The sequence below is a fragment of the Phacochoerus africanus genome, chromosome 15 (assembly GCF_016906955.1).
Source record: "Phacochoerus africanus isolate WHEZ1 chromosome 15, ROS_Pafr_v1, whole genome shotgun sequence".
Classification (NCBI taxonomy): Eukaryota; Metazoa; Chordata; class Mammalia; order Artiodactyla; family Suidae; genus Phacochoerus; species Phacochoerus africanus.
This window is the reverse complement of record NC_062558.1, coordinates 23,063,590-23,312,690: the sequence shown is the minus strand read 5'-3', so window position 1 is coordinate 23,312,690 and position 249,101 is coordinate 23,063,590. Positions and strand designations below refer to the sequence as shown.

The following is a 249,101-nucleotide window of genomic DNA, read 5'->3' as shown; positions in this document are numbered from 1 at the left end:
TTAAAATGAGGCTGGCCTTCGAGTTCAGCTAGGTCCTTAGGACCAAGGACAGGAATTTAAGGGGAGAATGACATTCCGAAGGAGAAGACCCTCATTATATGGAAACCTGAGAGGAGTCAACCTATTTTAGCATGTGAATAAGCGCCCTGACCATCCTGGTTTGACCTCATAGGGTCAAATACCTTCTTGCCTGATACGAAGGAGGAGCTAGTGATGTAAGACATTGTGCATTTGCCGGGGCACAGGGTCCCCTGCATGGAGGTGGCTGCTGGCACGGGAAGAAGGGGATGGGCAGTGGGGATGGATGCATGCAGGGGTGAGGCAGAGACCCTCAGGGCAGCTGTGGTGAGCTTACTGGATGCAGCTGGGCCACCTGCAGGAGAGGCTGCAAACCCATGAGAGCCTCAGCCTGCCCAGCTCCTCCTGGAAGTTTCTAAGACTCTATGTCCCAATCTTGAGAAATAGCAGCAGTGAGTGAGAGTTGCCCTGGGTCACTCTTTGTAGCAGCAGCCAAGACCCCCTTCAGATCCCCAGGAAGACCTCATTTGTCTCCTGGTGGCTGCGGCACAACTGTCCAGCCCTGCTGAGGGTAGAGGTCAGGACAAGAGCCTTCCACTGCCCGGAGTGTCTGGGGCCACCTCCTCTGCTTATGTTGGGGGGGGGGCTGTGGGCCTCTCCTGCACTCTCTATTCCTGGAATGTAGCCTGGCTCCCCTGGTGGTTGGGCGGGGGAGCACTTACCACAATCCAGAAACCGCCATGGCAGCAGGATCTACTTTCTGGCCCCTTGGAACCACTGGTATGGGACCTTGCTGTAGATCGGCTTACCCAGCACTCTTTTCTCAACTATTGAACCAACAAACTTGTCAGACTCTCTTGCAGCTAGGGGTGGGCATGTGAAACAGATCTGTCCATGAGACAAAAATAGAAGTTTTCCCCACAACTTCTGGAAAAGTCTTTCTGATAGAGACCACTGCTTCCTCCCTCCTTCCTTTCCTATCTGTTGCCTAGAATGTGTACGTGATGGCTGGAGTGGCAGCAGCCCTCCTGAGACCACCAGGAAAGGATAAGGGAATTGGACACACTTGCTTCTGATCTCCTTGAGTCTTGGAAATGCTTCCCCAGGGGGTAGGTATATGAGAAAAATAAAACCCCTAATCTGTGTAAGGCACTGTTTTTTCATCTTCCCTATTTCTCACAGCTGAATGTGATTCTTAACTATCCGCTCTCCCAAAGTGGGTCTCTTTTCTCCATGGCAAGGACACTTCCATTGTCCCACAAATAGAATGAGATTTCCAAGTCACAAACAAATGACTGGAGGATAATTAGAGTTTTGTACAAAAGGGATTTGCTAGAAAAAAGGAAGTCTGAACTTAGGAAAGCAGAAACTAAAGGAACTTGCTTTGCTATCTTCTGTTGCCTTTTCCTCTGAGTTTAATTAGGACACCAGCTCAGTTGGTAGATGTGTGCTTCCTTTCTAGTTTCTTCAAACAGGATGGTGGATTAAATGCCCAGTGAAATGAGTGCATTAAAAAAAGAAAAAAGCACAAGAGGAGGAGGCCCTGCTGTTGTTTGATATGAATGTTAGGAAAAGAGACGTGTTCAGAATTCACCCTGGGAAGAACATTTTGCTTCTTTATTTAATTTTTTTTTTTTAATGGCTGCACCCATGGCATATGGAAGTTCCCCAGCTGGGGACTGAATGTATCTCAATCCCCACCTGAGCCACTGCTGTTGGATTCTGGGTTTTTTTTTGTTTTGTTTTGTTTTGTTTTTTTGTTTTGTTTTTGTTTTTTGCTTTTTAGGGCTACACTTGCAGCATATGGAGTGTCCCAGGCTAAGGGTCGAATCGGAGCTATAACTGCTGGCCTACACCACAGCCAGAGCAACGTGGGATCTGAGCCATGTCTGCAACCTACACCACAGCTCAGGGCAATGATGGACCCCTGACCCACTGAGCGGGCCAGGAATCAAAACTGCATCCTCATGGATACTAGTCGGATTCATTTTCACTGCAACACAATGGGAATTCCTGCAGTTGGATTCTTAACCCACTGAGCCACAGCAGGAATTCCTATCTAATTACTTATTATTATTATTTGGCTGCGTCCTTGGCATGCAGAAGTTCCTGGTCCAGGGATTGAACCTGAGCCACGGCAGTGACACCAGATCCCCAACCCACTGAGTCTCTAGGGAACTCCTATTGCACCCTGTCTGGCTCATAGCCCAGTGCTTACAAATATAGGATGGTGGTAAAGTTGCTCTGTGGGAGGGAAGGGGACCTCGAGGCGGGGGAGGAGTCAGTGCCCAGAGCAGAGCACCTGCAGGGCAAACCCTGGCACCCCCCAACCCCTGCCACAAACAGAAGGAGTGCGTGCATTGAGTCCAGGGACTGCCATAACAAGTGACCGCAAACCTGACATCTTAAAACTGCAGACTTTGTCCTCTCACAGCCCAGGAGGCTGGAAGTCTGAACCAAAAGTGTGTTAGAGCCCCTGAGTCTCTACGGGAGTGTCCTTCCTGCCTCTCCAGGCTCCAGTGCTGCAGCCCCCGTGGTGTCCCAGGTTGGTGGCAGGACATCCTCGCTTCATCCTCAGTCAGCACAAGGGGCAGATGTGCTGTTCCCAGGATGTGGAGGTGTGGTTGGATGTCGGCCACGGGGACACCAGGTCAGACATCTGCGCTTTGCAGCATCTGGGAAATTTTCACACCTTCAGGAAGTGGTGATGTTATGTGTTGGTTGTTCCAAGGACTGGGAGCTGAGGGGCAACATAAGGACGGGATGGGTGAGTGAAATGTGGCAGGCGCACACCAGGCAGGGGTGGGGATGGGGACCGACTGCAAGCGACCAGATAGGCACACAGCGACGTGGACAGATGGCGAAATGCAGGGTTTGATAAAAAATAAATAAATAAATTGAGATGTGAAAACACAATACCACTGGTGTGGCTGGAAAACACAATTCTACACATTTTGTAAGGGTATGTGGCTATTTAAAGAGAAATATTAGACACATGAGCCGGGGTGGTGCAGAAAGGCAGTGGGGTCAGGGCTGCCAATCACAATGATGTCTCTCAGAAAGGCCTCTGCTGAACTCGCTTCTGTGCTCATCCCAATGAGGTCCCAGGAATGAGAGACGTGACTTCCGGGGCTCCAGGCCCACACCTGAGCTCCTTGGGGGTTGGGGGCTACTTCCAGTGGTTCTCCAGGTGGGGTCCCTGGAGCAGCATTGGCAGCACCTCAGAGGTTATTACAAATGCCAATTATTAGTATTTAGTTTGATTTTATAGCTTTTTTTTTTTTTTTTTTTTGCCATGCCTGTGGCATGTGGAAGTTCCTGGGCCAGGGACTGAATCCGAGCCTTAGCCATGACCTGAGCTGCTGCAGTGGTGATGCAGATACCTTTTTTTTTCTTTCTTTTGGCCACCCCGAGGCATATGGAGCTCCCAGGCCTGGGATCAGATCTGAGCCACAGTTGCGACCTAATCTACCGCTGTGGGAATGCCGGATCCTTGACCCGCTGTTCCAGGCTGGGCATCGAACCTGCATCCCGTTGAGCCACAGCAGAAACTCCCAACGTGAGATCCTTAGTTAACATGCTTCGCCATCAAGGAATTCCTTCACAGCACTTTTTACAAAAATTTAGGAGTTTCTGTCTTGGATCATTGGTAACAAAACTGACTAGCATCCATGAGGACTAGGGTTTGATCCCTGACTCCATTCAGTGGGTTGCCATGAGCTGTGGTGTAGGTCACAGATGTGGCTTGGATCCTGAGTTGCTGTTGCTGTGGCTGTGGCATAGGCTGGAGGCTGCAGCTCTGATTCAAACCCAGCATCTGCCAGGAACTCGTCAGAAGCACAGATTTTCAGGGCCAGATCTGCTGAATCAGAAGCTCTGGGGGTGGCGCAGGGTCTCCCCTCCAGGAGGTCTGGGGCTCACTCAGGCGGGAGACCTTGGGGCTTCAGTGTGGTGCTCCTGCGGCCACAGCTCAGCCCACCTCCTGCCCTGGGACTGAGCACCAGAGCAGAGGTTCCACGGGGTGTGTTCGGAGCTCCATGGGACCGGGACTGGCCCTGGGTCACCAGGACATCTTGGATCAGCCGAATTTGGAGGCTCCTCCGGGTGAGGCCTCAGTAGATCACAAGAACGTGGTATTTTCCCAGAAGACCAGTTGCTCTGATGAATGGGGCCAGGCCAGTCCAAGGACAGATTAAGCACACAGGAACCTGGCGGGATCCCTGGAAATGAGCCTGTTTTCTTTCTCTCGCCTTGGGGCACTTTCATTTAATTATTGTGTTTTCTTATAAATTTGATAAAGAAGCTCCATTTATCTAAAAAATGGTAGATGAGGAGGTCGCGTTGTGGCTCAGTGGTTAACAAATCCGACCAGGAACCATGAGGTTTCGGGTTTGATTCCTGGCCTTGCTCAGGGGTTAAGGATCTGGCGTTGCCGTGAGCTGTGGTGTAGGTTGCAGACGCGGCTCAGATCCTGAGTTGCTGTGGCTCTGGCTTAGGCCGGTGGCTACAGCTCTGATTAAACCCCTCCATATGCCACAGGAGTGGCCCCAGAAAAGGCAAAAAAGACAAAAAAACCCCCAAAAAACAAAAAACCCAAAAAACCACAGCGGCACATCGGAAACAAACCTGACTAGTATCCATGAGGATGCAGGTTCAATCCCTGGCCTCGACAGTGGTGGCTCTGATCCTGTGTTGCTGTGGCTGTGGAGTAGGCTGGCAGCTGTAGCTCCCTAGCCTGGAAACTTCCATATGCCTCGGATGTGACCCTAAAAAGCAAAAAAAAAAAAAAAAAGTGAGACAGAGCGGGACATGGCAGGCGGGGGCTGCATGCCTCCTATACACCCCATGCAGCGCCTGGCTCTTCTAGTGCCTGAGGGCTGGCTGAGGCATCTCGGTGGCATTCCTGGTTCTGGAGATGTGCCCTCTGTCTTTTCTCTCTGTGGTTCTCGCTAGAGATTTGTCCACTCAATTGATCTTTTCACAGAACCAGCACTTTGATGGTCTGTGCTGTCTTTCTATTTTCAGGGTCACCGAATTCGGCCCTCTATTGTCGCCTCCACCCGCTGGCTCCGGGCTCATCTGGCTCTTCTCTCCCTGTGTCTTGGGGCAGAAGCTCAGATGAGGCCCCTGACATGTTTGCTTTCTTTGAGCGGTGGCTGCTGAGGCCCCCCCCGCCCCACATTTGATGTATTATTTCCATCTTGCTCCAGGGTCCTCACCCCCACTGGGCCTCAGGCAGAAGCCCTGGCAGGGGGTGGGGGCTTGGTTTTGCGGGTGGGGGCAGGGGCATCCGGTTCCCTGTGTGGTCTCCGTGGATCCCAGGGTAGGGCCTCTGTGCTGCCTGGCGGGGGTGGCCTTGTGCCCACCTCCCTCAACACCCCCGCCCCACAACCACACCCCAGGCCTTGGCAGGGTAGAGGAAAGCAGTTAGTGGCCGGGAGTTTCTGTCCTGCTTGCTGCCCCTTTCCAGGTCCTTCAGCAGACAGCAGGCTTTGTTCTCTGGGCCTGTGGTGGTTTCTGAGTTGCCGGCTCCCAGTCCATGGGGAATGACGAAGCAGAAACCCACTCCCCACCTGTCGCTCCTCAGTCATGAGGCCCTAAGCCAGCCTCCTGCCAGAGTGTCGGTCCTTACGTTTGCTCTCTGTGGAGCATCCTGAGCTGTTGGAGGAAGAGCGGACAGCATGTTGTTCTCTGACCCCAAGCGCTAGTGGATGCTGGTGGGCCAGCCCTTGCCTGGCTTTCTCCTTCTGGGTTATACATGTCAGGAAAAAGTCTGTATCTCATTTCCCTGAGGCACCATGGACTCATTCAACATGCTCATTAATCCACTCATCTCAGGTAACTTTTCTTTTTTTTTTCTTTTTGGCCACGCCTGCAGCATAGGGAAGTTCCAGGCCAGGGATTGAACCAGAGCCACAGAAGCAACCCAAGGTACTGCAGTGACAATGCCAAGTCCTTAACCCACTGAGCCTCCAGGGAGCTCCTCGGGTGACTTTTCTTTCATTCCATCTTTGACTCATTTTCCAGGTTTCTCTCTCAGGTCACCAGTTGTCCTCATGTTGATACATCTTTGTGTGGATCCCAGAGAAGTTTATCATCTTCTCTAGCGCTTAAAAAAAAAAAATCTCTAATCGGGAGTTCCCATCCTGGCACAGTGGGTTAAGAACCTGACGGTGGCTCGGCTCAGAGGCACAGTTTCCATCTCCAGCCCAGCATAGTGGGTTAAAGGATCCCTAGTTGCTGCAGCTGTGATATACATTGCAGCTGCAGCTCGGATACAATCCTTGGCCCAGGAACTTCCAGATGCTGCAGGTGCAGCTGAAAAAGAAAAAAATATATTCTCTAACTGGCGTGACTGCCTTAAGCTCTTCTTCTCCATTAGTGATATCATACTTGGTTGTGCTGGTTCTGTTTTTTTGCTCCACAGGATTTACTCTTTAGTTTAGTTCTGAGTCTCCTTTTTTTCTTTAACTCTGAGATCAGTGGTTTTCATTTCACTCTTCAGTTTCATTGCCTATCTTTATTGTAAGCTCTTCTACTAAAATATTAGCTTCTTAGCTTTTTTCTATTTGGGGGGATGTTTTCTTCTGGAATTATTTATTTATTTATTTATTTTTTCTCTTTAGGGCTGCACCTCCGCATAAGGAATTTTCCAGACTAGGGGTATGACTGGAGCTGCAGAGGCTGGCCTATGTCACAGCCACAGCAACACTGAATCTGAGCAGGATTTGCAGCCTTGGCTGAACCAGTGCAGTGCCACCGAACAGTATTGGAAACATCCAAAACCTTGTGGCAAAACTGGATCCTTAACCCATTGAGCGAGGCTAGGAATTGAACCCTCAGCCTCATGGATACTAGTCGGATTCATAATCCACTGAGCCACAGTGGGAACTCCCAGATTTTTTTTTTAATGTGAACTTTAACCCACTTTGCTGGGCCAGGGGTTGAACTTGTGCCCCTGCAGCAAACTGAGCTGCTGCAGTCGGATTCTTAACCCACCGAACCACAGCCAGAATTCCTTTTTTTTTTTTTTTTGTCTTTTTGCCATTTCTTGGGCCACTCCCGTGGCATATGGAGGTTCCCAAGCTAGGGGTCGAATCGGAGCTGTAGCCACCGGCCTACACCAGAGCCACAGCAACTCGGGATCTGAGCCGCGTCTGCGACCTACACCACAGCTCACGGCAACGCCGGATCGTTAACCCGCTGAGCAAGGGCAGGGATTGAACCTGCAACCTCATGGTTCCTCGTCGGATTTGTTAACCACTGCGCCACGATGGGAATTCTAGAATTCCTTATTTTGGAATGGTTTTTGTCAGTCTTTTGTCTGTTCCTTCTTCCCTAACTTTAGCCTCTACCACTCTGTTTCTTTTTCTTTCTTTTTTGTCTTTTTAGTGCTGTGCCCACGGAATATGGAAGTTCCCAGGCTAGGGGTCAAATTGGAATTGCAGCTGCTGGCCTACACCACGGCCACAGCAACACAGGATCCGAGCCATGTCTGCAACCTTCACCACAGCTCACGGCAATGCTGGATCCTTAACCCACTGAGCAAGGCCAGGGATTGAATGCACATCCTCATGGATACTAGTCGGGTTCATTACCACTGAGCCGTGACAGGAACTCCTCCCTTTTCTTTTTCAGAAGCAGGTTGAGGGGTTGCTGTGCGAAGCTGTGCGTGGGAGGAGGGAAGGAGGAGGGACAGCTGGGACCCAGGGTGGTGTTGATGGTGAGCACGGGGTCTCTTTTGCTGAGAAACAGGGACAAGCCCCCCAGGAGGACACATCCTATTTCTGTGGGGACACTGGGAGCAGACCCTCCTTCTGGCTTCTGGACCCCGCACTGCCATGGGAAGGCAGATTCTGAGGTTAGAAAGGACAAAACTTAGAGGCCACTCAACTATGAACTTCATGGGGAGAACACAATGGTTTTTTGTTTGTTTGTTTGTTTTTAATCTTAGGGCCGCAACTGCAGCATTTGAATTTCCCAGGCTAGGGGTTGAATCGGAGCTGTAGCTGCCAGCCTGCACCACAGCCACAACAACACGGGATCTGAGCTGCATATGGGACCTACGCCGCAGCTCACAGCAATGTCGGATCCTTAACTCACTGAGCAAGGCCAGGGATCAAATGCAAGTCCTCGTGGATACTAGTTGGGTTTGTTACTGCTGAGCCACAACAGGAACTCCACAACTGGTTTTGAAGTGCATACCTTCAAACCTGTGATGGGGCCGGGCTAAACTGCCCTGAGTTGAGTAATGATGGCAGGGTGGGAACTCATTCAGCAGTCACTCCCACCGCTGAAGAAATATCGTCCCTGTCAATCTGCATTAGCACAGAGAAACCATTTAATTTAATTTTAAAATGTCTATTGAGTGCTTAAAAGAGCAAGAAATAACAAACAAAGCTTCCCATCTTATTTCTCTTGGGGCAGTTTCCCATGTGACTTATCAAGGCTGTCAGTTTTATTAACTTTGGCCTGGGAAGCAGTTTTTTGGGGGAGTGGGGGGAGGAGGCAGTTCTTAGCAAGAAGACAGAACAGGAGTTCCTGCTGTGGCACAGTGGGTTAAGGATCTGGCATTGATGCAACCGTGGTATAAATTGCACGTGTGGCTCAGATTCAGTCCCTGGTCCAGGAACTTCCATAGGCTATGTGGGCGGCAGAAAAAAAAAGAAGAGGGAGTGGCTTGGCCTTGCCACTCCACTCTAAGTCCCTGGGGTCTGGGGGGCTCATGCCCCATGGGCACTGCCTCTAGCACACAGCCCCCAGCCATTCCCTCTCCTTCCTGCCTCAGATCCTGAGCTCTGGGGCTGGTCCTTCCTCCTGCTCCTTGAATTCAATACAAATTAGGGCATCTGAGCCTGACCAAGTCTCCGTGGCCCAAGCCTTAGAGGTGGAACCTGGTTGCTCTAAACTCCTCTGAGCTCTGGGGACCCCTCCCTCGGAGTGAGGACTGCATTTCAGCCAGTTCAAGGGGCTCCTGGGCCCAGGTGCCCAGGGCTGCACAAAGTGTGGCAGAAACCAGGTGTGAGCCAGCATGTCACAGGGAGGGGACAGTGTGGGCAGGTCAAGGAGATGGGACAATGTGGGCAGGTCACAGGGAGGGGACAGTGTGGGCAGATCACGGGGAGGGGACAGTGCCAATATGTGGGCATTCCCCCAGGCTGAGAAATCACATCTTCATCTCACTAACTCTGAAAGAGAAGGCAGCATTGCAGCGCTTCTTCCATTTTTTTCTTTTGGCAACTCCGCATCTCCTTCAATTTAGACACACTTGGTTCTCATCACCTGGTGAGAAGCATGTACTGTAAAGCCACACGAATGTGGAATTAGCAGTTACAGAACCTGCTCCAGGGAAAACAAGAGATTAGGTTCCTGTGAGTCTCTGGGGATGATATTTTTGTCAACGGATCAATAGACAAATTTATTTGATGTGCTTCTGGTTAAAGACACTTAGTCTGTGTTGCTGACTCGGTAACATAGACCTCACGCCCTCAGCGTAATAACTGTACCTGAACGAAGCCTGTGGAACATGCATTTTCTTGGTGGCACATGACAGCTCTCTTGTCCTTAGGGCACCGGGTGGCACTTCAGCTCTTTGCTGGGCACCATTTTAAACAGCGAGACTACCAGTGAAACACAAAAAGGCGAAAACCATGGCCCTAAACAGACACAAAGGACACTTGCTTCTGTAAGATGTTTCTGAGTGATGGCGAAAGAACCCTGCTAAGGTGTCGGGGGAAGATTTACAAGCACGTACAGTCACAAATACAGAATCAGTGAATAACACGGGTGGCTGTACAGCAGCAAACCTGTCTTATTAGCAGCACGTGATGGTGATTCTGTCGTCAGTGGAAATCACAGAGTTTCAATTTGTGTTACTGTCTCTAAAGAAATCTGAGTGCGGCCCACCTCGTCCCCGCCCTGATGTTGAGGAGTTATTACACCTGTGGCTCGATCTTGATCCCTGATGCATGAATAAAGCAGCATATCCTATTCTGTCATATCTGTTGGTTTTTTGGTTTTTTTTTTTTCCTTTTTAGGGCCACACCCGCAGCATAGGGAAGTTTCCAGGCCAGGGATTGAATCGGAGCTGCAGCTGCTACCCTAAGCTACAGCTGCTGGCCTACGCCACAGCCACAGCTTCATGGGATCAGAACTGAGTCTGTGACCTACACCACAGATCATGGCAATGCTGGATCCTTAACCTAATGAGCGAGGCCAAGGATCGAATCTGAGTCCTCATGGATACTAGTTGGATTCATTACTTACTGCTGAGCCATGACGGGAACGCCTCTTATCCATTTCTATCGGTTAAGGAAGGCCAAGAACCCAGGTTGATCACACATCCAGCTGACTTGGCGTCTCATCGCTCTGCTGGGATGTGGTCCTCGCCCGCTCCACTGCTTCTTGGTCTCCTGGGGTCTCACCTCCATGAGGCCAGATGGTGCCATGAATCTCAAAGGCCAACAATCAACCCTTCCTCCCATCTTGCCTGCACAGCCTGTCTGCACAAGGCCCAGGCAGGGCAGCATTGGGACTGAAGGTGACACCCACAGGCCCTTGGGGATGATGGCTGAGGGTGGGACTGGTGAGTGAGCCTGGGGGGTGGGGTGGGGTGGGGGACTTGTCCGAGGTCCAATTTCTGTGGGATTATCTCCAAGTGAGCGATCGTGGGCCTCTCTGCTCCCCTGGCCCAGGGCCTGGCTGCCAGGCTGCTCTTTCACAAAAGAAAATGAAAGCATCAGAGTGTGAACTCTGTCCCCTGAAAAGATGTGTTCAGGTCCCTGGTACCTGCATGGAAACATCCTTGTGGCTTCAGTGGATATAGGGCCTTGGCCAAGGCCATCCAGGTAAGATGGGGGTGGGAGTGGAGAGGGCTCTGATCCATGGCTAGTGCCCTCAGGAGGAGAGGGGAGGGGTTCAGACACACAGGGGGAGTCATCCTGGGGGTCCTCTGCACCTGGGGGTGATGGTCGTTGGCTGGCAGCACTGTTCTCCTGTAGTTTATTTGTTTGTTTTTGGCTTTTCAGGGCTGCACCTGCGACATGTAAGTTCCTAGGCCAGGGGTTGAATCCTAGCTGCAGCTGCTGGTCTACACCACAGCCACAGCAACATGGGATCTGAGCCACGTCTGTGACCTACACCACAGCTCACGGCAATGCTGGATCCTTAACCCACTGAGTGAGGCCAGGGATTGAACCCGCATCCTCATGGAGACTAGTCAGGTTCTTAACCTGCTGAGCCACAATGGCAACTCCTCTCCTTCCTTCTTAGCTACATTTTGCTCAGGGATGAAGGCAAGATACCTCTCCTGGATTCCCAGAAGTTTCTCTATCTGTCCCTTGGGTCTGTTGGGCTCCTGGCCAGCCCCTGCCAGGCCTGCATCCCAGCCTGGGCTGCTGGGGGCTGCCTCTCCCACCTGCTCCCAGGTGTTGGGGGCCGCCCCCGCTTCCCTGCCCCTCTCCTGGGGACCCCACTCCCTGGGCCCAGTCACTCTGCATTCTGCTTCCCCCAGGGTCACTCACTCTGATAGTCTGAGCTATAAATGAAGATTCACTGGAGTGATGAACATTTTTATTAGACAAAATTAAATTCTGGTACACATCATCTCTATCAAGTGCAGAGGAAAGGAAAAAAAAACCCAACTCTGTATGTTCACTGTTTCTCATCAGAAGCATCTGCTTATGAGCTGCCTTTCCCAGAGAACTATTTATTAGCTTTGGTTACAAATGAGCCATTTTAAACAAATGACATGGATTTTTCTGAATTTGCTGCAGAGCCAATTTATAATTGAATTAATGAAAGCAGTGGGCTTGCTATTAAGTTTTATTAAGTTCTGTTTGCTTGTATCTTTGCCATTTAAAACATGACTGTTGTTTAAAAAGAAAACAACAAACAACAACAACAAAAAAACGACAAACACTAGACAGCCGGGGAGAGTGGGAGGAACAGATGTTTGCAGTCGAGCCAGTCTGAGTAAGACCCCAGGACTGCCTGGTGCAAAGCATGTGCCTTGTGCCAGGTCACTTCCCTCCTTGAGTCTCCGGTTCCCCATCTGCAGGAGGGGTATAGAAGTTCTCAGTGCTCCTTGGGGTTATTCCAAGAATTAAGCAGAATTGGAGTTTCCTGGTGACCTAGCAGGTTAGGAATCCAGCCCCTGGATACGGGTTCTTTCTTTTTGGGGCTGGACCTGCGGCATATGGAAGTTCCCAGGCTAGGGGTCAAACGGGAGCTGCAGCTGCTGGCCTGCACCACAGGCACCGCAACACTGAGACTCGCCTGCAACCTACACCACAGCTCATGGTAACACTGGATCCTTAACCCACTGAGCAAGGCCAGGGCTTGAACACTCATCGTCATGGATACTAGTTGGGTTTGTTATTGCTGAGCCACGGCAGGAACTCCTACTACTTTCTATTTTTTTTTAAAGAGAATTAGTTGGGATTAAAACCCCTGTCATGTTGGGAGTTTCCTGGTGGCTCAGCGGGTTAAGGATCCAGCATTATTACTGCTGTGGCTCAGGTTGCTGTGGCACGGGTTTGATCCCTGCTGGCCCAGGAATTTTCGCATGCTGCAGGTGCAGCCAAAAAAAAAAAAAAGGAAAATTTGTACTTGGAGTTGGGTCAGGTTGTTGGGTTCCGACCAGCTCACCACTGCCTGTGACCAGGTCTAGGGCAGACACACTCGTTGCCGGTCTTGGGGGCATTCCAGGAAGTGCAGTGTCTTTTCCATCCCTCCTTCTGGAGTCCTGCCCATGCTCCCCCACCCCCCACAGCAGGGGCCCCAAGTCCTGGCTCCAGTAACACTACCCTCTCCCGAGTCCCTTCAGCGGATGGAAAATGAGTCCCTGGGGTATCTCAGCCCTTCTGCACTGTGTGTCATCCATCCTTGTATTAAATTCCTTCTGTTTGTCAAATAGGATGCAGCTGGGTACCACAGAGATGGTTTCAACCATGGACCAATGGTTAGGAAAAAACAAGACAAGAAAGAAAAATTCTTGTGCCTTAAGGTAAAGGAAGTATGAACTCAAGGGTCAGGGGTTTGGGGTGCTGGCTTGGCTCCAGCACTGTCCATGGATGGTTTTAGGGGTTATCATGAACCCAGGCTTAGGGAGGGGGATCAGTGCAGGTGTATATCACCATGACTTAGAAAGATCTGTGAACTTGGCCCCCAGACAGGGGCCCACCTGGGTGTGGAGACCAGCAGGGACGTCCCGCTAGCCGTGGCCAAGTGTCCACCACAAAACCCCAGGGACTGTTCCCAGTGGCCCTACCACATGGCAGCCACACAAGGCAGTATGGAGACCACGGCCCATCTTCAATGCTCTTTCCAGCTGGTGTCTGGAAAGTGGTGGGGGCTCCTCGCCTGGAGTCACCCCCAGGATTCTCAGGTAGTTCTTCTGGAAAAGGGCAAACCTCACAAGAGTTACACCTCCTCGTGAGGCAGATAAGGATGAGAACAGATAAAAATAAGAAGGGGTCCAGGCAGCAGTGACAATGCCGGATCTTTAACCGGCTGCGAGACTCCACCACCGCCTCTTTGCTTTTGCAAATTTCTCCTCCAGTTCCTCCTCCTACCCAGGGTATTCCAACTCTGGTTTTCAGGGGCCTCAGGTCCAACCTGGTCCAGCAAGAGTGGGCGCGGCTCCCGGCAAGATCCTGCGAGAAGAGCCCGCGGCTGTCCGGGCGTGAGCAGACCTAGAACGCTGCCCTCTCCTCCTGACCTGATCCTTCCTGAGGGCCCTGCCCTCAGCTGCGGGAGCTTAGCGCTGTCCCCTGATCCCCTGCAGAAAAGGATTGAGTCTCAAGTTTTCAGCCCTTCATTGAGTCTCTTTGGGTCTCATCCCCAGCACTTCAAGTCTCCAGGTGTCTGTCTCTTTTAACAGTCTCAGGGGTGGATTCTGTTTGCTTATTTCTTCCTTGCAGGGCCCCAAAGGCTAATTAAACTCGTGTTTATGGGGGGAAAAAAAAAAAAAGAACCCTCCAGGATTCCTGTCATGACTTGGCGGTAATGAACCTGACTAGCATCCATGAGGATGCGGCTTTGATCCCTGGCCTCGCCCAGTGGGTTAAGGATCCAGTGTTGCCATGAGCTATGGTGTAGGTCACGGATGCAGCTCACATCAACAGAAGCCCACTTCCTGGTTCCATCTTGGCTTTGATAGACAACAGCCTCACATCCGGGGAGTGTGGACAGCGCTGGGCAGGCCTGAGCTTACCTGACTTAGTCCCACTGCAAGTGGACCAGTTCAGTATCCCCCACCTGGTCAATGCCTCTGTCCTCACAAGACCCTGTGGGGGCAGGACCCTGACAGAGAAGCAGCCTTTCAGGTCACGGGAACACACCGCCTCCCAAGGGGATGGAGGTTCATTGAGATGCTGGGAAGCAATTTTCTAGGTGTGAGATCCTGTGTGGGCTACAAACCATCGACTTTGACTCATCTGTCAATTTGCCTAATGAATTGTAACACGAGCGGGTTTTATAAGTTTGAGCCTGTGATATTTTCTATTTTAAACCGCAGGCAGTATGCTTTGCATGCTAATAGCTGCAGTGTGTCATAATTTCATTTGGAAAACTTCTGGATTCTTGTGGATCAGTCCTTGGATAGCAATTGGATTTTTTTCTGTTTTCTTTCTGTCTTTTCGGGGCTGCACCTGCGGCATAGGGAAGTTCCCAGACTAGGGGTCGAATTGGAGCTGCAGATGCCGGCCTACAACACAGCCACAGCAACACAGGATCTGAGCCACATCTGTGAACTACACCACAGCTCATGGCAACTCCAGATCCTCAACCCACTGAGGGAGGCCAAGGATTGAACCCACATCCTCATGTCAGGTTCTTAACCTGCTGAGCCACAAAGGGAACTCCCTAGCTACTGGCTTTTGAGGTTTTGCTCATGCCAGTTTTTTGCCTCCATCATTGTCTTAAATTTGGGGGAAGGTCTGGAGTAGAGAGAGGGCCTTTGGGGGACTTGGGTTGGAGCCAGTAGAATTCTCTGGGGAGAATGCAGAGATCTGGACACTTCAGAGCTATCCCTGCAGCAGGAAACTGGACAGATGGGAGACCGCTGAAGTGTCCGGATCTCTGCCTCCCAGGGAAGAAGTGGAGGAGGGGGCTTATGGCGAGTGGTGCCCAGTGCATAAGGAAGGGGCATGCACCACTGGGCTTGGGATAGACGAGAGACAAGTGCAGACTGATTCCTTCCCTCCAGGGCAAGGGGACCACAGAGGCATCACCAGCATTCAAGGGAGTGAGTCAGAGCCCTCACTCCCTCCAGAGACTCAGAGCCGGCTTCTGTAGCTGAGCAGGACCCTGTGGGACCTCCCTTCCTTCTCTACCCATGTCCTTCACCTGCCTCTTGTCTGTAGAAAAACTTTAGCCTCCTAGGCACTTCCCCAAATTCCAGAGTAAGTTTAATCAGAGTGAGAAAAGGCAGAAAGAAGGGAAAACAGTCAAATAGGGCCATAATGGTTTAGCCACTAGATAAAGACAAGGACCTTTGGTTCCTCCTCAAGAGCTACAGACAACATCCTGAGCCATATCCTTGAGCTGTTTTGCAGATGCTGAAACCCCCACCGAGTGGAGGAAGTTAACTGTGTGCAGCCCAGCAGCACGTAGACCCCAGACCGGTTGGAACCAGAAGGTGGATGATGTTGACTCTGGGTAACCTCCCCACCAACCAATCCGGAGAAAGTGCACAAGCTGATCACACCCCGAAACTCCCCGCCACCCAGCCTGTCTTTAAAAACCTTTCCCATGGAGCTTCTGTTGTGGCTCAGTGGTTAACGAACACGACTAAGATCCATGAGGACTCGGGTTTGATCCCTGGCCTCGCTCAGTGGATTAAGGATCTGGCGTTGCTGTGGCTGTGGTGTAGGATCTGGCTGATTCAACCCCTAGCCTGGGAACCTCCATATGCCGAGTGCAGCCATAAAAAGCAAAACAAGAACAAAAAGAACGGGGATAAACCTGGATGTCACTGATGGTGCCCACAGTTTCTGCCCCTGGGAGACCACCAGTGGAGATGGGAGACCCTCCTCGAGGGAGGAGCTGGCTGGGTTGGCTTTCAGAAGCACGGCACCCCATCTGCTGTTCGTTCCCATGGTTGGGTGAGTCAAGCCTGCCCTGGGACCCTCACAGTTACACAGCTGAGGCCTTCCACCACCAGTCAGGAGGTAAGAGGAAGTGGCCAGTTTTGGGGTGCTGCTTGGTGCTGGGCCTGATGGGGGAGAGGGGGAGAGGCAGAACTTTCTGTCCAGTTTCTCTCCCAGTGTCCTGCAATTTTAAGTGCCACTATGAGATACCCTTTTGTCCAGAGAGGGTATCCGGGAGGCCCTAGGGCAGCCCTGGTAGGGGGTGTGCTGCTTTTTAGCTCTGGCCCTGGAGCGTGAAAACCACTGTGGACAACACATAAATAGAGGGGTGTGGCCGTGTGCCAATAAAACTTTATTTATAAAAATAGGCGAGGGGCTGTGGTCATCATTGGTAGACCCCTGCCTTAGAGTAACATGAGAAGGCACCCCGCCTGGGTAGGACAGGGGTCCCTCCTCGGACAGCTGACCAGCTCTGGCTCCTGGGGACGAGATATCAGGCCAGGGTGGTTTAATCCTCTCTTCTCGGGGCTGAAGCAGCCCCATCAGCCTCCTCACCAGGCGCTGCCCTTGGGTGCTCTTTGAGGCCATCTCAGCCGCTGTCGCGTCATCCTGTTTTCCCTCGCTTGCTCTGCTCAGTTTAAGGGAGGTGGTCACAGGGGCGGGCCTGCCATGGGGAGCAGAGGATGGGAGGTCGCAGTTGACAGGGGGCTATTTCTGCCTGGAGCGTGGATGGGGCTTCAGCACATGCAGAAGAGGCAGCTGGCGGGCGGCCAGACAGGAATACCATAGAAAAGGCACGTGATCTGGAGCTGGAATTGGCTGTCAGCTGATGCTCTCCGAGGAGAGAGAGAACCCAGGGGGGTCTGTGCTCCAGGATAGATGGCTGGTCCCGGCACCTCCTCCAGAATACGGGGAGGCCCCAATGTCCTGGGTGATGGGGCCCACAGGGCGCTGAGGTGGCACGGGCACGGCCAGGGCCCTCTGGTTCTAGTGGTGGGGTCAGCGCTGGGGCAGGGGCACAGGGCACAGTGGGAGTCAGTGCCGCCCTGGCTTGATCCAGTTTCTGATAGTCCACTTCTGCCCCGAGCACCTCTGCACCACCAGCCGGAGCCCGAAGTTGGCGTCCTTGGACATCTCCACCTCCAGGCACCGGCCCGTGTCTCTGCTCACGATGGGACCGCCCTGCATCGGGGGTGGGGGAGACCGAGTTAGCCAGGGGCCTCCTGAGAGCTTCCAGGGGTGGGAGTGATGCCACAGCCATGCGAGTCCCCACACAGCCACCTGAGATTCGGGGTCCTGCTTCCTTGTCCCTCTGTCCCTCCTGACCCTTTGACCCTTGTTACTCTGTTCCCACTGATCCTCTGTCCTCCCATATCCCCTTCTCATCAGCTGTCTCCCTTCCCCTGGGGTCCCACAAGTGCCCAGGACAGGACAACAAGGTTCAGGGCCCCTTAGATGGGTGTTTCCTCTAATATGTCGCCCTGACCCCAGTATGTCTGATTTGCCCATTGATCCCCTCTGCAGGGCTCTGGTCCCCCAAACCTGGAGGACCCTGGCCCAAGCCTGAGGGCCCAAGGGTCTTATCCTTTATGCTCTCTGTCCTCCACCAGGCAGGGCCTTCCCATGTACCCCTGGCCCAAAACCCAGCCTCCTGGGGACCTCTGATCCTGCTGGCTGCCCTTGAAATTGTCAGCTCACTCCTGCGGCCTCCTTGTGCCTGGGAGCCCCCAGACAGTACTGTGCACTCATCTGTCCCGGGGTCTCCTGCATGGGAGCCATGCCAGAGGACTGGGGGGAAGGTGGGGTGGGGGCAGAGGTCAGGGGCAGTGGCTTCCTGTGATGGGGGAGGAGCAGGGAATGCAGGAGGTGGCTGGGAGCTCAGGGCGAAGGTAGGGTGCTCGGGCAAAGCCAGGAGCAGATTGCTGGAGCTCAGAGGGCATGGCAGGGGTGGAATTTGATCTTGCACGTGATGGCAGACAGCCAAGAGCTTTAACACAGGGAGCGCTTCGGGCAGTGTCCTAGGATAGTCAGTCAGGTCCTAATGCAAGGGAACTGGCAATGTGACCTGATTGGGAAAGAGAGTCTTTGTGGATGTAATTAATTAAGAAGAGGTCCTGCTGGAGAGGGACAGGCCCAATGTTGGTGTCCTCGGGAGGAGAGGGAGATTGGAGAAGGAAGGATGGAGCAGAGGTTTCAGGGGTGTGGCCACAAGCCAAGGATGCGCGCAGCCCCAGAAGCTGGGAAAGGCAGGAAGGAACCCCCCCTCCTGTCCCATGAGTCTCAAAGGGAACACAGCCTGGCTCACATCTTGATTTTGGGCTTTCTGGCCTCCAGACAGTGAGGGAACAAATGTCTATAGCTTTGAGCCCCCAGCTTATGGTCATCTGTTAGGGAACCCGCTCCCTGGAAGTGAATGGAGGGATTTAGGACGTGAATGGCTTTCAGGGAGAACAACAGTCTGGCTGCTGCAGGCATGAGGAATGGACTGGGGCAGGACTGGAGGCAGGTGGTGAGCTCGTGGGACCCAAGAAGGCAGAGCTGTGTAAGGGGACGGGAGGGTGCATCCTTGGTGGGGTGGAAGCTGGGAGGCCAAGTCCAGGGGCAGGTGCTGCAACCCCAGAGAAGCCTGAGGGGTGTTTGGCTGGATGGGTATAAAGGCTGGATGTGGGACAGAGGGTGTCGGGACAAGGCAAGTCAGGGTGCCCACCCCACGGGGACACAGGGGGAGCTGAGAGAGGACAGTGGGGGCCATGGTCAGAGGGTGGAGTCCGAGGAGAGCTGTGCCTGAAAACAGGGTGGGGAGGAGGGAGGATGAATGCAGAGGGAGCAGGAAGGATGGAGGGAGGGAGGGGGCTGAAGCTGGGACTGGGGGCTCTGCCCTGGGCAGTTCTACCTGCCTATATTCTGCACTCAGGACCCAGCAACTTCATGAGAGGAGGGAAGCCTGTATGTGTGGGAAGGGGGTTGGGGGAGCACAGGGAGGCCAGGAGACCAGATTGAAACTCATCAGCCCAGGAGTTCCTGTCATGGTGCAGCAGAAACAAATCTGACTAGGAACCATGAGGTTGCAGGTTCAATCCCTGGCCTCGATCAGTGGGTTAAGGATCCGGCTTTGCCATGAGCTGTGGTGTAGGTCGCAGACGCGGCTCGGATCTGGCATTGCTGTGGCTGTGGCATAGGTTGGAAGCTACAGCTCCGATTAGACCCCTAGCCTTGGAACCTCTATATGCCATGGGTGTGGCCCTAAAAGAGACAAGACAAAAAGAAACTCATCAGCCCAAATATTTGCTCCTGGGGCTTGTGATTCACACCAGCATCCCAGCGGTCCCTCCAAGGTCACAGGACAGGCCACTTCAGCAGACCACTGGGGAGTCCAGTGTGGCCCTGCTTGGCCAGAAGCTGGGCTAGGGGCTTCCAGGGGCAAGCCTATCCCACCCTATCCCTTCTGCCTAAACCCCCCCACCAGGAGGCTGGGGGAGACCGCCACAGTGCTGTCATCAGCCCAGCCCTTCTCTGGCTCTGACTGCATGCAGGTCCGTGAGAGGGGGTTCACATGGGAGCAGCTGAACTAGCCCCCCAAGCCCTAAAGCTTGGGCTCTCACCACCCTCCAATCCTCCCACGGGCTGGCTCAGAGGCCGGGGGTCCCAGCAGCCCTGCTGACCTGGGTGAAGTCCCACAGCCGCTGCGCTGGCCGGGCCACATCCTCACACTTCTTCAGGGCGGGCGTGCGGCCCCTGCCGTCATCCACCAGGCACTTGGAGTCAGGCAGGAAGGCGGTGGAGCCCAGGGGACCCAGCTGCAGCAGGCCCTCGGCACTGTACCGCACCAGCTGGGGAGAGGCCGCATGAGTGGGGCTGCATGGGTGTGCGGCGGCCCGGGGCCCGCCACCAGCACAGGGCTGGGCCACAAGGCCCTGAAGGGAGGAGGCGGGGCATCGAAGGCTGGGGGCCATCCTGGGAACCGAGGCTGGCCATCCTGGGGAGGAGCCAGGCCCTGGGAGCCCCACTCAGCCCTGGGGCACAGGGGAGCCCTGTGTGGAGAGCCCATGGGGGCAGGGATGCCTCCCAGTGGCCCCAAACCCCAGACCCATTCCTTCTGCAAAGTCCCCCGGCAAGAGTGCCTCAGACTCCTTCCCCAGAGCTCTGCTCAGACCCCACCTCCATAGGGCGCAGCCCCCAGCCTCAGAGGAGGAGAATTTCACCAGGCTGAATTTCACCAGAATGTCCCAGGCCGCCCTTCTGTCCTTGAACCCAAGGCAGCCCCAAGTTCACGGTCCCAAATCATGTTGTCTGCCAGACATGAGGCAAGTAATAACCAAGCACGCACAAGGACACCAGGGCTATAGATTCCTCTGCTCCCCAGCTGTGTGGCCTTGGGAAAGTCACATCACCTCTCTGTGTCTCAGTTTCTCATCTGTAAGTGGGAGATGATGACAGCACCTGACTGGCAGGGCTGCTGGAAGGATTCCCACGGGCATTGCATGCAAAGTGCTGATGCGCACAGCAGGTGCTACTGTAGGTCAAGTGCACCTCCGCTCTCCTTTCTACTCTCTCTCAAAAGTGTGCACACACACACACTCTCTCTCTGCCTCAACACTCATCACGGACTGCTGTATTTTCCAGTACAATCTGACAGAATGGCACCTCCCCAGGCACGTTCACACAGCCCTGTGACCTGACCCCTCCCCCATCCATTAAGCGTGGGACCCACATTCTCTTCTGACTCTTCCTGGGAGGGTGTGAACATCACAGAAGAGGTGCCATCTGACCAGGTCTAAATGGTCATGACACCTCCCCTGTCTCTTGGGACACCTGCTGTCATCGCTGCTCTGCTGTGAGGAGGCCCAAGCAGTCCAGGGAGAGACCACGTGGGGAGCGGCTGAGGCCCTGAAGTGGCCAGCTGACAGCAGGAAGCGAGCTGGCCGCCGGCTTGGAGCTGAGCCCTCCAGCCTGTGGGTGGCCTGGGCGCAGAGCGGAGACTGTTGGCCTTGCTGCAGATTTGTGAGCAAAATAATGGCCTTTCAGGCCATTCAGTTTGGGGGCAGATGGTCACTGACATGCTCACGTCCCCTCTCTGTTAAGTTTTTGAAGCCATGGAAGTTTGAACCTGGGGCCATGACGTGTTCATGAAATGTCCAGCACAAACTCCAAGTCAGAGCCCCTGGCGGCTGGGAGCTTCCGCCTCAGGCAGGGCTTGGCAGAGCAGGGACCATGACCCTTAAGCATTGGAGAGTCAGCCACAGCCTGGCTCAGGGCTGGGGGTTGCACAGTCGGGGAGTCTGATGTGTGGTCCCTCTGCCCATGGAGGACCGGCCACCTGGTGGGTCTCAGTCAGGAGGCTGCTCTGAGCTGCATTCTGGCCACCGGCTCCACCCAGCCCAGCCTCAGAAACCTCGAGCCAGGAGGGGTCCGGGCAGAGAAGGGCACCGGGTCACGGCGGGGCATTACCTTTGGCTTGTGGAGAAGCCTCATAAGTGTAGAGATGCATTCTGGAGAATCAGAGCGGGGAAGGATTTGGTGTCTGCCACTTGCTTTAAAATGACTCAGATGTGCAGTGGGTTAAGAATCGACTGCAATGGCTCGTGTCACTGTAGAGGTGCAGGTTCAATCCCAAGCCCGGAGAAGTGGATTAAAGGATCCGGCTATGCTGCAGCTGTGGCTCAGACTCAATCCCTGGCCTGGGAACTTCTATATGACATGGGCACAGCCAAGAAAAAAAGACTCAGAAAAAAAAAAAATACATGATTTAGACACAGCCCAATCTGAGCACCATGGCATCTGGACCAGGAGTTAGAAAACCATTTCTGTGAAGGGCAGGTAATAAGCACTGGAGCTTTGTGGATACCATTGGTCATTCATTCTTTTTCTTCTCCTCCTACCCCCATTAACCTTTAAAGGAGTAAAAACGTTTATTTGGCCGGCTCTGGTCATCTGAAGACTTTTTTACTTTTCTGGATGTTCGAAAATTGTCATAGCGAAACCTGTCAAGTTAAAGGCAGTGCATCATAGGGGCCCCCAGGCTGCCCTGAGTCCAGCACAGGAGGGTCCTGTGCCAACCTGAATGTGGCATGTGGAAATTCTGGGGCCAGGGATCAAACTCGCACCACAGCTTTAACTAGAGCCACAGACAGCATTGACAACGCCAGATCCTTAACCCACTGTGACACCAGGAAATTCCTAAGAATGCCTTTCTTTTTTTCTTTCTTTCTTCCTTTCTTTCTTCCTTCCTTCCTTCCTTTCCTTCCTTCCTTTCCTTCCTTCCTTCCTTTCTTCCTTCCTTCCTTCCTTCTTTCCTTCCTTCCTTCCTTCCTTTCTTTTCTTTCTTTCTCTCTCTCTCTCCTTCCTTCCTTCTTTCTTTTTCTGCCTTTTTAGGGCTACACGCACAGCATATATAAGTTCACAGGCCAGGGGTCGAATCAGAGCTGCAGCTGTCAGACTACACCACAGCCACAGCAATGCCAGATCTGAGCCGTGTTTGTGACCTACACCGCACAGCTCGAGGCAATGCCAGATCCTTTAACTCACTGAGTGAGGCCAGGTATCATCACAGTGGCCCCAGGACACTAACAGAGCCAGCAGGGGTGTTTTTAAAGCCCCCAGCTCAGGTAATTCTCAGCTGGAGCCTGGCCGAAGATCCCTTATAGATGCTCAGCTGGTGGTTAACTGTGACACTTCCTGGGTTATGTGTACACCATGGCTATGATTTACTCTCATTTTCCATTTCAGTTAACACAACAGCCCTGAGAAGATCGTCTCATGTGATGGAGGGGGAAACTGAGGCATGGATGTTAGATGATTCGCTCAAGACCCATTTGGTGCCAAGTCCTTGTTTTTTTTTTTTTTTTTTTTTTCCCGCTGTGCCCACAGCATGTGGAAGTTTTATGGCCCGGGATTGAACCCATGCCACAACAGTGACCCAAGCCACTGCCGTGACAATGCCAGATCCTTAACTCTCTGACCCACCAGGGAACTCTTTCAAATGCCTTGCTTTTAATTTACCTAGGGCGGGAGCCTCCAGGAGGGGCCTGAAGGCACAGACTCAGTGGCATCAGGTTACCCCAGCAGGCCTGCCGTGCCCCTCCTCCAAGTACCCCTTCCACCTGTGGTTGGGGCTCTGGTCCCCCAGAAACATCCGCCACCCCTACCTGGGAGGACATCCCATGGCAGGGATATAGGATGGCACGGTCGTCGTCCTCTGCCCCCTGGTCCAAGCAGTAGCCGCTGGCTTTGCTGTTCCTCACCTGCGACAGGAAACCAGAGGAGAGGCCCCATCACAAGGGGCCTGAAGGCCGAGGCAGGCTAGAGGGAGCTTTACCCACCAGTCCCCTGCTCAGGGCCAGCGGTCTCAGAAAAGCATGGGCCAGACACCCAAGGGTGGCCCTCTCAGAATGAGACCCTCCAGGGCTGGGGGGAGAGAGGAGGGGACAGTGCTCTGGCCAGTGCGCTGGCTGGGGAGGGACTAGCTGGGCTCTTTGGAAAGGATGACCAGGCCTGGCCCTGGGGGGAGACATGGACAGACAAGCCTCCTGTGTGTGTGTGTGTGTGTGTGTGTGTAGATCTGGCCACTACATTCCCAGGTGAAACTCCATGGAAGTGCTAGCCTTGGAAAACACAGAGGAAGGCCTGGCTGGCTCCCGGGAACGGCCTCCCGATGCATGACTCTGGAGCTCCTCCTGACCACAGATGGGGGCTATTCCCATGGCCCCCAAGTCTGAGCCAGCCTGGAGCCTTGCTTGGCCTATAGATGCAGCAGAAATGTCCTTATGCAACTCTGAGCCTCAGGACCCCCACAGCTCTCACTCTGTCTTGAATCCTGACTCAACTCTGAGAACAAGCCAGGCTGGCCTGCTGGGGGGAGGTGACAGACATGTGTCCCCACCCCCACCCCCTGGACACAGCACCCTGTTGACAGCTAGCCACCCACCCTCCAGGTGTGTGCATGAGCCTGACCCCAGAGACCCACCAGCACACTGGCCGAGCTCAGATCAGCCTGCCCCAGGTCAGAGCTGCCTGCATGAGCCCTAGATTCCTGAGCAGGCACAGAGGCTTAATGCCCAAATCCTCTGTGTTTTGGGATTGTTTGTTCTGTGATATTAGCTAACTGATACAACACTGCCATCCCAAGAGCTAGCACACGTTGGAACCTGGAGAGCCAGCAAAGTTGCTAATGTTACAGCTCCTGTGGGTGGGAAATTCATAGATTTTTTTTTTCTTTTAGGGTCGCATCCCAGGCATGTGGACATTCCCAGGCTAGGGGTCAAATTGGAGCTGTAGCTGCAGGCCTACACCACAGTCACAGGAACACCAGATCTGAGTTGTGTCTACAGACTACACCACAACTCACAGTGACGCCAGATCTTAACCCACTGAGTGAAGCCAGGGGTCAAACTGACCTTCTCATGGATACTAGTCAGGTTTATTACTGCTGAGTCACAATGAGAACTCCACGATGCATGAATTTGACTGTGGTCTGGAATAGGCAGAGTAGCCCAGGAGGGGCTGGGAGGACAGTGGTCTCCTGGTCACCTCAGTGACACATTCATGGTGCTCCCTGTCAACTGGGAAACCTCTGTGACCAGAGGTTTTGGAGTCTGCTTAGGAGTCTGCTTAGGACTATTCCTGACCAGGAGCTCCAGGAATAGTCAGGCCAGCTGGGACTATTCCCTGGGACCCCTTCTGCTTGGTCCACCTAAGCTCACGTATTCCTTCATCATGGGCAGCCTGGGGGGAGGTGGGAGGCTGTCCTGTCCAGAAGCACAGACCAGGGTGCTTGGGTGTGAACCTGGTGCCCTCGCCAACTGCCCGCACCCCCTCTTAAGGAGAGGCCTGTGTGGCCGTGCATGTGACAACTGGTGCAGATGGCTGGGTGTTCCCACACTGGTGCCCATACTGGTGTCTGTGTGTCATTCCGTTGTGAATTCACATGCAGGAGCTGTGGCATACAAACAGGGCTGTGTGTGTGAATGTATCCATGTGTAGATCTCTGTACATATGTACTCACATTTTCCCCTGTCATTTTGTCCTGACAGCAAAGTATTTGCACCGTGGATGGCTGGGGCCTCAGCTGGGGTCTGTGTGCACAATGATAGATGTATGGGCAACTGTTTGCGTGCATGTGAGCAAAACGGTGCAAACGGACACGTTTGTGTCTGTGCACACTTAACACATATGTGCGTGTCTGCATGTATCAACGCACACGCATGTGGGCTGCAGGAACATGGATGTGTATACCTAAACACACGCAAGCGCATCTCTGAATCTACTTGGTGTACTTTGGTTTGCAGGCATGCGTGTGTGGCCATGTGGCTCTTCCCTTGGCGTGTGCCACATAAATGTGAGCCTGACTGTGCCCTCTGCAGGCCAGGAATGTAGGCACGCACAGTGAAGGTGAGGAGGGTGCTGGGAGAGGGGGCCTGAGGCTGGGAGTCGGGGCCTGGTGCTAGGAGGCGGGGCGGGGGAGGGGCCACCCCGGGAGGCGGTACCTCTCCGTACGTAAGCGTATCGTTGTAGGTCCGCATCTCTGGGTACACGTTGTCCAGGTACCACTTGAAGCTGCGGCATTTCAGCCTCTGACGCAGGGCCAGCCGCTCGGACACGTCCCCGAAGTCCACGCCTGGGTTCTGTGAGGCCGAAAGTGAGGCGGGAAGGGCGCCAGAGTGTGCAGGACTCCTGCGCCCCGGGCCTCTGTCCAGGGCGGTTGGGAGCCCGGGACTCGCAGGCTCCCCCAGAGGAGCAGCCCCGACCTCAGGGCTTCCGGGCCGTGAGCCTCGTCTGTGCCGGCCTCCCACCCTCCCAGGACCGTAGAAAGTCCAGGGCAGTGAGGCCTGTGGGAAAGGCCTGATGTGCCTGACCTGTTTGCGCAGGTCCTGCTGGAGACCAGCCCTGCCTGGACAGATGGTCCCTGGTGTGTGTGTGAGCCTGGCTTATCCTGCTCAGCACATTCCAAAGGAAAGACTTGCCCTTGGCCAGCTCCTGGGAGCTGACTTAGAACACCCTGCCTAAGAGTACTGTTGTTTACCTGGGGTCTGGGCCAGGCCAGACTGTCTGAACTACAGTGTGATTTGTGTTGGGGGGGGGGGGTCCTTGTCGGGTATCACCTTGACTTCTTCAGGGTCTGGAGACTAAAGCTGGACACAAAGGGATGAGCCCCAGTCAACTCTGCACGCTGAGGTTCCGGTGACCTTCCCTACTTGGTGATACACCATGCGTATTGTCACAAGTTACTGTTAGGAGAATTAAGTGCCATCTGTGTGACTCCCTGGAGGGGCTACTGTCTCCCTGGGGAGCTCTCACCACAGCAACCATGACCCTTGGGGCCCCGTCTGCAGCTGCTGAGAGGTTCCTAACATCGTAGTAACATCTTGTAGTAACATCCTAATATCAAGGGAAGGCACATTCAGGGGACGGGGGCAGGGGAGACATATGCTAACTAGCAAACAGAACAGCCCTTGGACTTGGGCTCCCCTAGCGAATGTCTGGTTCAGAGCCTCTCCCGGCTAAGCTGTCCAGCGGGCCCCACATCATGGGGATGGGCTGTGGCCCTTGGACAACATCGGAGCCTGTCCCCCAGATGCTGCCCCCGCCAGCCCTGGCTTCCACACCTCCGGCGCCTTCCCGCCCGCCCCGGCCGGCTTACAGTCATAGGGATGTTCCAGGCCATGTATACGTGGGACTTGAAGCCGTCCATCCACACCTCAGCCGCCCGCAGGGCGTTGCGCTTGGCGTAGTAGTCTATATCGTTATTGTAGGGCTTCTTGGTGCGCTCGATGTGGGCCACACGGGAGCAGGGCAGCACCTCCATGCTGCCACCACACTGCCACACCTGCGGGGGACCCAATACCCCTGGGTGGCTGGCTCTGCCTTTCCCGACAGCCACCGAGAGGGAGCGGGACCTGGGGGCTAAGGGCACCATCCCTCCATCCCCACATCCCCTGCTCACAGTCCCCAGGACACACTTTCCCAAGGGCAAGGGGGGCCTGGCCACTGGGCTGTTCCAGGGCAAGAGGCCAAAGAGAAGCCTCGGCCTTGGGTTAGGTCCATCAAAGTTTGGGTACAAGGCTGCCTCCCCTTCTGGGTTTCCTGTCAAATTCCATTTCTCTTATATGTTTCTTTTCTTTTTTTTTTTTCTTTTTAGGGCCACACCTTTGGCATATGGAAGTTTCCAGGCTAGGGGTTGAATTGGAGCTGCAGTTGCCGGCCTACATCATAGCCATAGCAAGGCAGGAACCAAGCCACATCTGACACCTACACTGCAGCACATGGCAGGGCCAGATCCTTAACCCACTGAGTGAGGGCAGGGATTGAACCTGCATCCTCATGGAGACTAGTCAGGTTCTTAACCCACTGAGCCACAATGGGAACTCCTCCCTAGTATGTTTCATGTTCTACAATGGAGGGATTTTTTTTTCTGACCCCCCTGACACTTTATTACTAGCCCCTCCCCCTGGCCCCCACCTCACCCCTGCTCAGTGTTTGTTCTGGGCCTGGAGCCAGCAGCTGCTCCCCTGGCTGGAAGAACAAACCTGCAATGTATTTTTTTTTTTTTTTTTAGCTAAGCTTGAAGCATGTAGAATTTCCCAGGGCCAGGAATCAAACCTCTGTGGCATGGCAGCGACCTGAGCCACTGCAGTGACTACACCAGATCCTGCTAAGCCATCAGGAACTCCAAACCTACAATCCAATTTTAAAAGAGCGGCTTACTATGCAAACACCACCCAAACCACTCGTAATAACTTCAATCCAAGGATGCACTTGCTATGCAAACACTGCTTCAAGTACCCCAGACACAATCTTGGTCAAAAGAACAAGTCTAAACAAACAGCCGCTTCCTCTGCAAATAAGGCTGCCCAAAGTCCCTAACCGTAATAGAAATGTATTTTGCATCCTGATCTCCTTTTATGTCTGCTTCACCTAAACAAGACTTAACCTTACTAGGTGTGGGTTGCATTAGTCTCGTCTATGCTTTTCTATCCCATCCTATTCTGTCCTATTCCATGCTATTCTACCTGTGGTATTTAATTTTATGGCCTAGGGGTGTCGGGGTATTTAGTGAAATATTATTCTGAATGTGTCCAGGAGTGTGTTTCCAGGTGAGATGAACACTTAAGTTAGTGGGCTGAGTAAAGCAGAGTGCCCTCCTCAGTGTGGGTGGGCCATATCCAATCAGTTGAAGGCCTGAGTAGAACAAAAAGCCTAGGAAGGGAGAATTCACTCTCTCTGCTTTATGGTCATCGAGCTGGGATGTTGGTCTTCTTCTGGCTTCAGACTTGGACAGGAACCACACCCTCGGCTCCCCTGGGCCCCCAGCTTGCCAACTGCAGGTATTGGGTTTCCCAGCCACTATAACTGTGTGGGCCAATTCCTTGTCATCTCTAGAGAATCCAGACTGATTTACCACCCTATCCTATCCATTCTATCCCACCCCATCCCATCACAAAATGCTGCTGCGACCCACCAGGTTGAATCCACCATGACCAAATTAGTCTGATCAACTTGGCCCAAGCTCTCTTCAATCTGATTTTTACTCCCCAAATTCCTCTAATTTAGACATTTTGGAGGTTCCAGGCATGTGCTAAGCACCTGACTTGCCTCATCTCACTCACCCCCACCACAACCCAGAAAGAACATGTAGCACAGGCAGTGTTCTCCCCATGGTATAGAAGAAGATACTGAGGGTCAAAGAGGTTAAGCCAGTCACACAAGATCATGGAATCTGATCATGCCTGACTGATCCCAGAGCCTTTTAATATCAATGCAGTGCTGCCCAGGCCTCCCACACACAGACCATGTCTTCTGCAAACAGTCTTTTATAGCTGAGGTCTAACAGCAGTTCACATTTATCCACGCAGCCAAATGCTTGAAAGTTGTCATTTCTGATTGTGGAGAGAATGGGTCTTAATTTGCTTCACAATAGCCCAGTTATTAGACATAGACTTCCCCCCTACAGTTTCTCCACTATTAAAACCAATGTTGCAAACCACAGTAAAAATGCTTTCCTGGGGAGTTCTCACTGTACCACAGTTCAGGACCCAGCATTGTCCCTGTAGCAGTGCAGGTTTGATCCCTGGCCCAGTGCAGTGGCTTAAAGATCCAGTGTTGCCGCAGCTGTGGCATAGGTCACAGCTATGGCTTAGATTCGATCCCTGGCCCAGGAACTCCCACATGCCGAGGATATCTCCAAAAAAGAACAACAACACAAAAGCTTTCTTGGGGTAAGACTACATCATAACTTGGCAGGCATGGGTATTTTAGGCCAAAGTCTTGCTGACAGTGTAGCATGGTGTTTCTTGTTTTTGTAAATCGATTTCACTCCCTGGGTCCCTCTGGCCTCTTGTCTGGTCTTCTTCAGGCTAAGAGTTCTTCCTTTGCTCATTTAAGTGTTGTCGGCTTCGTCAAAGCCTGTTGCTCCCTGATAGTGACTACGGACAGTGGCCTTGATGCCTTGGGGCTCAGCCCAAATTTTCAGAACCCACTTTTGGGGCAAGCTGGCCTCATCAGAGGCACCGAAAGTGGAGCCCACTACAGCTCACACTAACTAGAGGCTAATTAGTGTCCTGGGAGCTGTCCTAACAATGACCACAGATCAGGTTTAAATGACACTGAGGGAGTTTCCTGGCGGCCTAGTGGTTATGACTAGATGCTTTCACCACTGCCGCCCAGGTTCAGTCCCTGATCTGGGAACTAAGATCCCACATCAATCCCACTGCATGCCACAGCCAAAAATTAAAATAAAAATGAATGAATGAATGAATATGTAAGTAAAAGACACCGATTGCTCCCTTTTGAGGCTCCAGGGTAGGATCCTTCCTGCCTCTCTCAGCTCTGGAGGCCCCAGGTGCCCTTGGCTTGTGGCCACATCCTTCCATTACGGCCTCCCCCCCTGGGGATCAGTGTCCCCTGTTCCCCTCTCCTTTCTTTGATGAGGCAGGCAGCGATCAGATTCGGACCCCACCTTAAATCCAGGATGACCTCATCTCCAGATCCCCCAGAGCTTCCAGGGTGGATGTATCTCTGAGGCTGCCATTCACATGCCATCGACACCAAGCCCTCGTGTTGGGGAAGAGGATGGCCTAGCCCTGCTTCCTCCCAAGGCCCCACTCTCTGCCTCCAGAAAGCAGGATAACTGACAGCCCCTCCTGACACCACCCACAGCTGGGCTAAGAAATCATGTCTGAGCAAGTCCAATGTCCTGGGGGAGGGGAGGCTGCCTGCTCCTCACAGCTCACCAAGCAGGATCCCACAGCACACATGGGGCACCAGCTCCCAGCCCAGTTCCCCCCCCCTGGGGACCACCTTCTCTGCGCCCTGTAGGCTCAGTGGGCAGCATCTTCCTCCTCCTCCACGATGCTAAGAACCGTGCTCTCTCTGTATCAGAGATGCTGGCTGCTGTTTACTCCCACATCCAGAGTGACAGGCACATCTCGGGAGGAAGTGCCTGGCCCCTCAGGATGCGTGGTCAGGGCTGGGGGGCATTGGGGATGCTTTCAGAGGGCAGACTGCATGTGACTCCCACCACTTCCGCTCACACGCCTCCATAAACCCCAGCTTGTGACCCAGCTCCCTGGGGGGCTGGGGAAGGAGGGGAGCCAGGAACCTGGAATCTTTCAGGAGGCCAAACACTGAACCAGAGGAAGCTCTGTGGGCCTTCAGGGGAAAGCGGCTGGGTCTCTGGCCCACCCTCTGTGGGCCCCGTCACTGCAAGTTCCGGAGGGGCCTCCCTGCTCCAGCTGCTGTCCCTCCCTGTCTGGTCTCAAACCAGGGGCCAGAGGTTCTGTCAAAACCCAAGTCCAGGAGTTTCTGTCGTGACTCAGTGGTAATGAACCTGACTAGTATCCATGAGGATGTGAGTTTGATCCCTGGCCCCACTCAGTGGGTTAAGGATCTGGCGCTGCTGTGAACTGTATGTAGTGTAGGTCGCAGAGGTGGCTTGGATCCCACATTGCTATGGCTGTGGTGTAGGCTGGCAGCTGCAGCTCTGATTCGACCCCTAGCCTGGGAACCTCCATATGCCATGAGTGCGGCCCTAAAAAGCACGGAAACGAAACAAAACAAAACAAAAAACCCAAGTCCAACCTCCAGTCCTCTGATCCTCTCAGGACTCACAGCCCTGCTCTCTCCGACCCCCCCCCCCCAACCCCCAGCTCAGGGCCTTTGCACTGGCTGTCACCTCCATAGGGAACACCCTTCCCAGGCCTCTGCCTGCCTGACTGCCTCCCTGCCTTCAATTCTGCTCAGATGTCACCTCCTCCATAATTCCCTCCCGACCAGAGCCACTCAGGTCTCATGCACACATACCGCCCCCATCAGCTTTCTTTCCCTCTACAGCATCTGTCTCCTTCTAACATGTGACACATGACACTGTTTGCTTCCTGATTCCATTTTGTCTGTCTGCCCCTCTAAAACGTGGGCCTCAGGCAGTGGGGTTTTCTGTCGCTGCATTCCTAACAGACAAAGCTGGACCAGGAAGTAGTAGTGGGGTGAAGGTAAACCCCCATGAAGCCATGCGTGTATGTGGAGGGGATTTAACCTTATCCTCATTACAGATTAAAATAAGAGCTGAGGCTCAGAGAGGTTAAGGAACACATCTGGGGTCACACAGCTGGTCCAAGATGGAACAGGGATTCAGAACTGTTGCATGAGGCCCCTTGACACTCCTTCCTCACCCAGAGCTGCAGAGGTGTCAAGGGGCCGATGCACACCATCTAAATGCTACTGTCACACCCACCCCATGTCTCAACCACTAATTATCTCAATCAACTTGGTTAATTGCCACCCAAACAGAAACGCAAACTCTAGGTAGAGAACCAGGTGTCAGGCCTGCAGGCAAATGCTCAGGGGGAGGGTGCAAGGCATAGGGGGGCCTGCCCTGCCCTCAGGGCCCCCTGCCCCACCCTTCAGCCCTGGCAGGTCTTCTGGAGCCTTAGTGCTGGCATCCGAGGGCTGGGGTTCCATGGCTACAGGGTCCCCTGCCCGTACACGCAATCCCTGTTCCTCAAAAAGTCCAGAAATAGGGAGTTCCCATTGTGGCTCAGTGGTAAAACCTGACTAGTATCCATGAGGACACAGGTTCGATCCCTGGCCTTGCTCACTGGGTTAAAGATCTGGCATTGCCATGAACTGTGGTGTAGTTTTGAAGACTCGGCTTGGATCTGGTTTTGCTGTGGCTGTGGTGTAGGCCAGCAGCTGCAGCTCCGATTGGTCCCCTAGCCTGAAAACTTCCATACATTGTGGATGTGGCCCTAAAAAGGCAAAAAAAAGAGAAGTCCAGGAATAATGGTCAGTCAGCACGGATGCCAGGGAACCCCTCATTTACCCTCCAGCTGCCCCTGCCATTTGAGCTGGACATGCACCCAATGGGAGCCAAGGGGCCTGGACGGGGACCCATCCAGGGCTTGGCTGTGGTGGGCAGGGTGTGTGGCCTGGGGGCTGTACAGCTGACCCCATGGCCCTAGTGCCTGCCCTTGAATCAACTCTCTCAGGATGTTCACGGTGAATCAAGTTGCCCCTTTCCTTCCTGACCAAAATGGCATTGCTGGAGAAGCCTGCTCTTAAAAAGCCAGAGCTTCCTGCGGCCTGAGCAGAGGAGGAAAACAACCTGGCTTGCTCGGCTTTGCCTCTCATCCGCATGTCGATGGGAAAAAAATGTCTCTGTACATCATTTTTATGGAGAAGCTTGTCTGGACTCGGAGTTCATTTCATTGGCCGCACGACCTCCTCACAGCCCCTTGCCAGACCCCCACTTCTCCCTGAGCCTCTGTTCTTCGTGGCACTGAGCTGCCCCGTGAGGCAGAGCCTGGAGCTCTGCTGTCCGTGTGCCAGGGTGGAGGCTCCCAAACTCTGCTCTGCGGTAGAGTCTCCCTGAGGAGCTTATTATTTCACTTTATTTTATTTTATTTTATTTTTTCTTTTTTGGCCACGCTGATGGAGTTCCCGGGCCAGGGATCCGATCCAAGCTGCAGTTGTAACCTAAGCCACAGCTGCAGCAATGCTGGATCCTTAGCCCACTGTGCCAGGCTGGGATCGATCCCAGTGCTCCCAAAACACCGCCGATTGATCCCTTTGCGTCACAGCATAAACTCCTCCCAGAGGAGCTTAAAATCCTGGGGTTCACACCTCAGACTTGTTGATTACTTCAGAAAGTGCTGGTTGGCCTCGCTGGGGACCTGAATCTACATTCGAGGGGAGGGGGTGAAGGGGGGCATGGTATCCCAGGGGCCTCTGCTGCCATAAACTAGGGTTTCCAACTGGGTCTCCCCAGGGAGGTGACGAGAGCCACAGGGTGGCCAGTGAGTGGGAAAGGACATGTAAAGATGCACACATGTACATACATGCACATGCACACTCACATTCCCACACTCACACCCACCACTGGGGACAGCCTGACCTGTGGACGTGCAGCTATTCTGTGGACGTGCAGCTGTTCTATGGAGCAGCCCCCCTGCCTTGGGAAGGGGACTTCAGGAGGGATATTCAGGAGCTCACTAGGGGTTCTGCATTCTCTGGGCAGCACCAGAACCTGAGGCCCAGCTCCCTGACTGCTGGGACAGAAGGCAGCTCTGTGTTGACACATCCTAGACCTGAAATAAAGAGCTTCGGACCCAGAGGAGAGACCCAACAATCTCAGGGCCTTTGGAGCTGGTTCCCAGGGGAGAGGGAGGAGGAATGGGGGTCCAGACGCCTGCTCCCCACTGACTCAGGGTTAACCCTGAAGGCCTCAGTGGTCCCAGGGTACAGCAGTTCCCCAGTACTCAGAGCGATCAAGGGGCCAGAGGGTCAGCCACATGAATGGTCAGGCTGACCTGACCTCCTTGATCAGGATTGAGAAGTGCCTTTGGGAGACCTGGCGGGAGGTGCCAATGTAACCATCAAGCTCCTGTTTATTTTTCCAACCCCATCGCAGCATGGGCACTGACTATTCAAACAGATGCTGGCCATAAACCACGAGGCTAGTCCACCTAGCCTCAGGTGCAGTGAGCCTTGACCCCTCTCCAAACATCTGTCCATCCTTTGCATGTTCAGAGAAACTGGGGAGCGCCATGGGCATGACCAACCCAGAGTCACAGGGCCACCAGTAGGCTGGGTCAGGCCTGGGGACACTACCTCCTTCAGGATAATTCAGAAGAGAGGATTATCCCCGAGGGTGTTTGGACAAGAGGAACCATTGTGGGTCAAGGATGTTTGCATTCCTGTGCCCAAATGCAAACATCCTTGACCCACAATGGTGGCTCACTCGGAGGTGGCTGGCCTGGGGTTGCCTGGATTCAAAAGAGGTCAGGAAGGAGCTAAGCAGAAGGTCAGGGCTAAAGAGGGGAAAGGAGGGCTAGCCTATGTACTCACTGTCTTTTTCTTTTTTGGTCTTTTTAGGCCACACCTGCGACATATGGAAGTTCTCAGGCTAGTGGTGAAATTGGAGCTTCAGCTGCCAGCAACACAGGATCTGAGCTGCGTCTGTGACCTACCACAGTTCACAGCAGTGCTGGATCCTTTACCCACTGAGAGAGGCCAGGGACTGAACCCTCAACGTCATGGATACTAGTTGGATTCTTAACCTGCTGAGCCACAACTCCAATTTTTTTTAATTTTTTTCTTTTTCCTTGCTTTGATGCGTGGGGCCTCACTGACCTGGTGGGTCCGCCTCTTCCAGGTTCCAGAATCCAGGAGACAGTAAACCAGCCACCAGAGCACCCCTCTTACTTGCAAACCAACCAGCCCCGGGCCCACCAGGAGCCCTCTTCTGTGGGCTCTCACACCAGAGCAGGGGCTGGGCAACCAGGGCCACCCCGACCCCCAGAGCCCCCTGCCACTGCTGGCCCCCCTCCTAACTCTTTCTGCCCTGGGAACCCCAGTAAAGGCTCTGATCATGGTTCAGCCCACCCTCTGCCTCCTGACCTCCTGACCGCCCTGTGGTCCCTGCCTCTTGGGAACTGTAACACCCTCGTCTCGGTGACAGTCACATCCTGATCTGCTGGTCTCTCCGTACGTGAATAATAATAAAGCCTACATTCTAAAACAGCTGGTCAGGGCTGACGGCCAGCTGGGGACTTGGGACAGCAGGTGACAGCAGGGCCTTAGAGCTCAGTTCCCTCTTAGCTTTCACCTCACAGAGCAGGGCGCATCTGGACCCTCTGCAGAGGCGCGCCCCTATTGCTATTCTATGACTGCACTGGAGGAAGATTCTGGCTGCTGGGCAAACTTGAAGTGTGCTGCTTTGAGAGTTAAGAAGTTCCGGCTTCCCGGGTGAGGGCCTCTGAGAGCCTTCTGCTGGTGTTAACGGGCTTTGTGGAGCCCTCCTTACCGCTCCCAGTCCAGCCCATTTCAAGCGCGGTGAGAAGCGGGTGATGCACGCAGGCTCGCTCTGGTTGGTGCTGATCCAGTCAGAGCGGCCGGCGCCTCCCCAGCCACTGTGGCAGAACAGAAGTCGTCAGGTTCATCAGTGACCTACCCAAGGCCCTCAACTCTTTCTCAGATGACTTGCAGGTGACACCGGCTGTCTCACCTGGCACACACCCAAGAGGTAGCTTCCTTTTGGCGGTACAGAATTTCTTCCTTTAACAAAAACACGGCTTTAGAGTCACTCCGGAGAATGCTGTGTGCATCACTGTTAGAGATTTCACATCTGAACCTAATTTTTAAAAGAGATTTACAATCTGCTCAATTGTCCCTGCTCCAGCCCAGGCTCAATTTCAGGAAATAATTCCTACCGAGCAGGCAAGGCTGCTGCCTCCCCCTTGTCACAAGTACGCCTCACTCTGCAGGAGTGATTGCTTTCTGGGGGCAGAATTTGACTGAATTTAGCTTTGGAAAGGCAAGTCTCATCTCCCAGGGCTCAGTTGGGCTCAATTCATACATTTTTGACAGGAAAACATCTCTTCCTGGACTGTCTGAGGCTATATATATATATATATATACACACACACATATGCTATAAAAACAGCTGTTTCAGTGCTCTGTTCCCAGTGCCAGACGCACAGAAACTATCAAGCTGGGTTTCATTCCTGATAACACCCACTTGTTCCACTGAACACTTCGAACATCTCAAACAAAAGAAAAGAAAAAAACAATTGCAGCAGAAACTGAAGGAACACTGAAAAACAACTGTACTTTAATAAAAAATTTTTTTAAAAAGAGTTAATCGAGAGAGTTCCCTGATGGTGAAGTGGGTTAAGGGTCAGGCATTGTCACTGCAGTGGCTAGGGTTGCTGATGTGGCACAGAGAAGTTCCCTGGCCTGGAACTTCCACATGCAAAAAAAAAAAAAAAAAAGAAGAAGAAGAAGAAAGAAAAAGAAAAAACTAGGAATTCCTGTTGTGGCGCAGTGGAAATGAATCTGACTATCCAACTAATATCCATGAGGATGCGGGTTTGATCCCAGGCTTCACTCAGTGTGTTGGGGATCTGGCGTTGCAGTGAGCTGTGGTGTAGGTCACAGATGAGGCTTGGATCCTGTGTTGGTTGCTATAGCTGTAGCATACTGCAGAGCTATAGCTCAGATTCAACCCCTAGCCTGGGAATTTCCAGATGCTGTGGGTGTGGCCCCCAAAAGCAAAAAGCAAGAAAAAAGCCAACCAACCAACCAAACAAAACTAGTTTCCCTTCTTCTAAACAAGTGGTTCCTGAAGTGTGGTCTTTGGACCACAAGCATCAGCCAGAACTCCTTAGAAATGCAGATTCTCAATGCAGATTCTCAATGCAGATTCTCTGGACCTGCTGAATCAGAAACTCTGGGGGTGTTATAACAAGCCCTGGGGGTGGGGTAGGGATCTGATGTTTGCAGGAATTTAAGGCCGCTGAGTTAAGTGTTTGAGGCTTCTCACCCCTCCCCCACCCTCTCAGGAGTACATGGAACACTCGGCATAATCAGCTCTCTCAGAAGTTCTGTTCCTTGAACACCCCTTGAGGGTAGGACCACATCTTCTTGAGTTTTCTGTCCTCAAACAGAAGTGAGGCTATCCTTCTTAGGTCATGATTCCCTTGGAACCAAGCCCACTATAGCAGGATGAAATGACAAAGGAGACATCTAATTCATATCATGGATGTGGAACTCTTCCCTATCTGCCCCAAACATATAGAAATGACAGGCAAAATGATTTTAAAACCTAAAAGCAGCAGTTTCCATAGGTTAAGAACATGATGTTGTCTTTGTGAAGATGCAGGGTCAAGCCCTGGCCTCGCTCAGTGGGTTAAGGATCCGGCATTGCTGCAATCTATGGCATAGGTCACAGATGTGGCTCAGATCCCATGTTGCCATAGTTGTGGTGTAGGCTGCAGTTGTAGCTCCGATTCCACCTCTAGCTCAGGAATTTCCAGATGCCACAGGTGTGTCCATCAAAAAAAAAAAAAGTTAAAAGTATATACTAGAAAACAAGATGAAAGTCCCCTTAGCTCAGAATGAACAGAAACACACTAGTGTGAGTGGGGCTGAAGGTCTAAGGCTCAGACCTTCTAACCCTCACTGGGCACAGGGGCTGAAGGTGTAGCTAGGATCCTAGCATTAAGCCTAGGGCTGGGACTAGTCTCCCTGATAATGAGGAGATGCTGAAACCAGCCCTGATTGATACCTGAAGCTCAACCAGAAATAATCCACTGAGAGAGGATGCAGTGGCATACGTAGCACCTGGAGTCGGCCTGACTCTCTGCATGAGAAATGAAACTGGGAGAGCTCAGGGTGAAAACTAAGTCAACTAATCCAACATAGTTCAATAAAAAGAAAAAAAAGAAAGAAAACCTAAGTCTCTACATTCTGAGCTATGCATCTGGGGGTGCTAGGACAAGATAATCTGAAACTTTCTTTCAGGAATGAGTGAATAGGATGTGCAGATACAATTCCTATGAAATATGAGCTCTCAAAAAAAAAATTTTACAAAGCACATGATGAAATCCAGTTCCAGAAGAGTCACCAACAAATCCAAGATGGGTGAATTTAAACCCAAGGAAAGAAAGAGAAAACAGAGTGACAGAAAATGACAAGCAGACTGTCAAGATTTTCAAAGACGGGAAGGAATGAGGGAAAAGCATTCATCAATAAAGGACAGGAGTACTTTATTACAAATCAAAACAGGCAGTTATAAGAAAGAACAACTAGATGTGAAAAATACCAATGGAAAATCTTGTAAATATGAAATCTATTCATTAAAATTAAAAACCAAAGCTAAAACAGGTGGCTTCAATAGTCATCTGGACATGGCTGAAGGTAGAATTTGATCATTGGAATATCGAGTGGAGGAGATTACCCAGAACATACAGCAGAATGAGGAAGAGATGGTAAAGTGGGTAGGATCTGGGGAGGCCTGGAGGGTTGATGGGGTGGTCCCACCAGGTATCCAATAGAATTTCCAGATCAGGGGAGGCCACATGCCAAGAACCTGAGCCCATTCCAGAGCTGAAAACAGAAGCCTCGGGTTGATGACGTACACTGGGACTCAAGAAGAATACAAGGCAAAGAATCAGAGAACTCAAGGGACCCAGGGCCCAGGACTGTTCCCATCCATTCCTGTGTGATACTCTGCATATACTCAACAGGTGGACAGAATTTTATAAAATGTTTCTGAAGTTCATACAAAAAAAGAAAAGCAAGAGAGCAACCAGGAAGACTCTAAAATAATAATGAAGGAGTTCCCGTCGTGGCACAGTGGTTAACGAATCCGACTAGGAACCATGAGGTTGCGGGTTCGGTCCCTGCCCTTGCTCAGTGGGTTAACGATCCGGCGTTGCCGTGAGCTGTGGTGTAGGTTGCAGACGCGGCTCGGATCCGAGTTGCTGTGTCTGTGGTGTAGGCTGGCGGCTACAGCTCCGATTGGACCCCTAGCCTGGGAACCTCCATATGCCGCGGGAGCGGCCCAAGAAATAGTAAAAAGACAATAAATAAATAAATAAATAAAAGGCCCAAGAAATAGTAAAAAGACAAAAAATAAATAAATAAATAAATAATAAAATAATAATGCTAGACATTACCATATTTTACAAAGCAGGAGGTAATGGCTAAAAGTAGAAAGTTCAACATAGACACAAGCATATCAAGAAGCCCATAGAATATGATAGAGGGCACCTTTCCCATCAATGGTAAAGGGTGGACTGTTTAGTGGATGGTATGAAAAGAGTCCACCATTTTAAAACAGTATAAAGATCATAACCTTACTTATATAAAAAACATAGTCCAAAGGGGTTAAAGCTTTTAATTTAAAAAAAGAGAACTAGTAGAGTGTCAGAAGGAAACATGATCAAATAGTCTTTCAAACAGGACTTTCCTAAAAAGGACAGCAAATGCACAAGCCATTTTTTTTTCTTTTATTTTAGTGCCGCAACCACAGTATATGTAGGTTCCCAGGCTGGGGGTCGAATTGGAGCTGTAGCTGCCGGCCTATACCACAGTCACAGCAATGCAGGATCTGAGCCCCGTCTGCAACCTATACCACAGCTCACAGCAACACTGGATCGGTGGCTACATCTCCGATTCAACCCCTAGCCTGGGAACCTCCATATGCCGCAGGTGTAGCCCTAGAAAAGGCAAAAAGACAAAAAAAAATTCTGTATATAAAAAGTCAACATCGTAAAATTAAGAATGGGGAAGGTACCTGTGTCATACAATAAAGTTAATACCCCTAATATAGAAAGGGCTCTTAAAGTCTACCTGAAAATGAGGAAGGCCATGAGAAAAAAAATTGGTAAAGAGAGAAAAACAAATGCACAAAATAGTCAAGCTCATCAGTAACTGAAGAAGTGCAAGCTAACCAACAAAACTTTCCCTGTGTGTCTGTCATACATGAAAAAGGAAGATTATATTTGATCAGACCACACATGTTACATGCCTGGGAAACTGCTTCCTTGTGTACCATTTGAGAACACACACACACACACAAACATACCACACACTCACACACTACAGACACATACCACACACACATCACACCACATACAACCACACACACCTACCACACACACACCACACACTCTGAAATACACCACGCACACACAAACCACACACATCACACCACACACACACACCATACACACATACCACACACATCACACACTCTGAAACATACCACACCCACCACATACCACACACTAACACACCATACACACACACACCACACATCACACACACACACACATACTATGTGCTCAGACACACACCACATACATCACATACCACATACACTTCACATACCACACACACAGACACACCACATACACCCCACACACCACACACACACACACCCCACATACACACTACACACCACACACACACACCACATACCACACAGAAACACATATACACTACACAGACATGTAGACACACATACAAACTTTTGTAGTGGGTAGGGAGGAGGAAAAATTGTATCAAAAATCATAAAAATAAATATTTCAGCTGATCCGGCAATTCCATTGCTAGAAATATATCCTGAAGAGATACCGAGACACGAAGGAGGATTCAGACCCGAGAACAGGATTTCAGCACCCCGCGGTGTGGCGGGAGGGACATCATTAGAGACAGAGCTCCCCTGTCCAGTAAATCCTGCGGCAGGTGACAGAGGACACACATGGGGTCAGCTTTCAAAAAGTGAGCACGGGAGTTCCCGTCGTGGTGCAGTGGTTAACGAATCCGACTAGGAACCATGAGGTTGCGGGTTCGGTCCCTGCCCTTGCTCAGTGGGTTAAGGATCCGGCGTTGCTGTGAGCTGTGGTGTAGGTTGCAGACGCGGCTCGGATCCCGCGTTGCTGTGTCTGTGGTGTAGGCTGGCGGCTACAGCTCCGATTGGACCCCTAGCCTGGGAACCTCCATATGCCACACGGGAGTGGCCCTAGAAATAGCAAAAAGACAAAAAAAAATAAGTGAGCATGCACATAAAACATACGCAAACATGCAGTGCCCCTGACGTGCACATGTGCACATGCGTATGGGGAGAATGTTCAGACACATGAGGGACACCTCAGCAAGGATGTCCACCCAGGCAATGGTGGGGGGGGTGCTGTGGGGGGCTTCCCTGGGTCCCAGCTAGCTGACCTCACGGTTTTCTTTTTCTTTTCTTTTTTTCTTTGTAAGGCCGCACCCGTGGCATATGGAAGTTCCCAGGCTAGGGGTCTGATTGGAGCAGCAGCTGCCAGCTGACGCCACAGCCACAGCAACGCCAGATCTGAGCCACATCCACAACATATGCCACAGCTCAGAGCAATGCTGGATCCTCAACCCATTGAGCGGGGCTGGGAATTGGACCCACATCCTTATGGATACTAGTCAGGTTCCAACCTGCTGAGCCACATGGGCACTCCCATGACCTTGTAGTTTTCTAATCAAAGTTGCTTTTATAAATAGAAGGAAAGTGGTATTCTAGAAATCTCTGCACAGACAATGAGCACTATCCTGTGCTGGTTACCTTTCAATGAATCCCCAAACAGCCCTAGGAGTTAGGTCCCGTCTCTACCTTCAGGGAAAGAGGTGGGAAGTGAGGCTCAGAGAAGAGGTGGCCCAGCTGGCTAACAGGCAGGGGCGCCTCCGAATGCAAGTTTCAAGGGGTCTTCTGCAGACCCCATGTAGCCATGGGGCTTTTCTATAGGACATTCGAGAGAACAGAGACTGTCCCTCCCCCATGTGACATCTGTTCAGGTGGGGCGGAACCTGGGGCACCAGCCTGGCCCCATAGGCTACTGGGAAGGGACAGGCATCCTCACCTTATCAGGCCGACCTGCCCACCTGTGACTAGAACAAGCCCTTCCTGAAGCTGACATAGAATGGGACTTCACAGTCCATTCCCCACCCTCAACAAGAAGGGGCCAAGACAAGCCTGGGGGACACACACACACCCTCTAGCATGGACCATGGAGCAGCTTGGTTCCTTCTTGAGTTAACAATGCCACTTCCCTGCTCTGGCAGGACAGGAGCCTGTGTGAATCCGCTCTTAGAGAATGAAGGAAAACCTGCCATCTGGCCCCCAGATGGTCTAATGCTAAAGCAGCCCCTCAAAGGGCCAGGTGTTGAAGGCACAGTCATGGCCATCCCTGCTGAGAGGTTTGCTTGGAACACCCTGGGGAGGCAGTGAGTCGGAATGTTTCAGAGAAGCAAAGGATTTCCGATCTCTGTGCTACAGATGGCTTTCCTAACCGGCCTCACGCTGCTGGATTCTGTCTCGACCTTTATTAAACCTGATGGACGTGATGGACTCATTTCCCCCTAATTGGCTTCAGGACTTTCCTCATTAGGGGACGAGCAGTTGGCATTTCTATAATCACAAAAACGCAAATTGGCCTCAAGACCACAGAATTACTCCTCTAATTGGATGGAATCGATCAGAAGGGCTGCATGGGCTGCCTGTGTTAACGATGGATCAGAAGAAGCGGTGGCTGCCAGGCCCGTCTGCCTGAGAACAGGGGTTCCGGGGAGGTGGGGGCAAGAGCACGTGGCCATGGTGCTGCTGTCAGTCTCCACAGGGAGGGCCGCGCTCCCGCCTCAGGGCCTTTGCACTTGCTGTCCCCTGGCTGGGAATACTTCCCCATGGCCTCCTTCACATCTGCTTACATGTCACCATCAGTATTCCCTTCCCTGATTATCCCATGTGTAATGGCAGCCTTCCCCACCCCAGATATCCTCTACGCCCCTTCCTGCCCGTGTTTCTCCACAAGCACCACAGAGGACATGCTATATTCTGTATGGACTATCTGAGGTCCCTGCTCTAAATGGGAACATGCCCACGCACACTGGTCCCCTGTGGCCTGGGCCTGATGCTTTGCTCCTAGGCACCCTGCTGTGGCCCACAGCTGGTGGGTTTGTACGACACCCTACCCTAAACTAGGGGACTGAGCCAGAGCCCCCAGGCTGCTGACAGACAGTGGAGCTGCTGCCCTGGGGCCCTGGGGATTCCTGTGGGCTGTGAAGAGTAGGGGGCAGCCTGCAAACCTCAGGTCAGGCAGGGCTCAGGCCTCCTGCCCACCCTCCCTGTCCCAGGCCCTGTCTGGAAGCAGGGCAGCCTGTGGCTCCTGGACACTGAGCCTACCTTTGCCCAATGTCAGGGATAAGGTTATTGTCCCAGTGTCCTTGATCCTGGCCACCAGGCTCACCTGAGGATGTATCCGCTCCCTTTCGTGTCTTTGTCTGATTTTTTCCTTTCTTCTTCCTTGCTATTTATAACCTACTTTATCTGGCTGAAAATTTTCTGTTTCCTGGCAAGCTACCTTAAATTTGATCAATAATAACAGTAAATATATATATACACACACACATACATACCCACCCACCCACCCCCACAATACATCCATATGCTTAATATAAATAAGTATGTATGATATATAGATAGTAATACTGTGTATGCACATCTATCTCTCTCATCTTTTTTTTTTTTTTTAATTTTGCTTTTTAGGGCCGCTCCCTGTAGCATATGGAAGTTCCCAGGTTAGAGGTCGAATCAGAGCTGTAGCTGCCGGCCTACACCACAGCCACAGCAACACCAGATCTGAGCCATGTCTGTGACCTACACCACAGCTCACAGCAATGCTGGATCCTTAACCCACTGAGCGAGGCCAGGGATCGAACATGCCTCCTCATGGATACTAGTCGGGTTTGTTACCACTGCCACAATAGGAACTCTTTTTTTTTTTTTTTTAAATCTCTATCATCTAAATTGATGTCTGCATGCCTGTCTATTCATATCCTTATCAGATCTACAGCAGTATCTATAGATACATCCATATTTATATCCTAATCCATAGCCATCCCTACACCTACACCTGCAACACCCCGATCAGCAAACTGGCCCCTGATGTCCCATCAGCAGTGCCAACCCCAGGACCCTCCCCTACGGTGGGGAGGACCCTGCCCAGCACAGAGCCCGGATGCCCCCCTATAAAGGGGACACTCAGGCCAGAAGCTTGAACCAGAATGCAGCCTGACACCTGGCCTCCTTTTGCTGGCTGCCCCTTCTTCAAACACCTCAGAGGGGGTCCTGTCTTCCTGCTAACATAACCCCTGGCCTCCCAGCCCCTCATCAGGGCAATTACCAGTCAGAATCCACCCAGGTGAGAATCATCCTGGTCTCCTCCCGCACCGTCTAGTGGCCCAAAGTAGCAGTGCTCACCGTGTGTTTATGGAGCACAGGGCTGGGTGCAGAGGGGTGTCCACACCTGGACCCCCGCCTGCCCACCAGTCAGGACCCAGGGACTCCCCAGCTCTGCCCTCCCACTGCGACTGTCAGCACCTGTGTACCCCACACAGCCTTAGCTGTCCCTCGTGGGTACTGGACACCTACCCCACTTCTGGACGTGCCCTCACCTCAGGATGCCCATTGCACATGGTGGGCATGTTGCGATGGGGGTGTCCCCCTGCATGTTCTTTGTCTCCTGGCCTTGTGTGCAGGTGCCCTTTTCTCCCCACCCATTAGTTACCATGGCAATGGCTTCTGCCCCTTCTCCAAGAAATGATCCCTCGGGGAGGCTCACTTCCGTTCCCCTGCTCCATGCCGCAAAATCCTCCAGGAGGATAACCCCACATCTCCCCGAATGCTCCCAGGTGACACCAACATGGAGACCTGCCTGTCTCACCATTGCCCTCTCCTGGCTGCCTACTCGGTGACACCCAGGCCTGCACCTCCCCAACTCTCATGCCAAGTCAGGGGTCTCGGATGGACCCCAGCCCTAACCTCAACCCTTACACAGGCAGCTTCCTGGTGTCAGGGATTCAGAGAACAAAGTTGGATGCTTGTGGCTGGATGCCAGACTCATTTCTCTGCTCTCAGGAAGCGGTTGTGCGCCCTCCTCTGCCTCCCCCAAACCTGGCCTCTTCTCTCTTGGGGTCACGTCCACCCTCTTCTTCCCTCCCTTGTCGGCTCCTCTAAGCTGGCTTCTGCCTAATGCTGCACAACCCTTGACTTGAGCCACAGCAGGAGGCCCGGCCCTCAAATCCCTCCTCCTGGCCCCTGTGGCCTGAAGTTGCCGTCTGGCTGTGTTGGCAAGCCACCTGGTTTGCCCCTCCAGTGGGGGGGGGGGGTCCCCTCCAGCCCTCGGGCTCCCAGCTGGGTTTGGTTTGGAAAGAGAAAGGGAGGGAGAGGGCCATGGGGGTGCTTCTCCCCTGCCCCTCCCTGGGTGGACACCCTGCGTCATCCTTTCCAGGGCGGGACCTCCCCCCAGGTGCTCATCCATTGGGCCCTCTGGGCCCCCTACCCAGCCCCAGGGTCAGAGGGCAGCAGCCAGGCGCCCCAACCCCTTTCTCAGGGCCACTGCCGCTTTCTTAGTACTCTGACTCTTGTTTCAGAGCCAACATCTTTTTTTTGGTCTTGTTTTTCTAGGGGTCTAATCAGAGCTGTAGCCGCTGGCCTATGCCACAGCACAGCAGCGCAGGATCCAAGCCCCGTCTACGACCCACACCACAGCTCATGGCAACGCTGGATCCTTAACCCACTGAGTGAGGCCAGGGATCGAACCTGCAACCTCATGGTTCCTAGTCAGATTCGTTAACCACTGAGCCACAATGGGAACTCCCAGAGCCAACATCTTTTAACCTCAGAAAGGATTAGGATCCAACGTAGAGATTTCGGAATAAATCAAACAGGGAGAATGGGTACTTTATGCTACGTTCAGGAATCATTTATAGAGGTTTGTTCTTTTTTTTTTTTTTTTGGCTGCGCCCATAGCATACTGAAGTTCCCAGGCCAGAGATCGAACCCATACCACAGCAGTGACCTGAGCCATAGCAATGACAACGCCGGATCCTTAACCTACTGAGCCACCAGGGAACTCCACAAAGGCTTGGTCTTTACAGAAGAAAACCTTGAGAAAAGTCAGTGTAATGAAGACTCTGCCAGATTAATCCCCTGATTCCATTTTAACACATATAATCAAGGGTTGATTCTAAATTTGTGATTTAAAATTGGACCCTGTCAGAGAATGTAAAACATTTGCAAACAATACTGAAATGCTTCAGAGAATTTAAGATTTGGTGTAATAAGACACACTAGAATTTTTTAAGCACTTTGGAGGATTTCTGCTATATGATGTCAGGCATTCAAATTGCTTTAAAGGAAAAGGAAAATACACCACATTTATAAGTGTCATTTTCAAAGGTTCAAGGGAATTTAATTAACTCAAAGCAGAAATGGAACTGGTTGTTGTTTAACGGCATTTAATCTGTTCAATCTGAGATAATCAAACATTAATCAAAGAGAAGGGGAAGCTGAATGTTCTTATTTTATATGTGTGTGTATGTGTGTGTGTGTATATATATAGAGTCTTTTAGGGCCACACCCACAGCAACGGAGTCCAATCGGAACTATAGCCACCGGCCTACGCCACAGTCCCAGCAACACCGGATCCTTAACCCACTGAGCAAGGCCAGAGATCAAACCCGCGTCCTCATGAATACTAGATGGGTTTGCTAACCGCTAAGCCACAACGGGAACTCCTGTTCTTATTATATTTTTAACCTTAATAATATGATCTTTAGTTTTAACCTAAAAGCTTAAAACAGACAGGTTTTAAAGGTGTAACTTCAATAAACTGTATTTACATTTTAAACAACTAGCCTTAAATAATATTTTCTGTGAATAAAGCCTCCAGAGACAAACAGAAAAGCCCTAACGAAAGCTCAGAAACATCACACAAAAAACTAAGGACCCTAAACCAACCAAGGCTCAGTCCCACATCAGCACAGCTCCACCACAGGAGACCTTGAGGCCCGGCCCTTGGCCATTGCCCCTTCGGCTGTGGGTATTTACAGAGTCAGTGATGCTTTGTGCTAAGCAAGAAGCACAGGAGCCAGGCCAGCTCATGGTCCCCAGAGGGGCGGCTGGCCATAGGCTGGTTCTCAAAGTGGGTTCCCCAGGGGCACCAAAAGCCCCTGGGATTTGTTGGAAATAAAGATTCCTGGTCTCAACCTCACCATATGGAATCCACATCTCTGGGGTGGGAGCAGTGATTTGTGTTGAGGAGGCTGTAGGGGATTCTGGTGCAGCTGGAGTCTGAGAACCAGGACCCAGGAGTTCCCGTTGTGGCTCATCAACTAATGAACCTGACTAGTATCCATGAGGATATAGGTTCAATCCGTGGCCTCGCTCAGTGGGTTTAGGATCCAGTGTTGCTGTGAGCTGTGGTGTAGGTCGCAAATGTGGCTCGGATCTGGTGTTGCTGTGGCTGTGGTGTATGCCAGAGGCTACAGCTCTGATTCAATCCCTATGCTATGAGTGTGGCCCTAAAAAGACAAAAAAAAAAAAAAAAAAACCAGGACCCGGAAACCTGCCCTGCCCTTGAGGTGGGTATTCTGGTCCCTCCTGCTCTGTCTGGGCTCTGAGCGGTGAAGGGGCTGTCCCAGCATCTCGGGGCCTCCGGATGCACATCACAGCTAACTGTGAGTCCTGGCTCAAATGATGTCCTAAAAATTGGGAGGTCAATGCCCACACTGGTGGCCTCTTGCTTTAAATCCAGTAACAGCTCTGAACCTCAGGCTTGGTTGCTGGTGGGTGTGCAGGCGGCTTATGGCCCACCCACTCCTGCAGGGCTCCCAGAGGACGTGGTCAATTCACTGGCTGGTCACAGGCCCTGAGTCTCAGCCTCTCTGAAGGGGGTGGGGGGATGCGAGGCAGGCTGAGTATCCTCTCTGTGTCAGGAGTGAGGTCAGAGGTGACGGGGTGGGGTTCACATCTCTGACATCAGGCTGTGGCTTCCCAGCCACCAGCAGCCTGGATCCCATACAATGAGAGCCCCGAGGGCCACCCACTAGAAAGACACACTCTCTCATCTCCAGGCTGCTTGAGCTGCCCGGCTTCACAGTTTGGACCCATGACCAAGCTCAGTCACATTTCCCTGGAGAGAAGGTGTCACCAACGAGGACAAGGCTATGTTACTGTGCTCCTGGATGGGGTGCTCTTGGCACTGGCAATGCAGATAACTAAGAATAAATGGAGGATGGAGTTCCTGTTTCTGCTCAGTGGTAACAAACCTGACTAGTATCCATGAGGATGTAGGTTTGATCCCAGGTCTTGATAGGTGGGTTCAAGGATCCGGCGTTGCCATGAGCTATGGTGTAGGTAGGTGGCAGACACATCTCAGATCTGGAGTTGCTGTGGCTGTGGGGTAGGCCGGTGGCTACAGCTCTGATTTGACCCCTAGCCTGGGAACCTTCATATGCCGCAGGTATGGCCATAAAAAGAAAAAAGAAAAAAAGAATAAAGGAGGATTCCTGGACAAGCCTGCTGGGAGGAGATTCCCATTTATGCCTTGTTAGGACTCGGTTTTCTCTTCTGTAAAATGGCACTAATAATGTCCCTGCCACACAGTCATGTTAAACTAGCCCACATCAGTAAAGTACTTGGAAGAGCCCAGTTATTTCCTGCACAGATGCCGTGTGATGAGATTCCGTGCTGGGTGTGCTGGGGATTTAGAAGCTCATTCTCCCTCCCCTGAGGGATGTAGGAGCCCAAGACTCCATTTACACCTGAGTTCACTCAGAGAGTAAATGTGGAAGGGGGCTTTGAAGGCAGGTCTGTTGGGCTGCCAATGGAATAGGACTAAGAGCCCAGAAATAAACCCACACATGGACTGTCAATTAATTTACAATAAATGAGCCAAGAATATATAATGGGAAAAAGACAGTCTCCTTGATCAATGGTGCTGGGGAAAACTGGACAGCTACATGTAAAAGAATAAAACTGGACCACTATCTTATACCATACACAAAATTAACTCGAAATAGACTAAAGATTTGAGCCTAGGACCTGGAACTGTATAATAAGAAATAATAATAGGTGGTAAGCGCCCTGACATTGGTCTTTTTGAATCTAAGACCCAAAGCCAAAGTAACAAAAGCACAAATAAATAAGTATGACTACATCAAACTGAAAAATTTCTGTGGGAGTTGCCATCGTGGCTCAGCGACAATGAACTTTACTCTTATCTATGAGAATACGGGTTCAATCTCTGGCCTCGATCAGTGGGTTAAGTATCCGGCGATACTATAAGCTGTGGTATAGGTCACAGACGCCACTTGGATCCTGTGTTGCTGTGGCTGTGGCGTAGGCCAGCAGGTGAAGCTCTGATTCGACCCCTAGCCTGGGGACTTCCAAATGCTGCAGATGTGGCCCTAAAAAGACAAAAACAAAACAAAAAACCCTTCTGTTTAGCAAAGAAACCCATCAACAAAATGAAAAGGCAACCAGTGGAATGAGAGAAATAATTGTAGATTATAAGTCTGATAAGGAGCTAATATCCAAAATATATAAAAAGAACTCATTTAATTCTATAGCAAAAAAATTATAACACTCCAGTTAAAAAATGCACAGCAGAATCTGAATGGCCATTTTCCCCGAAGACATACAGATGGCCAGCAGGTACATGAAAAAATGCTCAACATTACTAATCATCAGGGAAATGCAAATCAAAACCACAGAGAGATATCATCTCTCACTTGGCAGAATGGCCATCATCAAAAAAGAACACAAATAACAAATGCTGGGAATTCCCACTCAGTGGGTTAAGGATCTAGCATTGCCGTGAGCTGCGGTGTAGGTTGCAGATGTGGCTCTGATCTTGCGTTGCTGTGGCTGTGGCGTAGGCCGGCAGCTGCAGCTCCGATCAGATCCCTAGCCTGGGAACTTTTATATGCTGTGGGTGCGGCCCTAAAAATCAAAAAAAGAAAGAAAGAAAGAAAGAATAGAGAGGATGTAGAGAAAAGGGAGCCCTTTTACCCTTTTGGTGGGAATGAAAATTGGTGCAGCCACTAAGAAGAACAGTATGGAGGGGCTAAAAACTAAAAATAGAATTGCCATAGGATCCAGCAATTTCATTTCTGGGTATAGATCCAAAGAAAACAAAAACACCAATTGGAAGAGATATATACATCCCAACGTGCACTGCAGCCAAGATACAGAAGCAACCTAAGTGTCCATCAACAGATGAATGGATAAAGAAGATGTACACACACACACACACACACACACACACACATTACTCAGCCATGAAAAATGAATTATTGTCATTTTCAACAACATGGGTAGACTTCAAAAACATTATGTGAAATACGTCAGACAGAGAAAGATCAACACTGTATAGTTTCACTTATATGTAGAATCTAAACACTAACCTCCCCCCCCAAAAAAAAACCCCAAAGAAATATAAGCTCATAGGTATAGAGAACAGAGTGATGGTTGCAAGAGGTGGGGGGCGGAGTGAAGGCTGGGAGTAGGAGAAACGGCTGAACTGCTTTTTTGTAAGAAAACAAACACAAACAAACTTTTATTTTTCTTTAAAATAAAGAGGTATCGAACCATTTTTTTTTTTTCTCTCTCTCCACCAAACTCTCACTGACAGAACAGCTGAGCACTTAAGCAGAGGGGAGGCTCCTGTGGGACCGTGACCTCTGGGAGCCCTGGGCTAGAATGATGGGTTCTTCCCAGGCCACCACCCCAGCCTGCCCGCCAACCATCTCCCGGTCTCAGTGGCTACCTCTCCCCACCCTGCCTGCTATTCAAGCCAAGTAGCATCAAGGCATCTTTGACTCCCGTGTGCTCCCATCTGATCCAGCAAACCCGTGGGTGCTTCCTTTAGGATGCATCAGGAGTGTGTAGGATTCGAACCTCTCCCTGGGCCAATCCATCTCACCTACCTAGAGTATTCCAGATACCCTGGTCTCCCTTGCTTCTGCCCTGGCCCACTCCTCCCTAGAATCCCTGAGCCCCCAAAATCCCCCCAAAAGGCAAGCCAGCTTGAGCCTCCATCAAAGCCCCAATGGCTCCTGCCTCACTCTGAGCAGAGCTGGACTCTCCCCACCACTGGCCTCCTTGCTTCTGGAGCTCAATGGGCACCATCCTGCCTCAGGACCTTTGCATCTGAAATTCCCTCTGTCTGGAACACCCTTCCCTACCCCCATCATCCATGGCTCCCCCAGAGCACCTGAAGGTTTTTCCATGGACGCCCCTTCTGGCGAGGCCTTCCCTGACCACTCTGTGTAGGTAGGGAGGGGGGGCGGAAGGCAGTTTTAGCCTTCCCCTCCCGCCCCCTCCGGAGGCTGAGCTGGTCTCCTCCCTGCCTTCCTCCTCCCTTTTGAATTTCTCACTAAGCAGCGCCCTCTCTCCAGGCAGGATTTTCATCTGTTCTCTTCCCTCTGTAGCTGCGGGTCTGGCAAACACACAATGCTCAGAGTGCATGTTAAACGAGGTCCAGCTCCCTGTGGGAAACACAGATCTGGGGAAGGGGCTGCAGAGGGTCTTGGCTGGGATCTGACCCAGAGGCTGCTCTCTGAGCATTCAAGATCTCAAAGCCCATATGCATCGTGTTCGGGTTCTGAAGATGCTCCCCACACCATGTCCAGGGATGGCTGGTCCCGTCCCGGTTGCAACATTCCTTGAAGCACCGAGTGAGGAAGTGTCCTGCCTGGTGGGGCTGTAGCCGAACCTCAGTGTTGGGCGCCCAGGAGAACGAGGTTGGCCAACCTAGAGGCCCTGACTTACAACCAAGAGTCTTCCAGAACTTTCCATCATGTCTCCATGCATTTGAAACCAGGAGGAGCCTCTGGGGTGGAGGGAATGGCATGGGAAGGAGGGGCTACAGCTCAGTCAGCCCTGGACCAGCTCAGGGCCTCCCTCAAGGTGCCTGGTGACTATGGCGGGAAGTATGATGCAGCCCCATATTGGGGGCCTAGGGCCTCTGGCCCCTCAGAGCTGAGCCCTGCTTCTGCCCAGTGAGGCTCTGGGCCCCCATCCTGCCTCTCAGGAGCAGCCACGGGGGCTTCAGATGCCCACAACCCCCACCTGCACCCTACATTCCACATCCACCAAGACAAGGCCTCCTATGTGGGAGGCCCAGCTTTTATAGCTTCCAACCCCACCCCATCCCAGCCCATAGCTTAGTGTAACAGCAACAAAGCAAGTGACTTGAGAAGTAAAATAGCACGTGAGATACAATCTTTTGTTACCATATTCATATTGTTTCCTGGTCCCATTGCCATAGGGTTTCTTATATTGACCCAAGTTTGGGGTCTCCAGTGCCCTTGACTACTAATAAGCAGCTCACCGACCAGCCAACCCCAGCTCTCAACAGGCCTCCCTGACAAACTGTCCCCAAGAGAGGCCCTGGTGTCCTGCACGGTGACACTTACCCTCATGCCCAGCTCAATGTTCTCCCCTCCGTACACCTCCATGCCCGGGTCCAGCAGCCCGATGTCCCCAAAGTACTCCCGGTCCACCACGAAGGAGCAACCGATCATGGCTGGGGTCCTGGCGGGAAGCAGACGGCGCGTGAGCTGGCCTCCGACTCTGGATTTCAGAGTGCTGAGCACAGCCCGGGTGGGCCTGCCACCCTCTTCCCACACCTCCTCCCTGTGCTTCTCTTCTCTGCTTGGTCGCTGCCTGGGGCTTTGGACATAGGCAGGGCTGCCACGGGCTTGTCTGTGCATCCCTCAGAGCCTGGCAGGGCACCACAGCCACAGCAATGTAGGATCTGAGCCACATCTGTGACCTATGCTACAGCTCAGGGCAATGCCGGATTTTGAACCTGCTGACCGAGGCCAGGGATTCAATCTGAATCTTCACATGGAGTCTATGTTGGGTTCTTAACCCGCTGAGCCACAACAGGAGCTCTGACATATTTTTTAAACGTCATGAAATCTTGCCTTGTCCCCAGCAATTGTATGTGTAAGATCATGAGTGGAAGTGCTAATTATATTTTCTTCTAATATGTTTTAACCATCAGTCAGTGTTTGCGTGCCCTCTGGGAAGTGGTCCATGGAGCCATGGTGGTCAAAGCAGAATGTGACGAGCCGAGGGGCGGAGAAAAGTGGACTGTATCACTTAGAATGGAGTTGCACATTCTCTCATTTGTTCACTCACGATAAACTCACATCATGAATTTAGGAGGTTCTGAGTGCCTATTAGTTGGGGGGGATAAAAAAAGAGAGAAAGGAAAAATAAAAGAAAAATCTCTGTCTAGCAAAAAGTAAGTACAGTCTCTGTTTTTTAAGAAAGCAGGACCTTCGGGGAGTTCCCGTCGTGGCACAGGGGAAATGAATCTGACTAGGAACCGTGAGGTTGCGGGTTCCATCCCTGGCCTCAATTGGTGGGTTAAGGATCCGGCGTTGTCATGAGCTGTGGTGTAGGTCACAGACACGCTCAGATTCCGAGTTGCTGTGGCTATGGTGTAGGCTGGCAGCTACAGCGCCAATTTGACCCCTAGCCTGGGAACCTCCATATGTCGTGGGTGCGGCCCTAAAAAGACAAAAAGACCAAAAAAAAAAAAGAAAAGAAAAGAAAAAGAAAAGAAAGAAAGACAAGAAAGCAGGACCTTCCAAGCTTTTGATGGAAGAATTTGCCTCAAAACAGAGCCCTTGTGGGCTGAAGGCTTAGTTTCTTCTGAGCTCTGAGAAGACTAGCAAAAGATCCTTGTGGTTGCCCAAGGTCCCTGAGGCCACTGCAATGCCAAGACTGAAGGCTGAGGCTGTTCCCTCCTCTGCTAGTGCCTCGTGCCTGCCCACTGCTCCCACAGGTATGAAATCTCACTCTTCAATGAAAACACAAAAAACCGTTCTCAATCACAACTTAAAAGAAGCTTTTCTGCTCCCAGTGACTGGAAAGTCAGAAGCAAATGGCCATGAATTGTCCGAGAGTAACAGAAGCATTAAAAAGCAATTATCCTTTTATTTGTATAAAGATTCAATTTGTTCTGTCATTACATTTGGGCCACAAATCTAACGGTAACGAAATTTTAATGCCATCTGTGACGTTTCAACACAAGAGTTTGACGGGGTGAGTTATAGTTCACCGACAAATAACAGATATGTCTCTGTTTTCTTAACAACACAAAAATCTCAGGGTGATCTCTGATGAATTGAACTGCCAGATCCCTGCCAAGTCTATTATAGCTGGTAATGATTTTTTTATTATTGCTCAGAGTTCCAAAATAAACTTAAACTCGTAAGGCGACAGCCGCAGAATCAGCTGGCACTGAATTTATTTGCATGAGAATTCTTGCTGTGATTACAGAAAACAGCAAGGGCCCAGGAGTTCTCAGGGTCAGCTGGAAGGGGAGAGTGGACGACAGCTTGTCATTGTGGCATCTTTACATCTGGGCTGAGAGGCAGCATGCTGGGATGCAGCGTGCAGCGACTTGGCGAAGGATCCCCGCCAGGGTTCCTGCCTTGTAGAGGACACAGACATGTGGGCACACATGCATGCACAAATACACACATGCAACTGACATACAGTCACACACAGAGACATGGACACACAGACATCCATGCAATAACCGCCCCCCCCCCAGGACAGATACACACCCAAAAAACAGATATATGAATATACAGACACATACAATGCACATATATGGTCCCATAGGCATATCCTCAAATATATACACATACACACCCAAATGCACACAGACACATGCAGACACACATAATATACATATGCAATGCTCAGGAACTCCATATGCCATGGGGCGGCCAAAAAAGAAAAAATACATATACACAGGCAATACACAAAGAGAAACATACATGTGCACACACCGCCACACACAAACAGGGACCCACACCTGCAGTGAATACACACAACTACACAAGGACACACACCCAGACACCCACACATAGACAGTGTACATCTGAGTCCATGGCATTCTGGGGTTCCATATAAATGGGTGAGGATAATACGAGGCTCAGAAATGCATCCTTCAGCCTTTGGAGGGGTGACAAGGGAAAGAGAGTTGCCTGCTCTCGGTGTCTTGAGGAAGGACATGGCCTCTCGGGCAGGGCACAGCCAGGTGATTGGCACAAGCACAGGGAAGGCATGTGGGGAGGTGCACAGCCTCTGCCTTGCCGACCATGTGTAGCGGCGGGGGTGGGGCTGGGGGGGGCGTGCCTCATGCAACAGTGGCAAGTTTGTGTTGAAACTGGTGTGGGTGGGCTCGACCCTCTTGGAAAAGCCTGAAGCCATGAATAAAGAGCCAGTTGCACTTCAGCATGCTTTGAGAGGCCCCGCTGTGCAGAGATGCAATGACCGACAGTCCGCCCCAGCTGTGTGCGAACTGGCTGCGTGTGAACCAGCTGTGTGGCCTTGGGCAAGTCACTCAGCTTCTCTGTGCTCAGCTTGTCTGTGCTCAGCTTGTCTGTGCTCAGCTTCCCTGCCCTGAACACGAGAGGCAGGACCATGCCTCCCTCTGAAGGCTGCGGTGCAGATGAAAACCTCAAGGAGGAGTATCTGGAGCCTGGGAACCGTTTGCTATTGTGATTTTATCCCCTAATTCCACCACTGGCATTTATCCTAGGAAACTAATCTGAAAGCTCTTTGCACAAAGCTGTGTACCACAGCGTGAGTTAGAGTGGCAAAGGGGAAAGCAACTTAGAGTCCATCAGAGTAGACGGCAGAATGAACTTTGAGGCAGCCCTTTGACGGACTGTGACCTACCCAGCAGGTGCTGCGCTTATCAAGACCACCCAGCGCCACGGGAAGAGATGCTTGAGAGCCGTTAAGTGAAAAATCCAGGAGAATGTCACTATCCTACCACTGTGGCCAGCGAAGCCGTTACTTAAGAGTGAGTGTGTGCAGGTCTATGTGTGGTTTTGTGTCTGTGTGTGCAGATCTATGTGTGGTTTGTGTGTGTGCATATGCACAGATGTATGTGTGGTTTTGTGTGTGCATAGATCTATATGCGGTTTTGTGCGTGCATGTGTGTGTGTATGTGTGCCTGTGTGTGCATGAGTGTCTATGTGTGGTTTTGCATGTGTGTGCGTGTGTGTGTAAGCGTGTGTCTGTGTGCATGCGTCTGTCTCTGCGCTCATCTCTGTGCATGTGCGTGTATCCACGTGTGACTTCATTCTCGTGTGTGTGAGGGCACATGTGTGACTCAGGCCCTTGTTCCACACTTTCCTGCGTGGTGGGGGACATGGGGGCTGGGAGTGGGCCCCTCGGCCCAACTCTGCAGGGTCCCCCTTTCCTTCCAGGCTCCTCTGGCCTCACTGGATGCTGACTCACACCCACAGCCCCTGCACCATCCACTGGACACACTGGCATGCATCTGGACACCCCCAGGGGTAGGGGTGAAACCTGGCTTGGGTTCCAAGGCCCTGGAGAGATGCAAGCCAGGTGTGTGTAGGGCTGTAGCTGCCTTCCTGGAGGCAGCACCCAGCACAACTTGGCTAAGATGCCTGCACACCACTAGGCAGCCCGAACTGACACAGGAATGGGAGCAAACACGCTGCTGGTCACGAGTCCTGTTGACCTCTGACCTCATTCAGGACAAAAAAATCTCCATTTCCTTTTAGGGCCACACCCACGGCATATGGAGGCTCCCAGGCTAGGAGTCGAATCGGAGCTGTAGCTGCTGGCCTATACCACAGCCATAGCAACCAGGGCCACATTTGTGATCTACACCACAGCTCAAGGCAATGCCGGATCCTGAACCCACAGACACTATGCTGGGTTCTTAACCTGCTGGGCCCCAATGGGAACTCCCATATCTCCATTTCAATGACAGGGCTCGCCCCCTGCACGTAGGACCCCGGGCCCATGCCGGGCCTGCCAGCCCCTGTTCCCTCTCTCCACGTGTGCCAGGAGCTGTCTTTCTTCTTCTCTCAAAACGTGGATGCTCCCCCCACAAGTCTAAGCCTTCCAGTTTTTTTTCACACTCTTCTTCTTCCTCCAGATTCAAGGATAATGAATGGCAGGGAAATGTCCTAAAATAAATCTTTAAATGCCAGCCTCTCCCGGGCTGAGCCATCTTCCACACAGGCTCTGGGGGTGTGCGAGCTGTGTCCTTCAGGAGCAGGGCAGTGGTCTTCCCCCAGGTTCGAGGGAGATGAGAAACCCCAGAGCAGGTTTCAAGAGAGACCCTTCCGGGCCCATACGCTGGATGCACGGAAGTGGTTTTCCCAGCCTGGGGCCAGAGTCTTGTGATCTGCTGGGTGAGGTGCTCTGCAAAGGGTTGTCAGGAGCGCTGTCTGCAGGTGCTGGGTCAGGGGCTTCTTCTGTGGGACCTGCGATTGTGGGGAGGTTGTGCAAAGGCCCTGCCCTGAGAAGGTGGAGAGGGGACTGTCATCTGGATAATAACTTTGAAGCCAAGGACCTAGAGACTGCCCTGCAGCCCTGTTACTCCCGACCCTCTGGCAAGAAGGCTGTGCTAAGCGGGCTGTTGGGAGTGGTGGGGACTGCGGTAATATCCCATCCAAAAGATAGGAATCATTTCAGCCCTTGCAGATCGTCACCAGGCAGGAATTGGGACCTGGGTTTTCCAGAATCTTAGGTATTGATTTCATATCAAATCTCATTACGGGTAAACTTGGTTCCAATTTTAAAATCTCAGCGTTCTCCTTGTGGTTCAGCAGTTTAAGAATCCAACCAGTATCCATGAGGATGGGGGTTCGATCCCTGGCCTCGTTCACTGGGTTAAGGATCTGGTGTTGCCATGAGCTGCAGTGTAGGCCACAGACGTGGCTCAGATCACACACTGCTGTGGCTGTGGCTTAGGCAGCTTTGATTTAACCCCTAGCCTAGGAACTTTCATATGTCACAGGTGTGGCCCTAAAAAAAAGAAAAAAAATCCCTAATTATATCTGTAGACCCTTTTTCCAATTAGGTCGTCTTCCTGGGTTTTGGGGGTCAGGAGGTGGACAGAGCTCTGGGGGGTCATCATGCCACCTGCTACATCCAGTTTCCATCACAGCCTTCTTAAAAACACCCCAAATATCTTTGGGGGACACAAGTTCCTGCACATCCTCCCTGTGGGATGTGAGCCCAGACTTGCCCCTTGTGTGAAGGTCACTGTGTCCTTGAAGGACCCCTTCTCCCAACTGCCTCCAGCAAAGCCACAGGCAGGGGTTGGCGGTCAAAGTCCAGCCACAGCCACCTCTGTCCTGGAGACTGACTGTAGGTGGGGGATACCCCGTCCGCAGTGTTCAGAGAGATGTCTGGGCTTTTCCGCTGGTCTCTCCTCTGACTCAGCAGGTGCCACCCGTCTTCCCAGAGCCACCTCTGTTCACATTAGCTGGCGCTCTTCTCTGTTGCTGGAAACACCTAGGTCCCCACTCAGAGATGCTAAATTTAACTGGCAAGCAGCTTGGATATAGGAATTATTTCTTTTGGGTATGTTTTAAAATTCTTTTTCCCCCCTCTTTTTGGCCACACCTGCTGCATGTGGAAGTTCCTGGGCCAGGGATTGAACCCGTGCCATAGCAGTAACCTGAACCAGAGCAGTGGCAACGTTGGAGCCACAAAGGAACTCCTCAAATTCATTTTAAAAAATCACCTTAATGGGGCTAAATGTACCCCAAATAGGATACATCCATTGATAGCATGTGGTCTGAGTAGTCTGGCTGATGGGTATGCTGGGGGAGCCCTATCCAGTCTTGTCCAGATGGAGAGCGGGCCCACCTCCAGGAGCCCTCCCCACCCCCACCTCCCCTACCAGATGCCTGTGTTCTCTGACTTTTCTGTGCTCTTTCATGTCTGACTTTTTTGCCTCTGCTTCATCATTTTGAGTTTCACCCACATCATTATGGGTTAATTGTTTCCTTTCAGTTCTGAGAAGTATCCCATTACACAGATCATACTTCGTTTATCTATTCACCTGCAGATGGACCTTTGAGGCCAGTTCAAGACTGTCGTGAATAAAGTTGTTGCTACAAACATTTGCATCTGTCTTTGCGTAGACGTATGTTTTCGTTTCTTTTGGGCAAACACCTGGGGTGGAACAGCTGGTCCCACAGGAAGTATTTTTACCTTTACAAGAAACTGCAAGTTTCCAAAGCGGTTTTGCCCACATGTTCTCCCACTAGCCACACTGAGAGTTCTGAGCACTCTGCATCCTTACCAGCCCTGGCACTGTCGGTCTACCTGGCCATTCTAGGGGGGGTGCAGGGCCCCCCACCTCGGCCCTGTGTTTCCTGGGTGACTCTGTGGTGGGTGTCTTTCCACGAGCATGTTAGTGTTTTGTCCACCTCCTCATGTGGAGTATCTGTTCAAGAGACTTTGCCCCACCCCTTTTTTTTGGCTGCACCCATGGCATATGGAAGTTCCTTGGCCAGGGATCAAATCCAAGCTGCAACTGCGACCTATATCACACCTGCAGCAACACTGGATCCTTACCTGCTGGGCTGGGGATTGAACCCGTGCTGCCACAGAGACAATGCCAGATCCTTAGCCCACGGGACCACAGTGAGAACTCCTGCCTTCGCCCATTTTTTTATTTGGGTTTTGGCATCAGGGTCTTCAAACACTCTCCAGGTGATACAAATAAGGAACAAAGTTTGAGACATCACGTAGTCTGGCCAGAGCATCCAGGCTGCCCTGAGACTTAATTTCTCGCTGGTCAGCTCTTTGCTAACAGAGTGCAGATGCCCAGAAGCTCCTCTTAGGGAAGAGAGAAATTTCAAAGGCATGACAGTGGATGTTCTTGGTCACTCGTGGACAGAGTGGCCGGTTTCAACAGGGAACACATCAGATTGTACAAATAAGGCAGGAGGGTGTCCCAGCCAAAGGCCCTGAAAGCCCAAACCTCTGTGGATCAGACCTGGCCAAGGCTCCAGGGGGCCAACACATCCTGGAGATGCACGTTTACTCGAGGGAAAAATACCTCCAGCCCACTGGGTCCCCTGGAGAAAGTGGTGGCCCCTCTAGATTTTTTTTTTTCCACTGCATCTGCAGCACATGGAAGTTCCCAGGCCAGGGATCAAATCAGAGCCAATTCTGGATATTTAACCCACTGTGCCGGGTCAGGAATAGAACTGGCAATACCATGGAGACAAGCCAGATCATTAACACACTGTGCCACAGTGGGGAACGCTAACCCCCCGGGATTTTTTTTGGCGGGGGGAGGGCTGCACTTGTGGCATATGGAAGTTCCCAGGCTAGGGATCAAATCTGAGCGCAGCTATGACCTACACCACAGCCATAGCAATGCTGGATCCTTAGCCCATTGGGCGAGGCCAGGGATTGAACCCACGCCCTCACGGACACGGACACTATGTTGAGTTTTTAACCTGCTGAGCCACTTGGGAACTCCCCCCTCTAGGTTTTGAAGCAATCATTTCCCAGGAGTTCAGTAGCCTAGGGAAGTCGAGAGAAGGGGCTTCAAACCACAGATGCTCAGTGGGTGACAGAAACGAAGGAAGCAAGAAGGTACAAGAAGAGTGACAGAGGAAGTATGAGGGCCGAGAGTCAGGGAGATGATAGGGAGGGGTGGGGACCACGACAACTGGATACCACACACTCTACTTAGACAATGGACAACATTTCAGCCTCGTGAGAATGCAGGCCGTTCCATTTTTCTGCAGATGCTGGATTGTGTATTCTCCCCCCCCCACCCCCCGCCTTTTTTTAGGGCTATACTCATAGCATACAGAGTTCCCAGGCGAGGGGTTGAATTGGAGCTGCAACTACTGGCCTACGCCACAGCCACAGCAATGCAGGATCCGAGCCGTGTCTGAGATCTACATCACAGCTCACAGGAACATGGGATCCCTGACCCCCTGTGCAAGGCCAGGGATCGAGCCTGCATCCTCATGGATACTAGTTGGGTTCATTGCTGCTGAGCCACAACAGGAACTCTAGGACTGCATATTCTTAATAGGTGAACATCTCTCTGTTTTCACATTTGGGAACTGATTCAAAACAAAAGAACTGCTTTGCAGGATGATCTCAGGGGATCTGATGAAATGCCTGGGTCTCCATGGTGCACGCACACCATCTGTGGTCTCCTGGTCTCTGCTCCCTCTGCTCGTGTTCACGACTCTTCACGGTACTGTCTCTGCCTGCCCGTCTGTGTGTCTGCCTCTCTTCCTCTCTCCATCTCTACATTTTGGCTCCTCTCTGCTCCCTGATATCTCTCGTTTTGCCTCCTGGTCTCCCCTGTCTCCAACGACTCCTGTTTCCCTCTGTTCATCTCTCTTTCTTGTTCCCTCTCCCTTTCCATGGTGTGTTCCCTGTTCTCTCTCCGTGTCTGTTTCTTTTTTCTCAGCCTCTTTAACTGGCTCTTTCTCTTTGGATGTTAGCTCTGTCTGTCTGTCTGTCTAGATCCCTCCCCAACCTCATCATCACTCAGGTCACAAACTGGGGCCAGCTCCCATTTCCCCATCATATCACCTGGGCAGCCCCTGCACCACCTGCATCCCATCATTTTTTTTTTTTTTCATTTTTGGCTGCCCCGCAGTACATGGAGCTCCCAGGCCAGGGATCAGGTCCAAGCCACAGTCCGAGCTAAGCCGCACCTGCAGCAACAACGCAGGATCCCCAACCCACTGCACGGCCAGTGTCCCAGCACTCCTAAGATGCTGCCAATCCTGTTGGGCCACAGCGGGAGCTCCCATATGGCTTTTATTTCCCACGTGGCACCAGGCTGTGGTTTTCTGCAGAGGATTGAAATCTGTCACTCCAGCCCCCCCCCACCCCCGATAACCCCTTGCTCCTAACAGAACAGGCCCTGCCTCAGTTGCCCCGGCAGCCGGCTCACCTGATGGGCGCCGCCTCATCGCCGCGGTCCAGCCAGTCCTGGGGTGGGATGATATACATGCACCAGAGGCCCCAGTTGTAGCCATGGGCTGCGCTGGCGTACTGCTGCACCTCAAACGTGTCATACTTGATGTTGTCGATGGCAGGCAGGACGATGCGCCGGTGGTCCTCCCGGATCCGAGAGAGGGCGGGCTCGGCCCTGCGGGGAGGCAAGTCCATGAGGAAGGGCATCCTGGGTTGTTCTCCAAGGAGCGGCCAGCTCAGCTGGAGCCGAGTGTACACACCTGAATGGTCACACCTGGATGGCTACATCTAGATGGCCACATCTGGACAGCCACACCTGGACCACTGCCTACAGAGGACTGGATCCAAGGGCTTTACGTCTGGAGGCCTCAGGAGTCATCTGAGCTGCAGAGCTGCCTGTCTGTGTCTCACTCTTCCTGAGTGCAGTCCATGGTTAACGACACATTGACACTAGGGATATAAAACCATCTGGGTCCGACCTCTGACATCTCTGAAGGGCCGTCCTAGCTCCTGAGCTCCCTGTGGGTCAAGTGAGTCTGTCACTGGGCCTGCTTCACAGCTCAGTCTCTCCCTCCAGGGAACTCACCTTCTGGCCCTCCTTCCCTGCATGGGTGGAAGGTACACTCATCTACAGGCATGAATTGAGGACCTACTATGGGTAGGTTCCTATTTTCACAAAGTGGAATACATTCATGAAATAAAAGGAAAAACAAAAACAAAACAAAGGGAGTTCCCGTCGTGGCGCAGTGGTTAACAAATCCGACTAGGAACCGTGAGGTTGTGGGTTCGATCCCTGGCCTTGCTCAGTGGGTCAAGGATCCGGCGTTGCCGTGAGCTGTGGTGTAGGTCGCAGATGTGGCTCGGATCCCCTGTTGCTGTGGCTCTGACATAGGCTGGCAGCTACAGCTCCAATTGGACCCCTAGCCTGGGAACCTCCATATGCCGCGGGAGCGGCCCAAGAAATGGCAAAAAGACAAAAAAACAAAACAAAACAAAACAAAAAACCTCGTGCCTCAAGGAACTTAGACTATGCTACAGGGACAGAAAGACAACCAAGTACTTGTTGTGCAGTGCACAACCTGCATAACAGTACACAGTGGTCCTGACTAGGTGGAGGTGAGGAGACGGATAACAATGTATAAGTAAATGATATTAGGAGGTGATGGGGGTAGAAAAAGAGAGCAAAGTAAGGGTGATTTGGAATTGCAGTTTTATTTATGTAATTTTTTTAAATTTAAAGTATAATTTATGTATTTATTTTGCTTTTTGCTTTTTAGGGCCTCACCTGTGGCATATGGAAGTTCCGAGCTACAGCCACAGCAATGCGGGATCCAAGCCACATCTGCAAACTACACCACAGCTCACAGCAGTGCCGGATCCTCAACCCACTGAGTGAGGCCAGATATCGAATCCGCATCCTCATGGATACTAGTCGGATTCGTTTCCACTGTGCCACAACAGGAACTCGAAGCTGGAGGGGGGGAGACCAGAGGACATGGGCTCTCTCTTGTGACCTGCAGGGCAGCAGGGAGATGCAGCCCTGGAGATGACCTTGTCTGCCACAAGGATGAGCTGCTGCCCCAAGGTCACGAGCAGCCCCATGAGCCGGGGACCCAGTGCTGCAGGGAGAGAAAGGGGGCCAAGCCCAGGTTTGAGGTCTGGTCCCCCACAGGGACAACGGAGGGAGGGGTGAGTTCTCTGACCCAGCCTGGCAAGAGCTGCCACTAACTTTCCTTCTGAAGGACCGAGGGAGAGAGCCTGGTATTTACCTGCCTTTCCGCTTCACGAGGAGGATTAATTAGCTACTGTTAGCAAAGTGCTTCAGAGATGAAAAGCTCTCTGCAAATGCCACATCTGCTAATAAGGCAGGATTTTGTGCAGGCAATTCTGGGAAGGGAGGGCTATTTGCAGATGGATAACTGGGTTTTCAGTTGTCAAAATTAAAGTTACACCAGTTTAAAATTGCATTTCGAGGTGACAGACTTGTGGCTGTCCCAAATGCCCTTCATGTGCTCCAGGGAGTCTAACCTATATTAGTGGGGGCAGAAAGTCCTCCAAGTACAGCTGTGCAGTGCACCTCCACAACAGTATAGGGCGACCCTGGTAGAGGGCAGACAACAATATGTAATTAATGATAGAAGGTGACAGATGACATGGGAAAAGAAGAGTCGCTTCAGGAGGGTGGCAGAGGAGAGAGGAAGGGGGACCAGCAGGGGAAGACAAAGCAGAAAGAAGTCGAATCTCAGGTCAGGCACGTGCTGGGACATAAGCAGCCCTGAGAACAAACTGGTGGTCCTGGGGTGGCTCTGGGCATCCTGAGATGCCCCAGCAAGAGTGGAGGGAATGTGGGAGGAAAGGTGGGATCACACCTGCCGACCAGGTGGCGAAGCCCTGGTCGAAGCAGCTGGAGCAGTGAGGAGAACCAGGAGCTTTGCCAGCACCCCCCACCTTGGGATCCAGCTGGGGACCCCCTAGCAGGCTCTGTGAGACTTGATCCACCACAACCTCCTCCATCTAGCATGTGCCATCCCTGCAGTTTCCTCTCAGTGAACATCTTAGTTTAAAGAGATGTTGGAAGATTTGATACTTGAAAACAGTGATATGAAAACGGTGACTTTTAGCTTCCCTTGAAATGGGGCAAGCTGGCCACCCGTGGCAGACTTTGCCCTGCAGTTTAGCTGGTACACACTGCAGGCTGCCCCTGGGCGTGGGGTTTACACTCCCTCATACGCTGTGGACCCCCTGCAGACCCTCCGACAGCGGGTTTAACTTAAGGATCTTGAGATGAAGTCATCCGTGGATGACCTAGGCGAACCCTAAACCCACTGACAATGGTCCTTATAAGGAGGAGAGACCCAGTCCCACAGAGAGGAGAAGCTGTGAGAAAATGGGGGCAAGTTGGAGGGATATGGCCACAAGCTAGGGGACCCCTGGAGCCCCCAGGAACTTGGAGAGGGTTGAATGGTGCCCCTCCCACAAAGACAGGTCCACCTGGAACCTGTGGCTGTGACCTTATTTGGAAATAGAGTCTCTGCAGATGTAATTCATTTAAAAGCCCCAGATGAGATAACACTGGATTGGGGTGAGCCCTGAATCCAAGACTGGGGTCCTTCTAAGAGAAAGGAGATGGAGGTTTGAGACATGGACATGGAGAAGAAGCTACATGATGATGGAGGAAGAGGTTGAAGGGATGCTGGACATAGAAGAGAAGCCACGCGATGATGAGACAGAGACTGGAGGGATTCGGGGCACAGAGGAGAAGCCATGTGATGACGAAGGCAGAGACTGGAGGGATGTGACCACAAGCCCTGGGGGCCAGGAGCCATCAAGTTGGCAGGCAAGGGAGGACCTCCCCCTGGAGCTTTGGGGAGCTGGGACGGGGGGTGGGCAGAGCCCTGCCTGCAACTTAATTTTGACTTCTGGCCTCAGAGCCGTGAGAAAAATTCTGTTGCTTTGAGCCACCAGCCTTTGGTCATTTGTTACAGCGGCCCCAGGACACCCACACACTGGGCAGTCCTCCCCCCACTTCATATCCCAGCCCCTGGGATCCTGGTTTGCAACCTTGTCTGACACCTGCGTGCTGGAGTCAGGCACCATCTGGGGCTTCACAAGCATCACACACGTAACCCTGGCAACAGTCCCACTTTCTGACATCCCCACTCTGCAGGGGCCAGCCCAGGACTCAGTCACTCGCCCATGTCCTCCCTGCCCGCGCATCACCTTGGTGGGCCTGACTGTCATGCTATGATCTTGTGCACCCAGACCCTTCCTGTGAGATTGCCATCCTGTTCCCTCCCCAACCAGTTGCCATTTATCCCTCTCATGTCCACTGCAAGGCCTGGCGCAGGCAAGGGCTCAGAGGACGCCTTCCAGATGCAGCCGCCAGAAAGGAAATTAAGGAAACAAGCCAAGAACCCAGCAGGCGCCTTCCAGAAAACTTTGAAGCACGTCCTGCAGTTCTGTCAACACATCCTCAGGCGCCTGCTGTGAGAACAGCAGCTCATCGCCGGCCTGGGGACAACAGGGTCGGGATACAGGCACTGGGACCAACTCTAGCTCTGACGCCTGTGTGGACTCGCCTCCCCTTTGGATGTGGATCATTTACTGGACAAATGATTGCCTTTGTAAAGCATCACTGGCCGCCTTTGGGCACAGCCTCTCCAGTGGGGAGGCATCAGAGTCCCTGCAGAGTTGGGGGGGGACACAAATCCCTGGGCCCCACCCTGAGACCTGAGGTCACACCGATCTGCATTTCCTGTGCTCTCAGGGGCTGCCAATGCTGTTGGCCTGGGGTCCACACTGACCCCGCAGGGCCCCTGGCTTTCTGTGGGGTGGGCTTGGGGTACACCTCCAGATTGTTCTGCCCACGTGCTCCTGAGTCACCAAGACTACCCCTGCCACTGTCCTGACCACATCCCCCTCCAGATTTCTCATTAGAAGCCCCCCTCACCCCTACATGGATGGGGGGAGAAAATGGGTGAACTCCTGGCCCTAAAATTTTTCATAAGGATGAGAGACCTAGGCCTCTAGTAACTGAGACCCTCCAGACCACGTTTTCATGCAGCAACAGCCCCTCAACTTCGGGTGTATTTTGCTGGCCTGAGGTCACATCAATTTTTTCTCACCTGCTGGAATCACTGGCCGATTCAAATATCTTTGGGAACAAGGTGGGGGTACAGAGCCATCCTCATATTTGCGCATCACAAGCGAGATTCTGGGTTCAAGGAGCCTGAGGTGGAGCGGCCCAGTGGCTGCGCTTAGAGGCCTGGCCCTGCCGGGTTCGCCCTCTCTGCCCGGATCCAACCACGCAGGCGCCGGCAGACCCCGCCCAGGCTGCAGGCCCCGCCCAGTGCGCGAGCAGACCCCGCCCAGGGCGCGAGCAGACCCCGCCCAGGGCGCGAGCAGACCCCGCCCAGGGAGCGAGCAGACCCCGCCCAGGGAGCGAGCAGACCCCGCCCAGGGAGCAGATCCAGTCCAGGGCGCACCCTCACCCTTACCAGCCTGTGCTGAACTCCACGTGGGCATCAAAGAAGCCAACGACTGGGGCCGTGGCGGCCTTCCAGCCCTGCAGCCGTGCCCGGATCAGCCCTTCCCGCCGGCCGTTGCGGACGATCTTCACCAGGCCTGGGTACCTCTTACTGACGTATTGGTCCAGGTTGAGCTTGAGCTCCACTGCGGGGCACACAGACGTTTCGGATGTGACACCGAAACCCAAGATCTCCGTGTGCCCCGACCCACATTTCACCGTGGCTGGACGTGGCTGGGCGGGGGAAGGGACCTCGGAGAGACAAGACCCCACCTCACTGAGCCACACTCCAGCAGGAGAGACAATGAACAAGCAGATTAACATGTTAGGGGAACAGAAGAAAATGGGGCTGAATTGCTCAGCGGTAAAAAGGAAGGCAATTCATGCACAGTGGGATGGATAAACAAAGTGTGGTCCATCCATAAAATGGAATATGATCCAGGCTTTAAAGGGAGGAAATTATAGAGTTCCCATTGTGGCCCAGAGGAAATGAATCCGACAATTATCCGTGAAGATGCGGGTTGGATCCCTGGCCTTGCTCAGTGAGTTAAGGATCCGACGTTGCTGGGAGCTGTGGTGTAGGTTGAAGACAGGGCTCGAATCCTGCGTTGCTGTGGCTGTGGTGTAGGCTGGCAGCTGCAGCTCAGATTCCACCCCTAGCCTGGGAACTTCCATATGCCTGCAGGTGTGGCCCTAAAAACAAAAAATTGAAATGAAATGAAATGAAATAAAATAGGAAATTCTGGCATAGGCTACAACCTCGAGGACCTTATGCTCAGTGAAATAATCCAGTCCCCAAAGGACAAATACTATAGGATTCCACTTATGTGAAGTCCCGAGGGCAGACAAATCCAGAGACAGAAAGTAGGATGGTGGGTCCAAGGGCTGGGGGTGGAAGGGGGCAGTTAGTGGTTAATGGGGACAGAGTTTCATTTGGGGAACATGAAAGAGTTCTGGAGATGATGATGGTGATGGTTGCACGCTAGTATGAATGCACTTAATACCCTTGAACTGTACACTTATTTTTAAATTTTATTTAATTTAATTTTATTTGGCTGCACCCAAGGCATGCAGAAGTTCCCATGCCAGGGATTAAACCCAAGCCACAGCAGGAACAATGCCAGATCCTTAATTGCTAGGACACCAGGAACTCCCTACACTTATTTTTGAATTGGTTAATTTGGGGTTATGAGAATTTCAACTCGATAAATTATTTAAAGATTGATGAGGGCACAGCTACGTGAGAAAGCTCCCAAAGGCCAAAAGTGAAAATGACAAAGTAAATCACATTAATAACAGACTTGAGCCAATAGGAAAAAGAAAAAGAGAAAAAGAGAGTGGGTGTCTGAGTGGGATGGGAGCCTCTCTGGTGGGCTGGGTGGGGGCTGGGACCACCTGTCTGTGATGGTGACATGTGGGCTGTGACCTGGATGAGAAGCCGCGGGGGCGGGGTGGGGGGGAGAGTGCAGAAGGGTGACAGGCATGGGAGAGGAGCACCAACCAAGTTCCAGGGTGTGTGGAGGGGTGCAGGGAGGAGGGATGGGGGAGGGGGAGTAGCCTCCGGGCTGCTGAGCAGGAGGGGCCTGTGGAGGATCTGTACCCCGTCCTTGCTTTGGCCTTTGTGATACTCCACTGCCTCGACTGCAAGGACTACTAGCAGAAGACATCTACCACTGGGAGGCCCATTGCCTTCCCCTCAACCCCCAGGCTCTATTAGACACTCCTTGGAGGACAGTCCTGACTCTACTGGTGGCTGCAGCCCCAGCAGCCAGTGGTTCTTGGGAACAGCCTCCCCCGTACATGGTCCCACCCTTTCCAGGGAATGAGCCCAGCAGGGCCGTGCTACATCCAACCCACTCCCACGACAGTGTCAGGTGAGGCTCTCTCCACCATGGATGCAGACCAGCTGAGGCCGGAGTTCCTTCAAGTGACAGCGGGGCACCTCCGCCTTCTGGGACGGCTCTGGGAGGCCTCTTCTGCTATCCTCCACTCCCACTCCCCAGCTGAGGACAGGCTGCTGGGGCTGAGATGAAGAAGGAAGGATCCAGCAGGCACAGCTCAGCACCCCCTGGACCTCAGTTTTGGGGCCACCCATGATGGAGTTCAGGCTCCTCTCACTCTGCTTCTCTAGGGCACCTCCAGACCCTTGTTGGGAACTTGGAGCCCTGTGTGCTGGTGGGTATGGGCCACCTGCTTGGGGGTGGACAGAGGCTGACCTGGGACCATGCTCAGAACCACAGGGGTCCAGGTTCTGGCCATGAGTCCAGCTTCTCCACTTTCAAGCTTCCCATTTCAGCTTTGCTGGTTTACAAGAAGCAAAAGTGTGGTTAGCATATAGGAGAATTCAACACACTGGTGGCCTTTCTGGTGACAGCTATAGGGGTCAAATAGCAGCTTCTGCAAACTCACATCCACCCAGAACTTCTAACTGTGACCTCATTTGGAAATAGGGTCTTTGTGGATATAACTACTTAAAGATTTTTTTTTTTTTTTGGTCTTTTTAGGGCCACACCAGTGGCATATGGAAGTTCCAGGTTAGGAGTTGAATCAGAGCTGTAGCTGCCGGTCTACATCACAGCCACAGCATCCCCAGATCCATAATGTGTATGTGACCCACACTACAGCTCATGGCAACACCGGATCCTTAACCCACTGAGCAATGCCAGGGATCGAACCCACATCCCCATGGCTACTAGCCAGGTTCATTACCTCCAAGCCACAACAGGAACTCTCACTTAAAGGTCTTGAGATGAAAACCTCATGGATAAGGGGGAGGCCCTAAATCCAAGTGTCCATATAAGAAGAGGAGAGATAGAGAAACACCAGGAAGAAGGCTTATGCAGATGGAGGTGGATGGGAGGGATGTGGCCACAAGCCCAGGACACCAAGGGCGCCATCAGCCCAGAAGCTGGGAGAGGCAGGAAGTACCCTCCCCTGGAGCCTCTGGGGGGGACGTGGCCCTGCCACATCCCAAATGCAGTCCTCCAGCCTCCAAGCTCCAACAGGTTTCCCAACAACTCACCGTTATCGCTGTTGTCGTCCACCAGGATGACCTCCTTGAGGAGCTGGGAGGGCGTGTGGTTGACCACGCTGTGGACAGAGCGCAGGATGACTGAGAGGGCTTCGTTGACGAAGATGAACACCACGGATATCTGGGGCAGGTCGTCCGAGTAGGTCATCTGTCTGCACCTGCGGGAGAGACGGCATAGGGGGCAGTGGTCAGTACCACAAGGTGACGGGGAGGTGGGAGCCTGGTGCCCCCACTGGAGACGGTCTGAGGCCACTTCTAAATCCTGCTCCCAATGAAAGAGCCACAGCAATGCCACGGATGGAAAAGGACTGAGCACAGTGAGACAAATAGTGTGATGACATTCCTCTCTGAAGCCCTGGACTTCCATGCTCTGAGCCTGATCCCTGCTGTCCCCTTGCTGAAAGGCAGGGAACTTGCACATGTAAGGGGTTCACATCCCCCTGGGATCACACCCCGAGCCTTTTCCCCTGATGCCCTTGGAAAGTATGGAAGAGAGATGGAAGGGGTGGTGATCCTCCCATGGTGGGGTCCAGTGGAGGGTCCAGAGAGCCCCAGCCTGGAGCCCACATCAGCCCCTTGATGCCCAGCTCTATCTGTCCTCTGGGCGGCTGTGGAGCTGCTGGCTACTGAACAGGTGGCATCTACAGGGTGGGTCCTGCACCTGGCAGGCACTATCCCCTGAAGTGAGATCTAAGTAGACAGCAATGTGCTGCCCGGGAGGGTGGAGTGCAAGTGTCAGATGCTGTTGCCCACTGCTGAAATAGCAGCGATGTCTCCAAGGGACAGCTAGTTGTGGCCTCTGCCTAACCTCAGCATCGAGGAGAAAGAGAGATGAAGTGTCTTCTTCCAAAGGTCTTATCTTGGAGGTAGGGATATGGGAGGGGAAAAGATGGGGGCAGGGAAAGCAAAATATTCCATGTTGGGTGTAGTCTGAGGCCAGTGAGTGGCTGTTTATGTCATAATAAAGTGGAATAAATTCACAAAGGGGTCAAGGAAACTGTCAAAAATAGAGAAATGGTGGGGGGGGGACAAAAAATGCAGTAGATAATGGGAGTTCCCGTTGTAGCACAGTGGAAACAAATCTGACTAACATCCATGAGGATGAAGGTTCAATCCCCAGCCTTGCTCAGTGGGTCAGGCATCCAGCATTCTGGGAGCCATGGTGTAGATCTCAGATGTGGCTCAAATCCCATGTTGCTGCGGCTGTAGGGTAGGCTGGCAGCTATGGCCCCGATTCAACCCCAAGCCTGGGAACTGACATATGCCACAGGTGCAGCCCTTAAAAAAAGCAAAACCAAAATAAAATCAAGTAAACAATAAAAACAAAGACAGAAGGAACCCAATCAGTATGTTGGCTGCTACAAGAAATGTAAATAAAAAATAAATAAATAAATGTGAATAAACTAACTTTCTCCTTAGAATGGCAGAGGCGATTCAATGAAGTTACACATGCACACACACAACCCCACTGTTTGTGGTTTACAACAAACACAGTTAAAATAGTGTTTTTTTTTTTTTTTAAAGATTGGAAATATAAGGGAGTAGGAAAAGGATACCAGACAAATACCATCCGCCAAAACAGAAATTCAACACAGGTATCACTTAGGATGGAGGGCTTCTAGGAAGGGGTAGAATAGTTATAAACCATTATCACAAAGTGACTGGAAGCTGGGATGAAAGGAAAAACTACTAGAAAAGTAAGGAGAGTTTGATGAAACTACAAGTACACCTCCCCCTCAGATGGGCAGATTGAAAAAGTAAGACCATGAAGGAATTACATAACGAATCCAAATATCTTCAGGGAAGAAAAAAATTTCTTTCTTATGCCCATAGGACATTTACAGAAAGTGGTCAAGTATTTGCAAAACAGGAAATCTTGGACGAAGCAGGGATTTTACAGGCAGGGCTGGGTCTGTGGCTGTGGAATCTATGTGGTCCCACGACCCCACATGGGCAGGGTCTTCCCATCACAGCCTTCTCCCCATGTGTCCATGTGTTCCCTGTTCCCCTTAAGGTCACCAGTCATTGGATTGGGGGACACCCTGCTCCAACAGGACCTCATCTTAACACCTTAAATCGGCAATGACCCCATTTTCAAGTCAGGTCATATTTGGAGATCCCGGGGGTGAGATGCGGACGTACATTTGGGGGCACACAACTTAGCCCATAATCAGTACTGCTTTTCTCACACCTGGAGAAGGACCTTCATTTAAGGCATGGGGGCGGGGGGCAGTGGTCATTGTAGTTATCAGGGGGCTGAGGATCAGAGCTGTTTGGCAAAGATAACCAGTACTGGTGCTAACCAATCATGATGATAACCAATAACTATATTAACCAATCACCAAAATAATTGATCATGATGATCAATGATAATGATGTTTACTGGTACTGATGATAACCAGTTATAACTAAGGCCAATGGATAATCAATCATGATGACGACCGATCAATCTGACTGCAATGGCTAAGGGCCCATGGCAGGCAGCACTGCTTTGCATATACCAGCCCACTGGCTCCCTACAGCATCCCCAAAAGGGACCTAACATCTCTGGGGTTTTTCGGTTTTTTTTTTTTTTTTTTAGAGCCATACCCACAGCATAAGGAGGTCCCCAGGCCTACACCACAGCTCACGGCAATGCCAACTCCTTAACCCACTGAGCGAGGCCATGGATGGAATCCTCGTCCTCACGGATACTAGCCAGGTTCATCTCTGCTGAGCCACGATGGAAAATTCCAACATCCCCGTTTTAAAGATGGGGATCCTGGGGGGTAATGTCCCCCTTATGTAGGGCATGGCCTAGGGCATGCTGGTGATGGGAATGGGCCCCACGCCATCAGCTTCAGGCAGAAGTGGTCCTAGCTGCCCCCAGACAGTGGGGAGCAAGGCTTCCAGGCAGCCCTCAACCCTCTGCTCACAGCTGGGGTTCCAGTGCCAGCCTGACTTCAAGCCGGACAGCAGATCTGTTCTGCATCACTGTCGCATTGATATGGGCAACAAATGCTGCCAGGGAGATTTCATCACTCAGAAAAATGCTTTCTGACAAGAAGACTTCACTCCATTTTTCTGTAGATGAAAAAAGTCAGAATACACAATTTTCATGAACTCGCAAAATGTGTGAAACAGGAAAAAAAAACAACCAACAATCTTGAGGAAGGAAATACATCTCGAGAGTGACTGACAAGGGCAAGGACACGTTTGAAGGAGGGGTCCGCAGACATCCGAGGGGGAAGGCCTGCAAGTCCCCCCACCAGTCCCTGTCCTTCCTTCTCTTTTTCCCTCTGCTCACTGTCCTCGAGCATCCTCATGAAGCTTCTTTTTTTCCTTTTCTATTTTTTTTTTTTTTTTTGCTTTTTAGGGCCACACTTAAAGAATATGGAAGTTCCCAGGCTAGGGGTCTAATGAGAGCTGCAGCTGCCGGCCTACATCACAGCCACAGCAATGCCAGATCTGAGCCACGTCTGCAACCTACACCACAGCTCATGGCAACACAGGATCCTTAACCCACTGAGAAAGGCCAGGGACCGAACTTGTGCCCTCATGGATACTAGCTGGGCTCATTACCACTGAGCCATGATGGGAACTCCCAAGGTTTCTTTCCTTTTATTGTTTTAAATTTTTTTAAATTAAAGTGTAGTTCATTTACAATTTTGTGTTAATCTCTGCTGCTCATGAAGTTTCTTTAGGGTTCCCCCCCTGCAAGATCCTGGTCCCCCAAGAGCAGCTCCTTCACCACCATGCCCTAAGAACCCCGAGCTGTGCACACTGAAGGACTAATGAGCATCTATTGATGAGGGGGTGAAAGAACGAGTGATTGGAACCTCCAAGCATGGCAGACTCCTGACACTCCTGGTTGCCCTCCCCCTCTTCCATATCAAGGCACAGCATCCTCAGTGCAGCAGGGACCTCCATGAGAGTCCAGGGTGCAGAGGAAGCTAGTGGACTCTGCGGTCATGGACCTCTCACCCCCTTCCTCTCCCTCTGTGGTCAGGAAGCCGGAGCACCTCTTGGTCACAGGGCCTCCAGGCTCTGTTCTAAAGAGCTTCCTACCAGCAAGAGCCAAGTCTTGATGCGTGGGGTAGGGGTGGGGAGAAGACTCCAGCTGTTCCCTGGGGACCGACTAGACCTGAGACATGTTCCAGGTGCTGGAGGCCGTGCTCAGCAGGACAGAGGCTTACCTTACTCTCACAGCCTCTACTTGTGGCCAAGCAGAAAACAGGATTTGATCTCAGAGAGTGGGTGGGGCTGGGCGGTGACAAAACAGGTGATGGGGTAGGTAATGCCTGGGGGTGTCTTTATTTTTATTTATTATTATTATATTATTATTATTATTATTATTATTTTGGCTTTTTTTAGGGCCACACCCACAGCATATAGAGGTTCCCAGGCTAGGGGTCAGATCAGATCTGCAGCTGCTGGCCTACACCACAGCCACAGCAATGCGGGATCTGAGTCTTGTCTGCGACCTACACCACTGCTCATGGCAACTCCTGATCCTTAACCCACTAAGCGAGGCCAGAGATTGAACCTGAGTCCTCATGGATACTAGTCTGATTTGTTTCCACTGAGCCACAAGGAGAACTCCCTGGTGGGTGTCTTTAGATGGGGCAGCCACAAGAGGGTGCCAGTGAGCTCCAACCAACCTGGGTCCGCTAGGGCTGTGAAAACAAACACTAAGAAATTCACCCCCTCATATCCTGGAAGCCAGAAGTCTGAGACCAAGGTTATAGGGCTGGTTCCCTCCGAGGCCTCTCCCCTGGGCATTCAGACAACGGTGTCCTCTGTGTCCTCACATGGCCATTCCTCTGTGTGTCTGTGTCCTGGTCTCTCATAAGGACACCTGTCTGGGATGAGGCCCCATGCTATGGCATCATTTTACTTTTGTATTTATTTTTATTAAAGAAAAAAATTTTTTGGCCATGCCCACAGCATGCAGAAGTTCCCTGGCCAGGGATTGAACCCAAGCCACAGCGGCAACCTGAGCCACAACAGTCATAACACCAGATCCTTAACCCGCTGAGCCACCTGGGAACTCCTCAATAACTTCTTTAAAGGCCCCATCTCCACACACAGTCACATCCTGAAGTCCTGGAGTTGGGATTTCGACATGTGAATTTGGGGAGTTGGGGCACAGCTCAACCTCTAACAAGACCCAGGGGATGAGGAGGACCCAGCCAGGCAAGGATCTGGTCCCATGTGGCAGGAGAGGGTGGGCACCTTTCTAAGGGGCGATGTGCTGTTTTGCTCTATTCTGTTCATCTACACTTGAGCCACACCCTTTACAAATATTTGCACCTAGGAGTTCCCGTCGTGGCGCAGTGGTTAACAATCCGACTAGGAACCATGAGGTTGCGGGTTCGGTCCCTGCCCTTGCTCAGTGGGTTAACGATCCGGCATTGCCATGAGCTGTGGTGTAAGTTGCAGACGTGGCTTGGATCCCGTGTTGCTGTGGCTCTGGTGTAGGCCGGTGGCTACAGCTCCGATTGGACCCCTAGCCTGGGAATCTCCATATGCCGCAGGAGCGGCCCAAGAAATAGCAAAAAGACAAAAAAAAAAAATTGCACCTTACAAATTGATGTTTAAGTTAGAAATCATGCAATAGATATGGCTCATTTTTGTCCAGCACAAATTTGCATAAAAAGAATCAGTGTTCCTTATATTATAATCTCCTTCTCGTTTGAAAAAAAATTATGTTAAATATTGAGCAGATAGAAGGGGATGTTTATCACATGCAGGCCAGTATGATGTCATTGAAGCAATAACAAATCTGCGCCTTGGAGTTCCCACTGTGGCTCAGCGGTAAGGAACCTGACTAGTATCCACGAGGATGTGGCTTCACTCCCTGGCCTCACTCAGTGGGTTAAGGATCCAGTGTTGCTGTGAGCCATGGTGTAGGTCACATACATGGATTGGATCTCAGGTTGCTGTGGCTGCGGAGTAGGCTGGCAGCTGCAGCTCTGATTCCACCCATAGCTTGGGAACTTCCATAGGCTGTAGTGCAGCCCTAAAAAGCAAAAAGAAAAAAAAAAGAAACAAACTTGCATGTAATACTCCATTGAAGACAAAGAATGTTACCATCACAAGCACAGCCTCCTCCACTTGCGCTTTTCTTGATAGTCTCTGACAGCCAGTAGTGCACTTGGATTTGACTTAGGCTGCACTCTTCCTGTCCTGGCTTTGCTTCAAGGACAAGCTCCAGTGGCCACTGGGCAGGACTATCCCCTACTTCTGGAGGTGGACAGGACAGGTTTCCAGGCTCCTCCTGGCGGGTAGCGCCGCAGGAACTCTTTCTTGGTTTGGTGTCCTTCTGTGCCTGAATCAGCCTCGGTTTCAGGGCTTGGTGGCCTCCCTGCCCAGCAGTTACCATAGGTGTGCAGCTCCCATCCCCATCTCTGCACTGGCCAAGGAGGGGCTCTCCGAGACTGAGGAAATAAAACTAACTTCCATGCTGTAGCCCTGGAATAAGCCGGTCTAAGTGGAACCAGAAGGTTCTACTCTATAATTAAAAGCCCCATTTCTGCCAGACAGAAAATAAACCAAATTTATTTCGGTGTTTGGAAAGAATCAGAGTTCAGCAAGAGGGCTGCTCTGAGGGACCGTAAATGCAAGGACTAAGGGTGGGCCCTGGGGGAGTGGGGCAGATGCAGGGACAGATGGAGGGACATGGGCATGGGGACTGGAGTGCCCCATCACCCCTCCCTGAGCTTTGGGGAAACCCATGGTGGCCCCAGACACTGTGGCTCTTTCTTCAACATAAAACCAAAGAAAGACAAGATGATTATACTTTAAAGATTTTTGTTGTTGTTGTTGTCTTTTTAGGGCCACGCCTGTGGTATATGGAGGTTCCCAGGCTAGGGGTCAAATCGGAGCTACAACTGCCAGCCTACACCACAGCTCATGGCAACGCTGGATCCTTAACCTACTGAGTGAGGCCAGGGATTGAACCCACGTCCTCATGGATACAAGTTGGGTTTGTTAATACTGAGCCATAGTGGAACTCCTACTTTAAAAGATTTAAATTTAATTGATATTTCAAGGTTCAAACCTGCAGCCAGGTGGTCACACTCTTCCCCAAAATGTCCAGGTCAGGAGAGGACCAGACTGCATCTCCTTGACCCCCTCCCTCCTGCTGCCCCCCTCCCCCCAGTGAAAAATCCAGCCCCTTTCCAGCTCCACCTGCTCTGGAAAAGCCTTGGCCTTGACTTTGTTCTCACTGGCCTCTCCCTTGACCTGCCTCCTGGATGCACTCCCCATCCTCTGAGGAAGGGCACGGTCTTGAGGATGCGTGAGCTGAGCTCCTCTGATCTGACCTCTGAATTTCCCTCCTCGCTCATCCGATGGTCCCAGATGGCCCCAGTGCTTCCAGGAACACACCAGGCCTGCTCCTGCCTCAAGCCCTTTGCACACCCTCTCCTGCCTGGCATACATCTCCCCAGCGTGGCCACATCGCTGGCTGCTCCTCTGTTCTCCCTCCGGGGCTGGAATCCCCAGCCAGGGCTTCCTGTTGGTTTGATCACCACCTCCCTGGCGCCTAGAACTGCAGCTGCTCTAGGGGTTTCAACATACATCATCTAAGAAGCTTCCATCCATTCCTGGTAGAGTCAAAGGTGGGGTGTGAGGTGCACGTTTAAAGCTGTAACACATTTGACGAACCTCTGACTGTTTGAAGGTAACATCAAAAATCTGAACTTGAGGAGTTCCCGTTGTGATGCAGCGGAAATGAATCCGACTAGGAACCATGAGGTTGCAGGTTTGATCCCTTGCCTCGCTCAGTGGGTTAAGGATCTGGCGTTGCCATGAGATGTGGCATAGGTCGCAGACGTGGCTTGGATCTGGCATTGCTGTGGCTCTGGCATAGGCCTGCGGCTACAGCTCAAATCAGACCCCTAGCCTGGGAACCTCCATATGCCACAGGTGCGGCCCTAAAAGGACAAAAAAACAAAAAACAAACAAACAAAAAAATCTAAACTTGAAACTCAAGCTGGATTTGGTGCACATATGCACATCCCCACGTGCACACTCACGCCCATCCTACATCCCACACACATCCAGGAGCCCTCAACAGTGGGGATGTGCCCACCCCTCAGGGCATCTGCCTTTCTGGGGGGAACCCTCAGTCCTTGCTAAGCCATGCCAGATCCATCCATAACAGGGTTTCCAGTCTCTGCCCTATGGACTTTTGCAGCTGGGTAATTTGTCGGGCTCCCGGCACCCAGCCCAGCGTGCCTGGTGGCTGATGCTAGCTAGCATGCAGCCTCCTCAAGGTTCTTTCCTTCCCCTGAAAACTGAACGCCAGCCAGAGTCCTGTCCATCCTATCTCAAGCTTTGTATGTTTGCTGTGGTTCTGCTTAGCCCCTTCCTTTCCCCCCATAACACATGGCCTCTGCCCCCACTGTCACACTCTAAGTAGCTGGGTGGAATCCCAGTCTCTGGATGCCGAAGACATGGACCATGACTAGGTCTGAGCCTGGCAGCTCAGCAACAGGCTCAGGGACAGACACACAATCAGAGCCATGGAGAGGTTGGCTGGGGCCTTGGGAAGATAGGATGTGAGGCTGGAGCAGCTACATCCATCTTGCACCCAGTGGTCAGGGTGAACAGCAAGCAGAGCAGAGAGTTGGTGAGATGCCAGTCCAGATGACATCAACTGAGTCTTGAGTCCAACCTGACCCAAAGCCAGTGCACTTCCTCCAGACTTTGCAGCTGCAGGAATAGTACATTCTCTCCCTGTCTCTCCCTTTCTCTCTTTTTCCAGCTGAACCCAATCTGAGATGGATTTTCTGTCACATGGGATGAAACAGTCCTGATCCAGCACTGGTCCTGAAATGTACATGGTGCAGGGCTGGGCTTACCTGGGCTCGGGGATGCCCCTCAGGAAGGTTCTGCCTGGTCAGCTGTGCCCCAATTTGCCTGACCAAGCAGAGAGGGGAGAACAGGGGAGCCAGTGGGCTCGGTGCTCACAGAGGTAAGTCTGGCTGCTGCCTTGACCATCGCACACCCTGTCTCAGGAAGTCCCCGTCCAGGTGAGCTGGGGGCTTTCTCAGCACTGTCAAGGGAGATGACACCAGATGCTTTGTCTTAACCCCGCTCTTTTTTTTTTTTTTTGTCTTTTTGCCATTTCTTGGGCTGTTCCTGCGGCATATGGGAGGTTCCCAGGCTAGGAGTCAAATCGGAGCTGTAACCATCAGCCTATGCCAGGGCCACAGCAATTCGGGATCCGAGCCGCGTCTGCGACCTACACCACAGCTCACGGCAATGCTAATTGTTAACCCACTGAGCAAGGCCAGGGATCGAACCCGCAACCTCATGGTTCCTAGTTGGATTCGTTAACCACTGCGCCACGACAGGAACTCCCAACCCTGCTCTTATTGATGACACAGACGGTCCCAGCTCGGGACCTCGGCTGCCTTGAGAGGAGGAGAGAGCTAACTACCAACCCCCTCAGCCAAATTTCCAGCAAACCCCAGTCTCTGAGACTTAGGCATCCACACAATCCTGAGATGCAAATACAGAGCAAACCAAACATGGCAGGGGCTCTGAAAAGGACCAGGAGAGCATCCTTGACCTTCCGTGGTTCATAAGTGAGACAAAGACAACCCAGGACACTTGAGGGGAAGCCTGCTGGGGCTCTGAGAACACTTCCTCTATTCTTAAGAGAGGACAAGATGTAGGAACATACTCTGCCCTTCGGAAATTTGACCTGTGAAGATATGATGCTAGAGCCACAGCAACCATATTATGACCATGAGGTAATAAATAAGCCTGATGCACTGAGCAGGGCAGAGCAGAGACTTGGAAAGAGCCCAAATCCCTGATGATGTCATTGACCCACCAATGGAAAACTCCCCTCACCCCCATCTCCGAGCTTGTGGACTTTTTGTTATTTAAGATCAGGAATCCCATTGCTGTTGCAACCACCTCTGAGGTGTTGGGTTTTTCATCTGAGAACATGTTCACTGACGCAGAACAGCTATTTTTTTTAGGGGGAATCCCACTCCTCCTTCAGAATGCCATCCAGCCCTTGTGCCCCCAAACATGACCCCACTGGTCTGAGATGGGCACTGTGCCAGATTGTACTTTCCAAAGATGCTGCAACAACACCTGAAACCTCCCCTGGGGCCTGACCCCACCTCCCCTTGAACCTTGGTGGGTTCTGCTGCCTCTCCCTAACAGAATACGGCAGGAGGAATTCGTGGCTTCTGAGCTGAGTCATTACAGTCCATCTGCTGCCAGGAATGTGCATGACGAGCCCCAGATGGTTTTAGCCCCTGCTTTGAGCCCCCCTCCATTATACCTCCCCAGCAGAGGTCCCAAAGTTACTGCTCAGAGAGGCCACGCCCCCTTCGGCCCATCTGAACCCCTGCTTCTGAGTCCATTAAAACTTGGTTTGGAATTCCCTTTGTGGTTCAGTGGTGAACAAACTCAACTAGGATCCATGAGGATGCCGGTTTGATCCCTGCTCAGTGGGTTAAGGATCCGGCATTGCCATGAGCTGTGGTGTAGGTGGCAGACGAGGTTCGGATCCCGTGTTGCTGTGGCTGTGGTATAGGCTGGCAGCTATAGCTCCAGTTCGACCCCTAGCCTGAGAACTTTCATATGCCATGTGTGGGGCCCTAAAAAGCAATGAAATAAAAAAACAACAACAATAGCAACAAAACCAAAAAAAAAATGTGGCTTATTTACTACTCTTGACAAGTTTGTAGCTTGTGGCTGATGGTGCAGCATGTTAAGGACCTGGCATTGTCACTGCTGTGTCTCTGGTTACTGCTGTGGTTCAGGTTGCAGCTGTATTATGGGTTCCAGCCCTTGCCTTGGAACAAACAAATAAAAATTTGCCTTAATGCAGCTGACCATGGGGTAGTTTGCTAAATAGGAACCGTGAGTAGGACGGGCGCTTCCCCAAAGTGCAATGATTCTGTCCTTTTCTTGGACATCCGGTGATCTGCATGGTGCTGGCTTCATGCCCATTCCATCAGGTCACGGCCGAAGGAGGGGTGGGGCCATGGGCCCCAGAGAGGCTCAGCCTTCACATTCCCTGCCCGGAGCCAGAGAAGCAGAACGTCCTCAACCACAAGGCTGTTTGGCAGAGGATTTATAAACCCTGGCAGCGGGCACGATTACGAGCTCTCAAAGCCACTTCCGAGGTCGTGGCTGGAATGCAAGGCAGGAGGCATTCCGGCTGGCCTCCCAGCCAGCAGGGCCACAGCAGCAACACTAATGGAAATTTATGGGGATGCCCTTTGTGCCACTGGAGAAATCAACACAGAAAGGAGAAGGGATGGAGTGGCTCCACCGTCCCGGCGGGGGCGGGGGCAGGGGCAGCCAGCTTCGGCACACTCATCCACCTCCCACGCAGCAGCAGCGGCGGAAGAGACAGGTCTGGGCTTAGTGCAGACCAGGGAAGCGGAAGCTGCACCCTTTGGAAACCAAGACTGATGTTTCTGGGAACAGCAGCCAGGAGGGTTCTTGGAAGTGTGTCACCGGGGGAGTGTGGTAGCTAGCCTTCCTGGTAGCGGTGTCTGCCTGCCATGTCAATACAATTCTGTCCTCTCAGAAATATCCATGTGAACTTGGAATTCTAAATGAGTTCAGGCCACACTGATGCCTGATCCTCCTGCCAGCTCAAGGCAGGATTCTTTTTTTTTTCGTTTGGCTTTTTCGGGCCACACCCACGGCATATGGAGGTTCCCAGGGTAGGGGTCCAATTGGAGCTGTAGTCGCCAGGCCTACACCACAGCCGCAACATCATAAGATCCTTAACCCACTGAGCAAGGCCAGGGATTGAATTGGCGCCCTAATGGATGCTAGTCGGGTTCATTAACCACTGAGCCACGATGGGATCTCCTCTTTTTTTTTTTTTTTTGGTCTTTTTAGGGCTGCATCCAAGGCATATGTGAGTTCACAGGCTAGGGGTTGAATTAGAGCTGCAGCTCCCAGCCTACACCACAGCCACAGCAACTCGGGGTCCAAGCCATGTCTAGGACCTACACCACAGCTCACGGCAACACTGGATCCTTAACCCAATGACCGAAGCCAGGGATCGCATCCACAGCCTCATGGATAATAGCCAAGTTTGTTACTGCTGAGCCAAGACAGGAACTCCCCCAGGCAGGATTCTGATGGGTACAGAGGCAGAGCAGCCCCCATGGTAAACGACAGATACGAGAGGCTGCTTGGGAAAGTGGGGGATCGGCGGATGGGGAGATCAGTGGTAGGAGAAATGCCAAGCCTCCTGCTTTGGGATCCTGTCTTTCTAAGACTGAGTCCATTCATCATCCAGTAAGCTGGCTGCAGGACCTCTCAAACACACATAGGTGCACATATGCAAGCGCACAAATTCATGCACACACCCATGTGTCCAAGCACACGTGCACACAAGTAAATCACTGGGAAAACACATGTGCACACAATCGCATGCACACACAACACAGATGTACTCATTCACTTTACACATGCTCATGCATACCTTCACAGGCACCTTGCACACAGCCACACAAGATGGGGACATTAATGGCTTCTATTTACTGGCAGTGCCTAGGCCGGAGCTAAGGGCAAGCACAGACCTCGGACTCACTGTTCCACCGAGGCCCTACCTCACACGGACTAAGCAGCTGTGGGCCGACCTGCTCGACAGCTTCAGGAAGAAGAGTGGACTGAGATGCATGAGAATCTCTGCACCATGTGTTCAAGGAGATGTGAGCACACACGCCACCCACAGGGCTCCGAGCAAAAGCCTGGCAGACCCACTGGTCAGAAGCAGAACACTGGAATGTGCACAGAAAGACCCCTCCTGCCCCACCCCCACAGGATCCTGTGAGACAGTCACACACGGGGTACCCATTGCCTCGAGGCCTCGAGGTACCCAGGAGAGCGAGTGGACTGCAAAATCCACAAATCCCTAGGTGCCATGCTGCCGAGAAACCCCTGGGGCACCCAGAGTGTCACTGCCTGTGCAGCAAGGTCCATCAAGGCCTGGCTGTGCCATCTTCTGGCCCATGACTCCAGCCCCTCCAGGCACTCCCTCTGGCCCACTGACTTGTCGTGGCTTGTATCCAGCTCATCACGAGTGTATTCTGTACCTCAGCCCCAGCAGTGCAGCAGGGCCTCGGAGGGTGCTCTGTGAGCCCCTAGGATGGAGAGCAGAAGGGGAAGGGGGAAGTGAGACCCCCCGGCATTTGTCCATCCAGCCCCCAGCGGGATCTGGGGAGGCCCTGTCCCCCCAACCCAGCAAATCCACAGCTGAGATGGAGCCACAGGCAGGCAGCCTCTGCTCCCCCTGTCCCACTTCCTTAGCTTCCATCCTGCCACAGGGGGAACCACCTGGGTCTGAGGAAGAGCCATTCCCACAGCAGGGCCAGTGGGTGAGGGGCTGCTATCCTCTGCGAACCCCCCTCCCACCTCCACCACCCAGAGGAGGCTCAACTGAGGGACCCCTGCCCTCCCCAGGAACCTCCTTCCCTGACACACACGAGGCTCCGAGGTCTCAGGGGCTGGCGGGAGGCGCAGGGCTTATTGTGGTAAGGGGTCGAATGGCTGTGGCAGTTCCACTTGAGGAGGAAAAGAACCAACATGTCTCCATGACAACACTGCGCTTCCTATCCATCGTCTGGGACCCTTGCCTCCACTCCCAGTTCCTCAATGAGGCCGGTGTCTGAGCCCCTACGAGAAGCTGGGATCGGCATGCCTGCCTCCAGCGCCTCGTGGTCGCCCTCACTAAATCTGCACTTATTACACCTGACAGCCAAGCTGTGCATGGAGGAGACGATTAATGTGCGCTAAGACTTCGCCAGCACGTAACGGGAAGGGGGCGGGGGGCAGGGGGCGGCGGACGTTACTGCGTGGGAATGCAGGACCGGGTCTCAGATGAGGCCGTTCATTTTTATGATCCTGTTTAATTTGGCTTTGCCCGTCTTCCTTTCACTATCCCATGGGCCAGTCTTAACAATCAAGATCTATGTTATGAGCTTTGTGACATAATTAAAACCACTGCTTAATTAGAAAAGTGATCTACTTCCAGACAAAGGGAAATCAATCATGTATCTGACCAAGGAAGGCAGAGAGAACTTTGGTTTGAAAGTGAACTGAGCTGCCAGTTGGGGTGGGAACACATGCCCACATGTGTGCACGTACACGCCTGCACTGCGGGCACACACATGCACACTGCACACAAGTGCACATACTCCTGCAGCCCTCCTGTGCTCTGATGATTAGGCCTATGGGAGGCACTCTGTTAAGGCAGCTTCTCATTGGATGGATGGGCTGGGGGTGGGGGGGATTTGAGGCTGTTTAGGAAACCAACCTCTGAAAGTTTCAGATGGGCAGAAACTGAGCTCGCATTTATGCAATTATTCATTTAATCCTCCATGAACATTTGCCCAGGGCCTCCTAAGCACCAGGCATGGCCACCGATGTGTGACAGCACAGAGCTGCTGTTTGCAGAGGCAAGTCTTTTCTGACACCCTTTAACCTCGCAAGCCTGAGTATCAGCCCTTTGAAGCTCCCGCACGCCCCAGGCATTCTTAGCGCAGCACGATCGTCTGATTCCTGTTGCAGTCCCTGGAAAGACTCACCTGGTATACTGGGTCAGGGCTTGTCCAATGGGCTGTGGGTGGGGCCGAGGTGGGCCAAGGGAGCTGAGGCAGCTGGCACCAGCTGGTGTGACCATGTGTGTGCTGGCTCTCTGGGCCTGGCCATGGGGACGTCCAGAGGGAACATGCTGGGGCTTCCTCCCACATGGCAGCTCGTGGGCCAGGACCCGAGCCTGGCTGGCAGGGGGCCCCTGGAAGCCCCAGAGCCTCACCTCTACCCTGGATCCATGACCAGCCACAAAAGCCCACCCAAATGCAAGGGAAGGGACAGTCTCTCCACCTTTTTTTATTTTTTGCTTTTTAGGGCGGCACCTGCAGCATATGGAAGTTCCAAGGCTAGGGGTCCTATTGGAGCTGCAGCTGCTGGCCTACGCCACAGCCATAGCAATGCCCAATCCGAGCAGAATCTGCAACCTACGCTGCTGCTTGTGGCAACGCTGGATCCTCCACCCACTGAGCAAGGTCAGGGATCAAACCCACATCCTCATGAATACTAGTCAGGTTCTTAACCCACTGAGCCACAGTGGGAACTCCCCCTCTCCACTTCTTGATCTTATTGAGGAGGGCCAAGTTTCCGGAAGAGGGTTTGGATCCACCTCTGGAAAATATGATCTTCTACACCAGGTGATGTGAGAAAGGCATGATGGGGGGAGCATGCCACACGATGGGGCTTGGCCCATCCAGAGGTCTCCTGATGTTGCAAGTAAAGTTGTGTGGGGCCACAGCCATGCCCCTTCATGTGCCTACTAACTGTGGCTGCTCTCAGTGCAGCCCCACCCAGCTCCCAGCCCTCCGCCTCCCACCCCCCTCAATCCTTCAGCATGACTGGAGTCAGCAGCCTTTACTTTCTCAGCAGACCTTCGGGCTGCCTGAGTCCCAGCTCTGCACCTATGAGATGGGGTCCTTCCTGCCTCAGTTTCCTCATCCGTAAAGTGGGGGCAACACTGGTCCTCAAAGCCTGGTTGCAGGATTAAGAGAGCTAATACCTGGCCTGCCGGTAGTACTCTGTGTCTTCAGTAAGCCCACAGAAGGGCTCAGGCACCACTCTCTGAGCTTCATTGGAGCCTGGGTCTCCATCCGGGGAGCTGGGGCCCGTGTTCTAAGCAATGCTTTCACAAGGGCTCTCACTGCATGTGACTCACCTGCATGATGCAGTCCACTGAGCACAGAGGGAAATGCTGGGCTGAGTGACAGTGACAAGCTCCAGAGAGGCCCAAGGCAGAGCCAGAAAAATGAGGTCTTTGGGAAACAGGGCAAGACTGAGCTTTCTTCCGTTACAACAGGTGCTAGCAGGTGAAGGAGGAGACACAGCAAGGAGGAGAGCCCCCTCTCTGCCTCTGATCCCCATCCAGTGGCTGCAACCCCCTCCCCCCAAGGTCACAGGGATATGCCACGTGGGATCAGGAGGTGGAACATGTGCTACTATGTGCCAAGTCAGCCCTGGTGTCCCCACCTCTACTATGTATGCAGGAAGGGGTTCACACAGCCGGTCTGGCTTGTCCACACTCAAGGTCTGGCCTCAGCCCAGCTCCAGGGCGGTGACCTCTGAGCCGCTGGAACATCCTGCCTCATAAGAGTGTCGTGTTCTGGTCAGCAGGTTAAGGATCCAGTGTTGTCTCTGTGGCAGTGCGGGTTTGATCCCCAGCTGGGCACAGGAGCTTAAGGATCTGGTGTTGCTATAGCTGTGGTGTAAGTCACAGCTACAGCTCAGATTCCATCCCTGGCCCAGGAGCTTTCATATGCCACTAAAGAGGCCAAAAAAAAAAAAGTTACTTTCAGCTGGAGGCCTGGGGCCTTGTCACATAATCTTTGCTGCAATGAGATTCATGTGGAGCCTCAGCTTGCAGGAGCTGGATTGTGTGGTCAGCCAGTCAAAGTCATACTTTTTTTTTTTTTTTTGGTCTTTTTGCCTTTTCTAGGGCCACTCCCATGACATATGGAGGTTCCCAGGCTAGGGGTCTAATCGGGGCTGTAGCTGCCAGCCTATTCCACAGCCACAGCAACGCGGGATCTGAGCCACATCTGCAACCTACACCACAGCTCACGGCAACGCCAGATCCTTAACCCACTGAGCGAGGCCAGGGATCGAACCTGCAACCTCATGGTTCCTAGTCAGATTCATTGACCACTGAGCCATGACGGGAACTCCCCAAAGTTCCTCATGCTTACCCCACACTGCTGGATGAATCAGGTACTGCTCCCCCCAGCCCCACTGTGAGGGACACCCAGAAACTCCTGCCTGCAAAACATGTGTAATAGCTTTGCTGAGCCCTGGGAATACTTTTAGTGAGTCACTGAACTCGAGGTTGGTCTTGGAGGTCCTTGGCTGGGCACCCTGACTTCCCCGGAGCTCGGAGCCAAGACCGGTGTCAACTCCAGCGAACTCACAGACTAGGTAACCTAGTTCACCCTGCAAAAGTGAGGACAAAATGGGGGAGGGTTCAGAAATTCACACACACACACACACACACACACACACACACACCCTCAGAGCACAGACTGGGCACTTCCAGAACCTGAGTCATTCAGGTCCGTATCCGTGGCTGCTGTCACATCTCTGCACCACCTGCATTATTATTTATTTTGTATGTTCCTTCAAATCAGCCTGTTATACACCTAACTGCATTTTTCATTCAAAAAGGAATCTTTATTTCATTGTTGAAAATGGAAAGCAGCATTACCTGTGCTAAATCAGTGGTGATCATGAACATAAATGTGATGAAAATAAAATAGCACCATTGCACACAACGCGTGGGCAAGGCTTGGGCATGCCCTGCTCCTGGCTCTCTGTGTCTAACACAACAGAAGTGGAAGGTGCCACGGCAGCAGGGTGGTAACCTCCCCCCACCAAGTGGCTCCAAGCTATCCACGGAACGTGGCAGCACCTAAGGTCTAAGGGACAGAGCGGAACTAGAACAAGGAACAGGTTGCAGGGAGGGGAAGGGCGGGCAGACCTGCTGGTCAATGCACCCCAGGCACCCCACCCCCACCCCCAGCCACAAATCACTGCCAGCCCAGCCCAAACCACTGCCAGTCCCGCCACACAAGCACTGCCCACCCCGTTGTTTCTGGGCACATCACCTGACACACTCCATGCACAGCAAGCCCTCAGGCTTGGAGGCACAGGGAGTCAGTGAGAGCCACCTCCTTCCCCCGCCCCCCACCCCCCGTGGGCCAGGGCAGCCCCAAGGCCAGTTCTCTAGTCCACCTGCATCCCAGTGGAGCTCATCCTCCACCCACCACCTGTACCCACAACAATGACACACTTCTCAGACTCCCAGCCCTTCCCTGTTCACCTTCTCAACCCCTCCCAGGGTTCCTGGGATGTCTTCCCAAACCAGAGTCCTGTCTCAGGGGCCACAGCAAGGAAAGGGACAAATCAAGAAAGGAGCTAAAAACACACACACACCCTCCGCATGCCTTTCCTTGAAGGCTGCTCCAGAGGCTGAGACACAGCCTCCTGTCATTGACTCAGGACCTAGTGCAGCAACCTCGAGCACACGACTGCCCAGCCCAGCCCAGCTCTGAACTCTGGCCTCTGCTGGGAAGATGCATCTGAAAATGCTTTTCCTGTTCACGGTTCCTGGCTGCAGGACAGAAAGAAGCCTGGCCGCTCGCCATTCACCTCCAGGGCCCAGGTGCCCTGCGTGGCTGAATTTATGAAAGCCATGGGATCCACTTAATGTCACATTTTGTTCCCATCTCACCTCTGCTAAGGTTCTGAGTGAGCTTTAGTAGAGGATGCAGTGATCTAAGGCCAGGAGTCAATCCTGAGTGACCACAAGACAAGGCCATCACCATGGAGGGACCTGACTCTTCTGACTAATCAAGGGCTGTGGTTTTGGAGGCAGGTGGGACCGGGGTTGACAGGCAACTGACAGATATGGCAAATGCCTTTTAGGCAGGGGCGAAGCTCACTTCAGGTAGACTCTCCACCCACCATCACTGTCATTGGACCAAGAGCGGGGGGGGAGACAAACCCACTTGGCAGAGCCTGATGTTTCAGGCTGGTGTCACTTGTGGCTCGTGTCACTTGTGGCTCGTGTCACTTGTGTTAGTGGTGGTACCTGGAGCACCAGCGATGGTGCAGCCCAGCTTCCTCAGACCTGCCAATCGTTGTGTCAAAAGGGACTGCGCGGCCTCAGTCCTGTAGCTGGACACCTGGAGAAGACGCCCATGGCCAAGAGCAGAGAAGCCAGGAGAGGAAGACTGCCCAGGACGCCCCTGCCTCCAGGCGCCCCTCCCCCACCCTGCCTGTCCAGCTGAGCCCAGTGAACTCTGTGGCCTACAGGGCTCCCTGGAGGTGTCTGTGGCTGGGGCCATGTACTCACTTTTTGGGCCTGTAGTCCGGGATAGTCCTGTCCAGGGAGATGCGGTCACTGAGCTGCGCGTTGTATCCGTATTCCTCATACTTGCTTTCCATCTCCTGGCTGTCGTCACGCAGCGTGGCCGCCATGCCACCCTGGCCTAGGCCACCCGGCCCCTCCACCAGGCCAATGGGCTTGGCAAGGCCTGGAGGAAATGAGAAAAGAGGGGGTCAATGTCCTACCCCATGTCCTACCCCACGTTCCTCCCAGCCTCTCCCTAACAGTGTCTTTCTTTCCTCCCTCCTTCCCTTCCCTCCTTTTTTTGGACACACCCGTGGCATGGGGAAGTTCCTGGACTAGGGGTGGAAGCCATGCCACAGCTGTAACCAGAGCCACAACAGTGACAACATGGGATCCTTAACCCATTGAGCCACCAGGGAACTCCCAACGGCCTCTTTCTTTCTTCAGATGCAAACTCAGCATATTCCTTAGATACTGCAGGATTCCAACTCTAGGACCTTGCAGGAAAGGCAAAGCTATGGAGGTTGGGGGAGAGATGAAGAGGTAGAGCGCGGGGGATTTTTAAGGCAGTGAAACTGCTCTATGTGATTTTATAACAGTGGCTACATGTCATTATACATTGGCCCAGACCCAGAGCATGCACAACACCAAGAGTGAACCCTCATGTAAATTGTGGACTTTGATGATGATGCATCAGTGTAGGTTCACTAATTGTAACAAATGTACCACATTAATGCAAGGTGCTGATAACAGGGGAAACTGTGGAAGGAGGGGCTACTTGGGAACCCTGCACTCTTCACTCCATATATCTGTAAACCCAAACCTATTTGAAGAAGCAAACTCTATTAAATTTTTTAAATATAAAGTAAAGATATTGCTCACCCCACCCCCTTGCTCACCAACCCTTTGTTGCTCTTTACAATTTAAACTAGTTGTGCACCCACACAATGCAATGCTGCTTTGGGATACAAAGGAAGGAGCTACTAAAGATGCAACAACCTGAATGAATCTCAAAAGCACGAAGCCCCCAAAGATACAGAGGGAAACATTTGTATGACTCTGTTTACAAAAGTTCAAGGACAGATGAAGCTACTCTGTGGTGACAAAAGTGAGAGCAGGGGACCTCTGGGACGAGGGTGGCGTTGGCTTTCCTGGGGTGACCAGCTTGTGTGTGCATGTATGGGTGCCTAAGAAGGCCAGGCCAGGAGCGTGTTTTCCTGGAATGTTCTCTTTGGTCACTTGTGCCAGGAAAGGAGACCAGAGCAGTGCCCCACCAGGCAAAGACAGCACCTTTTGCTCTCTCTGGAATGGACGAGTTTGGGGCATCTGGGCTTTGGGAGTGGGGCCCAAGGAGCAGTAGTTTAAGCCAGGCAGAGTTGGGATGAAATCCCGTCTCCAAAATGCATTTATTAGCTTCCATAGAGAGGTCCCTGTCCTACTTCAGGCCACTAGAAGTGCACTCTAGGAAATATCCAACACTGACGACACACGCTGCCCCACACTAGGCACAGGCTCTTGTGACGCCCACCCCCTCCGTAGGTTTTTTAATTAAACAAGGAGTTCCACTAGACTGAGGGGGGGTCTAATGCATGGCTTCCTTATGCAAGCAAACCCAAATATAAGTTTGTAAAGGGCTAAAGGTTAAGAGATGGAAAGCCAATCACACATAGCCCGGCATGGCAACCGCGCATAGTCAATCACAGCCAATCACAGCCAATCACAAACAGCCCACCATGCAGCCAATCACAGGCAACCACACACAGCTAATCACAGCCAGTCACACAGAGTCAATCATAGCCAATCACACACAGCCAATCACAGCCAACCACACAGAGCTAGGCTTTAAGCCACACCAATCAACAATCTCCTTTGCTTCGCTTGTGCACTTTTTCTCTCCATATACTTTCTCCAGCTCCTAACCTCGCCTGGTTTGGCACTGTCCCATCCCAATCAATTATTGTCCAGATATTATCTTAAGATTTGTCATATGCTTCAGTTTATCTACGAACAGTTCCCAGCGAGGGCAGGGATGGAGCAGCCGACCTCCATCCTCCATACCTCCTGGTGGGCCCCCCTGTTCACCAGAGCCAAGGCCAGAGGCTCCAGGGACCTCCAGTGTTCTGGAATATTCCTTTTTAAATGGAAAACGTAGGATTGAAAGATACGCATTTGGATGTAAAATTGAAAAGTTACATGACACTAATCACTTCCACTTCTTATTTTAATATGGCAAAGTGAATACATACATATATATATGTATATATCTCATGCTGTTTTTAAACGTCTGTACTGTACTTGCAATTTTCTTTGAAAAGTCTGTAAATAGATGTCTCCCACAGACAGATGTGCTTCCAAACCTGAAGGGAGAGTCTGCCTAGGGGAGTGGGAGGACCACCTGCAGCTGCCAGGCCCTGACCACACAGCTGGGGCTCATTCACACCCATTTCCTGCTTATAAAAGTAAAATATGCATATGTTTAAAAAATTCAAACCATTCAGAAAGCTATAAAAACAAAGAGTTAATATTTCCTGGGCTCTTTCCCTCCGCAAGCCCCCCTCTCCATAGGAAATGACTTTTTCTGATGTTCGCCCTTCTCATTTTGTGCGCTGCACACATGCATAGTTATTTTATGAATCTGGTTCTTGCTGTGTCAGCCTGAGACAATTGCCCTTGACTTCTGGCATGAGAGATGAGGAGTGGGGTCCATTTCCACCACTGCCTACATCCCTGTCCCCACCCCCTTCCTCCCTTGGTTTTCCTTAGCTATGTTATTATTCTGGTGGTTATTTTTGTGACCTTAAAGGGAACACTTGACACTGTAAATCAACGATAATGGAAAGAATAAAAATCATTAAATAAAATAATAATAATAATAAAAGGAACACTTGAGGCTCTACTTTTAGAAATATCAACTTTAGCTGCCAGCTGTTGACTCCCTACCAGGTAAGATGAGAAATTAGCAAACCCAGATATAAGTCTGTAAATAGCTAAAGGCTAAGTTCAATGGCTATAAAGTGTCAGTTACTTATATATATATATATATATATATTCGTTTCAGATATATATGGATAGGTTCCTAGAAGGATGGAGACGGACCCCCACCCCCTGAATGTGACTGTTCACCTCGGAGACCTGCTGCAGACATGCGTAAGTCCCAGCACAAGATCTGCACCCTTTCTCGGAATGCGGAGCATAGATTAACCACCTACAAGGATGAACTGCCCTCTGTCACAGGACTTGACCACCTACACCCCCCCACCTACTCCTCCCTTGACCTTGCCCTCCTCCTTCTTCATCGTTTCTGCCACAAGTTCCCACCATGAATTCCAGCCACGGATTCCTGCCACAGATCCTTTATAAACCTAGTACCTCCTCACAGTCAGGGCTGGCACCATCTGGAGCTCAGCCCGTGCCCCTCTGATGCCTTAATAAATCTCTTTTGCTTTACCATCTAGGCCTTGCGCGTTCCTCCCTCGGCAAACCTAACATATATATACAGAAATATCTGAATAAGTTTAGATGTTTGTCTCACAGCACTGTGCCTAGTTAACCATACAGTATTGAGCACTTAAAATTTTGTTAAGTGGGTACATCTCATGTTCATAATAAAAATAAATAAATCTTTTAAATGTTGAATTGCAGAGTTCTCATGGTGGCTCAGTGGATTAAGAACCTGACATAGTGTCCTCGAGGATGTGGGCTTTTGGGTTTTTTTTGGACTTTTTGCCATTTCTTGGGCCGCTCCCATGGCATGTGAAGGTTCCCAGGCTAAGGGTCTAATTGGAGATGTAGCCGCCGGCCTACACCATAGCCACAGCAACGCGGGATCCGAGCTGCGTCTGCAACCTACACCACAGCTCACGGCAACACAGGATCCTTAACAAGGCCAGGGATCAAACCGGCAAACTCACGGTTCCTAGTCGGATTCGTTAACCACTGAGCCACAACGGGAACTCCCGAGGATCTGGGTTTGATCCCTGGCCTCACTCAGTAGGTTAAGGATCACAGATGCAGTGATCCAGTGTTACAGTGGCTGTGGCATAGGCCTCAGCTGCAGCTCCAATTTGACCCCTAGCCGGGAACTTCCATATGCTGCAGGTTCGGCCATAAAAAAAAAAAAAAAAAAGTTAAATTGCAAAAAAAAAAAAAAGAGAGAGAGGAAAAGACATTAGCATACTTCCCTCTGTATCTCCTGCGCCTACATAGCTTTTACTGCATCAAAGGGCATTTGTAACATCTACATTTTGCTCTGTAACTGCAATCTGGCTTTCTGCAGATTTGTCCATAGTTCGATTCTAAAATGAGATTGGAGTCCACATTTGCCACATTGTGATTATGTAAATAGTGTTTGCTGTGGAGCCAAGCAATGAGGGACCATCAGGACCAAAGTGGAATTCTCTCACTACCTAAACCTGTGCCCTTAGTGAAGAATTTTCTTTTTTTCTTTTCCAGTGGTTGAATCAGAACTGTAGCTGTAACCAACCACAGCCATGGTGTAGTGGGGAAGTCGTAGGGAGCCCTCCCAGAACAAAGGGAAAGCAATGTGCGCAACTGGCATCTGTGTGCGCATGCGCAACTCTGTGGCAGTATGACGTAATTGGTACTCCTGTGCGCAGGCGCAACTACGTAACATGAACTATACATGTTACATATCAGAATTTACAGAATGTGTGTTACTTTATAAGGGAGACAAAGGACCAAGATGTAGCGAGAAAACCAGCTGAGGTATATAAGGCAACCGCCTGCTGCTTTCCGGGCTCAGCCTTTGGATATGAATCTGCTGAGTCAGTGCCAGCACGAATAGCTGCTTCCCAGAAGTAAGACTCAGGGTCCCATCTCTCTGTACATCGTAAGTCCTACAACAATGGCAACACCAGAACCCAGCCCCATTTTCAACCTATGTCGCAGCTTGAGGCAATGCCAGATCCTTAATCCACTGAACAAGGCCAGGGATGGAACCTGAATCTTCACAAGAGACAACGTCGGTTCTTAACCCGTTGAGCCACAATAGGAACTCCAAGAGTTTTCAGTTGTCAAGGTGTATTAATTACCTTCTCTGACCCTCTGTTAATTTCCCCAAATCATTCATATTTTGGTTAGCTTTAGGTTGGGATCTTGACTTTCTGTACTGCTTCTTAGGGTGAATGTATAAGGGTGATAACAGTAACACTCAGTAGCACGGCCCTTTAGATATGAGTGAGGGCTGTAATTCACCCCATTTTGCAGATAAATTAACCGAGAGGTCACGTGATGTGCTCAGGGCCACACAGTGTCCAAGCACAGAACCAGCATCTGTACGCAGGCAGTGGTGGCAGAAGGGGAAGCTTCACTGCCTTGCTCCTGCCTCTGGAGAGCTCCGGGCTTCCAGAGTCACCTGTCTTGTGGCACAGGGTCCAGTTTTCCCCCACAGGCACTCTTTGCGGCAGGTCTGGGACTAGAGTGAGGTACCTGGGGTGCGTGAGATTCAAGGAGATATCCGCTCTCGAGCCCCCGTCTGGCAAAGCCCTCCATGTCCTTGCTCCTTGAAACAGCAGTCTCCCAGGTGCCCACGTCCACAAATAACCACCAGAGCACCATGACTGTTGATTTAAGTGTTATAAATAAATTTGCTCGAAGTGGATTCACAAATAAAGAACCCATGAATAGCGAGGAAGTGCTGCACTTTGATATCTTAGCCATCGCCGTGACCGTCATGGGTCATTGCTGAATGAGCACCCCGGGAGCCTTGCCTGTGTTCTTGGCTGTGGATCTGCCAGCAGCCATGGAGCCTGGAGTGGTGTGAGCTGGGGGTGTGAATGGAGGGTGAATGACTGAGCTGGTCACAGAGGGAGGGCAGGGAGTCAGCACACCAGCCCCACGGGGTGGCTGCACCTCCCACCCCCACCATCCTCACCTAGAGTCTATTCCACTGGGCCCTGGGGGCAGTGGTGGCTCCGCAGAGGATGGTGGTTCTCAAACCTGAGCCAGGCCCCTGGAGGATGCAGAATGCAGGGGCCCACCAGAGCATCTGATTCCGAAGGTCCCAGATGAACGGGAGAACTGGCATCTCTGAGAAGCCTCCAGGAGACACCGATGCTGCCAACTAGGGACTCTTCTCAGAGGATCTTTGCCCTGGAACAAGGGCTTATGGCCTTTCATTCTTTCACGGGTGCAAGATGCATGCTGGGGGAGTTCCCGTTGTGGCTCAGCGGAAATGAACCCGACTAGTATCCATGAGGATTTGGGTTCGATCCCTGGCCTCGCTTAGTGGGTTAAGGATTTGGCAGTTGCTGTGATCTGCGGTGTAGGCCACAGATATGGCTTGGATCCCGCGTTACTGTGGCTGTGGTATAGGCCGGCAGTGCAGCTCTGATTTGCCCCCTAGCCTGGGGACTTCTATATGCTGCAGGTGCAGCCCTAAAAAGAAAAAAAAAAAAATGCACTGTGGACTGACAGGAACATTGTGCAAACCCTCCCTCTGGCCTCTGGGGCGGGGGCAGGGAGATGCTGCAGAATGCTGGTGCCAGGGGGCGGGGGTGTCCTGGGTGGGCACCTCCTGGGCCCTGGTGCCCTCTTGGCCCTGTGGTGAGGCTGCCGAGGCTCTAAGAGGCTGCCCCCACCAGCACCCCTGCAGGGAGGCAAGGGGTCAAAGCTGCCTGCCAGGGCTCTCTGATGGTCCCCACCACGGTTCTCTGGAGCAGGGCAGATGTATGACAGCTCCCCCAATTGAAAACCCGTGGATCCGATTTGGCTTTTAAGGAAAGTCATGCACATTGCTGCTTCCCTGTAGGGTTTCTAGAACTCTCCCCAATAGCCCAGCACTGGCTCACATCTCCTTTCACAAAGAAATCCTTCTAAAGAGGGAGGATTGATTGATCCCTTCAGGGAATTGAGGGCAAACAGAGAGAGAAGAAAGCCGTCAAGATTAAAGATGGTCTGGCCCTTACTGCAGGGTCTGAGGCCCACATTTCATGGAACTGATGGTCAGGTGGGCTGTCACAGCCTCCTGTAGCCACACCTGCACTGGGCTTTTGTCCTCTCACCTCCCAGCTCTTGGCCTCCCTGAGCATCACACCGCAGCACAGGGGTGGGGGTGGGGGGTGTTAGGGCTGGGATGGGGGAGGTAGCAATGTCCCTCAAAGATACACTCAGGACTTGTGAGCACGACCTTATTTGGAAATAGGGTCTTTGCAAATGTAATTAGTTAAGGTGCAGTCATTCTGAACTGGGCTGTGTTATAGCCCAGTGACTGGGACCCTTATCAGAAGGAATTGTGGACACAGACACACACAGAGAGGATGGCTATGGGACAGCAGAGGTGGAGATGGGAGTGGTGCGGCCACTAGCCAAGGACACCTGGGGCCATCAGGACCCGGAAGAGGTAGGAAGTGTAACCAAGCAGGGCCCTGTGGGGCTCCTGGGCACAAAAGCCTTTCTGCTTCCCCAGTTTCTTGTTTTAGGAAAGGAGCCTCATTCAGCCTCCAGGACCTTCCCTGAGCTCCAAGGGGCAGGTTCAGACAGTTGCTCATCAGGGAAGGGAGGGGAGGTAGAGACCAAGCAACAGTAGAGCAGCCCTGGGCAGGATCCTGGTTTCCTCTTAAGGGAGACACATAATGACATAGGCATCTTATACACCTAAGAGAAAAGTGATATTCCTAATGCTTCTCTTATAAATGAATACTTTAAAACTGAAGAGCTTAGAGCCCTTCCTTGTCTCAGCATCCACTCCCTTCCCTGATTCGCAACCGTTTTGAACCTGCCCTTTGGAACTCAAGGAAGGCCCTGGAGGGTGAAGCTTATTCCCTAATAATAGGTAATGGGGGACACAGAAAGGCTTATGTGCCCAGAAGCTCACAGGGCCCTGCTTGTTGTTTGCAGAAGGAGCCTTGGAGGGGGCACGGCCCCGCTGATGCCTTGGTTTCAGACTTCTGGCCTCCTGAACCGAGAGAAGGCATGTTGTGTTTTCTGCCATTGGGTCTGTGATGCTTTGCATGGGTGGCCCTGGAAAACTAACACATAGACTCAACACAATAGCCTGCTGGGATGTGACCTGTGGCCCTTGGACTCTGAGGACAGGACATGCCAAGGTGGGCCACCCTATGGGTGCTCAGCCTGAAAGGAGGTGGGTGCAGAGTCCAAAGTCACCCAGGCTTCCTTAACTAGAGCAGAGGGGTGGTTTTTCCTGTTTGAAATCCTCTACTTCCTTCTTGGGGGAGGGTGGTGCAAGCTTGGCAGTTCATCCTTGAATGGATGTGATTTTGAGAACAATGGGAAATTTGCATTCATTAGTTCAGCCTTTGAAACTTCTGTCCAGACAACATTTTTGAGATCTCCACAAACAAACCAAACAGACAGAAGCCAGCAGTTCTGGGACTAGAGGTCACAGCTGATGTTTGCTGCACTGGCCGGGCGTTCCCCACACTCCACCTCCCATGATACCTTCCTTGCTGGTGACTCCATCACCCCAGTTCACAGAGGAGACCACACAGGCTCATGGTGGTGGCAGAGCCAGGAAGGGGGGGAGCCCAGGCTCTTAGCCCAGCCTCTAAACATCAAAGCATCTAAAAAGAAGCATCTTAGAAGGGACCACTAAAGGTCACCAGGTTTTCATTTCTGACACCTAGTGATAGGGATGGAGTAGGCACAGGCAGTTGTGTAAGTCCCAATAAGGGACCATAGAGAGGGAAACCTAGGGGACATTGGGAGATCACTGTTAATAATGGCTCAAAAAAGCCCTCAGCACAAGGCAGGCTTGCTTGACTAGTGGAGGTGTGAGAAGTGCCTCAGGTGATTGGATAGGGGTTGGGATGAGGCCTGCATTCAGATTATGACCAAGGGCAAGAGTCTGAGGACTGCCCTTCTGCTGATTTGAATACACACCTTACTGGATACCACGGAGGAGCTGCTGCTCCCTGAGATGAAGAGGCTGGGCACGTGGTTCAAGTGGGTTCAGGTCCCTGTCTGTATTCTGGCTGGGTTCAGGCTGTTAGCGCTGTAGTTTCACTAGGATATTCATGACTATTGATTAGTCTCACTATCCTCTCAGAAAAGGAAGGTCGCTGCATGACAGTGGGGGGGGTGGGGGTGGGAGACACCCTCATAATGGTATTTAATGCAGTACATCTGGCTCTCATGTGCTTTTTTTTTTTTTTGGTCTTTTTTACTTTTCTAGGGCCGCTCCCATGGCACATGGAGATTCCCAGGCTAGGGGTCTAATCGGAGCCATTGCCACCAGCCACAACCACAGCCACAGCCACAGCCACAGCAACGCAGGATCTGACCCATGTCTGCACCTTACACCACAGCTCACGGCAACGCTGGATCCTTAACCCACTGAGCAAGGCCAGAGATTGAACCTACAACCTCGTGGTTCCTAGTCGGATTCGTTAACCACTGAGCCATGACAGGAACTCCTCATGCACCTCCCTTTTGCCCAGGCAGATGGAGAGCACTGGGGTCCTTGCTGCAGATGAGCCACATGCTGGTCCACAGTTTTGTAACCGAGCAGGGGGTCCTGTGGGGCTCCTGGGCACAAAAGCCTTTCTGCTTCCCCAGTTTCTTGTTTTAGGAAATGAGCCTCATTCAGCCTCCAGGACCTTCCCTGAGCTTCAAGGGGCAGGTTCAGACAGTTGCTCATCAGGGAAGGGAGGGGAGGCAGAGACCAGGGAGGAGCAGTCAAGCAACAGTAGAGCAGCCCTGGGGCAGGATCCTGGTTCCCTCTCGAGGGAGACACATAATGACATAGGCATCTTATACACCTAAGAGAAATGTTAACATTCCTTACGCATCTTTTAGAAATAAAATTTTTTGTGTGGTTCTTGTCTTTTTAGGGCTGATCCCACGGGATATGGAGGTCCCAAGGCTAGGGGTTGAATTGGAGCTGAAGCTACCAGCCAACACCACAGCCACAGCAATTCTGCATTGGAGCCCCATCTGTGACCTACACCACAGCTCACAGCAATGCCAGATCCTTAACCCACTGAGCAAAGCCAGGGGTCATACCTGTGTCCTCATGGACACTAGTCAGATTCGTTTCCACTGAGCCATGCTGGCAACTCCAGAAATGAATACTTTAAAACCAAACAGCTTGGAGTCCTTCCTTGTCCTTCTCCCTAACTTAGCTGCACCCTAAACATAATCACCCATAAGCTAAAGATGAGGCACCCTGAACACAATTACCTGTGGGTGAAAGATTATTAGCACATGGTGTTTTTCAGCAACTTTCCTAGTTGGTTCTCATCTCTGATCAATACACCCTTTTTTCAAGTACTGTTATTCCAGGCAATAACCTGGAAGACCACCACCAGGGTCATGCTGCGATCTCCCAATGCCAGCTTGGAGGACTAAGATTCCCCTAAAGAACAAAGAATGCATGTTTGTCCCCATCCTGATTCTTATCTGAAACCCTGTTTTTCTCATTTTAGATGATAAAACTCCCAGCAATTCTTCCCCAAAGCAGGGGCACAGTCTTTAGGGCATTAGCCTGCTATGGCTCCCTTTTCCTGGCAATACAATGAAAGCTATTTTTTCTCTTTCACCCAAAAACTGTCTCCATGTTTCTATTTGGCACTTGTGGACAGAGATGGAGTTTTGGCAGCAGTGTCTCCTGGTTGCACACTTCCGCTCCAGGCAGGGAAGGGTCCCCCTTATCCATGGTGTCCCATCACCAGCCTTCTTCCCTCCCTGCCAGGGTTAGAGGTGGGATGTGGGTGCAAACACCCACTGTCAGCAGGCCATGGGGACCAACCAGGTGGTCATGGATAGTGAGTGTGGCCATGTCACCGGGTCCACTGATCAAATACAAACCCTAATTGGGGGATCTTCAGAACACCTTTGCACACCCAAGAGGAGCCTCATATCTCTTTTGAAAACAATGAGCTGCCAGCTGGTGTTCAGGAAACTTCTGCAGCTCAGCAGGAATCCCAGGATGACCAAGGCTTTTCCCGGCTCCATGAGCTGCTGGCTCCTTGCTTTGACATTGCCCTTGGGGAATGGCCAGAAGGGCACCAAGTGGGCAAGTTTGCATCCTGCTTTTGCTCCCACTTAGAGTTATTGTCTGTCTCCTATGCTGTTATAGGAGGAATAATTATAATTAATATTCATCTTTTAAACCACCACGATATTTATTTGTTTATTTATTTATTTTTACCACCACGATATTTAAACATTTACTTATTTCCTATGTGCTTATACATTTACTTACTTACTTATTTCAGACATTGAACTGATAGGGATGGAGTAGGATAGTTACACAGGTAGTTGTGAAACCAAAGGCGCTGTGGGCTCCTGGGCACACAAGCCTTTCTGTAGCCCCATTTCTTGTTTTTAGGGAATAAACTTCAGCCTCCCTGTCTTTCCCTGGGTTACAAAGGGCAGGTTCAAACAGTTGCTAATCAGGGAAGGGAGGGGATGCAGAGAGGAGCAATCAGGAAACAATAGAGCAGCTTTGGGGGCAGGGTCCTGGTCCCTCCTCAAGGAATACGGGTAACAATTCTACAGAACTAAAGCCCCCAACAAATGGAAGATGCTAATGAAGCATTCTTTATTCTGGAAAGAAGACCACCAGACCACTGAACACCAGCTTTGAAAATGACACAAGCTTGCCTTTACCCTGAGCCTTATCTGTGGCCCTATTTTTCACTCCCCAAACTATAAAACCACCTCCCAATCTCTCCTAAGGGGGGCATAGTCTTTAAAGCATTAGCCTGCTGTGGCCTCCTTTGCCTGGCAAAACAATAGCTTTAGGTATTTTTTTCTCCTTTTCTCCCAAAACTCTGTCTCTGTGTTTTTATTTGGCACCCACAAGCAGAGGCTAAATTCCGGAAACAGTTGTGGAAGTCCCAATATAAGGGGCCATAAGACAGAGATGGAAACTGAGGGAACTTTGGGAGTTGCTGTAAATCAATAATTGCTCAAGAGGGCCATCAGAATGAGGCAGGATTAGTGGAGGCTGGAGATGCGCCTCAGGTCTTTGGGTGGGGGATGGAGGGAGGGCTACGGAGCTGTAGCCGCAGGCCTACACCACAGCCACAGCAGCACGGGATCCAAACTGTGTCTGCGACCTACGCCACAGCCCACAGCAACGCCGGATCCTTAACCCACTGAGTGAGGCCAGAGATGGAACCTGCATCCTCATGGATCCTAGTTGGGTTCATAACTGCTGAGCCACAAATGGAGCTCCCAAGCAACCTATCTTAATAAATCTATCTCTTGCCTATCACTCTTGTCTCTTGCTGAATTCCTTCTGCACTGAGGCGCAAAGAACCTGAACCTCGGTAAGTCCAGTCACCTGGTGAGCAATTCTAACTTAAAAACTGTAGGGGTTCCCATCGTGGTGCAGCAGAAAAGAATCTGGCTAGGAACCGTGAGATGGCAGGTTCGATCCCTGGCCTTGCTCAGTGGGTTAAGGATCCAGTGTTGCTGTGAGCTCTGGTGTAGGCCAGCAGCTACAGCTCCAATTGGACCCCTAGCCTGGGAATCTGCATATGCCATGGGTGTGGCCCTCAAAAGACAAAAAAATAAATAAATAAACTAATTAAATAAATAAAATAAAAAACAAACACTGTGGATTCAAGTCCCAATCTGAGTTTACGCTGAGTTCAAATCCTGGCACATGGGTTCAAGTCCCAATCTGGGTTCTGGCTAGGTTCAAGTCATAAGTGCTGTCAGTTTCAGAACCACCAGGTCAAGGATAAAATATTTTTGTGGAGCTTGGTACCAAATTACTTTCCAGAAGATTTAGATTTGTTTTGTATTGTTATCAGTAATATACACTTTGACATTTCTTATTAGAAAGTGCATTTCTGATTGAAGTAAATACTATTTCATAACTAATTACTGTAGAAGATTCTGAAAACACACACAGGATCACCCAGTGTTCCACTCCTCAGAGAAAGCCAATATCAATATTTTAGTGCTCTATGTTAATTTTATAAAATCATACATCATAGTTTCAACTAGGTTCAATAAATGCATATGATGTACACACAAGTCTGTGTTCTGTTATTACTAAATTTTAAGCATTTTCTTTTTTCTTTTTGGTTGCACCCTTGGTATATGGAATTTCCTAGTCCAGGGATCAAATCTGAGCTGCAATTGCAACCTACACCACAGCTGCAACAATGCCAGATCCTTAACCCACTGTGCCACAGAGGGAACTCCTTAAGAATTTTCTTTCTTTTTTTTTGTCTTTTTGCCTTTTCTTGAGCCACTCCCATGGTTTATGGAGGTTCCCAGGCTAAGGGTCTAATCGGAGCTGTAGCCACCAGCCTACACCAGAGCCACAGCAGTGCGGGGTCCGAGCCGCTTTTGCGAACCACACCACAGCTCACAGCCACATCGGGTCCTTAACCCACTGAGCAAGGTCAGGGATTGAACCCACAACCTCATGGTTCCTACTCAGATTTGTTAACCACTGCACCACGACGGGAACTCCAAGCATTTTCTTATGTCACTAAAAAGTCTGCATAAGCATAACTTTTTTTTTTCTTTTCTTTTTGGGGATGAATTCTAAAGAGTGGCATGTGGAAGTTCCCTGGCTAGGGGTCAAATCAGGACTACAGCAACACCGGATCTGTGCCACATCTGTGACCTATACTGCAGCTTGTAGCAACATGGGCTCCTTAACTCACTGAATGAGGCCAGGGATCGAACCCTCATTCTCACAGATACTAATTGGGTTCATAACCCACTGAATTCCAAGCATACCTTCCTATGGCTACAAACATAAAATTTCATCTTGTGGCTACATCATTTATTCCCCCATCCATTCATCAAAAATATATGAAGCAGGAGTGCCCATTGTGGCGCAGTGGTTATCGAATCCGACTAGGAACCATGAGGTTGCAGGTTCGATCCCTGGCCTTGCTCAGTGGGTTAAAGATCCAGCATTGCCATGAGCTGTAGTGTAGGTTACAGACACGGCTTGGATCCTGCGTTGCTGTGGCTCTGACGTTGGCCAGCAGCAACAACTCCAATTTGACCCCTAGCCTGGGAGCCTTCATATGCCACAGATGCGGCCCTAAAAAAGACAAAAAAACAAAACAAAACAAAACAAAACATACATACACACACACACACACACACACATATATACATACATATATATATACACACACACACATATATATACATATATATATATATATTATATATATATATATATATATATGAAGCAGCTCAAATGCTAAGAGCTGTGCCAGGCATTGGGGGTAGGTACCAGGGGACAAGTACAGCATCTGCCCTCAAGGGACCCGCTGTCCCTAAGAAGAGTCCCAGGACAGCATGCTGAGGTCAGCCAGGCTCATGGGAAGATGCAGGGCAGCTGACTTCACATCTTAGGGGTGGGAGCTCAGATGCAGTTTCCCAGAGCCTCAAGGGGAGTGTGCTTTGAGCCTACTGGAGACAGAGCCCACTGAAGAGGCAGCAGCAGTAACCATCAGGTGAAGAGGACTCGGAGGGACCTGTGCTGAGACCAATGGGCTGGTGGTAGTGTCCAGGCGGGAGGGGATGAAGGCTCCCTGGGAGCGAGATGGCCTGTGGACACTGATGACCTGGTACCTTCCCTCCCTCCCTCCCTCCATCCCCACCTCAGCAGACCCTCTATAGTTCTTTCGGGGACTAGCCCTCTCCATAACCATCACCCACATGGCCTGTCTTCTCCATCACAGGGTTCCATGCAGATACTTCAGCCCCCTGGACACAGTGACTGGCCAACAGCAGACCAGTGGATTAATAATGGTGGGCCCCAGGTGGATTAATAACCAGGAGAAGCCACCCCCTCCTCTGATATTTTGAGTTCAAGAACAAGGGGTTTGAGGGCCATCTTTGTCTATACAAAGGGCCACTGCCCGATCAGGTGCTCTTCAGCCCAGCCCCGGTGGTGACCCGCTCAGGTGTGCCCCAGCCCAGGTAGACAGGAACTGGGCTGGCCAAGGCAGAACAGCACCTGAGGCCCCAGCACAAAGCCCTGGTAGGAGGCTGGCTCTCCCAGGGGTCCAGGTACTGGGGGTCCAGGTGAAGGGGGCAGAGGTGGGTCCTGGGCTGTAGGAAGCAAGCTGTCAATGTCAGAGTGGAGAGAAATGTTCCAAGGGGGTGGGCACAGCTCAAGGGCCCTTTCGGAATCCAAACTCCACCATGCCCCTGCCAATGGAGAGCCCAGCAGGGCACTGCTTCTGCCAGAACATTCTCTGCACTGCTGCTCCTGCCCACAGCCCTAGGTGACACATCTTGTGATGCGCCTTTGGTTTCAGAGGCAGTGATTTGACTTTCCAGAGGAAAAAGTGGCTTCTGTCTGAGAATTGGAGTGAACACAAGGGCCCCTCCCCCTCAAATTCAGTATCGCCATTGTAATTGGAAGAGATGGCGCGCTTATGTGAAAGGCCGCTGAATGTTCACAGCGATTCTACTTTTATGGGATCATTTGAAGTTCCTTTCCCATGACCTGGGGGAACACACTTCTCTAATCACAGGAGATAATTTGGAAGACATCACAGAGAGGAGACAGCTGGATTAGACACACTATTCATCAGGGAGACTGATGCGGGCTTGGGAGCAGAACAGCAGGTGTGTGTGTGTGTGTGTGTGTGTGTGTGTGTGTGTGAGAGAGAGAGAGAGAGAGAGAGAGAGAGAGAATGACTTGGGAATGGCCAGGAGGAACCCCTGAATCCTGTCTTCCAGACACTTCCTCTTTTATTTATTTTTTATTTTTTGTCTGTTTGCCTTTTCTGGGGCCGCTCCCGTGGCATATGGAGGTTCCCAAGCTAGGGGTCTAATCAGAGCTCTAGTCCCCGGCCTACACCAGAGCTCACAGCAACGCTGGATCCTTAACCCACTGAGCAAGGCCAGGGATCAAACCTGCACCCTCATGATTCCTAGTCAGATTTGTTAACCACTGCGCCACGATGGGAACTCCCTAGATGCTTCCTCTTGATGGACCCTAAGAAGAATGACAACAGCAGTTCATGATACATAGGGACTGTTGCTCAGCCTGTGTCGGGGGCAGGCAGCAGGGAGTGCTGGGGACTGGGGTGAGGGGAGAGCACCCCAGCTCACCTGCAGGGGCCACTGCTCCAGATCTAACAGGTTCAAGGACACCAGATGGGGAAAATGCAGCAATAGTGGGTCATATCTATAAATAGCAGCAGTTCATTCATATTTTGGGGAAAAAAATCGCATTTAGTTAACAAATAAAGAGATCTTTGTCTGTGAGCTGGGCCAGACATGGTGGGCTAAGTAATGGCTCCCAAAGAGATGAGGTTCTAAGCATTGGAGCCTATGGACACGCTGCCTGAAGTGGTAAGAGGGACATGGGTGGGACGGAGATAAGACCATGTGACTAAGCCATGTAGGAGGAAGGAATGCCTGAGGCTCCAAGAGGCTGGGGGAGGCGGGAAAGATCCTTTCCTGGAGCCTCCAGAGAGCTCAGCCCTGCCCACACCCTGCCTTTAGCCCAGGGAAACCCATTTGGGGCTTCTGACCCCCAGAAATGTGAAAGAATAAATCTATGCTGTTCAAAGCCACCGAGCACGCAGTGAGTTGTCACAGCAGCCCCAGGAAATTCATAGGATAGACTCCGCTGTAACAGGCATGGAATCTTCTGTCCTGGTGGTTGCTCCCTGGCTCCTCTGCCCTGGGGCCCTGCTAGCCTCAGGAGGGGGCAAGGGACCAAGGCAGATGGCCTCAGAGCAGCCTAGCAGGGGTAGGGAGGCCCCCAGGACTGAGGTCTTGGAATGGTCTGCTCTCACCAGCCCTTCCCAGCAGCTCTGGGCTGGGCAGTCAAAGCCCTTTCATTTGCAGTCAGCCCACAGCAACTGTAGTCCCAGGGACAGTGGAGCACTGAGCATCAGATGCAGAGGTCAGGGAGCAGGAGTGTCTGCTGGGAAGCCCCCCCACCTGGGTGGAAGTCCAGGTGCCCTAGGTGTCCTGGCCCTGGAGTCCAGATGTCCCTGCTATCCCAGGTCAGCTCTGCCCTCCCACCCACCGTGGGCTTTGCAGGGCACCCTGGAGGTCAAGAGGTTGTGCCCTCGTTTAGGTGGATGGAGGTTGGGGGTGGTGGTCGAATGGTGGCCCCTTAAGCGCTGTCCGGCGGGGACCTGTGGATGTGTCTTATTTGGAAACAGAGTCTTTGCAGATGTAACTAAAGCAAGGATTTTGGATAAGCTCATCTGGGATCAGGGTGGGTCTCAGAGCACAGGACAAGTGTCCTTATAATGTAGAACGGGCTCAGAGAGACACAGACAGAAGGAGAAGCCACAGGACATGGAGAAGGAGACAGGAGTGAGGTGTCTCCAGCCAAGGACCGCCAAGGATTGCCAGGAGCCACTAGAAGCTGGAGAGAGGCCTGGAACAAGTTCTCCCTCAGAGCCTCTGGGAGGAATCAACCTGCCAACACTTTGATTTCAGGCTTCTGGCCTCCAAGAGACTGTGAAAGAACAAATTCCTGTTGTTTGAAGGTACTGTTTGTGGTTGTTTGTTATAGCAGCCCAGGAAACTCACACAAGAGGGAAGGGGGAGGGGAGGAGGAGGGAAGGGGAGGGGGAAGAAAGGACAGGGAGGGAAAGAGGAGGAGGTTCTAGGACAAGGGGAGGAGGGAGGAAGGGAAGAAGAAGCGGGGAGGGGAGGAGAGGGAAGGGAAAGAGGAGGAGTTATAAGGGACAGTGTCAGCCTCTGGGGTTGTCTGGCTAGCATCTGCTCCCTCCATCTTTTTTATTAGTAGAACCACAGTTTGTTTGGGATAGAAATGACTCTGGCTAAAATGCTCACCTTCCTGGGCGGACCTTGCAGCTAGGAGTGACGTGTTGACCAAGATCTGGTCAATAAGATTCAAATGGAGGAGTTCTCGTCATGGCTCAGCAGACATGAATCTGACTAGTATCTATGAGGACTCAGGTTCGTCCCCTGGCCTCCCTCAGTGGGTTAAGGATCTGGTGTTGCTGTGAGCTGTGGTATAGGTTGCAGATGTGGCTCGGATCTGGTGTTACTGTGGCTGTGGCATAGGCTGGCAGCTATAGCTCCGATTCAACCTGGGAATCTCCATATGCTACAGGTAGAGACCAAAAAAAAAAAAAAAAAGGTTCAAATGGAATTTTCTGGGTGGAATTTCTGGGAAATGTGTCTAAAAGGCAACTGATCAGCTGGTATACGTGGATCTTTGTTTTGTTTTTTTCCTTTTATAGTCCTTCTCCCTTTCTCCTACCTGGAACTAGGACTCAATGTGTGGGGCTGGAGCAGCCATGGTATGACCATGAGGTTGAATGCCACACAGCAGGAAGGGGCAGGGGGAGAACTGGAATTCAAGTGAGGTGGGACTCTTGAGGACATCTACCAGCCCTTTGGATCTCATGTTCTGTGAGAAAAGCAAACCACAGTGCAGTTAGGTTATTTTAGGGTTTGTCAAGACTCTGAATTCTCCATCCAGAGAAGCAAGGGGGTGAGGGTGAGGAATAAGAGGACATTACAACCAGAAAGGCCAGGCTGCCTTCTCTGGCAAGTGGCCCTCAAACCCAGAGGACCCTGGCTGGCCATCCTGGGCCGAGAGGCTTCCAGGGAGGCAGATGTACCTGCCAGCTCCCTTGGAGACCCTTCAAATCTCCCCTGCCCCAGGAGAATCATTTCACACTTGGCCGACCCACTCCTTCCAGCACAGAAACCTGGGGTATGTAGGTGGCTGTGATTTTTCAACTTGGAAGGAAGTGTGGCTTGCAAGCTCCCAGCTTCTCTTTGAGTCACTGATTTCCATCTGCCACCGTGACTTAAGCCAATATTCCAAGAGGAAACAGCCTAAATGGAGAGACTGCCGGTCACAAGATAATCTGTGAGGAAGAGGCAGAGTGAAGGGAAGCAGGGGTGGGGGGTGGGTTGTCCTCACCAGCCAGCCCACCAGGTCACCCCTGGAACACAAGGCCGGCAGCCCAGAGGTGGGTCCCCATGGGGATAGGACAGGACAGGCTAGTTGGACTGACCCCTCCCCCACCAAACCACTAAGAACTTTAGATTTAAAACAACAGTTAACGACATCAATCATGAAAAAGCAGTAAGTGCCTGATAAGATGGGAAGAAATGACTAAGACCAACACCAAGGACCACGGGCGTCTGCGAGACTAGGGCTCACTTTTCCCCAGAGGATGCTCTGACCACTGCGGACCTGGGGGCACGGAGGGGAGGAAGTCAGAAGTCAGATGAACCAACACACAGTCTCCGAGAGGCCTGGGGATGCCCAGGCCTTAAACAGGGGTGGGAGGGGCTCCGCTGAAGAGCAGAGAAAGATCCTGCCTGTTCAGGCCTCCAAAGAGGCACAAATCCACAGCAAGCGCCACCAGGACAGGCTAGGAGGACAGAAACAGGGTGCTACCCTCAGATCAAAGAGGCCATCAGCATCCTTTCCTAAGCAGCCAGCAGGATCTCATAGGTTGCAGGAGAGAAATCCCTTGTCAGTGTCACCTGCAGGGCTCCAGGCAGTGTTCTTCCAGTGCCCGGCAGGCAACCTTGGAGGGCGACTTGGTGGAGGGGGGGGGGCGTGTGGGGCGGGTAGCCAGAGCAGTGAGCAGAACCCCCCGCTGGCCCCAGCTTCCCTCTTCCTCCCCCAATGAGAATTTAGGCTGATCGAACATGGCTGGCTATTCATTTTGATGATTACAAAGCGGAGATAAAAGCAAGAGCCCCGGGTTTGCCTTTGCAGATAGCATCACTCCCAGCTTCCGTTTTATCCACTCTCTCCAAACACAGTGGCTAATTTCATTACAGACAGGTCTTTTACGATTCCCTGGGGACCCAAACCAATAACACATTGTCAATAGCGGGAAGACGGACTGCCCTTCTGAAACTAGGAAATCATGAATATTTTGCAGGACACGGCAATACCTGTAAAATATATTCTCACAGAGACTAATATAGTATTTGATAAATCTTCATACATAATACTCGTGTTCAACTAATATGAATATTTATGGGGCCAAAGCATGGGAGATAAGGAATGACGGGAAATACCTGGCCAAATGGATTTCCTGACTCTTTCACTTTGTAAAGCAATGCGGGGCATGGAACAGTCCCCCCGTTGGCTCCTCGCAGGGGTAAGTGCCAATCTGCTGCAGATTTGGGCCTGATGGATGCTGGGGAGGAGGTATGGGGGACATTTGGATGTCCTGTCCCTTCGGTGGTGACCTGGCTTGGAGTGAAGCTGCCCAAGGGGGTCAGGGTGGCTGGGGCCTGACCCTCCCCAGGCCCACAGCATCTGGCTCCGATCCTGATTGCAGAATCTCCCGGGAAATGCTTGTCCCATGGGCCATCCCAGTTCTGAGGGTCACAGAAAGGAGGAGACCTTGGAGTACACACTCAAGTCCCCAGGGTGGTCTGGAGAGTGAGCCTGGCTCTGTGCCCGCAGCCCCACTGGGCAGGCACAGAGGGCGAGGCCCTTCCCTCGGCCTGCCTGCTGACCTCCTTGCCCACACCGGAGCCCCAGGACACAGTGCATAGCAGGTGCTCAGTAAGTGCTTGTGAATGAATGAAGGAAGGGGTGAATGGCCCTCTGCAGGGCTCCAGCTGAAGGAGGCAGAACTGGAGCTGGGGTGCTGCCTGCAAGCTCGTCCTAAAGACAGTGACCTGCCAGACAAGGACCGATGGACAAGAGTTCATGCTTGTCCCTGGGGACCCAAATCAATAATGCATTGTGAGTAGCAGGAAGATGGACTGCCCTACTAAAACTGGGAAGTCATGAATATTTTGCAGGACACAGCAATACCTGTAAAATAAATTCTCACGGAGGCTAATACATTATTTGATAAATCTTGAAAATATTGCAGTCCGGTCCCCTGGCTCAGTCAGTTTGGGATGTGTAACAAGTAGCACTGGCAGAGGGACATCACAGCAGACATTAGTTTCTCATGGTCCTGGAGGCTGGACGTCCAGATCAAGGCAGCAATTGGGGTCCTGATGAGAACCCCCTCCCTGGCCTGTAGACGGCAGCCTTCCTGCCAAGTCCTCAGTGGTCTCTCCTTGGTGTGTGCTCACAGTAAGAGAGAGAGACCCCATCCTCCTCTTGCAATGCCACTCGCCCCATCACGGGGGCCACCCTCATGACCTCTCCCCATCCAAAGCACGTCCCCAAGGCCCTGCTTCCTAACACCGTCCCACTGAGGTTAAGCCTTTCAACATAGGATTTTGGGGGACACAGCATTCCGCCCCTGAACCCCCAAATTCCTGTCCATCTCTCACACAAAATACATTCACCCCATCCCAACAGCCCCCAAAGCCTTAATCCGTTCTAGCATCACCTTGGAAGTCCAAAGTCAAGTCTTTTCTAAACATGTAGCAGCCATGTATGTGCCCTCAGATCCAAGCCCTGCAGGGCAAAGCTGGAGGGCACATGGCACTCCCCCAGGGAACTGAGCTGCCAGGCTGGGGGCAGAGTCCAATTTCTCGTCTTGTTCCTGGTCCAGCCCCTGTCCCCTCCCCCAGCCCACCCCAAATAAAGCCTGACATATTTGAGTTGGTTCTGCTCTAGGCTGGAGCCAAGCTACCAAAATTCAAACTCCGCTTACCACGTCCTTGCTTTGGGCAAAATACCCAGGCTTTGTGTGCCTGCATATGAAGGGGACAGCCCCCCTCCCTGGGATGTTGTGGGGCTGACAGACAGCGTGGGTGACACTCAGGATGATGAGGCCTATGTTCTCTGCCCTTTGGGCGACACACACGGTCAGCTATCTCCTGACACAGGGGCTGTCTGTATTTCTTTGCTGTGTGGGTCTCCCCTGCCCAGGTTTAGCATCCCCGCGGCTCCCACCAAGACATGAGAGTCATGGGTCCATTGTCAAGTGCCTCTGCGGAGATCCAAGGGCAGAGTGGTGGCGGGTACACCTGGACATGGGCAGGTGTTTGTGACCACAGACACGGAGGGCAGAGGAGGGGACAAAGAGCCAAGGGTCGGCAGAAGGAAGACCAGCTAGGGGCCAGGCGGTCTAATGGGGCAGAGGATGGCTATAGGCTCCAATCTGTAGAACCACTGCTCCCAGGCCCAGCATCTCAGGCTGTGTGGGCAGCACTGGCTGCTGAATCGGGACAGATCAGACCAGCCGTGCCCATCCCTGGATGCACCCTCAGAGTCACCCTCCATGGCTCCAAGTTCACTGAACATAGCCTGTGGCTGCCTGGCTCCTCCACAAAGCTGGGGTGAAGGCAGACCAGGAAGGCGGGTGGGAAACCTGTGGGAACTGCCCCCCGCCAGGAGCTTCCCCAGAATCCCCAGAGGCCCCTCCAGTCAAAGGGCCCCCCCAACTGGGGGCAGAGTCCTGGTCCAGGAAGAGCTGTTTTTCCAGAGGGAGGTGGGCTGCAGAGTGATGATACCTGGTCTAAGTGGCCTTGACTGCAGACAGTCAGTCCCTGCTTCCAGAGTCCTTCTGACCCCAAAGGCCCCCAGGTCAGGGACAGGGAGGCCTTCCAGTGGCTGGCAGGACCTTGGAAGCGAGAAGATGGAGAAGGCCTAGAACTTGGCCGTGTGATTTCTGCAGGACTCAAAACCACGTGTCTCTTCCCTGGACAGCTCTCTGGAGGTCTGGACGCACTCACTGTCCCTTCCCCACCAGATGCCAGGAGTCTGTTCTGATGCCTGCAGCCCTAGAAAGGACCTTTCCAGGGTAGTGCCCAGTCTCTGTGTCTCTGCCCCAAGTGGGGCACACCTGAAAGCCATGTGTCAGCCCCACACCTGTGCCAGTCCAACTGTCCATCTCCACAAGGGTGCCCTGGGGCCCGACCCACCTTCCTGGCCTTCGGTCCTCCTCCAGCCTGTCCAGACACCTCCCTCCTTTTCTCACCTTTGCTCCTTCCACAGGGTCTCCTCCCGTATTCATCCATCCATCAGTCATCCACATGTCCATCATCCATCACTGGTCCCCTACCCACCCATCCACCTGTCTACGCAAATATCCTTCCTCCCTCCCCCCACCCATCCATAAACCCATCCAGTGAACAAATATTTATTGAGAAACTGTTATGTGTTGGGCATCATGATACCCGTCAGTCTAAGTTCTGCTTCATTTCAATTCTTTCCCTTGCATTGTCTCTGCTCACATTTCTGAGCACCTGCTCTATGTCAGGCACTTTCACAGGCATTATCTTGTCCAGTCTTCTCAAAATCCTACCATGGAAGGATGATCAACTTCCCCATTTCACAGATGGGAAGAGCACGGCTCGGGGAGAGGAACTGACCTGCCAAAGTCACCCAGTTGGGGTTTGGACCCAGATCCTTCCAACTCCAAAGGGAAGCTCCAAACTCCTCCCCTTCCAAGCCCTACTGACCTTCTGCACAACCATCAACATGGTCCTCTCTCTACAATGACTCACTGCCTTAAAGAACAGATGGTGCCATGCAGGTGCCTCCCTCCTACCTGGCTATAAATTCTCAGGGAAAGGCACCCAGGCCCCAAGCTCTGGGCACACCTTCCTGCGCTCTGCACGACAGATCATGTTCTGTGAATAAAGTGTGAATTGGATTAGACCAGCTTCCTGATTGCCCTTCTCCAGCTTCCCTGGAAGCCTGGGGCTCATGCGTTCTTCAGCAGGGGTAAGGCTGCAGCAGAAGGGGAAGCCCAAGGGCTGGTCTGGTGGAGATGGGCTGGAAGGGTCAGGGGACTGCAGACAAGCAGAAATGGGAGTCAGCGCCATCCAGGTCAGCTGAGATGTTCCTACTGGGCAAGAACTATGTGCCAGGCATTGCCCTGAAACCTCTCATGCTCCTCTTCGCTTCTCACAGCAACACTGAGAGATAATTACCATCCCATCCCATTTTACAGGCAAAGAAACTGAGGAGCCGGGCTGTGAAGTAAGCTGCCCAAGGCTGCAAGGAGCAGGGCTGCTCACCCGGGCCTCTTGGCTCTGCAGCCGCATTTCAGCTGCCATGCTCTGCCCCCACCAAGGATGATCAGCTTGTTTGCTTCCCTGTGTCTGCTGCTAAGTGCCCAGGCACACAGAATATTAATGCACTTCCCACAATCTGCTCAAATAGTGTGAAAATTGTCCCTTGCATAACCCAGGCACTTTCTGTTATTTTCTTACTCTGAAATAAAATCAAGGCTGGCTGGGTTTCCGATGGGGGTGTTGCAGACAGAGTTGGTTTGACCAAGTGATTCTGTTAAAGGTAAAAGTGGTCTTTTTCCTGTAGGAGGCAGGAGGTATAAGCCCTCACCACTGAGATGACCAAGCTGATGTTTTCCCTGCGCCTCCCCAGGGAGGTGGTCCAGGGCAGGGACCCTGGTGCCAGTGTGCCTGGGTCCAAATCCCACTGTCAGAGGGCCCAGAGGGCTTGGCCCTGGTCTCCTCGTTGGTGAGCCAAGGATGCAGAAATTCTTTCCTGCACAATCTTCTGTGGAACACCACACATGGTCACGGATCTCAGGTCTCAGCGTGACATGTCCATCTGGGTTATTGTCACCATCCAGTGACAATGAAACATCTCAGAATGATTGCCAACCCACAGCTAGAACCATGCTGGGGCCCCAAGCACCCCTGTCCTGGGGTCTCACACAGACATGTGAGGGCTGCGAGAGTGTCAGAGCGGGAAGGAGGGCAGCCCTTCACCCCGAAAATCCTCTCCAAGAGGCGGCAACATTTTCAGGGTGGAGGTAAGGGACAGTGGATATGACAATGCCAGAGAAGATTCAACGTCCAAGGAGGAGGCACAGCTGGCCAGCTGGGTCCTGCCTCAACATCCCCCCATTCCCTGAAAAGACCTGTGGGTGAACGGCCTTGGGAGGGAGTAGAGGCAGGAGACCAGCCCCCTCGGGGCTGGGAGGTTACAAGGCCCTCAGCACCCTCTCCCAGTCTCCTGCCTGCCCTGCAAGAGGGTCTACATCTGGTAGCCACCAAACATCTACCTCCACCTTCCAGTCCAGGGGTTCTCAGGACACCAGACCCGGTGTCCCCATTCATAGCACACATTCTGTAATGCCTCCCGCTCTGACATAGAATGTAGATAATACATAACAAGACATATACTTTCTTTTTAAAAATACACTGAATAGCTGTTTTTAAAGGAAAGGAATGGAGTTCCCGCAGTGGCGCAATGGGATCAGCAGCATCTTGGGGGCGCTGGGATGCAGGTTCAATCCCTGGCCCGGCACAGTGGGTTAAGGATCTGGCATTGGTCAAAGCTGCAGCTCACATCTGATCCCTGGCCTGGGAACTCCATAAGCCACAGGGTGGCCAAAAAATAAAAATAAAACAAAAAGTAAAATAAAATAAAATAAAATAAGGAAGGAAGGATAGAGGGAGGGAGGGAGGAGGAAGGAAAATGATTTTGCACTTCTCTACCTAAGCTGATGACTTTATTTCCTGCCTCCCTGAGAAAATGGAAGCAAAGAACACCCCAGCTTCCATCCCCAACCCCAGCTCACCTGCTGTCCCCCAGCCCCAGATGCTGGCCTGGGCTGGGAGGAGCTGTCCGATGTGCTGACCCTGCCTCCCACTGGCATCTCACCCTCTCACTGGCTCCAGGATGGCACAAGCACCTTCCACCTTATTCCTAAGAATAACACCCTCTGCCTGCCCCACCTCTTTCCAGGTCCAACCTCCTTTTACTGGTCGTCAGCTGAGGGAGGAGGGGCCCCCAGGGGACATTTGGCAATACGTGGAGACTTTGGTGGTTGTCCCAACTGGGAGGGGATGCTACTGGCATCAGGTGGGTGGAGGCCAGGGATGCTGCTCCTGCTCCACACCCCACATTGCATGGCAGCCCCACCACTGACAATTATCCAGCCCCACCATCCACAGTGCTCGACAGCAGGGCCCCATGCTTGCCGCCTCTAATTTCACCCTTCTCCCACCTAAATGGACTCTGTCCAGGTCACCCTGTGGAGCCAGAAGTCATCCCTCAGTGCTCACAGCATGTGACACTGGGCAGTGCTGGTCCTCCTGACTCCTAGGATGAGACACTGGCCTGCCTCGCCTCCCCTCCAGGCTGCTCCTTCTCATCTTCTGGCAGAGTCTCCCGGCTCAGGGCTTGACCAACCAACCTGTCTCTTTTCCATCTACACCCACTCCTGGTCTAAGTGAGATCAGAAAGCTGGGTTTCAAGCTGGGGGCTCAACGATATCCTCCTAAAAGTTGCAGGCTGAAGTCCTAATCCCCAATGTGACTGTATCTGGAGATTGACCTCTGGGAGGTAATTAAGGTTAAATGAGATCCCTGAGGGGTGGGGGGCTCTAATGCAGTAGGACCTTTGGCCTTACAGAGGGAGAGACACCAGGAATTCATGTGCGCAGGGAAGAAACCATCTGCAACCCAGGAGGGAGGTCTCCCCAGAAACCTGCCATGCCAGCCCCTGTTGCTTAAGCTGAGGTGCTTCAGTGTGAGCCTCCAGCACAGCTCGGTACCCCGACTGGTTTTCTTCCAGTGCACACGGCATGCTCTGCCTCAGGGCCTTTGCACTTGCAGGGGTCTGGAGCTCTTCCCCAGATTTCTGCCTGTCACAGCCCCTCCTTCTTTCAGTCTTCACCTAAAAGTCACGCCCTTTTCCCCCACACATACCTTATCCCCACAACTTTATTTGCCCCCTAACATATATCTGTATTCAGTCATCTGTGCAGTTTGCTTACTGTGATTGGCAGAATCACCCCCCCCCAAAAAAAAGGTGTTCACATCCCAGCCCCCTAGACCCAGAGAATCTCAGTTTATATTGCAGAGAGAACAGAAATTGCTCACCAGCTGACTTTGAGCTGGATTATCCTGGTGGGCCAGTTTAACAGCCCTTAAAAGTGGAAGAGAGGGAGTTCCTGTTGTGGCTCAGTGGTTAACGAATCCGACTAGGAACCATGATGATGTGGGTTTGATTCCTGGCCTCACTCAGTGGGTTAAGGATCCGGCGTTGCTGTGAGCTGTGGTGTAGGTCACAGACGTGGCTCGGATCTGGCGTTGCTGTGGCTCTGGTATAGGCCGGCAGCTACAGCTCCGATTAGACCCCTAGCCTGGGAACCTCCACAGGTGTGGCCCTAGAAAAAAACAAAAAAAAAAAAAGCAGAAGAGGGAAGTGGAGAGGAGAGTGGGGGTGATGTGACTTTGGGAGGATGGCACAGAGAGGCCAATTTGGAGATGGCAGGAGGGCTGAACACCCAGAAAGGGCAAGAAAACAGATTCTCCTGGAGCTTCTGTAGGGCACCTTCTCTGAGGACACCTGGGAGACTTGTATCAGACTCCTGACCTGCAAGAGGCCAGAAAGAAGACCTTCATCACACACCTCTATGCTCGTGCTGTATTCTTGGACTGAGGTGTCTGAGAGAACCAGTATTTCTATGAATTCCATTATCTTCCTGTGAACAGCATGGCCATATTGCACCTGCCCGTTAAGAGCATTAACTTGTTATATATAAACATCTAAAATATACTACAGGAGTTCCTGTTGTGGCGCAGTGGAAACAATCCAACTAGGAACCATGAGGTTGCAGGTTTGATCCCTGGCCTTGCTCAGTGGGTTAAGGATCCAGCGTTGCTGTGAGCTGTGGTGTAGGTTGCAGATGCAGCTTGGATCCCGTGTTGCTGTGGCTGTGGTGTAGGCCGGCGGCTACAGCCCTGATTAGACCCCTAGCCTGGGAACCTCCATATGCCCCGGGTGTGGCCTTAAAAAGAAAAAAGACAATAAATAAATAAATAAATAAACAAATAAATAAATATAAATACAATCTTGGTAAACTTGCATTGATATTTCTTCCTTTCTTTTTTTTTTTTTGCCAAGCCTCCAGCACATGGAAATTCCCTGGCCAGAGATCACACCGAAACCATGCCACAGTAGTGACAACACCAGACCTCTTAACCCATCTAGCCGCCAGGGAACTCCTCTTCCATTTTTTACATATATGAACAAGCCTGAGCCCCTCCCCATCTCCAACCAGGAGTCCCCCAGCCCACAGCAAGTCAGTCCACACACAGTTAGGGTGGTCAGGACCTCCTCCCATCATCCGAGCCACTGGCATCTGTTCGCCCGGGTACCAGCTCCATGTCTGGCTCTGGGCACAGCTGCCCCTCCAGCTTTGCAGCCAAAGCTTCACTTCTAACCAGGGTGAGCGAGCTGAGGGAGGAAGAGGGGCTGCTCTGGGCTCGCAGAGGCAACCGGAGTCGGGAGCAAGGACCCACGGCAGGCCTGGCACCTAGTAGATCTCATTATTTCTCTGGCACACTGCCACAGCTTGAGACAGCATTTTAAAGAACAATTGTACTTGGGCTCATTTACTTAAAAATCAAATGCCAGGGGAGTTCCCGTTGTGGCTCAGCAGTAACAAACCTGACTAGTATCCATGAGAACATGGGTTCAATCCCTAGACTGGCTCAGTGGGTTAAGGACCCCATGTTGCTGCAGCTGTGGTGTAGACTGGCAGCTGTAGTTCTGATTCGACCCCTAGGGTGGGAACTTCCATATGCCACAAGTGAGGCCCTACAAAGAAGGGGAAAAAAAACCCAGCTGTGAGTCCCTTGTGACCTTGTGGCCTCTGGTGTTGTTGCTGCAGTGGCTCAGGTCACTGCTGTGGCATGGGTTTGATCCCTGGCCCAGGAACTTCCACATGCAGTGGGTGCGTCCAAAAAATAAAAAGTAAAAAACCCAAACCAGCTGGACAGAGGCACAGATTTCCACAGTTGCAGATGAGTCCAAGCATTCCTGGCATGCAGAACACCGAAAGTATCACCCCCTCCCTGAGCACACAGCCCCACGTCCTCCCTAGGGACCTGTCCGCACCACCACCCTCCCCCACTCCTGCACAGAAGACTTCTCCTCCGTCACTCTTCACTCATGCCCTCTGCCCACTCCCCTGACCCCATACCCCTCCCCATGCCCTCACAGCTCATTCCCATCTCAGGTCAATCATCAGAGCCCCCTGACCACCCTCTGAAGCAGTATCCCCACGGACACAGGCACTTGTCCTTTCATGGTCTGGAGGTCAGATGTCTGAACTCAGAGTGTCAAGGCTGCTCCCTCCAGAGGCCCTAGGGGAGGGTCCTTCCTGCCCCTTCCAGTCTCCTGAGCTGCTGGTAGCCCTGCTGCTCCCTGGTTTGTAAATGCATTGCCCCCCAACTCTGACTTTCCCCTTCTGGGTCTGTCTCTCCTTGTCCTATAAGGATACCACTGTCCTTAAAAGTCACTGGGGGAGTTCCCATTGTGGCTCAGTGGTAATGAACCTGACTAGGATCCATGAGGGTGTGGGTTTGAGCCCTGGCCTCGATCAGGGGATTAAGGATCTGATGTAGTGAGCTGTGGTGTGGGCCAGCAGCTATAGCTCCGATTCAACCCCTAGCGGGGGAAATTTGATGTGCCACAGGTGCAGCCCTCAAAAGACCAAAAAAAAAAAGTCATTAGATTTAGGGCCCACCTCACTCAAGTGCAACCTCATCTGCAAAGACCCCCAACCTCCAAGCAGGGTCACATGCTGAGGTTCCAGGAAGACATGAATTAGTGGGGAAGCTATTCAAGCCACACTCCTCCTAAACCAGGGCCTCTTCTCCCCATCTGCTGTCTCACTCTACCTCTTCATGGCCTTTCTCCCTGTCTGGAGTCACCTTGTTCACATGACTCATTGGTCACCTGCCTCCCTCCCCTGCACATCAGCCCTAAGAGGCAGGGATCTGAGCCTCCTTCGTTCCTGTATCCTGACTCAGCATCAGGAGCACATGAGGAGTGAATAGCACAGGGACAAAGGAAAAGCATCAGCTTTCGGAGGACTTTCCAAGGACCTACCTCTTCGTGAACTGGCCTCGCCTCTCCCTCCTTCAATGCCTGGCTGCCCTTCCTTCAAAGGTACCCATGCTTTTGGGAGATGTTGACCAAGCTGTTCCAAGACCTGGATCCCATCTGGTTTTGTCCTCGGTGGGACATCGGATATGGAAATGTACGGAGACTTATTTTTTATTGAATTTCCAGCCAACGAAGGATAAACTGTCCTTTCAGAGAATAATGCCAAACCTTTGAAATATGCAGATTGCTGAGCTGAATTGTAAATGCAATCACTTAGCCCCAGCACACTCCCAAGACGGGGATCACCACCTGCATGAATTATTCCTAGAAGTGCGGGGCCCACTGAATTTGCAGACACAAGCCTCTGGGTGCAGCAGCCCTGGTGAGGTCTGCTTCCTGCAAGGGAATTATGCGAGGGGTGTTTATCTCAGGGTGAAGCACCCTTGTGCCCCCAGATGCAAAGGTCCAGGCCTGCACAGTGCTAACCTCTGTGTCCAAAGTGGCCTCAGCTGTTCTGATTCACTGGTGGTCGGATGGGGTCAGAGCCAGACCAGCAGGCAGAAGAGCACAGGCAAAGAGGGGGAAAAAAGCAAAACCAACACGCTTTTAATCTTCTCAGGGTGAGTGAAATGTAATTGCAGGCGGCTCCAACGGAGGAGAACGGAAAAGGCGATTTGTGTCAAACACCCCAGTGGGCCGTGGCTGGCGAGAGGCTGGGGCTCTGGTTGGGAGCACCAACTATTTTTTCACTTTCTATAGTAAATCAACAACAGTTGGGGAGGTGTGAGACGGCTGGGGGGCGGGGGTGGGGAGGAGGCCAGCCAATGAATGACGGAGGTGGATGGGGAGGGTGGAGGCCAGCCAATGAATGACCCAGGGTTGGGCAGGGGCGCGGGTGGGAGGTGGGGGGAGGACTGCCAACCAATGAAATGCTGCCATTTTGAAGCAAGACCTGCCAGGACCCGTGATTAAATTTCGAACAAACTGCGGCTATTTTTTTGGCCCCGGTGACTTGGACTGTTGGGATCAGCAATGTAGGACGTTTTAACTCATACAGCAGATTCGAGGAGGATGGAGATTGATGAACTTGAGCTGGAAAGGCCCCGGAACCAGCGGGGAGCTACTTCTGGAATAAAACTTCCAAGGACTAGGGAGAGCTTTCTAATGAAACGCACATGCCCTGCAAGTGGAATATCTTAGACGTACTCAAAATGGAACGGTTTATGCGTAGAAGAGGCTTGGAAGTCCCTCATGAGGAACTGGAACCTTATAGGCACACAGGGCTCTGGGAGGCTGGATGGGTTGGGACAGGCACCCTACAGAGGCAAAGATGCCCAGAACTTTTGGTGCTCTCAGATTCCCTCCTCCCTGAGGCTCTTCTGCAAGATGCACCCATCAATCCCACTCATTCTTTTGTCACTCAGACAGCATTGATGAGGCATCCTGCCTTTTCCCCAGGTGTGAGAGGGTGTTTGCTGTCCTCACCATGGCTTGTGCTCTGGTGTGACATTTGAACCCAGAGAGATCAAAGAGGGTGGAACATCTTGGGGTACCTCCCAAAATTAAGCTTCTCAGCTGTGATACCTGCTTGCCCCTAAAGCAAGCACCGAGGGGACGATGGCTACACTGTCCCCTCTGCAGGCCCAGGGTCCAAGGCAAACGTGGGGTGGCCTTCTGATGTTCGCTCTCCACACTTCCCCTTCCCTGATCCCGTGGCCTCCCCGTCCCAGATCAAATAGGTTTCTATCATTAAAATTCAAGCAAAACAACAATAAAAAGAGAGTTCCCATTGTGGCTCAGCTGTAACGAACCCAACTAGTATCCAAGAGGATGAGGGTTCGATCCCTGACCTTGTTCAGTGGGTCAGGCTGTGTTGCCGTGGCTCTGATGCAGGCTGGCAGCTGCAGCTCCAGTGTGACCGCTACCCTGGGAATTTCCACATGCACGGTTGCAGCCCTAAAAAGCAAAAAATAAATAAATAAATAAAAAATAAAACCTCAAAGAGTTCCCACTGTGGCACAATGGGGTTGGCAGCATCTTGGGAACACTGTGACATAGGTTCGATCTCGGGCCTGGCATGGTGGGTTAACGATCAGGCATTGCTACAGCTATGGCTTAGATCACAACTGCAGCTGGGATCTGATCCTTGCCCCAGGAGCTCCAAATGCTATGGGGCAGGCAAAAACAAAAATGAAAAAAACCCTTGAGATGCTTAGACTACAGGGAGGATTTCAACTTCCTGATCCGAAATCTAGGACCCCACTCTGGCTGATGCAGCCTCAGGTACACACACTGCTTAGCAACCAGACAGCCCACCTCCCCACCCCCCACCCCCACTCCCCCACTCCCAGTACTGCCCTCTCAGGCCAAGGCTCTTCTGCAGACCTGGGCTTCCCAAAGTGTGGGGTCAGGACCCTGGCAGGACCACCACTCTGCACAGGCTGGTTGGCAGAAAAAGGACACAATGTTGAATGACATTGACTCCCACCATGAGACTTATTCCCTTGTAAAGTCCATCTCAATCTTTGGATTTCTTCAAGGAGAAAGTCTTGATTTCATGCTAATATATCCCCCTTTCCATTGAGAGTCTCCCCTTTAACAAAGAGAGTGCAGGCCTCTGGATCTGAGCCTCTGGTGATAGCTGTGTCACAGTGGAATTAAATAGCATGATTTAAGGTTTTTTTTGTGGGGGTGTGCATTTTTTTTATAGCTGCACCCATGGCATATGGAAGTTCTGAGGCTAGGGGTCAAATCAGAGCTATAGCTGCTGGCCTGCACCACAGCCACAGCAGCTCAGGATCCAAGCCTGGTCTGTGACCTACATCACAGCTCACAGCAATGCCGGATCCTTAACTCACTGAGCGAGGCCAGGGGTTGAACCTGCATCCTCATGGATACTAGTCTGATATGTTTCTGCTGTGCCATGATGGGAACTCCCAAAATAAATAGCATGATTTTGCATGATTTTGCTTTCATTGCATTCATTCTCATAGTCACCTCCTGCTTATGGGAACCCTGGTGATTTGCAATTATCTTTTAAAAGAAATTTATTCTAAACAAAAACAATCAATTGTTTAGAGAAAGAGCCACTTGCTGGCTCACCCAACAAATACCTGCAGAGTACTAACTACATTCCAGGTACCCCCCTAGACCCTTGGCATTGGAGCAGTGACTACAACAGACAAAAAGTCCCACCCTCAGAGGAACAATAGGACAGGTATTGTGCACAAATGTGGTTAAAACAGTACCAGTCCGATATGAATTTCTTTAGTTTGAGAGAGAGCAGAGTCATTAAATACCTTTTCCCCACGAAGGGGGAAGTAGCTTTGGCAGAGCCTGCAGGAGGCGGCCAGACCCCCAGATGTCTAAGACCATCATCTAATAGACCTCAAATGGACCTTCTGTTATCTGAACTTAAACTTTTTCTTGGCTGCATCTGTGGCATGTGGAAGTCCCTGGCCCAGAAAGTGAATTAGAGCCACAGCCGTAACCATAGCCACCAAAGTGACAATGCAGGATCCTTAACCAGCAGAGCAACCAGGGAACTCCCTTAACTTAAACCTTTTTTTTTTTTTCAGTCTCACCTATGGCATATGGAAGTTCCCAGGCTAGGGGTTGAATCGGAGCTATAGCTGCAGGCCTATGCCATGGCCACAGCAACTCAAGATCCAAGCCATGTCTTCGACCTATACCACAGCTCACAGCAACGCCAGATCCTTACTTAACCCATTGAGCGAGGCCAGGGATGGAACCCACATCCTCATGGATACTAGTTGGGCTCATAACCCACTGAACCACAACTGGAACTCCCCCTTAACTTAAACTTTTGCTAAATGCAGAAATGTACGTCATTCTGAAGCAAGCAAGCTTTTAGCATGCCACCAGTAACTAACTTTCTTTCTTTCTTTCTTTTCTTTTTTTTTGCTTTTTAGGGCTATACCTGCAGCATATGGAAGTTTCCAGGTAAGGGGTCGAATCGTAGCTGTAGCTGCAGCCTACACCACAGCCACAGCAACGAAGCATCTGAGCCACAACTGCAACCTATGCCACAGTTCATGGCAATGCCGGATCCTTAACTCACAGCCAGGGATAGAACCCACATCCTCATGGATAATAGTCTGGTTCATTATTGCTGAGCCACGATGGGAACTCCCACCAGTAACTTTCTAAACAACCTCAGGTAAATCCTGCTCTGGCCCTCATCTTTTCCATCTATACAATGGGCCCATGGCTTTGACCTCTGACTCTAAGGGAGGCTCAAGTTAGAATGATGGCACATGAATGAATGAATTTTAGAAATTACCTTCCTCAAAAGCAACCAACCCACCCAAACTGAAACCTCCCCATCCCATCTTTAGCTTCCAATTTGGCCTCCATTCCTAAAGGGTCCTAAGAAAGCAGAAAGACTTGAACATGCAATCAGCTGAATGGGACTTTCTTTCCCTTCTTCTCATTAAGCTTAGAGGTTCGCCAAAGCCACCTTCATAAGACTTCCTATGCCAATCACAGGCACAGAACCAGGGATGCTGTACTTGCTGTGTAACTTAAGATATTCCGAAGGTTGGGTTTTTTTTATACACGTTTTTTTTCTTGCCTTGAGCACTGAATTTAGAAGCAAACTCTCATGCACATACAGGATGTAACCACATCACATTTCCTTAAAGGGTATTTTCCCCCAGGTCCTGTGAATTTGAATCTACACACACCACTTAGTTAAGCCTTGACTGAGGGCAACAAGACATCCCAAGTAAAGGTGACTGGACCAGCTAATGAAAGGGTAGGGGGAGAACAGGGGAGAATGTCCTGCTTCTGGACCCTGCTCCCTGGGGAAAACCCTTCCTTCTCATCAGCTCGAAGACAGGAGAGGTGTATCTAGGAAGCAGCCGAGACAAAGGAAATATAGGTAATAAATCATTTGTGCTTGGGTTTCTCTCTCTCCTTTCTAAACTCAGCTGAGGAGTTCCTGTTGTGGCTCAGTGGTAACAAACCCGACTGGTATCCATGAAGATGCAGGTTCGAGTCCTGGCCTTGCTCACTGGGTTAAGAATCCAGCATTGCAGTGAGCTGCAGTGTAGGTCACAGACAGGGCTCAGATCTGACATTGCTGTGGCTGTGGTGTAGGCTGGCAGCTGGAGCTCTGATTTGACCCCTAGCCTGGAGACTTCCATATGCTGCAGGTGCAGCCCTAAGAAAACAAAACGAAACAAAAAAAAAAACTCAGCTGAATTCATATCCAGTAGACACTTCCAAGAATTCATTTCACAGTTCTTGGATCTAAATCACAGCAGGCAATAGTGCAAAGGGCGCTTAAAGGCTTCCCTCCTCTGGGAAGCATCCTCCTTTCTGTTCCTCAACATCTTTAACACAGGAATCCATGCCAGTTTGAAGGGGTGAGCATTGTTTTCCAATGGCTTCTTGGTTGTTGCTGCTCTTTGTTTTTGCTTTGGAAGTTTTCAGGCCAGGGATGAAACCTGAGCCACAGCAGTGACAATGCCAGATCCTTAACCCTCTGCACCACCAGGGAACTCCTCCAATGGCTTCTTATGAACTAAGGTCAAGCCTCCTTCTGTACTATTCTCTCTTTAAGGACCAACCTGGGATAGGAGTTAGATTGGGGCGCACTTGTCATTGCCAGGGACAAATACTGAATGACCCCTGGGTAAGACACAGACCAAGCACATGGCCTAAGAGAGGGATGCAAGACAGACTCATCAATGAGAGTACGGGGTGGTGGGGTAGACAGAGAGAGAGAGAGGAGGGTGGAAGAATAGCTGGAGGAAGGGATGGGTAGAAAAAGGAGAAGGAGAGAGGGAAATTGAGGAGGTGGAAGAGATTTGGTGAAGGGAGGAAGGAGAAAGGATTTTTAAAAAAAGAAAGGAGAAAACAGCTGGAAGAGAAGTAGGAACAAAGAAGAGAGGGAGAGGGAGGAGGGAGAAGGCAGGAGAAGGGAGAGGGGAGAGGCTGGGGTGGGGCTGACATTCCTCTGTCCCCAGACACTTCATCCTCCATCTCCCATCAGGAAACTAGGTTGAAGGTCCTGGCTTTTTCTGCCTCCGAGAATCCTGGCTCCCTCTCCCCTTGAAGGGTGGCGGGGAGAGAACGGCTCATGGTGCTGAGCTGGCCGTCATGATGTTACACAATCGGACGTGCTGCCAATGTTTTTATATAATCCTCCAGTTCTCCCCATAAAACAGACCATAACACCCTGGCAAATACACTTCAATAAAGCTGTGTGCTATTACAGGGCACACTGCCTTCCGGGAGATGAATCACCGCCGGAATGGTCAAGTGGCAGTTGAACTAAACTTTTCTCCCCTCGTGGCTTCAGCTGAATAGGACAGATCAGAAAAGCCACGAAACCCACCTAAAGTACCTTCTGGGGGAAAACCAGGAGTTCAGGGATGGTGAGAAGGTGCTTGGGAAGTCAGAGGATGCTCTGCTCTCCTGGAGCAGGGTGGGCAAGGCTGCAGACAACTCCTGCATCCTGGGTGTCATCAAGCCTCAGGTTCAGAGCTGCTGCTCAGAGGCCGGCTGGGCTTCCAGAAGGAAACCCCCAGGCGCGCCCCCCACATAGGGCCAGGCAGAAAAGCCCCTCCTGTGCCAGCCGGCTTCCAGATACCTCCTGCCAGAGCCTGTTACTGACGCTTCCTGGGGAGCGTTGCTGAGGCTGCCAATGCGGAACCCAGAATAGCACAGGACAGAAGGGAAAAGCCCACTAATGAGGTAAACACAAACTTTCCTCCTTCCTCCTTGTACCTCAGCACAGAGTGAGCTGAGAGAGCAGCAGTCGCTTTATTCTGCTCCTCTGCATCCTAAAGTGGAAAATCGCTCCTCCCCACCCCCACCCCCACCAGCTGCGCATTGGCCCTGACCCCCCTTGACTCCGACGCTGACTCTAGGGGTGATCCACACCTGCTGGGGATGAAACAAGGAGTCCACCAAAGAGCTGGGCTTCCCGTAGAAGCTTCCAAGGACTCCAGGCTCCCAGGCACCACCGCCCAAGGTTCATCTAAGTAATTAATACCTGCCAAGCCCCTGCTGGGCCCTTGCCTCTATTTGTCCCCAAGTCACAGGTTCACAATCTCACGCCTGGTCCACAACACTTTACAGAGGAGCCTTGAACATCCCCAGGATCCTTGGGCATCCCCAGGACAGGAGGCTGAACAGGCCCAGTGGTTGAAGGCGCCTTTCTCATTTAAAGAACATTTGAAGAACACTTCTCATGGGCAGCACACCATCCCACTCTCTCCACTTCTTCGCAGAGGGAGGGGGCTGGGTCCAGGCTAAGCCCTGATGCCCCCACAGCCCCTGGGGCAGCACAGCAGGCCCCCTCCCTCTTGGACCTGGTGCTGCCTGTTCTCAACACAACCTCTAGAAGTTCTCTCATGTCCCCCTGGGGAACAAGATGCAGTCCCCTCATGTGACTGGTGGATGTCCAGCGTCCGCTGGACGAGTGAATGAGTAAGTGCTCATCCAGGCCAGCGCCCTCCGGCCACAGGGAGCCCTCATCCCTACATGCCTCCTGTCCGATCCCAGCCCTGATTGGCCATCAGGCCCCTGGGGTCCGCTGAGGTTCCAGTGACTGGGACACAGTGCAGCGTCCCAAGCAAGGGGACAATTCCCTCCCTGCCACCCCCTCGGCCCAGCCCCTTTGTCCCTAGGGGGTCGCTGGCTCAGCTCACCATTCAGCTGGTTGTAGACTACCTCCTCCAGGTGGTCGAGGCGCTGGAGGATGGCTTCGCGCTCCGCCAGCGCGCCCACCTTGGCGTGCCGGCTGCGCAGCCGGCGGTCGGCGCTGCGCACGATCTGCACTAGCCCCTCTGAGCGGTCCTGCAGGCGGCAGTACACGGAGAAGAGAATGATGCCCACGAACACCAGGATGTTGACCGTCAGCAAAGTTTTGATCTTCCTGGCCACCGCCATGAACGCGGTTGGAAGATGGGGGCTGCCTCACCCGCGGGGCATCCCCGTGGGCCCGGCGGCCACAGGAGCCTCCGCTTGGCCCGCTGCTTCGGGGACCATGAGCCAGCCCAGCTAGCCGCGGGCTGGGGGCTGCTGGCCGGGGGTGCTAAGGGTGGGGGAGCTGCGGGCGCGGGGTCTGTGGGCGAGGGGCCTGCGGGCCGGGGGCTACAGGCAGGGGCTGCAGGCGGGTGCTGCGGGCCAGCTGCGCGCTCGGCCGCCTGCGCCCGGGAGCTGTCCCTTCAGCACCACCCGCGCCCGCTCAGCGTGCCCCTCCGCCTCCCGGGTTCCCCACGCTCAGGGGCTGCCCGGGGCCACTGGCGCAGGGGGCATCCAGCATCCTCCGCAGAGGGGCGCGGCCCCGTCTCGGGGGCGGCGGGGCGGGCCTGGGCGCCGGGAGAAGCAAGGGATGCGCGGGCCGGCGGGCGCTCGACTGGCGTGCGAATCCTGCCCACCCCGCAGCCACGGCGCCGGTGCGGAGTGACGCGGCCGCCCAGCTCATCAGCATGCACGCGGGGCCCCGAGCCTGCCCCCGCAGGCCCGCCCCTCCGGGACCGCCCCCTCCGGGACCACCTCCACCTCACCCCACCCCTCTGGGCGCTTGGTCCCACGTGCGCTCCCCGGCTGGGCGGGGCCTCTCGCTCTGGGGACCCAGACCAAGGGCATCCCGGCGGACGCGGCGGGGGCGGAGCGCACGAACAGTCTCTCTCCACACCCCCTCCCCAGACTCGGACACACCCCAAACTTGACTAACCGAAGCGTGGGCTTGGGGAGTGCCAGGTCAAGGCTGTGTAGTCTGCGTGGATAGGCGGGGGTGGGGAGTCTTTGTAAGGAGAGGAGGAAGCAGTAGGGTCAAAGCCACCTTGGTGGTCTGTCTCCCTCTTCCCTAGGTCAAAGTGAATCAACTCCCGGCCTCCCTTCCCTTCCCCCATCTGGGGCTGAGGGCTGGGAAGGGCTGAGTTCAGGGGTTGGCGGACAGGGCTTTAGAATCAATGCTACCACGCCCTCGGATGGAAAAGGCACAGACCCCTGGGCGCCAGGTGCTCCAGACCTCAGGGGAGACCTGGCTGACCCCGCCTCCACCCCCACCTCTAATCTAGCCCCAAACCCTCATTTTATAGATGAGACAGCCGGGGTCCAAAAGGGGAAGACCTACCCCGGTGTTGGAACCTGAGCTCGCAGAAGGCAGAGGGTTCCACTTCAAGCTGTATCCCCAGTGCCTGACAGTTGTGCTCAGTAAATCTTTGTTGAATGAATAAATGCGGGAACATTAAGAGCTGGATTTGTGCTGCTCCCTCACTCTACAGAGATGAAGAAGATAACACCCTCAGGTTTCAGGGAGCTTTGGCGTGTGTGTGCATGTGTGCACTTATGTAAGCCTATACGCATGTGTGTCTCTGCGTGTGCATTTGTGTATCCATATGTGTGCATGTCCACGATTGCATGTGTGTGTGTGTCCATGTAGGCATTTGTGTGCATGTGTCTGTGTGTGTGTGTATGCACACAGTATGACTGTATAGGGGGACTTTGGGGTCTTCTGGCTCTTAGTCCAGCACTTTTTGCATATACATTTCTTGACCTCAGGCATACCAGTTTATCCAGATTGGAGGTTTTATGCCCCTTAGTAGTTTCTCTTGGGTGCTGAAGAACCCATTTCTCCTCTCCCTCCTCAAAACTTTCTTTCTTTCTTTTTTTTTTTTTTGTCTTTTCTGGGGCAGCACCTGTGGCATATGGAGGTTCCCAGGCTAGGGGTCCAATCAGAGCTGTAGCCGGCCTACTCCAGAGCCACAGAAACACCAGATCCAAGCCACGTCTTCAACCTACACCACAGCCACGGCAATGCCAGATCCTTAACCCACTGAGCAAGGCCAGAGATCGAACTCAAAACCTCATGGTTCCTAATCAGTTTTGTTAACCACTGAGCCACAACAGGCACTCCAAAACTTTCTTTATCAGAACATTTGTCTTAAATCCAGAGGACCACCACAGGAAGGACCCAAACATTGGGACTTGATGCCAGCTGTCTACAGAGTGCTCTGCCATATAAAACACTTGTTCTGAGAGGAAGCTGGGATTCAGCTTTTTTTTTTTTTTTTGTCTTTTTTGCTATTTCTTGGGCCGCTCCCACGGCATATGGAGGTTCCCAGGCTAGGGGTCGAATTGGAGCTGTAGCCACTGGCCTACGCCAGAGCCACAGCAACGTGGGATCTGAGCCACGTCTGCAACCTACACCACAGCTCACGGCAACGCCGGATCGTTAACCCACTGAGCGAGGGCAGGGACCGAATCCGCAACCTCATGGTTCCTAGTCGGATTCATTAACCACTGCGCCATGATGGGAACTCCGGATTCAGCTTTTAATCATCATTCGGGAAGAGCCTTGCAGTGCACCAAGTTTGATAAGCACTAGTCTGTCTTTGACAAATAGCCGTTCCTGTGTCTCTCCTTAAGAAATACTGAGTTTTCCTGTTTACCAAATGCCAAGCTGTAAGATGCTTCACAGTTTTACAAGGATAGCGTTTGGAATAATAATACAAAACAGCTAACATTTATACAGTGGTAAGATTTTACCAGGCCATGTTCTAGGTCCTTTATGGCCATTAACTGATTAAGACAAACAGCAACTGCATTACGGTACAAGCTGTCATTATCTAATTTAATCTGTGAGGAAACTGAGGCAGCAAGTGGGTGAATGCCTTGCTCAAGGTCACATCAAGGGCAAAGCATGGATCCGGGATTCAAGCCCAGACAATTTGGCTCCAGAATCAAATTTATTAGCCACTGTTGCTCAAGGGGAAAAAAATCAAGCACTTTTCATTATATGTTTATTGAACGTGATGTTAAAGCAGTTTTGTAAGAGAAAATGTTATTTTGTTCATGAAAATACATTGTGCTGAATTCTAAAGTTTAATAGGAAATGATACATCCCAACATGGCATCAGTATTTGGCTACATTTCATTTGGAATCCAAGCATATTTACTGAGGAAAATGGGGGGGGGGGGTACTTTGCAGAAAGGGAAATGCATCTAATAGTCTAGCAAACTGGTATTCCTTTGATTTTTTTTCTTTCCCGTCTTTTTAGGGCCACACCCACCACATAGAGAAGTTCCCAGGCTAGGGGTCCAATCAGAGCTGCAGCTGCCAGCCTACACCACAGCCAGAGCAATGCGGGTCTGAGCCTAGTCTGCAACCTATGCCACAGCTCATGGCAATGCCAGACCTTAACCCACTGAGTGAGGCCAAGGATTGGACCCACGTTCTCATGGATGCTAGTTGTTACCACTGAGCCACAATGGGAACTCATGTGATTTTTTTTTTTAGAAAATATACTGCTCTGTTTGGGAAAAGCATCTTAGGAACTTGTTTGGAAACCAGCAATTTCAGAATTCATGAACCATTTCTACCTATCCTGGACTCGAGCTGCAACAGCCCCCGGCTAACCAGACTTGTTTCACACTGGTCCCCACAATCTTGCATTGGTTCTTTCCAATCCTGTTAATGTTGGTCCTGAAGTCTGTGTTTTATAAATGGACAAGACTGCTTGGTGTGTCTTGTCTGAGGTCAGCAACCAAGGACCCAAGTCCTGAGCTCTTTTTTTTTTTTTTTTTTTTTTGTCTTTTTGCCATTTCTAGGGCCGCTCCCAAGGCATATGGAGGTTCCCAGGCTAGGGGTCTAATCGGAGCTGTAGCTGCCGGCCACAGCCACAGCCACAGCAACTCGGACTCCTACACCACAGCTCACGGCAACGCCAGCTCCTTAACCCACTGAGCAAGGCCAGGGATTGAACCCGCAACTTCATGGTTCCTAGTCGGATTCATTAACCACTGAGCCACAACAGGAACCCCCCAAGTCCTGAGCTTTTAGCCTAATAGGGTTTGTCCCCATACTTATGTATACAGGTCGTTACACTATCCCTTAAATTTTGTTAGTTTGTTAGGCTGTTTCACATTATACCCTTAAAGCTCTAGAATTTAGCATTGTCAGTGAATTTAATAAAAATAGTATTAATTAAAAAAATTGTATTTACCTCCCCCCAAAAAAAGAAATATACTGAATGTTCAACTGCGAGTTTTAAGATGTGCTGCAATAATGTGGAAGTGAGGCAGGGCAGTGGAAGCAGAAGCACCCACCTCCTCCCACCACCGTCTTCCCTCTGACAAAGCTCTGGTCTCCCAGGGCCTCCATCAGACACCAGCCTGAGGTCCAGAGTGCTGATTTGCTGACCTGGGAGAACCTCTGTGCTCTCACAAATATCACAGGGGAAGGCACTGAAGGATCCTCAGTGACTCTCGTGGTCACAATCTTGAGGAGGCAGGCATCTGTGTGGTGCAGGCCACAGGAAGATGGAGCAGTATAAACAAAGTGGCCCCGGGGAAGGGATGTGCTAGGTTCTCCCATGTCACTGAGGTCAGACTCCGTTGGGAGGTTCACCGTGAGACAACACTCAGGTCTGAGCAGAATTCACTCTGAGTCCGCACAAACCAAAACTCCAGATTCACTAGATGGGCGTTCCCGTTGTGGCTCAGCAGTAACGAACCTGACTAGTATCCATGAGGACGTGTGTTTGATCCCTGGCCTCGCTCAGTGGGTTAAGGATCCGGCGTTGCGGTGAACTATGGTGTAGGTCACAAACATGGGTCAGATCCCGTGTTGCTGTTGCTGTGGTGTAGGTCAGCAGCTGTAGCTCTGATTCAACCCCTAGCCTGAGAATCTCCATATGCCACAGGTATGGCCCTAAAAAGGCAAAAAAAAATTAAAGCTTCATTAGATGATTCTTTCCTGTCTCAAGGAGAAAAGGGTGTTTCTTTTCTTTTTTTCTTTCTTTCTTTTTTTTTTTTTAGGGGTCAAGGTGGAGCTGCAGCTGCCAGCCTACACTGCAGCCACAGCAATGCAGGATCCCCAACCCACTGATCAAGGCCAGGGATCAAACCCGAATCCTTATGTGTACTAGCTGCAGCAGAAATGGGTTCATTTCTGCTGCACCACAACGGGAACTCCAAGTAGGGCATTTCTTGTTCAGAATTCAACCCCAGGAGATTCGGTGTTTTATTTTCTAAACGTATCAGTCAGGATAGACTTGGGTGATGTTGTTGAAATGAATGCCCAAATCTCAACGGTGCAAACAATACAGGGCTACATCTGGAACATGTTCCTTATCCATGGGGGTCAATAGGGGAGTTCTGCTGATGACTCACATTGGGACCTGGTTTTCAGAGAGCAGCCACCCCAAGTGTAGCCCAGGCTGTGCCAAGGGAAGGGGAGGGCTTCGGAGGGCCTCACGCTGATCACTCAGTCAGTACCCAGCCTAGAAGTGACGCCTGCTGTTTCCACTCAAAACTTGTCATCCAGAAAGTGTTGTGTGGACCAACCAGCACAAATAGTTGGGGTAGGGAGTGAAATTCTACTGTGTGCTTGGAAGAGGGTGATCTGGAGATATTTTAGTGACTAGCACTCATGATCCAAGCAGCAACCTTCCAGAGAATCGGGACTTTATTCTGAACTCACCCCACACTCCCAAATACCAGGCTCCCCAGGGAAGTCATGCATGATTATTGTCAAAATAAAATGTATCAGTAGATGCAAACTATTACATTTAGAAAGGATAAGCAAGGAGTTCCCCTTGTGGCTCAGTAGGTTAAGAACCTCGACTAGTATCCATGAGGATTTGAGTTTGATCCCTGGCCTTGCTCAATGGATTAAAGATCCAGTATTGCCTCGAGCTGTGACATAGATCACAGATGCAGCTTGGATCTGGCATCACTGTGGCTGTGGTATAGGCCAGCAACTGTGGCTCTGATTCAACCCCTAGCCTGGGAATTTCTGTATGCCACAGGAGGTGTTATAAATAGAAAAAGAAAGAAAGAAAAAAAAAGAATGGATAAGCAATGAGGTCCTGCTCTGTAGCACAGGGAACTATATCCAGTCTCTTGGGATAGACCATGACAGAAGATAATATAAGAAAGGGAATGTGTGTGTGTGTGTGTGTGTGTGTGTGTGTGTATATATATATATAGGGTCATTTTGCTGCACAGAAGTTGCCACAATATTATAAACCAACTATACTTTAGAAAAATAATCGGAAAATGTAATGTAACTGTTTTATAGACGAAAAGGCTAAAGCAAAAAAAAAAAAATGTGCAGTGAATTTTGGTTTAGACCAGATAAATCCATTGATGAGGTTGGATCTCGGGCATCCACTCCTGAGCCAGGATCCTCTGAGAACTGAAACTTGAGCTTCTGAATGATGGCGAAGCCCCCTCCCCCACTCCAGAGATTCTCAGCTGGCAGAGGCCAGGCGTGGGCTAAGTGCTCATTGATCCATTAACCCCCTAAATGCTGAGCTGCAGGAACGCTTGGACAGCTCCAGTTCACGCCCAGAGACAAGGTAGGGGGCCCCCAGGATCCTGACTCCAATCCTGTCTTCCCCTGACTCCTACTTAGACCACCAGATAAGACTCTAGGCAGCTTTTCTTTCTTGCTTTCTTTTTTTTGGGCCACACCCACAGCATATGGAAATTCCCAGGCTAGGAGTTGAATGGGAGCTGCAGCTACGACTATACCAGATCCAAGACTCATCTGCAAACTACACCACAGCTCATGGCAACACCGGATTTTTAATCCACTGAGCAAGGCCAAGGATTGAACCCACAACCTCATGGGTACTAGTTTCATTAACACTGAGCCACAATAGAAACTCCTAAGCGGCTTTAAAGAGTCGACAGAGACATTGGCAGAGTCAATTCATTAGTCCTGGATCCCCTCTTGGCCACCCCCCATATGCCAGCTGGTGGACCCACAGCCCATTACATCCACAGATGGGCACCCCAGTCCTTGGGCAGGTGGTGCAGGTTTGCACGGCACTGAAGAGCAGGGGAGGTGAGGAGACTGGCGGTCTGCAGGCCAAGTTACGACCTGACATCTCCAGGCAGAAAAGGCAAATTCCGGGGAGTCAAGAGAGGAAAGTAGCTCCAGGATGACAAGAAGGTACATGTAAGGGGCGGGAAGGGAGGAGCAGGGGGATGGGGAAGAGAGATGGAGAAGAAGAGAAAGGGGGGAGGGTGGGGAAGGGGGAAGAGAAGTTGGTGGGAGTTGGGTGGAAGGGAGCGTTAATCCCAATGGAAGACACTAGGTGTTGTTTCCTGCTATCTTCTCTCTCCAAAACAGTCTAAAACGGTGATAGAATTTGCCAGTGTCCTCACTGTCTGAATTGCATCTATCTCTCAGATCCTGAAGCTGACCCAGCTTCACAATTGCTAGGGCACATCAGTGTCATCTGTTTCTCAACAGCAATTGTCAGCAGGTTCAAATGTCCATGCCTTGTTGGTCTAATGTGGAATAAAGCCTCAACTAAGGAACTAGAGATGCTCATACTAAGTGAAGTAGGTCAGAAAGAGAAAGACAAGTACCATATGCTATCACTTATATCTGGAATCTAATATTTGCATAAATGAACCTACCTACAGAAAAGAAACAACTCATGGACTTGGAGAACAGACATGTGGTTGCCAAGGGGGAAGGGGAGGGAGCAGGATGGACTGGAAGTTTGGGGTGAGTAGATGCAAACTATTGCTTTTGCAAGCAATGAGGTGCTGCTGTAGAGTACAGGGAACTATATCTAGTTACTTGTGATGGAACTTGATGGAGGATAATGTGAGAAAAAGAATGTTTATACATACATATGTATGACTGGGTCCTTTTGCTGTACAGCAGAAATTGACAGAACATTGTAAATCAACTATAATAGAAAAAATAAAAATCTTAAAAAAAAATCTCATCTAGGATGGCTTCAGTGTCTGACTATTTATCAAAACACTTAAACAGTGCTTACCACATGCCAGATGCAGGTCCAAGTCCTTTAAAAATGCATTCACTTAACCCTTTAAACAACCCTCAACAGGAGGGTACCAAATGATGCCCATTTTGTAGATGAGGAAATGGAAACACAGAGAACTGCCTAGAGTAGCATAGATATAAGAGATGGAGCTGGGATTCAACTCAGGCTGTCTGGTTCCAGATTTTTTTTTTTTTTCCCTCAGGGCCATATGGGCGGCATATGGAGGTTCCCAGGCTAGGGGTCAAATTAGAACTGCAGCTGCCGGCCTAACCACAGCCACAGCAACGCCAGATCCTGAACCCACTGAGCGAGGCCAGGGCTCAAACTAGCATCCTCATGGACACCAGGTTTGTTACCACTTAGCCACAATGGGAACTCCTGGCTCCCGCTTTTAAAATCTACTCTCAGCTACCTCTGCTGCCAGTAAACTATCCTAAAATATATACTTTCTTTTTACCATATTGAAGATTACTCTCTCCTGGTTACTACTGGCCCATCATGGTAACCTCTCCCTTCATCACAGATGGAGGGCTGGCGAATCATTAATCCATCAGAGTATTCAAAGTATCACTGAACAGCAGCTTCTCATAATAGCATTAACTTGTTTAGCAGATGGGCCTATGACTGAGGCAGGACCCACAGGACAGGCTCCTCTCTGCTCCATGACGTTTGGGGCCCCAGTTGGCATCAGGGAGTGAAGACAACTCAAAAACTGGAAGCAGCGTTCATCTGAAGGTTCATTCATTTGTGTGTCTGTGATTGTAGCCAGCGGTTGCCTGGTATCTGGCCTGGGCTTCCAGAACACCCACACTGGCCCCTCCACCCACACTGGTCCCTCTGCTCACACTGGCCCCTCCACCCACACCGGTCCCCCTGCTCACACTGGCTCCTCCACCCACACCTGTCCCCCCACCAACACTGGCCCCTCCATGTGGCCTGAGCTTCCTCACAACATGGCTGCCAGGTCCCAGCCCAAGCCTTCCAAGAGAGCCAGCAACATGGCCTTTAGTGACCCAGCCTCCGAAGTCACAGAGTGTTACCTCTGCCACCCAGATCCAGGGGAGGGACAGAGACAACATCTCTTTGTGGACATGTTTTGGTGTCACTCCACCTGGGGACTTCTTCCCTAACCAGTCTGAAGAAATGTCTCCTGCTGCACACCTCCCAGCTGTTGGACAGATGTGGATGTTCTGACTTAGGGCTAGCTGCACAGAGGCCTGACCTCTGGTATGGCCAGGGGCCTCATCAGAATGGGCATGACTTTGATTGCATTTATGTTTCAACAACTATATCACCTAAGCAAGTGAGTCTAACTTCATAAACTCTGGACTGGAGTCCATTGGGCAGAAGCTGTCAGTTGTCTACCCAACCTCCTTTCCTTCTCTGATACGAGAGCAAAAACAAATGCCTCCTGGTCACCAGCGTCTGTTTCAGACAAAGAACTAAATCTTGATTAGGTGAAACCAACCCATGATAGGTCTATGGAGGGTACTGTGGTCTAAAGGTTTGTGTCCCCCAAAAAAGTTCATATGGTGAGATCCCAACCCCTAAATGTGATGGTATTAGAAAGTGAGAGGAGTTCCCTTCGTGGCTCAGTGGTTAATGAACTCGACTAGGATCCCTGGCCTCACTCAGTGAGTTAAGGATCTGGGGTTGCCACAGGCTGTGGTGTAGGTCACAGACGTGGCTCGGCTCCCATGGTGCTATGGCTGTGGTGTAGGCTGGCAGCTGCATCTCTGATTAGACCCCTAGCCTAGGAACCTCATGTGCTTCACAGGTACAGCCCTAAAAGGCAAAAAAAAAAAAAAAAAAAAGAATTTACTAAGGATTTCCCAATGTGACACAGCAGGTTCAGGATCCAGTGTTGTCTCTGTGGCTGCACTGGTTCAATCCTTGGCCCGGCAGAGTGGGTTAAAGGATCTGATGTTGCGACAGCTGCAGCTCAGATTTGATCCCTGGCCCGGGATCTTCCATATGCTTCAGGTGCAGCCAAAAGAGAAAAAAATTACTAAAATTGCAAAAATACGACTAAAATCATGATGTTAGTAAAAGGTTATATATAATGGCAATTTCCATGCTGCTTATACAGAGGGAAATGGTGGTAACTATTCCCAATGCCTTGTAATTTGGTAAATTTTTTTTTCTTTTTTGATTGCCCCAAGGTATATGGAGTTCCTGGGCCAGGGATCAGATCCAAGCCATAGGTAAGCTGCAGCTACAGCAATGCCAGTGCCTTAACCCGCTGTGCATGGCCAGGGATTGACCCTCCATCCCAGTGCTCCCAAGATGCCGCCAATCCTGTTGCACGACAGCGGGAACTCCTATTTGGTGAATTTTATGTCTTTCAAAGTGCCTCTTGATTCTTCTTGTTATTTGATGTTATTATTTTAAATGGGTAAAAGGGATCAACTGTAGACTGATGGATGAAAGCTAAACATTTGGTGGTGAGGATGCTATAATGTGTTAAGAAGTCTAAATATAACATTGTACACATGAAACATAGAGTCTATGTTTATTTAACATAAAGATGCAAAGAAAAGGGAGGAAGTTCCCGTCGTGGCTCAGTGGTCAATGAATCCAACTAGGAACCATGAGGTTGTGGGTTCAATCCCTGGCCTTGCTCAGTGGGTTAAGGATCTGGCGTTGCCGTGAGCTGTGGTGCGGGTTGCAGATGCGGCTTGGATCCCGTGTTGCTGTGGCTGTGGTGTAGGCCAGTGGCTACATCTCCGATTCCACCCCTAACCTGGGAACCTTCATATGCCTCGGGAGCGGCCCAAGAAATGGCAAAAAGACAAAAAAAAAAAAAAAGGCACTGATTCTACTGGTCTGGCCAATTTTCCCTTTGCTCCTCCCATTTTTCCTCTTTGAAACTCAGATATGATGTCTGGAGGAGCAGCAGCCATTTGGTGACCATGAAGCTACCAGCATATGAATGAAGGTCAACACACATCGAGGATGGCAGAACAGAAAAATGGAGGAGGGAGTTCCCTGACAGCATCACTGAGTAGCTCTCCAGGCCTGGGCTGCTTGCCTGTGGAATCTTATGTGAGATAAATGAACTGCAATGGCTTGAGGAACTGTCAGCCAAGCTTCCTGCCCTGCATTGATAGCTGATACACCTGCCAGAAAAGCTGTCACGAAGGTGCTTGTCAGACTCAGGGACCTCCTCTCAGCTCACCCCTCATGCTCCTCCCATTCTGTGCTGGTAAGTGTTTAACAATTGGCTCTATGGGGAGGAAGGAAAGCTGATGTGCAGGGGTTGCCAATTTCCATGGTGTAAATACCCCCATCATGGCTGGTTTCAAGCTGACAGTCTCACCCCACTCAACACTGAGTTGAGAAAACACAGAATGGGGCTTTGTGTGCTGGTTGGAGCTGCTCCCCCTCCATAGCACAGACACCAGCACACTTGCTTTTTGTGGAAATGCTGTTGTTTCCATAAATCACCATCTCCTTCCCTTAGCGTGGAGCTTGGGAGAGAGGCCTTGGATACGAGATCAGAGCAGCAGAGACCTCAGGAGATGGAGATGCTAGCCCCAGGTCCTGGGTCTGTCTGGCGAGCTTCCCCATCCTGGTCTCCGCCCATCCTGCGGAAGGGTGGTCTGCATTTTGTGATTCCTCAACCCCCACCCATGCCATGCCTTCTTTCCCAAGCAGACCACACAGTGCAGCTTGCCATCACCTCTTCAGCTGGTCCCCTTGACCCCAGTCCCTCTTGCCGTCTATCATCGGTTGTGGAATGTGAATTCCTTCCAGGGATTCCTGTTGTGGCTCAGCAGGTTAAAAACCCAACTAGTTTCCATGAGGATGCGGGTACGATCCCTCAGTGGGTTAAGGATCTGGCATGGCTGTGGCTGTGGTGTAGACTGGCAGCTGCAGCTCCGATTCAGTCCCTAGTCTGGGAACTTCCATATGTCATGGGTACGGCCCTAAAAAGGAAAAAAAAAACAAAAAACCAAAAAACGACAACAAAAAAATCTCCTCCCAAAGCACAGCCGTAACCTGGGTGTTATGCTTTCTCACCTTTGTGGCTCCCTCCTGCCTCCAGGATAAAGCACATTCCTCCCCCCAGCCCAGCCTCAGGCTCTGCACACTCGCTCGCCCCTACATTCCCAGCATCATCTCTTGCTCCTCTGCGTCACCCCTCACCACCTGTCCATAAAACGGAATCAGGATGTTTCTCAAACACCCTGTCCTGTTGTCCTGAGCTTGAGCTCACACTGTCCTTCCCGGGAACTCCCAGACACTGCCAGGCTGGTCACAGTGTCATCAATCTCAATTTATAAACAAGGAGACTGAAGCTCAGAGACATGAAGCGGGGAGTTCCCGTTGTTGCTCAGCGGTAACAAACCTGACAAGTATCCATGAGGATGAGGGTTCAATCCCTGGCCTTGCCCAGTGGGTTAAAGATCTGGCATTGCCATGAGCTGTGGCGTAGGTCGAAGATGTGGCTCAGATCCTGAGTTGCTGTGGCTGTGGTGTAGGCCAGCAGCTACAGCTCTGAATCTACCCCTAGCCTGGGAACTTCCATATGCCACAGGTGCAGCCCTAAAAAGATAAAAAAAAAAAAAAAAGGAGAGAGAGAGAGACATGAAGCAATCAGCCAGGCCACACGGTGGGGGATCTGAAAGCCAGGACTGGATGAGGACTGCTGTAGCCCAGGTCCACCCTCCTGCCAGAAGGCTCTGCCTCATTGGAAATAGACTTGGATCTCAAGACACCCCCCCCCCGCCCCCCACACACACACTGCAGGGCCTCAATTACGTGGGCCCAGGGCTCCTCCCTTCCCTTACCTGGAGGGCACGTTTCCAGGTGCCAGGACAGGATAAGGAAGGTTTGGCTCTAGCTGGTCCCTGAGGCCCAGAGAGCATCAGGACGAGGGGCCTTTGTCCAGGGTTCCTGCTGCTGTCAGCCTGGGAAGTGATGTGACCTGGGTCTGCCCCTTATCAAAGCAAACCAGACGTCTCTGCATTAGGAACATGAAATTACCATCATCTGCACCGGGAGATCTTTGATTTCGCTTTCTGCTGTAGGAAGAATTCGCTCAAAGCTCACAGAGAACATTTCAGCTGGAAAAGGCCTTTTTCTGGACACTCTGCCTTCTGTCAGATAGAAAAAAAAAAATTCTCAAAACAGTTTTCATTTCCATTGACTCTCAGGCCTAAAGTAGACCTATAAGCTGGCTAGTCTGCCCTTATTGGGTCCCTTGAAAGGTTTCTTTTCTTTCATTTTTTCTTTAATTTCTTTTTTTGGTTACACATGCAGCATATGGAAGCTCTCAGGCCAGGGATAGAATCCGAGGTGCAGCTGTGACTTATGCCAAATCCTTAACCCATTGTGCACAGCGGGAACTCCTCCAGGGTCCCTTGAAAGGTTTCTAATAACCCAGGCTGACTTGAAAATACATCGTCTATGGTTTCCAGGGACCCATAGCTCCTCAGGGATCCCCTGACCAGCCTTCAAGAGGTCCTGTTGGAGCAGAGGGAGGCTCAGAGCCTTTGGGGAACAGTCCTGGTTCTGAGCATCAGGACACCCATGACCAAGTGTTACCTACGCCAGTGCCAAGGCCAGTCAGAGTCAGACTGTGGCGGGGGGGGGCAAGGCTCCCAGAACAGCTTGGGGTGCAGGTGAGTGAGGGACGATGGCCCTGAGCCATCCACAGCCTCAAGAAGCTGGAAGGGTTCAGCCTGGACTTTTGAGAGTTGACAGCATAGCCTGGGGACAGCAGAAAGCTCTGGGACACACGCTGGCCCATGCGGAAGGGGCCACGCTCTGGGGACCTGCCCCGCACCTCTAACCTGGCACAGAAAGGTATCGACACCAGGTAGAAGTGAAGGAGGGAGACGCGGGACAGGGACATGGTGAGCTCAGGGTTTTCCAGCTTTGTGGGGGGGGGGGGTGGTAATTGGCAAATAAAAATTGTAGATCCTTAAGGTGTATGGTGTGATGATTTGATACACATGTACATGGCAAACCAATCACTGCAATTAGGCTAATTATCACATCCATCACCCCACACTGTTACCGTTCTGTGTGTGCAGTGAGAATAATTAACACTTCCCCTCCACCAATTTCAAGTATGCAATTTAGCGCTGTTAACTCCAGTCTCCACGTTGTACATCAGACCAAGAACTTCCTCATCTAGCCACTGGAACTTTGTACCCTTTGCCCAACATCTCCTGGTTTCCACTCCCAGCCCCTGCCAGCCACCATCCCAGTCTCTGATGCTAGGGTTTCGGCTTTTTACAGATTCCACATGCAAGTGAGATAGTACAGTGTTTGTCTTTCCGTGTCTGGCTTATCTCACTTAGCATAATGTCCTTGAGGTTCATCCATGTTGCTGCAAAGGTAGATTTCCCTCTTTTTAAGGTTGAAACATTGTACACGTGTGCAAACGCAGGCACACAGTTTCTTAACACTGTCTAGTTTTTAAACTACATGGAGGGAGCTTCAGGTGTGGCTCAGAGGATTAAGAACCTGACTAGTGTCCATGAGGATGCAGGTTCGATCCCTGGCCTCACTCACTGGGTTAAGGACCTGGCATTGCTGTGAGCTACGGTGTAGGTCACAGACGCAGCTTGGGTCCTGTGTTGCTGTGGCTGTTGTGTAGGTCGGTGGCTGCAGCTCTGATTGGACCCCTAGCCTGGAAACTTCCATAGGGCACAGGTGTGGCCCTAAAAAGAAAAATAAATAAACAAACAAACAATGTGGGAAAAAACATCATCTGAAAGGCTGCTCAGCTGGGAGATTGATGAGCCCTGTTGTGGACTTCTGTCCTTTTACCACTCACCAGTCCACTTCTGGAAATACTGTCCAGCAGACTACCCCTCATCCAGCCTCCATCTGGGGCTCACATGGCTCTACCCTCACACCAGGCAGACATCAGGTGGGCAGATAATATGCTGCACTGTACTAGCGACTGATTGGCTCAGAGCTGAGCAGAGCTGACCAGAGACTTCTGTTTGAGTGACCAGGAAGATGGGTTTAGGGGTTGTGAGATGTGACCCCAAAGCAGCCAGTGGCCACTGTAGGGAAATACCCCAAAGGACAATGTGGCCCACCCCTGGGGAAATCAGAACCTTGGGATGAGAAGAGCTAAGCCCCTGAGGCAGAGATTGAGCCCCTGGATCAACCTATGCCTGAAGCTGATGCGCAGATGCGTTCGTTCAGTGCCAAGATCAGCTTAGAGGCACAGGAAATCTACTGGAAGGAATGCCCACAGAGAGTAGAGGGAGGAAGCAAGAGTGGGCCAGTACGGCTTCAGACCAGGTAGGCCTGGCACCTGCAAGGCAATGGGAGGAAGGAACCCCAGGGCCATGAGCCCGGACTGACGGCAATGCAACTGGAAAGTCTCAGCCAGGCTGATGGTGTCCTCAAGTCAGCATTGCCCTGCGTCCTACAGGAAAGTCTGCACCTGTCCCAGAAACAGAGTTCACAAAGGAAGAAAGACAAAAAGACAAGTGGCCAATACATTTATGGGGAAACATCGACCTCGCTGGTAACCAAAGAAATCACAGAATGGTCATCATCAAAAAATCTACAAACAGTAAATGCTGGAGATGGTGTGAGGAAAAGGGGACCCTCTTATACTGGGAGGAATGTAAATTGCTGGGAATATAAATTGGTGCAACCACTGTGGAAAACAGCATGACGATTCCTCAGAAAATTAAAAATAGAATTCCCATTAGATCTAGCAATCCCACTCCTGGGCATCTATCCAGAAAAAAACATGACTTGAAAAGATACATGTACTCCAATGTTCACTGCAGCACTATATACAATAGCCAAGACATGGAAACAACCTAAATGTCCATAGACAGAGGAGTGGATAAAGAAGATGTGGTGCATATACACAATGGAATATTACTCAGCTATAAAAAGGAAAGAAATAATGGTATTTGCAGCAACATGGATGGACCTAGAAATTATCACGCTAAGTGAAGTCAGTCAGACAGTGAGACACTAATGTCATATGCTACCACTTATATGTGGAACCCCCCAAAAAAGGATACAATGAACTTATTTGCAGAACAGAAGCTGACTTGCAGACTTTGACACACTTATGGCTCCCAAAGGAGACAGGTTGGGCGGTAGGATGGGCTAGGGGTTTGGGGTGGAAATGTTGTAAAATTAGGTTGTGATGATCGTTGTGCAACTATAAATATAATAAAATTGAGTTCAAAGAAAAAGAAAAAAAAAGAAAAATTGCCAAAACACTTATGGGGAAACATCGACCTTTCTGGTAATCAAAGAAATCCAAATTAAAAACCCATAAAATATCATTGCATCCCCTGGACTGGCTGAGGCTAAAAAACCAGCATTAGGTTGTGGGAAGGGTTGGGGTGGGACTGCATCCTCAGCTATGGAGAGAGCGAAAGGGCACTTTCTGGGGGTCACTTAGCCACGTGACCCAAGTCCACAGAGTTACCTCCCGCCTTTGACTGTAAAGTCACGTCTAGTCACATGTCCTTCCAAAGCAGAGACGTGAACACAGGTGTGCAAGGAGATGTAAGTGTGGCTTCTCCCCAGGGGAGAAGGAGGCAAAGGCAGGTCTGGGGCTTGGTGGCAGGGGCTGCGGGGATTTGTGGCATCAGGTTTCTCCCTGGAAGAGATGCACAGGGCTCTCCAAGAGGAGGCAGGGAAGGGGGACCTGTCGTGCTTCCAGGGGATGCAGGTGACCCAGAGCCTGGTCCAAGAGCTGGCGGTGCAGACCTGACCTGTCTGAAGTCTCTGTGTTGCCTCCCAGGGGCCTCGCAGGAGCAGTGAGCAGTTACCTGAGGAAGAACAGGTGGGACGGCAGTGGGGCAGCGTGGGGCGCAGGGGCCTCCGATGACCATGGCCTGGAATGGCATGTGTCCACATGCCAGCCCTGGTGTCTGTGAACGTGACCTTGTTCGGAGACAGGGTCCTTGCAGGTGGAATTAAAGTGAGGGTCTTGGGCTGGGATCATCCTGTCTTAGGGCCTTCCATCCGGCGGCTTGTGTCCCCAGGAGGGACAGAAAGGGGAGATTGGAACCCATGGGAGGGAGGCCAGGTGAGAGCGGAGCAGAAAACTGGACCACATTGGCCATAGACCTGGGGTCACCACAGCTCTAAGAGAGGGAGAAGCAAGGGCAGATGCACCCCAGACCCCCGGGGGGGGAACCAGCCCTGCACACCCCACGCCGCCCCTGGATCTTGGACTTCTGGCCCCAAGGCTTCTGGAGGATAAAACTCCCATGGTTTTCAGCCCCCAGGAAACTCATACAGAGACTTTGAAACAAGATTCAAAGTTGGTGCCATCCAGGAGCTGAGCAGCGGAAATCAGGGCAGGACACTGGCCACTCCTGTGACAGCCTGCCTTTCCTCTCCCCTCCCCTTCAGTCTGGGCTTCCAGCTGAACACCGCCCCCCCCCGCCCCCCGCCGCCCCGCCTGCCCCGGAAGACAGACCACAAGGCAGAGCCACCACGCAGGAAGATTTACTACAGCCATTTGCGTATATGCGTGTGCTCGCCTTTCATTTTATTTAGTGTGAAGGAGCAAGCTGTTCCCAAACCGCATTTACATGTTCCTCATAAATCAGATATTTCTCAGCGCCTTTGGGACAGCTGGCTCCGGGCAGGTGCTGTCTCTGCCCCATTCCTGGCCTTCTTTCCCCCAAAGGAAACAGTCAGGGGCCAAGGACCAGTGGGCGGGGAGACCCCTTCCAGACTGTAGGGGTGGGTGTCAGGGCACCCTCTGTGGTGCAAACCAGACCCAGCCCTGTGGCCCCCAGTGAGCATGTGATGGAAGGAAGTGGGGGAGGGAGGGAGGGACCAGGGAGGGAGAGAGGAAGGAAGGGTGGGTGGATGGAAGGAAGAGGGGGGGAAGGAAGGAAAGGAGGATGGAGAAAGGGAGGGAGGGAGGAGGGAGAGAAGGAAGGAGGGAAGAAGAGAGGGTAGATGAAAGAAAGGGTGGGGAGGAAGGAGGCAGGCAGGGGCCTCTGAGCTTCTCCAGGGCTGTGACAGCATCTGTTCATCTCTGTGTCTAACCCAGAAAACATTTGCCAAGTGGCCGTTTGGAAGAAAGAATGAGTGTGTGGGCGTCCGTGTCTCTTCCTTCTCATTTCAGAGTCCCAGCCACAGGCGCCTTTGATCTGCCAAGCACTGTACATGGGGCTTATCAGACTTTCCTCCCCACCTCTTGGGCCACAGCTCCAATGTCATCACCCCCCAGTGCCCTGATCCCCATCTGAGCCACCATCATTGTTCACAGTTCTCATCACCAAGGCATCTCAGGGGTCCTAGGTTTGCCTATTTGTGCTTTGTCTCCGACTTCGTCTCTGAGCCTCCTGATGGTGGACTCAGAGGAGGAACCAAGTCCCTTGAGGGGACCCCCATAAATACTTGCTTCCCATTCCTGGAGCCAGAGGTGGGGGTAGCTGCACTGTCTTCCTCAGAGAGACCACTGGACACAGACACGTGAAGTGGGTCATGGAGGAGACCGGGGGCCCCCAGACCTGCACCCCTGCTGAAGAACCACCCCGCCAGGGGACCTTAACAAGGTCCTGTTGGGGAGGGATTTAGTTCCAAGGGCAGGGGCCTAGCTCCATACCCTGCTCCCAGCTGGAGTTTCGGGGTGTCTGCAAACAGGTCCAGAAAGGAGGGGCAGGTGCCAGCTGAGGGTGCAAGGTGACTGTGAGCTTTAAGAAAAACACAATTACTCATCGAGTTAACAGAGGTGGGAGCAGGGAGGGGCCAGCAGAGATGGCGTGTGGGTGGCCAGTTGTCCCAAGCCTTAGAGGACACCTGGCTTCCTGCCCTGCCTGAACTCCAGGAGTTCATTTTTAGGGGAAATCAATGCTCTTTTGTGCTGGAGAAGAACACATCTCTGCAGCTCTTCCCATTCTCCACCCAACAGGATCTGATTTGGCCAAAGTGGCCCCTGGGAGAGAGGCAGACCGTTTCACACGCCGCCACCGCCCCCAAAGCTCACCTTCCCTCTGCCCACAGCAGTGACCGCGGCTGCAGACACGAAGGCTCGCACGTGTCCCAGTGGTCACTGGAACCCGCCCACATAGGTCTGAGGCTCTGCTGAAGGAGGTCACAGCCATCCCTGCCTCTGACAAGGCCAGTACCCTGGAGAAGTATACAAATACAAAAGTATACAAAAAGTATACAAGGCCATCCGTATACAAATTCCTAGTCGGTAAATAAAGACATTAGACAGCTTCCTGCTAGTGTTCCCAGGGCCATCTCTGGATCTTCAGGGGCAAGCCACCTGCAAAGGTGTCCTGCGGAGGTGGGAAGATAGGAAGACAGCCAGGGCCAGGACACCTTCTGCCTCGCAGAGCGATAGCCCTCACTGTGGTTTCGGCACACACGCCCCACAGTGAGCTTCATCATTTGTTCCCTGGGGTCGCCGTGAGGCCATTCAGGCACAGGAACGTCACGGGCACGCCATTCTCAACAAACCATCAAAATAACCTGCAACAACCTCATTAGAAAAGAAAAAGGCGTGCTGCTTCGAGGCTTCTGGGGCCGGAAGCGTGGGCTTCTCAATCCTGCGAGCTCCGGCCTGGGCCTTTGCCAGCTCTTGCTACTATATAATTTAATCTAATTGATCAATTAAATCCAAATAATTTTTAAACAAGCTGTAATAACAGTTATATAATTTCAGCACTACATATAATTTTCTTAACGACTTTAGCAAAGGAAATTGCTCACTGAGACTTGCGGTCTGCATGTGGGAACTGTCACCTCCATAACTTTGAGATCTGCGCAGCTTTGGGGAAGAGCCAGGGCTCAGAGCTCACTGACTGGGGTGGGGTCGCAACCCCCCCACCAGAGGAGGCAGTTTCCTGTCTGGTTCCGTGGCCCTTCTGAGTCAGATGGGTAAGTCATCAGACCTTGTGGAGACACTGTGGTTCTTTCTATCTCATCTGTCCAATTATGCATCAGTTACCTATTGCTTCAGTTATGCTGTGTAACAAACAGCCCCTCAGAACGTCAGCGACCTGCAAGGAACATTTATATTTGCTCGTGGGCGGGCCAGTCAGGTGTCCTGGGCTGTGGTCCACTGTGGTGGGCTGGTGGCTCTGTTCCTTGGCATACATCCACTGAGATGTCTTGGCTCCTCCCATAGGCTGGCCCCAGGAATGTTCTGGACACATTCACAGGGAGGGAAGAGCGAGTGTGAAAATGCACAAGGGCTGTTTCAAGCGTCTGTCTGCATCTAGGCTGCTCTGCCCTTGGTCAAAGGAGGTCATGCATCAGAGTGAGGGACTTAAAAGTGAAGGGCAAAGGGCTGCCCCTGGGGTCACAGAAGCCATCAATCTGCCCAAAGCTCTTTGGTTGCTGGCCACAGACACTGATCCAGAATGAGGCAGGCAAGGAGTTCCCTTATGGTGCAGTGGGTTAAGGGTACAGCCTTGTCACTGCAGCAACATGGGTCATTGCTGTGGTACTGGTTCCATCCCTGGCCCTGGAATTTCCACATACTGTGGGCATGACTTAACAACAACGACAATAACAAACAGAATCTCAGGCAGGGATGGGATTTATTGGGGAAATGCAAGCAAGATAGGAGGCCAAGGGAAAAGCCAAACTTGGAGAAAGGCCAGCATACCCCAGACGTGTGTGGATGACCACTGTTGGGGGCAGAACTCCGTGGCGCCTCTGGTTGGACAAGCATCACCCCTCCCGAGCCAGATGCTAAGGTGACAGAGGCCAGCTGCCTTCTCTTGGGAGGGCAGGAAATGGTGTCTGGCTGGTCCCTCCCAGACTTCACACAGTGGAGAAAGACTCCGAAAACTCCGAAAAACTCTGAAAGAGAGGTTTGCCGCAGTTTCCAGAAACAGGAGTGGGCATCGGCTACAGAAATAACCAAAGTCCCCTGTGCGAAGCCCCTTGGCACCAGCTTTCAGGACCCCCCACTCCCCACCCCCTCGGCTCTTTCTGTGGTGCCTTTCCCATACAATTCACCGCTGGGGCCACCCCCAGTGCCTGAAATGCAGCTTCATGCTTGGGGCCAAGCTGGCCCTCGCCAGGCTCTGGAGGCCCAGGCTTTGCAGTGCCAAATCACTTCACCAGCAAGTCAAGGTCACAGCCAAATTCAGTCCTTCCCCCGAAGATGTCCAGCTCACAGCAACACCAGATCCATAACCCACTGAGCAAGGCTAGGGATAGAACTTGCATCCTCATGGATACTAGTCAGGTTCTTAACCTGCTCAGCCACAATGGGAACTCCCAGTGCAAATATTCTTTACTCCTGCTTTACAGGAGTTGAATTGGGTCCCTCAAACACATATGTGGGAGGACTGACCCCCGGGACCTCCGAATGGAGACTTATTTGGAAGTCAAGTCATTGTAGGTGGAATCAGTTATACTGGAGTAGGTGGGTCCTAAACCAATCTAACTGGTGTCCATGTAAGAAGGGACAATCAGGAGAGACACACAGAGAGGAGATCAGGGAGGACACGGGAATACCATGGCTGTCTGCATCCCCGGGAGGGAGGCCGCGGAGGGAGCCAGCCAGCAGAGCCCCAGACCTTGGACTTGCAGCCCGCTGGACTGAGACAGCAAGTGGCTGTTGCTGAAGCTGCCCCACATGTGTCTTTTGCTACCCCAGGATGCTGACATGGCAGATGAGGCATCTGAGTTGCCAAGGGACCACGAGCTGAGGTGGAGCCACACCTGGAAGAAAGGGCCCCGCCTACAGGCTGGCCTTGCAGATGGGAGCTGAGTGCGGTCCAGGTGGCCTGGGTGGGTTGTCAGCTGGCGGGAACCTGGGAGGGGCCTGGTCTGAGTGCAGAGCAACCCTGCAGTCCCTGGGAGAGGAGCACTGAGCAGCCTGGCAGTCTGTTCCAGGCCCAGGGACACCCTAGTGGGGGAGCTGGTACCCAGAATGGGCACAGGTTGAGGCCAAGAGAAGCTGCAGGCCAGACAGAGTGACCCAGAGCTGGGGCGTCTGGGCAAGTCCGCGCCATGGGCCTGGCTTCTGGCTGCATGTGTGCACATGTCTGTGTGTCCGCACGTGTGTGTGGGTATGTATGCACTGTGTTTGCATGTGTGTGCACACATGTGTGTGCATGTATGTGTGTCATGCACCTATGTGCATGGTGTTTGTGCATATATATGGATGCATGTGTTTGTGTCTACACATGCATGGTGTGTGCACGAATGTGCATTGGGTGCTCATGCATGTATGTGTTGTGATGTATGTGTATGTGTGTACACCTGTGTGTTGTGTGCCTCCACATGTGTAGGTGTTGTGTGCTGTGGTATGCAGGCATAGCATGTACATGTGCATGTGTGTGGTTATGTATATGTGTGTGTGCATGTGTGTAGGTGTGCAAGTGTGAATTGTGTGCATGAATTGTGTATATGTGAGCTGTGTATTGTATTGCACATGTGTTTGCATGAGTGCATGCATGTGTTTGCATGTCCATACCTGTGTGTTGTGTGTGCCTGTGTGTGTGTGCACATATGTGTATGGGTTGTGTTCTGTGTGCCCATGTGTAGGCATGTGATTGTGTGCTCTCGTGTGTGTTGGGGGGGTATTCCTGGGCCTCTGCCTTTTTTCCAACATTAGGGATCAGAGGGATCCTGGGGTGGCCTGGTGGTGCTGGGGAGGCCTCTGGTGTGTCCCTTGAGATGGGGACATTTTGAGACTTCTGTGTCCTGGAGACCCCACATTGAGAGCCACTCAGGGGACACACCTGAGTTCCATGGGCAAGTCACTTCACTTGTCCATGTCTCAGCCTTTACCTGTTTTACATGCTGGACACAGGTATCAGGGGCACCTGGAAAGTCACGTGGGTGCATACGCTGAGGGCTGACCCTAAGGTGAAGCCCAATCAATGTGGGCTCTGCCCGGCCCCCAGCCCGCCACGTGACTGCCCCCATTGTGGGGGCTGGGGGTGGGGGGAGCTGGCTGGAGCTGGGCTGTCTAGTTCAAGTTCTGGACCTGCCACTGTGATGGTCTGCCAGGCCGACCCACCAAGCACTCCACAGGGAATAAACATTTCCTCATTGTTCTGGAGCAAGGAAGGAAGGCTCAGATCCAGCGTAAGGAAGGCTCAGATCCAGGGTCTCAGGGATGGTCTTTTTTTTTTTTTTGGCTGCACCTGTGGCATGCACACGTTCCTGGACCAGGGATCGAACCTGTGACACAGCAGTGACAATCCTGGATCCTTAACCTGCTAGTCACCAGGGAGTTCCAGGCTGGTCCTTCTGAGGCTCCCCGCTGGCGGCTGCTGGAGGTCTTTGGTGTCCTTGGCTTGGTGCCTCACTCGCCCTGCGCTTGTCTTCACGGGGCCTCCCTTTGTGCCTGTCATTGTCGAAATATCCCCTTTCCACACAGACACCAGTCCTCTGGACCTGGGACCACCCTGCTTCAGCACCAAATTACCTTTTTTTTCTTTCTTTCTTTTTTGGGCCACAGGTGCATATGGAATTTCCCAGGCTAGAGGTTGAATTGGAGCTGCAGTTGCCGGCCTACACTACAGCTACAGCAACTCAGGGTGCTTAACTCGCTGAGAGAGACCAGGGATCGGACCCACATCCTCATGGATACTAGCCAAATTCTTAAGCCTCTGAACCACAAAGGAAATCCAGCACCATCTCATCCTAACCCAACTAAGTGCATCTGTAAGGACCTTATTTCCTAGGAAGGTCACATTCTGAGACACTGGGGGACTAGCCATCAACATGTGTCTTTGGGGAGAACACATTCTGACCTGCAATAACCAAGGAGGAGCATGAGGCCTTGGGCAGAGCACGTTAGCCCTCTTGACTCCTTTCTGGTCTGAGGAATGGGGCTTGCTTTCCACCTAAGTTTGAGAGGATTTCAAGGAAAAACACATGGTGACAATAAATAATAGGGCGGAGTTCCCACTGTGGCTCAGTGGTTAAGGAACCCAACTGGTATCCATGAGGACGCGGGTTCAATCCCTGGCCTCACTCGGTGGGTTAAGGACCCATCGTTGCCGTGAGCTGTGGTGTAGGTCGCAGATGTGGCTTGGATCCTGTGTTGTTGTGGCTGTGGCATAGGCTGGCAGCTGCAGCTCTGACTGGACCCTTAGCCTGGGAACCTCCATATGACGCAGGCACGGCCCTAAAAAAAAAAAAAAAAAGTAAATAATAGGTCCTGGCCCATTGTAGGAAACAAGTAAATATCAGCCATCGCTGTTATTAATCAGGATGACCGTGTAGCCCCCAGCTCCCCACCTATTTCATCCACCACCTCTAGATAAACCCATCCCCTGGGACTCCTTGCTCCTGGCCCCACCTCCCTGACCCAGATTTCTTGGAAGGGTCCAGCAGGAGAAGAGCACCTGCTCAGGGCATTGTCCCCTTGAGAGACTGGCAGGGGCGAGGGAATCTCCGAGAGCCTCGCTGTAAAATTCCCAAGACTTGTCCTGAAACCAGCAACAGAACTTTCTATTATTTCTCCCTAAGTGTAAATGTTCCCACAGACTCCAATTACAGGCTTCCGTGGAACGAAGTTTTCCCAAACAAGCTGCATCTCAATCTCAATATCAAACTCCTTACACAGCAGGCTGCGGTGATTCCCACCCAGCAGGGAGAACAGGGTGCCCTGGGAACCCTGGGATCTGGACCCCCAGGCCTTGGCCATGGAGCAGAGATGGACTGGGAAGGAGATGGAGGCCTGGAGGCTGGAGCACTCGGACAGACCTCGGCCCCCTCCCTGGACTTGGGCCAGGGAGTGTTAAGGGTCCGGCCCCAAAGCCCCTCTCCTTTGACTCCCAGAGCCTCCTTCACTGTAGTTTCATTTCAAAGAAAGCTTTGAACATCAGTGTTCCCAGTAGATCTGTTTTCTTTGGTCTACCAACACTTCCTCGAAATTTCAAGTTATGGGGTTCCCGTCCTGGCACAGTGGAAATGAATCCAACTAGGAACCATGAGATTGTGGGTTTGATCCCTGGCCTCACTCAGTGGGTTAAGGATCCAGTGTTGCTGTGAGCTGTGGTGTTGGCTGGCAGCTGTAGCTCCGATTCAACCCCTGGCATGGGAATTTCCATATGCCACAGGTGTGGCCCTAAAAAAACAGAAAGACGCACACACACACACACACACAAAAGAAAGAAAGAAAAAGAAATTTCAAGTTATTTGCCAATTTACAAATCAGAATATTTCACATTTAAAAGGATTTCTGGTGTGTTAAGAGAGCCCATCTTGGGAGTTTCCGTTGTGGCTCAGTGGTAATGACTAGTACCTGTGAGGATGTGGGTTCGATTCCTGGCCCCACTCGGTGGGTTAAGGATTCCCCATTGCCATGGCTGTGGAGTAGGCTGGCAGCTACAGCTCTGATTGGACCCCTAGCCTGGTAACTTCCATATGCTGCAGATGGGGCCCTAAAATTTCTTTAAAAAGAAAAGAAAAAAAAAGTGCCCATCTTGCACAGATCTGAGGAAGATATGTTGGTGAAACTTGCTCATCCAGTGCAGTTCGCTCTGGCTTCACATCTGGCTGCAGAAGGATATACCTACCAGTATTTTCTATCACAGCAGTCTGTTATCTGACTGGGCATCCAAGACTTCTTCAAGGATCCACCAGTTCTGAATCCATCGGTTGAGGTAAGGTAGACTCTGCTTCCAGCTCCAGAAACAGTCCGGGACTTCTCAGGTCAGTTGGCATATTCCACACCAGGGCCCAAGAACTGGTTTGGAGGCAGCTGTGTGACCCAGGATAGGGCAACACAACTCAGCTTTTGAACTTTTTGATGGAAGACTGGTGAATGGGGTTCTTTCCCCATGGGGTGTGCACCTCTGGTGGGAAGTGGGTAGATATCTGGTGGGAAGATACCAGAGAGGATCTTCTCAGCAACAGGGGAGCCTGGCTGAGAGCCAAGAACACGGCACGGAGGCAGAGGAAGGGCAGAGTTCGAGGCCCTGGGGGCACTTGAACCCCTGCACCCAGTCATGCTTGAATCCACTTTCATGAGCAATAAATCTGCTCTTTGGCCTTTTTTGAGTTGGGTTTCTGTCGCTTACAATCAACATAACCTTGGAATATTTGGCCCTTTTCCTCAAAGATATTTCTAGAAATGTCCCAGCCCAGCCTGGCCTCTGCAGGGCTCAAAGACTTCTTTATTGTCTCCACTTCAATTTTCTTCCCCGAGAAATGGGATGAGTGTACCTACCTCGATGGAATAACACACACAAGGAGTGCCCATTGTGGCTCAGCAGGTTAAGAACCCAACACAGTCTCCGTGAGGATGCAAGTTCGATCCCTGGCCTCGCTCAGTGGGTTAAGCATTTGGCATTGCCACAAATTGCAATGTAGTTCAAAGATGCAGCTCCAATTTGACCCCTAACACAGGAACGTCCATATGCCACGGGTGCAGTGACCTGTAGCAGCTCAAATCCCACGTTGCTGTGGCTGTGGCTCTGGTGTAGGCCGGTGGCTACAGCTTTGATTAGACCCCTAGCCTGGGAACCTCCATATGCCGCGTGAAGCAGCCTAGAAAAGGCAAAAAGACCAAAAATAAAAAAATAAAAAATAAATAAAATAGGACTCCTGGAAGTCCCATCATGGCTCAGCAGTTAACGAGCCTGACTAGCATCCATGGGGACTCGGGTTTGATCCCTGGTCTCACTCATTGGATTAAGGATCTGGCATTGCCATGAGCTGTTGGGTAGGTTGCAGATGTGACTTGGATCCCACATTGCTGTGGCTGTGGCGTAGGCTGGCGGCTACAGCTCCAATTCCATCCCTAGCCTGGGAACCTTCATATGCTGCAGGCGTGGCCCTAAAAGCCAAAAAAAAAAAAAAAAAAGCCTAAAATAGACTCCTGCATGGTCATCAGGAAGCAGCCAGGCTCCTTCTGCTAAGCTTCTCTCCTCTCTCTAGACAGCCATGAATGTCCCAATAACACAAACAGGGCTGCCCCTGCAGCTCCACTTAGAAATGTTTAACCTATTAGTTTATCAGTGGGAACGGGTTCCCACTGATACATGTCTCAAAAATTTCCACAAAAGCAGGACCAGATTTTCTCAGAACCTACCACTTGCTTCTGTCAATCCAAGGTCCCAGGTGTGGATATTGCATAATAAGGGCTGTAAGATGAGGAAGTTGTGGCCAGCCAATTTGACATCCAGAGCAGAGAGGGCGCAGATGGGTAGTCCAGCTCTGAGCATCAGTTCAGCATTTGGCAAGGAGCAAACGCACTGGGATAGGCAGATCAGAGCCGGGACCTGGACACACAGCTGGACTATGTTTCCCAGACTCCCCTGCTGCCAGTGTAGCCATGTGACCAAGTTCTGACCAATGGTGTGAGAGCAGAGTTGATGGGCTTCCTCTCCAGGCCTGGACCTGATCCTGGCTCTGCCCCCACTGCTGGCTGAACAGAGAAAATTCAGAGGGTCAGAGAAGGACAGGAGGAAATTAGCTCACTCCATGACCACTCAGGGTCAAGCCCACACCTGCGCATCAGCCCCTGGTGACCTATGCTGAATGATGACATGAGCTTTTTAATGTAGAAAGTAAATATTTTCATATTAAGCCCTGAGAAGTCATAGTGTAACTTTCCCAGCAGCTAGCATATTTTACATCTGCTGAGATAATGCTCTGAGGAAATATTTGGTTGGTTGGTCAGGACTTTATCTGCGGCAAGTAACAGAAAACCCAGCTCAAAGGGGTTTGAGTAGAGTAAATGAAATTTATGAACTCCTGTATCTGTGAAGTGAGATGTATGTGGGTTCAGGCATGGCTTGATCAAGAATCCAAAAACAGGAGCTCCCGTTGTGGCTCAGTGGTTAGCAAACCCGACTAGGAACCATGAGGCTGCAGGTTTAATCCTTGGCCTCGCTCAGTGGGTTAAGGATCCGGCGTTGCCGTGAGCTGTGGTGTAGGTCGCAGATGGGGCTCAGATCCCATGTTGCTGTGGCTCTGGAGTAAGCCAGTGGCTAACAGCTCTGATTAGACCCCTAGCCTTGGAACCTCCATATGCCGTGGGTGTGGCCCTAGAAAAGACCAAAAAGAGAGAGAGAGAGAGAATCCAAAAACAGCACAGAAATATGTGTGTCTCCTGGCACAGCCCCTCTATGCTGGCTCCAGCTAAGCCTAGCTCACCTCTGTGGAATGGAAGGAAGTACCTAGCCAAGTCGAGCAGGGGCTGTCACCCCAGAGTCCTTGTCTCTGGAGGGGTTGCAGAGGTGCAAGAGCACTAATTGTCCAGGCTGAGGCACACTGACCCTTCAGCTCAATCAGAGTCACAGAATGGAGGAGGGGGACCTGCACATAGATGGGGTGGCTGTTGTTGGAGAATCCCAGGGGCTGCTCTTGGCTGGTTCCAGGGAACACTGTGGTTGCAGGTACAGTAGGAGGGTCATGTGGCAGACCTGATGTTGGATACAAGCTTAGCCTACCTACCCGCTTCCCTTGGGGGCCTCCCTCCATTCCACCAAATGGCTCCAGGGCCTCCCTGGCTTCCACTTGCACGCATAACCCATGCAGATTGCGTCTCCATACCTTCCCCTTTGGGTGCCCTGGAGCCACCATTGCCCTTGCTCCTTAGGGCTCCATAACCCAGGCCCCAGAACTCTGAGGACTCCAGAACCATTCCACCTGTGGTCACAAGAAAACCAGATGGGCTGGGAGTAGTTAGTGAGTCCAGGGGGCCCACCCACAGAGCAGCCCCTGGGGGGTGGAGATGGGACGCTAGGTCTGTCCCCGATGGTCACGTGTGAGCCTTGCTGGTGGGAATCCGGCCAGGAGCCCTCCATGGCTCACCTGCTTCCAACCACACCTCCCCCTGGGAAGAACTGCCCCAAGCCTCACCTTTCATGTCCCCCCACCCCACCTGAGGAGACAGAAATGCTGATGTCTGGATTGAGCCTCGTGGTCCTTCCCTGCTTTTGCTGGACTCTTGGGGAGACATTTGGAGCCGAGGAAGGAGAATTGAGGCAGGAGCCTCCCAGCCACCATGGAGAGGGACTCTGGCAGCTTATGTTCAGCGGGGAATGTTCCAACTTCCGAAGGAGCCGGTTTCACAATTCCAGCCCCACCATCTGGAACATTCTGTCTCGGATCCGTTGGTGTTTACTTTCTAAAACTTTGCATTCCTGGGGCCTGAGATTGGGAGCAACTGTGTGTGGAAAATATGTGCTTCCTTTCATATGTTCCAGTGACACATAACAGCTTGCTTTTAGTCCTTTATAACACAAACCAAAAAAGGAAGGAAAGAAAGAAAGAAAAGCCTTTGCCAAACACTCCCCACAGAGGAGAAACCTTGTGGATTCTAGAAGAACAGAGAGTGCTCTGAAAGGCAGGGATATTGCTGGCAGGTGTGGCTCTGAGGGCCCTGGTCGGTGTGGAGGAAGGTAACAGGTGAGAACCTCCGTGGAGGGCCTTCTGTGTGCGATGAGCAGGGCCCAGGCCGGGATCCTGCCAGCACAGCTGGGTGGAGCTCGAGGCTTCCCTGAGCCTCGGGCATGGGGAGATGGAGAGGAGGTTGCAGAACTCATGGGAATATTCAGGGAAGAGTGTGGGGTCTCAGCTCCAGGCTTACCCTCCAACCCCACGTGCCAACCAGGCTCTTGCTGGTGGAAACCCAACTTGAACTCAATTGATAGCCATATGTATTATGTCATGAAATCTAAGTTGGAAAGAGTAGACAGGACTTCAGGTGATGGGAACCAGCCAGAGCTTTGGGATTTTCCCGGTCCTCTGGCTTCCTCTGCCAACTTTCTCCTCTCCCTGGCTTCCTCCTTGCCAAGCCCCCAGACCCACACTCCATAAGGCTGGGTCTTTGTGGGAAGTCTGAGAGCTGTTCCTCCTCCAAATCTCTTCTCTCCATCCCCCACCTAGTAAGAGAACCCAGACAGACTACATTTCCCAGAACGTCTTGCAGCAAAGCGTGTCATGTGACTCGTCTTGGCCAATCAAGTTGTGACGAGAGGGATGCCAGGCTCACCTAGGAATAAGTCCAGCAGTATGTCCTCTCTTCCCAGGTGGGAGGTGCCCCTGGTGGAGCGCCAGCCCTAGAAGAACACAGGTGAAGTGGGAGAAGACACATGTAACGAAATTGGGAGAATGGTGCTGGGAGACATGCCCAGCCTTCAGAGATCTTGGACAAGCCATGGCTGGCCTGAGAAATGGCCCACTGGACACATGTAAGCCAGAGGACAGTCATTTTAGCATCATCGGTCGCTTCCTAGGTCTGCGACACCAGGGGGCTCAGGTATCTCAAAAGACTCAGCATAGAACACAGGTCCCACTCAGCCATCTCCTTGGCCTGAGCCCTGTCCAGCTGCCTTCTCCTCTCCAGACCAAACCTTCCCTTCCCAGGCTGCCCTCTCTGGGACCCTGCTTCCCACTAGGTGATGATTTGGGTCCATGAGAACTTGTCGAGCTCTGCCTCCCTCCTCTTGGGTAAACCAGTGACCCACTTCATGAGAAAACACCTGTGTTTATTTAGCAGGTGCTGAGGCAGCAAGTATCCGTGTTCCAGGCAGATGGTCCACCCAGATGTGGCCAGCGTGTGAGGAGTCTTTCCAAGCTCGCCCCTCAGCTTCCGTTTTTGCCTGCAGAATAGCTCCAGGCCAGCGTTTTCTGCCATCACAGCTCTGGAGCACAGTCTCTGTGTTGTTTTTTTTGTTTGCCTTTTCTAGGGCCGCTCCTACGGCATATGGAGGTTCCCAGGCTAGGGGTCTAATCAGAGCTGTAGCTGCCAGCCTATGCCACAGACACAGCAATGCCGGATCCAAGCCGCATCTGTGACCTACACCACAGCTCACAGCAACGTCGGATCCTTAACCCACTGAGCGAGGCCAGGGACCGAACCCGCAACCTCATGGTTCCTAGTCGGATTCGTTAACCACTGAGCCACAGTGGGAACTCCTGCGCAGTCTCTGTGGATGGAAAAGCAGCTGTGCTCAGGTGTTCCCAGTGTGGGTCCTGTTAGGATACAGGATGGGAGAAAACATTTAAGTTATATGTCTGATAAGTGATTGGTATCCAGAATTATAGAACAAACTCCTAGGAGTTCCTGTCGTGGCTCAGCGGAAATGAATCAGACTGGGAACCATGAGGTTGCGGGTTCAATCCCTGGCCTTGCTCAGTGGGCTAAGAATCCAGAATTGCCATGAGCTGTGGTGTAGTTCGCAGATACAACTCGGATCCTGTGGTCCTGTGGCTGTGGTGTAAGTCGGCAGCTGTAGCTCCCATCTGACCCCTAGCCTGGGAAACTCCATATGTCATGGATGTGGCCCTGAAAAGCAAAAAAAAAAAAAAAGAAGAACAAACTCCTAAAAATTAACCAAAAAACCAGATGAATTCAAAAATGAACAAAGGACTGGAAAAGATATTTCTCTAAAAAGATGCCCAAATGCCCATAAGCACATGAAAAGATGCTCAATATCACTAACCACAATTAGATAACCATCACATTCCATTAAGAAGCCTACTCTCAAAGAGAAAATAAATGTTGGAGAGGATGTGAAGAAACTGGAACCCTTGGGTAGTGCTGGTGGGAAAACACAATGGTGCAGCCACTGTGGAAAACAATATGGTAATTTCTCAAAATATTAAGCACAGAACTACCATGTGATCTAGCAATTCCACTTCTAGGTATATGCCTAAAAGAATTGAAAGCAGGGGTGAGGAATTCTTTGCACGTCCATATTCACAGCAGCATTATTAAGAATAGCTCAGATGTGGAAGCAACCCAAGTGTCCATGGATAGATGAATAAACAAGTGTGACCTATACACACAATAGAATATTATTCAGCCTTAAAAGGGAAGGAAACTCTGACACATGGATGAATCTTGAGGGCATGATGCTCAGTGAAATAATCCAGTCACAGGAGGACGAATCTTGTCAGATGCCACTTACATGACATTCCTAGAGCAGATGAATCCATAGCGACAGAAAGCAGGGTGATGGGGGCCAAGGGCTAGAGGAGGGGAACGAGGAGTTGGTGTTTGATTGGGGACAGAGTTTCAGTTTGGGGAGATGAAAAAATTCTGAAGATGAATGGTAGCAATGATTGCACAACAAAATGAATGTACTTAAAGCCCCTGAACTGTACACTTAAAAATGGTTAAAATGGTAAATTTTATGTTATGTGTATTTTACCCCAATTAAAAAAAAAAGCATTAATTACGTCTAAAAAAATATCCTCATAGCAACATTTAGACAGGTTTGACCCCAAACGCAGTAACCATGGCTGAATCAGGTTGCAGCATAAAATTAACCACACACAGAGATGGAAGATGGAGGAGGGACGGGTTGCAGGAAGGGAAATCGGGTTCAGGTACCCAAGCCGGAGAGGTAGGGGCTGAGCAGCCAAACCCAAGGGCAGAACAGCAGGTAAATGTTCTCTGTCCCCGAGACCTGCCCTTTGCTTCTTGGGCCAGTGGGTGACATTGAAAGGCTAGACACTGGTGACCATGGCTGTGCCCAGAATGATGTCCCAACCACTGCTCAACCGTGGGTCTGGAGCCATAGGCTGGACCCCTAGGGCCCCGTGTCTACGCTACGTTCCTGCTGTCAACCCCTTCCATCCTCAAAGATTTCTCCCTGCCAGGCCCTGAGCCTCTGTCCTCACCATCCCTTCACTAGGCAACCTCTGTGCCTGTGCCTGTGCCTGCAGGGTGGGGGAGGTGGGGGGCCCGGGGTGGGGTTGAGGGATTGGGAGGAGAGAGGTTGGGGGGTGGGGGAAGTTCCGCTAAGAATGATGGCTTCTCTCTTAAATGAGTGTGGAAATGTGTTCCATCCAAGCAGCGCTATTATTATTTGGTGTTGAATTTCAAGTAAAATAAAAATGAAAATTCCCAGCGCTGGCTCATCTGCAATCACGAATCTCATCTCTGCCACATGGCGAGTCATGCGTTCGTGGAATAGTCATGCTAATGGATTCAGAAATGTAATTATATTTATAATTGGAAACATAAATTAGCTGCTGCTTTTGTGGGGCTGGAGCCAAACGTTGGGCAGTGTGTATACTGTGGGTGTGTGTGTCTGTACATGTGTGCATGTTGTGCATGTATGTGTGTGTGTGTGTACACATGTTTATGTGCACATGCGTGTGCATGTGTGTGTGTGTGTGTGTACCCATCCAGCAGGTTTTTGTTTTGGGTTTTTTGTTTGTTTGTTTCTGGTCCTGACAAGCAGTAGCTTGGTATGAGACCTCAGTTCCCAGACCAGGGATTGAACCCAGGCTGCTAAGCGAAAGTGCCGAATCCTAACCATTAGACCACCAGGGAACTCCCTAGCAGGTATTTAGTGCGTGAAACTCTCCTCTGGGTTCAACTTGAGTTGTTCCTGGGCAGAACACAGTAAACAGAGTAAACAAGCAGGACACCTCTCTCTGTTTAGATGGGGTCCTGGGCCTGGCCTCACTCTTCCTGGCTGCAGAAATGGGTATGCTGGCTTCCAGGGAAGAAGGAAGCCCTCCCTAGGGACCCACCTCTGGCGGGATCTTTTGCAGATTCTGTCTTTTGGGACAGAAAGGGTGAGTGGTAACGATGCCAGGCCAGCTGCACTTGGGCCCTGGGTGCCCAGAAAGTCTTCCTCGAGAGTGGCCACTCGCCCTCCTGGAGCAGCCACCGTGCTGCCCTGGACCTGGCCTTGTACCTCTGAAGTGGCATCTAGCCAAGTGGACAGCAGCTGGTGAAAATGTGGCTGACACTGCCGGTTGCCAGGCAACCTTCCCCCTGGCTAACCAAGCCCTCATTTCCCTCAGGCTTCAGGCAGCAGCAACCACACTGGGGGTGGTGGGGTTCTGGGTGTCATGTCGTTCCCCCCCCGCCCCCCCGCCCTCTGCCACCCAGTCGCAGCCTGGCCTCAATAGGATGCAACCAGTCCTGAAATTCAATTGGCCACGATGACGGGACCAGAGAGCCCTGAAGTGAACTGGCAGGCCGCCCTGCCATGGGACATAGGGAGAGTCTGCCAGTAGTTCTGGGAAATTGTCTCTTAAAGAGGGACACAGAGAAAGGACCGGTCCCCGGAGGATTTTGGATCTGACACATGAAGGTGGGCTGCCTGAACCTCAAGGCTGCCTTGTGATCCCAAGGAGAAATCTTCACTGAGCCACAGACACCCCCGCCCTCCACCAGCCTGCTTGGTCAATCCTTGGATAAGAGATAATTAAACACTCATTCTTTGGGGGCTCTTCAGTTGGTTTTCCATTCACATGAGTCCAGGAATAGAAAGCCTCTCACGTGTAATTTTTACACTCGGTCTGGAGTTAAGGCTTATCTTTTTTTTTTTTTTTTTAATAAGAAAGGCAAATTATTTATTTATTTATTTATTTCCTTATTTGGCTGATTCGTGGCAGCATATGGCATATAAAGTTCCTGGGCCAGGGACCAGATCCCAGCCACAGTTGTGACCTACACCGCAGCTGGGGCAACACCAGGTCCAGAAAGGCTTCCTCAAGGGTGGCCACCCACCCTTCTGGTGCGGCCACCATGCGGCCCTGGACCTGGCCTCATGCCTTTGAAGTGACATCTAGCCAAGCAGGCAGCCGTTGGGGAAAAGGTGTGCCGGGTAGGGTATTAAACCTACATCCCAGCGCTCCAGAGACACCTCCAATCCCGTTGCGCCACAACAGGCACTCATCTTAGAAGCATGTTACACAGTTCCCTTTGTGGCTCAGCAGCAATGAACCTGATTAGTATCCATGAGGACTTGGGTTCAATCCATGGCCTCGCTCAGTGGATTAAGGATCTGGTGTCGCCGTGAGCTGTGATGTAGGTCGCAGATGTGGCTCGGATCCTGCATTGCTGTGCCTGTGGCATAGGCCAGCAGCTATAGCTCTGATTCGACCCCTAGCCTGGAAACTTCCATATGCTGCAGGTGTGGCCCTAAAATGAGAGAAGACAAGAAAAGAAAATATTTTAAAATCAGGAAAATTTTTCATTGAAACCATGCTTTCTGGTTTTCTTTAAAAGCCAGTATTCAGGCAATGTCAAGTTGGTATGGTGAGAGTAGGCTGAGGCTAAGTGCGGTCACTACCTTCTGTCGGAGAATGCCTCCACTTTGCCACAGTCCCCACCACTCCACATTGTCCCTACCACCAGTCTAGGTATCAGCTGATGATCGTAATACCTCTTCTGGCTTTCTCCCCCACCCCTCTCAGCTTTTTCTACTCTCTCATGCAGTCACCCAACAACTACTCATTGAGCACTGGCTGCATGCAGGCCTGGTAAACACACTGAGCAAAAACCCCAGCCCCCTGCCTGGCCCATCCTGGTTTGTGGCCCTCAGGTCCAACTTTTTCAAGAGCTCCTGAGGTTTAATAACATGTGGTCCCGCCCTTCCCTTCCCTTCCCTGTGGTCACTGCACAGATATCCAAGACCGGCAGCCTGCCCCACTGCCCTGGCAGGCATTTGTGCACATCATGCCCTGGGGTGCTGCCACGTGTGGTCTTCAAGGTTGATGACATTGTGCTGACCCAGTCACAAAGGGTCAGGGATGAGACCAATAACCAGTCTTTCCCCTTCCAATCACAGCACACTGAATTTCCTCTGAGAACCCCCTTCTCCCTCTTCTAGTATGATATTTCCGGTGACATTACCCCTGAACCCACAGGTGAGCATGTGATCGGCCCTGCCCAACCAGAGTGCCACCTTCCCCTGCCCACCCAAATGGTTCAGAGAAAGCCACATGACCCAGGCTGAGCCAATCAGATGTGCCCAGGGCTCTGCCACAGTACTGGGAAAGAGGCTTGCTCTGTCCCAAGTCCTTGGCCACTCTGCTGGTGGCATCTTGTCACTAGGAGGGGAGAGCTGGGACAGAGTCCATGCCATAGAATTGCTATAGGGAGGGAGATGTGGTCTTCAGGACATGGGTGGGGTGCCTGGATCAAGACTTGCCTGAAGTTCATGGTATCCCTGAGCCATTTGACCACATACACTGAGAAACACCTTTTCTGATTTAAGCCACTTTCACTTTGCGGGGGGGGGTGTCTGACATTTTCAATGACTGAACAAGCCCCAACGGATACCTGTATCATTTTAATAGGAGAAACTGAACTTCAGGGAAGAGAAATCAGTTGCCCAGAGTCTTGTGTTGGGTTACATAGTGAACTGGAGGCAGAACCCCACCTCCCTGAGCCCTGATTCTGTGCCCTGCTGGCCCACAGGAGCAGGTGCTTCTACCCACATCTGTGCCACCCTGGAGTTGTGCATCACTGCTATGCACTGCACCACAGCTGTGCACCACTGCTATGCACTGCTCTGCACAGCCTCTCCTCACAGCTGGTGTGAGACCAACCTCCCACCCGCAACTTCCCCCTGCTGCCCCACCTCATGGTAAGAAAGGAGCATTCTGCTGCCACTTAGCAATGACCTCCTTGGACAGCCTCTCCTCCCCTCCCCACCTGCTGCAGGAAGGCCCCGGGAGTCGACACTCCTCTACTGGTAGCACCTTCCAAGCCTTCTTTGCAGAACTGGCCTCAAAGCCTCAAGGTCAAGGTCCCCCCACCCACCCCTCCCCTGTGAGCCATTCTGAAATAAGCGGTTTCATCTGAGGAAGAAAGTGAGAAGGCTGTGCTGAGACCTCGTGATGTTGCTGGGCTTCCAGGCTCAGCAGGGGAGGCTGAGATGCACAAATGTTCAGAGAAAATGCGAAAGTTCCTTTTGCCTGAATTAAGTCAATTAAGAGGAAGTGGGGCTGGATGCCCATCTGCTGGCACCATTTGCATATGCTCGGTGCCCATAGCATCTCCCTCCTCACTGCACTACCCAAGGCAAGGGCGTGTCCTGCAGTACCTGAGCTGCCAGCATCCTTGCTGCTCTCTGACAAAGGCTCCCTCCCCAGCTCTGCCTCACACCTTCTCAGATGACCTGGAGGTGGTGGCCCAGCAACTCAGATCTGTTGGCCCTGGGATGAGCAGGGGAGTTTCTGGGTCACGCTGGGATGGGTAGCTCCTTCCTTTCCCCTCATAGCTGAGGCCCATCCAGGCCAGCTCAATACTTCCTTGTGCCCCAGCTCTCCGGAGATCTCCTGCCAGAGAAAGCCTTTCTCTTCTGTTGAGTCCTGATCACTTGTCATTTCTCATTAGTTGATTGGAAGCCTATGACATCAGGGATCCTTGGCACTGACCTCACCAGTGATCAGGAGCTGGGATGCTGAGGCCAAGACATAGGTACAGGGTCACCTTGCCTATGTGCCATGTTGGGTAGACCTGAGTGGGCTTGTCTCAAAGGCAGCACTTATCATTTGGGGAGCTGCACCTAACAGACCCTCGATGAAACGAACAGGAACATAGAAGCAGTGTAGGGCTCAAATAACTGCTCGAGAATGTCACTGAGAACTCAGATTCACTTCCTTTTCCACAATCCTTAGTGTACGTCTTTTTTTTTTTTTTTGTCTTTTTGCCATTTCTTGGGCTGCTCCCGTGGCATATGAAGGTTCCCAGGTTAGGGGTCAAATCGAAGCTGTAGCTGCCGGCCTACGCCAGAGCCACAGCAACACAGGATCCAAGCCGTGTCTGCAACCTACACCACAGCTCATGGCAACGCCAGATCCTTAACCCACTGAGCAAGGCCAGGGATTGAACCCACAATCTCATGGTTCCTGGTCAGATTCGTTAACCACTGAGCCACAACAGGAACTCCCTAGTGTATGTCTTTTTTAACCTCATGGCTACAAAATAGCTGCTGCACCTCCAAGCATTACATCTACATTCAAAACAGGAAGAAGGAAAAGGGGGCTGTGCCCAAGTCAGGAAAAAAAATAAAGCTTTCCCAGAAATCCCCAAGAGATATCTACTGTTGCCTCTTTGGCCCAAACTCTACTGCATGGCCATGCCTCACTGCAAGGGCATCTGAGAAATGTAGTTTTCTAAAGTTGTCTTACAGTCACCCAAACCAAATTGGGGTTTTGTTAGGAAGGGGAGAGTGGATCAAGGTAGATAGCTGCCTCTGCTGCTGCCACACACTGGGGAGAAACAATTTTTAGGGTGGGACAGACCATGGAACCAAGCTATCCATTGAAAGAGGCCAGGCAGAGGAGGGCATGAGGCATAAAGTTGGGAGACCAGCACTAGAGGAATGGTAGTGAATAAGTGAAAATTGACATTTGGGGGTTCATTTCAAAATATTATAGACTATTTTTTAGAACAGCTTCAGGTTTACAGAAAATTGAGCAGAAAGTACCAAGAGTTCCCACATAGCCCCTCCCCCCTTTCCGCACAATTTCTCCTCTTATTAATATCTTACATTAGTGGGTACACTTTTACCATTGATGAACCGGTAAGTACAAAATTGTTAACTAAAGCCCATGGTTCACACTAGGGTTCACACTGTCCTGTATATTCTGTGGATTTTGACAAATGCATGGTGTCAAGACAGGCTGGGACCTGGGACTTGGGGCCTGGGACCCTTGGCTTCAGTGCTTGAGCGACAAAATACAAAGAAACTTAAGGGACTAAAAATACCCGTGTGGGCAAATTATGGACACATTCAAAAAGACCGAAAATCCAACTGCCACTCCTTAGAAACCAGAGGCAAAAAACAGGGGGTCGGGAGAAAAGCAGGGTACTACACATGCAGCTGCACACAGCACCACCAAGAGGGTGGGCAGACCACCTAAGCCACCCCTCCTGTCTGACCCCTGGACCAGCCCCTACTCTCACTCCATATAAGGAACCAGCTCGTATCCTCCTAGGTGGTGGGGGGAGGTGAGCAAGGGAGGCTCTTACTTGGTTTTGCTCCCCCTGCTGCAGTAGGAGCCCCAAATAAAGCCTTGCCTAAATTTCTTGCCTGGTCCCTTGTCAATTTCTATTGGTTAAGGGAAGCCAAGAACTCTGGTCCATAATAGCGTCATGCCTCCATCATTATAGCGTCATACAGAAGAGTTTCACTGCCCTGCCTGTACTCTGTGTTTATTTATACTCATAAAACCCCACAAGGAAGGTTGTGTTATTACTCGTTCTACAGAAGAAGAAATCGAGGCACTGAAATGGGAACTACTGTAGCCCAGGGCCAACCAGCTGCCCAGGAATTAGATTTCAGTCTGGCTGATCTGAGTCTGGAGCCAGTGCCCCATGCAGAACCTAAGGCATGAGACTCATGGTGGGGGTGGGGGTGGGGGTGGGGGAGGCAGGGATGGGGGAGGTTCCTGAGCCTGGATGGCTGGAGAATCACTGTCTGAGGAGTTGAAAGTGCTGCCGACTTGGGGCCCAAGCCACCGCCTCCTAGCTCGGCTCTGCTCCTTGGTGCCCATCCCCATGGCACACCCGCCAGGTGGGAAGCAGTCGCTGGGCAGAGCGATCCAGCTCCTCTGAATACAGAAATATCCCAGCCTGTTATCTCTCTTGCAGAGATAGAGAACAGAAATATTTCAGACGCAATTTTATTCTTCCTTTCTGCTGCTCCAACATGCCTATTCATTCTCTGAGGCAGGGCAGGCTTTGCTGAGTAAACATCACACCTGACAGTTGCATCAACAGCTCTTTGTCTGTAATTATTACACTTAGTCCAGGTGTAATTACCCATAATTTGAGGAGGGAAGTAATCATGTATTTGCCTTGCAATTTGCAGTCGCGACTTAGACGGATGCACTGACTCTTGCTTCAGGAAGAGCCTGAGAGAAGCTGGGGAAAGCACATGCAGGTACTGTGCTGGGTTGAGGATGGGGCTGGAGCACCAGGTCCTGTGGGACCTTCGGCGGGGGGGCGGTGGTGCCCAGGTCTGGACTCTGCAGCACTGCCAGACGTGCTCCAAGCCAGCTGGCTGAGACTGCTGTGCTCCATCGTATGGGCTGCCTTCATCTTCACACTGCAAGGCCACCTGCCCGAGTGGCACATCTGTTTGCTGAAGGCGACACTTCTGGCTCATCCATTTGCAGGTGGACAGAAATGTCACCCTGGAGCAGGTCCTCTGGGTGTGAGGAGCGTTCACTTCAGTGGCCTCTGCTTGTGATGGAATGTTATTACGCCAGCCCCCAAGGTGTGGGGGAGGGTGGGAGAGTGCTAGCTCCCAGTAAGTGGCGACAAATGCATGGAGCTAGGGTCTCTAAGAAGGGGAGTGAAGAGGGCTGTTCTGGGAGAATACTGACCTCTGGACTCATTTTTCAGCTTTCTTTTTTTTTTTTTTTTTTAGGGCTGTACCCACTGCATATGGAAGTTTCCAAGCTAGGGGTCAAATCAGAGCTGCAGCTGCCGGCCTATACCACAACCAGAGCAACACCAGATCTGAGCCACATCTGCAACCTATGCTGAAGCTTGTGGCAACACCAGATCCTTAACCCACTGACCAAGGCTGGGGATCAAACCCAAATCCTCGTGGATTCTAATCAGGTTCATAACCCGCTGAGCCACAACGGGAATTCCAGACGTTCCCGGGCCAGTGACTGAACCCATAGCAGAGCAGTGCCAAACCAATAGCAGTGACAACACCAGATCCTTAACTGCTAGGCCACCAGGGAATTACATTTTTCTCTTTTCTTGTGGAGCCATCTTGAAAGAGCCTCCTAGTCCCCAGTGCAGAGGCCCCAGCTTGGTGGGGAAGGGACAACCCTCTCTAGCCATCTATGACCAAATGCATGTTTGTGAACAAAATACCTGACGGTTACTATTATTTTATGCCATTAAGTGGTTTTTTATGTAGCAATAATTATGCAGCAATAGATCCAACCCTGTGTAAGTGGTGCCAGACCCTCAAGGAGGCTTCAGGTGAGAGAGTGTGGCTGTGGACCTGGAGCTTGGGTAACAGGGGACAGGGTCTTTCCAGCATACAGGAAGCTGAAGTGGGCATCTCCTCAGCTTCCTCCAAAACTAGCATGGCATCGTGGTTTGGGACCAACTAGTTGGAACTGAGTGTAAATGAAGGGCCACAGTACTGAGCCCAGGCTCCCTGTCAGAGCCTCTGCTGGTCTGGACCAGCAGCCAATGTCTGTGGGACAGTGCAGGACCGGCGTTCAACAGCGCCACCTCGTGGCACCAGGCTCCCATCCCACTCAGAACTCTGCCCGTCCAGCATTTGGAAACAGGGCTTGCTCCTTGGAACCCACTGTTCCCTGAGGTTTCAGGGGGCAGAGAAACTTCCAGGAGATGCACCAGACTTACTGTGGCCACAGTAAATTATGTGTCGATCATGACTGACAGAAACGCAGTTCAACCTGGGTCCAGCCCCAAAGGGCTCATGTAACTGAAGATTCAAAGACAGACAGAGGCGTTCCCATCATGGCGCAGTGGAAACGAATCCAACTAGGAACCATGAGGTTGCGGGTTCGATCCCTGGCCTCGCTCAGTGGGTTAAGGATCTGGCGTTGCCATGAGCTGTGCTGTAGGTCACAGACGAGGCTTGGATCTGGCGTTGCTGTAACTGTGTCGTAGGCTGGCAGTTGTAGCTCCGACTGGACCCCTAGCCTGGGAACATCTCCATATGCTGCGGGTGTGGCCCTAAAAAGACAAAAAACAAAAACAAAAACAAAAAGACAGAGCTTCAGGCACAGCTTTACCCAAGCACTTGAACCCATGTGGTTAGGAGTCTCCTCTCTCCCTCTCCCAGCTCTGTCCTCTCTTAGGCCGGCTTTATCCTCAGGCAGGTTTTCTCCATGAGGCAGCCTCTGAAGTCTCTCTCCCAACAGCTGCAGCAAAGATCCTAGGAGTGCACCTGACCTTGCCCGGGTCATGTCTTCCTTCCTGAATCAATCCCTGGGCCAGGGGGTGGAATGTGACAATTGGCCAGAAGCCAATCCTGGAAGCAGATCATGAGGTCAACCTCACCCAAAGCTTGGGTACTGAGAGCTGCGGTGACTCCCCCGAGAAAAGCTGTGCTGGTGCCCCCCACCCCCCTGCAGAAGGGACACTGGATTCTAAGCAGGCAAAACACAGATGCCTATTACACAGGGAATGAGGTCCAGTGCATGACTGGTTAGCTGGGAACAAAGGGAAGATGTGTAATTTTCTGTTTCCCGTGCTGATCGACGGTCATCATTGTCACCTGTGTCTGGAAACAGGACTTCCTGCCTCCATTTGCCAGATGCCGGGGGTGGGAAGAGCCTGCCTGACAACTCTGCCCACCGGCTCTTCTCCTTCCTGATGCCTTGGAGCCATTGAGTGGGACCAGGCCCTCCTGTGGACCTGCCAGGGGCTCCCCCTCGTACCACTGATGACAGTGTCCCCAAAGAAGCCCTTGGGGCCCCCTGCACCTTTGCCCTTCATGCCAAAGGGCAGAAGAGGAGCAGAAGAGGTCAAGGGACGGGAGGAGGCGGTGATTCTCTTTCACGGCCACGGGGGCTCCTTGGCTGAGCCATGCCTGACAGTGTATTCATTAAGGCCCGGCATAGCCTCCCAGTCGCTTAATTATGGGCTTCATTAAAAGGGAAGATCAATAACCAGGATAATAAAAGCTCAAAGATAATGGAAACAATTAAACTGCTTTGTCCTAGGTGACATAAAAGGATTCATCCATCTGATGAATCCTTCCTTGAAGCCAAGCTTCCTGGCTCCTCCATATGGGCAATTTAGGTTGAATCAAAAATGACTGTATTGAAAAACTTATGGTTTCCAAATGAGACAGGCTGGGGGGTGGGGGGATGCACTGGGGGTTCGGGGTGGAAATGCTATAAAATTTGGTTGTGATGATCATTGTACAACTATAAATGTAATAAAATTCATTGAGTAATTTTTTAAAAGCATAATGAAAAAATAAATAAATAATATAAATTGCTCCTTGAAAAAAAAAAAAAGATTGTATATCCAGCACAGTGTCAAGACCACAGACAGAAGCTCCAGGAAGGATAACATGGCCACTCTGACAATTTCTCTGATTTGGGTGTGAATCCCTTGTTTGGGGACCAGTCCCCACAGAGGCAACTACAGAGAGGATGGCCTTGTTGTCTCTGCCTGTGGGGCCTGTGTCTGCCTCCTTATCATTCATTCATTCATTCAACAAACATTCATGTTCTAAAAATACAGTGGTGGATGTACATACACTGTAAAGATGTACATTTTGGTTCTGGGGGGACTTCCAGTCTAGCAGGAGAGACAGGCGCTCATTTACATTTTCATAAACTTTGGTAAATGCTCTGAGAGAAAGAATATGGGACCACAAAGAGAAAAGCAAGAGCTCCGATGTTCATGAGGCAGAGGGAACAGCAAGTGCAAAGGCCCTGAGGCAGGAGAGGGACTGGCATAGCCAAGGAATCACACAAGGACCAGGTGGCTAGAACACAGTGAGAAGGGAGAAGAGACAAAAGATGAAGTGGGAGAGGGGGCACAGCAGGCCTGGACCCCCAAGGGCTTGGGGACAACAGCAAGGACTTGACTATGGTTCTAAAGGCAGTGGGTTGTGAAGCCAGAAGCAAACACACTGACAAGAGGTCCTGAGAGGACAGGGAGGTGGGGGAGTGTGTGAGATATACTTATCTGAGACTCAAGGTAAAGTCTCAAGAACCCTGGGCTCACAGAAGCATGGCCATTTTTCTCTTCTTTTTCTTTCTTTCTTTTTTTTGCTTTTTAGGGCCACATTCATGGCATATGGAAGTTCCCAAGCTAGGGGTCAAATTGGAGATGTAGCTACCGGCCTACACCGCAGTCACAGCAACACAAGATCTGAGCTGCATCTGCAACCTACACCACAGCTCACAGGAACAGCAGGTCCTTAACCCACTGAGTGAGGCCAGGGATTACACCCACTTCCTCACAGAGACTAGTCAGGTTCTTAACCTGCTGAGCTACAACGGAAACTCCTTCTCTTGAATTCTGATGCAAAAAAAAAAAATATATATATATATATATATATATGCAAGGTAGTTATTGTTCATTGTCATTCAGGCTACTAGTTTAGGGATAATTTGTTGCGTTCAATTGTGATCATTTCCAAGCATTCACCTCCTAACAGGAAATATTTTCTTTTTTTTTTTAATAATGCCTTAGTCAACTAGTAAACATTTATTGATTGTTTCCAAGATGTTAGAACCGCCACAACACAGAATTAGTGTAAAATTGTATGATTATCTATGTCATTTTTTTCTTTTTTTTTTTAATGATTTTTATTTTTTCCATCATGGTTAGTTAACAGTGTTCTGTCAAGTTTCTACTGTACAGCAAGGTGACCCAGTCACACATACATATATACATGCTTTTTCTCACATTATGCTCCGTTGTATAATTCCCAGTGCTATACAGCGAAATATTTTCTTCTTTATGCTTCTGAGTTACTTTTGGTCAGAGGGGCCTCAAAGTAGAATGGCTTGGGCCATGTTTCACGGTCTGGGTGAGGAGCAGGAAACTTTCCTCTTTTTTTTCTTCTTTTGTGTCTTTTTAGGGCCACATTGGGGGCAGATGGAAGTTCTCAGACTAGGGGTCGAATCAGAGCTACAGCTGCCGGCCTACACCACAGTCACAGTAACGTAGGATCCGAGCTGAGTCCGGGACCTACACCACAGCTCATGGCAATGCTGTATCCTTAACTCACTGAGTGAGGCCAGGGATCAAACCTGCATCCTCATGGATACTATTTCAGGTTCTCAACCCGCTGAGCCACAACGGGAACACCTACTGGGCTGCATCCATGACATGTGGAGATTCCCAGGCTAGGGGTCGAATTGGAGCTGTAGCTGCTGGCCTATGCCACAACCACAGCAATATGGGATCTGAGCTGTGTCTGTGACTTACACCACAGCTCTCAACAACGCCGGATCCTTAACCCACTGAGCGAGGCCAGGGATTGAATCTGAGTCCTCATGGATGCTAGTCGGCTTCATTAACCACTGAGCCACGACAGAAACTCCTATCTATAGTCTTTCGTAAACTGAATTGTGTTCCCTCAAAATCCATATGCTGAAGTCTTAACCCAACTACATTAGAAGCTGACCTTGTTTGGACACAGGGTCATTGCAGATATTATTGACTAAGAAGAGGTCATTCTTGGAGTAGGATGGGCCCCTCATCTAATACGACTGTGTCCTTATTAAAAGGGAAACTTGGACATAGAGACACCCATCGGGAAAAGCTGTGTGACCGCAGATGCTGAGGCTGGAGGGATGCGGCCACAAGACAAGGGACGCCAAGGAGTGCCGGCCACCACCCAAGGCCAGGAGAGGCAGGAAAGTGCCCTCCCCCTGAGCACAGCCCTGCAGGCACTGTGATTTCAGATTTCCGGCCTCTGGAACTGTGGGAGAACAAATATCTGTTAATTTAAGCCCCACTCTGGTGCTGTTTACAGCCACCCCAGGACGCTTAAGCCAGAGAACACAGTTCTGATGTGGTGGATATATCATTGTCCCCTGGTACTTGCTGGCTTTCTGTGCGAGGAGTTATGCATCTGCCCCTTGACGGCAGGCTCCTGGCAGCTTCAGGCGTGGTCTTACCTGGGACAATGAGGTGTGGACAGAAACTTCTGGAACCCTTGCATGGCAAAGCCCAGCCCCACCCCACCCCCGGTTAGGCCTTGCTGCTCAGCTTGCTGGGCCAGGAGGTGAGTGTGGAAGGGCCGTTTACATTGTAAGATGCTGACCTCCAGGCTGTTCCCCACAGTGATGCCTGAACTAGGCTGACTCCAGCACTAAAACCATTGGGGAGAGAATGTTGAATGGGAGCCACAGCTGCTGGCCAGCACCACAGCCACAGCAGCACAGGATCCAAGCTGTGTCTGCGACCTACACCACAGCCCACAGCAACACCGGATCCTTAACCCGTGATCAAGGCCAGGGATGGAACCTGCATCCTCATGGATACTGGTCGGGTTCGTTACTGCTGAGCCACAATGGGAACTCCTCATCTACTGCACTTTTAAGAGAATGTTAAAAACTATTATGCGGAATCCAGACTAGATTTTGTAAACTCGAGGAGTTTGGCCACACTGAAATACAAGTGGGATCTTCACTGGGTTATAGCTTTACTGGCAACCCTTATTCTCTTATTCATGCTTCTATTCATTTTATAAACTATCAATAATAACTATAAATTTATTTCTTTATTTACTTACTTCTCTATTTATTTATTTTTTTTCTTTTTGGGGGCCGCATCCATGGCATATGAAAGTTCTCGGGCTAGGGGTCTGATCAGAGCTGTAGCTTCTGGCCTACACCACAGCCACAGCAATTCAGGATCTGAGCCAAATCTGCTACCCACACCACAGCTTACGGCAATGCTGGATCCTTAACCCACTGAGCGAGGCCAGGGATCGAACCAGAGTCCTCATGGATACTAGTTGGGTTCATTACTACTGAGCCATAACGGGAACTCCAACAGTAAGTATAAATTTATTCTAACATGATCAGGGGAAAAATATGTGTTACCAGTATATACGTTAAAATGCAAAGAATGATCAAAATGTCACCAGTAACATACCTTCGCACACCACATCATTAAAAGCAGACCCTCCAGGCATTCCGTGGCACGGGCTTGCCTCCTGAGCCCAATTCAGTCCTTCCCAGGGCCCCCGTCTCAGCAAATGTTTCAGTCAGGACAGATTAAGTTTTGCTGTAAACCAAGACGCTCATCTTTATTTCTAGGCAATTTATTTAAGAGCCTCCTAAAATCTACTGACTTCCAGGATGGAAATCATTCAAAAGCAAATGAGTTTCCCCACTGAGAAAACCTGAGATCATCCCTCAGCCCTGGAAAGGACAGAACTGAGTGGTAATTTTCGCTCCTGCCGGGAGATAGGCAGTGGGGGGGGGGGCTGGCACTGCCTCTAGACTGTTCTGTGAAGGAGAGCAGAGCAGAGAGAGGCAGGTGCAGCCAGTGTGGCGGCTATTCCGGGGGAGGGGAGCGGAGGGGGCTTCGGAGGAAGCTGCTCCTGGATGCACATCCTCGGTCCCCAAGGAGCAGATGCCTGAGCCTTCTGGCAGATCCTCACGCCTGCTGCTTCCCCCATTTACGTGCAGTTGGACCATTTCCTATGGATTGGAGTCCCCGGAATCCATCTTCAGGGGCAAGAGATTTTTCAGAGCTACCCACAGAGCAGGAAGGGCCCAGGGCCACGTGGCCCCGGCCCTGGACCTCTCAGCCCCTCCCCATCCTCACGGTGCACCACCCACAGGCCTTGCGAAGTCATGCCCCGTCCCCCAGGGTCCTTTCACTTTGCGGGAGGAGTCAGGGTCTGCCTTGAGGAGTCAGCCTCTGCCACAGTCGTGCTTCTTAACGAATCAGCCCCAAACTCAGCGTATTCATTTAGCTCACCATTTGGCAAGTCAGTAAGTACACTGGGCTCTGGACAGTGGTTCTCCTGGCCTAGGCTGGGCCCCCTTCGTTTGTCAGGGGGTAGGATGGCTGTGGGCTGGTCTAAGCCGATCTAGGCTGGTCTAGGCTGGTCTAGGTTGGCCTAGTTTGGCCTCGGCTCAGATGACCAGGCTCTGTTCGTGTCTCCCATCCCTGAACCAAAGCCGATGCTGTCCTAGTGACAGTGGGGGAGGAAGGAAAGCAGAGGTGTGGGCACAGCCTCTGCAGTGTCACATCTGCTGTCATCCTATTGGCCAGAGCAAGTCACACCTCTTGGTGGGATGGGCCCTCTGGTCAACAGCAAGGGAGGGTGGGGACCTGGGGCCATGACACATTCAGTCCCCCTCACTGACCGCTGTGCTCTGTGACCTGACCGAGACTGTCCCTCGGTCTTGAGCACTCTCACGACCACGGCCTCTTCCAATCACACTTGACCCTCAGGTCAAGCCTCGCTTCCTCAAAGAAGCATCTGTGAACACCCGGGACCAAGCCAGGCTCCTCTCCTGCACTCCCAAATCACTCTGACACTGTCCCTCCAGCTCTTCCACAAGGTGGAATAGCAAACGATTCCTTGATATGTCACCTTTGGCTGGATACGCCAGGAGGATGAAGACCTCCTCAACCGCGTGGCTTTCACATGTTTGCTCCCAGCACCGGGCGCCGAGTGGCCAGTGCTCAGTGAATGGTGGGTGACCAAATGAATGAGCAAGAGAGCTAAGGATCCTGTGGCTTAAAAGGGTCAAAGGGACTAATGGGTCACAGTTCCCACTGGGGCACAATGGGACCAGCAGACTCTCGGCAGCACTAGGATGCCTGTTCGATCCCCCTCCCCAGCACAGAGGGTTAAAGGATCTGGCATTGCTGCAGCTGCAACGTAGGTCGCAACCGCGGCTTGGATCTGATCCCTGACCCAGGAACTCCATATGCCAAAAGGCAGCCAAAAAAGAAAAAAAAAAAAGGTGGGATATTGGGTGGTTTGCCTATATGTGGTTTAAGCCTCACCAAAGTGGCCCAATGACACCCCTGCCCCTTCTTTCCTTCTCCCCTGGGGAGGGGACCATCTGGAGAATGAGAGGTGACCCTCTCTGATACCACAACCCTCTACCCTGGGTCCATCCCAGCCCACATCTGATGGATTCGACTCATAACCTGCTCGTCAAGACTCCATCCACAGTCCCACCCCTCTCTCTGTCCAGCTCCAGTTGTGTATTTCTGCAAAGCACAGACAGGCTCCTCATCCAGTCTGAGAGTAGCAGCTGGTTCTTCCAGACGCATGGGCTCACCACCAAGACAAATGCACCCGAGGAAGCAGGATGATGGGAACAAATTACATGTGCTCAGAAAGATAAATGGATGATAATTACTCACTGTAGCAGCTTCAGAGCAATACCCTCCAAATTACAATTGTCATTTTGATGCTGTGATAAATTATTTTAAAGAGGAAGACTGGTGAGTTAGCAAAATCTCGATCATTCTCGTGAACGTTCCCAATCTTGACAGCAGTGAATACTGGCAAGCTTTCTGTTGTTTTCTTCTTCTAGCTGAGACCTGAGGAAGTGGCTGCAGGGACACAGGTGAGACCGGAGTGTGGCAGTGAGATAAAAGTGAAGCTCCAGGACCCCACACAGAGCCCACAGCCCTAGTGAAACACAACCTACAGGGCACTGACCCTACAGCAGGAGGCCACAGAGCCCACACACCAGGCAGGGGATGTCTTCAGCTGTGAGGAGCTGTAAATCTGGTGGAACCTTGTCTAAACACTGGCTACTCAGAGTGGGGCCCAAGCAGGTAGCACCAACAGCACTGGTGAGTTGATGACACAGACACTCAGCCCATCCCAGAACCAGAATCTGCATTTCAGCACAGCCCCCAAGGAGTTCCTACACACAGTAAGGAATCCAGAAGTGGGCAGGTGCTTGGCCTTGTTTTGACGGCCTAAGGATGTCATAACTGAAATTTCTGTCAGAGAATGTCTTTGACCTCCTCGTGGTTGCAAGATGGATGCTGCAGCTCCAGCCATCAAACTACATTTCAGGAAGAAAGGAGGAAGAGAAATGGGTAGAGGGAGAGACAGCACCTAGATCTGGAAAGAAATCTTCCCCATAAATTCTCAGAGACCAGAACAATGTCACCTGGCTATACCTACCTGCAAGAGAAGTTGTGAATACAGGTTTGGGATTTAGCTGGGCATATTTCTTCCCTGAACAAAATTAAGGTTACAATTACAATAGTAACATGATTTCAACAAACAAAAATAAGAGTTTAGGATGAGATAATAAAATATAATAATGTGACTTGAAAGACAGATTGCAGATCTAAGGAGACACATTGAGGACCAAAAATAACCCTATGATGGATCTAATAAATAACCTAGAAGTAGTAAGAAATATAATAATGATACCAAAAGCTGACCTTTTTTCAGAACTTTGTATCCTATTTTTATTTGTAAAATAATCCTTTTTGTTATGACAGAAGTAGTAGATGTGCATAGTCAAATATTAGGAAACAAAAATTTAAAAATTAAACTTCACAAAAAATAAAAATAAATAATTTTTTTTTTGGTCTTTTTGCCTTTTCTAGGGCCGCTCCTGCGGCACATGGAGGCTCCCAGGGTAGGGATCTAATCGGAGCTGTAGCTGCCAACCTATGCCAGAGCCACAGCAACGCAGGATCTGAGCCGCGTCTGCGACCTACACCACAGCTCACGGCAACACTGGATCCTTAACCCACTGAGCAAGGCCAGGGATTGAACCCACAACCTCATGGTTCCTAGTCAGATTCGTTAACCACTGAGCCACGACAGGAATTCCTAAATAAATAATTTAACGTCACAGATTTCTTTTGTGGTGCAGCAGGTTAAGGATCCAGCATTGTCACTGAAGAAGCTTAAATCATTTCTGTGGTGGTGGTTCAATCCCTGGATGGGGAACTTCCACATGCTACAGATGTAGCCAAAAAAAAAAAAGTAAAATACACTTCACATTTTCACCATCCAGATACCTCTGCTGTTTACATGTACTGCCTCTTTTTTTTTTTTTTTTTTTTTTTTTTGCTTTTTGGGGCCACACCCTGGCATATATATATGGAGGCTCCCAGGCTAGGGGTCTAATCGGAGCTACAGCTGCTGGCCTACACCACAGCCACCACAATGTAGGATCTGATCCGCATCTGTGACCTACACCCCAGTTCACGGCAACACTGGATCCTTAACCCACTGAGTGAGGCCAGAGATTGAACTGGAAACCTCATGGTTCCTAGTCAGATTCGTTAACCGCTGAGCCACGATGGGAACTCCCTATCTTGTATTTTAATCTCATTTAATGCCCAGATCTTTTTTAAACTTCCTGAGCTGACCTAAAATTGTCCCATCCAGCTGGTCTAGTGAAACCAGTATCAAGAGCCACACATCACACTGGGTTGTTAGGCCCTTGAGTTTCTTTTAACTGAGCAGAGTCCCTTGTTGGAGTGACTCAGGACATTTGTTCCGTAGAATGTCTCAACTTCTAGCCTTTCTACTCACTTTCTGCTGATGTCGTTAACTTGTTCCTCTAGCTCCCGCATTATCTGTAAGCTAGAAGTTGCATCTAAAGGCTCACACTGTGGATGAAGAATGTCTGTCGCCTGCCGTATTAGCAAATCAAAGATGCAGCAGCCATCAAGCCTTCAGCCACTGAAGCCCCTCTCCCCCTCCCCCCACAGACTGTGCATCCCAAGAGGACTTAGAGAAAAGCAGGATACTGGCCCTAGACAGCTGAAATGTGTATCAAAGGAATCATTTCAAGGAGCCCAGACTCTTACATCTTCCCATATATAGAAAAGGGATAAATTCATTAACTTGAGATGGCTGGTTTTCATTAATTTAAAAATCTTTTGATGTTCTGACTACCTGGAGTTTTGTTGGGGGTTTGTTTGTTTGTTTGTCTTTGCAAAAACTCCTATATATCCTGTCTCTTTCTTCACCCCTTGGGAGCAGTCCCTCAGAGTGATCTGAGAGGTTGTCTCCCAGGCCAAAATCCTGTGTCCACTGAATAAAACATAATTCTCTCTCTCTCTCTTTTTTTTTTTTTTTTTTTGCTTTTTAGGGCCTCACCAGCAGCATATGGAAGTTCCCAGACTAGGGATTGAATCTGAGCTACAGCTGCTGGCCTATGCCATTGAAAGGATGAAAATGCAGCTTAACCCTCCCAGAACCCAGGAAGTTAATAAAAAGCTCTACATGCCCTCGAATTCTGGACCCTGTTCCCCAGGTAAAAGACCACACTTCTTGCCATTTTAGGGCTTGTTCTCTGTTCTGTACAAAACTATGTGGAGGAGAAAAGAAAAAGAAAGAAAAAAAAACAAAAAACAAAAAAATAGGCACCTGAGTACGTGCCTCTAGGCAGGAAACTCCTTGAAACTGCTTGAGATAACGGGAAAAAGGGTCTCTAACTGATTGTTTGGCCTCTGTAAAGCCCCTTGCATAAGATGAAAGGAGGGGAAGTTAATCGCTAAACCGACCCCAGTAAGATCGGCTGTGCCATAAAATGTCAAATATCCTGGTAAACATATCTTGGCGACAATATGTCTCCCCCGCCCAGGAATAAGCCCAAACACCTAACTCCAGAACAATTTACAACTAATCGGTCCACGAAGCACAGGCTCGCGAAGTTTTACAATGATTGGTTTGTGATATTTGTGAAGTGTGAGCTTTGCTGTGAACCCCGGGCTTTGTTGTGAATCCCATAAAAACTATCTTGACTCCGCACTCGGGGCCGCAGTCCTCTACCCCTGCGTGGTGTACGACTGTGGGCCCCAGCGCGCTTGGAATAAAAATCCTCTTGCTGTTTGCATCAAGACCGCTTCTCGTGAGTGATTTGGGGAGTCGCCTCTTCCAAGAGAGGGATTTTCTTTCCACTGGCCTTTCACCATAGCCACAGCAATGTGGGATACAGGCTGCATCTGCAACTTACACCACAGCTCACAACAATGCCAGATCCTGAACCCACTGAGTGAGGCCAAGGATCAAAGCCACGTCCTCACAGATACTGGTCGGATTCGTTTCCGCTCGCTGCACCACAATGAGAACTCCCTAGGTTATGCATTTTTTCTCAATCGACAATGCATTCAGGAGTTCCTGTCGTGGCACAGCAGAAACAAATCCTACTAGGAACCATGAGATTGCAGGTTTGATCCCTGTCCTCGATCAGAGGGTTAAGGATCCAGTGTTGCTGTGAGCTGTGGTGTAGGTCGAAGACACGGCTTGGATCTGACATTGCTGTGGCTGTGGCGTATGCCAGCAGGAACAGCTCCGATTAGATCCCCAGCCTGGGAACCTCCATATGCCACGGGTGCAGCCCTAAAAAGACAAAAGGACAAAAACAAAAACAATGCATTCAAGTGAAAAGTCTGAAGTGTTCCTACTCCATGGAGTGTTTCATGTTGAATTACATCATAATGTCCTATCATTAATGATGCGGGCATTAGCCCTTGATTTCAGACAGTAACAACCTGATTCTTCCCTTTTCACTTATCTCTTCAAGCTTGCATCCAGAAAGTAATCTTTATGGTGTTTCTTTAGCACTTTACGAGTAGTTCCTCACCAATCATTCACTGCATTATGTTAACACCACTTTATAATCCTTGCCTGGAGCCATAATTTCATTAGAGTTTGCTAATGAAATGGAGGATGCTGTGGGTACGAGTCCCTTCTGTGTCCCCCATTTCCTGTTTGTAGGAAATAGGCTTCATTCAGCCACCTTGACCTTTGCTGAATTCCAAAGGACAGATTCAAACAATTGCTTCTCTGGGATTCCTGTCATGGCGCAGCGGAAATGAATCTGCCTAGGAACCATGAGGTTGCAGGTTTGATCCCTGGCCTTGCTCAGTGGGTTAAGGATCCAGCATTGTCATGAGCTGTGGTGTAGGTTGCAGACACGGCTAGGATCTGGCATTGCTATGGCTGTGGCGTAGGCCGGTGGCTACAGCTCTGATTAGACCCCTAGCCTGGGAGCCTCCATATGCCATGGGTGTGGCCCTAAAAAGACCAAAAACAAAACAACAACAACAAAAAAACCAAACAGTCACTTCTCCAGGAGGCAGGGAATGGAGAAACAAGGCAGGAGAAGTCAAAAACAATAGTGCAGCCTTGGGGCTGGGTTCTAGTTCCCCCTTCAGGAATATACAGAACAACAACGGTGTTGAGCTCTACTGCAGGAACTAAGGCCCCCACCCAGGTGGAGCATTGTAACTTCAGGCTGAGCACAAGAAGCCCGGAGCCCCTCCTGACCTCCCCATCAACCAATCAGAAGAAAGCCTGCCCACAGTGGAAAATGACAAAGACTCTGACCCTCTCCTGAATAAAGCAATGTTTCCTGTTCCAACCAATGCTTAAATCTTGAGTATTGGCTTTCGAGGGGTGAGCAGCCAAACCTGAGCTTGGTAACACTATCTTAAATTTTTCTAACTCAGTTATCATTTCTGTATGTATTATCTGCCATTGAAGATCAAATGATTGCCATCGAAGAAAGGCTTAAGTAAAAAACAGATGAAAAAGATAATTAAGAGAGAAGTTAGGAGTTCCTGTCGTGGCGCAGTGGTTGACGAATCCGACTAGGAACCATGAGGTTGCAGGTTCGGTCCCTGCCCTTGCTCAGTGGGTTAAGGATCCGGCGTTGCCGTGAGCTGTGATGTAGGTCGCAGACGCGGCTCGGATCCTGCGTTGCTGTGGCTGTGGCGTAGGCCGGGGGCTACAGCTCCAATTCAACCCCTAGCCTGGGAACCTCCATATGCCGCGGGAGCGGCCCTAGAAATGGCAAAGGGACAAAAAAAAAAAAAAAAAAAAGAGAGAGAGAAGTTAATCATTGTGGAAGATGTACAAAGAAAATTCAACATGGAGGTCCTGTTTTGGCTCAGTGGAAACAAATCCAACTAGTATCCATGAGAATGCAGTTTTGATCCCTGGCCTTGATCAGTGGGCCAGGGATCAGGCCTTGCCATGAGCTGTGGTGTAGGTCACAGATGAGGCTCAGATCCTGCGTTGCTGTGGCTGTGATGAGGGCAGGCAGCTGTGGCTCCGATTCCACCTCTAGCCTGGGAACTTCTAAATGATTCGGGTATGGCCCTAAAAAGCAAAAGGAAGAATGAAAGAAAGAAGAAGAGAAGGAAGGAAGGAAGGAAGGAAGGAAGGAAGGAAGAAGAAGGAAGGAGGAAGAGAAAGGAAGGAAGGAGAAAGGAAGAAAGAGAAAAGAGAAAGGAAGAAAGAAGAAAAGGAAGAAGAAGAAAGAAAGAAGAAGAAGAAAAGAAAGAAGGAAGGAAGGAAGGAAAGAAGGAAAGAAGGAAAGAAAGAAAGGAAGAAAGAAAGAAACAAAGAAAATTCAACATAAGGAAATCTGATTTCCCTGAAGGCAAGAACTCAGCAAATGGAAGATGTAATGTCTTCAAAGATAGCACCCAAGAAAGTTCCCTGAAATAATAATAATGAACAACATTGGACTGGCAGTGAACCAGGAGGGAAGGGGGGCAGGGCACAACCCTAGAGGACATGACAAACTGATTAGAACCAACTAGGTCCACGCTGGTGGGTGATTTGACTTCCAGTGGAACTTGAGCTTCATCCTACACTCCCTGTAACACATTAGCGGAATGACACTCCCACAGGCGCCAGGACAGTTGAGACTGATCATAAAAGGCCGAAAAGAAGGTGATGGCCCAGTGCCTGGAAACCCCATCCTTTCCCGAAAATAGTTGGAAACATTCCTCCCCCCCATCATTAGCCGATGAAATTGCCCCGCCCATAAAAACTCACCACCCCCTATTTTGGGGCCTACACTGTCTGGAGTGTTTCTCCCAGGGCCACCCTCTCAGCTTTTGAGATGGTCCACAACTCTCTCTCAATAAATCTACTTACGTATCGCTTTACCTCTCGCCGAATTGCTTCTGTGCTGAGACATAAAGAACCTGAAGCTTCACTAAGTCCGGGGACCAGATGTGTGATTTTAATTAAAAAGGGCGGGGGGAGTTCCCTTCGTGGCTCAGTGTTAACTGAACCCGACTGGTATCCATGAGGACTCGGGTTCAGTCCCTGACCTCGCTCAGTGGGTTAATGATGTGGCATTGCCATGAGCTATGGTGTGGGTCGCAGACACAGCTCGGATCTGGTGTTGCTGTGGCTGTGGTGTAGGCCAGCAGCTGTAGCTCTGATTCAGTCCTTAGCCTGAGAACCTCCATACGCCTCAGGTACAGCCCTATAAAGACAAAAAGACAAAGGGGGGGGGGGGTTTCCAAGTCCCAGTCTGAGTTTTGGCCGGGTTTGAGTCCCAGCACAGGGATTTGAGTCTCAATTTGAGGTGTAGGGTTTCAGCAGATCTAAAGAGGATATTGTTTTCCAGGAAATTTAATAGGAAATACCCAACACGGCAACATATCTGAGCTTAAGCTACAGAACGCCAAGGGTAAAGGCGAATCCTTTAGGCAGCAAAAACTAAATAATTTACCAAAAAACACAGAATGGCCTCGGATATTCCCATCAACCTTTAGTACCAGAAGACAGCAGGAAAACCATGACTAAGGCTGTAGGGTCCATAGAAGGCACCCCTGGCTTCAAGTACACCCAAGTACACAGGTAGAGGTGTGCCTTCTCCAACACGAAAGAATCTTTCCTGAAAACAGACTCTCCCCCACCAATGCAATTCAGAACTGAATTCAAATTTCAGGAATAAAAGGGCTGTGGCAGTTTTGCTGGCGGGGAGCCCTGGACCCACTGCAAGACATATCTAATTCAAAACCTCTCTGGGAATCATAACTGTAGGATGGAATAGCAATGTCATAAAGCAGGAGAATATAAAAATGAGGATATAACCAACAAAACTAGAAGGTAGAAAAAAATTAAAATTTAAATTAAAAAAAATTTGAGTTCCCATTGTGGCTCAGCAGTAACAAACCTAACTGGTATCCATGAGGACGCAGGTTCAATCCTGGCCTTGCTCAGTGGGTTAAGGATCTGGCACTGCTGTCAGCTGTGGTGGAGGTTGCAGACGCAGCTAGGATTTGGTATTGCTGTGGCTGTGGCGTAGGCCGGCAGCTGTAGCTCCGATTCAACCCCTGTCCTAGGAACTTCCATATGCTGTGAGTGCAGCCCTAAAAAGACACACACAAAAATTTTTTTTAATTAAAAAAAGTAAAAGACTTCCCTGATGGCTCAGTGGGTTAAGAACGTGGTGTTGTCACTGATGTGGTTCTGGTAATTGCCATGGCATTTCGCATGGGCTACAGAAGCAGCCCAAAATTAAATTAAGTTAAATTAAAATTTTAAAGAGGAGAAGGTGGAAGGGCAGAAGACAGGCTGTCTTCACTCAATAAGTCATTGTGTGACTGATTCCACTAGAGAAAGGAAAACTCGTTCTCCCTTCCCTTGGCCTCTCGGCACCACCTCCCAGCTCCTCCACTGTTCACCATCTAGAAAGCTCTCCTTTGGGAATTTTTAGGGAGGCTTCATTATGCAGACCTGATCCACTCAATCTCCAGCTCTCTCCCCTTCCCAGAGATCAAGGGCAGGGATGAGAGTTCCAGTCCCCCAATCACATAGTCACAGGGTTGCTCCCCTGCCACCTGCTCCTACCCAGGAGCCCCCAGCCACTGGTCATCCTATTAACATACAAAGCACATGTCCCACTTCAGAGGTATGCCAGGAAACAGGGGCAGAGAGAAAAAATATATATATTTCTTAGTATGTCACACTTATTTTTCAGATGTCATAGCCATATCTGAAATAAAGCTGTGGTGGAGTTCCCGTCGTGGCGCAGTGGTTAACGAATCTGACTAGGAACCATGAGGTTGCGGGTTCAGTCCCTGCCCTTGCTCAGTGGGTTAAACATCTGGCGTTGCCGTGAGCTGTGGTGTAGGTTGCAGACGCGGCTCGGATCCTGCGTTGCTGTGGCTCTGGCGTAGGCCGGGGGCTACAGCTCCGATTCGACCCCTAGCCTGGGAACCTCCATATGCCGTGGAAGCGGCCCAAAGAAATAGCAAAAAGACAAAAAAAATAAAAATAAAAAATAAAAAAATAAAATAAAATAAAGCTGTGGTATATATACACAATGGAATACTACTCAGCCATAAAAAAGAACAAGATAATGCCATTTGCAGCAACAAGGATGGAACTAGAGACTCATACTAAGTGAAGTAAGTCAAAAAGAGAAAGACAAGTACCGTATGATATCACTTTTATCTGGAATCTAATATCTGCATAAATGAACTCACCTGCAGAAAAGAAAAAACTCATGGACTTGGTTGCCAAATGGTAGAGGGAGGGAGTGGGATATACTGGGAGTTTGGGGTTGGTAGATGCAAAGTATTGCATTTAGAGTAGATAAGCCGTGAGGTCCTGCTGTATAGCACAGGGAACTATATCTAGTCACTTGTGATGGAACATGATGGAGGATAATGTGAGAAAAAGAATGTATATATAGGAGCTCTTGTTGTGGCTCAGTGGTTAAAGAACCCAGTTAGTATCCATGAGGACTCAGATTCTATCCCTGGCCTCGATCATTGGGTCACAGGTCTAGTGTTGCCGTGAGCTGTGGTGTAGGTTGCAGACTCGGCGTGGATCCTGTGTTACTGTGGCTGTGGTGTAGGCTGGCAGCTACAGCTCTGCTTCGACTCCTCGCCTGGGAACCACTGGGATATATACCATGGCTTTGTTTTAGATATGCCGCAGGTGTGGCCCTAAGGAGACAAATATATATATTTATGAATGACTGGGTCACTTTGCTGTACAGCAGAAATTGACAGAACATTGTAAATCAACTATAATAGAAAAAATAAAAATCTTTTAAAAAATTAAAAAAACAAAGCCATGTTTTTCTGGAAGAGGATGGAAAGCTTTTATTGCTCTTCAGCAACTTTTTAAAAATACATTTAGAGAGCTCTTTCAAGAAGTCACAGTTGACAGAGAAAGAAATATTTATTTGCATTTCGAAAATTCCTTAGTTTCCATTCCTCACCTTAAATTCAAGTGCATGAAATGTAACTTACCGAACAGAGCATCTGCAGTCAGGTCACATTTGTACAAGAGTGCTTCTATTTATGTCTCTCCACGCTGTGCTTACCTGGAGTAACCATCACCGAATATTAACAATATTAACAGCAGAATTTCCTTGGCCAAGGCGCTTCGCGTGAGATTTTGCATTTTTATCTTTGTATTTTCTGCATTGATTAAATTCTTTGTAATGTGTTAGGAGTTCCCATTGTGGCTCTGCGTATTAAGAACTCGACTAGTATCCATGAGGAGGTGAGTTCAATCCCTGTCCTCACTCAATGGGTTAAGAATCTGGCGTTGCTGTGAGCTGTGGTGTAGGTCACAGATGAGGCTCAGATCTGGCATGGCTGTGACTGTGGTGTGGGCTGGAGGCTGCAGTTCTGAGTGGACCTCTAGGCTGAGAACTTCCATGTGCTGCAGGTGCAGCCCTAAAAAAAAAAAAAAAGAAAGAAAGAAAGAAAAGAAAATTCTTTGTAATATGCATGCTTTCCTTTTTGCAAAAACAATAGAGTACCTTCCTCCAAAGGACAAATACAGACGGCCTAAGAAACAAAACATCAGGCTTTGACAGTTGTTAATGCCAGGTCATGGTACATGAATATTTTTATACTATTCTGTCCTCTTAAATTTTTTTTTAAAGGGAGGGGGGCCAGGAGAGTGCATCCTGATCCCTTAGACTGCTGTTTGCCTTTGTTTCTCTCTCTCCTTTTTTTTTTTTCTTTTTTGCTTTTTTAGGGCTGCACCCGTGGCATATGGGAGTTCCCAGGCTAGGAGTAAAATTGCAGCTACAGCTGCCAGCCTACACCACAGCCACAGCTACAGCAACTCGGGATCCAAGCTGTGTCTGCGGCCTACACCATGGCTCACGGCAATGCCGAATCCCCAACCCACTGGGCGAGACCAGGGATCAAATCTGCATCGTCATGGATGCTAGTCAGATTCCTTTCAGCTGTGCCACAACAGAAACTCCCCTTTGTTTCTCTTTTTGATGGATTTCACCCCAATCCAGGAGTCAGAGGCTACAAAGCAGGAGGTGCTGCGTCCCTTCTACCTGCCCCCGCTCCACCCTCCAATGAGGCACTGCAGCACAGAAACAGATCCACAAACACGCTCTCTAAAACTGTAAGAACACAAGAATCTCCAGTGGGGAGACTGCACGATGCCTCTAAAGGAGACTCCAGAAATCTGGCGGCTGCTCTGGAAAGGACAGTTGAGGAAGCTTTCAAAGCCCCACATTAATATCAGGCTGATGGAGTCCCTGGTGGTGCAGCAGGTTAAGGATCTGGCATTGTCGCTGCACTGGCTCAGGTCGCTGCTATAGCACAGGTTCAATCCCTGGCCCAGGGAACTTCTGCATGTCCGGCTGTGGCAAAAGAATAATAATAATAAAATAAAATAAAATCAGGCTGATAGCAGTTTCTCACAAGAAATCATTTTCACATTGCGACTGCACCCCTGGTGGCCCTGGCTCAGAGTTTGGAGAGGCCCCCAGAGGGGACCCTGTCCTGTAGTTCTGGAAAGCCAGCCGCCACCCCAGTTAATTGCTTTATAATGGATGTGTGAGAACAATCGGCAATTGGGGCAACTGTTCTCTGTCTACAAGTTGAGATTTGATTACTTTTTTTATCACTAAATTAAATTCCTTCTCTTGCTTGTCTCGTTACATTAAATCTCTTTAAATCTTAATAGACTGCAGCTTCTCCCCACCGCTCAGGCCACTGATAACCATATGGGGGACTCTGGGGGGCCCCCAGAGCCTATAGGTGGGGAGGGAGGGGATAGGTGTGGGAGGAAGAGGGGAGGTGATGCTGGGGGTGGGGGACAATGCTGGAATGGGGGGCTTCCGGAGGCAGGAAAGTTGCAAGGACACAGAGCTCGTCATACTCAGAGCATCTTGTTTCTCAGAATAACTACAGGCAGACGAGGGACCAGCCCTGGCATTGGGTTCTCAATGAGGAACAGCTGGCCCCGCATTCTCCTGCCTGACCGCATTCTTGCCCATGCGCCAGCACAGCCAGACAGAGCCCACCCCCTGCCTCTGCCCTTGGGGCATCTTTGACAAGAGGTCCCGGAGGGCCATCTGGCTGTACAGAAGCTTAGGCATCACTGCCCCTCTCCCAGGGTGGCTGGGGTGAGGGTCTCAAGAGCTTGCTGACAAGTGAAAAGGCAGGGGTTTGATGAGTTGGGTGTGTTTCTCAGCACAGTCCCTTAACCTCCCTTTTTTTTTTTTTTTTTTTTGGCCAAAGATCGAACCCACACTGCAGTTGCAACCTGAGCCACACCTCAGCAAGGCTGGATCACTAACCTGCTGCACCACACAGGGTACTTCCAAAGAAGCAATTTTAAAACATCCCAGCCCAATCAATACCAGTCCAGAAAAAAAACCACTTCAGACATGCAAGGGCTCAGACATACATTCATTCTTTTTTTTTTTTTTTTGTCTCTCTTTTTGCAGCTGCACCTGTGGCTTGAAAGTTTCTAGGCTAGGGGTCAAATCAGAGCCACAGCTGCAGTTTACACCATAGTCACAGTGGATCCGAGCCGCATCTGCAACATAAGCTGCTTGCGGGAACAACAGATCCTCCTTAACCCAATGAGCAAGGCCAGGGATCAACCCGGCATCCTCATGGACACTATGTCAGGTTCTTAACCCACTGAGTCACAACGGGAACTCCCACTTAACCTTCCCAACACTAAGCCTGAAACATCTACATCGTGTCACATTAGCCATGCTTGCCCGGGTTTCCCATGCACGAAGGGGCCTGTAAAATTGCGTGCCTTCATCTTCCTACCAAGGACTTCACTGTCCTGGAGCGTTTGTGGGCTTCTTCAAGGAGTCAGCAGCTTCAGAAGGGGCCTCAGCAGCATGGGCTGAGCAGCTCTGGGGTAGCAGAAGACCCCCAGTTTCACAGAGTTCACATTATGTCTCAGCGGTAATGAACCTGACCAGTATCCATGAGGACGCGAGTTCCATCCTTGGCCTCGTCAGTGGGTTAAGGATCCGGCATTGCTGTGAGCTGTGGTGTAGGTCACAGATGCGGCTCAGATCCCGAGGTGCTGTGGCTGTGGTGTAGGTCAGCGGGGGCAGCTCTGATTTGACCTCTAGCCTGGGAACCTTCGAATGCCGCGGGTTCGGCCCTAAAAAGACAAAAGGAAGAAAGAGAGATAGAAAGAAAGGCAGGAAGGAAGGAAGGAAACTCAGTGAGGAAACCGGGAGTGTGAGTCTGTCTCCAAGAGGCTGGTGAGGTGGAGGAGGAGGCTGTGTGTGATCTGTGAGGCTGGACGCTGGGCCCTGAGGTGAGGGTTTAGGAGGTGATCAGGTCATGAGGGTGGACCCCCATGAACCGGGTCAGTGTCCTTATAAAAGAGGCCCCGAGGGCTCCCTGACCCCCTCTCCTCCAGGAGAGAGTGCAGAGAAGACAGAGTCTGAACCAACAAGCGGGTCCTCACCAGGCGCCACATGTGCAGGCACCTGACCTCCTGCGTCCCACCTCTGGAGCTGTGAGAAATGAAGGGCGTTGTTGCAGCTGCCACGACTGCAGCACTTGTTGCACAGCTGGAGCTGACTAGGATAGAGCCCTGCTTGAACTAAGGTCCAGGGTGACAGGTGTGGACAGGAAGCATGGGAGACATGGGAGAACCATTGGGACAGTGAGGATGAGCCACACACACTTTTCAGGCAGCAGAAGCAATGGGTACAACAGCAAATGATGGTGCTCCCCTGGGCCATCCTCGCAGGACCACAGAGACATGGGGTCTACGGCCAGAGCTTCTTCAGGGGACATTGATGCAGAACAACAGAGGTCCTGACATCAATAGATGCTGGGATTACACAGTGTCATGGGCACTGGTGGGGTTTTTTGTTTTTGTTTTTGTTTTAGGGTTACGCCTGTGGCATATAGAAGTTCCCAGGCTAGGGGTCCAATTGAAGTGGCAGCTGTGGCAACCCCAGAGCCTTAACCCACTGAACGAGGCCAAGGATCAAACCCACTGGGTCACAATGGGAACTCCTCAGTTTTGAGTCACAGAGTGCTGCCCTCTCAAGGGACCCATAGTGGCCTCCTTGAAGGCTGATCTGAGATGACAGACATGCCTCAGTGTGTCCAAAATGGAACAAATAGATACATAAAGCACATAAATATCCCATTAATAGTTCTTAGGATCTCCTGGAAAGGCTGGCATCACCCTGGGTACGAGCACATTGGTGTGTAGGCTTCTCTTTTGAATGAAAGTGCATGTCTTTGGGGCAGGACTGTGAGTTATTTATTCCAGAGTCCAGCCCTGCTGCTCACATCTAGCAGCTCTTTGAAAGGTTTGGTGAAATAAAGCATGAGGAAGACAGCAGCAGGGGCTGGTCACACTTCTGAGCTGAGTGCTGACTGGCTTGCTGGAGAGCTCCGGCCACACACGAAGATGGGGCTGGGGCTGTTCATTGTGGGGCTGGGGTTGTTCATGATATGGCTGAGGCTGTTCATTTCCTGGAGGTGCTTCAAGAAATGACTACACACTGGGGACCTTAACACAATGGCAGTGTGTCCTGTCACTTCCAGAGTCCAGAAGTCTGAAATCAGGCTCCCTCCGAGGCTCCAGGAGAGGGTCCTTCCTGCCTCGTGCAGCTCTGGTGGCTCCAGCATCCCTGGGCTTGTGGCCATACCCCTCCCATCTCTGCCTCCTTCTTCCCGTGGCTTCTCCCCTGTGCGTCTTTGTCTCCGTTTCCATCTCTCATAATGACACCTGTTGTTGGATTAAGGGTCCCACCTGGACAATCCAGAATGACCTCACCTCCAGATCCTTAACTTGATGATATCTGTAAAGACCCCTCCTCCAAATATGGTCACATTCACTGGTATCTGGAGTTGGGGCTTAGACATATCTTTGGGGAGGGGAAGGGGGTATAAAATTCAGCCCACTACACTGACCCCCAGTTTGTCATGGCCTTCCTGAAACTGTGTCAAAGTCAAGGGAGCCATGAGGATGAAGAGGGCCACAGGCCCACCTCCACATAAGATCCTGGAGAGGCCCAGCCCCACCTACAGGGACAATTTGCCCAGACTCAGAGGGAGACCAATGGGTCTCTCTCTGCCCCAAGCCCGCACAGCCTGGCTTCAGTTAGAGATGCCTGGGGAGCCCCAACAAAGCACACAGGCTCTCTGGTCTCTGTCCAGTGTCACTTGCATAGCTCAAACCCTTGTGTCTTCTGGGGAAAAGGGAAGCCTCATGGCCTTCCCTCTCAATGGGGCACTGCTCGTTTCCAGGAAGCACCGTGGGAGTTCAAGGGCCTGCATTCTCACTGCCCCCAGACACCATGGCCAGGTGCAAAAGACAAAAAGACTACTTTCCTGGGAGGGCTCAAACCTCCAATGGAATTTCCACTTCCAGCCACCCTGGAGTCCTTGGGACAGATGTGCCTACGTCCACGGACATCCAGAAAACTGGGCAACATGCATGAGACAACTGTCCTAGACCTCAAGCTGCAGGCACCGAGCAAGCTCTGCACGGGATTTCCACAGGGCCAACTGTCTGGCTGAGTTGAGGAGACAGAGGTTGGAGGTTAGGAGGCAGGATTTGCAAAGGGAGGTGTCAAAGAGCTATGCGGAGGAAAGGTTCTAGAAAACTGCATGGGGCTCCTCTTGAAAGGAGCTGAAAACTAAGACGTGAGTATGGAGGGGGTGGGGGGCACCCATGGGGCTGGGCCAGGAAGAGAGAAGCCAGGGAACTGAAGCTGACAAATCTAGCTGCTCGACAGCACAAAATTACAATGTCTAGCATCTAACTGCAAATTAGTATACATGCAAAAAGGTGGGAGCACACACTTCAAAACCTGGAGAAAAACCATTGAATAGAAGTTTGTCCAGACAGCAGTGGTGCAGGAGTTACTCAAGGGACCTGGGGGTGGGCAGCTGACTGTCGCTGCTCAGACTCCTTCGGAGTAGAATTGGTGAAATCCAGAGAGTCACATGGTCACGCTGACATTAATAAAGCCTGGAGATGGGATTACCACTTTCCGGTAATCTTGAACTGCAGCATCAGTGGTCATTTTCCCGCAGCAGCTGCTCTGGCCTCAGGTCCTCAATCACTGAAAATTCAGCTAAACTAATGGAATGAGCAGCATGCCTGCCTAAAAATAAATGAGGGCTAGTTTCTTTCTGAGCTAAAGTTCAAAGGCTTCCTCTCCCCCAGGGGTTCCTCCGCCTGGCTGGCTACTTGCACACTGTAGGTTGGAACAGAGCACACAGGCTGGACTTTGCACGGTTGCAGTGGGTCTATCAGCAGTGAGGTGCACTTTGTGTCTTTGGAGCCCTGTCTCCATGGGTCAAAGTAGGAAACAGACGGTCTTGAGACAAAGACCATCTTGTTTTGTTACTTGAAGGTGCTGAAACCCGAAGCACTGAAACCCAAGCCCAAGCATAAGCCTCAAGTTTGACACAATAAAAGTTTACATCTTGCTCATGCAAAACCCTGTATGGATGTTCCCAGTGATGCATGTGTTTTCTGGGGCTACTGTAAAAATACCACTGTCCGGATGCAAATAGAGATTCTCTTACTAAGTGAAGGCAGAAAGAGAAAGACAGATCCCAAATGAAATCACTTTTATATGGAATCTAAAAGATGGCACAAATGAACCTGTCCACAGAATAGAAACAGACTCACAGACGCAGAGAACAGACTTGTGCTTGCCAAGAGGGACGGGAGTGGAATAGACTGGGAGTTTGGGCTTGGTAGATGCAAACTATTACATATAGAATGAATAAGCAATGAGGTCTTGCTGTACAGCACAGGGAATTATATCCAGTCTCTTGGGATAGACCATGATGGAAAATAATATGAGAAAAAGAATATATATATATATGTATGTATATATATATATATATACACATATATATATAATGTGACTGGGTCATTTTGCTCTACAGCAGAAACTGGCACAAAGTTGTAAGTCAACTATGCTTTAATAAAAAATAAAATGAAAATAAAAAAAGTACCACTGTCCTCTCACAGTCTGGATGTCAGGAATCTAAGAGCTGCATGTCAGCAGGGCTGATGCTATGGGCTGAACGGCATCCCCCAAATTCACAGGTTGAAGTCCTAACCCCCACACCTCAGGATGTGACAGTACCTGGAAATGGATCTTTACAGAGGTAATAGAGGTCAGCGAGGTCATATGAGTGGACTCTAATCCAATGTGACTGATGTTCTTATATGAAGAGGAGGGAATTCCCGTTACCATGGCTCAGCGGCAACAAACCCAACCAGCAACCATGAGGACATGGGTTTGATCCCTGGCCTTGCTCAATGGGTTAAGGATCTGGCGTTGCCAATAGCTGTGGTGTAGGTCACAGATGCGGCTCAAATCTGGTGTTGCTGTGGTGTAGGCCAGTGGCTACAGCTCTGATTCACCCCCTAGCCTGGGAACCTCCATTGGCTGTATGTGGGACCCTGAAAAGACAAAAATAAAAAATAAAAATAAAGAGGATATCAGGGGAGTTCCCTGGTGGTCTAGTGATTAGGACTTGGCACTTCCACTGCTGTGGATCGGGTTCGATCCCTGGTCTGGGAACTAAGATTCCACATCAAGCTGTGGTACGCTGTGGCCAAGAGAGAGAAAGAGAGAGAGAGAGTCAGTCAGTCAGGACAGACACACACAAGGACCCCCACCTGAGGACAGAGGGAGGAGACAGCTGTCTACATGCTGAGAAGAAAGGCCTCAGGAGAAACCAGCCCTGCTGACACAGTGATCTTGGACATGTGGCCTCCAGGATGTGACAACATAAATGTCTGTTGATCAGGCCACCCCATCTGGGATGGTTGTTAGGCAGCCCCAGGTTGCTATCAGGGACCTCAGTGCCTCCAGGTGGTTCCAGCTTGTGACGCCTTGTGCAGCCCAGGTGGCGTTAGTCGGGACTCCTGCAGGGCCACTGGTGCCCATCATTCTGGAGCCCTGAGCCCAGAGGCTTCAGCCTGGAAGGTGAGGGAAACAGAGCATGCTTTCCTGCAGGCAGCAATGAGAGCTATTTTTGATAAATGTATATATATATTTTTTTTTCTTTCCTTCTCTCTGGTGTTTTTACTCTGTGGATATAGTTTAGCCTCTTTTTCCAACAAAGTAGGTCAGGAAAAAAAGCAATTCTTATGTGAGAGCCAGAAAAACCCTCACTTCCAGCAAACATAAATGCCAACTCTGGGAACACCGGTCCCCAAGGGCACGGCCTGCACGTGGGCGGGGAGTCCCTGTGTGCTGGACGCAGGTCCCTCTTGAAGGCCCAGCCCCAGCTCCACTGCTGGTCACTAATGCACAAGCTGGGCCACATGCCAGGACAGCGGTCACCAAACTAGGGGACGGCCACAGATTCAACTCTCATCAATGACTCCCTCTTGAGGAGTTTCTGTTGTGGCTTAGCGGTAATGAACTTGTCTGGTATCCATGAGGACACGGGTTCAATTCCTGGCCTCACTCAGTGGCTTAAGGATCCGCCATTGCCATGAGATGCTGTGTAGGTGGCAGACTCGGCTCAGATCCTGAGTTGCTGTGGCAGTGGTGTAGGCCCACAGCTGTAGCTCTGATTTGATCCCTAGCCTGGGAACATCCATGTGCCATGGTGTGGGCCTAAAAAGAAAAAAAAAAAAAAAAAGACTTCTTGCCATTGAAAGACATCCTTGGTGGGAGTCTAGGTTTGGGAGTCAAAATTTCATGGAAGAGCTGAGGTTTGAGCTAGGAGCTGAGTGGCAAGTGGGATTGGCTCTGAGACTCGGGATGGGGGAATGGAACATTCCAGTCAGGGGAGGCACAGGCAAGGCTGTGTGTGATGGGAGTGGGCAGGGGGCTAGGGAGGGGTGGGGTGTAAGGGGTGATGAGAGGCCAGGAATGGAGTCAACCTCCTTGTTTTTTGGGTTTTTTCTTTTTTCTTTTTTCTTTTTGCCATTTCTTGGGCTGCTCCCGTGGCATATGGAGGTTCCCAGGCTAGCGGTCGAATAGGAGCTATAGCCACCGGCCTACACCACAGCCACAGCAACTCAGAATCCTACACCACAGCTCACGGCAATGGCAGACCCTTAACCCACTGAGTAAGGCCAGGGGTCGAACCCGCAACCTCATGGTTCCTAGTCGGATTTGTTAACCACTGAGCCACGACAGGAACTCCGGAGTCAACCTCTTTGAAATGTGGGCTGTGAAGGGCAGGAGAAATGGCCCTTCTCCACAGGGATGCTGAGTAAGGATGGCTAAGGATGGGGCGGCTTGACACAGCCAGCTCCTGGGGTATTGACGGAGCAGCAGAAAGGAGGAAACTTAGGGGAGAAAGGCCCTGACAAGAGGGGAGCTGTGATCCAGGACCATGAGGGTGGCTATTGACAGGAGCATTGCCCCTTCCATCCAAACAGGAGAGAATTGGAATTTCCTGCAGCCATCACCCTCACAAACAGAACCCCGGTTTTATCCAGGACAGCAAATGCCCATCCCCCTGGATTAACTGTAGTTCACTGAAGCCAATCATTAAAACATGAATCTATTTCTGGCTGATGGACATGCACTATTTCAAACTTCCTTTCCAACAAAGCATTGCTAGTTATGTTCAATTGAACCTAAAAGAAAGTCTGCTGGAGGATTCTAGGAGAAGATTTACCCTGACAGAGGAAACCTCCTTTTCTGCTTGGCCCCTTTCTCTCGCCTTAACTAGCATTGCATGAGAGGGTGACCTTCGGAGCTATGGCAGCCATTTTGTGCTCATGAGACAAGCACACAGAGAATGAGGAAATGAAAACAAGTGGAAGAATAATTAGACTGCCTCACCAAACTCAGAATTGCTTCCCTTTAGACTTTCGTGTGATGATATCAAAGTCTTCATCCTGTGGCCTTTCAGGAGTGGGGAGCAGCTTGCCCTGCATGAAGGCAATGAGGAGTGTATTTCCTTGAGGGAACTGAACATCTATTATGAAACCAAGTAAAAATCAGTCTGCTTGTTATTCTCATGACACACAATCCTATAAACTGCCAATAATGAACTCCCCTCCCTTCCTGGTGAGACCACTCCCCACCCCTTCCCCTGGTATACCACTAGTTTAATTGGTTAAGTCACTACTAGCTGGGGTTTGTGTAGCTGAACTCACTCTCACAGATTCCTTTTCCAGCTTTAGGTTTTCAGGAAAGTGGGAGGGGTCACCTGCTGAGAGTGAGTGGGAATGGGGAAGTATAGCGAGGGTTTTGAGGAGAGACAAGGTTTACAATCATCCCTGTGAGTCGGACTGAGGTCAGTGATTGGTGCCCAGAGCCCTTCAGGCTGGCAGAGTTTAGTGCAGGTCGGGTCTATGATCCGCATGACTCTCCTGCAGCTCCTGGGTTCTGGAGCCGAGAAGGTGCTAAGCGGAAGGCATTAGTCCTGGTCTGTCAGTAAGGAGCGCTGGGAGATGGGATGCTGTGCCCAGACCCCTCAGGGGCATCCCATAGGGCTGAGGGTGGTGGGGCTGGCCTTACAGTGCAGACTGAGGTCACAGCCCAGCGATAATCAGGAGGGAAGAATGGACAGGCTGCAGGTGACATGTCACAGGGGACACATGGGAAGAGACACGGCCTCCCTGGACCAGATGGTGAGGCAGGGGCAGAGCCAGCCTGAGGCATGGTGAGGTCAGGGTCAAAGCCAGCCTGGGGCACGGTGAGGTCAGGGGCAGAGCCAGCCCCCTTGCCCAGTGAGCCCCCTTTCCCGCTAAGACCCTGACCCTCAGTCCCTGGAACACCCTCCCGGGTACGTGGGCAGCAGGACCAGGCTGATTGATAGCGGGGCGCTTTTCTCCAGAGGTGGCTGGATTTATTGCACATGAGGTATTGATTGTAAGAAACACTTCTCCCTCTTGTGGAGGCCTGGGGTACTTAGTCTGAAGAATGTGTGTTTTTATAAGACTCATTAAAATCTTACTCTTCACTTTCATGGACTCCTGAGACTTTTGTCTGTTTAGACAGTTTTCTCAGGCTCTCTTTTCAGGAAAGCGACTCCTCGTACCCACTTAACCTTGTCCCACATCTAGCTTTGCACCCCACATGCCTCTCCCTGGGCTGTAGCAACCCCCAGGCCCTGTGGCTGTGGCGTAGGTCAGCAGCTGCAGCTCCAATTGGACCCCTAGCCTGGGAATTTCCAGATGCTGTGGATGTGTCCGTAAAAAGAAAAAAGGAAAACAAACAAACAAAACAAACCAAAAAAACCCAGCAGACTGAAAAAAAAAGAGGAGGTCCACAGCCCTTTTTCCACCCTGCCCCCTCCCCATCTGTAACCACCTCTCTTTGCACACAGAGTCCCACGCAGGAGCAGTAACTCCCCGATCACATCTGAGAACAAAGGATGACCTGGGGGGAAAATGCATGACAAATTGCTTTCCCCTTAGAGAAGAGCTAGAGGACATTGTCAGACCGGCAGCATCCGGATTTTGCTTTTGAGAAATTCTCCTTCTTAAGCCTTGCTCAGAAAGCTGGAACCATCGTTTCTATGTTCCCTGGTTTCCCCCTTTTGGTATTTCAGAGTGAAGTGCATTAGCCTAATAAATCCCTTCTGCAATGAAAGAAAAAAGAAAGAGGCATCAATTTCAATGTTAAGGATGTAAATTCGAGTGGAAAGAAAAGTGCCAGGTGCTACAAAAGAGGAGCATTCCAGTGAGTGCAAATACCTGCAAGCCACACCAACTCTGCTCTCTGAGATGACACAGGTGACTGGGACGGGGCACCTTGAGCACAGGTTATGGGATGAAATGTCATATGAAAGCTTTGCTGACTGGCCCATCGCTCCTGTGGGGGATCAGTTCTCCTGTTCGCTAAGGCCCAGAGTTGGCTGAAATTAACAGAAGCACTGGGTGACAGTGTCTCCTTCCCTTGCTGTCCCCAGGGTACTGTCCTAAATCTCCAGCCGGGTTGCCACCACACCTGCTTCCAAGCTGTAGGACTGGAGGGAGGAAAGGAAGGACCTGCTCCTACCTGAACTACTGGCCGGAACTGAGTCACCTGGCCACACCTGGCTGCAGGGAGGAAGGCGGGCCCTGGGAGTCAGAGGGTTTGCGACTGTGGGGGAAGAAAGGACAGAGAGTGGGGACCCTCCACCACGGCCATCTCAGATGATCATGCACCAAGGAGACAGCAAGCTGGGCCTGTGTCTCAGTCCATTACAGCTGCCGTAACAAAATAACTGCAGGCTGAGTGGCGCTTATCTCTCACAGTTCTAGAGGATGAAAGTCCAAGGTTGACACAGATTCAGTGTCCAGTGAGACCTAGTGCATAGCTGGCCATCCTCCCCTATGCCTCACAAGTGGAAGGGGCCAGGGTCTCTCCAGTAAGGGCACTAATCCCATTGATGAGGGCTCACCCTACTCACCTCATCATCTCCCAAAGTGTCCCCCTTCCAACAGCACCTCATTAAGGGATAAGTTTGTTTTGTTTTTAAGATAATTTTATTGGAGTATAGTTGTCTTACAACATTGTATTCGTTTCAGGTGTACAGCAAAGTGAGTCAGTCATACGTAGAAATCCATCTTTTTTTTTTTTTGTCTTTTTAAGTCCACATCTGCAGCATATAGAAGTTTCTAGGCTATGGGTCAAATCAGAGCTGCAGCTGCCAGCCTACACCACAGCCGCAGCCATGAGAGATCTAAGCTGCATCTTCAACCTAAACCACAGCTCACGACAATGCCAGATCCTTAACCCACTGAGCGAGGCCATGGATCGAGCCCACATCCTCATGGATACTAGTCAGATTCGTAACCCACTGAGCCACAGTGGGAACTCCCTAACTGGAGTCTTCTTTGACTGAAGTTTTCCTACAGACAAAAGGCAAGTGGAGGACATGGGGGATAAGGACCCACAGGGTCCTGCTCCATTTCTTTTCTTTTCTTTCTTTTTTTTTTGTCTTTTTGCCATTTTTTGGGCCGCTCCCACAGCATATGGAGGTTCCCAGGCTAGGGGTCCAATCGGAGCTGTAGCTGCCGACCTACGCCAGAGCCACAGCAACACGGGATCCGAGACACATCTGCAACCTACACCACAGCGCACGGCAACGCCGGATCATTAACCCACTGAGCAAGGGCAGGAATCGAACCCGCAACCTCATAGTTCCTAGTCGGATTCGTTAACCAATGCGCCACGACGGTAACTCCCCCGCTCCATTTCATTATCAGATAGAACTGTCCTCATTGCAAGTGCCAGGAAGCTTTCCCTACACTGGTTTAAGTAAAACTAGGAGAATCATTGGTTTGGGCAGTTGAAAAGTCCACAGGGGCAGGGACCCTGGGCCTCACACCCAGCCAGCGGGAGAGTGTCCCTGTGCCCCCACACTGCCCACGCTCTTGGCTGCAGTTTCCCAGCTCTCCCCACCCAGCCAGATCCTCTCTCCAGCTCCGTCCAGCCAAGGTCCTGTTCTTGGCCCTTACTGATCTACTACCTGCCGTCTATCCATGCCTGTGTCCAGGACGATGGAACAGACTCACCGGGTCAGGGCTGGAGCCTGGCAAGCACTAGAGGTGCCACCCAAATACTGGCCTGGGGTTGTGGGAGCTGGACAGGTCCTACCCACCGTTTGTGGCCACGTGTGACCTCCTCCAGGGGCCCTGCTCCACACGCATCAGGTCCACTGGCTGGGAACAAGGGCCTACCCATCACTGGCATCTCTGGTTTTGAGTGGCACCTGCCAGGCTTGTCTCCTCCCAACGAGTCTGCCAGTCCTCAGTGCTCCTGGTCATTCATCCACAGGCCCTGGACCTCAGGACCCTGAGGGCTCAGGGAAGGGGCTGAGGAGAAGTGGGGACATGTGGTGGAGAACAGAGCTTGCTTCCCCCAGGCCCTTAGCAGGGGCGATTTCCAGAGCAAGGGGGTGCTCTTGACATGAGCAAGGCCAGCAGAGGGGAGAGGGTGCAAGGCTTCAAGGGGTGGAGGGCACCTCAGACCCTCTCCCCTACCTCCAGGCTCTAGAGTTATCTCATGACTCCCCCCTGGTCACCCCAAACACACACACACACACACACACATGCACAAGTCCACATATACACATATGATCATAGTTAGACATGCATGCACACACACATGTAAACGCACAGTACACATACCCATATATACATACATGCACATAGGAAGACACACATATACATGCACGCAAACCCACATACACACACATGCACATAATTAAACACACATACACTCGTGCACACAAACAGTACACAAAATGCATAGTTACACATATGCATGTAGGCATGTATAGACACACATCGACCTACACGCACACACACACACACACACACACACACACACACACAGTAGAGCAAATCAAGTGACTTCCCAGAATACAGAAAATCCACTTGGAGATAATTTACTGCCTTCATGGCAAAGCAGCCAGCAATTTTCAGACAGAAGCTTCCATTAATTACAAACAAAACTAGAGTGTAGCCAGGCCCTCTGCATGTGCAGATGGCTATGGCCACCCAACTCTCCCCAGACTGGCACCCTGGCTTGTGGGAGGCAGTGTGGACGTGGCTCTCAGCCCAGCTGGGCTACCACCCACCCAGGACCTGGGCTTCACTTGGCGGCTCTGTCTGCCAGGGGGCAGGAGGCATCGGCCAGGGGTCAGGGGTGTCAGCCATGGATCTGGGGACGTTGCCTGGGAATCTGGGGGTGCTGGGCCAATCTCACATGGGCCGCCCACTAAGGCTCCTCATTGTGTTATAGAGACGAGTCAGAAGTGTTGCAAAGTCATGGAGGTGACACGGAGACCACAGCCTTGGGCCCGTGCTAAAGCCAACACGGCAGGGCCCCCTGTCTGAGGGCGCTTTCAGCTGAGTCCAGGAGACAACAGGCAGCAAGAGGAGGACCTGCCCTGCCGCGGGGTCTGCCTCCGGCCTCCAGCCTCCAGGGGTGGGGCCTCCGCCGCTTGGCCTGGTTTCCCACTGCACAAGGAGAACTTGACTTGAAAAATGGAGGAAGCAGGGTCTAGACGCATCCTGTGCAGCTAAACTTGGGCAGGGGAGGTGGGGAGGGCTTGCATTTAACCACCACATGCTCAGCCCTGTCCTCCAGACCAGGTTCTAAACAAACACTTTTCACCCAGTGGCTCATTCAACTCTTACAACAGCCCCACCCTGGAGGGGCTGCTCCCGCCCCACTGTCGAGGCCTGGAAAGTGGGGCCCTGGGTCTGATCCAAGGTCTGGTGAAGGGACAGAGAATGAGAGAGAGACAGAGAGACCGAGAGAACTGCCACACGGTGCAAAGTTGGAGAACACAGGTTTCTCAGGGAGGAAGTCCCCCTCTCTACAAGTCAGGACTCTGCCCTTCTTAGCTGCCCACCAGCTGTGTCCCCGCTGGATGGGAAGGAAGGCCACCCACCAGCCACTCCGCCCTTCTCCAAGGTCTGGGGAGGTTGTCCAGGCTGTAGGGCGCCACCGCCACCTAGCGGACATGTGGGGTCCTGCATGCCCCTGGGGGCCCCTCCCCGCCTCCTGGCTCTCAGGAAGAGTCTAAGCCCACTTGTCTGGCTGCCCTACCTGTCAGCAGGTGGCCTGAGCCTGTGGGCAGGTTCACACCTCGCCTCCCACGGTTCACTGTCAAGATGAAGAGTGACAGTGACACACTGCCCTTACCTAGACTACAGGCTGGTTTCCGCTCCTGTTTGATGGCCGGGAACCAGCAGCATCCTCATCAGTCTAGGCTGTCCCTTCCGTGGTTTGTCCTGACCTTACCTGACCTTGACAGCTCTTGAAGAGCGCTGGTTAGGCAGTTCCTGAATGTCGGAGTGCTCTGGTGTTTCCCCACGAATGGGGCTGTGGGTTGGCGATAATTGCCCAAAGGTGAAGCACTGGGGTGCTTGCTGTCAAGGTGACTTGCTGCTGCTGACCTTTGCCCTGGGGCTTCTCCTCTGTCCAGAAGGGAGTCACTCAGCCCACCTCGGGAGAGGGGGAGGGGACTGTGGGCTGTGGCCCCCAGGGCCTTCACAGGCCTGTCTCATTACTCCTGTTGGACCTCCAGAAGGGCTGGGCTCCTCGCTAGGTCACAGAGCCATCTCACCATCACGTCCATCACTGGGGAAGGCACAGGCAGGGCTGAATGTGGCTCTGCACATCCACTGGCCTTGAAGACCCAGGTGGGAATAGGAACAGACCAGAGGAAGAGCAGGTGGCTGGTGTCTGGGGAGGGTCTGGGCCGGAGCAGGGCAGAACCCGCCTGGGCGAGGTCCTAGGACAGCTGCCAAAAGCCAGGGAGGAGGTCAAGCATCCCGGCCTGGGAACTCCACCCCTGCGGGCCCCGCCCAGACCCAGCAGAGAAGACGAGAAGGCGGAGCATCCCCATGCCCAGCATGGGCCAGGGTCCAGAACCCCCGTCTCCAGGCTGGGCGTGCACAACCTTGGACGAAAGCACAGCAAGCCCGGGGGTCTGAGGCCAGACCTGGGTCTCCAGGTGGCCTGGCTTCTGCGCTTTCTGCCTGAGGAATGAGAATCTCGAGTGCGCGGTGATGCCTTCCAGTGCGGCACCCACCCTTTCCTCGCTCTACCCCCACACAGAAAAGGCTCTGGGAAAGGCACTGGCCACTGGGCTGGTAGGGCTGGTAGGGCTGGTAGGGCTGACGGGCGCACCCGGGGTGAAGTGTCCATCCGGGCTGCGGGAGCATCTAGGGTGATGGAGCCCTGTGAGCGATGTCCCCTCTGTCCACTAGGTGTCGCGCTTGGCCGTGCCCTGTGCCGAGCCACCCGGAGCAGGAACCCGGCAGTGGGAGCCCCACACAGTCAGCAAGGTCTTACCGCGGCGGAGGTGCTGTTTGCTGATCAAAGCTGCCTCCCTGTGAGCTGCCCTCCCAGCCCCTGGTGAATAGAGCGGTTCAGACTGAATCCCACTGCCCCCTCCCCTACTCACACGGGGACGAGGGTCTCCCCGCCCACTTCAGACCACGCCTACTCAGGCCAGGGGCGGGGCTGTGCTGCAGTCATAACAGGCTCCCACTGATGCTGCTGCTGCCCGGGTCTGGTCTGGCAGTGACCACCATACAGAGTCCCATCCGGTGTCCCCACCCCGGTGCCCCCCCCCAGACCCGTATCTGAGTTGCCAAATGAGTGCGATGACGTGAGAGACCCCCATTTCTGGTCCAGGTAGGAATTGGAAACTGGAACCCCCAGCCTCCCTTAACCATCCCGGACCAGGCGTGAAAACCCAACTTCTGCAGCAAAGAGGACCGCCGGCCCACTGACCCTTTCATGAAGACCCTTTCATCCCTACTCCCCTTTGAGGAGCCCTGATGTCCTGAACCCTCCCCCCCCCCCCCGCCCCCACCACCCGGTCAGTTCACCAACTTGCCTAAATTCATTCTCCCTAAGAGGAGAGAGGAGGGATCCGGCTGGAGGGGGATGTTGTAGGGGGCAGCAGGCAGGATGCCCTGATCCCCACAACAGGGAGTGGGGGTTGGGACCCCACAAGGCTCACAAAGCTGCCATGTGGATGCCTTCAGCTTCCACCTGCAAGGACACCTTGAGTCAAGGACCCCTTATCACCCTCTCCCATCTCCATCCAGAGAAAGTCTCCAGGGCAATTGCGCTGTGTTCCCAGGACCCCAGTGTGGATAGCAGGTCAGAATCCCAACTCTGCCTCCTGAGTGCTGGGCAACCGCAGTGGCTGACTCAACCTCTCTGGGCCCCGTCCTCATCTGCAGATGGGAGAGCAGCCATTCCTACTCCTCAGGGTCCCTGGAACGGCAGATGAGCTGAACTCTCAGGACCCAGGGGCTTGCCTGGCTGGCAGAAGGGCTACCTAAGTGTCCACTGGAAAGGAGTGAGAGGAGGAAAAGAAGCTTCTGGAAGCACCAGAAATGGACCATCAGCCCCAGACAAGGCTGGGGGACAGACATTCCTGTGAACCAGTGTAGGGTTGACTGTGCCCTGCCTTCATTACCCGAAAAGCCTGGAAACAGTGGTCATCTCCAGGCAGCGGTCAGGGGTGCCGGCAGCAGAAAACATGCTACTCTTCAGTTTTCTCTTTGTACCTCTTACTTTTTTCTTTCCTTTTTTTTTGTCTTTTTATGTCTGCGACCTACACAGCTCAGCAGCTCAGCAGCAACGCTGGATCCTTAACCCACTGAGAGAGGCCAGGGATCTACTCCACATCCTCATGGATACTAGTCTGGTTCTTAACCTGCTGAGCCACAGCAGGAATTCCCTTGATGCCCTTTTAGAAGTCAGCTCTGCCGAACATGCCAAGCTGTTAGCGGACCCCAAGCTGTGGAGGGCATGGCCACAGAGCGGGCATAGGCCTGTGTCATTTTATCCCTCACAAACCTTAGGGAATGATGCCACCTTCATCATTAATTTGAAAAAGTAATACATAGATTTGGATTAAAAAATGTAAGAAGCGGGAGTTCCCATTGTGGCTCAGTGGGTTAAGAACCTGACAAATATCCATGAGGTTGCAGGATCTATCCCTGGCCTCGCTCAGTGGCTTAAGGATCCCATGTTGTGGTGGCTGTGGTATAGGCCTGCAGCTGCCTCAACCCCTAGCCTGGGAACTTCCATGTGCTGCAGGTACAGATCTAAAAAGAAAAAACATTTTTTTTAATTTAAAAAAATAAATAAAAGGGCATCAAACCAGTGCCACAATCTAAGGGTGATATAATGCAGCTGGGACACCCCCTACAGTCAAAGGTGCCTCCTCACAGCAGGCCCACCAGAGTTCCCAGATGTCAGCCAAGGAGCGGCTGTCTGGACAACCTGGACAATCCACCACTGCCTTATTCACAGGCTCATCCCCTGCCTCCTGCCGGAAATCTCCACAGCAGGGAGCTTGTGCCTCTGTTTCCAGCTGCTCCCCAGCACCTACAAGACAGTAGGTGTTTAATAAATGCTAAGCACTATTCACAATAGCCAAGATATGGAAGCAACCTAAATGTCCATTGACAGAGGAATGGATAAAGAAGATGTAGAAAAAAATTTTTTAAATAAAATATAAAATCAAAAGTAAAAATAAAACAATTTTTTAAATTGTGGTACATATATGCAATGGACTACTACTCAGCCATAAAAAAAGAATGAAATAATGCCATTTGCAGCAACGTAAATGGACCTAGAGATTATCATACTAAGTGAAGTTAGAGAAAGGCAAATACCATAAGATATCACTTATATGTGGAACATAAAATATGACACAAATGAACTTATTTACAAAACAGAGTCTCACAGATTTCGAAATCAAACTTATGGTGACCAAAAGGGAAAGTTTCAGGAGAGGGATAAATTAGGAGTTTGAGATTAACAGATATGCACTACTACGTATAAAATAGATAAATAACAAAGTCCTACTGTCTAGCACAGGGAACTATATTCAATATCTTGTAATAACCCATACTGGAAAAGAATCTGAAATATATATATATATGTATAACTGAATCATTTTACTGTATACCTGAAACTAACACAACATTGTAAATCAACTATACTTCAGTTATTTGTTTGCTTTGTCTTTTTAAGGCCACTCTTGCCACATATGGAAGTTCCCAGCCTAGGGGTCAAATCGGAGCTACAGCTGCCTGCCTCCACCACAGTCACAGCAACATGGGATTCGAGCCTTGTCTGTGACGTACACCGCGGTTCATGACAATATCAGATCCTTAACCCACTGAGCGAGGACAGGGATTGAACCCACGTCCTCATGGATACTAGATGGATTCATTGCCACTGAGCCATATCTGCACAGCAGAAACAAATCTGAGGATGAACCAGCCTCAGGCAACCAGGCAGGGGGCTCCTGTTCCCCCAGGCCTGGTGCTCACTCCAGGACATGCCCCCGCCCTCACCCCCACCCCAGTCTGCCCTGGGTTGGTGGGAAGGTGCAGTGAGAGAACAGAATCCTAAGAGGCCAAGTACTGCCCTCCTGGGCCCCTAGAGCCAGCTGCGACAGTTGGCTGGGACCGTGCCACAGTGTTATTTGCTTAACCACAAAGTGCACATCAGAGCACAGCAACAGCTGGTGAAGGCTGATGCCTGCTGACTGCCAGGGAATCTGCGTCCCCAAAGCTACTCTGCCCTTGGGAGCTGCACGTGCCATTTCTCTGCACAGATGCTCTTGAGTGAATTACCTGGTGAGTGAGGTTCTGGTTGGACATGAATGGGGGGGCACACTAATCATCATACTACAGCACCCCTGCAAGAGAGACCCTATCCCTGTCCCCACAGGAGGCCTGCCATCAGCCCAAGCAGGGCACCCGGTTGTGCCGGCTGTCACTAGAAGAGGGGGAAGGAGAGAAGGCAACTGGGGGTGGGGGGGCTGTCCTGGAAGCCTCCCTGTAGGAGGCAAGACCATAGCTGGCCTTGCTGGGAGGAAGGGCGGTTAGCATAGGAGAAGGAGAGGACACCTGGGGGGGTGGGGAAGGTAGGGAGCCCTAGGATGGGGAGAAGTAGACGAGGCTGTGGGTGCAGTACAGGGACAGGCAAGGAAGACAGGCATCCAGGAGCCCAGGCGCTACCTCTGGGGATGGGGGACAGCAAGTCAGCAAGCATAACCAGGAGAGGGTGTAGCCCAAGAGGTCAGATTTGTCTGCCTGCAGACTTCAGATGCTTGGGCAGTGCGACAATGAAACCAGGGTGAGCCCTGCCTTTTCTGTCCCTCAGGTGGACACCTGGGTCCCCATTCCTGCTTGCTGCCCTCTGGCAGGCAGGTGGACGTCCATCCCGGTGACCCCTGAGCCGGGAGAAGGATGCTTCCAAAAGAAGGTGGGGAGACATCGAGGCAACTCAGCCACAGGAACTCAGGCTGCCACTGGCCACCCTGCCTGCCCCCGTGAAGCCCAGACTGGCACCAGGGGTGTCACCCCTCCATCTTCTCTGCCTAGGTTCTGGCTCCTTTCCAATCCTGCTGCTCTCACACCACCCCTACTCCCTGGAGGGGACACTGGAACCCTCCAGCCAGCCCTCACTCTCACACACTCCACCATCAAGTGGCCCTGATGCGACAATCCCTCCCTCAGCTCTTATCCATGTTGGATTTACCTTGTACGCTATGACTCCCGACCAGCTGTCATGTCAGGTAGCATTTCCCTCCACTGCCCAGGCCCTGACCACAGCGAAGATGCAACGAGCTCTGGTTGATCCGGTCCTCGGCTCTAACTGTCACATTAGTCATGAAGAAAGCATAGGGCCACCGGCCTGGCCCAAGGCCCAGCCAGCCATGCTCATCCCAAGACCAGAGAGGGGAGAGGAACAGAGGGAGAGAGAGACAAAAAGAGAAAGCGAGAGAGAGGAGAGAGAGAGATAAGGAGAGAGACACAGAGACGGATGCCCAGATAGGGAGAGAGGAAAGGAGACAGAGGAGAGTCAGGAGAGAGAGACCAGAGGCAGGTGGGGGGCAGGGGATGTGCCACTTCCTCCTGTAACACCCTCCACACACATCTCCTTGGGACTGGGGGTTACACTGCAGGGAGACTGGGCTTCGGAAAGCACCTAGTCGGGGCCATGCATGACCTCCCAGGATGAGGAGGCAGACCTGGACTGGAGCCCTTCTTGCTGCAGGCTGGTGTGGCTGCCTGGGTGTCAGAACACCAATGGGGGTTGCCTTTGTGGCTCAGCAGGCTAAGGACCTGGCATTATCTCTGTGAGGACGCAGGTTTGATCCCGGCCTTGCTCAGTGGGTTAAGGATCTGGCATTGTCGTGAGCGGCGATGTAGGTCACAGATGCAGGTTGGATCTGGCATTGCTGTGACTGTGACGTAGGCTGGCAGCTGCAGCTCAGATTTGACCCCCTAACCTGGGAACTTCCACATGCCACTGGCGTGACTGTAAAAAAAGGCAAAAAAGGAGTTCCCATCGTGGCTCAGTGGTTAACGAATCCACCTAGGAATCATGAGGTCTCGGGTCCCATCCCTGGTCTCCCTCAGTGAGTGGGTTAAGGATCCGGTGTTGCCATGAGCTGTGGTGTGGGTCACAGACGTAGCTCGGATCCTGAGTTGCTGTGACTGTGGTGTAGGCTGGCAGCTACAGCTCCAATTAGACCCCTAGCCTGGGAACCTCCATATGCTGTGGGTGCAGCCCTAGAAAAGGCAAAAAGACAAAAACAAACAAACAAACAAAAAAGGCAAAAAAAAAAACCAGTGGTCCTACCTCCAGCCTGTCAAGGCCACGCACTCCCTGCCACCTGCTCCCTTCCAGCTGGCAGGTGTTTTACTGGTTACTAAATACTTTGATTATCACTTTGGGGTGTAGTTACCCCAGCTTTACAAAGGAGAAAGCCAAATCACCAGGAGGCTGGGTATTTCCCCAAATGCACCAGAGCAGGAGTGGAGCCCTTGGACGAGGCCAAGTTCAAGTCTAGGCATGAGAAGGCTGCTCCTGTGACTGAGTGTCCTGGGAAGGTGCCCTGGCCGCTGGCTGATGTTCCCCTATCTCAGGGAAGCCGGAAACAGGCCACATGGAATGTTTCCACCACTGCCATCATCGTCTGCCACCAGCGGGGCTGGATGACTTTGTCCATCGTCTAGACTCTAAAAGGTGACAGCTGTCATGCTAATCAGGCAGATCAAACCTAAAAAGGCAGAGTTTGGAGCCTTTGCTAGTGAATAGCACCATAAAACCCTTGAAAAATGTATCCGAATTTTAAAACTCTTACCCAACTCAGCAAAGAAGCCACGCGGGCTGGGGCCTTTCTGCCTTCAGCTTTCCTGGCTCTGCTTTCCTCTTGCTCTTGAACTTGAATAGAAATATCAACGTGCACCTTCGAGCTGCAGCAGGTGGCAGATGCAAGAATAGATTGACAGCCAGTGAGTCAGGAAGGCCAGCCAGAGGTTTGCGTGGGAACTTACTGGCCACAGAGCTTAGGATGAGGACATCTGCAGACCCTGCCTGTGGGCTGCATGCTACCCACACCTCACAGCAGGAACATAACACGTGTGCACATTTACATCGGCATGTTCTGGAGAGCCCGCTTTTCATGGCCTACCAGCACCACTGTCCCAACCCCGACAGGGAGGGCAAGGGGGAGGGGCCTGCAGCCCTTGGTCCAAGGCAGGGGGCAGCACCATCCCTGTACCCCATCACCTCACCAGCCCCCTTCTTCCCTTCCTCTAAGCTGCCCCCTAGCCTTCGGAAAGCTCCATCACTTATTGAAGGGCCATCCATCATTTATTGGAGTAGGCAGGGATTGTTATGGGTCATTTTGTCACCATGGCAACCGCTGTGGTCTGAAGGGTTTGGAGAGCCCTGATCAGGCTGCTGGGATGGGAAGTGATAAGGACAGCAGATCAAGGGGATCTTTATGGGGCTGTGCGTGAAGCCCCGCATCAAACATCATCTCTGTGCCTCTGGGGAATCTCCAGGCGGGGATGCATGTAGCTCCCAGTGGCAGCTGAATTCAAACAGAAAACTAATGAGGCAGCATGACGTGTGGGCCTTTGCCAATCTCGTAACAAGCCTCCTTCAGAGGAGACGCCACCCCCACCCCCAGACCCCTCCCCAGCAGAGGGGCAGCCAGGCAGCAGGAGAGTGAGTCATCCACTTGGTCCAACCCCAGGCCATGCCCTGGGCACCTGGGAAGTGTCTTCACACAGGGAGGCCTCCCCCATGCCAGGACACTGTGGGATCCAGGGGGGGTGGTCCTTGGGACGATCCCACATCTCCCAGGGGCTCAACCCCTACATTAAAACACAGGAATAAAAGCAACACATATTCTAGGAGAGTTCCCTCTGTGGTACAGCGGGTTAAGGATATGGTGTTGCTTCTGCAGCAGCTTGGGTTGCTTCAGAAGCATGGGTTCAATCCCCAGCCCAGGGCAGTGGGTTAAGGATCTGACAGGTCGCAGTTGTGGCTTGGATTCGCTCCCTGGCCCGGGATCTTCCATATGCCCTGGGCACAGCCAAAAAAATTAAAAAATTAAAAATAGTGAAGTACTTTGGGTGGATTATCTCATTTAACCCTTCACAGTAACCCTACAAGGTGGGTACAATTACTCTCCATTTTACAGATGAAGGAACTGAAGCCCCAAAAAGGGTAAATAATGTTTTTAAAGCTGAACAGTTAGCAAGGGCAGAGCAAGGACTTGACCTCTGAAGCCTCCCCACCCCCACCCCCTCACCCCAGCAGGCCACTGTCAGCAATGAGACACATCCTGATCCTGCTTCCAGCCCCAGTGCTCTGGCTGCCCCAGCTTTGAGTCTCTCACAAGTGAAGCAAAAGGTCTTCACAGGAGTACCTGCTGTGGCTCAGCAGAAGCGAATCCAACTAGTATCCGTGAGGATGCAGGTTCTATCCCTGGCTTCGCTCAGTGGATTAAGGATCTGGCATTGCCATGAGCTGTAGTGTAGGTAACAGACATGTCTCAGATCTGACATTGCTGTGGCTATGGTGTAGGCCAGCAGCTGCAGCTCTGATTCAACCCCTAGCCTGGGAACTTCCATATGCTACAGGTGTGGCCCTAAAAAGCAAAAAAAAAAAAAAAAAAAAAAAAAAAAAGAGGTCTGCAAGGTGTTTTCCAGAGCAGTGCCAGGGGCACAGGGAGAGTGATCCCACCAAGCCCAACACATCCCACCCAGGTAAGACCCTCACTCCAGCTTCATTCCCAGTGTCTGAGGCACCTATAGGCATGTCACATGCAAACTCTCAGCATCCCCTGCATAGATTAAGTGGCGAGCTCTGCCCAAACTCAGAGTGTGTTAGACAACAATTTTCGTGATACTTTCCGGTCTACCAGCTCTGCTGGCTGACATTCTGCCCTCAGTTTTCCAGACAATGAATTAGGGTCCCAAACAGAGCAAGAAGGAGGATTCCACAGGCTGGGTCAGGACGTCCTAGAGCAGATGTCGACTTTCTGCCAGGGTTTGGGGTCGTGGCTGGAACAGGACCCGGAGGGCCCACTGGGATGGGGCTGGAGTGGCTGTGCCTTGGGTGCCTGGGTTGGAGGGCTGTCCTGAAGTCCTGCAGGGTTTGGACCCAGGCGGGCCCTGGGCTTGCCTGGGGGAATAGGGAGGGGCAAGTTCCTCTGGCCTTGGCTCCTTTCCTACCTGGATGGAGGAAATGTCCCCAGCGAATATGGGGAGGTCATTCACAGCCCCATGCGTGGGCTTTCAAGTCCTGATTGCAAATGCTCAGGCCACTTCAGGCGGTCTGGAAATAACCCCTCTCCCCACCCCTGCTCCCAATCTCCAGTTGCCCTAATGACTTTTTTGTGTGTCTTTTTTTTGTCGTTTTTTTTGTCTTTTTTTTTTTTTTTTTTTTTTTGTCTTTTTGAGGGCCGCACCTGCAGCATATGGAGGTTCCCAGGCTAAGGGTCCAATCTGAACTGTAGCTGCCAGCCTAGGTCACAGCCACAGCAACTCAGGATCCAAGCCACGTAATCAACCTAGTGAGCAAGGATTCTTAACCCACTGAGCAAGGCCAGGGATGGAACCCGCAACCTCGTGGTTCCTAGTTGGATTCATTAACCACTGAGCCACGACGGGAACTCCACCCTAATGACTTTTCATCTTTTCATCAAACACAGATCAGGTTTTCTCTTTGTATTGCCTCCATCAGCAATGATCTAACCATCTTTTCCTCCTCCTGCCCAGACTCCCTACCAAGAGAGAAAGTTTGGGATTGGATTGCCAGAGTTCTTTTCCTTTGCTGTGAGATTTTTTTTTTTTTTTTTTTATGGCTGCACCCATGGCATAGGGAAGTTCCCTGGACCAGGGGTTGAATCTGAGCCACAGCTACAACCACAGCTACAGCAATGCCAGATCCCTCAACCCACTGTGCTGAGAAACAGATTGAACCCACACCTCTGCAGTGACCCAAGCCGCTGCAGTCAGATTCTTAACCCACTGCACCATAGCGGGAACTCCCCTTTGTGGCAAGACTGAGTGGTCTCTCCATGAGGTTTTTCCCATGTGGTTTCTCCACATGGCTTTGTTGCCAAACCGAACTCCGGTCCGCTCACCTGACATGCAACAAAGCCAACTTACTGACACCAGATTGTGGTACAGGAAAGTGCAGCATGTACTGCAGGTGCCCAGAGTGGGGCCAAGCAAGGAGCATGGTTGGCTAGGGCTCAAAAGGCCCGAACTCCCCAAAGCCTTTCAGGGAAAGGGTTTTAAAATCAGGGTGAGAGTGGGGGGTTGTGAGTGTGTGATCAGCTTGTGCACTTTCTTCGGATTGGTTGGTGGGGAGGTTACCCAGAGTCAATATCATCCACCTTCTGGTTCCAACCAGTCTGGGGTCTACATGCTGCTGGGCTGCACACAGTTAACTTCCTCCACTCGGTGGAGGTTTCAGCATCTGCAAAACAGCTCAAGGATATGGCTCAGGATGTTGTCTGTAGCCCTTGAGGAGGAACCAAAGGTCCTTGTCTTTATTTAATGGCCAAACCATTATTATTTGGTCTTACCTGAATGTTTTCCTTTATTTCTGCCTTCTCCCACTTCTCTAATTTTATGTGTTCTTTGGACCTTGGGGATGTGCCTAGGAGGCTAGTTTTTTTACAAATAAGAGACAGGCAGAGGACATGGGGGAAGTGGGGGGCCCTGCTATGGAAGGCCCATGGGGTCCTGCTCAGTAACATGCCCCCCTTTTCTTGGATACTCCTCAGTCTTGAGGGGAACAAGCGCAGGACAAGAAAGGGCATAGAGATTTGAATAGAGAGGTTAGTCGTAAACTCGATAGAGGAAGCTGGTGTTCGGGGGCCTTGGTTTCTTTCTGCTTCCCCATGTGGCTTCTCCATGCAGTTTGAGTAGCTGAACTTCCTGCATGGCAATTCAGGCTCCCAAGAGCGTACTTGTGCAAACTGCCAGACTGTCGTAACTGGCAGAGCGTCACTCCCTCTGCCTTCTTTTGGTTAGAGGAGGGCCTGTAACCCAGCAGGACCCTAGGCGGTCTTCCCAGGACAGATCCCCTCCCCATATTCTCTGTGCTGCAGCTCCTCTCTGAAGTACTCAAAAAACAGTATCTGATGAGCATTTCCCGAGTTGTTTTATAGCTGCTAAAACCCTCACCAAATGAAAGAAATTAACTGCTTGATGACCATGAGCATGATGCCCCCAGACCCACTGGCGCCTGAGGATTGATGATGTTAGCCCCCGTTACCTTGCCGTCAGCCAGTGAGGGTTGTGCATGAGCTGATCACACATCCTCTGATCCCTAAGCCATCCCCCAAACCTGGCCTTTAAAAATACCTCCCTAGGAGTTCCCATCATGGCTCAGCAGAAACGAATCTGACTAGCATCCATGAGGAGGCAGGTTTGATCCCTGGCCTCACTCAGTGGGTTGGGGATCCGGCATTGCCATGAGCTGTGGTGTAGGTCGTAGTCGCATCTCTGGTATTGCTGTGGCTGTGGTATAGACTGACAGCTACAGCCCCAATTCAAACCCTAGCCTGAGAACGTCCATATGCTGTGGGAGTGACCCTAAAAAAAAAAAAAAAAATGCCTCCTAGGAGTTCCCATTGTGGCTCAGCAGAAACTAACCCAACTAGTATCCATGAGGATTCAGGTTCAACCCATGGCCTCAATCCGTGGGTTAAGGATCCAGCATTGCCATGAGCTGTGGTGTAGGCTTGGATATGGCAGTGCTGTGGCTGTGGTGTAGGCTGGCAGCTGTAGCTCCAATTAGACCCCTAGCCTGGGAACCTCCATATGCCAAAATTGCAGCCCTAAAAAGCAAAAAAAAAAAAAAAGCAGATGGGGAAGTTCCCTGGTGACCTAGTGGGTTAAGGATCCAACATTGTCACTGCTGTGGCTCAGGTTACTGCTCTAGCACAGGTTCAATCCCTGGCCCAGGGAACTTCCACAGCCAAAAAAAAAAAAAAAAAAAATGCCTCCCTGAAACCCATCAGGGAGTTTGGGTGTTTTGACCACTAGCTGCCCAGACTCCTTGCTTGGTGCCTACAATCAACACCGTACTTTCCTTCCCCACAACCTGGTGTCAGCTTTACTGTGCACAGGTGAGCAGACCCAGGTGTGTCTCCATAACAAGTCCACCCATGTAACAGCCTGTGTCCTGGGAGTCTAAATATTCCAGGGCTGGGGGGACAAGCTAGACCCACCTCAACCCCTTCCCACTCCCCCTCCTACAGACTCTCAGGTTTTCCAAACAGGCCCAAGTCGAGGTTGTGGAACTAACATGGTTTCAGCGTGGACGGGACTTTGTTCTGAGCTGAGCACACCCAGACACTTGCCTTCACCACGGAGGTCGGGCCCTCGGGGCTCGGCTTTTCTCTAAACACACACCAAGGAGGAAATGAATAGATTCAGCGAGGCGAGCGCAATCAGATCTCCTAAGCAACCACTCATCTGCTGGGCTCCACCAAATCCTAAGTGACGAGGTTCATTAGACAATCTTGGGAGCTTGGGCCGGGCAATTAGGAGGTTGCAAATAAATAAATGGCTGTGCTGGTCCTCCCTCCCTGAGCCTCTCTATTGGGGCTAATTAAGAGAAGCCAGGATGCTTCAGAGATGCACACAGGTAGCATCTTGCTCTCCAGGGTCTGTGAAGCCTTGGTGACCCTGTGTGCTAATTCCACCCAGCCCTCCCTGCACCCCCACACACTCACACACATACACACACTGCACACACAGAGGAGCAGATGTTAGCTTCAAGGCACTAACAGTTACGCACATGCTTAGGCAAACAAGAAGTTACATTAGGCAGAATATGCACTGTATGACAAACAGAGATTGCTACTAAGTAAAGTGTACACTCTGAAGGCAACAAAACCCTGGTATCAGCTTATGAACAGGAACAAAGAACAATTTGAGGAGCTCCCTGGTAGCCTAGCAATTAAGGGCTCGGCATTGTCACTGCTGTGGCTTGGGTTTGATCCCTGGCCTGGGAACTTCTGCATGCCATGGGCACGGCCAAAAAAAAAAACAAATAAAAAAAGAACAATTAGAGTGACATAAATGTATTCAAAATAGAAGAGGAGGTTCCCATCGCAACACAGTGGAAACAAATCCGACTGGTATCTGTAAGGATGTGGATTCGATCCCTGGCCTCAGTGGGCTAAGGATCCAGCATTGCCACAGGCTGTGGTGTAGGCTCAGATCCAGCATTGCTGTGGCTGTGGTGTAGGCTGGCAGCTGTAGATCCAATTTGACCCCTAGTCTGGGAACTTCCATATGCCTCAGGTAAGGCCCTAAAAAGCAAAAAAAAAAAAAAAACAAATCCAACTGCAGTGACTTGGGTTGCTGTGGAGGCATGGGTTCAATCCCCAACCCAGCACCATGCGTTAAAGGATCCAGCATTGCCACAGGTGTGGCATAAGTCACAGCTGCCACTCAGATTCAATCCCTGGCCCATAAACTTCTGTATGCGGTGGGTGCAGCCATTAAAAAAAAAAAAAAAAAAGATTAAGGTCATTTTATTTCACAATCTCTGGATCAGGAATTTGGCAAGTCTCAGCTGGACAGTTCTTCTGCTCCATGGGCATATATACAGCTGGGAGCTCGGCTGGGGATGAAAAGTCCATGATGAAAAGTCAGATTTATCTCTGGAGGGCCTTTCTCTCTCTCTCCCTGGCAAGTTGGAAGTCTTCCATGGCAGCTGGCATCCAAAAGAGAACATCCCAAGTAGAGAAGTTGGAAGCTACAGATCGCTTAAGACTGAGCCTTGGAAGATCACTCATACGACATTCTATTGGTCAAGCTCCAGGGCCAGTCCAAATTCAAGGGGGGGATAAACAGACTCTACCTATTCATGGAAGTACAAAGGCTTTGCTTTGATCCAACATATTCATATATGTCTCCAAACTTGATATGGCACGTGTGAGACCATTCTCATCATGCTGTTCCCTAGCCACACCTTGGGTGGCCTTGTTGCTATCCTCACGCCAAAACCATCAAGTCAGAGAATAAGTGGAACCCTTCCCTCCTTAGAACAACTTCTCATAAAATATTCCCCCCCATGGGGGGGATCCTGCCTGACCCTCAGTGTCCATGACCCTGACTCCCCTTCCCTCTCCAGCTCCTTTTTTTTTCTTTTGTCTTTTTGCCATTTCTTGGGCCGCTCCTGCAGCATATGGAGTTTCCCAGGCTAGGTGTCGAATCGGAGCTGTAGCCACCGGCCTACGCCAGAGCAACGCCAGATCTGAGCCGCGTCTGCAACCTACACCACAGCTCACGGCAATGCCTGATCCTCAACCCACTGAGCAAGGCCAGGGATCGAACCCGAAACCTCATGGTTCCTAGTCGGATTCGTTAACCACTGCAGCACGACGGGAACTCCCCCAGCTCCTTCTACATAGACTCACTGGCAGGGATGGTGATAGTAGGAGAGGATGTGCCACTCTGAGCCAGTCCCATCTCTTAATATCTCATTGGTGCTTTCAGATAGGGGGAATCTGGCTCCTTCGCCCTAATCCTTGGGTCTTAGTTACCTCTCTAGAACAACAGGATAAAATTCACCTCAGTACCCTGTTACGCTAGACTAAGGGCACTCAGTCTCTGAATCCTCCTCCTCCTCCTCACTGTCATTATCATCGTCCTCACCATCCTCACCATAATCGCCATCATCATCGCCATAACCATCACGTCGTTATCCTCAGTCGTCATCACCCTCACCACCCTCACCACCCTCACCACCCTCCTCCCCTCATCATGCTCATCGTCATCATCCTCCCCATCATCGTCACCATGCTCACATCGCCATCCTCACCAGCCTCACCATGTTCATCACCTTCACCGTGATCCTCCTCCTCCTCACTGCTATTCACCCTCCTCACCATCAGCATCCTGCCGCCATCCTCATCCTCACCATCCCCACCACACACATCGCTCTCGCCATCCCCCTCACCGTCCTCCTCCCCCTCACCATCCTCACCACCTTCACCATCCTCACCCCCTTCACCATCCTCGCCACCTTCACCATCCTCACCCCCTTCACCATCCTCACCCCCTTCACCATCCTCACCCCCTTCACCATCCTCACCATATTCACCATCCTCACCCCCTTCACCATCCTCACCCCCTTCACCATCCTCACCCCCTTCACCATCCTCACCATATTCACCATCCTCACCCCCTTCACCATCCTCACCCCCTTCACCATCCTCGCCACCTTCACCATCCTCACCATATACAGCATTCTCACCATCATCCTTTTTGGTTTTTTTTTTTTAGGGCCACATCGGCAGCACATGGAGGTTCCCAGGCTAGGGGTCGAATTGGCTGCTGGCCTACGCCACAGCCGTGCCAACGCCAGATCCGAGCCATGTCTGCAACCTACACCACAGCTCACGGCAACTCCGGATCCCCAACCCACAGAGCGCCGCCCGGGGTTGAACCTGCATCCTCATGGATACTAGTCAGATTCGTTTCCACTGAGCCACGACAGAAACTCCTCACCATCCTCACCATATTCGCCATCCTTACCACCATCACCATCCTACCATCATCATCATCCCCACCATGATCATCACCCCAGCCACAGGGAATAAAATGACCACCACATGATAAAGAGATTAAATTAATCTAAAGCTCACAACATCCTTTTTTCATGGGTCCTCCTGGTCCAAAATGAGCAATGGTGACCCCAGGCTGACCGGGCCTCATTTGGCCTGTGGATGGGATGAATGGGAAGGGTTGAAATAGTGTCATCAGAGTGGAGTCCTCTCTCTCTTTCTGCCTCTCTCTTTTGTCTCTCTGCCTCTGTCCTCCTTCTCTCTCTCCTTTCCCACTTTCTTCTCTCTCTCCTCCTATCCTCTCACCCCCTCAACCCGGCCTGTCCCATGGTCAACTCCACTCTCAGCTGGAGTCTCCCCCAGGTGACTTCAGACAGTTCCTCTGATGCAGTCCCACCTATGTGCTGCCCCACAGGCCTCTCTTCTGTCAGCCCCACCTACAGCTCCAGGCCTGAATTAAGTTGGTGCAGCTAGGATCATGGGCTCATCCTGAACCAATCACAGCTCTGAGAAGGTGAGTACTGCCACCAGGCCTGGGGCCAGAGCCAATCAGCAGAGCTGGGCAGGGTGTGTGTCTGCTCCCAAGGGCATCTGGACTGAGAAGGCAGAAGAGGTTCTAGATGGAGACACTAAGGGAGTTCCCATTGTAGCTCAGCAGTTTAAGAACACAGTATAGTATTCATGAGGATGTGGGTTTGATCCCTGGCCTCGCTCAGTGGGTTAGGGATCCCACATTGCCACAGGCTGTGGCATGGGTCACAGGTGCGGCTGGGATCCAGGATTGCTGTGGCTGTGGCGTAGGCCTGCAGCTGCAGCTCCAAGTCACCCCCCAGCCCAGGGAATTTCCATATGCCACAAGTGCAGCTGTAAAATTTTTAAAAATAAAAAATCAGTAGTAGATGGAGGTATTGGGCCTCTTAGCAAAAGATGGGACAGATGCACATGGAACCAGTCCCGGTGGTATGGTACCCTGAGGACAGGATGGGTTTGACAGAGGGTAGAGGACAAGGGTCCAAACCGCCTCTGGTGGAGCACCTGGCTCTGCCACTGGCTAGCTCTGTGACTCTGGGTGAGGTGCCGCCCTCTCTGTGCCTGTTGCCCATCTGTAAAATGGAAATCACAATACACGTACATCACAGGAATGTGTGTGCATTCAATGATGCGTGTGTGTGCGCGCGCGCGCGCGCGTGCCCAGACGTGGCCGTGCACCTCTAGATTACTGTTGCTACAACAGAAACATCATCTCGTCAGGGAGAAAAATTCACATGAACTATGGGGCTAACTCACCAGCCGCAGACCCTCCTGACACCCCAGAAAAGACACTAGAAATAGCCTCCTCCCAGCCCCCACGTCCCACCAGGGTGCAGGGAGAAAGCGCCCAGGGCAAGGGCTATTACAGACACACAGATGACAGCTGAGGGGTGACCAGTGGCTTCAGGCAGGCAGCAGGACATGACCCAGGCCTAATTGTCACAGCTTTTCGTGTCCTTCACACCTAATTAGATTCCCTTGTAGGGAGATAAAAGCTGTTACTTTGTATCAGCAAGGCATCTTTTTCTGCAGGATTGAGTTTCTAAAAGGTGGGGGGGGAACTGTTGAGAGTGAGAGCTGGGAGATGGAGGGAAAGAGCCAGGTTTAATAGACTTTGGAATAAAATCCTGACAGATTCAAATGGATTCTGCAGCCTGAGAAAATTGAGTGCAGAGGGAATTGGATTTATGTACTGTTAAATGTAACTGCCTCCCAGGATCTACATCAAAAGCTGTTAAAGTGGTCATCTTTGGAGATGTATGGAAACTGTGTGTGAATGGACCGATGGACCGTCTAGGGAGAGGGCTCCTTCCATGGAGATCTACACAAGGCAGTGTCGGGGTTATTAAGGACACGATAAACATGACGCAGTGGGTGGGATTTAATCAGAGCATCTCAAAGCCCCGGCAAACCTGGGACTCCCAGCAGCTTTTCCTTGTGTGCGGTCACTTGGGAACTCTCAGGGCTGCAGAGGAGGGCCACAGTCCCAGGATGCTGACAGGTTGGGAGTGGGGTTTCCCAGCTGAGGACGGGGAGGGTAGGATTTCCTCTGTTTATTCATCAGCCCCGATCAAGGACACACTCGAGAAAGGACTCAGACCTGCCCCTTTCTCATGACACAGCCTGGGTGCCTTGTGAGCCCAGTCCTCCAAACCCCTTGCACACAGAGCCCGAGCCATGCCTCCCCCTGGGATCACCAACCCCACTAGAGAGCGGCCCTAGGGCCTTTCTTTGAGGACCTAGAAATAGCCCGGTGCTCACCCCCCGCCCCCCACAAACCAGGAGCAGAGACACAGACCTATTCATGTTTGGGGGAGTGTATCAGTCAAGCTGGAACACGGTCTGCTGTGTAACAAACATCCCTCCCCCATGACCAGTCAAAGGCACAGCTCTCACACTGTGGGTCCAGTGGGTCACAGGGCCCTTCACCCTGGGTAACCACTTGGCGGCCAGGAACCCAGGCTGACATATGTCACTAAAAGAAATAGGAACCCCCATAAACTGACCTTCAAAGTCTCACTTTTTATGGTCCAAAGCCAGTCAAATGGCCAATCCAGACTTCCAGGGAGCAGGGAAATGTAACACCTGTACCCCCTGCCCCCATGAAGACAAAAGGATTTAGGAACAGCCCTACTGACTCTGGACCAGCCAGTTCTACTAACTCTCCCTCTTGTCTCCCCAAGCAGACGACCCCAAATTCCAGCCACATCCAACCAGGACCTCAGGGTGATGCCCAGGAGGATTGTACCATTGTACCAGATCCACACATGGCACTTCTGCATCTGAAGCCCCATCAACTAAGGAATAAATCGTTTCCTCCCACACCCTCACTGATGCGTGGAACAGAGACTTGACAACCACAGTGAATGGAGGAAGAAAGGAGATGCAGCCTCACAGGTTCGAGGTCCAAAGTCCAGGTTGCTGAAGGCATTTCCTCCTAAACACTTTCCACTACAAAACATCTTCTGCCTAAACTGGCACTGCTCACCTTCCACTATTTGGGTTTCTTTTCCAGAAGCACTGTTTCTGGGTGTCAGTTTTGGTATTAGTCAAGGCTGACTAGGTTCTGCTGTGCCTAACAAATATCCCCAGGCCTCAGGGATGGAAAGTGACAAAGGGCCACTTCTCACTCAAGCCCCTGCCCTTCCTGGTCCTCAGGGCACCTGCTCACTGAACTCATTCTGGGACCCAGGTGGGTGGGCACTCTATCCACACCTTCAGCCATGATTGCAGGCAGGAGAGGAGACTTGGTGACAGGGCAGCACGCTCACCGGCTTGAGGCCTTTGCTGCCCTGGCCTGGGGCTCCTTCTCCATCTCCTGATCAGGCCTATGGTTACCTATCGCACAGTACCTCAGGGGGCAGGGGAAAGGGAGCTAGCTGCTATTATAGAATTCTTTTATTAAATTTATTTTATTTTTTACCTTTGGCCATGCCTACAGCATGTAGAAGTTCCTGGGCCAGGGATGGAACCCATGCCACAGCAGTGACCAGAGCCACAGCAGTGACAATGCCCAATCCTCAACCCACTGAGCCACCAGGGAACTCGTAGAATTTTTTACAAGAATGGATTTAGGCATAAACTTGTGCAGTTTGATTCCTGGCCTCGCTCAGTTGGGGAAGGATCCAGTGTTGCTGTGAGCTGCAGGGAAGTTTGCAGATGTGGCTCGGATCTGGCATTGCTGTGGCTCCGGCATAGGCCCGCAGCCTGCATCTCAGATTCAATCCTTGGCCTGGGAACTTCCATATGCCACAGATGACACCCTTAAAAAAATGTTTCTTGTGACTTTTAACAAAAAATCGGGAGAAGAGATTTGGAGATGGAGCATTGCCACAAGGTACATATTTGTACAACACAGCAAAGGAAAAGAAAATAAAGGAGCTCCCCTGCCCAGCTCAGCCGGCCGCCGGGGCCAGTCCACTGGTCAGTGGGTCTGAGGGGTCTTGCTGCCTAGCTAGCCCAACAGTGGTGTACTGGTGCTCTCCTTTCTGCCTCTCCTCGACGGAGATCAGCAGGTCTAGTGAGTATGAGCCCATGGATTTTCTTCCAATACATTCAGAATTTTGCAACCTCAACACCTCATACTATTCAACAACAAAAAAGCAAACAACCCAATCAAAAAATGGGCAGGAGACCTAAATAGACATTTCTCCAAAGACATATGGATGACCAAGAGGCACATGAAAAAAATGCTCAACATCACTAATTATTAGAGAAATGCAAATCAAAACAACAATGAGGTACCACCTCACGCCAGTCAGAATGGCCATCATTAACAAATCAAAAAATAAAAAATGCTGGATAGGGTGTGGAGAAAAGGGTATCCTCTGCTTCACTGTTGGTAGGAATGTAAATTGGTACAACCTTATAGAAAACAGTATGGCGGTTTCTCAGAAAACTAAATATAGAACTACTCTATGACCCAGCAATTTCACTCCTGAGCATCTATCCAGATAAAACTTTCATTCAAAAATATCCATACATCCTTATGTTTATGGCAGTAATATTCACAATAGCCAAGTTATGGAAACAACCTAAATGTCCGTCAACAGACAAATAGATTTAGAAGATGTGGTACATATGCACAATGAAATACTATCCAGCCATAAAAAAGAACAAAATAATGCCATTTGCAGCAACATGGATGAAACTAGAGATTCTCATACTAAATGAAGTAATTCAGAAAGAGAAAGACAAATACCATATGATATCATTTATATGTGGAATCTAAAATGTGGCACAATGATCTTATTTACAAAATAGAGACAGATCATGGGCATGGAGGGCAATGTTTGCCAGGGGGGAGGGAGGAAGGAGAGAAGAGGATGGACAGGGAGTTTGGGGTTGGTAGATGCAAATTGTTGCATTTGGATGGGTAATGATCCCTATTGAATAGCACAGGAAACTCTATATAATCTCTTGGGTTGGAACATGACGGAAGATGGTATGAAAAGAGAAGAATGTGTGTATATATATGGGGAGGCTGTGTCACTTCTCTGTACAGCAGAAATTGAAGGAACATTGTAAATTAACTATACTTTTTAAAAAATTTTTTTCAAGAATTTTGCATCCTTGGAGCTCCCATCATGGTGCAGTGGAAACGAATCTGACTAGGAATCATGAGATTGTGGGTTCGACCCCTGGCCTCGCTCAGTGGGTTAAGGATCTGGCATTGCTGTGACCTGTGGTGTAGGTCGCAGATGCGACTTGGATCTGGCGTTGCTGTGGCTGTGGTGTAGGCCAGCAGCTGTAGCTCCAACTGGACCCCTAGCCTGGGAACCTCCATATGCTGTGGGTGCAGCCCTAAAACAAAACAAAACAAAACAAAACAAAACAAAACCAAAACAAAGAATTTTGCATCCTCACCTGTATCCCATGGGACAGACCAACTCAACTCAGTAACAAGAGCAAGTTCTACTGAGCTGATAGGATTTGCCCTCTGCTCCTTTTATTCATTCATCCAACAGGTATTTACTATGGATTTGCTGTATGCTGGACACTCATCTAGGCTCTAGGGGTGCAACAGAGGAGAAAAAATAGTCACACACACACAGAGAAATGGCTTTTCTGGTGGAGCACACTTCCTCACAGCAAGGGAGGGAAGACAGGAAACAGGGTGCCAAATGTCAATGAATTTTCTGGAGACAAATAAGCAAGGGAGGGACAGGGGTGGGAGGAGGTAAGGTCAAGTAGAGGGTCATGCAAAGAGTGAGAGAGTGACTTAGCCACACATGTCACGGAAACGCCTCCCAGGCAAAGGAAACAGCCAGTGCAAAGGCCCTGAGGCAGACGCAGCTTGAAACAACCAACGAACAGCACCAGACGAGTGGGGCTGGAGGAGAGAGCTCGAAGGGAGAAGAGCTGAGTCACAATCTAGCGAGGTGACAACTGCAGGCGGGGCCTACAGGCTGCGGCAAGGACTCTGGACTTTGCTTGGAGTGTGACCAGGATCCTGGGGACTGGGGAGCAGAGAAGTGATGTGAGCAGTCTGGCTGCTGGGGGAGAACAGCGGATAGGGTTTGTCCAAGTTATGTGTTGCTGCATAGCAGATGCAAAACCTAGCAGCTTAAAACAACTAGGGGATTTCCCATTGCGGCTCAGCAGGTAAAGAACACCACTAGTATCCATGAGGATGCAGGTTCAATTCCTGACCCCGTTCACTGGGTTAAGGATCTGGCATTGCCCTGAGCTGTGTGCAAGTCTTAGATTCGGCTTGGACCCCAAGTTGCTGTGGCTGTAGGTGTAGGCAGACAGCTGCAGCTCTGATTCGACCTCTAGCCTGGGAACTTCCATATGCCACAGGTGCAGCCCTTAAAAGCAAAAACAAAAAACAAAAAACCCTCAGGTTCATGACCTCACATTTTTCTCAGGTCAGGGCCCTGTGTGGCTCAGTAGCACTCCCCAGCTCAAGGTCCCTTGCAGACCCCGGCAGGTGTCAGCAGGCTGAGGTCCCATTTGAAGACTTCCCTGGGGAAGGGTCCACTTTGAGGCTCACTCACAGGCTTCTGGGCAGGATCAGTCCTCTGAGGGCTCAGCTCCTGACTGGAGTTCAGCCTGGGGCCACTCTGGGCCCTTTGTCATGTGGACCTCTCCACAGACTGCTCTCAGTGTAGCAACTTGCCGGCTCCACCAGACTGAGGAAGCAAGGGACAGGGAGAAAGATGGAAGCCAGAGCCTTTTTACAATCCCACTTAGAAGGAGCCTCCCATCACTTTCGCCATTTTCTATTCATTAGAGGCCAGGCACAGGCCACACCGACACTCCAGGGTCAGGGATCACAGAGGGCATGACCACCAGCAGGTGAGGATCAGGGGTTGGCTGGAAGCCTGCATGGAGGGCAGAAGTAGGGCTGGGAGAGCAGCTGCTGCCTACTGCACCAGTCCGAGCCTGAGATGGCAGCAGCACAGGAGCAGAGGGGAGGTGGTCAGAAGTGGCTCGATTTAGATACTTTTTGAAGGTGCCGAAAGTGACCTTTGGGTTTTGAGATCACGCAAGGCATCTTGTTGAAGTTCCCATTGTGGCTCATCAGGTTAAGAACCCAGCCAGTGTCCATGAGGATGCAGGTTTGATCCCTAGCCTTGCTCAGTGGGTTAAGGATCCAGCAGTTGCCATGAGCTGTGGTGTAGGTCGCAGATGAGGCTTGAACCCTGCATTGCTGTGGCTGTGGCATAGGCAGGCAGCTACAGCTCCAATTTCACCTCTAGCCTGGGAATTTCTATATGCAGCGGTGCGGCCCTTAAAAAAAAAAAAGAGAGAGAGAGAGAGAGAGACGTCATGTTTTCCAGCTTGAAGATGGGGTTTGTCCTGACCTAAGATGGGACTTAGCTTAGTCCCCCACTGGACAGGGGTTCCCCCCCTACACTCTGAGACCTTTCTCCCAGCAGAAGTGGGAGGTGAGGAGAATGCATGGGAAACTCCAGGTCCCAAAGCTGCCTGAAAACAGATGCCCAACCTATGCTCCAGCTCCCACCACCCCACCCCTGACACCTAGCAGCCCCTGCCCCACCAGTCACATTTCCCAGTTACTAAATGAGTTAATCGCTGCGTGAAAGGGGAGCTACAGATGCCTTGGAGGCCCTACCTGCGTCCCTAAGCCTGCTAACCCTTCCACTTAATCCTCTTTAAGACTGAAGGCAACGGGGGAGGGCCAGTAATCAGTTTTTAAGGTTACAGACAACATCCCCACTCCAGCGGTTGCCCGGGGCAACGGGTGTGCGCCAGGCCTGAGATTGGATTACTCGCCTTGCGGATTCATCCATTTACGCTTATGCTGCTCCGCCTGAGGCCGAGAAGGGATTTGTGGCTGTGTCCTGAGCTATGAACAAGCAAAGAAGAATTTAGGTGGGAAAAAATGCAGACCAACCACCAGAATTCATCTCAGCATGTTTCAGCTTCCCTGTGTACTTTTTGGTTCAAAATACTCCCTGAGCTGATTGCCTTGGACAAGGATCCAGCCAGAGATGCACAGCACACACACCCCACCCCCACTGGAAGGTCAGGCTCCAGAGGAAACTGATCCCAGACATGAGACTTCTGTTCTCTGGGGAGGAAGTTTAAAGCAGACCAGAGAAAGCATAATCCTCCACCCGAGCTTGGTCTCTGAGGGCTGTTCCAGAAAAGGAGGACCCCCCAGGGGCTTCCACAGCTCTCAAGACAGCTTGCCCGGCCATCTCCCTGCATCCCTGATCACATGACCTTCTGTCCTCTGCATCAACCACGCTCAGCTTGGCCTCAGGGCCTTTACACATGCCAGGCCCTTCCACCTCCCTATTTCACACTCCTGGGTCCCCACCCCTCAGGTCTCAGCTCACTCAGCACCTCCTCCTGGACCCTGCACCTGAAGCGGCTCCCCCATCACTCTACAGCCCATCTTGAGGCACTCATCATTTCCTAAAATTAACTTGTAATGAGTTCCCATTGTGGCTCACCACGTAAGAAACCTGACTAATATCCAGTAGTATGCAGGTTCGATCCCTGACCTCACTCAGTAGGTTAAGGATCCTGCATTGTCCGCAGGCTTCTGTGTAGTTCACAGATGCAGCATGGATCCAGCATTGCTATGGCTGTGGCAGCTACAGCTCTGATTCAACCCCTAGCCTGGGAACATCCATATGCCATAGATGCAGCCCTAAAGAGACAAAAAAAATCTTGTAATGAATCTCCTTGCCAGTGCCTAACACCCTCTCCACATCGGAAGTCCCTGAAGGTTACCAGCCTTGCATGTTGTGTTGTCCCTGACCCAGGGAGGGAGGGAGTAGATGAGTGGGAACTCCTCATTACAAGTTAATGAATGAGTGAATGAGGGACATGTGGGGTCAGGACAGGAACAGGTTGAGAGGCAGCATCTTCTCTCAGCCAGAAGTAGGCGTGCCCCCAGCTGACCACCAAAGGCAACCCAGCCAATCAGAGTCCCAGGGGTGGGAGACAGCCAAGGCTGCTGGCTTGTGCTTTGTTTACCTGCCTAGGCTCGTCAACCAGCTCCTTGCCCCTGCCCACTGGCCAGGTGACCCCAGCACCTTGGATGGGGCATCGGCCCATGCGCCCACCAGGGAGTGGAGAGAGCCGCCTGGAGAGGCAGGGAGCCCTCCCTGGAGCTGCGGCATCTTATGGGGCAGCTGCAGGGGCTTCGCTTCCCGGAAGCATCATTCCCATTTGTGGGACTCTTCCTTTGTTTTCCAGCCTGGGTGTTTCTAGTCCACGTTCCAAAGGCTCCTGCCATTCTCCAGCCCCCAAATTCATCCCAACAGTTCCCGGATGAAAACAAGAGGTGAGGGAGGCTGGGGGACAAGCCATGTGGGCCAGGCCAAGTCTTGTGCCCCGTCAGAGACGCCCCTGAGAACAGGGCTCTGGGCAGAGAGAACTTCTGAGTCTGCATCCTGGCCCCAGGAGCCACAGGTGCTCAGGGCAGAGACCACCAGGTGGCAGTGTGAGAACATCCCACCTGGGCCCAGCCCTGCGTCCTAGTGGGGCCTGAGCAGACCAGGCGGGTGTGACTGGGCTTTGGGAAGTCCCCTCCACCTCCTGGGCAGGTGATCATAAGACGTTAGCAAATCTTCCGGGATAGCCCTGGGGGAGCAGGAGTCTAGGGTAAGACAGGCTGAGGTACATTCCTGGGCCTGGAGCCCAGCACACCTGCACATATCTGGGCACACCTGTGCACATCAGCACCCCCCCCCAATGCTCTTCTCCTTTGCAGCCTCATTGTCCCCACTGCTCCACTGCTGTGTCCCTGTGCAACCTTGAATAAATGATCTGACTTCCTGGTACCTGAATTACCTCACCTGTGAAATGGGTATAATAACCTCCATCATAGAGCTGTTGTGAGGATGATGCTGGGACTATACCTGGCCCATTATACAGGCCATTTTAAGGGCTGCTCCTTTGAAGTTTTTCTGCCCCCCACACTTCTGAAGTCACACCTGCGGACAGCCATGCCTACGCCACACCACACAGTTCTCCAGCTGTGATCTTCTCCCAGGCAGACCACCAAAGCTGAAGTCGCAGGAGTCAGTGAAGAGTCAGGTTTAGAACAGAGTTGCCAGGAGTTCCCGCTGTGCTGCAATGAGATCGGCGGTGTCTCTGCAGCACTGGGACACAGGATGGATCCCAGCTCTGGCACAGTGTGTTAAGGATCCAGCATTGCTGCAGCTGCAGCATAGGTTGCACCTGTGGCTTGAATCTGATCCCTGGCCCAGAAACTCATATGCTGCGGGGCAGTCAAAAAAGAAAAAAAAAAAAAAAAAAGGAGAAGAGCCAGTTGTGACACAATAGGGGCTGGTGGGGGCTGCGGCAAGTCAGAATAGGAGCATAGTACAGAGGGCAGCTGTTCCCGGGCAGCCCCAGCTTACCGTCACCCTTCAGGAACGTGTAGCCAGCATGACCCCATCTGGTTATTCAAAAGAAGCTGCAAGCTTGGATCTGAGGGTAAATATTCTATTTTTAGAAACATCTTGCTAGCCAAACAAAATGTTTCTGTGTATCAGATTTGGCCTCAGAAGGCCCTGGAATGTGAAGTCTGTTTCAGAGTCCTCAGTGGCATGTGGACTGACCACATTGTGAGTGGAGAACTAGGCCCCAACTCAGTTTCTTCAGGTGCCAGGGATCAGATTCACCCCCTGAAGAGGCAGCCATGGGACGATGATGATGGTTGTGCCTGGGGGCCTGGCACAAAGTAGGTACTCAGTAAACCAACACCAGGTTTTTTGTGTGTTTTTGTTGTTGTTGTTGGGGTTTTTGTTTGTTTGTTTGTTTTTTGGCTTTTTAGGAAGGCCACATCCATGGCATATGGAGGTTCCCAGGTTAAGGGTCAAATCGGAGCTACAGCTGCCAGCCTACGCCACAGTCACAGCAACGCAGGATTCAAGCCACATCTGCAACCTACACCACAGCTCACAGCAATGCTGGATCCTTAACCCACTGAGGGAGACCAGGGATCAAACCCGAAACCTCATGGTAACCAGTCGAATTCATTTCCGCTCTGCCACAACCGCAGCCTCCCAACACAAATTTGAGAGCAGAGGGTCTGGATCTAGAAAGCCTGGGTCTAAACTCATGCCTGTTCCAAAGTTGTAGGTAGATTGCATCAATAATGTCCTACCCAGGAGTTCCTGCCGTGGCACAGTAGGTTAAGAATCAACTGCTGTGACTCCACCCATACCCTGTGGAGGTATGGGTTTGAACCCCGGCCCGGGGCAGTGGGTTAAGTATCCAGTGTTGCTGAAGCTGCAGAGTAGTTCACAGCTGTGGTTCAGAGTCATTCCCTGGCCTGGGAACTTCCACATGCTGCAGGTGCAGCTATTTTTTTAAAAGAGGGAAAGAAAATGTACCCAGTATTTTTCAGTCCCCCATGCTCTTCCTAGAAGCTTGCCACACCCCTCACAGCCATGAGATGGAGCCTGGTCCCCTCTCTTTCAAACTAGATGGGCCCCAGTGGCTGCCTTGGGGACGAAAGTGGTCAGAGGGAGGCTGCAACCTCCTGAGTCTCTGTCATCAGTGTCCAGAGTCTCCACCTGATTTTCTCTGTGCTTCGGACGCTTTAACTGTTTGGAACAGGCCACCATACTGTGAGGAAGCCCACGCCACATGGCAAGGCCAGAGTCCAGCTAAGGTTTCAGCTGACAGCCAGCTGACCCTCTAGGCCTGGGAATAGAGGCCAGCTGTCCCTACCAAGCCTGGCCCGAACTGCCCCCCAAGTTGATGCTGTCACAGTTTATGCCACTCATTTTAGGGTGGCTTGTGATTCAACAACAGGTAGCTGAAAAGTGTCTGCTCCCTCAGGGTCCTTGGACAAGTCTCTTAGCACCTCCGCCCGCACATTTCCACATCTCTAATACTGACAGTAAGTGTCCACTCCACGTGAATGTCAGAGGTTCAGTAAGTATGAGCAAGGCACTAGGCTGAACAGTGTCCCCTAAACATCCATGTTCCCCTGCTCCCGGGATTTCAGAATGTGGCTTTACTTGGCAAGAAGTTCTTTGCAGATATAATTAAAGATGAGATCATCCTCGATTAGGGTGGGTGGGCCCTAAATCTTGTGACTGGTGTCCTTACCAGAAGAGAAAACAGAAACACAGAAGAGACACAGGGAGGAGAAAGTTGAGTGAAGATGGAGGCGGAGGCTGGAGGATGCTCTACACACCAGGGAACACCCAGGGTGCCAGCAGCCCCAGAAGCTGGGAGAGGCAGGATGGACCCCACCCTGGAGCCTCCGGAGGAAGGCAGGCCCTGCGCACACCATTACTTTGGACTTCAAACCTCCAAGCTGAGAGAATACCAACTCCTGTCGTTTCTAGTGGCCCAGTTTGTGGTGACATCACTGCAGCGAGGACACTCGAGCTTGTCTAGATTCTGGTTGGAGTGAAAATGCTAACTTTATTTATTTATTTATTTATTTATTTATTTTTGTCTTTTTAGGGCTGTACCTGCAGCATATGGAGTTTCCCATACTAGGGGTCGAATCAGAGCTGCAGCTGCCGGCCTACAGAATAGCCACAGCAATGTGTTACCCAAGCCGCATCTGCGACCTACACCACAGGTCATGACAATGCTGGGTCCTTAACCCACTGAGCAAGGCCAGGGATCAAACCAGCATCCTTATGGATGCCATCAGACTTGCTTCTGCCACGACGGGAACTCCTATTTATTTTTTTATGATGGCCACACCCGCAGCATATGGAAGCTCCCAGGACAGGGACTGAATCTGAGCCACAGCTGTGACCTACACTGCAGCTGTGACAACACCGGATCCTCCAGGGATCGAACTCACGCCTCTGGAGCAAGCTGAGCTGCTGCAGTCACATTCTTATCCCACTGTGCCACAGTGGGAATTCCAAAAGTGCTAACTTTGAAGCAATGACAAAATAGAATCCCAGCGTTCCTGGTGGCTCAGCAGGAAGGATCTGGCATTGTCACTTCAGTGGTTCAGGTTGCTGCTATGGCGCAGGTTTGATTTCTGGCCGGGGAACTTCCACATGCCACAGGCTTGGCCAAAAATAAAATTAAAAAATAAAATAAAATAAAATAAAATAAAATCCCACTTGCTGCAGGCCCTCCATCTCCTAACAGGATTCCTGTATTGGAATCTTCTAGACAGCATGTTCTCCTTGGTAGATAGGACTGTTCTTGTGTGGACTGGCATAAAGAACGGGCACTGTGCCCGGGGAGGGGCCCGCCCCAGGCACACACTGCAGCTGGCCAGCTTCCGCAGCACAGAGCTGGCCTCGCTGGGAAGCCCAGCCATCCAGGTGGGTGCAGCCCAGAAGACCCCACTGCGGCCCCCAGGCCTGGGCTTCCTGGTTGCCCAGGGGGCTCAGCATTTGCACCACCTGCCTTTCCAGAGCCGGCAGCTCTGGGCAGCCCAGCGGGGAGATGTTGCCAAGTGGGGCCCAGAGCAGGGCTGGGGCTGCAGCTGTTCTGGGGGCTTTTCCTCCACAGCCTGGCCTTTCCTCCTGCCTCCGGGAATTCTGCCAAAGGCGTTTCAACCCGATCCAGGCCTCTGGCCCCGCCCCCACCTCCCAGAACAGAGTGGAGCTGTTTAGTTCGGCAGAGACAAAGGCCCCCCAGAGGCCAGGGAGCCAGGCCCTGGTGTGTGTGCAGGCCTGCACCCTCGGGCCTGTCTAGTGAGCATGAGGCCATGCCACACGCATGGATGCAGCGCTCGAGCCCACTTGAGCATACATGCTCAGAAGCTGCTGATGTGTCTATGGGTTCACACATGCGTGCCTTTGGTTGTGGACACGCAGAGGCCTGTGAGGACCGTGCATTTGCTCCTACTTGTGCCTTGGGTCCGAATCTGGGCACCCGCTTTGCGTGTGAGGATCGAAAAAGAGATGTGTACCTCTGTATCCAGGTCTGCAGTTGGGCCTGGGTAGGCATGAGAGTGTGCCGTGTGAATGTGTGTATATATGTGTGTCACTGTGCACGTGTGCATTTGTGTGTGCATATGGGGGGTTTTCTACATTTGTTTTTCTTTCTAGGGCCACTCCCGCAGGCATATGGAAGTTCCCAGGCTGGAGGTCTAATCGGAGCTACAGCTGCCGGCCTACACCACAGCAACAGCAATGCAAAATCTGAGCCGCATCAGCAACGCCAGATGTTTTAACCCACTGAGTGAGGCCAGGGACTGAACCTTCATCCTCATGCATACTAGTTGGATTTGTTTCCACTGCACCACAACGGGAACTCCCGGTTGCTTCTACATTTGAAGTACATGTGTGGGTCTGTGTGTGTCCTCCCTCTCTACATGCACGTGTGTGCTTGCGGCAGGTGCAGGATGGGAAAGGTTATTGGGGTGCAGGTCTAGAAGAGGGTGCACCTGCTGGGGCGGCAGGTCTTCCAAAGGTCAGGAGTCTCTTCTGCAAGGCCATGGGAGGGCTGATGTCTGGAAGTGGCCTCCTCTCTTGCGCTGCCCACCCAGGGCAGGCATTTCTCCAGTGGGTGTACAGGTTGGGGCAGGGAGGAGGTCTCAACCTGTGCTACACTCCCCTAGAGGCCAGCACCACAGGTCCCCATGCAGAGACCCCCTGACCTTCCCAGGCATCAGTCTCTCTGCCCCAAGCTCAGGCTGGAAGAGGAGCAGAGTACAGAAAAGGCAGAGGAGGAGTTCCCACTGTGGTACAGTGGGTTAATGATCTGGCTTGTCTCTGTGGAGGTGCCGGTTTGATCCCTGGCCCTGCTCAGTGGGTTAAGGACCAGCTTTGCTCTAGCTATGGGTTAGGTCAGAGCCTTTACTGGGGTTCTCAGGGCAGGAAGTGTTAGGAGGGGGCCCAGGAGTAGCCAGGGCTCTGGTAATTGGGTGGCCTAGGTTTCCCAGCCTCTGTCCTGCTGAGAGAGCCCTCAGAGGAGGGCTCAGGGTGGGTCCGGGGCTGGTTGGTTTGCATGTGAGAGGGACGCTCCACTGGCTGGTTTACTGTCTCCTGGATTTAGGGAAACCTGGGAGAGGTGGCCCCTCTAGGTCAGTGAGGCCCCAGGCATCAAAGCATCAGAATAAAGAAAAGAAAAAGAAAAAAAATTTTAATGGTATTCCCGTTGTGGCTCAGGGGGTTAAAAATCCTACTAGCATCCTTGAGGATGCGGGTTCAATCCCTGGCCTCACTCACAGAGTTAAGGATCTCACTATTGCCATGGCTGTGGTGTAGGTCACAGATGAGACTCAGATCCAGGTTGCTGTGGCTGTGGTGTAGGCCGGCAGCTGCAGCTCCGAATCTACCCCTAGCCTGGGAACCTCCATATGCCATGGGTGCAGCCCTAAAAAGAAAGAAAGAAAAAGGGAGGGGGAAAAAAGAAAGAAAGTGGAGTCCCCATCGTGGCTCAGTGGTTATCGAATCTAAGAACCATGAGGTTGCGGGTTTGATCCCTGGCCTTGCTTAGTGGGCTAAGGATCCGGCATTGCCGTGAGCTATGGAGTAGGCTGACAGCTATAGCTCTGATTAGACCCCTAGCCTGGGAATCTCCTCTCCATATGCCATGGGTGCGGCCATAGAAAAGACAGAAAGACAAAAAGACAAAAAAAAAAAAAGAAAGAAAGAAAGAGGGAGAGAGGGAGGGAGGAAGGAAGAAGAAAACTGGCAGCATAACTGATACAAAGGAGAGTCCTGGGTGTGGGCCCATTGTGGCCCCTCCCAGATGCCTACCCCTGTTTCTGCCACACAGGCAGGCAGGTGGTGGCTGGAACTTGACAATTCAAAGTTCCTTCTCCTGATGGTTATGGCGATGGCTGGTGAAGGGTCTCCCCTTCCCACAGACCCACATCCCAACAGCCCACAGCAGACAGTGACCCCACGGAATGTAGATTTCTGCCCAGAGCCGCCTGTGATTCCTCAGTCAGGGTCCCCAGAGGTTTGCACACACCAGGCCTGCTGCAGTGTTGTTGGGGGGAGGCCACAACCCACACACACTGGGACATTGCAGAGGGTCCAGGGTGACACTGCCCCCTCCTGATCTGACCCCTCTACCCATACCAGGCTCCACACGTAAGGGGGCAGCCAAAGCCTGGGACTGGGGAGGGACAGGCCTGCTCCTTCATCCCACATAACTTCACTCTCGAAGACAAAATTGTGAGACGCTTCAAGATGGGGACCACACAGCATTAAACTGCAAGTATGTTTTCTTGGCCTGGGTGACTATGAGGACTGCCCTGGGCGGTGCAACTTTAGAGAGAGTTTTTTCCTTTTTTTCTTTTTTTTTTTCTTTTTTTTTTTTGGCTGCCCCCATGGCATATGGAAGTTCCCAGGCCCAGGACTGAATCTGAGCCTCAGCTGCGGCTTCGCCACAGACACAATAACACCGGATCTGTAACCCACTGCGCGGGGCTGGGGATCTAATCAGCAATGCCACCGAGACAAGCCAGGTTATCAGCCCACTGAACCTCAGTGGGAATTCTCAGAGAGAGAGAGTTTGCCTCAAGGGGCCCAGGAGAGAGCTGTCTGTTCAGTCCGGACTGAAGGTCGTTCCGGCCTGAGACCCGGAAGAGGGAGCATGGTGGCTACGGGGCAACAGGGAGGAGGATGCCCTCAGAGAGGACGCAGGAAGGACTGGGATCGCTGCGGACAGACAACAAGACAGGGAAAGACAAACAGAAGGTGAACAGGAGCTGGAGGAGGAGCGGGATTGAGGGAGTGTGCACACAGCAGACCCCCTAGAGATTGCTGGCTGGGGGGCCGTGGGGTCAAGGTGAGGGATTTCAGGAGCCAGTGCAGGAAGCCCAGAGGAGCCTGGCAGCTGGCCCCTCGAGGCCAGGTGGGCTCATGGTGAATCAGGAAACGGGTGGTTTGCAGTGTGTGGGCTGGGGAAGTCCTCTTCCAACGGCCCAAATAGGAACAAGGTCATGAGAGGAGAGCAAAGATGGGCCAGGAGGTACTTGACACTGGAGAGGAGAAAGGAGACAATGCGGTCATAGCTAGGGGTGGGGTGGGGGGGGAACTGGGGCAGAGAGAATGGATCTGGGAAACGCAGGGCCCCTGGACACTTGGCATTGTTTTCATCTGCCCACAGCCCACTGCAGCTGAATGTTGCAAAGGGAGGGCAGAGGGTTGCATTTAACCAGAATTCTGGATGTTCAGCAATGCATGATGAAGGGAGAGAGCGCTAGGAACTCGAGACATCTCTGCAGGAGTGACCATGCAATTTACCCAGGGACAAGGACGAAGAGCAGCACTGGCCGGGAGAGGAGGGGGAGAGGGACGTGGGGTCCTGGGTGAGGATGGAGGGTTGTAACTGGTGCAAAAGAGGCAGCAGGGATACAGGACGAGGGATTGGAGACAGGTGCTTGAAGCAGGAGCTTAAAAGAAGACGAGGTAGAGAACAGGAGGAGGTCTGGACACTGGAGTATACTCTGGAAGGGTCACCTCTGTGGTCCCTGAAATGCCCAACGGGGGTGACTGAAGTACAGTAAACAAGTGTGGGGAAGCCAGAAGCTGAACGCCCTGGTGAGGGGAAGCCTGAGTCGGTGGGCAGCCCAGATGTGGGGGGAGGGGCAGGGGCAGTAGGCCATTCCAGATGTGGGGGAGGCTTCATTCAGGGGGAGGGAGCACAGAGCCACACCATCACACCAGTCACTTTGATTATGTCCAGTTGCCAGGGACCCAAGATGCTGCCCTGCCCCGGCCCCTTCCACCAGGGAGACCCACGACACCAAGAGCAGCAGACAGACACCTGGAGGGTGCCAGAGCCCACACGGCAAAGGCTCCAGGCTCCAATGGAGGAGTCTGAGGTCACTGCTACCCACATGGATGGCGGAGAAGTGGTGAGGAACTGGTGGGTCCCCAAAGCCTGGTTCTCTGAGGCCAGAACCAGGGGAAGACAGATCCCACTCACTGAAGACCAGGGGCCCCACACTCCACAATGCGAAAGAGTCTAGATCCATTATGTAATGGTGGCTGGACCTTTCATGAAACAGAGAAGCGGGTGCTATTAGCCCCTGAAGCACCCTTCTGTGCCTGGGCAAGTCCCCATTCCAGGAGTGCAGGTGGTGAGGCGCAGCACCTGTCTCCCACTATTTACACTGACAGGTCCTGATGCCACCTCTCAACCCCCCTAGGACTCAGCTCTACCACCTCGATGTGCCTATGCCAGGCTTTGAAGCAGGGCAGAAGCTGTGCTTTATAGCAGCTGTGGGCAGTAAACGGTTAACGCCGAAGGTCCCACTAGTCCCTACCCTGCAAGTTCCCCAAGGTCCTCAGGACTGGCCCTTGCCAGCTCTGGGGAGGTGACCTCTGAGCCCCAGGGAGGTCCTGCCTGCTAAGAGAGTCTGTTTACCTGGGGCCTTGGGCCACTCCCGACTGTCTCTGCTGCAAAGTGACTTATGCTCAGGCCTTTGGCCACATTGGCATATGTTTGACCTCTGGAGGGGCAGGAGGCTAAGGTCAGCCATGTGAGAAGGCAGCTGTGTCTACTTGACCAAACCCAAGGAGAACCCTGGACCCCAAGGCTCGATGACCCTCCCTGATCGGCGACACCACACACTGTCACCCCACACAGCTGGGAGAATCTTCCCTTTGCAGATTCTAACCTGTGCCCTTTGCTGCAATAAATGGTAACACTAAGTATAACAGAGTCCTGTGAGTCCTAGCAAATCATCAAACCTGAGGTTGCTATTGGGGACCCCCCCCAAACCTGCAGTGGGTTCCAGAAGTAAGGTTGTCAGCATTCCCACTGTGGCACAGCAGGTTAAAGAGTTGGCATTGTTTCTGCAGGGGTGCGGGTTTGATCCCCAGCCCCACGCAGTGGGTTAAGGATCTGGAGTTGCCACAATTGTGGCCTAGGTTGCAGCTCAAATTTAACCCCTGGCCCAGGAACTTCCAAAAAGTGGATACAGCCAAAAAAAAAAAGAAAAGAAAAGAAAAAGGAAGTAATGTTGTCTTGGGGACCCCGCACAAGTAGGAAATGCTGTTGCCAGGTGTGTGGCACCCAGACCCAGCGGCGGGGGGGCAGCCGAGAACTCTGCCTTCAGAGGCAGCCATGGCCACTCCACGCCAGCCTGTCCCTGGAGCACAAGGAACATGCCATGGTCCAGCTTCTGACCTCCCTATGTGTCTTCAGCACCTGTGAGCTAACCAACATTCATTGTACTAAGTTAATTTCCTGCATTGGAGTTCCCATTGGAATCCAACAAGTATCCATGAGGATACGGGTTTGATCCCTGGCTCTGCTCAGTGGGTTAAGCATCCAGTGTTGCTGTGAGCTGTGGTGTAGGTCACAGACATGGTTCAGATCCCATGTTGCTATATGGCTGTGGCATAGGAAAAACAACAACAACAACAACAAAAAAAACCTTATTTCCTGAATAGATGATCCAGAATCTATTTCTGCTGCTCCAAATCCACATTGTTGACTGGATCCAAAGGACGCAGTGCTCACTGGACCCAAGACAGGACAGCTGCAAAGGGTCAGTGTCACACCAACTGCCACGCCACCTGCAGACCAGGAGGCCAGTAGATGAGCAGCCCCTGAGTGGGAACATGTGTGCTGAGGCAGCGATCAGCACCCAGGTGAGCCAGACAGTCTTGCTCCTTAAGACGCAAGAGGGGAGAGACATGAGGTCCAGAATGGGCTTTCTCACAGAAACACCGGGAGGTTCAAGGGCTAGTCAGGCCCCCCACAGCAGAGGAATATGCTCAGATGAAGGCTGCGCAGTGCGACTTCATCCCAGGTCAGGTCAGTTATTTTATCTAAACCCTCCCTTGTCACCTGCAGTTTGGGGGTCCCCGGGACCACCCCCACTGTGACAATCCCACATACTGTGCCTTCGCTTACTTGTCGCTTACTTGTCTGTCTCCAACAATCCCACATACTGTGCCTTCGCTTACTTGTCTGTCTCCTGCAGGAGCAGCCGCAGGGGGTAGGCGGGGACGCCCTGGGTCCTAAGCTGCTGGTCCTAAGCACCTGGAACTGCCCATTCCTATTGTGGAGTGATGCAGGGAGGGAGAGAGGGCTTGGTGAGGACTGGGGAAGGCGGGGCAGGGAGATCCCATAGTTCAGACCTCCCTGACTCCAGGCTGGTAAGGAGACAGAGCTCAGCCAGAGAAAGTTCTGGAAGGTGCACACCATCATCTGGGGACTTGCTAAAGGCCCATGTGACCAGCAGGTGTGGGGTGGGGCCGGGTCTGCCTTGCTACCACATGGCCATGGGCAGATGTTCCCACCCAGCACCCCCATACCCCAGGATGAGGTTGCCCCAGATTTCCTGTCAGCCGCATAGTCTGGGTGAGGCACCTTGGGCACTAACCCAGGTCTAAGGCATTGGCATGTGGCACAGCTTGTAGCACTAACCCAGGTCTGAGGCACAGCACGTGGCACATCCCACCAGCATGACCAGCCCTGGGATGGGCACCACTGGAGCCAGTCTGAGATGAATGAACCAACCACAGCAATTAGGAGGCTGCTGGGACAAGAGCTTCCTCTTCTAGGACCAATCCGGGCTGGCAGGGCCAATGCCTCCTCTCTGCTCCCTGCTCCTCCACCAAGCAAGGCTGGGGGCCTGCAGCTGTTAATCACCTGTACCTCCCCCTTCCCTTTGCTGCCCTGAGCCCTCCCAGGGCTCTGTGACTGGCTCCCTGAATTCAGCTCCTCTATTTGGATCCCAGGAGGCTCCTGATTGATACAGATTCCAGCTGCAGCTCCAGCGAGAAGCCTTGCAAAGATCCACCTCTTAGCAGCCAGCCCCCTTCCCACCCACCACCAGGGCCACCACCTTTGTCCTGGAGATGCAGCCTTGAAGTGCTACAGAGGATCACTCAGTGCTCAGCTCCCAAGAGAAGAGCTCCTCCACCAGCTCTGACAGAAAGAATTGATCAGATCAAATCAGAATCGATCTGCTGAAGAGAATCCATCTAATCAGTAACAAGACATTAACCCACTGGCCGATGCCCAGAGCACATTCAGAGGTGGGTGCCCCCATCAGCCCAGGCAATCTTTCCAGCTACATCCTGGTACCCACTGCATCTACTGTGGGCCCCAGGGCTGCTGGTGACCGAGAAGCCAGCAGAACCTTGAGGCAGGGGCCGCAGCTGCTGAGCATGGCTGAGCATGGCCAAGCGTGGCCATCCTCGGCCAGGGGTCCCTTCACAGAATCAAACACCTGGTAAGTCCTCAAAAGTTGAAGTGCAGCTTGCTTGTCCTCAGCTTAGAAAGGCATCAGGAGGTCTCTGGGAGGTGACAAATGATATCCTCCAAGCTCACGGCCCAGGAAGCCAGACCACCCAGCAGGGCCACCTAAAGGGGAGGCTGGTCCTAGGGCCCCCTCGGCTGACTAAGGGATGCAGATGTCTGGGTCTGGGAGCTCAGACTGTCTTTTCCCAGTGTGCGGACACATCCCAGCAGGGAGGGTGCTCAAGGCAGGCCCTGCGGGTATAATCACAGATGTCCCGAGTGGCCCCCCCCTGGAAGGCCCCCCCAAGAGGGTTCCTAGGAGGCCAGGCAGGGCTGAGCAATCCTACTGAGAAGGAGGGTTAGCTCAACTGGCTCGGGGTGCAGGGGACAGTGAGGGCCACCCTGGACCCCCTGGAGCCAGCATCCCTCCTCCAGGAGCCTCCAGAGTCTCCCCCCGCCACTGCCCCCCTACCCCAAGACCTGTCCTATCCCTCCTCCTCCTGGCACTGGTCAGAGTATCTGAATAAAGAGCACTTCATGCTCACTGCGGCACCGCATGTACTAAAACTGGAACATGCAGAGAAGATGAGCATGAACAGTGCACCAGGATGACAAGCAAATTTGTGAAGCATTCCATATTTTTTGCAATTTTTTTTTTCTTTTTTGGCTGCCCCACAGCATAAGGAGTTCCCGGGCCAGGGATCAGATCTGAGCCACAGTTTCAACCAGCACTGCAGTTGTGGCAATAATGAATTCTTAACCCACTGTGCCAGGCTGGGGATGGAACTTGCATCCCAGTGCTCCAAAGATGCTGCCAATGCCTTTGAACCACAGGGGGAACTCCTGCACATTTTTTTTTTTCTTTTTAGGGCCACACCCACAGCACATGGAAGTTCCCAGGTTAGTGGTAAAATCTGAGCTGAAGCTGCCGGCCTACCCCACAGCTCACAGCAATGCAGGATCCTTAACCCACTGAGCAAGGCCAGGGATTGAACCTGCCTCGTCATGGATACTAGTCAGGTTCTCAACTGGCTAAGCCACAGCAGGAACTCCTCTATATTTTTAAAGAATATGTATATATGTGGATGACTGGGTCACTTTGCTACGCAGCAGAAAATGGAACAACAATGTCAACTATCTATACTTTAATAATAAATAAACAAACGAATAAACCCTTGCAGGGGGGGATTCTCTGAGGATTCCATTGGTTTTCTTTCTATAGCATAAGGAGTGAGTGGAACACTCTAAAACAGGAGAGATTGCAACTGCTGAACATGCACTGGGGGAGGTGGGGTGGGGTTGGGGCGGTGCTGACAGGTGCCTGGGGTCCACCCCACCCGCTTCTGGTGGATGAGCAAGGGCCAAGGGTCAAGAGCAGGGCAGGCTTATGTCGATGGCTCTGGGCTCACTGAAGACCCGGCCCCACCCCTCAAGGGCAACCTCATAGACCAGGCCAGGGTCCCCACAGCCTGCTGAGCACAGAGGCCAGATGGATGATGGCCTTGAAGGCCAGGCCCACAGGTCAAAGGGCTGGATGTCCACAGCTGGCGAGGAGCCACAGGGCCTGGAAGGGGGTGATTCCAGTACCCAGGAGAGGGGGCTGAGCTCTCCCGATGGCGCCTCCAGCCCCTCCTCGCATCCTTCAGGGAAGGTTTTCAGGGCTTCGGATCCCCAACTCCATGAGATGTCAGGGGGCAGGTGTGGAGGGTGGAGGATGTGAATGTGGCCGGGCTCCAGGGGGGGTGACCTCAAGCTGCTCCCACTTTGGGGGCTGCAAGGCTGCTCTGACTTCCAGGCTAGGACCGGCGTGTGCTGGGGTCTGTCCGGTGACTGGAGAACATGCAGGCCTGAAGGTGTGTGTGTGTGTGTGTGTGAGAGAGAGAGAGAGAGAGAGCGAGAGAGAGATGGTGCTCCACTCCTGACCACCTGCCCCCAGGCTGACCCGAAGCTCCAGTCAGCTCACCACCCCTCTCTGTAGGGCTACTGGCTCACCCTCTTCAGCCATGGAGCCCATGCTGGCTCCACCTCTTCCAGAAACGTCTAGAATATGGACACATTTACCCATAAGGAAAGAGCTATGAAGATAACTTCTAAAAGTGAAACCACTGAATCAGAAGGGTCTGAACCATTGCCAAGTTGCTCCCAAGAAGGGCCTTTTGCAAGTAATTTATCTGCTGACTTCTGTCTTGGGCCCCCGTGCTGAGTGAGAGGGCCCAGGTTACCACCCATCAAAGTGGCCTGTTTCCCTCAGTCACAGAGCCCGACTTGTCCCTCCATGGATGGCAGCCGTTACATATACATACACATACATATATGTATGTATATGTATATTGTCTTTTTAGGGCTGCAAGTTCGGCATATGGAAGCTCCCAGTCTAGGGTTCGAATTAGAGCTGTAGCTGCCAGCCTACACCACAGACACAGCCACACGGGATCCAAGCCACTTCCAGCAACCTACACCACAGCCACAGCAACGCCAGATCTGAGCCACATCTGTGATCTACACACAGCACATGGCCACACTGGATCCATAACCCACTTAGAGAGGCCAGGGATCAAACCCACGTCCTCATGGATACCAGTCAGGTTCGTAACCTGCTGAGCCACGACGGGAACTCCTCTCCTCTTCTTATAAAGACCCCAGTCATTGGATTCAGGACCCAACCTAGTTCCTATGACCTCATCTTAACTTTGTTACATCTTTGAAGACCCCGTTTTCCAATAAGGCCACATTCTGAAGTCCTGGGGGACACTGTCCCACCCAGCACATTGTCTCCTGGAATAATAGCCGGAGTCCTATTTTTTTTTTTTCCCTGTCTTTTTGCCTTTTCTAGGGCCGCTCCCACAGCATATGGAGGTTCCCAGGCTAGGGGTCTAATCAGAGCTGTAGGGATCCGAGCCGCGTCTGCAACCTACACCACGGCTCATGGCAACACTGGATCCTTAACCAACTGAGCGAGGCCAGGGATCAAACCTGCAACCTCATGGTTCCTAGTCAGGTTCATTAACCACTTAGCCACGACAGGAACTCCAAAATTGGAGGCCTTATAAATGGCCTCGGAGGCCTGTTCCCTCAGCCGCCCCCACCTCAGCATCCCCCCCACCCAACACTGTGCTCCAGCCTTGGGGTGTGGCCAGCATTCAAGCTCATGTCCACAGACCTTTGCACTGGCTGTTCCTGATGATCTCTGCGCTCCCTGTTCCCAAGGCTTGCTCCTCACCGAATTCTCATATCAGCTTCCCGGATTACCCATAAAACATGACAAACCAGCCGTCCTGAGTATCCTCAGCCCCACTGCAAGGCCCTGGCCACCATTGCAAGGCCCTGGCCACCACTGGCAAACTACCAACTTTTGTCCTCTGACTGGAAGGCACCCCAGTGGTAGGCTTTATCTCTGCTCACTGGGGAACCCCAAGTACCTGAATAACGTCTGGCACAGGGTACTTGGTGGGTCCCCCAGAGCAGGTCTCAGCAGCCGGGGTCCTGACTACCTGGCACCAGGCAGCAGGAGGCCGGCTGATTTAATGGAATCCAGAATCCCCGCCACAAGCCAGGCAATTTACACCTGCAATTTGCTGAGCTGAGCAGGAAGATTTTTTTGGAAGTCCCCAGGCTAGGGGTCAAATTGGGGCTACAGCTGCCGGCCCATGCCACAGCCACAGCAACACAGGATCCAAGCCCAGTCTGCGACCTACAGCACAGCTCACAGCAACGCCAGATCCTTAATCCACTGAGCAAGGCCAGGGATCGAACCCACATTCTCTTGGATACTAGTCGGGTCTATTACTGTTGAGCTACAACAGGAACTCCCAAATGGGAGGACTTTTTTTGTGGTCAAAGGCACACTGCCAGCAGTGGCTTGATTCTAGCTGACCAGCTCACCCTGGCTGTCTGCACTGCAGGTTTGGGGGCGCCCACTCCACCCTGCCCTGCTCCAGTCCCAGCAGACCTCGAGGGTTAGGACAAGCAGCCAGCCAGTCTTGGCTGTTCTCTCAGGCCTGGTCCTTGGCCTGAATAGGAAGGGTTTAAGAAAAAAGCTGTCTTGATACTCAGTTGTTTCAAGTTCATCCAAGGGACTGAGCAGAGACAGTCCTGCCAGTTGGCTGAAACAGGGCTCTGTCTGCAGAGTAACTGGCGTCCCCAGATGGGTGTGTCAGAGCCCCCAGCGCGGGCACCAGGCAGCCATGAGGCTGGCACCTGCCTTCAGAAGGCTCTCTCCCAGCTCCCATGCCCAGAAGTACCAGATACTCAGGCCCCCACCCCCACTGGGGAAAGAGTACTTGGCAGAGGGAACAGCAGCATAAAAGCCCAGGGAGGCCACGTGGCAGGAGTTCAGGGCAATGGGGACCAAGGAGGCGAGAGAGAGCTAGGGCCTCCCAGGCTGTTTATAAAGACAGCCTTTTGTTCTGGGAGGGGGTGTGCTGGGTGAATGGGGCCCCAGAGCTGCCTACTTGTCTGACTCCCAACTTTGACAGATACACCCTCTGGTCTCTGTTCCCTCCTCATTGAAATCAATAGTGGGAGGCAGGGGTCTGGGTAGGACCCCCAGAGGAGCAGGTTGGGCAGGAAGTAGCGGGGGTGCTGCTCAGAGGAAAGGGAGGGAAGCTGACCAGTGCAGGGTCTCTGTACAAAGGCTGAGGGCCAAGGACAGAGGGCAGGGATGCGCCTGGGGGCGGGGGTGATCAGCCAAGAGCAGCCTGAAGAGCTTGCTGCCCTTGGCATTGCACCAGCACTCTGACAGACTGCGAGAGGGAAGACAGCCATTTATTTGGAATAAATACGGGTGTTTGGGGCTGTATAGGTTATGGCTTCATTTTGATTTTGATTTTTTTGTTTTTTAGGGCTGTACCCGCCACATATGGAAGTTCCCAGTCTAGGGGTTGAATTAGAGCTACAGCCACTGGCCACAGCCACAGAAACACCAGATCCAAGCCACGTCTGCGACCCACACCACAGCTCTTGGCAATGACGGATCCTTAACCCATTGAGTGGCACCAGGGATCGAAGCCACATCTTCATGGATAATAGCAGGGTTCGTTTCCACTAAGCCATAACGGGAATTCCAGGTTATGGCTTTTTAAAGAAAATTCTGGACCTGTGTTTTTACAGGTACATGCCTCTGTGAATGGTATGTGTGTGTGTGTTTGTGTGTTTGTGTGAATGGTGGTAATAGTGTGTGATGTGCGGGGGGGGGGGGGAGGCGGCTAAGATTACGGGGTGTGGCACACCCTTCCTGAAGTTCAGGACAATGGAACAATCAAGGAGTTCCCATCGTGGCTCAGAGCATTACTAGCCAGACTAATATCCATGAGGATGCGGGTTCAAGCCCTGGCCTTGCTCAGTGGGTTCAGGATCCAGCATTGCCATGAGAGACGGCAACTAAACACTGCAGCTAAACACCTGAAAGACAGCTAAACTCTGTCGTCAGACTCCAGGCACCAGAAGCTCTCCTGCTGTGGTTGCCGAGGCCTCCCCTCCCCACACCCTCATCCCCACTGTGCCTTCCTCTCCAGCTCCCAGACCCCAGGAGGATGAGGCTTATGAGCTCCCAGCCTGACCCCATCATGTCACGCCACAGAGGCTCTGGAGCACCCCATCTTTGTGAGGCCTTAGCAGGAGGACTGTATTTCTCCCTCTGTGTGAGGCTAGACATTCTTAGGGACAGAGGGCAGGGCCATGTCCTTCTGCCCCCTTGGCAGCCACTCCAAGAGCCCTGGAACAGGCAACTTTCCCTGTCTGGGTTCTGCCTGCTGTCAGCACCCCAGAACAGGGCCCCACACACAGCAGTCCACAACTGACACTTGCCAGGTGGGGAATGAATGAATGAGTGACCAAGTGAATGAGCAAATGTGTGAATGAGTGAACGAATGAGTGAGTGAACACACGAATGAGTGAACATGTGGATGAGTGAATGCATGAATGCATAAACACAAGAATGAGTGAACAAAGGAATGAGTGAATGCCTGACTGAAGGCATCAGCCCCGCCACCAAGGGATGCTGTCTGTGGTGGACAAGGACCTCTCAAGGCCGCTGAGAAAATACGTCTTAGCTCTTTTCACATCAATGCTGGTGTCGTTCCAGCAGAGTAAATATGACCAGCCACCAGCTGAAGGCTGGCTTCCTGCCTGCCGCCCTGTGGAGCTGGCTGGCCTCTGCTAAGCGCTGCTCTGGCCCCTGTCCCCTCCCCTTTGCCATATGGCCTGGAAGGAGGACGCAAGCCTCTTTGGACCTTGGCACCACAACCTCCCGCTGAGTGATCTCAGCCAGTCGCTCTGCCTCTCTGGCTCCCATCTTCATCCTAAGATGGGTGCCAACCTCAGGGGCATCTCAAGAGTCAGGGGAGGAGTTCCCACTGTGGCTCAGCAGCATAAGAACCAGACATTGTCTCTGTGAGGATGAGAGTTTGATCCCTGACCTCGCTCAGTGGGTTAAGATCCAGCATTGCTGCAAGCTGCGGTATATACAGGTTGCAGATGCTGCACGGATCCTGCGTTGCTATAGCTGTGGTATAGGCCAGAAGCTCCAGCTTCAACCCCTAGCTGCAGGTGCATCCCTAAAAAGAAAAAAGAAAAGAGCCAGGGGACATGCGGATTAAGTGACCACAGAGCACCAGCAACCAGTCATCAGCTTTGTTGCTGCTGTTACTCAGATACCTGGCGTGAAACCTTTCCTCCTAGAATCAAGTCCACATGCAGGACATGAAGGAGGGGACGTCCCATTCACTCACACAGACAGATCCCTCGTCTTATGCCTGAGCCCTGGGAAGGTAAGCAAGATGGGAGTGGCCTGCACCCTGGGGAGGAAGAAGGGGGAAAAGGGCTGGGCAGAGGAAGAGGTCCAGCTGGGCGCAGGTCAGAGATGGGAGTGATGTGGCCACAAGCCAAGGGACACCTGGAGCCTCCAGAACCAGGAAGAGGCAGGAAGGACCTCCCCCGCCAAGACTCTGGAAGGAGCAGGGCCCTGCACACTCCCTGACTTCAGACTTTCAGCCTCCAGGATAGTAAGAAAACTTTATTTATTTATTTTTATTTTTTGGTGTTTAGGGCTGCACCTGTGGCATATGGAGGTTCCCAGGCTAGGGGCTGAATCGGAGCTGTAGATCTGGCCTACACCACAGCACAGCATCATGGGATCCGAGCAATGTCTTCAACCTATACCACAGCTCAAGGCAATGCTGGATCCTTAACCCATTGAGTGAAGCCAGGGATCAAACCCGTGTCCTCATGGATACTAGTCAGGTTCATTAACCACTGAACTACAAAGGGAACTCCAGAATTTCATTTATTTATTTATTTATTTATTTAATTATTTATTTATTTATTTATTTATTTATTTTGCTGTTTAGGGCTGCATGTGCAGCATGTGGAAGTTCCCAGGCTAGCCATGCCCCAGCCACAGCAGCTTGAGAGCTGAGCCTGCATCTGCAACCTACACCACAGCCCACGGCAATGCCAGTTCCTTAAGTCACCGAGCAAACCCACGTCCTCAAGGATAGTAGTTGGGTTCATTTCCGCTGAACCACAACAGGATATCCCATTCCTGCTGTTTTAAGCCACCAAGTTTGTGGCTCTTTTTTACAGCAGCTCCAGGAAATAAATGCAATACTCCAAATCTACCCCTCCCTAGCAGCCTCTGGAGAAATGAGAGTTCCTTCTCCCTTCACCCCACCCCAGCCCCGCCTTCTGCTGCCTGGGTTTGTAGCGGCTTGGGCTGGCTTCTGGCCTGTATTCCTTCCTTCCTTCATTATAGGAATTAGGTCGTGTGATCACGGAGGCTGAGAAATCCCAAGCAAGCTGGAGCCCAGGACAGCAGGAAGGCAGATCAGCCCGAGCTCTAAGGCCTGAGAAATCGAGGCACCAGAGGTATAAACCCCATCAGGGCAGGCAGAGGTGAGATGCGATGCTCTGGTCACCAGTGAGGCATGAAAAAGGGGTGCCATCCCCTCTGCACCTTTGGTTTTATTAAGGGCCCCCTGGACTGGGGGCAGGGGGGTGGCGGCCCACACGGGGAGGCATCTGTGGCAGAGGCTGCCATTCATATGCTAATCTTGTCTGGAAATGCCCTCACTGACCTTGAACAATGTTGCCACTGGGCACCTAGTAGCTAGTCAAGCTGACACCTCTCCTGCATCAGGGACTGGACAGGCAGCATCCAGGGTGTGCTTCTGAAGAGTCACTCATCTCACATCCTCCAGGCGCCCACTGGGCATAGAGGTGGTGTCACAGTAGTGACTGGTAGTCACATGCCCCACCATGTCCCACCATGTCCCACACACATGTCCCGCCATGTCCCCTCCAGCCCCTCCCCCCACTGCCCACCCAGGAGACACACAGCTTACCTCCCTGACCTTCCGCAGGAGGCATACAGCTTACCTCCTACAGGAAAGGCCCTTTCTCTTCTGGCCCTACCTTACCCTTTAAATACCATTATTTCTCTCCGTGGCACCTGACATGACCCACAGCGGGCCAGCGGCAAGCAGCTGCAGCCTAGGCCCAAGGGCGCCGCACCCAGTAGAAATCCCAGCCCTGTGGTTGAGTGAGTCTGAGTAGGAACATGCGTCCCAGCACTGGGGCATTGTGGGAGCCCAACAACCTGTGGTCACTTCGTGTGTCCCCCACCCCTACCCTGGCCTAGAACACAGTGACCGGGCCCAGATGGCACTGTTGGCAGTCATAGCTGTGAGTCTCTTTCTCCTGGAATGACTTTGTATGGCAGATGGTGTGTTCTGACCCCTGCCATGGGGACTCTCCATGAGAGATGCCCAAGAAAGGAAGCCAGCTTTGCAGAGGGTGTGGAGAAAAGTTAACCCTACTCAGAGTGAGGGCTGGCCTTTGTCTGGCTCCAGGAGGGACCCCAGGCCCGGCTAATGGCAGTACTGTCTGCTGGGCTGGGCCATCAGAGTCCCTGAGGGTGTTTAGAGCCAGGCTTTGGGCCACATAGCATCTGTTCCACCTCTGGAGAGGCTGGACCCTGGGGGCAGCCATGCAGCCTCGAAGCCTAGTAAAGACTGGAGGCTGAGGTGTCCCCTTGGTTTTGCAGCGGTAACAAACCTCACTAGTATTCATGAGGATGCAGGTTCAGTCTTGCTCAGTGGGTTGCTCAGGTCTTGCTCCGTGGGTTAAGGATCTGGCATTTCCATGAGCAGTGGTGCAGCTGGCAGAGATGGCTCGGATCCCAAGTTGTTGTGGCTGTGGTGTAGGCCAGCAGCTGCAGCTCTGATTTGACCCCTAGCCTGGGAACTTCTATATGCTGCAGGTATGGGCCTAAAAAGGAAGGAAGGAAGGAAGGAAGGAAGGAAGGAAGGAAGGAAGGAAGGAAGGAAGGAAGGAAGGAAAGAAAGAAAGAAAGAAAGAAAGAAAGAAAGAAAGAAAGAAAGAAAGAAAGAAAGAAAGAAAGAAAGAAAGAAAGAAAGAAAGAAAGAGAAAGAAAGAAACAACAGACAGACTGGAGGCCAAGGCAGGGAACCTCGGGCCAGCTGCACCCTGTGTGTGCTGTCGCATGTCATCGGAGCCAGGGAGTCATCTCTGTCTGCAGCCCCACAGGGAGGACACTGAAGGCTCATGTTTGGGGATCTGCTGGGTCTGTCCCTCCCCTCCAGTAGGCCATGACCCTGAGAACAGAGCTGGTGGGGGAGGGCAGGAGGGGGTCCTCCAGGGGGGTTGTCCAACCTGAGGGGATCTCGGAGACCCTGGCCTTGCAGTCAGTGTCAGAAGTAGGGGTCTTGTGTGTACCGGGCCCCCAGAACTTTGCAGATAGCTAATTCTCACAGAGTAACCAGAACAACTGCTCCCCAAATTCAGCAGGGGCACCCTCTTCTGTGTCTCGCCATATCCCAGTAACTACAACAGCACCCGGCACAGAGCAGGTGCTTAACTAATATTGTTTGGAATCAGTGAATTGCCTGGTTTGCTGTGGTGATGGGAGAGAAGCGGGGGTGCCTTCGAGATTCCAGGGCTGCTACCTGGGCCTAAGGATCTGGGCGCTGGGTCACAGTGACAGAGAGAAAGCCTAGGAACAGGCTGACCCTCTTGCTGCTAGCATCTGACACCCCCCCACCCCCCCCCACCCCACCCCACCCCCCCGCTGCCTCCCTGGGAAAGTGTTTGCTCTGTGGGAATCAGAGGTGAACTTCTGGATCACCCGTGTGGATGGTGGATCCTTCCCAGGCTGCAGGAGATCCTGTTCCAAGAGTTCTATCCTGGTCCTAAGTGTGCCAGGTGGCCTTTATGAGCCAAGGGCCCCTCGGTGCACAGAACTGCCCTTGACCGAGGACACCGATCACACCCAGGGGACCTATGCCCAGCCCACTGGATACTGGACTGTACCCTTGTTCTCACGGCCTCTGCCTTCACCCAGTGCCACTTGTGGGGTCTGCTCCTCTAGCCTTCACCCAGGCCTCTGTTTGCCTTTTTTGGGGGGCGGGGGCACACCTGCTGTATGTGGAAGTTCCCAGGCTAGGGGTCAAATTAGAGCTGTAGTTGCTGGCCACAGCCACAGCCACAGCAACCGTGGGATCCGAGCCACATCTGGACCTACACCACAGTTCATGGCAACGCCAGATGATCCTTAACCCACTGAGCAAGGCCAGGGATCAAACTCGCATCCTCATGGATAATAGTAGGGTTCATTACTGCTGAGCCACAACAGGAACTCCCCAGGACTCTGTTTAAAGACATGCCACTCCCCACCCCCTCTTATTTAACAGTGACCTAACCCCTCTACCCCGGCCCTGCCTTTGCCAGTCCTCTCTACTGATGCTCACCCTCATGGGGTGGGAGTTGGGCTGCCTGCCTAGGACTCCAAACAGGGCCCACCAGCTGCCTGAGGCCATGGGAGAGACGCCCACCTGGAGTGCTGCCCCCACTCCCACCCCCATGGGCCCCTTCACTGGGCTCCTGGCCTCCAGACTGAAGCCAGGAGACCACATGCCCTGTGGCAGCTGTGAAAATACCTCCACCCTACAGGCTTTGCCAAAATCAATCTTGTTTGAGGAATTCCTGTAGTGGCTCCGCAGTATCCAAAAGCCCGACCAGTATCCATGAGGACCAAGGTTTAACCCCTGGCATTGCTCAGTGGGTTAAGACCCGGCATTGTCATGAGCTGTGGTTTAGGTCACAGATGTGGCTCGGTTCTGGCGTTGCTGTAGCTATGGCATGGGCTGGCAGCTGCAGGTCCGATTTGACCCCGGGCCTGGGAACTTCCATATGCTGCAGGTACAGCAACCCCCCCCCCCCCAAGAAAAAAAGCAAAAAAAATCTTGTTTGAAAAATAACACAAGTTGGAGTTCCCGTCGTGGCGCAGTGGTTAACGAATCCGACTAGGAACCATGAGGTTGTGGGTTCAGTCCCTGCCCTTGCTCAGTGGGTTAACGATCCGGCGTTGCCGTGAGCTGTGGTGTAGGTTGCAGACGCGGCTCGGATCCCGCGTTGCTGTGGCTCTGGCGTAGGCCGGTGGCTACAGCTCCGATTCAACCCCTAGCCTGGGAACCTCCATATGCCGCGGGAGCGGCCCAAGAAATAGCAACAACAACAACAACAAAAGACAAAAAAAAAAAAAAAACACAAGTTGAGTTCACCTTCTGGCAGAGGTGCCACGCCTCCCCCCGCCTCTGTAGGTGGGGGTGGCTCCAGGAAGGCAGGAGCCTCTGTCAGCAGCTGCCCTTCCCCGCCCCCTCCCCCGCCGGCAGGCCCCAGAAAGGCCCCAGGGTCAGCCCCCCCACTGCTGCTTCCCCGCCCACACATGGTGGCCCCGAGGCTGTTGGGTGGAGAAGGATTGGATTTGTCAGATGAGTAACATTGCTGATTAAATTTGCTGGGCTGGCTGTTGGCATAGCGCCGCCGTATCTCCCTGGTGGGCAGAGAATCTGTTTGAGGTCGTTAAAAATACGGTAATTGAAACGTTCCGAGGATGAGATCCAGCTATGAGAGTGCGCAGCCTCCAAGGACAAAATTCAGCTCCAGGCCCCGCCCCCCCCAGGGGGAGGGGGGTCATTACAGCCCAGGAATAGACTAGGGCATCCTAACAGCTCCCTTTGTGTTTTCCCTGGAATTTCTCTGCTCCACCCTCAACATCCTGCTAAGGGTAAGGGTGGGGGCCTCTGACTGCCGCTGAGTCCTGCCCAAGGGAGCACCAGCAGGACTGCAGGGACAGAAGAGAGCAGGACGGGTGTTGGTTCCCAGTGTCCCCTGGCTCAGCCCTCGACCTACCTGGGCCACAGCTCCTGCAGGTGCTGTGCCCACACAGGGGCCTCGCCTTTCCCGCCCCTCGAGTCTGTCCCCGACACTTTGTGCCCGTGTACCCTTCCCTCTGCGCTTCGGCCCCAGGTGGAAAGGGCTCCTTCCTGTGCTAGTTCTGCACCACCTGTGGACTCACGGTGCTCCAAATACACCTGCCTCCCTTTTCAACAGAGCAATCACACTTCTCAAAAAATGAAAAACTGTGTTGGAGTTCCTATCTTGGCTCAGGGAGAATGAATCTGACTAGTATCCAATGAGGTTGCAGGTTCGATCCCTGGCCTTTCTCAGTGGGGTTAAGGATCTAGCG

The 249,101-nt window shown here is 51.7% G+C and overlaps 1 protein-coding gene and 1 pseudogene across 1 annotated transcript; one reads left to right on the top strand and one right to left on the bottom strand.

Annotated features, from left to right (window-relative positions):
* Nucleotides 1-16,430: 16,430 nt before the first annotated feature.
* On the bottom strand, nt 16,431-126,527 carry GALNT9 (polypeptide N-acetylgalactosaminyltransferase 9). The gene is made up of 12 exons (XM_047761974.1): nt 126,294-126,527; nt 125,863-126,263; nt 88,501-88,681; nt 69,576-69,742; nt 66,525-66,699; nt 61,505-61,702; nt 52,176-52,293; nt 26,746-26,931; nt 25,592-25,729; nt 23,255-23,350; nt 19,772-19,939; nt 16,431-17,291 (listed from the first exon to the last, which is right to left on the bottom strand). The coding sequence occupies exons 2-12, from the start codon at nt 126,101-126,103 to the stop codon at nt 17,145-17,147; spliced, it is 1,815 nt and encodes a 604-aa protein (XP_047617930.1). The 5' UTR covers nt 126,104-126,263; nt 126,294-126,527; the 3' UTR covers nt 16,431-17,144.
* Nucleotides 126,528-237,103: 110,576 nt separating this feature from the next.
* Nucleotides 237,104-237,200, top strand: LOC125117108 (uncharacterized; annotated as a pseudogene).
* Nucleotides 237,201-249,101: the final 11,901 nt, after the last annotated feature.

Bases quoted from the DNA above. Each gene is read 5' to 3' on its own strand.
- GALNT9 (XM_047761974.1), bottom strand. From the start codon at position 126,103: ATGGCGGTGGCCAGGAAGATCAAAACTTTGCTGACGGTCAACATCCTG. The intron at 52,294-61,504 runs GTGAGCCGGCTG...GCTTCCCGCCAG, and splicing joins GATGAGGCGGCGCCCATCAG to GACCCCAGCCATGATCGGTT. The intron at 25,730-26,745 runs GTAAGCCGGCCG...TCGGCCTCACAG, and splicing joins CCTGGAACATCCCTATGACT to AACCCAGGCGTGGACTTCGG.